Raw genomic sequence first — 229715 nt, 5'->3', positions numbered from 1 at the left:
GAATTGACAGTGTATCTGATTCACACTTCCATTCTTCACTTTTTAGTTTCCATTCAGCTCCAGGTTTCAAGTTTATTTGTCATGCGTTGAAGACACACACCTCAGTAACAGGATTTGGATGTAGCAGGTGTTTGTGATCTCGATGTGGACAGGTGAAACAACAGCTGCTGATTTACCTTGATCTTTAATTAAGTCTCATTAACTCTGATAAATAGGTCTGCTGGCTGACCAGTGTTTCATTTGTCTGGCCACATGTTCACCCTGCGCACAAATCCAAATATAAATGTCACAGAGCAACTTACAAGTCATGGTCTATAAACTGAATGTTTTCTTGGAGTGTGACCTCTCTTTGGAAGTTCCTGAGAGTTCCTGAGAGACTCATGGTGTTTTATTGATGAAGGCTAGAGAGGAAAGATCTCTATTATATCGCTGACCAGAGTCAGACCTCTGTGACTCCTCGGAGACTTGTTATAATATAAAAGATGAATGCAGAGAGAGTAAATAGAAAGATTTTGAGAGTGTCAAAGATGTGGACAGAAGATGGAATGCCGGAATGTGGACAAGCAATTGAAACCTGATGACTTACAGAATGTGCCACTTAGAGGACACTGAACGTCCAGTTTGACAATCAGTTGTTCAAACCTAGTGTAACCACTAGATGGCGCTGACTATACAGCATTTCACAGCTATAAATGAGACGGGTCCTCCTGAGACCTCTTCCATACTTTCAATTTAAACAATACTATTATATTATATTACCAATAGTTTAAATTTTATATTATATTATAAATAGTTTGAATTAGCTTATATATATATATATATATATATATATATATATATATATATATATATATATATATATATATATATATATATATATATATATAGCTTTATTTTTATATTCGTTTTTGTTTATAGTAATTTTAGCACTTCAACTTATTTCGGTCATTTGCCAAGCCAAAAAGGTTTTTTTGTTGTTGTTGTTTTTTTTGCCATCAATAACAACACTGACTGTATTGTATTATATATAGATCCCTGCTGGCTCTTACACATGATTTCGTTGGCCGCTTTAGAATTCCTGCACTTTCAAATTATGTACTGAATAGAAATTAAGAACTCTTGGCTTTTGATTAAAGTGTGTTCTGTAAGTATACATGTGTTCACAACAAATACTTTCACTGGCATACTTATCCTGCCATGTTGTCTTTGTCCTTGATATACCAATGCTATACTAAAAACAACATAATCTCTCAAAAGAATAATTTCTTTTATCATTAAAGTGAAATATGTAGGCCCTGTCAGAGTTAATCCCAGAGGCATTTTAAAGTTCAATATTTGATCAGTAAATTACCCAGACTCCTTTGGGAGTCCTCAGGGGAAGAGGCATGTTATCAAAGTGGTCTTAGGATCTATATGAAATGAACTCTGTTTTTCCATCTGTGGTGCTTCATCTTATTGATAGGACACATGAGACGGGGTGGGAGAAATTTGAGTGATTTAAAAGCCCCACTTTCATCTTTCCCTGCATCATTCAGAGAGAGAGAGGACAGGTTTAGGGGATAGGGTTACAAGATATTCAAAACCCCTTCACACAACCCCTCAACTTTGAGCATGCACTTGTGGCTCTGTTTGCCACTTAAGAAAATTAGTCTTTCCGATTCCAGGTGTCCTCAAAGATGTCCATTTGAATATTGTCTCGGCTTAAAGAGGGCTAAATGATAGCCTTATTGGTAAATTAGTGTTCAGGATAATGATGTGTAATTAAGCACTATGTGTTTTAATGTGGGATGAATGTCTGCAGCACTATCATAGCAGCTGTCATATGAGTCTTCCTCATTAAAAACCTGTTAATTTGCACATCCTCATGTTCACACTTCCATTAAGAGTCTCTATGGACTGAACCAGATTGTTATTGCTTCTGTTTCCCTCTATATAGATAGATATCTACTTATGGTGTGTGTTAGTAATACTGCTTGCATATGCTCGGTATCCCTGTTCTCTCGTGTTAATGACAAAAGGTTTAGATTGATGTCCCGTTGGTACATCCTGGCATCATCACATCCTGTTTCCACAGCAACAGTGACTCCATCTTATCCCTGAGGCTGAAGTCTCTGGAAATCTGACTAAAATGATGTTGCAAATCTCTCACATGGTTGCGTTTGACTAATTGGCTGTTATATTCCTCATTTTCTCCCATGGAGCTTGTTTGTTTTGAAGTGTCCTATAAGAGCTCTGTTGCTCGTGACAGATCTCTTCTGTCCCTCATCAAACTCTTGGGTTTGTCCAGAATTTGACGTTTGAACTCTGGATGCAGGCTGTGACTTAATCATGCACTATTTCTCTCCACCAAGCACCGGTTTCAGTGTTTAGGGGCAAATATGGGTCAGTTTGCTCCAGTACTCTTCTCCGTTACAGTAATGAGGACTAGATGCTCACTGACCTTTGATCCATTAATATGATGCAGCTAATTACTGACAAAGCTGAAAACGGAAGGTACTGTTATATTTATAAATATACACTTCCATTCTAAAATTTGGGGTCTTCCATTCAGAACTTTTGAAGGGTAGTATATCATATTTTGACAAAATTGTTTTGTTTTCTAGTTTGTTTGTATTGGTGCTAATAGCTCTGAATGTTTTCTAGCCTATGAAATGAGGAGTACAATAAATAGTACAGTAGTCATATAGGGATGCACTGAAATGAAAATTCTGGGGGCACTTTGCTGAAAACTGAAACCAAAAATGCTTTTAATAATTATTTACTTTTTTACTAAATAATATAAAATAATTTTGTAAGACATTTTTAGTTTAACTAAATAGTTTTAATGATACTGAATAAAAAAAAAATACAAGCCAATAAAATAACCACACTTTTATTGAAAGTAAAACAAAATTGGACAACAAATATATTAATATTAAATATCAATATATTATTTTTATTCAGCAGCAGAATCAGGGCGGTGTTGCACACCATATGTTTTCGGTTTTTGGCCAGAAACCGAAAATGCCATTTTCAGCTGATTACTTTCGGCAGCCAAAATTGCAGTGCATCCCTAATATATATATATATATATATATATATATATATATATATATATATATATATATATATATATACTGTGATTAAAGACATTATGCTACTGTAAAATTACAATTGCGAAAGAAGCCAGACATCTTTCCAAAAACACTTTTATCTTAAAGAATAAAGACTTGATGTTTTATGTGTTATTGAATTTGTCTGATACATTAAAGCAAATGTCACATGCGCAGTCACTGGATGGTCTTTGTCTCAACCATTAATATAAACGGGACAAGACTGAACACACAGCTTGTCCACTGTGATGAATTCAATGAGCTGCATTAAAGGTTGATCATGTGAGGAGACAAGCACACAGTCTTTGAGACATTGTATTGACATACTATCCCCAAGACCTTTTAGAGTCAGCATGTGCACCTTTTGCATTAATGCACACAAGGGTTTGAGACAAAGACTGCTGTCCAATTATTTGTCATATTGCTCAAATCCATACTGCAGAAGACGGAGGTGTTTGTGCATGCCTGTGTCCTGAGACACCCCTGTGTGTGTGAGGTTCACTTGTTTCCATGAATTCTGCCTCATCTTATTCTCTGTGCATTGGGGAAACAGAGAGCTTTGTGTACTTTGGCAGGTCAACGCAATGGAACATCTTCAACAGATGAGGTACCTTGAGACTAGTGCTCAAACTGAAGCTTTTCTTCAGTAATGGCTCCCCTCGGACGGCTGCTGTACATGGGGTCCACAAGTAGATGCACAAATGCAAAACATGATTATGCATTTGACAGATGTTTTGAAGCATATGGTTCCAGGGAGTCAAATTCATGCTCTACCAGTTGAGCTCCAGGAAACCCAACACATTCACTACTGTTCATAGGTATGGGGTTCGATCAAATATGACAGTAAAGACATTTATAATGATGCAAAAGATTTCTATTTCAAATTAATGCTGTTCTTTTGAACTTTTTATTCAACAAAGAATCCTGAAAAAAATGTCCTTATTAAACATGTAACTCTAAAAACTGGAGTAACATCTGCTGTAAATTCAGCTTGTCATCACAGGAATCATTTCTATTTTAAACTATTTTAAAATAGAAAACTGTTATTTTAAATTGTAATAATAATCCACTGTATTACTGGTTTACTGAACTTTTGCTCAAATAAATGCAGCCTTGGTGAGCATAAGAGACTGACCAAATCTTACGATCCCTAAAACTCAAATCTTAAGCCCCTTTTACACTGCATGTCGGACCCGGCATATTGCCGGAACATTGCAGGGTCGCCTTCTGTGTGAAAGCAAACACGTCCCGGGATTGATTCCAGCATTGAACCCGGGTCGGGGACCTAGTAACATTGCCGGGTTCGACCCGGGACGAGCACTGTGTGAACAAAAGCCAAAAGAATCTAATGCCGTGTCCAAGTGATGACGCGCGTTATAGCGCAACTCTTTTACCGGCTGTTTTAAAGAAAGATCAACGTTCGCGACAAAAAAATATGTGCAAACTGTAATGAAGCAGAGATCAGTTAGTTCGTTAGACGCAGAGATCGTTTGCTTGCTTCAGTGAAAGTATAACATTCCTAGCGTTTTCGACTTGTACATTACACGTCACGCCCTGATGTCACGTGTCGTTACAGGATCTTTACTGGTTGTGTGTGAAAGCACGCACATATCCCGGGTAATCACTGGCAGTGTGAAAGTGCAAAATCTAGCGACCCGGGAACAATTGCCGGAACACTTTACCCGTGTATTTGCCGGAATGGCAGTGTGAAAGGGGCTTTACTGTCCCCAAACTTTGGTATGTCATGTAGAGAATGAGATCAAATTATTTCCCTTTAATAGAACTAAAATGAAAAGGCACAACTTAAATCTCCTGCAAAACAGACAGAATTACTACTCTAACCATGTCTGGACAAAAGAGCACCTCAGTGTCCAAACAAACGGCTCTGACGGCTCAGACTCCTCAGAAGCCCCTTTCACACTGCACGTAGGACCTGGCAAATTCCCGGAACATTGCCGGGTCGCCTTCTGTGTGAAAGCAAACACGTCCCGGGATTGATTCCGGCATTGAACCCGGGTCGGGAACCTAGTAACATTGCCGGGTTCGACCCGGGACGAGCGCTGTGTGAACCAAAGCCAGATCTAATGCCGTGTCGTAGTGATGACGCACGTTATCACGCGACTCTTTTACCGGCTGTTTTGAAGGAAGATCAACGTTCGCAACAAAAACATATGTGCAAGCTGTAAAGAAGCAGAGATCACTTAGTTCCTCACTTTCCGCGCTGACGCCGAGATCGTTCGCCAGCTTCAGTGAAAGTATAACGTGCCTAACGTTTTCGACTTGTACATTACACGTCATGCCCTGATGTCACGTGTCATTAAGGGATCTTTACGGGTTGTGTGTGAAAGCACGCACATATCCCGGGTAATCACTGGCAGTGTGAAGGTGCAAAATCTAGCGACCCGGGAACAATTGACGGAACTCTTTACCCGTGTATTTGCCGGCATCGCAGTGTGAAAGGGGCTAGAGAGAAACATGCTGAAAAGACTTTATGTGAGGGGGACACATTAACGGCTGCCCACCTGGTGTCCTGCAGAAAAGACAACTCGCTGACCAGTGCACGCCTGTTTGTGTTTTGAAAACAGAATGTCGTTGGTCTTATTTATAGCCAGCCAGGGTGGTTGTTCTACTTTAGACAAGAAAATTGAAAAACAGGCCAAATATGACTGTGCCTGTGGTGCTGGAAGCTTAGTGAAAAAAAAATCCACAAAATAACAGGACTACATTTGGTTTTGCTGACTTATTGCTTATTGTTAGTTTGCATTGCAAGTATAACTTTTCTATGTTAAACTAGTTTCCTCCGTCCCAGTTAAATATTATATGCAGGGACCCAATTTTAGTCATTTTCTGGTAGTAAAATGCATTTATTTTTTTTAAGTATATGTAATATATAATTGTATGTAATTGTTTATGTTTTTAAGTAGTTATCAATTTTCTTTTTAATTTATTTCCTTTTTCAAATGTTTTATAGATGGAGTAAGACAGAAAGTTAAGGGGGGGGGGGGTGTTGCACTTTGACCTCATTTCTGCAGGAGTTTCTCATAAGTGTTTCCCCACTTCAACTATTGATCTGAATCAGTTTTCAGCTATTTGTAATCCATAAAGAAGCTGACTCATTAATTCTTTCCCTCCACTCAGATCTTTCCCCTTTCCATCTCTCTTTCAAAATCAGCTTTTCTGTGTTTTCACCAAGGTGTGGTTTTCTGGACGACTCTACTTCAATCATATCTGGTTTTCCTCCCTTCTTTATTGTCAGAACTTTATTCGTCAGATCTGATGGTGTTTGTAGTCTCTTCAAGGTTCTCCTCCCTCAGTGAGCTTGTACGTTATGTGTGTTGTATTCATTCTAGTTTTAACCATTAGACATTCTCATTGACGATTCAATAGCAGGGAATTCCTTCACTGAGGGGCCCAAGCCTATTATTTAACACAATGCCTGACCTTTTTACACACACATACTCTGATGCAGACACTCTGTGGCCAGACATGGCCTGAGACTTTCCTTTCAGAGCAAACACAATATGACACAACATAGGCCTCTCTAAACCTACTGACTTGAGGAATCTTCACAGAGGATCGGTGGAGTGCCAAGCACTCAAGTGGTCAGTCTGGATGCTTTCTGTCCTCCTGGCAGCCCCTTCCTTTCTTAGCAAGCCTTATCTGCAAATCAAACTAAATGCTAATAAGCCTAGGCTTGATTTCAAATGCTTTCCAAGCATGCAGCCTTTTATTGCCTTTCTTTCAAAACCAACTAGGCGATGTTTGTTTTTATGCAGATTTCTCTTGTGTCATGTGTGGCAGTAGACGGTTGATAAGTGTTTTACAGCTACCGGGTCTCATTGTAAGGGACTGAGTGATTTGTTATGGGTAAATACCAAGTGTTTGGGGTCTGAAGCTTGAGGCAGAATTGCAGAGTTTGTGTGTGAGTGTGATTCCTCCTTATTCATGTTGACCTCATGAGCTCAAAATAAAGCTTCCACTTTTTTAGTTATATTCTCTAGTTTCAGAGTACTTTATAGATGTGATTATTTTGCACAGTATTTTGCCAAAGGTATTAATACTAATAATAAACCATTCCATAGTAAATATAATATCTGTATTTTATTGTATGATATAATATACAATAAAATACAATGAGTACTTTCATAATGGTATTTTTTTTGTACATTTTAAATTACATTTGTCATTTAAATTTAGTATATTATGCATTATTGCAGTGAACAGTATGTTAAACTATATACAACATAACGTTATTATAAAATAAAAAATGAATAATAATCAAGAAAAGACATTAATGAACTGTTCTAGAGGACAGATATTCAGAGACATATAGTGAATATGTTGATCAGTTAGTGATCTGTGCATGTGCAGTTCAGGTTGTGTAGTTTCTCTAGCTCTTTCTCTTGTGCCGCGTTTCCACCGAAATTACCCGGAACAATTGTACCAGGAACAATTTTCCCCCCAGACCTGTTGCTTTCTGTGTTTCCACCATGGTCTAAAGTACAGGGAAGATTAGGCAAATAGTCTGGTGATGTAGGTCTGCACGCATTTCTCTTTGCGCATTCGACTCGACTCAGGAGTGTGATGTCCGCGACGCAAATCCGGTAATTTTGCAAACAGCAGCGTACTTGATAACGTCAGTCAACGATATAGGACATCAAATACCACTGCCTCCTTTAGTTTTTCATTTAAAAATTATAAAAAAGTACGTAATTCAGGGAAATGTGTATATATACAGCCATTACAATAAAAATAAATATTATATCAATTGCTTCTTTTTATTTGCATTATAACATATAGATCAATTGAATGCAGACCAAAGATTAACCGTTAGGTTTACCCAAAACAAATGATATTTTATGTATAACCACTAAAGAGACATCAGAGCCAGCGGCACACATCAGAAGGTCTAGCCGAGGTGAGGCTGCTCTCAGTGGATACATGAGCACTGAGCTCCTGCTGATCACGTAGAGCTGACCGACTCTACGAAAATGGCAAAACACATTTTTAAATAGGCGCTGTCTTTATAAATAAACCACAGATTTAAGTATTAAACAACTACATTCTCGCCTGAAATACTTTTAAAATTAAATTTCATCACATAATAACAGTAATATTTTGAAAATGAACAGAATAAATGGTGGTTGAAATCACAATGCTGGGTGAACTCAACCAATCAGGATGTTTAGCGCCCAAGTCCCGCCCCCAAAAGTTCTGGAGCTTTGAAAAAGTACTACCTCGCCAGCAGGGACTTTCTGAGGGGCAATTTTTTACCCAGAACTTTATTTAGTTCCTGGTTCCTGCAGTGGAAACACACCGAGTACCAACCCAAAGTCCCTAGCTCCTGGGTAAAGTTCCAGCAGTGGAAACCCGGCATTGCTTGCTCTCTAAAAAGACCCAGTAATTGCTGACGTTCCAGGTCAGTATTTAAAATGCTATAGACAAAAGTGAGAAAAATAAGGAGGAACTGTGTGTGACTGTGTAAATTAATCTCTTGAGAGTTGTTTGATTGCATGTCTGAGGTGTGTGGGAAAGCAGTCCTGTGTCATTAAGACTGACCTTGATGAAAAGAAAACAATCTTTCTAACTAACCTGTAATTATATGTGGATTTATGAGCGTGTGCTTTTGTGCTTAATCTCTAACTTCTCTGAAATCCTGTTTCTTAAGTGTACTTCATGAACTGTTTTCTTCCCTAAAGTCAAAAGGATTTGTTGGCATGAAATGACACTTATTTGTTGATCAAAAGAGGTTGCAGAAAATGAAGACCCCAACTTTCTCTCTTTACTTCACAACTGCTGATTGAAAATGCAGAATATTTGTGGTAGCAGAGACAGCTGTGTTTGTGTTTAGTATGTGAGAACACTGAACAAACAGTCTGAGCAGGTTCAGCAGTTTGTGCTCACCTCAGTCATGGTATCAAAGGTGGAGGAGAGCGCTGGTTATTCACTCCTCCCACTGACAATCCCTGCAGGACCTGAGACTCAAACCCACAACCTTCGGTCTCTATCCATTAGGCTATGCCCCCCCCCCCCCCCCAGGATAAATCAGACAAATGCTTTTAAGATTTAGACCAACAAACCCACAGGAGAGGGAATGAGGGAAAAAAGAGGAAATCAATCAATGGGGATTACTTTAATAAGCATCAAAAGCAACGACAGGAGAGAGAATGAGAAATGGGGGAGGACTGATGTTTATGAGTGTGCAGAGAATTAGAAAGAAGAAAAAGGTCATGAGTTTTAAAAAATTAAAGTCTAAAGTTGTCCTTTAAGTTGAAAAAAAAAAGTTGAATTGAAAAAATGTATATAAATATCATCAATAAAGTTGCATTTTTTATTAGTGACCTAAAAAAATTTGTTTATGTCCAAGTGAAATGAGAAAGAAATTAATTAGCTAAACTGTAAAATTAATATGAATGTATTAAATTAGCACTTTTTATTAGTGACCCAAAATAGTTTTAAATTCTAAATGTTTCTGGTTTATTTTATAATATTATTTTTGTTTACAAAAATGGTTTATGTTCAGGTTCAAATAAGAAAATGTATATTTTTTTTTAGAATTTGAATTGAAAAATTATATGAATGTGAAAAATGTTTGGCGATTTAAAATAGTGCTGAATCTTACATGCTTCTGTTTTATTATAACATTACTTTTGGTAAAAAAAATTGTTCTACAATATTACAACTTTATATCCAGGTTTTATAACAATAATAATAATAATAATAAAAAGATTTTCAATCTCAAATGCTTCTATTTTTTTATATATTTTTTTTTTTACAATTTTACAACTTTCAGTTTGTATCCAGGTTAAATAAATATATATATATATATATATATATATATATATATATATATATATATATATATATATATATATATAGATAGACCACCTTTCAGAATAGTAGGAAATGGTTTGAGAAAGCATACACGTGTGAAGGGGGAGGGATATGACAACAGCTCCATTACACATACACAGATTACACACATAACACGGGTGAGTGTGATCTGTCGAATGCAGAGAGCCCAGACCAAGTGTGAAAAGTGGCGAGGTTCAAGCTCTCTGATTGGCTGTTCATAAGCTTCATGCTGGAATCTCATAAATAGATTTCTGACACCAATGAACAAACATTCTTTACATCTGAATTGCTTTTACTAAGTTTGTTTCCCTCATTCTTTATAAACATTTGTAATTTCTGTTAAAATGACTAGCCATGAGGTATGTGTATATTACACTGTACACATTCATAAACACACACAAATAGACAGATGTCTGAAATGACTGTATTCCTGCAGTGACAGACAGAGATAGTTAAGCTGTCTGTGGAGTGAGAACAAAACAATAGCGTGTTAATTACTGCAGCCCACATGAGCTGCATAATCCTGATACTGTACACGTGCCAGACAACATGGAAACAGAGAGTCTGGAATACACACACAAACACGTGCAGAGAGAATAGGCTCGAGATATAGAGGAAAAGGCCGGATATGGGCTGTACGCAGAGAAAAGCCTCACTGTTTGAACTTGGCAGTGAGTAAAAGATAGCAGCAAACACTCGTTTCCTCTTTCAGAATCATTATGTTACAAATAAACATTTTAACAACCAAATATAAGTAAGTAAAAATCAGAAATGGCCTTGCGGGTGAGTTTGGCTTGCTGTGGGGGTGATTGGGATATTTTAGGGGGGAGGGGTGTTCAATGCATTACCTCTAGTTCAGTAATCATTTGCAACCCCATTCAGGTCCAAATTCACCCACCCGTCATCCCCCTTCCATTCAGATCCCTCTGCACCCCCCACCCCCTATAAAGAAAAGAAACAGGGTCATGGTGTGTGTGTGTGTGTAGACAATGGGGCAGATTGTATGTGTGTGATCTATATTCTAGCTTCAGTGGCTGTGTGCTAACACGGCAAGCCGGCTTATCAGTGGGAGACCTGCTCCTTCTGTCCTTCAGCAAAGACTGAGATGGATAAGCACATATGTGAATGTCCAAAGTATGAACACACATGCCTGGTTACAACAGATGAAGCAAAACATCATGGTCCGGATTGAGAGAATTGTTGCTCAGGTTGTTTTATCATAGCCCATAGCATAATATATATATTAATACTTTTATTTTATTTGCATTAAATTGATCAAATGTGTCAGCAAAGATTTTTACATTGTTACAAAAAAAATCTGTTTTAACATAAATTCTGTTCTTTTGAATTTTTCTAGGTCTTCACCAAAATAATAAAAATGTTGGTAATGAGGAATATTTCTTGAGCACCAAATCAGCGTATTAGAAATATTTATAAATGTCATTTTTTTATTTAGCCTGTTATTTTTTTTTATTATTCTAATTATTATTATTTAATAAATGCAACCTTTGTGAGCATGAAATACTTATTTAATTATTATTATTATTATTTTTTAATCTTACCGACCTTATAGAAACTGATTATTTGGAGAAACTTTAGTTTATATCATTTTCTATTTTTATTGCAGACACTCAAGCAAAAGTTTTATTTCATTGCTGTCTAGGAAAAACAGTTAAGATACTAATGAAATCTCATTTGTCATTTTTTCCCCCTTTAGGATTATCAGAAGAAGAATCAAAATTATCTTTATTCGCCAGGTGTTATAGTATTATAGTAGAAACAAAAACTTTGGGATCTTTGCAAATCTGAGTGCAGTTTAAAACTATTCAGACCATACTTGACTCTAGAGGAGACATAGGAGGGGTCTTTTCAGCCTAGGAGAAATAAGTGAGAGATTAAAGATATCTCATTTGCAATTTGCCTTTCCAATGAGCTTGTATTAGAGAAGAAGCAGGGCGGATACTTTGGAAGAGCTGAGCTGGCGAGCTCCTTGGTAACCGAAGCACAGATGAACAGAGGGGCATATACTACACCCCTCCCTCTGAGCCCCAGGGAGAGATGTGTGTGTGTGTGTGTGTGTGTGTGTGTGTGTGTGTGTGTGTGTGTGTGTGTGTGTGTGAGAGAGAGTGTGTAAGGGAGGAGGAGGTGTTTCCCAGGGTTGGGTTGAGGGTGTGTGTATATGTAGGAGGGGCTCACTGTGGAGGCGATAAGCATTGATCAAATGGGGAGAGGCACATACTGACTTGTTGGCAGGAGGACACAGGTTTGTGGACACACACACAGTTCATCCAGCGCTCTCGTGTATTGGGAGGCTGTGACAATTGTACACCGGATCCACCTGCCTCACTGGAATAATGGTGTTCATTGGGACTTCGCTCAAGTCAGTCATTAAATACTTCAAACGCAAGGGTAAGAACTCTTTGACCATGTTGCTTCAGTGCTGATGGAGATCAGACAGGTTTCTAGATCATTTTGTGTGTTTTATTGATCTATCAGCTAGTGGTTTATTGTAAATAGTTCATTAAATGTGGCAGATCAGTACTTTGTCAGGTGTGTAAGTGCACACAAGAGTTCATAAAGAGCTGTAAATCTGTATTTCTATATGGACAGATGAGTCATTTCCTGTACACTCAATAGACAAACCTGTTAACACCTTCTGCTTATGATGTCCAGATAATGACCGTCACACATAAATTGTGGGTGTGTGCATCTTTTATTATACCTGCTCTGGTTTCAAATATTTTCATTTACATTGGTACCATATTATTTATCAGTCAATAATATATTTAAAATATATATAGTTCATTTATCTGCACTTAATAAATATAAATGCACGTAAATATTTAATTGTAAAGTGTGACTTTGTGTATGCTCAGTCCCTCCTGATTTTATATATAGGCTAGTTTATCTCATTTTCTCTTAGAGGAAATCTTTAATATCTTAAATGTTTAATATAAACTAACTATACCAATTATTTAATAATTAACTATTAATTTTATTTGATTTTTTTCAGTTACAAATTTATAGAATTTATAATATAGAGATTATTTTAAAAATAGAAATTAAAAAGTACATTTTTAAGATATTAAATATATTAAGAATATTGTAATGTAATATTTAAAAAATATTTTAATGTCTTATCTGTTTTAATCAGAATGTAATATGTAATGTAATAACTTTGCATCACTACACATAGATTCACAATTTGACACTTTTTAATAATGGCTGAAAACAATTTGCATTTGAACCAGACACTGGTTGATCTACTTCACTGACATTAAATGCTTTAATTAATATGATTGCATTAAAAATAATAAAAGTGCTTTCATAAAACATAATCCAGTGTTAATTATATATATATATATTTTTTTTGTTTGTTTGTTCGTTTTTTGTCTCAGTTGTACGGAGCATTATAATCCTTTTTTTTCTTTATTGTGATTTAAAATTAAATTGTGATAATTTATCTTCTGAACCGAGATTAATTGGATGAGCTAATCCATATTCCAGTGCTACACGTTGTGGATGATGACTGCAAAGTGTGTGTGTTTCGTGTGGGTACGAGTGGGACCAGAGGGATTATGGGAATTTTGAATAGGCTGATTCTGAGTGCTGAGCTAAGGCTGATGTAGAGATTGATGTTGGGCACAATGCAGGTTTTTGTTTCTGCTGCCGCTCTCCTCACTCCCCACAAGCACACAGACAGGTTTAATAGGTTGTGGACTGGGCTGTGTGAGTGTGTGTATTGCCTATTCTGGAATGATCTGATATTTATTGTAGGCACTTCAAAGGGCTCTTTTATCTCTCCGACTGAGTACGAAGGTTGTTTAATGCTTTTTGTGTATCTGGTTTTGTTGTCCAGCAAATGGTGTTGTTGATCGAATGAACAAATATGTTTGGGTTTCCTCTTGTTTCTGCAATGTGTGCATGAAGACTGAAAACAGTTGCTTACATACATTGGGCACATAAATTGTTCACTTTACACACATGACAAGAAATAGGGATATGTAGAACTCAAATGATGTTCCAGTTGTGTGGAATTCTGTTTGTGCAGGTTCTGTGTTGGTCTGGTTATGTGACAGATTCAGCTGGTTGGTAGATTATTGACCTGTTTAGTTGTTACCACACCGATGTAGCCATGATCACATAACATTTATGCACTTACCCGAGGCGAACTCAATGCATCAATATTTCCGTGGATGTGGATGAATTCTAGGGACAAAACGGTGATTTGATTTTTGTTCAGAATATTTAATACTACACACCTAAAAGCCAAAAGACCCTGCTCTTTTAGCTTACCGTTTAGTGGCCTCACCGACTTCAGCAGTTAATGTATGTCCTAAACAGAGATATCTGTGAATCTACAGCACTTGTTAGATGATTGTCATTCCATGTACAAACGGCAGTGTTTGTAACAAGTGTTTTTCTGCAGTGCTCAATGCCCTCTGTATCCTCCCATGTGTTTTGTCTGCTTTGTCCTGTCTGATGTCTGCACATTCACAGAAGATGCCTTTGAGGAGAACGAGTCCCTTTGATGCCCAGAATTGATTTAAACAACAATAAGTTCAAAGACTCAAAGTGTTGTGGTTAATGAAGAGAGTAAAACCTGGAGAGGGAATGAAAAAACATTTAATTGCTTGAGTTTGATTCCAGAACCTTTCTCTGCCCCCACTGGTGTCTTTTTAATTTATACCTTAACTTTTCATCCAAACTTTTGTAAGTTAACTTCATACTTTAACTCACCAAGGATACATTAAATTAATCAAAAGGTACAGTAACATCATGATTTCCAGAAACATATTAAATAGTATAACAGTTTTGGCAACTCAAAAGTCTGCTTTAAATATATTAGAAAGTACTTCTTTATTTTTTTCTATTTTTTTTATCTCATAATGTTAGGTTTCTACTGTAATTTATCAAATAAATGCAGCCTTGTTTAAAAAACATTAACGGATGTAAAAAAAATTAATTAGAAAATCATGTAATTATAAAATTCTCACTATATTTATTATTCTGTATTTTTATTAAATTCTATTTTATCTATTTTTATGGCTATTTTCGTTTAGTTTTTTTGGTTATAATATTTGTTATGATTTAATTGTATTTATTGGTCTATTTTATTTATTTATTTTCAAACTGAAAATTAAATTGAATAAATAATGACATTTTTCCATAGAGAAACCACAAGCTGTGCACAGAAGCCCTTGGTAGATTAATTAACAGTCACAGATCAGTATGTGTTAGTCTCTCTGAAGAACAAGAAGTCACTTCTATATTGAAATTCTTGATGAGTCATGAATAAACACAATAGCCTCCCATGGTCTCCACTTCTCAGTCTGGCAGCTCTCACATGATGGGCCATCACAGCCTAACGGCCCAGTGGCACCTGTGCACACACAGCTCCTCACACCTGTGAGAAAACTCCCACCACTGCTCCTCCACTTTCCCTTCCTCTCACAATAAAACCAGCCTGTTGTCTTTTTGTTTGTTTGCTGTCGGGACAGCTGGGGGTCCAAGCTCCAGGGGTCTTTCCTCCAAGATTCCCCTGTACGTCATGATCCGTTTGCACCTCTGCTAGCTTTTTACCGGTCTTCTTGTTCACTTAAAGTCACCCTTTGGTTTGAGTTTTTAGGGTTCACTAAGATTGTAGCCAACTTTAAAGCAAAATGAAATCCTGCAAGAGTACTTCTGGCTCTGTTTTGACTCACAGTGAGTCCACAAATGGACTTTTTTGGTTATGTTCTGTGCAAGAATAAATAGGTATGTTGATTGTTTATTATGGCATATAAATAATGTATTCTTTGTGTGTGTGTGTTTTTAGCCGTATCTAATCTGGATGAAGAGAAAAAGTGGACTGTGCACTACACGGCTCCATGGCACCAGCAGGAGAACGTCTTTCTGCCGGGCTCCAGACCATCCTGCGTGGAAGACCTGCACCGCCAGGCCAAAGTGAACCTGAAAACAGCTCTCAGAGGTAAGAGCCGTACACCTTGCACACCAGATTCAATAGCAGACATCATAACATCAGCATTGCTATGGAACAAACACACTGAGCAGCAGGTAAACGTGCCCATGATGTCATTCGTTCACTGGACACCTGTGAAACGGCCTGTTAGGGACATCCAGGGATTGATTTAGCAGTACGGGTTTGGTTAGCAGATTTTGGATTAGAAGTTAATTGTAACCCTAGACTGATATTGCAGTGCAGGTGGTTGATGTGAAGCCTGATTAATTATGCATGCATGGGTGTGTAGATCATATTACTATAAGGGCGCTTTTCCATTGCATGGTACGACTCGGCTCAGTACGGTACGGTACGGCACGGCTCGACTTGGCTCAGTTTGCTTTCCCACTGCAGTTTAGTATCGCTTTAGAATGGGCAGGATTATTTATGTTGTTTTTAGGTACGCCGGCTCTTAGTGTTGGGCGATATGGTCATTTTTCAAATCGTCATATCGTCAGCCTGTGAGATCGACGATACACAATATTATCGTGCATGGGAGCAAGAGAGAGAGACTCTTTGTTCTTGTCATAGCATAACTTCTTGGTGTTTTAAACCGCGCAGATGCGTCAGAAAGAGCCTATGGAATCACCAGTAATCAAAAAAAGATACTTTCAAACATACTAATAAACTAATGTTAACTATAAAAATACTGCATTTAAAAAAGCTAGTTGATGTACCATCAAACACCTTGAACATTTTTTTTTCTATGACAAGTCATAAAGTGTTTGTAAATTTGCTTGTGTCTTAGCTGACAAATACGTGTTGATGAAAACCGTGAAGGATTATCAAACAAAATTAATGCTGGTTTTGGAGAATTAGAGGAAGACTTTTGAACAGTCTGTCTGGTTTTATTTGTTACACTGTCTGGATTTGTCTCTTATGTTTGTTGCTCTAGTGCAGGGGTACCCAAACTTTTTAACATGAAGGGACAAAAATCTTATTTGATCAGGGGCCGTGGGCTAAAAGTAAATGTTGCTCTCTTTCCAAATATATTAAAAGGTATTAGATTTGTAATATTTGTAACTAATGGAACATTTAAATAAGATTTTTTATTTATGTTTAAGTTTTTTTTTTATAATCCCTTTTTTTTTGCATTTAATTTTAGAATTTAGATATCCTTCAATGGCATATTTTCCCCCTTTTTGGCGCTATCAAAACATCGCTCTGTTTGCTTGAGCATTTAGTGAATAGCAATAGTGAATTCTTTTTTTTTTTTTTTTGTGAATGTGAGAATAGTTGGGAAACCTGTTTGCGAAACAATTCAATATTTTTTGCAATTCATTTTGTTGCTGTTTGTGGCACAGAAATGGCACACTTCAGCTTCACTATTTAATGCGGTGCATCACCCAGCTGCAGTTCAGGTTCATAAAAATAAAGTCGGGAAATAAGGAAATACATGCAGCAGATGAGTGTGTGTTTGTCAGCAGATAGACTGCTGGATTCAGCTGACTGGATGACTGAAGGGATTGTGTGATGTGTGCCAAGGGGATGTAGCTGCCATCTGCAACAGCTTAAAAAGCCAGTATTTATGATGCAGTCTGGACATTGTAAAAAAACACACATACACAAACAAACATACAGAGCAGAACACACCTTTGTCTCCTACTGTTTAAAAATCTCTTTTCAAAGTTTGTCTAACATCCACTAGTCTTATTATTACTTCAAAGATAAAACAATTCCTCTTTTAATCATTCCTCATGGCCACCAGAGGGAGCCAAATAAACATTATCTGCTTCTATACCTCATGTTTGAAAGTTCTTAAAAACTTTTTCAAACTTGTCCTGATGTGTCTGCTCTGTTCCAACAGAATGTGATAAACTGAGGAAAGACGGCTTCCGCAGCTCACAGTACTACTCACAGGGGCCCACCTTCTCAGGCTCCACAAACTCCCAATATGAGGACGAGAATATAGAAGATGAAGCTGATAAAAAGGTAGCCATTTTTTCTGGTCATTAGTACTGGTTTGATATTTTATTATATATGTTTTTATTATATTTTATTTTATATTCACATAAAATATAATTATAACAATTATTATTGCTGTTTATAGTATGTTTACATATATGTATGTACTGAATATAATATAAGTTTAAGACTTTTTATACTCTTTTATCCATGCCAGGTTTCAGAAGTACTGAAACATCCAGTCTTTTTCACATGAATTCAAGTGGTGTAAAGTGTATTATTTGTTATAGTTAAAAAAGAAGGATCTGTTATGAAATCAGTACCGAGAACTGGTCTGTGATTGCAGTGACTGTGTGGAAGCCTGTAGGATTTGGCTACCCTCTGCTGGAGAGAGTGTCTGTCTGCAGATGGGTTCTGGGTACTGAATCAAGCCTCCCACATGTGCCTCTGTGGAGTTCCTGCCTCAGTTCTTCAGTATCTCTGCTGGCTTCATTAATGTTGTCAGCCATGTGTGGCCCCATTATGAGAGCAGAGCCCCAGGAGACTGACACTCTAATGAAACTGTTACTCAGAATGTGTTAGAAAGCAGCAACTGTGCTTGTGTTATTTACTGAGATTTTTCATTCTACAAAGCTGCTGTTCAGCCTGTGCACATGGAAGACAGGTTTGAAAGAAAAGGACTTGAACTGAATTGATTCAATTGGACAATCTTGAAAGTTTTCACAAGAAATAATTATGCAGTTTTGTTTATAACATGACCATCTTACCCATGCCCTCATTCTCTAGTTTATAATGTGCACACTGTGTTCAGGGGACCTGGAAAGGTCAAACCATGTAAAAGCAAAGATTCAGGGGTCCTTTTGTCTCCCCATTACCCCTAGCCCCCCCTAATGGATCCCATGCCCTTTTAACCTTTTTTACCACCCTAGACCTGCATTCCCAGCCCATGGGATTGAGGTTAACTCCGGTTACAGTGCTGGACAGACCTTTTGTGTTTGTTTTTATATCTCTTGTTCTTTCTTTTCTTCATTCTCCTGCTTTTTGCTATGTCATGGAGAACCTTTTTTCACATTTCGGGATGTTATTTTAATGCCTTGACATCATAATACAAAACAATAGTTTTCTGCTTTTGAAAAGTTTTTTGCTGCGGATTTTTTTGGCTGTAAAAATTCATTCACTTATTTTATTGGCGAAAGCTTTTGTAGAAGCTGCATTTTTTAGAAGTACTCTTTATTTTACGCTGAAAGTCATTCCACTCTGACTGAGGCAGGACATGTTGAAATGTTGAAACATAAAACAAGACCTCAGGCAGCTGTGAATAGGTTTTACACTATTGTTAGTGACCTGGATGGATAATGAAATGTATTGCGTTGATTTAACTACAGTTGGTTTGTAAGGGGGGCTGAGGGAAGGCCAGATTGAATCTTCAGATGGTCTAGTTGTAACTGGTTTTTCCCCTCAATCAGTTCTCATTCTCTATTCTTTCTGAGTTTCTCAGTGTGTTTATGTGAATGTGTGGTTTGGTGGTCAGTAACCCATGAAACTGCTCTGTATACTCCTGGAGCTCCAATAAGTTGGGGCACAAACCCTTAAACAATACCGTATTTTTCGGACTATAAGTCGCACCTGAGTATAAGTCGCATCAGTCCAAAAATACGTCATGATGAGGGAAAAACATATATAAGTCGCACTGGACTATAAGTCGCATTTATTAAGAACTAAGAACCAAGAGAAAACATTACCGTCTACAGCCGCGAGAGGGCGCTCTGGCAGCATAGAGCGCCTTCTCGCGGCTGTAGACGGTAATGTTTTCTATTGGTTCATTTCTCTTGGTTCTTTTCTCTCGGTTCATGTCAAATTAATTTTGATAAATAAGTCGCACCTGACTATAAGTCGCAGGACCAGCCAAACTATGAAAAAAGTGCGACTTATAGTCCGAAAAATACGGTACACAAGTTAAAGAGAAATAAGGGGTGTAGGAGGCTCCAATTTCTAAACACCCTACTCGTCTCAAAAATGCTTTATTTTTTATTTTTTCTTCTGCTTACTTATCGCTATAAGCCCACTGCAGTAATGAAACTCACTGTATTTTTTCCCATTTTTCCAGTCCACAGCATCTTCAGGAGAGGAAGAGAAAGACACCTGCCAAATGAGAGAACAGAGTCCAGGGGAGGTGGAGGGGGTTGAGGTTGATGGACAAATGTCAGGGTCCAAAGCTCCGCCCCTGCCCACTCCAGAAGAGAAGATGAGGCAGCAGGCTCAGGCCGTTCTCACAGATATTGTCCCCATCAATGTCACAGGTAAGAAATATATCCCATAAGCTGTTAGTCAAAGCAGCCAGCACTGCAGAAACATAAAAAAAGGTCACTTCTATGTTGTGTCTCTGAAGAGTCCTTATGTTTGTCAGTCTAAAATTCATATAGTTGGTCCGTTACACTCAGTTTGTTACATGTGGATCTCTAACCAAAATCTTTTTTTTTTTTTTTTTTTTTTTGTAATTCCAAATAACTTATTGTCTGTACATAACATTAGAGCACTGCATGCATGATCACTACTTGCTGCCTGTTATGGATATATGACCATTTAAGTAGATCGAACATGAATGTGTATGAATGCATTAACATTTCTCATATTAACAGTTCTGTCATTTCCTCTATCTCTTTGACCTTAGAGAGTGATTATCTGTTTGAGCAATAAGTTTTACAAATTCATCGCTGTGAAGTACAAACACACACCTTATCAAAAAGAAAACAGTCTCACCTACTACATAGTCTCTTCCTCAGACAGAATAAGCCTTGTATTTCTAATCCCTTCAAAAAAAATAAAAAAAAAATTCTGAACTTCACTATGACTCAGGAAGAAGCTGCATTAGACTTTAAAGCACACATACACACACACACACTAATTCAGTCTGTCAGCTCCATGACTTAGTCAGACATCCCAGCGTGCTGAAGCTTAGTCAACAGTGCCCAGTCTCTGGAGTTCCCTCACTTTTGTAGTGCTACAGCACATCTTACAGCACAAAAGTGCGTTTATAGTTAAAATACAGTTTCTAATATTATATTTCAAGCAAGGTTTGTCTCTTCATATATTTTAGATCTAGATTTTCCTCGACTATACCACAGATCAGAACATGCAGTTTGTATGAGTTTATTGTCCACCCAATCTTGAACATAGATGCATTTTTGACACAGACACACTTGAACATAATTTAGTATAGATATGTGTGCAGTTTTGTCTTTGTCTTTGGTTTTCACATCATTTGCTTATGCAGAATGTGTGTGGCTCTGCATGAAAGTTGTACTGGAACTGTATGAGTGTGCGCGCTGCATGTGTGATGCATGTATGTTACTAACTGGCCCTTTTGCCTGTCTGCCCTCGTCAACTGGTCTCCAGGGGAGACGTTTGACAGGCAGGCCAGCATCCGCCGCTCCCTAATAAACACTGACACTCTCGTCCGCCGGCCCAAGAAGGTTAAGCGAAGAAAGACTATTTCAGGGGTGCCTGACAGCGTCCAACAGGAACTAGGTATGGTATGGCTTTGCCAGCTCTCTCTGCTGCTGCTGCTCCTGCCTCACCTGTTTCCATTTAGTTGAGTTTCATGTAGTACTGTAGCTGTCATGACCATCTAATGTAGTTTGACATGACCGTGCCACATTCCTATCTCAATGCATTTTCTTTGCGTTGATTTTAGAATTTTAGAATTATCCTAATCTGAGCTTTTTCTCTATCCAAAATAAATGTATTCCTATTTAAAATATCTGTCTCATAAGTCTACTCTCAAATCATGTATAGATTTGCTAATTTAGTGCCCTGAATGGGGATTTTGTTTTACTTCTCTTTTCACTGTGAGTCTTTGCATGCATACTCTCAACGCCCTCTGTTATATAATCTCAGCATCCAACAGCTGCATCCAGCGGCATTCCATTTCCCACCGCTCCCCTGGGTCACAGTCCCTGATTCTGTTTAGTTTGCTTCCTGTTAGTGTATGTGAGAGCTGATTTTGGAGTCCTTGTTGGAGGAGGCATGCTACATTTTGCTTTGCAGCCAACTGAAGCCACTGCATAATCCTCTATTCAGATTCTTCTGGCCAAACACTTCATATTTTATCAGGGAAGTAATGGGGGGGGGGGGGGTAAAACGACATTGAAGAAAGAAAATTGCAGATAGTCATCATAGTTGTGTGTATATTATGAGCAAGTTTCATGCATAGCCATTTTCAATAACACTAGCATACAGTTAAAATGCCATTTCTGTTGCGCACATGCAAGATTATGGGGATTGGGGAAAGGGCATTCTGCATCACTATTTGTATTTTCTATTTGTAGATAAGCTTTTAATCAACCTTCTTTATCAGAACAGATGGGTGTGGGGGAGAAAGAGAGTGTCAAGCTCTTTAAAGTTTTTCTGATAGTGATGCACAATAAATCTACATTAAGTCCCACTGTGTTGTTTATAAATGCTGAGGTTGTTGATCTAATAGAAATGCTTTTAAGACAAGTCTCTGTCTAATGGTTTAGAATATCATGATTATGTTTGTTTGGTAATTTATTCACTAACAGTGAGCATGACTTTAAGGATGTACAAGGTTGCACTTTGCGGTGTGTGTATGGTAACAGGAGGCATAATGCATTAACAGCCTGTGGTTTTCAACTAAACTCTAATATGTGTGCATACATATATGAATAAGCCCCTAAATATGTGTGGTTTGTGTGGAAGCGTGCTGTTGTGCCTGTCCCCCTAAGATCGTTGATTTAGTACACACAGTACTCTCATTGACACTAAGGAATGGACAACATATTTGGCACCAGTAATTAAGATATCATTTTTAATCCAAGTTTCCAGAAGTCATTAACATGCCACATGTGGCTGCAGCTAATCAAATTAATTAGCTCTCAGTTGAGAGGGTTAATCTGATTGGCAGCTAATGTCACAGAGAGATGGAGGGCAGAGAAACATGCCGCTGTAGTATTTGTCATAATTGTCTCTTTTCTGTTTTTCTCTGCAGCTGCTAAAGGGTGTGGAGGACAGCTTCGGCCTCAGTCCATGTTTATCCCTGGACAGTACTCAACACTTGGGCGAGTCATAAGTGGGAATTCAACTCTCCGTCGATCTATAACAAAAGATTCTGGCTGCCAGACTGAGAATGTGAAAATCGTCCCACCCTCTGTGAGAAGAATACGGGCTCAGAAGGGCCAAGGAATTGCTGCTCAGATGGCCGGCATCTCCAACTCTGCCACAAACATCTCTTCAGTTTCTGATAGGAGCTCCCCTGGAAATTCAGTTGTTGTAAGGGCACCACAGTTTGGCAATGATATCCAACGTTTTCACAGCTTGCCACGAGGTGCACGGGTGTCTCTTAACCCAGAGCCCCTTTACAGTAGCACTCCTTTCAGGCAAGAAGACTCCACTGCAAAATCAACTCAGCAGATTGGAAAATTACAAGTAGATGATACTGTGGTGCACATGAGGAATGCCCCCAGGGTATGCACCCAAGCACGGCCAAAATCTCAGGAGGTTAGAGGTACGTGGGAATCTGACTCGGGTCCAGCCTGTGTAGTTTCCCCACATGCTGCCTACTCAACCTCCCTTATACCCAATGCTACTCTATCATGTTCTGCTGAGGTTATCGCACTTCACACCACATCAAGCCCTGGCCAGAGCCCAGTTGCTGGCTTACCGTACACTAAAGCTAGACCTTTTAGCATGGTCTCAGCTGTCAACAGTGAGAGCACCAGTAGTGTGGGCACAGGATCACACACACCAGATGCAGATATGAAGGATTCCTGCAGTGAGACTGGCCAGTCCAATAGCAGTTTGCACAGCCACAGCACCCTTGCAGCAGGAACACTGTCTTCAGACGAGCAATGGATTTATGACACTCCTGAGAATGTCTTGCCCATAAGGACACTATCTTCCAGCTGCTCAACACCCATAAATCATCTCTATAATAGCCTTGAACGCTCCTCAAAAGGCACAGACTCTAGTTCACTCTACTCTATGGACAATGATGGCTACTACACTTCAATGCATCTGGATTCAGGCCTTAGGTCAAGGAGCCAGGGTAGCGGCCATGGTCATGGCATAGGAGGAAGAGCAGCAAGACACAGTATGTATGAGTGCCTGGGTCAGCAAGAAGACCAAAACAGCTTGTACAGTGACCGGTCGCTGTCACGTTCCATTTCTCTACGCAAGCCTAAGAAACCACCTCTTCCACCAGCACGCACAGACTCTCTACGACGAAAGCCTAAGAAATCCAGCCCTCCCACTGCCAGTATTGGACAGTCAGATATTAACAATGGTCCACTTCTCAATGAGTCCTTGATTGCCACGCTCCAACAGTCACTTCAGAACGGGCTAAAAGGCAAAGGGTCCTCCACCTCACCATCTCATAGTCCTTGTAGTGACTATGAGGACCACTGGATGCTTCGTTCCAGGAGCCAGAGCAGCATCAGTGCAGGCAGCAGTGGTGTGTCAGCTACAGGGATGGCTCATGTGTACTCCATTTGTCATGTCACACCTTCTCATAGTGACACTAGTAGCCTCCGTTCAGATTATGCAGACTCCTGGGGCTACTACATGGAGTACCCTCGCCCATCTGGGGATCAGACACGGTCACCTAGCACCAATTCACTTTCTGCTGGGCAAGTGGTTGATATGGCAAATGGGAAAAGTCTCCACAATGGTAACCAGGCTGATCTTCCTCATACTCAGGAAGGAAGTGGTATGTCTGTGAAGCCTAAAACAGGCACCTCATCACCGGATAGGATACATCGGTTGACTTCTCCATCAAGTGGATACTCGAGTCAATCCAACACTCCAACAGCTGGCACACCTGTTCCCTCTTTCATGAGATGCATGTCCCCATCTGGCAAGCCCAAACCCAGAGTACCCGAAAGAAAATCATCCCTGCTTTCATCTGTATCCATATCATCATCTTCCACTTCTCTTTCCTCCAACACCTCTGATTCCAACCGGAACAATATTCCTCCTCCACCTCCTCTACCAGTGGGTCCTGTGGCTTTTGTACCTTTTAATCCTCCACCCTCTACTCCTCCCCTAACGCCCTCTGGGCCTGTGTGCACTATAGACCAGGAATTTCCCCCTCCGCCACCTCCTTTAACCACAACCCACCATCAACAAGCAACCATGAGCCCTCCTTACATCAATTCCTCCCCTGAATTTCCACCACCTCCACCTCCGGAAGTGTTGACTGACCCTGTCTTGTCAAGCCTCAATAGTTCTTTCAGCCCTCCACCACCTCCTCCACCACTCCCTGCTTATTCTCCACCCCAAAATCAACAACCTACACCTTCCTCTGCTTTCTTAAAGGAAATTAAAGGTGGCCTAAAACCAGTGAACCTAGAAAGAAAACCAGTGTCACCTCACTCTGAGGAGCTTAGTAAGATTGGCATGCCTCTCATCACCCCTTTGACCCTGCAGAGTGTGCAGCTACGGCCAGCAAAATGGCCAGAAAACAATGGTGTTAGCCAGTTCACTAGACCCCAATCACCAGAGCCTCAAAAAATAGGGCATCCCACAGTTCCTCAGGGCATCCCTTGCATACCTCCAAATTTAAGGCCATCATCTTCAGAGAAGACACACTCCATCCAGGAAAGCCATGTTGAAGCAAAACCTGACTGTGTGATATCACATTCTGAGGAGACATCCTGCTTTACAAAAGGTTCCATAGATATTGGTAAGGTTAAGGCCACAGCTGAAGTAGATGGTCTTGGGACTGCCCTTGCATCACCTGCGGAAATGCCACAAAACTCGACACCCAAGAAGAAGCCTCCGCTGATTTCCAAAAAGCCCAAGTTTTCTCTCACCTTTTCCTCAGTAGATCATGTAAGTGATTTGCTGAGTGCTCAGAATGACGATAAAATCTCTATGACTACAGCTGAAGATCTAGACCCCACAACTGTGCCAGAACAGGAAGAAAAGGCAACTGAGAAAGATTGCATTGACATTTTTGCACCTCCTGAGGAGATAAGAGACATTTTTCCCACAAATGGTGAAGCTAAGGAGTTCTCCCAGACTCCTGGTACCATTACTCCAGATGCAGACAAGGGCACCTCTGAAGCAGAGGATGAAGAAAGAGATGATACCAGCAGCACAGGATCCTTTAGCTCTAAAGATGATGAAAGTGGTGAGTTAGATTTTCCTAATTTTACTCTGTGGGGTTGGAGATCATTTATAAAACTGGATGTCACAAGATCATACAAATTTAAATACTCTGGCCTTTTTAAAGAGTCAGAGACACTATTGAATGACATTGTGATCTCAAGCTCTAAATTACATAAAGAGAGATGTCAGGAACAAGGGGATACACATTAGCAGCTTGTGTTAAAACAGCATTGTAAAGAAAAAGAGAACTTGTGTATGAGTGCATTTGTGCATTTAATGCTAGAGGTGGGTGGCTTATTTGCTCACCTCCACCCTTAAGTGAATCAGGGCTTAGAATGGGACATCATTGCAGCAGCCCTTTGGATTCAGTACTTTTACTTTTCTTTCTCTCTTTTCCCAAATCTATATTCATTCAGCCACCCCTCCTCTCTCCCCACCATCTGTCCCTTTTGACTTTTGATTCTTCTATTCCTCTATATCCTTCTATTGTTCATTTTCTCACATAGATGTTTTGTATGCATGTTACAAATTGTATGCATGACATGACAAATGTAAATGAATAATAATAATAATAAATTATTCAATATTTAATGTATATTAAGAGTAGCTACACACAGAATATATATATATATATATATATATATATATATATATATATATATATATATATATATATATATATATATATATATATATATATATATATATATATATATATATATATATATTAGTGTGCAGCTTACAAATCAGGACTTTTATAGGTATTTACTTTAAACATCATCAATTTCAGTAACCACAGTAACCACACTCACACTTCTAGCCAGAGTCAGGATAGAATTGGAGAGCATTCCCTGGGGAAAGCTTTTAAATGGGATGGGGCGGGGGGTGGAGCTGACAGTGGGTATAGGAGGAGAAATGTGAGGTAGAGCTAGGGAAGAGAGCGCGTAATGTGAGATCACCATCAGCAGCTCAGGCAAGTGCAGATGTGAGATGAGAAGAGAGCAGAGCAACTGAACTCTGGAAAGATGGATACGACCAAAACAGTGTAAGAGAATCTTAACCATACAGCTTTTTACCATCCTTTATACATGTTATAATTGAACAGCGTGATGCCAGTGTGCATGTCCTTGGAATATTGACGGCTGTGTGATGTTTCTTGGTACTTTTATGTAATGTAGGATTTTGACTGACTGACTTTCTTATATTTTGCATTATCAGTGTTCAAGCTCTCTAGAGTTTTACATCTGCCTAAAAGGTTTTCCTCTCCATTCTTTGAATGTTTTTGTTAGACAAGTTTGTCCAAACATGCCTATGCATTTTGACGTAACAGTAACAAGTTCTAGAATGCAAGGCATGTATTTATGAGCAAGACCATATCGGTTTGACAGCTGAGTTTGTTATTATCAGAGCACATTTACATTACATTTATGCATTTAGTAGAAGCTTTTTTAAATATTAAACACTTTTGATCTTGGTGTTATAACAACTCTCTCTCTCTATGTATATACATGTATATGTATGTATTTAAAGATATATATATATATATATATATAGTAATAATTTTTATTATTATTATTATTATACAAGTTTAATATATGAATGTTCTACCAGGTGAGGTGTTCGAGTCCAGCACGTTGGACGTCACTCAGTCTCCTAGCATCAGCAGCGACAGCTGTGGGGACATGGTGACCCCCACACGGCCCCGCACCACAGAGGACCTCTTTGCCGCCATTCACAGGTAAATTCCCACAATACTTTGTTGTGGTCCTTTTTCCAGTCTGGTCTACTTCCTTTCCACTCAATCCCTCCCTTGTCCCATAAACCGCATTCATAATTTTAAAGCGGGCTGTCCTATCCAATCTCAGATACATTCATCAAAGATGGAGCGTGGAAGGAAAGCAGACTGTAAAGAGTATGGCTTCTGTGGTCTCTGTCTGACAGATAAAAAAAAAGTATTACCCCACTGGATGCTTATATATAGTTTGGCTGTATTGAAGAAACATGCACTCTCTTCTAATTCTGTCATAAAAAAGTCATAGCCTTATTGTAGTCCTTCACATGAAAACACATCTCTGATGCATACCGAATGGGGCATTATTTAAAATTCATTATGTTGTTGTGTTTCAGTTCACACAGCTGTATTACGTATGCAGGCTTGCCATAGTCACGTGTATTGGGCAGGTTTTTGAAATTCTTCAGCACATCACACAATTTCATTTGAGAGGATTTGGTTTCCTCCTCTACAGTGTGTGTGTGTGCGGCTTTGCTCTTCCTTCTGCTCTGGAATGCTGCAATCTCACACAGATATTAGAGCAAAAGATTTCCTTGAAATGGAAGACCAGTTTAGATGTAGTGTGACAGAGCACCAGATACTAAGTGCTCCGTAAATCCCTACGGTTTGCCCACTGCCACTCTCAAAGCACTGAGCTTTAGATGAATCAAATAATAAAGCTGCAGTGACAGATAGATTACAACCACAGTGTTTATAGCATTTATCTCAAGATTTGACCTACTCTGTTTTACAAGCAAAAAAATTGGTATTCATTCAGTATTTCAAAATATATAAACAGGCTTAAAACAAGATGAGCATAAACTTTTGGTTAAAAAAATAAATCCTATTACAGCTGTAATCTTAAAACGAAGTGATTTTTTTATATATATCGTGTTTTAATATAACAAATTAATAATCTCTGCACTTTATGCATTTTGGCTTCTGAAGTAAATTTATCTTGTTTTAAGGAGATATATATGCATATATGCATTTTTTATATTTATCTTGTTTAAAGGATTTGTTTAGGATTTTTAGATATTGTATATCTGACACTTTCAACTCTTACTTCCACGTCCCTTGTAATTTTTCCACTATCTGTCATATCGGTTGTTCTCTTCGTCCTTGGTCTTCCCTGATCTCTTCCATCCTCCTTTTTCTTCTCTTTTGTTCAGCCTGGACCAGTTGAACATGAACACCCCCCAACATATGAGGTGCGGGCTGGCAAGTAATTAGCCGATGGCTGTTCGTCTCGTGATGATGCTAGGGTGGGATTAGCTCTATAATCTCCCAGCGCATCTCAGATTTGGGATGAATTTCTGCTCCATCCCGCAGATAATCCCACGCTCCCTAATCTGCAGCAGTTATGCCATGCTAATGAATTTGATTTGATCCTGGGCACACATGCTAGTGTTCATTGACCCAAAGTCCCCCTACTGGTTGGGTGAATGTACAGCCCTCCAGGTTAAAATGATGCTGGGCATTTTGCCCAGATTGCTTTGTTGATTAAGCTTCTATTATGTCTGCACTTCCATAAAGTTGCAATGCTTGCAGTATTCCTCTTTGGTTTGGCTTTTAAAGCACTGAATTTGTATTAAACAACACACACACACACTCCTGCTATTTATATCCTGCTTTTCCAAGTGAAGTGAAGTTTCGGTTTACTGGGTGCTAGCTGAGTTTGATGAGAAAGAGGAACAGAAATCAATGAAGGGGATAGGCTCATCAAAACTGAAAAAATTAATCACAAAAATGTACTCATCTTATTCAAGTCTGCAAGGAGTAGTTAGATTAGTTGTTAACTGAAGTGAAGCATTTTCATTAAGTGGCAGCTCTGTCAATAGATTTGTCTTTAAATAATAGTTTCAAACACAAAAAAAATCAACTTTTTTTTTTACTAAATTAACTGATATTCTACTGCCTAATGCTAACTAATATAAGCTTTAGCTAATATATATATATATATTATATATATATATATATATGTGTGTGTGTGTGTGTGTGTGTGTGAAATTAAAATAATGAAAAACAATTGTTTTAAATGCTGAAGTGAATTTAGGCATCACAGCATTATAATGTACAGTATTGCTACAGATTTGCTAAAAATTACTTTTAACAGTGTTACTAAATTATATTTCTTCTTTTGCTTTCATTGCTTTATTTCTCGATTACACCTTATTTTAAGGTGTCCTTGTTACAGTGTAATTATACATTTAAGTACTGAGTAAAAGTAATTAACTACGTGTACTTACTATATATGGTGTTAGGATTAGGGTTTAGTTTAGGGTTACTTTCATGCAATTATGCATAATTGTTATTATATTAGTAAGTACATGTAACGTAACAAGGACACATTAAAATAAAGTGCTACCTGCTTCTCTTTTGACAAAACAATTTACCTGACATTACTTCATCTTTGTCTCCAGGTCAAAGCGGAAGGTCCTTGGCCGCAAGGAATCAGAAGAGGATCGTTCACGAGGTCCTTTATCCCCACCGACCACCCCTACAGGAATGGGCCCCGGCTTGACTTCCTCTCTGCCACGGCAAACGAGCTCCATCCAGCGCAGCCTGCGCAAATCTGCAACAAGCAGTGACACCTTCAAGGCCCTCCTGCTGAAGAAAGGCAGTCGCTCTGAGACCAGCTTCCGCATGTCTGCTGCAGAGATGCTGCGCTGCACCGACCCACGCTTTCAGAGAACTCGCTCTCTCGACTCCTCATTCGATCCAGCATCTCCAACGGGCGAGAGCCCCTGCTCTTCACCAAGCCGGAACAAGAGGATGCCTGAGGACTGGGCACGCAACGAAGGAATGTTTTCAACGTCCCCATCATTAATCGGTCCAAAGTACGGCCGATCTCGCACACCGCCCTCCGCTGCCAGCAGCAAGTATAATGCCCGCAGCCGGATCCTCAGCAGCCCCATGACTGTTATTTGCGAGAGGGATGGGGAACTCACCGACTGTGAAGACCCATGCTCTGTTCCTCCATCAGACACACCCCTTCCCATCTCTCAGGACTCCAACAGCACTTTATGTGAGCAGAACAGCAGTTAAGATACCAAACGGCTCCTTGACAAAGGCAGAATGTCTTCTCGGCACCAGAGATTGACTGAGGGCAGAAGACCAGGAGAGACTGAACTCTAGAAGGTCTTGCCGCCTGCTAATCCAGGCAGCACTGTCTGATGTTGTAGTGCAGGCTAAGATCAAGCAGTCAACTCAAGTAGTAGATGAGATACTGCTCTATCTGTAGCTCTTCAGAAAAAAAGTAACCAATCCAATCTGACCTTATTTTCGGAGAGAGCTCTGCTTTCAGTGGCAATACTAGACTCATCTTTCCAAAGCTTAGCAATTAGTTCTCTTATGTTGTTCAGCCTTTTATTTCCATTATTAAGCAGTATCAGTCAGATTTGTGTGGGGGGTTTTTTGTTTGTTTTGGTGAAACAGTTAACGAAAGTCGTAATGAAGGAATGACTATGTGACTACTTGTTTTGGCTGTAGTAGTTCAAGTTGATGGATATTTTGTGGTGCGTCACATCTCAAACTTCTGCAAGTCAGCTCTGTCAGCGCCTTACCGCTTGAGTACGCCGGTCTTCAAAGACCAAGATAAAGGGCACACCGAGCAATTCCTTCAAGTGGCTATCTTTCCATACTGTTCGGACCAGTGGAAGTGTCTGGAATGGAAAAGGAATTGGGATTGGAGTAACGAAGGCTTGTTTGTGGAAGCAGTTATGTTTGGTTTCTGGTGTGTAGGTTTGCACTGTATTCATCGTCTTCTTTTATTTGTCATTTAAAAAGCTTTTTGTCTGTGTTGGTTATTTAAAAAAAATAATTCTGACCTCTTACTTGAATCAAATGAACGGTTTACTTTAAAGGACATTCTTAACTTGCTGAAATGTGTGGCCGTTTTTCAGCCTGAATTCTGTTCTGTCAATAGCTAGCGAAAGTAATCGCTTAATCACTAATTCTCCTGTTCACATCTCAAGTGTTTTCTTTTCTTGTGCAGTTTTATAATGTTTTTTTTATACTTACAGAAATGTTAATTAACACCTGATCTTATTTTCGAAGAATTTGTAAATTTTTAGAACCCTTTGCTAGGAGTGACTTCCTTTTGTAGAGTATTTATTTTAGAGTAGCCAGAATGTGGTTTGATATACTGTATCTGGAGGTGAGCTTTTTGAGAGGGAGGTGAATGAGGTGTGATTAGATGGGACCTCCTACAGATCTGTGGTCTTTAAATTCAGATTCACCGGTCATAGATCTTCTGTTCTTTAACCCATTCTACTGATGAAAACACAGATCAGAAAAAGAATGATGGAAAAGAGGAAGCAAGCTGCTAACCCTCTAGAGTATGTCTCTGTAATAAAACATGGTGATATTTAAAAATTGCCCATCTGTCTTGTCTCGGTCTTTGATTCACTGCCAGCTGTCAGCTGCCAGCCCAAACCACAATCTCATTAGCACCCACAGCCGTACATCAACTCCAGAGGCTTTGCAGGGTCATCAACCCTATTTTCTGTCCTACTGACCATCATTTAATGCTCAATACAGTGACCTGGACCAATCTGATCTTTTAGAGGTTCTATCATGACGGAGGTCATGAATACTTGTTTATGATTTGGCTGCAACAGAGATAGAAGTAAGCCCCTTGTTTCTCCAAATGCATTAATTCACAACGTTTCTGTTTATGACTGAAACCTACATGTAACTTTGATTTTATACTGTATATAAAAGGTGCATCTTAAATTGTGGAATATTAATATTGTGAAAATTTTATTTTTTGTAATATTTCAAAAAGTTACACTTTTAATATATTCTAGATTCATTATAATTAAAGTAAAAATGTCAAGTTTTTTTTTTTGATGATTAGCGCTTGCAGCTCATTAAAGGGTTGGTTCACTTTCAAATAAAATTTTGGTATGTTTTAGCTTACCTCAAGGGCATCCAAGATGTAGCTGTCTTTGTTTCCGCAGTAGTTTCCATTTTGATATTTTTAGGTAAAAACTGTTCTTGTCTGTGACTCATATAATGCAGGTCTATGGTCACCACCTCAAAGAGCATGCACAGAGGAGTCCAAATTAAACAATTCCCCATCGTAAGTACACATTGATGACCTAAGACATGAAACGAGTGGTTTGTGTAAGAAAACGAACAGTATTTATATAGTTTTTACATCTTGTACACAACCACGTCCAAGTGATCTGAGGGCGCTCGTGCTTCCTGATGTGACGTGTGCGTGTGCTCTGGCTTAGTCTGGAAGTGATCTCTCGCGCATGTACGTCCCTCATTGTTTATATCGACATTTCCGAAGTGTTACCTTTCACTGTGAAGATCTAAACATATTTAGACGTACAGGAAATCGCAATGGAAGACGATTGTGACATATCAACAGACAACGTTGAATTTTTTTCACACCCATATTTATTTGAACCAGAATACAAAGATCAAGAACTCAGAGCGATGGAGGAAGCATCCACTGCAGCAGCACATCTTCAAGCCTCAGAGAGACAGAGATCTCTTCAAAATTGGTGGTGTTTTAGTAGCAAGTGTTGTGAGATGCCAACATAAGTGGAGAGCATATGTTGTCACGAATGGAACATAGCAATGCCACAACTACAAGACGAGGACATTGACAGTATCGCATAACACGCCTGCCTGACTGAAGATACTGAGTTTTCTCCGCTGTTGAGCCGCAGCGTTTTGCACGTTGTGTTTAGTTTGCCACGTAAAAACTGTAGGCGACCTCCAATGCCAAAGGGACCCAATGGCACGCTGTCAATAGAGTGAGTAATGTGTTGTATTTTTATTATAATCGCAACGATTATAGGATGCATTATAAATCAATTAATAAATTACAATTACTGCATTATATTTCAGACAGTGCAGATTGGTGGCGTATCGTGTGGTAAACAGTAAACGAGTGACGTACACGCTCGAGAGATCACTTCCGGTGCTTTCCGCGCTTGTGCAGACTAAGCCACACGTCACACACCAGGAAGCACCCACGCCCTCAGATCAGGTGGACGTGGTTGTGTACAACCATAGACAGTAAAAGAAATGGACACAGCGACCCCATTGGAACTCAATTGAGACAAATGAAGCCCATTTTTAGCACTTCCATTTCTGACGCGTAGACTCAAACTAAGCTTGATGACGTCAGCAACCTGTCTGACAGATGTAAATCTTCTAGTAGCTGTGCGTGCAAACTGCCATCGTTAATCTTGCAGAGACGGCGAGCTTGAGCGGGGAGTTCTTTGGCATGAGTGAGCATGAGTAAGTATTCTGATTAATTATTTTGAATAGTATTTTAAAATGGGCTTCTCTCTTGACGTCTCCCCGATTGCCTGCGAGCTTCTCCTCCTGTCTGTACGGTAATTTCTCTACTGTGCGACAGAGAGTCGAGTGGTTATGATGCAATCGTTAGCCTATTTTTACAAAAACTGTTTCTACGGGGCCATAATGTAACATAGAAGGTAATGGAGCCCTTTATACATTGTCGTGTATCTTTAGAAATAAATAAATGGACAAATGGAGTCTTTAAACGCCTCAGATGTAAAGTTATTCGCTGTCAAAGTGATGCCAAAATGAATGGGAGTCAATGGGATGCTAACGCAAGTGAAGTTCTGCTACAAGATGGCGGCACGCGGCCGACTTCAACTTCCGGTCGACTTCCTTCCCGCCTGTGTACAACGGGCGCAGCTAGGGGGTGGCCATGGCCACCATGGAAATAATCACGGCCACCCCACTGGCCACCCCGATCCTAATTGCGATCTTTTATAAATAATAATAATAGTTTCTTAGATTTTGATCAAAATGACCTCGATCGATCATGGCAAAATGATTACGTTCGGACTGCGAAACTATCGCGACAGTTGAATCACTTGTCACCATAGACTGTATAAAAACATGGACGTAGTGTCCGTGACGTCACCCGTAGACTCCTGAAGTGTGTTTTTGAAGCCTAAAGTGTGTAGAGCGGGCCGTCGCCATCTTGGCAGCGCATCACCACGCGACTCTCCCGGACAATCAAAAATGGGCAAAAAGGCGGGAGATAGTTGCTGTAGCCACACCCACCTAGCACGATGGCAGTGTCAGCAGCGGCAATCCACCTGTCACTCAAGTGGCTACGCCCTTAATTATGCAGAACTTTAAGTCTTAATATAATTTAAACGTATGAGTTATAAAAAAAATTCACCCCCCTCACAGTTGTCATGAAGGGCAAAATTAGCTATTTAGACCAAAATCATTTTTTGAACCAGGCTGTAAACATGTTGTTTCCTGCTATAAAGTTGGGCATTTTAACATGGGGAGTCTATGGGACTGACTCCCTTTTGCAGCCAGCCTCAAGCGGCCAGTCGATGAATTGCAGTTTTAGTCACTTCCTTATTGGCCTCACGAGAGAGAGCGGGAGGTTGGCGCTCGCTTGTCACTTACAAGCAAATGCTCTATCGCGAGAGTTTCCATAGCACACGTTTCTTTCCAGCATTTGAAAAAAGTCAAGGACTGAGAGAGACGAGGAGTGAAGCTTCGCTTTTGTGCCTGGTTCAACTCATGTTTGAGCACACAAACACATCTTTTCAGGTGAGTTATGCTGCTTTTTCTTCTGTGTGGGCGTATTCAAGCCCCGCGCCTCAGTGAAACATTAGAATCTGAATAGAGCGTTCAGCGCTGGGGCAGAGTCACATTAGATATAATGAAGGGAGACGTGAAAAACGAACATCGCGTTGTTTTCATATGGATTACTATATCACAGACTATTTGTTTTCGGCGGCACTTGTTTAGTTTAAAAGTAGACATGTCCGGCTTTCTATAGATATATCTATAATGTCTCTTCGTTGAGTATTCACTGAGTTACAGTTCATTTTAATGACGTGTTTGTAAATGAAGATCAGCGCAGACAAAGGCTGCAGACAGCACACCTTGTTTGTTATCTTTATTTTATAAGTGCACAAAGTTTTGTTGTTATTATGTCTGTATACAAAAAAAGTAAACCCTTTACATATTTGATTGATGTATTGGTCTTATCTGTACGATCAAAGTGAAAGTGTAATTTAAGTTCTTTTCGGGGTTATCAGGAGAAAATGACTCAAAACGCGTATACGCGTTAATAGACTCCTGAGGGTTAGATAAATTATTATCTTAGTTCCGTTCAACTATATGTGTCTGAAGTTTTATCATTGTCCTGTGTAACAAACAGGTAACGTAGGGAGCAGTTAACTTACGTTAGCTAGCTTCATATTAGCTTACTCGGATGCGCAAAACTATGTTTATTTATCTCTGAATATATAAATGTATGTTTTAATCATGAAACATTTAATGTGATTCAACATACCAATATAATTACTAGTTTCTAAGTCGATTTTATATACAGTAACGTTACTTTTCTATGTAAACACGCTAACGTTAGATGGATGTGAATAACCGTTGCATTCTCATCATATTTTACAGCTTGTAAGTTTGCTGAATTTTCATAGTTTGCACTTGAAATAAAATTTACTTCAGTAAATAATTTCTTGTCTTTTTTAAACTTTTCATTATCATTGGGAGATATGTATTCTGTTTTCAAAGTGAATTTCCTAAGTTTTATTTTACCATACCATACCAACTTTATTTGTTAAGCACTTTATAAAAACCAAAGTTGACCAAAGTGCTGTACAGAAAAATAAATAAATAAATAAAAATAAAATAGATAAAATAAACATAAGTACCATTAATAACCACACAATAAAAGCATTCAAAGTAACAAATTGAATCAAGTAAATAAAGTCGACTTCTTACTAGGTGTCAAAAGCCAAAGAGAAAAGATGGGTTTTAAGAAGGGTTTTAAAAACAGATAAAGAAGAGGCCTGCTTAACATGCAAAGGCAGATCATTCCATAGTTTAGGGGCAGACACAGCAAAGGCACGGTCCCCTCTGAGCTTACGCTTAGTTTTAGGCACAGTCAGGAGCAGCTGATCATCTGATCTGAGAGAGCGGACGGGTTTATAAGAGTGTAGAAGCTCAGAGAGGTATGGCGGAGCAAGACCATTTAGTGATTTAAAAGCAAATAACAGAATTTTAAAATGGATCCTAAATTGAATAGGCAGCCAGTGTAATGAAGCTAAAATAGGGGAAATGTGCTCATGTTTACGTGTGCCCGTTAAAAGACGTGCTGCTGCATTTTGTATCATCTGGAGACGGGTGATGGAGGACCCACTAACCCCCGCATATAGTGAATTACAGTAGTCCAGCCGTGTAGTTACAAAGGCGTGGATAACAGTTTCAAAATGTTGTCTTGACAGAATTGGCTTTATTTTGGCCAGCTGCCTTAAATGAAAGAAGCTTGATTTGACAACAGCTTTGATCTGACTGTCAAATTTAAGCTCAGGGTCCACTTTAACTCCTAGGTTTGTGATAGTAGGTTTAATATAGGGTGCTAAGGAGCCCAGATCTACAGGTGGGGTCCCAGTGGTGCCTCCAAAAACCATCACTTCTGTTTTTTTATCATTAAAATTTAAAAAGTTTAGAGCCATCCAGGCCTTTATGTTGTCGAGACAATTGAGTAGTTGTCCAACAGAGTTATAATTTTTCTTTTTAAGAGGTACATAAATCTGACTGTCATCTGCATAACAGTGGAATGAAATGCCATACTTTCTAAGTATGGAACCAAGTGGAAGCAAATACAGAGAGAAAAGTAGAGGGCCGAGGACTGAGCCCTGTGGGACCCCACACAAGAGAGGAGCAGAGGAGGATACAGAGTCACCTAAGCTAACACAAAAAGTTCGATCCGCTAAGTATGACCTAAACCAATCCAGTGCTATGCCACTGATGCCAACCCACTGCCTTAAACGTGAAATCAATATTTCATGATCCACTGTGTCAAATGCAGCAGTTAGATCTAAAAGCACAATGATAACACAGTCACCAGAGTCAGTAGCTAAAAAGATATAATTAAAAACTCTTAAAAGAGCAGTTTCGGTGCTGTGCAAGGTCTTAAAACCGGACTGGAAAACCTCTAGTATATTATGTTCTTCCAAAAAGGCCAATAGTTGACTGTACACAATCTTCTCCAAGATTTTTGAAAGGAAAGGCAATTTGGAAATAGGCCTGAAATTAGCAAGAACTGACGGATCTAGAGCAGGTTTTTTAATCAGAGGTTGAACTACTGCATGTTTTAAAATTTCAGGGACCACACCCGAGGTCAGACTACTATTTATAACTGCTACAACAGATGATCCTACAGTGGGGAAAACCTCCTTAAATAGTCAAGGGGGGACAGCATCATATGGAGAACCTGAGGGCTTCAAATGACCAACAACCTCCTCTAAAGAGGAAAAAGTCACCAGCTCAAAATGATCAAAGACAGCCGAGCAGGGGACAGAGATTGAAGGGTCTGAAGCTGAAGGGACAATTTGAGACCTAATAGAAGTGACCTTATCAATAAAAAAGCAAAGGAAGTTTTCACACATAACAGGGGATGCTTCCATACAAGCATTCTGCGGGGCATTTAAAAGTGAGTCAATGGTGTTAAACAAAACACGAGGCTTGTGACAATTTGCCAGAATAATATCTGAGAAATGTTTTCTTTTGGCATCTTTCACAGTTTTCTGGTAATGACGCCAGCAATCCCTTAACATTTGAAGAGACACCTGCAGTTTGTCCTTCTTTCACTTGCGCTCAGCTCTACGGCACTCACGTCTGGCGGCACGAGTCATTTCATTTAACCAGGGCTCAGATTTAGTTTTAGGCTGCCTGGATTTTAATGGAGCCACAGTGTCTAAAACAGTTTGGCAGGTGGAGTGAAACCATGAGCAAAGCTCATCTGTGTGCAATACAGACTCGGGAGTGATGGAGTTCTGTTTGAACGCAACCGAGAACTGAACAGCAGTGGAAGGGTTAATCATACGACAGCGCCGTGCAGCAGCGCGAGGTTTAACTGTATGACAGGCAAGAGCAGTCTCAAATAAAACAGGCATATGGTCAGAAAACACTGCGTCACATATCTCTAGATTAAGAACAGGCAAGCCATATGATAAAACAAGATCAAGTGTGTGTCCATGTTCTTGTGTGGGTCCAGACACAGATTGCACAAGATTAAAAGAATCAATGAGGTTTAAAAACCCCTTTGCCATTGGCTTATCAGGACAACACACATGAAAATTAAAATCCCCAACAATAAGAACACGATCATATTTAGGCATGATTTCAGCCAAAAAATCTGAAAAATCATTTAAAAAGTCCTTATTGTACTTAGGGGTCCGATAGACCACAGCACACAACACTGTGTGGGGGTGACCCATCTCAAATAAATTCAGCTCAAAGCTGCTGAAAGCGGAGGACAACAAAATCTGTTTACATTTATAATGACTCTTATATACAGTCGCTATTCCTCTTCCTCGGCCAGATGTTCGCGGGGAGTTAAAGTAGCGGCAATCTTGGTGTACAAATTCAGTGAAAGCGCTAGACTCACCATCGCTCAGCCATGTCTCAGTTACACAGAGGAAATCCAATCCTCGGGACGTGAAAAAATCCTTTAATACAAAAGTCTTATTTGCTAGAGATCTAGCATTTACCAGCCCAAACCTGACAGGAACCGGGGGGTCCGCGGCAATGGATGTTCGTGAAACCCGACACAGAGAGCGCAAGTTGCTGTGATTCACTCCGCGCCAGCGGAGACGAGGAGAGCAGGGGCCGCGGGGCTGGAACACCTCTTCCGGGGCGACGACAGGTACCAGCCAGGCGTCGACAGGGTCCAGCGAGCGTCGAGGTATAGGCACGACTCCAAACTCAGTCCAAAAAGGCGTAGAACAACATGCAAGACGGGCCTTCAACCTCACCAGCCGGCCGCTGCGTTTTCCCCGGCGGCGGGTGCGCTTTCTTCGGCGCTTACTTCGAGAAGGTGGAGCCGGGGCACACCAAAGGTGAGCCGGGAGCCTCGCCAGGAGGGGGGGCAAAGTTTCACGTCCACCATCATCCAATTTTACTATATTTCCAGCAGAAAATCGCAGATCCAGCAGTGTTTGACGATCGTACACCAGTAGAGAGTCGACATCCCGGGCAAAAAATAAAACAAACAGCAAAAACACACACAGCAATGACAGTGACAGACGGCAAGCCACGCACAATGGCGCCATCTTGTTTTCTGTTTTCTGTGTTTCGGTTCGTGTAAATTTTATTAAATAACTTGAGGGTGAGTAAGATTATGGCGCTCAGGATTTTGGTAAACTTTGATTTAAAAAATGCCATTGTAGGCTAGCTATTGTACATTATACATCATTGTGATTTGGGCACATACAATACTTTAAAAAGGTTGGATAAGTGCCGTGTTTGTTTGCAAAATTATGTTTTTTGTGCCACCACAAAGTAACTACTGGCCCCTGCCTGGCCACCCCTACGAAGAATTCCTGGCTCCGCCACTGGTGTACAAGAGGTAAAACCGATATAAATACTGTTCGTTTTCTCACACAAACCGCTCGTTTCGTGTCTTAGCTCATCAATGTGGAAACTCCTGCGGAAACAAAGACACCTACTTCTTGGATGGCCTTGAGGTAAGCTAAAACATAGTTGAGACATAGACATAGACAGTGGAATGATCTTTTTTTTTTATAAATTTTTACCTGCTGATCCTACTAATAAATTAAAAACGTTTATTGATTCTAAGTTACGGTTACACTTTGAAAACAATGAGTTTAGTAAAAATGAATATGAATTTCTGAAAGTAGATTTTTCAATTACACCTATTATATACACTTTGCCTAAGGTTCACAAAGGACTAGATACCCCTTTGAAAGGGCGTCCTATTGTGAGCGGTATTGGTAGTCTCACAGAGAATATTTCTTCTTATGTGGATTTTTATATTAAACCATTTGTACCCATGTTGTCATCATATGTAAGAGACTCTATGGACTTTATTGAATCATTATATGGTATTGAATATGCTGTTGATGATGTGCTTCTTGCTACCTTTGATGTTCAGAGTTTATATACCAACATCCCTCACACTGAAGGTTTACTTGCTTTAGAACAATTTTTAACACAAAGATCTGTGGATGTAAAACCTAGTACAGCATGCTTATTGGATTTAGCAAGTATCGTTTTAACTAATAATTTTTTCGTTTTCAGGACGATTTTTATTTACAAGTTAAAGGTACTGCAATGGGTAGTAAAATGGCACCTAATTATGCTTGCTTGTATATGGGAGTGTTTGAAAACGACTTTATTTTAAATGAGTCAAATTCTTTTCGCCCTAAGATTTTGCTTTATAAACGGTATATTGATGACATTTTTATGATTACTAAGGCCACACCTGCAGAGATGTTGACGTTTTTGAATTATCTTAACTCAAGGACTGAGCATGTGAATTTCACAATGGAATGTGATCCAGTGAGCATTAGTTTTCTTGATGTTCGAGTATACATATGTGACGGGAAACTCCACACCGATCTGTACCGAAAACCAACGGATCGCAATACTATTTTAAGAGGCGATAGTTTCCATCCTAGACCTTTAGTTAAGAGTTTACCTATCATCCAATTTAAGCGTGTGCGCAGAGTTTGTAGTACGGATAAATCTTATACTCATCAAGCCAATGATTTAACTAAAAGATTCTTGAATCGTGGTTATTGTATAGAATGGATCGAAGATGCCAAAAAGAAATTCAACGAGACATCTCAAATGCAGTGTTTGCGAACAAAACACAATAATAAAACGCAAGATCATAATGCTCCCATGTGCATGATAAAATACTCTGCACTGGGAGCGGAGTTTCGTAGAGTCCTAAACAAACATTGGCATATTATTTCAAGTGATCCTAAATTATCAGGTGTTTTCAAAAATGGTCCGAAGTTAGTTTTTAAACGTCAAAACAATCTTCGTGACTTACTTGTTAAATCTGAATATCCTTCACGTGTCAAACAAAGTATTCCTTCTCTTCCTCCTGGTAATTATAGATGTGGTAAGTGTGCCCAGTGTGCTTTTACACATAAATGTAAATCGTTTAGTCATCCACGCATTGGTCGTGACATTCTGATACGGGGTACCATTACCTGCGCTTCCACTCATGCAATTTATCTAATTCGTTGCCCTTGTGGTCTTGCATACGTGGGTAAAACATTCAGACAATTACGCACTCGTATTAGTGAACATCGCAGTAACATTCGAACTGGAGATATGTGCAGTCCTATAGCGTCTCATTTTAGACAAGCAGGCCATAACGTCAGCGTTTTACAGTATATCGGTATAAAAAAGGTAACAAAACCCTTAAGAGGAGGAGATTATGAGAAGAAATTATTAAAGAGGGAAAGTTTCTGGATTTATACTTTAAATACATTGTCACCTTTAGGGTTGAATGAGGATTTTGATATTAAGCCATTTTTATAGATATTCAAAATGTCTTTGTAGCATGATTTGTTTTTGTCACATAATGGACATGACTTGTATGTGTCACATGACTTGTATTTGTCACATGATTGCTTGGATGTGCCTAATTAAGGTGATCACCTGTGTCTATTTAAAGTTGACTTCACTTTACATTGATACTGTGCCTGATGAAGACCTGAAAGTCGAAACGTTGCTTGAGCTTAATTAAATTCCTCTGGAGCAGTAGTTTTCAGTGTGCAGACTTCACTTCTTTATTTGATTATATTATTAAGTTGTCTTGCACCTGCATCCTATTTGGATGTTTGGGATGTGCACACCATTTTTGTTATTGAGTCTTAAGCTAAAACATACCAACATTTAATTTGAAAGTGAGCTATCCCTTTAAAGTCAAAAATCCAGTAACTCAAAATGTTAAAATATTTACATTTGAGATCTATTAATTGACCATCCCTACAGTATCAATTCTGGTTCTCTGAAAACACAATAATTGGGAAGACTGCTGAGTTGGCAACGTTTGACGGTTTTTTTTTTTTGTGCTCGTAATTCTCAACCATAGAAATTCGGATATTGGCGTGTGCTCTTTTATGTGGCAGTGATATTAATTAGAAGACGTTAACAAGGCGGAGATCTGACACCAGTCAGCTGCGCACAATTTCAAGATCATTTACGGTTTATAAACGTCACATCTGGAAGAGAGGCGTATGCATGGGCCAAAAATAACTTTTTTTCACAATATTCTAATTTTCTTTAGATGTACCTATATATTATGTATATGTGAGTGTGTGTAAAGACCAAACCATGTTTTTACTTTCATGTAAATACATGTAAAAATACACAAACATTAATGGTTTATACTATTTTAGAGCTGTCTGGAAAGGTTTTGTATGAACTTGCTTAGGTCATTCGCACTGTGCGAGTCATGTGATGTACACGGAGAAAAGTAGCATGGACCTAAAAAGTTTGTTGTAAAATAGACCATGGAGCTTTTAAAGTGGCAGTTTTGGAAAATCACCAAAAATAGGCTTTTGTTAAACCAAAAACGCCTATTCTGCTGAGATTCAGATCAAACAGGTAGTTTAGGCCAGTTTCAGGATTTCACTTCTAGGACCCCAGTTTTTGTGACAGCAAATTCTACGCCATCAGCAGAGACCTGGTCTCATTTATAAAATGTTGTTACTAAGATAATTACTCAAGTGTGCGTAAAGTATTCCTTAGAATTGATGATACAAATACAGAATATAAAGCTATAAATGTACATTAAGAAAATAAAATCTCCTACGATTGTGGTCCTGAAACTGCAGTCTCAGGTGCGGCAGCACAATAGGCCTACTACTCATTCATGCCAGCAGAGCCAAACAACCTCAGTTTTATTTATTTTTAACCACTAGATGGCTGTGTTTAAAAATGTGTACAGGTTATTTTAAGACCAAAATGACAAAATACTAGTTGTCAAGATGATACAATGTCATTGTTCCCATAAATGATTAGAATCAAGATTCAGTGCAACATAAACAGCTCAAATAGAAAATACAGATGACATTATACATTTTACATTTTAAAAAAAAGTTAAATTCCGTCAAGTCATGCAGTACTTGATCCTAAGTGCTTTGAGACTTTATTAGTGACATTGAAAACAGTGAGATTTAGGCAATGTGTCAGTCTGACAGACAATTAGAAGTTATTTTCTACATTATTTTTGTATAATTAAGCAGATAACTGTCAGTACCTAAAAATGTTGCTTCAAAATATTGGTGAGATATACAATTAGTACAGTGTTAAATTCTCATAAAAACATACAGGCACTTGCGGTACATAATAAACAGAGCATCTGAAAAATAACTATTGTTAAGTTCAAACAAATAAATTGCCCTCTTCCTTTATTCACATCATAATGCATGACCATTTGATCGTTGGGACTTTTATTCCTCATCTTTGATCAGCCACACTTCATTCCTGCGGTTGGTCAGTTTGAAGGGGCTGTCATATCCCGCTCTGTAGAACGGAGCCTCCTTGAACTTCATTCCATCCCTCTTGAGGCTCTCTATCAGTTTCAGAATCTCAGCACGGCTGCTCTCACTGTTGGCAAAGCCTCCATAGGTCCTGCAAAAACCAAAGCCAAGCTGACATGAAGCTATGACAACAATATTATTCAATTAAATAAATCGCCATTTAAAAGTTTAGAGTAATAAGTTTTAACGTTTATAAAATAATTATCTAATGCTTAGTAAGACAGTAAAACACAGTCAAATAACTTTTTGTCCTATTTTAATATATTTAATAATAATAATAATTCCTGTGATGGTGAAACTTAATTTTCAGCAGTCATCACACCAGTATTTTTGTGTCACATGATGCTTGAGAAATCATTGTAATATGCTGAATTTGTGGCCAAGAAACATTTTTTTAATTAATGTTGAAAAGTTGTGCTGCTTAATACTTTTAGGGAAACTGCACTGTTTTAATCAGGATTTTATTCATGCTAGGTAAACAATGTTAGCATGAATGCACTGTAAGTCGCTTTGGATAAAAGTGTCTGCTAAATGCATCATTTTTTTTTTATTCAGGATTCACTGATGAAAACTGAAGCACCATATACTGTACCATAAATGTTTTTTCAAATGTTCTTATTGCCATTTAACGCATCTACAATTTGAAAGCCCACACCACAAACATACCTCACAAAAACCGTGACCTCTTTTCTGTTCTCGATGAAAGCATCTGGATCAGTGGGTTTGGGTGGGTCAGCCTGATGTTCCTCAGGGATGTAGAAGGACACAGTGAAGGTGCTTTCACATGCGGGTCCAGCACCAGGCTCAATCAGACAACTCACTGGTGCCGTCATCTCCACCTTACACTCTGATACATGACATACAGAAAAAACACTCAAATAAAGCCGATCTCCAAGGTGGTTCATTAATTTAAAGGTGCGGAAACATGCACTGTTCTTAGTGTCTGAAATATCTGAAAAAAAAAGTGATATTTTGCAGGGAGAGTGTCATCTGGTGAATAATTAACACTGTTTACTCTGTGGGAACACAACCTATCACATGCTTTTTATTATTATAAAAGCATATTCAGATGTAATTCATTGCAGTCATGTACCTCACAGAAAACCTTAACTTACAAATAACTGAATTTTGGCTTAATGCATGAGATTTCTCACCCATATGCTTATGCTATTTTCCATTGTATATGTGTTATGCAATGAAAATGTCATAAACACGGGCCCAAAATGTGGCAACAATGGCTCAAAGTACTAATCTTGAATGTCTACTACAGAAAAATCTTCTTTCTAGTCCTCTACAGGAACATGACCACTTACTCTTGTCATTATTCCCCTGGATGTATTTGAAGAGTCTTCTGAAGCCTGTGCTAAAGGCTGGGTCCTGCTCCATGCCAGTCACAGCTGTGCTGACCCAGTTTGTTGTGTGGTAAGTGCGGACCTCATAGTCTTCACCCTGAAAAGCATTTCTTCATCAAATATGACTGGAAACATTTGAGCCTTTAAACAACATCCAACCACAAGAAACAAGGTCTGGTTTAAACTAGACATGAGCAGACAACATTTAAAAAAAAAAAACCTAAGCAGTAGCTCTGCTAATAAGCAGTAAGTAAATATTAACTTTTCCAAAGTTTGCAGTAAAAACTGGAAGGTTTCTGGCAAAATCACACATGTACACACACACTGACCTTACTCGGTTGAGCAGTGAATTTTGGCTGCTGGAGTCCAGAAGAAAACAACGTTTGGCCGATGGCTTTAAGCATCGTCACTGTAATGCTGTTCAAAATTAAAAATGCAATAATAGAGTTGCAATCAATTTAGACAAAATACAATTTAGAAATTGCACTACATCATAATGAAGCAGTCACCAGATGAATCTTTGTAATGACTTAAAATTTTAACCTAAAATATCTTTATACATTCGTATAAAGGACAGTGGAAAAATTGGGAGATATTTATTTTTACATAAAACACTGAGTGGGAATTTGTAGTCCAGTGCGTTTAGACGGAACTTGGATTTTATAGTAGCCTTCTCTGCCCATATTAACATGATTATGACAAGGCTATCAATATGTATTAACTATTCTAGGTCATGTTTAAACGTTAATACAGCTTCAATCCGTTAGTTTAAGCTTTGACATGCTGTAAAACAGTAAATATCTCGCCATACTGAGGAAAAGTAGACACTGTAGCAGTCATGTTTTCCCCTCATACACGACTTAATAAAAACGTGCACACGGATGAATATTGGCGACGTCTTTCCAAACGTTGCCAAAGGGCGCTACTACTACTATTTTATACGCTTTAAGTTCCGAGATCGCAGTGGTAAATAAACTCACCTGTCCGCAGTTGAGCGCTAAAATGCAGCAAGTGACTGAAGACCGAAAGCTCAGCGAAGCGCGGGCGCAGTAGCCTTTATACCGTCACAGACAGACGTGTTAACTTCCAGATAAAGAAGATGCAGTTACGGACGCTATGTAACAAGTCTCCGCTTAAGTAACGCTTACACTGACACTTCCGTGTTTTTTGTTACATCAAGCATGATAAGGCACTGATTGGTTGTGACGAATGTGTAAATGAAGAAGAGCACGACCCAGCAGCTGAAGAACAATTACATCAGTGCCCTTTGCGACAATGGGCAAAATATTTGAAAGAAAATAGCGGATGTACATGATTAACTGTACGTTTTATTAAATCTAAAGCATTTTTGAACATCCATAAATAGTGATACATTGCAAAGGCGTTAAATTACTTTGCAATAAATAAGGTCAACTAGAGTCAGGTTGCAAACAGTATTACTTAAAAGCCATACATTTTTCATCACCACATCAATACTTTAGTACAAACTAATGGTTAATTGCAGACAGATATAATCTGAAATATTCCACTCACACTTGACACAGAAACCTGTAAACATTTTGTCAGAGTAGCATCCCCAGTGTGCAAGAGATTGTTTGTAACTTGTCCAAAAAATGTCAATATTGAATAAAGCATTAACTATATAAATATACATTTAACCCTAAAGTGTTCTTACAAAGCACTGCAACTTTCAACATGACCTGAGCACCATAAACCTGTGACCAAAATTCATACAAATAAAAACACACAAGCTGCTATTAAATGGATCTCCATGTTGGTTATTTCCTCTTCAGAGCCGTGTTTTTCCTTCGTGGGGGCTCTCTCTGAACCTGTCTGGCTCGGGCACCGAACCCCAGGGACTGAAGAGATTCAGTGAGGAAGCGCTGAGTGGGAGATACGCACAGCATTATCAGAAGCTTGGCATCCCCTCCTGTGGACAGGAAAAGATGTCAAAAGGATGGTCAGGTGAGGCTTGGGAGGGAAGAATGTAGGTAGGCCTGTCTATGACACTTTTAAAGTGGCATGTTGAAACCTAACTGGCTGAACAGGTTTTAACATATACAAGGAACAGATATAACAAAATCTTTATTCAGAGGCCAATGATTGCAAAAAGTATGAATTTTTAAGTTCTTAATTTATTTAACAAGGGCAAAGGATGTCCACGACTGCCCCAGAATTAAGTCAAGTCAAATTTACTTATATAGTGCTTATGACAACAATATACCTTTACAAGTCATCTACAGAAAATTAGAGAGCTAAATTTAATATGTGGTCCCTGGACAGGCAAAAGGAACATATGGCATAATTAAAACATTTGTAGATAAATAATAATAATATACATTATATTTACCTGACAGTATTTGTATCATTTTCAAAATAAGTTGTCCTATTATAAATGACATATGCAAAATACATGCATGTAAAAAATGTCTGGCTTGTCTTTAAACACATTTTCTGGATAAATGGATGAAGACAGATTTTTGAGACAGGATAGGGAACAAGTGTAAAATAATGGTGTTTCACAGTAGATCTGCTCTTACCTATGGCGTCCTGTAGTAGATGTGTTAGTTTGCTGTTGCGGTAGGGTACGTGAGGTCGTCTTTCAGCTAGAGCTCCCAGAACATCAGACAAAGCCGAGAGACTGCGGTTTATGCAGGAGCTTTCCCACAGAGCAGCACCGGTCACACCTGACATCCCTAAACACATCCCAAAACTTCAGCGCTGAAGCACTATTCACAACTTCATTTACTTGCAGCGCTTGAATAAAACCTGACTTGAGATTTAACACTCTATAAACCTTATGACTGAATATGGTTATTGTGTTTTATTTGATTGTAAAATGGTTCTCATAATGTCTTTGACAGACGAAGCACAACATTGCATCCTCTTACCTGCACACTCACTCCCAGCCAGGTCCACCAACTGCAGCTTGGTTTTGATGGGGTGCTGTGTGATGCTGGGCCGGGGGGAGGGGCATGGCGAGTGGCAGGGGGAGTGGCACGGTGAGAAGGCAGGGCTAGACGAGCGTGAGGAAGCGGCCCGGCGGCAGCGTGGGCTCCACCACTCCTTCTGAGACACCTGCTGGACGTCCTGTCTGGCATTCTGCAGACGACGAGCTGCAACGCGCATAAATTATAATTTTATTTAAAAAGATTATTAGCTCTTTTAACTTTAGGGCAGGACTACAGAAATCATATTGAGCATTTTGATTTGTCCAATTCCATTCATTTTATAGAATTATACATCTTCTGCCCATATGTCTGTGATGCTACTCACCTGAATCCAATGAAAACCTTTAAAAGGTCTTTCAGTGCTATCTTGAGAAACCTTTAAAATGAGCATTGGTTGGGATCTCTTTTTAAAGAAGCAAGAAAGTAGTTAAGTTTGTGTGTGTGTTTGAAGATAACTAATCCAGTGGGTGTGTGAGAAAATGGGGCTGTTTGAACGATTGTTTGTTTGTGCGTCTTCAGATAATATGTTCGGTCTCACTTAACAGCCATAACCACATGTGTTGCAGATAGCAGCATATGGCTTAAGGGAGAAATACAGCTTCAAAACCTATGAGTTGGGGACTGGCACTCTTGAATAAACCCTGTATATCATACCTAGAGCAAGTGCATCTGGGCTTTTGGAGGTGACTGTGAGAGTGACGATGAAATGAGATCTGGAGGAGTCCATGTGCACCAGGGTGGGACTGTGAGATCTTAGTTTTAACACAGAATTGATCAGCTGCATTACCTCTGCAGAGCTCCGCACCAACCTGACACATACACATGCAAGCCAAGTCAAACACATGTAAACCCGTGACAGTCATGTGTGCATGCAGCAAAAGCTCAAAGTTCAATGAAAAAGGTCACACAAAAAATAAATGCTGATTGTAAACGTACAGTAAATGCAACCCACACATGCATAAATGCACCCAAAAATATCTCTATATATATAAATATCTACAGTACCAAAACGGTTTGATTTAATATATCACACAAAAGGGAGCAAAATGTTGACAACAACAATATAAATGGAAAGCATACTTCTCGTCCCTGTACTTTGTGTTAAACTAAATTTAAACTGTATATGAACAACTGTATATTTAGAACTTCGATTAATAAAGGTTTTAGAAAATTGTTGTTAGTTTATCATTCCTAAGGCATTAACTAATGTAAACAAACTGAAACCTTGAAAACTGATATGATTATAGTTAGTGGCACTTTATTATTTGCACTGACCATTGTATTTAGTAAAACTGTTAAAATACAATAAGTTTAAATGTGGGATATGTTGTATCTTCATGCTGACTGCTGTGACTCACTCATATGTTAGGCATGGCACCTCACTGGTGCCTGTGCTGGTGGTGATGACCTCTCTCTTTACTCCAACTGTTGCCCCATCTTCATCTCTGGCCAGCAGGTCCAGAACTTCATTATTATAGACCTCCACCACTGACATCTCCACCGTATGACTGTCCGCTGGCTTCTCAGAGATCAGCCTGGAACATTTATCAGTACAGACAGACTTGATGTGGTGATATTGTAGATAAGAGAAACGTGTAGTGATTTTAACTGTGCTCTGAGAGAAGTGAGCCGCGGTTTACTTGAATAGCTCATTGGCTGCTTTTGGAATGATGCCCTGTTGAGAGTCCTGCACTGCAGCTGTGGGATCCTCAGACCGGGAGCCAATCATTGTGTGTGTCTTTCCACTGCCTGTCTGGCCATATGCCATGATACATACATTATACCTGAAATCAAAGAGATCTTTTTGTATATAAATATTATATACTTACTAATTTCATCACAGTATTTTCCCTAAAGTGAATATTTAAACTTGGTTGTATTAAATAGGACACTTACCCATCAAGTAGAGATGTTAAAAGAGGTTTCACCTCATCAAACACAGTCTCTTGACTGTCTTCTGGACCATGTACTCTGCAAATCATAAAAAATACAAATAAATCACAGACACGCTACAATATCCACCACCAAAGCTCCCATCTTAAATGTTTACATTTTATGCAGTGTCTAAATACCTCTCAAACTCAAATAATTTGGTCATTGCAGGACTTGAGGTTTTGGCGCTGTTCACAAAAACAGAGTCCTGCAAAACACAGTTGGTCAGAGAGTGTAGGCTGTAATACTTGGCCATTACAATTTTATAGATCCCATAAACACTACAAACAATCAATACACTCACATCATTGATCGCCTGCACTACTGCTTCACATGATGAAGATCTTAAAAAGGAACAGGAGATTTAGTACACCTACAAGACATACAGCATTCCCAAAGCAAGTGATTTCTGTAAGAAACATTTCATTTGATTTAACTTACAATTTAATTAATAATTTACTAAATTAGATTGAATTTCAAGTTTGTAAATTAACCATTTTTAGTAATTAAATATGCATTAATCTACCACTATTCATTCAATATGTATTTAGATTACATTACCCATTGGTTGCGGGTGATCCTGGAATGTGATCAAAGTGTAGAACTGGACGCACCCTGCAGTGAACTCTGATATTCCCCCTCAGCTCCTACAGAGAGAAATGTGTTTTATTGTTAGTTTAACTGAATCATCCTGAATGCTTAGTCATTTTTAAGGATAAGTCAGGTAAAAACTGGTCTAAAATCATAACTGAAATATTCAGGGTTCAAAAGCAATAGCCACCACAGCAGCTGATAACATAATGTCATATCCAATGTACTCCCTACATTTAAATGGCAAAATGTTAAATCTATAGATACAGTATGAACAATAAATCAAATCAGAGAACCACATACGTACAATCAGGGTGTTGTGGAGCAGCCTCCTCCTCGCCCGCTCCTCTCTGCACCTCTCCTTCTCTGTCTGTAAAGAGCGTTCAAGTGCGGTCACCTGAAACCGGAGCTCTGCAGAAAACAAAAGGGGGAAAAAATTCTTCACAACTATCTATTTGTGTACATAAACGTATGAATACAAAAAAAGTATTGGATCAATTGAATTGACATGTAGTGTTCCTATGGCTCAGGGGTAGAGCATTGTGTTAGCAACGCAAAAGGTTGTGGGTTTAGTTCCCAGTGAACACACATACTGATAAAAACTAAAAAAAAATTAAAAAATAAAAAAGATAAAAAATTTACAGCCTGAATGCACTGTAAGTCACTTTGGATAATGTATAAATCTTAACATATAGAAACCACTTATCCATGGGACACTGCAGTCAGAAAGTTTAATGATTTGACTAGAAAAAAGTGAATTGATGGGGCAATGTTGTTGGAAGCCAAAGAAAAAGAAAACTGAATTAGAAAATACTTGATAAAACCAAAACAAACCACATTTTACAATATGAAACATTGTGTAAATTGCTTTTTCTTTTTTCTACAGTAACACTGTCCAATAGCTACAGTACACCAAAAAAACAAAACAACAACAACAAAAAACAAGCGTTTTGAGCTCATAATCTTTTTAGGATGCTAAAGCATGAAAGCATGTCTGCATTTCGTCCACAAGTAGCCATAAAAAGGGACAAACTGGTGCAAACTTACAGACTTATTACAAACTAAACAACAAAGTTTGGAAGTCAAAATTTAGACACTTTTTGACACTAAATGAATACTAAATTATCTTTAAGCCACTCAGTTCTAGTAACTGCTTAGAACAGTAAATCGAAGGTTACCTACATCTTTGTGACCACTAATGGTCAGAAAAAAGGTGACAATATTAAATAAAAACCCAACATTTAGTAGTAACAAACTACTCAAAAGATGCTGGTGAATAAATCTTTGGTTGCACTTATTATTTTTGAATGTTTACAATCACAAACTAATCTGTGACTGATTTAATTAAATCTAGGTTTATATACTTTATTCATTCAAACACAATGTTTGTAATTGTTGATAGTTGATTGTGCCAGGTGAATTAAATGTGTGTCAACATGTAAATGCAAAGAAGTTAATATTAAATTAATTCCACCAAACATCACTGGAAACATTAATGGTAGTGATCAATACAATATCAAAAGCCAAACTTATATAATGACAGTGGAAAAACGCCAACAAACGACCATGTACTGTAATCTTTGGATGTATGCTTTAAAGCTTTTGGTCAAGAAGATTTTTTTCATTTGCAATTTGACATACAGCAACTAGGGAGTTTTATAAATACAGCTATATAAATGACAAGGGATAAGATCCACAGGCCCTGTGGGAGGCTTGTCACCATGGTGTGCAGGTGGCACACAGGACACATAACCTTACTGTCCCTGCTGACAGAAGCTTTTCCTGGAGGAGAGGCTGGGGGTGGGGAAGTGTAGATAATCTCTGAACACTGCACCACATACCTACTGTCACAACACATCTGAAGGAGACAGACGGGGAAGAATGAAGGGAATGAGAGCAGGAGATTAAATAGAAGAAGAGATGGAGGTTCAGAGTTGAGGTTCATAATCTTGCCATCAGGTGACCTTGCCATTCGATTGAATATAAATGTATATGCACGTAATTAATGAATTAACTGATATACTGGTATTTGAGTTCACACTCACTCTGAAGGTCATCACTTTGGAAATCCTGAACAGCATTTCTGGCCGTGCCCACACATTCAAACAGCTGCTTGCTTTGTTCTTCCAGCTCTTTAGCAAACCCCACGTAGATGGCAAAAACATCCCTCAAGTCCTGTTTCAGCATCTGAGAGCAACACGGAGCACACGATGATGCTGGATTCGCAAAACATTTCATTTCAAAGCATTTGTTGTGTAAGACTTGTTTGGAAGCAGTATTTTTGCCATCACCTGAACTTCAGACAGAAGTTTGGAGAGAGCTGCGTGTGTGGACTTCTGCACCTTCCTCTGCTGCTGATGTTTCTGTCTCTGGACATGGATTTTCTCCTCTCTCTCATGGCGGAGTTTACCCAGACACTTGAAAAGGTTAAGGAAAGGTCAATGGGAAGCAAATACAAAATGATCAGAGCATTTACATTTTTACATTCACGTTTTTTAACCTTACAAAAAACATTGTAGAGATGGTAATTCTATGGTATTTTGATACACACTACCATTAAAAAGTCTGGAGTCTAAGATTTGTTATTATTATTTTTAAAGGCTGTATTTATTCAATCAAAAATACTAAAAACAGTGATATTGTGAAACATGATTACAAATTCAAATTACTTTTTTTTCCAATTTTAATATATATTTAAATATCTATTTCATTCTTGTGATGACAAAAAAAGCTAAAAAATATTTTAATATGCTGATTTTGAAAAAAAAAATTCATAATATTTATTGGGGAGTCTGATGAACATAAAGCTCAGAAGAACAGTATTTATTAGAAATAGAAAGATTTTGTAGCAAACATGTGGACTCATTTTTGATTGCTCTAATGTATCTAACTGAATAAAATGATTAATTTCTTTAAAAAAATAAATATTTTATCATAACACAAAAAGATTATCATATTTATACACCATGGTTTAATTTGCACTCAAATCTACTTCAGAAATTACCATAATATTTTTGTACGTGGCTCTCCAATCAAAGGTATATTTCTGGTCTGTATTTCATTCACAGATATTAAGCACGTGAGTAAATTAGGTGAGACTGGCGAGCACCTGTCTCTTCTCTGCAAGCCACTTATCTTGCAGTGAAACCATCTGGCAGGTCAAACTCTTAACTGCGGCGGAGGGTCGAACCCTATTAGTGGAGTTTGATGCATTTCACACAGTATTTGCGTCAGTCATACCTCAGCGAGTCTCAAATGAAGCAGAGCATTCTCTGTTTCCAACTCCAAAATACGCTCCTCTTTACTCTGAAAGGTGAAAGAAAGAAAGGGCCTTATTCTTACATTTAAGTATGTAACTAACTATACAGAATAGATGTAATAGTAGTACTAAAGTACAAAGTATTTTTTTAAATAAAATGACAAAATTCAACTTATCATCAGTCATGCTCTAGTGTACCTGACACACCTGTGGCTGTCTTAAAATCATAGTGAGTTGCCTACCTAGACAACACATCTGGGCATTGTAGGTCGTTCAAATGATCCTACAAAACACACAAGGGTGTCTATCCTAGGTCAGCAGCTCTCTAGATTTTGAGACAGCCATCCCTTAAGAAAATGCTAACAATTATGGCGGATATACACCATGAAACACTGATGGAATGGGATGATAATACTTTAGTATTTTGATATAGGCCTATAGACCATTGGAACGGAATAATTACCTTATTCATATACCAAGGTATTTACATAGTATTCAAATGCACCCCAAAGAATATCATATTGCCAAAGTACTCTACTTCATAATAACAGTGCTTTTTTTGTGGGTGGCTTCACACAAAAACAAAACGAATATGGAGGTCATAGGCCTAGAGGTCTAGTAGCCTACCTTTTACATTATATTATATTATAGGAATATAGATATTTCTGAAATGATTGTCGGCTCAAACAAATAATATAGCAATAAATCATAACGACGGTAGATATGTCTGTAAATCAAATGCAATCAAAGCGACACAAACAGATAACGTTATTTACCAGCACACCTGTTCTTTGATATTCCGACAATATTAGAGGAAACTCACCCGTAGTTTGTGCTCTAGAAGATGGACTTGATGTGCAAAAATCTGGTCTCGATTGATAAAGAGCGGCATTGTGAATGAGAGTTAGAACAGAACGTTAAATGAAGAATTTATTGTTCAGTAGACAGTACATGATGAGCTCGTGCGTGGTTTCTCAGAGGTTTAATCCGATTATCTGACTGCGCACACTACCCTATTTGGCGTCGTCCTGTTCGGTGTTTTCTGATCTATATTTAACATTTAATATAGTCTGTCATTGCTTTGAGTACAATGTGATACTGTCTGTGCATTTATTAACAATATGGGCGTTGTGTGTGCATTTTGACTGGTTTAAAACCCTTTAGACTTCATGACAACAATCACACTTGTACACTGATCTGAGTCTGAGACGGAGACTCAACAACAGGCCGATGAAGAGACAGTCATCAGCGCCATTGAGATTTGGCGCCCTCTACTGGTTACATTGTAAATGGTCTCTCACAGTAAGGTGACGAGGTAATAAGAGACTAATAAGGTTGATTGTCGTCATAGACGTTTAATATTCGGTTTACAACTAATGTAAACGGATTTAAACAGCTGTTAACTGCAACATTTCATGAGGTTAATATATATTTTACTGAACATCTAAAAAATATAGTATAATGAATGACAAAATGCTGAGATTTGCTAAATAACCATGTTATTTTATATTAGAAATAAATGCAAAAAGCACGGTAGCAATGATAGTAAACTTTTATAAAATGTGCATAAATATTTTTTGGTGGCCCAATTGATGTGCATTCACTGAAGGACACAGGTCTCTCCATTAAATTCTTTATTAAGCAGTGAGATTAAGAGTACAACACAGGCTAAATATGTAAACAGCTTTTCCCCTGAGGTATAAATTAAAATTGGGAGAGAGTATTAAAAGCAGACTATTGGAAGCACAGAGGATAGAGGCTAATTTTGCCTTTTTGGCACATTTGACATTTTCGAAGGCAGATTCTATTGCACAGTGTAGACATGTCTTATTTAAGCACTAGGTCCAATTTACAATCTGCTGCAAACAGATCGACTCCTATCAACTGACTGATTAAAACACAATGCGACATGATTTTCATAACCATCCAGTTATTGTTGATATGCTTGTGGCCAGACGCAGTTTTACCGTAATAGCAATAAAAGCTCTACTATAAGAGTAAATCAGCAACCATAGACGTAACACAGAAAAGGAATGTCTTAAAAGCTGGTAAACAATCAGTCCTCTTTATGTCCCATAAAAGACTGAAGGGAATACATTAGTGTAAAGTGAAAATGCCTCAGATACACTGTATATGATGATACATCAGATCATTTCACCAGAATTGGCCATTTGTGAATTTTACTACAGGTTGCCCTTCCTTTATAATGTATACAAGTACTGACTTGAGTATGTACTTGCTTTAGTCTCATCATAGACGGTTTCGATTTTGAAGGCCTGATTAAAAGCACACGATTACAGTGTAGAAGTAATTTGTTCATATCAGCAGTATTCAGCGCTTATTCTCTCTCTACACACATGGCAATACCCATTCCACCTCCTATACACAATGAAGCGATCCCTTTCTGTCCCCCTTTCCTCTGAAGCGCGTGAAGCAGGGTCACCAAAACTCTACAGCCAGACATACCGAGGGGATGTCCGAGAGAGATCGCCCCTCCACACACATTCACCTGAAGGAAGAGAGAGACAAATTAAGTGGTAAATTAACTATAAACTAAAAGAATGGAAAAAATGAGACAGATATAAAGTTGTCTTTCTATAAATATTACTATTATATTTTTCAGCTTGGGCAAAGAGGTTATTTTATTCATTTTCATGTAGCTGTCTGGTCACTGATAGGGTAAGTGAACAAAGATCAAGGCAGATGGACCTCAAATATTTGCAATGATATTTCAATCTTGTTGCTGTGGTACAGAAATCATTGGGTAAGTGTGTCAAAATAATAATGTGTAAAGCTGTATGAAGCATGAAGAAAAGTATTTATAAAGTGGAAGAAATAACACACCTTATCAGGGTTTAGACCGAGCTCCTTTACCACTGCAATGGACTGAGCAGCAAACGCTTCATTTATCTCAAACAGATCGACCTCATCCAGCTTCCATCCGGCTTTATCAGCCTGGTTAGAAAGCATATACAGTTCACTTTCAAAGTTACGGAATCATTATTGCATTAATTAAATTATTAAAAATTATATTTATTATTATTATATTATGAACCCAATTGTAACTCTGGGGTTTTATTGGATTATATCGGTCCCCTGACTGCTATTTCAGGATAAACACTGATTACAAGAATTCATTCTTCATTCATGTGGATGGATTAGGCTCTGTGATGACTCACAGCTTTTCTAATGGCTAGAATTGGCCCTGTGCCCATGACTGAAGGGTCAAGGCCTGCCTGAGCCCAGGACGTGATGCGTGCCATTGGTTTTAAGCCCCGCCTCTGGGCCTCTGATTGGCTCATGAGAACAGTAGCTGCAGCGCCATCATTTATGCCTATTAAACAAAAACCAGTGTGTGGGGGGGTCATTTTTGTCTCTATGCAGTGAAAATGACACTTAAATTGTGTCATAATTGAGTGTTAAAGATGTCACCATTTACCTGATGCATTGCCAGCTGTCACTGTACCAGAGCCATCCTTCACAAAACAAGGCTTCAGTTTGGACATAGCATCAATATTACTGCCATGCCGCGGAAACTCATCAGCTTTGACCTCGACTGGACCTGATATGGTAAAAAAGGGTTTGTTTGAATTTATATTCAGTCTCGTCACTTTTTTCAGATTAAGAAAATTATTTTTGTAGTAAACAAAACTGCCTTGACTGAATAAGGCACACTACTGTTCAACAGTTTCAGGTGTGTAAAAGGTTTTTTGAAAGGAATAATTTTTTTTCAGCAAGGATGCAGGATGATCAAAAGTGACAGTAAAGACTTTTACATTATTACAAGAATAAATAAAATATTATAAAGGAACGCTGTTTCTTAGAAATTTATATTTAAAGAGTCCTGAAATAATTTATGGTTTTCACAAAAATATTAAGCAGCATGACTGTTTTCAACATTGATACTATGAAATGTTCCTTTAGCACCAAATCAGCATTTTAAAAATATTTTCTGAACAATCATGAAACGACAATATTATTGGGTTTACTGTATTTTTTTATAAAATGAATGCAGCTTTGTGACCATACAAGATGTATTTCAAAAAGAGTAAAAAATTATATATATATATATATATATATATATATATACCTGAAAAATAAAATCATATTTCTGAATACAGTGAGCCTCTTACCTTTCCTAGAGGGAACAGTAACTGGCACAATCTCCTGGTCAAAATCTCCAGCCTTCTGAGCTGCTTCAGTTCTGTTCTGTGACGTCATGGCAAACTGGTCCTGAGCCTCACGGGACACCCCCCACTGCTTGGCCACATTCTCAGCTAACACAGACACATGACCAAAATTAGATCAGTTGTGAAGCACACAATAAAGGTAGGCCATCTGTTTTAAGAAATTACCTGTGACTCCCATGTGGTAATTGTAAAAGGCGTCTGTTAGTCCATCGGTCAGTATGGAGTCCTGCAAAGTAGAATCTCCCATCTTCACCCCTGACCTCATCTGTATTATATGAGGAGCCTGACAGACAAAGTGCTGCATGGTTATCATCACTTTTTACTTAAAGATAACAGAAGTGCTTCTTCCAGCTGTCTTACCTGACTCATGCTCTCCATGCCTCCTGCTACTACTATAGTGGATTCTTTAGTCATGATGGACTGAGCACCAAGACACACAGCCTTCAGGCCAGATCCACAGACCATCTGACAGCCCCATGCTGGCACGGAGTATGGGATCCCAGCAGCAACACTTGCCTGCCGGGCAGGATTCTGTCCATGACCTTAAATACATGTAGGAGAAGACTATCAATCCACAAGTAAACTACTCTCATTGAAGAGTTCTGTATTTATATGGTGGTGAGAGGGCTAAGTATACTACATGAGGTGTTATACCTGCAGTGAGGACATGACCCATGATGACCTCGGAGACTTCTTCTGGCTTTACATTGGCTCTCTTTAGCACATCTTTAATAACTAATGTCCCCAAATCATTGAGAGCTACACTACTAAGAGCTCCATTGAATGATCCTGTCAATAAAAAAATAAAAAAAAGATTGATACTCTTGTTTCCGCTAAATAATATAATTTATGGAAGAAAGTAAAAGATAAATAAAGTCATAGTGTCCATATACTGACTTCTGCTTTTTACCATGTCAAAATCATAAAGAGCAGAAAAAGAAAGTTTTAACGCCATTTCCAGTTTATTAAAGCTTTTTTTGTTTTCATTTAAATACTGATATTATTTCCATGAATAAAAGTTAGGATAAGCATTATAGCATAATTTACTTAATGGTCAGAATTTTTTTTTTTTTTTTTAAATACACATGTATATATGAATTTATATATGAATGATAAAGTATTTAGCAATGGTTTATCTTCTGGATGATCAATCAATAAGATTTCTCCTGGCCATGGCGTTAGAATAAATGAACCAATCAGAGCACGAGAACACTGGTGAGAACGCCGAGCAACCAATCAGAGCAACTTTACGTTTCTTCTGCACCATAGTGAGACTACACACTACTGCCGTATAGCTCGAGCATTAGCTTATTAAAATAATCAAGACACATACATACTTTAACGATATGCAACCAAAGCAAACAGACTATCTTTCATCAGCTTCATCTTAATAACTCAGGAGTTAGTGACAAAGGAGAGTTTTTGTATAATCTGTCGTCAATCTGCCACATGATGCACTGCCGTTTGCAGCTAACGTTATAAAGAAGTGCTCAGAATCGTGTGGAAAATATCATCATGCTATTTTGAGTTTACCTATAGGAGTCCTTGCGGCAGAAACGATAACAATCGCATCCGTGTTCATGTTTGCAGTAAAGCTGGCAGGTCCTCGTTATGTTTCCGGAACACTGGCTCTATCTATATGCAGGTTGCTTCGAGGAGCCTCCCAGTCTCATTCATTTGACAAGACAAGACCAGGAAAACATCATAGCCGAGATCTGCACGTCTGATGCATTGGTTTTATTTTGTTGTTGCGCCATCTAATGGTGTGGACGGCTAACAAAAGGCAAGCAAAACGTTGCTTATACATACTAGAAATCACTAAAAAACTGTTTAATTGAAAAGGCATTTTACATCAAAAACATTTCAAACAACACTTTACAGTCTCACATTTAAAGGGTCGTGAAACCCCCCATTTCAGCACAGGTTAGTTCTCACCACGGTTTTAAAAAATGCTAAAAAAGTGGGCGTGGTGTGCAACGGACCGGGGGAGGGGGAAGAAAGAGGGGAGACAGACAGCACACAAAGCTTTTTGTTCAGAAAGTTTCATTCCGCTCCTATCGAGTAGTGATGGGATTTATGGCTCTTTGAGGGGATCCGGATCTTCGCGATCCGTTCCTTTCAAAGAGCCGTTCAAAAGAACGGCTCTTTTGGCTCTTTTTAAATATTTAGTCAGTTTTAAGAAGCCAGCTTGGGGGCATCTCAGTTTATCCTGGAAATAATCACTGGGAGGAATGATGAGGTGAGATTTGTAGCCAAATAATTAAAACTCAGATATCACACACCAATATCTGAGTTTGAATTATTCTGAAATATTGATTATTACCTCATTTGTCATGTGTGGACTATATTCCATAGGGTTGCACAAATCCCTCTGCTTAGACAATGACATCACTATTTTGGATTTACCTTTAGTACAAAATGTGTGTGTGTGTGTGTGTGTGTGTGTGTGTGTGTGTGTGTGTGTGTGTGTAAAGCTACGTTGACTTATGTTATTCATACAATACCTACTCAAATAAACATCAAAAACAAAGCCGGCTGCAATGAATTTCTGTGCAAAACAGCTTTTACTACAAACACTTTCACACAAGAACATTGTTATCACACAAGAACATTTTGATAGAAAACAAAAAAAATTTAAAGTAGATAAAATTAGAATAAATAAAATGGAAATGTCTACATACTACATACTATTACTACTGTAAACTTTGCAAATAGGACATCAGCCCCTTCAAGTCAATGAACAATAACAAAGTGGGCTGCAATGAACATGCACAACTAATAACTAATAACATAACGCTATAAAGGGTTGGCCTGCGCTGGGTGCGCCCCTCCCCCTATAACTGTTCTGTCTCGCGGAGGAGCTCATTTGTGTGCATCTGTGTGAAATACGCATAGGAAAAAAGAACGACAGAAAGAACGGCTCCCCTCCAGCCGCGACTCGGCTCCCATCGTTCATGTTTATGAGCCGTTCAAAAGAATCGGTTCGTTCGCGAACGTCACAACTCTACTATCTATGGGGTTAGAATTGTTGCATTATTCCAAATAAATAGATTATGATCCACAAATAAATGTAACGAGATTCACAAAAATATATCAAATTCACAAATGAATATAAAGAGTTTCACAAAAAAATTTAAAACTCACAAATAAATAAAATGAGATTTGCAAATAAAAAAAATATATTTACAAATGTGTTTAATGTCACAAACACAACTCTACCTGGTATTTATTTGTGAACCGCTGTCTGTGCATTTGTAAATCACTGCACGCATTTGTGGATCGGTTCCTGTGCATTTGTGGATTTGAAACACTTCTAGCGTCGACGTGCAGATAAATCCACAAATAAGTGGACTCCACCCACCGTTTACTCAAGCCAATCAAATAACGGCCACATTGAGCTGACCAATCGTAGCACGTTATCGCTTCAACCAATCACGTTTTGGCTTACAGCCAGGGGAACTGCGGGAATAGACACCGAACTTGAGACCAACAACAGACAGTCAGGGCATTTCTCAATACCAAGTTCGCAGAGTCTGGACTTCCGTCCTTCCGAGTTTGGACATGCCAAGTTGGACTCAGAAGAACGAACTCTCGAGGACGGGAGGACGCGAGTCCAGTCATTCTACAAATGGAACGGCAGCGTACTTGATAGCTTCACTCAGCATGCATGTTTTACTTGAATTAACTTCTTTTTTATTTTCAATATATTAAATATATTAGTATTAAAAAACTAATATTTACCTACTCTGATTATTTTCACTTTATATTTATAATGAAATTGAATATAATATTAAACGACTGTCTCTTTTTTATTTTAAAAACTATTAAACATTAATATGTGGTTCAGGTAACATTAATACTGTGATTATATTTACGTCGTTCAAAATAAATAAAATATGTGGAAACAACTGCCTCTTTTCATTAAGAACAATCTAGCAATAAACCCACTCAGCTACAATTTAAATAATACGGTTGAAAAGTGTAAATCAATTGTAAATAAGTGTAAATCAAAATGGAACAGCTTAGGATTGCCATTGCAATTGCTATTTATCAAGATGCTGAAGAGGAGGCTGCCGAACGGAGGAGACAAATCCTTCAAAGAAAAGCCAGGATGCAGCGGAGGATGGCGAAGAGACGTGCCATATTAGCATGTCTCTCTAGCATTGTACGTTTTTCTAATTATTCTTTCTTCATAAACTGCCCATATACTTATGTGGACTTAGTTAGGTATATCCAAATGAAAAGTCATAATAAAAATTTATTATAATGTATCATATAGGCACCCTATCAACAGACTACAAAGTACTATCTCACAAAAAGTTATGTAAACTATTGCAGGGATGTAATGAGACAACATTAGATTTTTCAGTATACCAAATAAACTGACAAGTACAATAGGTTTGACAGTTGATAACATTTAAATTAACTAGCTTACACTTCACACACCTTTTATTTGTCTTTGTGGTGCTCAAATAAGTTTATAGTTTATCATCTTTATATAGCTAGGTGCACATCATATTACTGCATTAACACAAACAGGACAATTTAATATCTATAATAATCATATAGGCTACAACTTTTAGACTCTGGGATGAATGTTGTGCTAGAGCTTATCAATAAATGAATGAAACCGAAATAGAGTATAAAGAAATACTTCACGAAAAGAGCAAATGTTAGAGGGAGATTTAATTATGGCAGATTTTAGTAAATTTTAGACAAAATCCTTAAAACAACTGAGTATATAGCTTATATTAAATCCAAAAATATAATAAATACAATGCAACGACAGTACATATAGTAACAACTTTTTAAAAGCAATACATATAACAAATACATAATACAACAAAAGTAAAAACATTCTTAATATATTATCTATATATTTTAACAGGAACAAAGTCCCACTCGCAGGTATTCACAGATCAATGACCAATCCTGGTCAAGTTTTTTTCTGGAGAGGATTTAAAGCCAGCTTTCAGGCTCTCCAGGAACAGCATCAACATGCTGGTACAGATGCTGCCCCGTCAAAAAGCCCATGGATGGAGCCGTGAAATTGAAGTACTTGTTACGGTTTATTGGCTTGCCTGTTGAGCATCCTACAGGGTCACATCAGATGACTTCAGCATGCCACTTTCAACAGTTTGTAGGACTGTTCACAATGTTGTGGAGGAGATGATGACCATCCTCCACAAAATTATTCATTTTCCAAAAGCAGAGGAAATGGATGAGGTGGGGGGCCTTGCTGGCCATGAGGCATTCCGCTGTGCTGCTGGTGCCACATCAGGATTGTTCCTCCTGCAATGCCACAAAAAAGATGCTACATAAATAGAAAGATCTTCCCTTCCATCATTCTACAGGGCACCTGTGATGCTAAAGGCATATTTATAGATGTGTATATTGGCAATCCAGGCTCTGTACAGGATGCCCTTGTGCTGCGCAGATCACCAATGTACCAGCAGGCTTTGTATTCACCAGCTGGATACTATCTTTTGGGAGATGGGGGATACCCTTGCTTGCAGCATCCTATTGCAATCATGACCCCATACCGCCAGCCTGTCGCAAGTAAGAACACTTTTTTTATGTCAGACAGACAGACACACACACACACACGATAAACCAAATTTTTACTGTTATGAATTTGCAATACACTACACATTTTCTACACGATTTTTGATTAACAGGCCAAGTTGAAGCCCGATACAACAGGCATTATGCACAAGCACGGAACATCATCGAGCGCACTTTTGGGATGTTAAAAACTCACTGGCGTGCAATTTTCTTGCGGGCCCTAGAGATCAGGCCACTGTTCGCCCCAAAGGTGATTGGTGCCTGTTGTATCCTCCACAACATCTGTGTGATGGGAGGTGATCTCTTGGAGGAGGAGGAGGAAAGCCAAGGACAAGAAGACCGCGAGGATGGTGAGAATGCAGCAGTGGGTGAGAGGGACCTATCAGGGAACCATCTCCGAGGACGTCTGGCTGCTCAGCTTTCTTCTCCCGTGGAACTGCCTGGGTGTCTAACTGAACAGTACTACATCTAGACAGTAAACCTTTCCAGATGTTGTCATGTTCATTAAAAGAGCAACATAAACAGTTGAAATAGCTATGACATTGATTAGAAAGATAGGTATGAATAAATGTGCAAGTAGATGGGTATAGATACATTTATACGTTTTCTTAATGTTGGTATGTTCTTCTTGAGATTTAACTGCATGATTGTAAATAATTGTATACCACTATAGACATTGGATATTACATTATTTTATATTATTTGTGTTTTTGTTGTAAATATAAAGAATACACTGTTGCTATAACAATGATTTGCCAGGGTTGAAATTGAAACATTCATTTTTATTTTTTTTATTCAAATAATCTATATAAAATCATTTATCATTAAATACAACATTAATTTAGAATTTATTAAGTTTTTCAAAAAGAGACATATGTCTCTGCTCTGGCTGTTGCTGCCCTCTGTCTCTCCTCTTCTCTCGCCAATGCTTCTCTCTCCCTCTCCTCTTCCCTCTCTGCCTGTTCTTTTAGAAACTAAAGAAGAGCCTGGCTGTCCCGTCGCCTCTTTCTTGACTGCTGGCTACTCCTGGCTTCCACAGAAGGGGCTGAACCTGGTGTGCTGACTGAGCCACCTGTAGTGGCAGTGGGTTTGATGCAACAACTACGGGCATAGTAACTGAGTGCTGCCCCTGGAGTGCAGCATCCATTGCAGTGTACCACTGCCAGGTTGCAGCAGTCACACTACCGGCCTCTACCCCTTTTCCTGTGGGTGGGTCCCTAAGCTCCTGAAATAAAGCAAAATGCTGTCATGTTCTCACCTCACGTTGTTCCACACTTTTAGACATTTTTTATTTTTGCTCTACACAGAGGAAGATATTCTTAAGAATTTTTGTAACCTAACAGTTTGAGGCACCAAAAAATTACACATGTCAGTGGTGCCCCAGAACTCTTAGGTTACAAATATTCTTCCTTTGTGTAAAGCAAAAAAAAAAAAAAAAGAATAAATAAATAGTGTATACAGGTGTGAAACAACTTAAAATTGTAGGTGAATGGCAGAATGTTCATTTTGGGGTGAACTATTCTTTTTACAGTCTCAGAGTAAACAATGTAAACGGAGTAAACTACATTTTACAAAATAAAATGTAAGGACCAATGCATCTATGTTAGGTTTCAAATATGACCGGAAAGTCTTTACACACATCTTGGTAAGCCTCTTTCAGTAACAGAAAGTAGAGAAACAGGCAGATTACCTTGTATTTATCTTTTAGGTTATTCAATTTTTTCTTTGCCTGTTTGGCAGTTATGGCCAAACCAGAAGTGGAACAAAATGCCTATAGGCAAAACAAAACCATAAAGATTTACATGATTCCACTTCAATAACGTATTCATTTTTATGGATGAAGACTGTCCAAATCTAGCTCCAAACCTTCAGACATGCAGGGAATTATACAAGCACTCAAAATGAATACTCACTCCCATCAACTTTTGGAGGAATTGCGCCTCCCGGTGAAAAGCCTTTCATTGGCCGCCCGCCACTCTATCAAGGCCCGAGTTTCCTCAGCAGTCCCTTGATAAAAAATAATGCTTAATTTAAGTTGATGAAAAATAATACAATTATAAAAGAATTTGTAAAAAAAATGTAAATAAAGACAAGCAAACTATTTGGTTAAAATGACAAGAGCACTCTAAAATAAGGTTTGCATTTGATATAAGTATCGTTAGGCAAACGTTAGTTAGGAAACTTTTCCCTCAGGCAAAACAATTGCCCATTAGATATACCCAAAGCAAAATATATCAAATGTTTATCCACTACAGAATCAACACAGGCAGCCCCATATTTTACAAAATGTTACAGGGCCTAGCTACTTTTTAGGAGGACTTGCCGAGGGTTAGGCTACTTTTCAACTCGTAACGAAATAGTCTGAGCAAATTTTCAAAATTCGACGGTAGCTTTGAAGTTTAAACAACATTCTGGCATCAAAACTCTTAGAACTACGTTACATTTTGTGATAAAACAACAATAGTATTTCGAAATGTATAACTTACAGTTGTGAGTTTTCTCCTCCGCCATTGATGCTAACCTGGTTCGAGCTGAATTCTGGGTTATGGCCCGTATCAAGTCCGCACAAGTCACCTCTCCATGCATCCTCGGTAAAAGGAGCGGAGCAAGAACACATCCGGGGATTTGAACTGGACTTGGCTAGATGTGAACTTTGAAAAGGGAAACAGTACTTGGGCAGCGACTGATGACATTTCACAAGTCCACAAGTAACGTTACAGACAAGTACGCACAACATGGCCGATCAGGCAAGACGCCCCCCCCCCTGGATTTAAGCCAAAACGTGATTGGTTGAAGCGATAACGTGCTACGATTGGTCAGCTCAATGTGGCCGTTATTTGATTGGCTTGAGTAAACGGTGGGTGGAGTCCACTTATTTGTGGATTTATCTGCACATCGACGCTAGAAGTGTTTCAAATCCACAAATGCACAGGAACCGATCCACAAATGCGTGCAGTGATTTACAAATGCACAGACAGCGGTTCACAAATAAATACCAGGTAGAGTTGTGTTTGTGACATTAAACACATTTGTAAATATATATATTTTTATTTGCAAATCTCATTTTATTTATTTGTGAGTTTTATATTTTTTTGTGAAACTCTGTACATTTATTTGTGAATTTGATATATTTTTGTGAATCTTGTTACATTTATTTGTGGATCATAATCTATTTATTTGGAATAAAGCAACAATTCTCACCCCATAACTATCGAGCTAAAAGCACAAATAAAGGCATAGCCATTTGCACTCTGCATCGAAAACATATTACACATTCAGTCATTTAGCAGACGCTTTTATTCAAAGCGACTCACAAATGAGACGTATATATTATTCCGTGGCGTTTATATAAGCCTTCTGACAGGCTGTGTCACAGAGCTATAAAAACGGTTACACTCACCAAGTAAATGAGTCGCGTTTGTGCCGAACTCTTATTACAAAGAAAAAACAAACACTCTTGCAATCCATGAATGTTTCTCTGTTAATGTGTGCCATGTTATTTCACAGTCTGATGAGTCTTTCATAGCAAATGAACACATGTTGTTGTGAATAATTAAGCGAAGCATCTTCTCATAGGATAAACACGCAATCTCATAGACACCGACGCTCATCAATGTACTATAGTCCATTGCCACGTCAAAAATCTTGACGTCAACACAATGTAGATTCTAAATCCAGAAGATAAAAATGGAGCAAAAAAGCTTAAAATTAACCAATTTTCTCCAACAGTTAAAATTAGCGGATGCTAACATTGTCTTCTATGATGTGCAACACAAACACCTCTGCTAAAATCTTAGAATAAGTAGTCTGGGGTTTCATGACCCTTTAAATGCATTTTACTGATTAAGCATTAAATTGATGACATGTTGATAAACCGATTGAATGGTTTTGATATAATTTATCAAAAGCAGAAAATCAAAGCAAGGTTTGAGTCATATTAAAATTCTTTATTGATATTTGGTCAGTACATGAAAAGGATTGAAATGAGGATTTAAGATACATCTCAAAAAACTACACACAAGTCAAACAAAACGTTTTCTCATCATGTAGAGGAACAAAATAAAAGTTCAACATCAGGAAACTAAGGACTCTCTGAACTTGCAGCTTCAAGACGTAATTGAGCATTGATACATCTCACATATCTAAATGATTTCTGACTTCTAACAAGTGAGCAAATGAACAGTACAGAACCAAGTGTCCATATTACTTTGACAGAGGAGATATGGTTTAAAAGTCATTCATTAAAAAAAAAAAATATTTCAAATATGCAAACGCATTGTTGCTCGTTTTATAAACGTAATCAGCTTTGAGCATGTTGCAAATGCTGCACTGAAATAGGTTAAGATGGAAGGTCGGGTAGAAAACAAAAGTGATGTATTTGACCATTTCTCAAACAAGAACTTACTGGCCCGAAGTGTGTGATATCCTTGTTTGTCGTGGTTAAAAAACAAATGTGAAACTTTAAGAATGTTACAAAACAGACCCTGTGGAGGCATTGGTGGCAACTGTTGCTGCAGATGAGTCCAGGCCATTCTGAGCGCTATGCCTCATACCCGCAGTCCTGCTGCCTTTGGAGACAGCAGCGGCCTCATGGGAGTCAGCATTGGAGTCTGTATCGTTCGAGTGTTGGGTCACTGACGTCTCACTGCCTGTTGGTGAGTCCACGCTCTCATATCCCGCACTTAGTTGAGTCACGTACCCTTCTCCGCCCCTCTGGCTCGCTGTATCTTCTGAGTGATTGGACAGTTTTGACATGCCACCATGAGTGGGGCTGGAGACAGATGGCGATGGTGGGTAATCTTCATCTGCGCTGCTTGCTTCCCTATACAGACTGGACCCAGATGCACCTCTCTGAGACGAGCTCCCGTTGGAGGGTCCATTGGACACCCTTCCACAGTCTTTTGCAACACTTGAACGGGAGGTGTTCGCAGGTTCACTTTGAATGGAAGGTTCAGAGGCCGCTGAAGGCGAAGTTCTGCTTGGACCAGCTCCACTAGAAGTGCCTTGGGAGTTCAACTGAGACAACTGTTGCCTGGTCTCCCTTAGCTGCTGCTGAAGAACCAGGATGGTGCTCTGCATGCCCTCCACCTCCTCATCGAGCTGAATGATGAAGTCATTGAGCTCTGGACCACACAAAATGCACAGGTACAAAAAAAAGGACAACAAAGAGTGAGTTTGAGTTCCATAAAACAAACCGTGAATGGAGTGAAGAACGGAGAGAGGTTTTGCTCACCATTTTGGCTGCTCTTGAGCTCTTCGCTGTACTTCTTCTGCAAGGCGAGCTCGGCCTCAAGCTGGGCGATGCGCCCCTGAGACAGCTGCCTGCCCAACTCTTGATTCTCCTGGATCAGCATGCGACATTTCGCCATCAGCTTCTTACCAGTCTGGCTGCAAGGGAAACAAGTCTAACATCACATGGTGAACATGGCCACAGGGTTGACACAAGTGTCTACTGCATTTACAAACTGTGCGGTAACATTAGCCAACCAGAAACCACTTCAATGGCCACACTGGTCTTCAGACTGGTAAATATTGTTGACCAGAGTAAAGTATGTTTACATGCACTTATGAAAATGCAAAAGAAAGCGGTATTCTGAAACTAGTAAAAGCAAACCATGAGGTCAAAAAGACTGAATTTCTTTTTGAGTTCTTACAGATTTCTTACAGAGAAGAGTATATGTGAGTGAAAAACTTCAGACAACTAAAAGTTACAAAGTACGGTAGTAGGAAAGCCAATCAGCAATCGTGCCACTTGTATATGCAGTTAAAAATGCACTGCTAACATGGCACATGTAAACGCAAAGGCAGTGCAGTTTCCTGGTGCATGTAAACATGGTCAACAACAATCAAGAAAATCAAGTAACTATTCGAACAATTTGCAAAACCAAGTTCATTTTAAAATCTAAAAGCAGAGATCACAGATCCAAAGAACCTACCTGTTAATATTAAAGCAATAATTCAATTCAATTAATAATGTTATTGTGACTGTTCTTTTACTAAATGACATAAGGTTAAAAAATGTGCCAGAAATTTTCCAGACAACACAATTTCTTGTATTATCATTTAGATAAAATAACTGCAAAGCTGGATATGCCAGTGCACTGAAATTAAATCAGCAACATATTTTACTTTTCTATTTAAGGTTAGGTAAATGCAACCCACATATACTGGAAAACTCTTGAGACTGTTTGATATATTGATATACTTAATAAAGATGTATTCAGTAGCATTAAAATGTAATGAATTAAATGGTCGCTAGGGTGCTTTGGTGCCAAAAACAGTAGTGGGGTGGGAATCTTTAGGCACTTCACGATCCGATCGGATTCTGGGAGTCACGATTCTTGATCTACATTTTTTTCCTAATTAATTCTTCTTCTCTGCAAATACAGATTTACCACTTTACATTTTAACCAAAATTGCAGTTTCTATGCTTTTTGTTTCTAGTTGGAATCTCTGTATGTCAGTACAGAGATATTTTTTATAACAGTTAACACCTTCCTAAAACGGCTCATTCTAACACGCCCCCATGTCTACATCATGATGCGGGAATATTTGCATAACACCACCCAAATGTTCACGCAAAGGGAGCGTAACTTTTATTCTCACTATTGCCGTTGCCGCCATGTAGTGGAGATGCTGTGTGTTTCGTTTTGAAAGCGAAACTACTTTGTTTGGTCTTCCAAAAGAAGACACAATCAGAAATCAGTTGTATTTACAACACTGTTCCAGGGGTCTCATATATAAACGTTGCGTACGCAAAAAATGGGCATAATATGCGTGTACTAAATTTTCCATGCACATAGTTTGATTTAGAAAAAAATAAACTTGGAGTAAATCTGTATGCACAGTACAGACATTATAGACCATGCGTACAATCAGACAATAAATATGGGTATATCGGTTTCCACTAAAAATAGCTAAAATATGTTCATTTTATCAGCAAAAAAAGCATACATCTAATTTGATTTGTTTGAAACATGGAAATACTGTTTGGCCCGAGTAAAAGAATGAGGTCAAATAAAATATATCTGAGAACTACTTTAAACCATTTTGTTTTTATGGATATTTTCATATATTTATTAAAAAACATTAGGATACTGGCACAAATGGCATTATAGTCCATATCTCATATTTACTTAATGTCTCGGTGTTAAACATGGTGTCACGTGCATGTGAATTTGCATATAAATAATATGCAGATGAGGTTATGCATGGCAAAACTAGGCGTTGTAAGCTCCATATATGGTGATTTTGGGGAGGAGTCGAGGTGGAGATGCACATATGCACAATCTTCGTCTGACTGGAATTTATAGAGATTTTTGCGCAGGTTCTGGCGTGGTTTTATAAATCAAAAAATTTTGTGCATATATATAGCTTTGTACCTACGTACACTTTTAGGATTAACTCTACATTGAGTTATATAAACGAGACCCCAGAACAGTTAAACTTAATATTCAGATGTGCACAAAGCATTTTACAGAGGACGAGGAGTTTCCTTAACCAGTAGCCTACAATACGGTGTCTGTTTCTATAAAGTGGGCCAATTCCAACTTTGCAAGGACAGTCTGGCGCTTCTGACTCACACCCTGCAAGTATTGAGAGTATTGAGCAGTGTAGAGCAGAGCATGTTGTTTGTCGTTCCTCCGATCACAAATGCAGACATGTTATGTTTACACAATACGCAACGCGTAAAAAGACAGTTTAAGTCATTATAATGTAACTAGGTCACAGGAATGCTACAAATGCCTAGTTTATAATGGGTTTTATTGGTTTTGTCTAGTCGCACTGGGATTCGGCATCACAGAATGGTGAAGGGTGTACCATTTCCGTCACACGCTTTAGGTATTCATTCAATCACAACGCACCAGATAGCTGGCCAATCACAGAAAAATCTCGCTTTTCAGAACGATGGGCTTTGAAAAAAACGTGTTTCAGAAAGGCGGAAATAAACAACAAGCTCAATCGATTCAGAATCGTTGAAAAGAGAATTGTGATGCATCAGAGAATCGTTTTCCCCCCACCCCTATACAATTGTTAGTAATACTACTGTCCGCAAACTAAATGACTTGGAATCATTTCAAAACAAATACTGACATTTAACATCAAAAGCAGTTTGAGGTTAAATGTTGGTCAAATATAGAATATTTCCTTAAAATGGCTAACCATCTTTTCTGGACAATCTGCTACAATGAAATCTCTGATGAATTATATAATGCCACTTTAGAGCAGACAATATTTCAAAAGACTTGGTAACAAAGAAAATTGTCTAACCCAAACAGTTTTCATAGATCTGCAAAGCAGATTCTCTAAAACTACTCTTGAATCACTCAGATTGTAAGTGCAACTATAACGTTAAAATCTATTTGCTATAAATTATCTACTAAGCAAAAAACCTGCAATAGAATTAAATGTGACCCGAGGGAAATTAACAAAACCATTGAGATCCTCACTGGGTGACCACAAAATAAAAAGTGGATTAGAAAAGGTACACAAGATAAATACAAATTATTATACACAAACATTTAAACAGCTTGAATAAATTCCTCTAACACACATTGCACATTTGCATTCACATTGAAAAAAAACAAAAACAATTCTGTTTGCATCTGCAGCAGCGCAACAGCCAATTTAAGATGATTACTAAGTCAGTCAATTCATTTGGACCACACTGCTGTAAATGCAAGGTGCATATCCAGAGCAAAAACAAAGTATGTTACGAACACAAAAAAAGAAAAGGTTTGAAACACTGTACCGTATGTCGCACCTGTGAGATGAACACATACCAGTCTTTGCAGATCAGAAAGTCTGATTCCTCCCCCAAAGTCTTACATCATAACAAAGGCTTCTGCCACAAAGTCTTAAGGTTGCTTAACTCCTCCCCATTTCATTGCATCACACTATATTCCTACCTTCCCGTTTTAACATTCTAGATTCTTAACCAAGAGTCTCAAGGCAACTACGATGGAGTTTAAATGGGGGCATATTCCTCTGCAACACATTTAGTAGGGCCTCGTCATGTTTTAAATGTTCAATCAGTGAGCTTTAAACTACAGTTCAATCAGCTCCAGAGCCAACGCTTTGCTCAAGTCTTTCAAAGGCCGCCTTTTTTGTTATAGGAAAGTTTCTAACATGGGCTGGAAGGGGGGCGTTTCCGACGTGACCACCTCTTCAGGAACAGTCCCGATTCCTTCAGGCTTCTGTACCATGAGGGGTGTGGGGGGAGAGAGAAAGCTGAAACAAAAGTGTCACCTGACCAAAACTGTTCGGTTTTGTTCTGATTTTACATTACGGTTTTTGTCATAGCAGGGCAATATGAAAGAAAAATGTCTTTTGTTCTGAGCTTTGGCTTTAAAGTCTGAGCCCCGTTGCGAGCAAAACATTTCAGTCTTCCCCCACCATTATCTGCACTCCTGCAGAGGAGAAGGTGGGGGTGAATCAGGAAAGTCTTGACTTTTTGTTTGGAGGGGGGAGTTATTTTAGTTTACCTATCAGGTGTAAATTTCCAGGCACTCAGTTCATTTTGGGCTTGCTCCAGTTTGTCTTTAGTCTGTTCCAGTTCAGCCTTCATTTTGAGGAAAAATAAGTTGATGGCTGGGTCCACCATGGACGATCTCAGCTGAGCTGCACTCGGTTGCTGGACTTGCTTCAGGTACTGGATTTGGGTCTGAAACGTAAAAGAGACTATTAAAATCTCAGCATGTAAAAAATGACAAACATTAATGTGAATGTAGGCATGTGACGCCCAGTCTGTAAAAAATAACTCTTCATCTTTGAATGCCTTGTATTCTATTAAGTAACAGGAGCCTTAACAACAATTAACTATAAATTGCAAGTATTACTAGGGCTGCACGATAAATCGAATGTGACTGTCATGCACATCTTGTCAGTAAAGCCGGTTCTAAATCTCCATCACCTGCTTTCAGGTGGAGCAGCATTTACTACAGGGCAGTAGTTCACAAACAACTTGCGCAAAACATTATGAAATCGAAGAAATTGTTTGCGATCATGACAGCTGTTTGCGTTGCTTCTCAGTGAACTACAGCGCCGTGAAGTAAATGCTGCTCCATCTGAAAGCTCGTGAAAATACCACATTTAATAATGTTTTTACTCCAAACTCACTTCTTAACATCAGTCGAGTGTTTGAAATAAATCCTTCTGTGAGATGATGTGGTTCTTACACAGAATAAGGCACGCAACATTTCATAGTATTCTAAGCAGTGATAAAGGCTATGTCGATTAGCATTGCATTATATACTTTATAATGAAAATTATAATAAGACCAACTCAGATAAATCATATATTGTTGTAGCTGTGTGTTTATTAGTCACGCTGAATCAATAAAAGCAGTCAAATCCTCTGTTCATTCAGCAAACACTAAAGACATTTCCTGGGTTTCTTCTGCAAGGCGTATTTGGAGTTTCACCGCAAGAGCGCCCCCTGGCCTTCAGATGGAGATTTACTGATGATTACAGAAATGTGCTTCACTGAAAGATATGCATGAAAATGACTTTTGCCTTATCTCAATTACGATTTCATTTCGATTTATCATGCAGCCCTAAGTATTACAGTATGTAATGTAAAATTAATAAACAGTAGCTTAAACAGGCAAACTATGCTTTGGGTTCCAAATCTTAAAGGAGACATATTATGCCCCTTTTCACAATATGTAATACAAGTCTCAGGTGTCCCCATAATGTGTTTGTGAAATTTCAGCTTAAAATACCCCACAGATCATTTATTATATTCTTTTGAAAATGCCTATTTTGAGTGGAAGTAGAAACAGTTTTTTTTGTGCCTGTCTCTTTAAATGCGAAGAGCTGCTGCTCCCTGCCCCCTTTTCCAGAAAAGAGCTAAAAACATCAGTTTTAGTTCTGATTATCTTGTTTACCATGCTGAAATCATGCCTTATAAATCATATTAGTTTAAACTTCGTTTTTCTGAGTGCACACATCTGAACCACACGTACAGAAAGCCGCTGTCATAGTATGCGAGTACTAAACTAGTTCTCATTCACACACACAAGTTTGTTAAAAACACACGAGTTACAAAAACGCTTATGTCTGTGAAGGTAAACAGCTGGGAAATAAATTGCATGTTTATTTTAGATATGTGTGGCAGCAGCACAATATACAATATATAAATCAAGAAATACACTGCTCTCGTCTTCTCGGAGGCTGGGACTCTAAATAGTGTTCTCTTTCACATTTCCTTTGGTTGGTAGATGCACCGGGAACCTGATTATACCACTTAAAACCTGGAAAAGTCAGATTTTCATGTCACCTTTAAAATAAGAAAATCTAGATAGGTTAAAACTTTTATTTGTACCTGTAACAACTGTAAAAATAAAAATACAAAAATAAAACTGATGCCTGACTTGAATGTGCAATTCTGTGGTCATCCACTATCTCACATTTTCCACCAACATGCATTTGCTTTACTTTTAGCCAGGTGTTCCCATGTTGAAATGTTGGAAACAATATTCTCATTTCTGCATACATACACCAAATGTAATGAATTACAGCGAGATTATTTGCATGATAAACATTTGGATACAGATTTGACTGAAACACAACAGCAGCTGTTACTTGGATAAATATTCACAGATGCTTCACAGACAAGTCATTACAAAAGGACAAATAAAACTACTGTGTTTAAAATCTTAACACTTGTAATCCACTATCATTTAAATACTACATCCACATGCTGTGGAAATCAAAACATCTACTACACTCCATCAGAGCCACTCAATATCATTCAAGCAAAATGGCACAGTTCCTCCAATGAGAACTGACCACAAAGCAGGAGTAAAAAAGGAGACATAACACACTTACTGTACACTCTTGCATTTCCTGCTCTTTAGTAGCAAGCCTCATCACCAGGATGTTTTCTCTGCGTGCAGATTCCTGCTGTTGCTGTTTCAACTTCTCCTCAGACTCTTTCAGGCCCGTCACATCATTGGCTGCCGACATTTCAGCATGAAAAAGAAGCATTAGATATAGTTATTTTATTTTTCTGCACAACATTACACCTAGTAACTTTACTTTAGTAAACCACTGAAGACTATTAATTATTCAGAACATCTGGGATGTGCAAACTTACAGTTTAAATCAGCATATTTGGTCTCAAGCATCTGGACATAAGCTTCATGCTGTTTCCACCTACACCCAGAAACAAAACACAAGAGTATCACAATCTGGAAAGCTTCACCATATATGCATATCCTTAAAGCTTATTGCACAACAGAATGGCTACACACCTTGTACACAGCTCCTCTCGAGTCAGGGTCTTCATGTCAGATTCACTAAGGCGAACCTGCAAGGACATAAAAGGGAAAAAAAAGACTTATAAAAAGACCATGTTGGCAAAAAGGGACTCATATAATCAGATTAGACTGCAACAATGAGCTCACCTTCTTCGGGAGAGGTTCTTCATTGGTCATCCTGATCTCTGTGAAAGACAAGTGCACAAATCAAGCATCCAGTGAATGCAATGGACTCGAAGATCCGCAGACACTGCAAGCAACAATATGAAGCAAAGACAGAGACAGTACAGTAGCGTGGATTGCACACGCCTACACATGTGCTATTACAAATATAGGCCACAAGGCCAGAAATTCGTTCGGTTTTACATCAAAGCCACCATTACAGGGGAATAATTTGCACTGAATTTTATACATAAAAATTAATAACAATAGCAAAAACGTAACGAAAATGACAAAAAATTAAGTTGCTCAGAAACAGAAACCGCTCCACTAACCGGGAAATCAACACGGACATACTGCTCCAGCATTTCATGCATCTCCGTGTCCACATTTAACCTTTTTATAAACGAAACAGCAATGCAATTTTATCAACCTCCTGAGATTTTTAACAGGTAGCTTAACTTTGCGTGAAAAAGACAATAACCTTATCTAACAGGGCAAACGAGTTTAAAGAGCTGACATGCTAAGCGGTCTTCGCTGCACACCACCGCGCCATTCTGATACAATCTCGTGATGCTCGCTTCTGTCGGGGAAAATTTGAAGCTTACGCAGCCGACAATGCACGTTTATCTTAAAATAAAGTCAATAAATTATCGCCAATTAGACGTGGAGTCATAAAAACATGCCGGCGCCTTCTTGGAGTAGTTTCACGGTCACAAAATGGCGGAGAAGGAAGAGACTCTCCCTCTCCGAGAATCAGCACTTTATCTGAAATAGGAAAATATCACCCTTAAAACTTACCAGACCCGATTCACCTCGACCAGAATGACGCGTATTTCTTCCAAAATGAGATCTTAAGCAGTTATGTTAAATTGTGAGTTTCTCTGAAGGAGGAAAGGCTACGTTTTGTATTTAAACGGAGGGGAAGACGGCCGCCATGACCAGCGTGTGCGCGATGTTCAGCCGCACAGCATCAGTGCATCCGCGCGAGCGCTGAGGAGGAGGAGCACGTCACCGACGCAGTGTTGCCTTGTTGCTGCTTTAGTAAGAAATCGGGTCTCCATCAACTGATAGTTTACCGACTATAATAATAATAATAATGATAATAATAATAATAATAATAACAATACTTGGCTTATTACAAAAATTACCGCGTTGTATTATGATTCACAGCCATAACACAAATAAAGGGTGCATAAATTCTTCACATATACCTACATAATAATCGGCCACATATATGACATTAATTGCTTTACTTGCTTTGGTTTACATTCCTCCTTTCGTCCCGGGTTTGTGCTTCCCCAAAGTGGTCGATCATTTTTGGGTTGATTTTTATACCTCGCTGCGTGTTTCCTTTGCGGGATCTGGCAACACATAGTGACAGAACGATACTGTTCTCTTTAACGTTTACCATATACATCCACGAACCTGTGCATTACATTTTACTTTACGTCTGAGCTAACGCTGTCTTCATTCGTCATAAAATGGTGTTATTCTTAACCCACCATCTGATTTTCTCTTATAATTACTGCAGTATTAATCCACGTTGAATTGTGCTGTAATGTGAGATGTAACAACATTTACGATCGTTATTAAACATGCATAGTATATTCTGAAACGAAGCTTTTTATTGTATCGACTACTCACTGTAAACGTAAGGCCTTAGAATGACTGGCTGAGTTACACCAGTTGACACAGGGGGTGCTCGGTTTTTGTACCGTCTTTAACTTACACAAATCTCCTTCATCAGGGATATATATATACTCAATTATTATTATTATTATTATTTTTAATTGTCTCATCTAATATTTCACACGTTAACAAAATGTATTGTGAAATCCGTAACCAATAAAAAAAAGTGTTTGACCCCTATTTTGATATAATGGTTCGCTCTAGTCCAAGTTGAAGTTGAAATTTCAAGGGCAGGCTGTAATGGAGAGAGCTTCGGTTTGTGAAGTGCATGTGTCGCTGTGTGACGGACTAGAGTATGCTGTGCAGAGTCGGATATGTCCGCAGGTAAAGATAAAGTCTGAATCAGCACTCATATTGTGTGCTGCTAACTGAATAACCAGGCCTTTTTAAATTATTAAATCAAAGGCTGTATGAATAAACTGCGCACTTTTATTTTGGTGGAGCGACCAAGCTAACAGCATCAAACTATGATAGTTTGGGTAACGATATTGCGAGTACAGTTTCAGGTGTTTTTATTTATAGATGTATATGTGTTGATTTAAAGTTTTGTACATGAAATAGCATTTAGCTGCTGCCCATTTGAGGCTGCCAAACAACAGCTTAGCCTGTTAGAAATAACTAATCCATTAATTTAATGTGTAAGTTACACAGGTAGATTTTATTTGAACTAACCGTACAAACCTGTTGGAACAACAATAGTAATATTAAACTTTATGAGAAGACACTCAGTCAAATCAGTTTCACTATAGCTTTGGTGGAAACAGGCCTACTAAAAAAAAAATCACACGTATATTGGCACACAATCAGTATTATGTTGATAGTTCTCTGAACCAGAGGTTTTCAAAATGTTTTGACACTCACATATTATGATGCCTTGCAAGAGGCACCCTTTTTTTTTTTTTTTTTTTTTTTTTTAAATATAAAGGCACTTCAATATTTTAATTTTAACTTTTTTAATTGTTAGAGGGAAAATTTATTTTGTAAATCCATGGACCCCAGTTTGAAAACCTCTGTTCTGGTCATCTGACGGCTATCATGTAGCAACAGTCCCATGTGCGCTCACCACAGTAATCCAACATATCTTGCAACATATCCTACACCCCTGCCAAATTCTTGCAATACTCTGATTGCAAAGCTTATTTACTTCATATATTAAAATATTTAATCTTTTTGATTTATTGTTGTTGATTCCAGGTGCGCTGCCACCTTGACCCCCATCTTGGGTGCTGTGTCCTCCAGACAGAAGCACACACTGCCTGACCTCCCATATGACTATGGTGCACTTGAGCCTCACATCTGTGCTGAGATTATGCAGCTTCACCACAGCAAACACCATGCAACATATGTCAACAACCTCAATGTCACTGAGGAAAAATATCAAGAGGCACTGGCCAAGGGTAAGAACAAATCAGATTATTTTACTTTTTTTTTCTGTCGTTTGTGATTGTTGTCTGATAGAACGGTGGTTTTCTAGGTAAAAATTAGACTGCACAACACCAGCAAACATCTTAGGGCTTGGTCTGGCTGGTCAATCACTTCATACTATGACACCTTCATTATGTTCCAAATTGAAATGTTACTGTACGGTTTCATGCAATCGTATGCACTATTCTTGGGGATATTTTCCATGGAAAAAAAAAATAGAAGACCTAGTCGACAACTCTGTTGTAGCTGGACAAAATAAACATTTGATAGGAGAATGATAACATGATGGGAATGATAGTAAACTTTTAAGTTAACCTCCTTTACATACATTAAAACATGGTTATGCATCTGTTGGTTTTTCAATTGGCAGCCATTGTTTTTTTTAAGGATCAGACTAAAGCTCAAAAGTAAAAAAAATAAAAATAATAATTTGTATTAAAGTACATTTATTAAAATTATTTTCATTAGTTGAAATAAAGCTAAAATCAAATAAAATATTAATTTTAGGTGAAAATATAAATGTATAAAAATGTAAACATAATTTGGAAATGTTGCCTGGCAGCTAACTGAAATAAAATGTTTACGTACTAAAATAACAAACTAAAACTTAAGTATTTAACTAAATGGGAACATTAAAAAAAAAAAAAAAACTAATAAACATAACAAATGAAATAAAATTGCTAAAACATAAACTAAAATTCAAATGACAACAGAAAATATAAAATTAAAAGCCAATTCAAAATATTAATAAATGCTAGATTAGTATATAAATAATACTGAAATTTCACTGCTTTCCCTAAATCATATATAATGTAGACCAGTATTATGTATTTCATGAATGGTTCAGTAGTAGCAGTATAAAAATTAGTTTACTTTTACTACAATCGAAGGACTTAGCATACTATTCGAAATGTCTTCATTGCATATAACAATTGTTTAGGTTTGACCTTGCTGTGTTACAGGTGATGTGACAACTCAAGTCTCCCTTCAGCCTGCACTGAAATTTAACGGTGGTGGCCATATTAATCACGCCATATTCTGGACAAATCTGTCACCGAATGGTGGAGGAGAACCACAGGGTAGGAGTCACTGTACACATAAATAGACGTCGATTAAACACATCTATACTGCTATTTCATTTTTCATTCATGGAGCATGTATTTGTATGTGATAAGTCTTTGTTTTTTTATTACAGGTGAGCTTTCAGAAGCCATCAAGCGTGACTTTGGCTCATTTCAGAAGATGAAGGAGAAGATGTCAGCTGCCACAGTGGCTGTTCAGGGCTCAGGATGGGGCTGGCTGGGCTTTGATAAGGACATTGGAAGACTGAGGATTGCTGCATGTGCAAACCAAGACCCTTTGCAGGGCACTACAGGTAAATATTCCACAATGAATAGTAGAGAATAGATCTATTTTGGTAGTAAAGGTATGAATCCCCAGAGTTCGCACTGTAATTTTTTATACACTCTTAACAAGACCCTTAGTGAATACACTGAGTCATCCATTTATATGTAGCAGTTGTATGTATTTCTTAAGGTAAAGCAATATTCTGGTAAACTCCAAAAAGAAATAAATCATTTGTTTTTAAAGTTGTTAAAGTCTTTGAATTTTACTACACTCTTTCCCTTTTGAATTTGAGGTCTCGTCCCACTACTTGGGATTGATGTCTGGGAGCATGCATACTATCTCCAGTACAAGAATGTTAGACCTGACTATGTTAAAGCCATCTGGAATGTTGTGAACTGGGAGAATGTCAGCAAGCGTTTGCAAGCCGCCAAGAAATAAACTGCACCAAACTAGAGGAGGAAGAAGGAACACTGTCCGTTTAGACCTTCAAAGCGCACAAATAATCAGACAACATTACGACTTTCTTGACAAGTTAATTTGCCTTGCAGAATTATGCATTGTAACTCGTAGCTTGCTTTATCGTTGAGTCGAAATCAAAGAATATGTACGTTCATGCTTTCAGTAAATTCAAATTAAAAGATTGTTTGAACACGGTCTTTGTGTTTTCTTGATTTTTTTTTAAAGCCTAAATGACATTTATACAATATTAATATTATATTAATATCATATTAAATTTTTTTAACATTACTTATATAAAATATGAATAGTAGTAAAATATTGTATTAAATGACACCTTACTGCATTCAGTCTTTCAATCCTGTTATAGCCAAGTTGTAACTTGTGTGTTTTATGATCTGTCTGATCTTTAGAATTGGATGCGCTCAATAAAGGAGTCAATAAGCAACGCAGTGCTTGTAAAAAATTAAAACAAAACAAAAAATCCCAGTAGATGGAGAAGATCAAATTGTTTTGAAAATTAAAAGCATGTCCTTCAGTGCAGTGGAACCGTTAAATTACTTGGATCGTTTCTTTTTAATAGACAGATGCTCTTCCAGTGTAATTACTTTACAATAGTGCATGAAGTGTTTTCTTCTTGTAAGAACAGCAGAGGGTGCCAAATACCACAGGGTTAAAATAGAAAGAGGGTTTTGCATGAAAGTCTAGATAACCAGACTTGAATGGATTCTGCAGTGAAGAAACCATCTGCAATAACAATTTTCCATCAATTGAAACTGACATCACTGTAGTGGTCTTTTTTTTCTGTCAGTTGTTTTCTCTTTTTCTTTGGAATATGATCAAAAGTGCCCCTCGTGGTTTTTTGTGATCAAACTGATGTTACATTATTTTCAGTTGAGAATTAATATGGACATCATATCACCTTGGGGTTTAAAACATTTTTACACCCTGTTTCCAGAGTGCTTTTTGGCTGCTTTGTGTCTTCATTTATTAATTTCTATTGTGAGACTGCAATTCACAAGGTGGCCGAAGTGCATACACACACACCTCGGAAATACAGTGGCCAAGTCAAACTGAGTTTAAAACAAGTTTCTTTTTTGTTCTGGCATTCTATGACAGTGTCCTGACATTCTCCTTTTAAAAACATTTCAACTGTTCTTTCTTTTAAAAAAAATGAAAAATACAGAGAAAAATAGGGATGGTTTTAGAGTCTTCTCCAGTAAAGTGCCTTTATTCTTTTGCTGCAGGTTTATGCATTTTCTTTTTGGCGAGATTGCATTGGCAGTTGACAGTTTTCCTTTTGTTATGTGCCAGACCAAGCTTTTTGATCCAGAGGACTTCCTTCGAGTCCATGTGTTTGGTGCGGTTTGAAACTTAACTTAGAGCCCCGAAAACATGACCCGTGAGGCTGTTGAACACAAATTGAGTTTCATACACCCACTCTCAACCCTTTTTGAGTATGATTTCTCTCACTGACATTCCCTTTCAGCGCCAATTAAAATCACTCTTAATGAAACGTGAAATCTGCTATTAGTAACTTAAGACGATTAGGTTCTGAGTCATACAGCTGAGAGTAAGATTGATCCTGAGGCACTGACTTGACTTTGTTAAAGCCCTGTGATTTGCCAAAGCTTGATGTCATTCATCATCAATCCACTGTTAGACACGCATTTGATTACTTTAGAAGATTTCTAGGTTGCGGCTTCCATGAGGGTTCAGGTGCAACAGAAATGTCAAAGATTTTGTTCTCAAATTCTGCCTGCTCATTGGAAAAACCCTTTAATATTAGTCTTTTTCCAACTCGGACTGATGGCATGTTTTGGTGTGGCCTACTTTTTTCCTCTTAAATTCAGAGTGCCAGAGTTTGCTTCCTTCCAACATGGCTCGTAAAGTAGGCAGGCTTGCAGTCCAGAGTAGAGTTTCTTCAGCTTCTGGAAGGAAAGAAGGAAAATACCAACATCTATTCATCAAGCTCAGCCTTCCCTATTTTACCAACCTATCTGTCTGCTACTCATTTTCTAACACCCTCTCTTTTTCCAAGAGTGCTGTGACCCCTTTTCTTGTTTTCTCTTATTCACTGCTATTTATTTCTATTGGTCCTTCCATCTTTCTTGTGGTCTCCTTATTTACACCCCATATAAATGATCAGTTTTAGTGTTTCTCATAATAGTTTGATAAATTTATTGTGTCGAAAGTCAGAAACAAACAGTCTTTTGTCAGTTGACAACCTTCGCCTGCTCTCCTAATTTCCTTTTCTTATGCTTATAAACTTTAACTTTCACTCTCTTTGCCAGGAAAAACATTTGTCTGTGATTAAAGCTGCATATAACTTAATTTAAAACTCTCAACTAACAGAGGTGAGTGATGAGATGCATATCATTTCTCTTCTGTTGATGATTATGACACACTGACACATTAAAAAGGAGTGTTTTTCCACTCTCGTATGTCATATCACTGACAGATTTTTAAAGTTGAGTATTTTTGCTACTGATTAATTTCAAATATAGAGGATAAATGTTCTTCTTAGACTTTTATATGCTGTTGCTGAAAATAGTCTTTCATTAAGGAGTATTGTGTATAAATGGAAACATGTCTGCTTTGAGACCACTAGTCTAATCATAACAGAAGAGATGGAAAATGAATCTTTTCATTCTATGTTTTGCACAGAATGTAAATGTTTTTTCCACGTGATCCAGTGATGCTTTGCACTGTGCCACACATTGTGTGGCTTGTTTCTTTTCTGCATTTTCTGTATTTTTATTGTTGATAGATGAACAAGGCGCGTTGGCCTGACGACCACAAATACCATTATGGTACTTTTAATGGCGGGTTTGGGTATTATTATTTCTGAAAGAAATGTGGTGGTAGACCAGGGGTTGGTATTGAATAAATTGTGTCTATCCAAACAGAGGTTACAGTTCAAGATTCTCATTCTGGAATTTAGTACATTTCTCATATATATTGAGGTAGATGAACAACGTTATGATTCCTCATGTGTTCCAAGACCAAAGGGACATTTAGTGAGAGATTATGTGAGTATGCTATGTTTAAATGTTTTTTGAATGGCCACACCGAATTTGTCATCCCAGATTTGGCATCTAAAACATGAACCCAAATTTGTTAACAAAATAGTTTTTTTTTTTTTGATTTTTTTAATTTAAAAAAAAATAAGCAAAAATTAATAAATGAAATGAGAACAAATGATACATTTATAAATAGCAAGTGTTATTTTTGTATTATTTATATACTATTATAGTATTTATTTCCGTTATTTCATACAACAGTTATAATTCTAGTTTTGTTGTTTTTTAATTAGTAATACACTTTTTTATTATATTTCAGCTTTATTTAAATGATAGAAATCATTATTGTTTTAATTAACAAGAACGAAACTGCAGATAATGCCTCAGAATTCTAAATGATGAAATTTTACTGGCTGGGCCAGTACTGAGACTTGCTACAACAACAACTGGGACAGAAAATATTCATGGCCGTGAAAAGTTTTGTCATTACATACTAAATTATCCAAATGTTTCAAATTTTTGCTGTTAGGATGTTTCCAGCAGCAGTGGTATGAGAGGCCCGCGTGAATGAGTTGGCTGTTCACAGGGTGCTTCCCACTTTCTCCACCAAACCAAGAAAACTCTCATCATACCAGTGATTTAGCCACATTTATTAGTGGTTTAGATCTGAATAAAAACAATAATCTGTCACATTGTCTGTTTGCAGTTTCCTCCAATTTCTCATAATGCCACATTAAAGGGGTGGTTCGGGATTTTTGACATTGGACCTCATTTTTAGGTCAGCCTGGTTGTTATTCATCAGTGGAGACATTTTTTTTTTTAATTATCCAGTCCTTATATTTGGTTAGTTGGCCGATGCTAGGCTAGCGCGAGTCAATGGGTATATGTTAGCCAGCCATTAAAAACAGTTTTACCCACTCAACAGTGCACCAAACGCAAATCAATTATAACACTAGACTATCGATGCAAATGTCCGTTGAGAGAATAATGTTAGAAATCGGCTATCTATCCAAATATAAAGACTGGATAATTTTTTTTTTAAAATGTCTCCACTGATGAATAACAACCAGGCTGACTTAAAAATGAGGTCCGATGTCAAAAATCCCGAACCACCCCTTTAACTACTGCTTATGCCAATGGGTTTTTGTGTGAGAAATCATTAAACAGAAAGTTTCACAGTTTAGCCATAAAAAACAAAACATAATAATAAAATAAAATAATAACAATATTATCGAAATAAAAACCTTGGTACCACCATGAAAAATTACATTCTATTTAAAAATGTTCTGTTTCTGCCTCACATTGTCACATCTTTTACTGCAGTTTCCAAAATGAAACTCAGAAGCACTGGCCTGAGAGAATGAGCACTTGTTTGGGTGTTGTCTGAGGTGCCTGTTTTGCTGTAGGACCCCAGGGTTCTCTTTCTATGCCTTATCATAAAACCTCTTGCTTCACTTGGCACCCACAGTAATTAATCAAATCATATTTATTTACACCATTTCTGTCACCATGTCCTTACTAATGCAAAATGTTCACAGTGTCAACCGGAAGTAATGAAAGACAGATAAAAAAGTAGAAAAGATGAAACACAAAAAAGTGTTTGTTCAATTACTTATGGGTTGATTTTTATTTGCAGAAAATCTCACTTTGTACTTGTTCACTAAGAAGTGTGAGGAGCATAGTGTCAGTGAAGAGTAGGCCTACTGTAAATTCAGTTTGACATACAATGTGAGTAAAAAATGTCATTTCCCAACCAAATTTTTGAAAATGACAAAATTCACCTTTGATCCATATCTACACTGTACTGTTAGACATTGTAGTTTCTCATGCCTTTTGACAAACTTTGTTAGAAGTGTGTTACAATAGCATCGCTATTACTTGGAACTAAAAGTTGATGTTAGTTGGACTGTTCGCCTTTTGAAACAAAATACACAAAGCTGTGTTATTTACAATAGGTAAACTGTCAAAATTTAAATGAGCGTTTGTTCGTGTCAGACAGGAATGTACACTTCTTGCAAGTCAGACATGGTTTAGAGTTTAATATCTTAAGAAAATATACAATTCTGTGGTAATCACAAAACAGCTTGCTTCATTAACACTGAGCAAACTAGCATAGCCTTGCAAGCAAGAGAAGCAGCTTAACTTTTACCTCTCACTTGCCGGTCAAAAAACTCTCCATCATAAAACATATACATGTTCAAAAGCTTTACCCTGCCAAAGAGAAGTGATCATGGAGAGATCGAAAAGAAAAACACCTGCCTGAAAGATCAAACTTTGATCCGCTCACGTTCAAGCACTACTTTGAGGAAGATGGATCTGTGGGGTAAACCTTCCAGCTAATTAGATGGAAAATTGAATTGTTTCACTTTGAGGCTCCATCCAACATTGTTCAAAAGAGGTTTTCATGAAAGGTCGACGTGATTTTATGTGTAACATCTGGTTCTCAGTGATCCGATAGTTAACATGAAAATGCTTTGGCTCGCCAAAATGCTTATATAATTAAGGAAAACACCAGTATCTTCCGATTTGTCAGACGGTATCACACCTGAAGAATTTTTCAGCATAGCATGTCACTGACAACCATGAAACTCTTATCGTGTTTTAAATTGACCCATGGGGTTAAAGAGCAATTGAGTTTTCGTTTCCTACATGTTGTTTTGGAAAGGTTAGGTAACACAAAGCCCACTAGACTTTGTGATAACATGCACTCTTGCCGAAAGCCAGCTTTATGATACAGATTTTGTAAATACAACTTTCAAGAACAAGCAATGGTGATGGACCCCACTGAGAACCCAGTGCCAGCTGAAATAAACACTATCCCACAGTGCCAAATCATGAGGCAACACATTTTAAAAGATCAGTTGGCCCATCTATAAAGGAACAAATACAGAGAAACAACCGTCATTAAAAGGTTTTGTGTGTGAGAAACATTAGGTGAGGATTTTTAAGCTTCAAACCGCGTAAATTATAGGCATTTTCCTGGGTTCAAAACAAGTTAAGCTGAAATCAACAGCACTTTGGGGCATACTTTGATTACTGCAGAAAATAATGTGGACCCTTGTTTTTCTTTAAAACTGAGGTTACAGTAAGGCACTAACAATGAAAGCAAATGGGGCTAATTCTTAAGAACTTTAGAATGACTAGTATGAAGCTTAATAAATGTAAGCAATTTTTTCACCCTCAAATCGTATTAAAATACACAAAGTTTACGTCTTCCGTCTAAACTATTTATTTATATTACCTATTTTAACGGGGGGTTGTAAACTGAGAAAATATAAGATGTCACTGTGCTATAAAAACATTCTGTAATTTTCAGAACTCCAAACTTTGTTGTTGGTTTAAAAACAGCATAAATTTAACGCCAATATGCCAAAACGACAGTTTGTGGAATTGGCCACTTTATGACGTAATAGTGCGGCTTAACTCCGCCTCCGCAGAAGAAGATCAACGCCTGCTTCTACATCACTGCCTGTTTAGCCCCGCCCATTGATTTGCACACATAGTGAGTAAAGATGAGAGCGGCAAATGCAAGTCAACGCAGAAATCAAACGATAAACTTTATTTGATGAACTTTATTTATAATAAAGCTTCAGAACGCGTCTGTAAGAAATTGGTCATTTATTTACTTCATTTTACTGTGGATTCGTTTACAAACAAGGAGCAATTCGATACAGATTCAGATTCATATTGCAGATTTGTAGGCTAGTGGGTATTTATGCATGTTTAACCTAAAACCTAACAGCAGCATCCATTTATGAAGGATATAGCCTGTCAAACATACACAACTCCAAGTTTACAATACGCCACACCTATTCAAACGATGTGCTTCACTGAAGGGGGTCAAAACATCTCAATTATGATGAGTTTGATGTAAAAAAAAAAAAGTTGACCTCAGAGTAGTACAAAATAAAAAATAAAGGCAGTTCATGACCCCTTTAATGTTTACAGATTGGCATTGAACCTGGAATATTCCTTTAAGTCACTTTAAAATTCATGCAAAAATGATAATCTGTTTCTACATTTAGATATCTCTGCCTGACCTGATTCCATTTTTCTTCAAGGTAAATAGGAAATCTAGGTTAGGTTTTTTTCTCCGTTCTACTGAGTTTTCTTCTTTTTATGGAAAAAATGATTGCATCATCGCGTTCGCATTCAGTGAAAATCACTGGAGGTTACAATGCATTTAAAAAATCTTTATTGTCAGAAAGACATGGAGGCTCTGGAATACATCTGAGGAGACTCCGCATGTCTGACATAAAGCTCCACTCAGGACGTGATGTACTATACCCAGGTGTAGCTCTTGCTAATTCTTGTCATCGAATGATTCTAAATATCCCTCTGTTTGCACAAGCAGCTTGAAACAGCCAAAGGAAAGACAACAGAGACAACAAATGGAAAGAATTCAGCGTTCAGGTCAGAATGAGCAACACTTGTCGCTTAATCAACGTATGTCTTTTTTCCACTGAAAGGCTATTGCTGCAGTATCCATCCATCACTCCACACATCTGTAGGTCAAGATTTTTGGGTTGATTTATTTTAGAAAACAAGTCTCCCCCCATCCTCCTGTTGTCCTACTTACTAATGGCCATAAATACATAACTTTATCCTCAGATAACAACTGTGCAACTCTTCCACTAAAGTCAGATGGTACTTTGGTATCAATTATGACACTGTGAATAATTAAAATGCATTCTGCAGAGCTGCTTATATCTGAACTGATCTTGTTTTATAATTGATGATTTTAGCAAAGCTATTAAACTGAAACAATACTAAAGTAAATTTAGCTTAATAATGACATTATTGGAGGTGTGTTACAGCTGAAATTGAAGTAGTAGTAACACTTTTCAAAATAATTGTTGCTTGTTATTTATTGTTAGAATCAGGGTTTTAAATTAAACATTTATTTGATTTATTTAGGTAAACAAGGTTGCAAAAATTACAAACTTCTTTTAGGCTAATAAATAGACAATGTAATATAACATTTAATTTAGTTAACATCCTGAGGTTCAGCCGCCACTGGCCATTTGTTAGTTTTTTTTTTTTATGTTTTTTTTCACATTTACACTTTACATTTTACATTTCATTTCATGTTTCAAAAATGTATTTTTCATACATTTTTTTGTACCATATTTATCGAAAGTGTCTTCAAAGTGTGGTTCAAATAATCTTTCCCCATGCTCTTTGATTGATTCTGTTCGAGAGTCTATCAGTGCTTGTCTTATATCATTTTCTTATAAGTAATTGCTAAATACAGACCTGGCCCTTTCAAGTGAGGTCTGAAGAATATGAGGCTCAGTTCAAAAGGGAAAGGAAGGCTGACAGAGAGCCAAAGGTTAAAGAGCAGGCTTATTTTATGGGCTCAAAGGGCAGAATAGAATTGCTTTAACCCCTTAACATCAACTGGCCTATTTAGGCAAGTTCTGACAAAAATCAGGGCCAGAGGTATTGTGCAAAGAGCTGTATGTCTGCCACACAACGTGAATATCATAATCTATTTCAGAGTTCAGCATTAAAGCTAAAATAAAGCATAAAATTTTTAAATATGGTGAACATTTGACAGGGTATGTTTGCACGTTCACTTTTGTGTTTTCTTGTTTGTAAAGATTCTTCTTTCTCCTTGCCTGGGGTTTTTCCATCAGCAGATCTGTAGACAAAAACAGATGCTTTAAATCTCCACAGCTGAGAGATTCTATGAGAAAGTACACAGCTAACCTTTCAGAGAAATATTTATGTCTCTTTTGGTATCATTATTTGTTTATTCATTTCTTCTTTCATTCAGCCCACTCGTCATTCAACAAAAATATGATGAGCAACACACAGAATGAAAATGGTGTTCATCTTTGCCATATTAAATAAAGGTTATAGATGCATTATGTGTTTTAGAAAGAAGTCAGACTAGTGCAGGTCAAAGAGTTGCTTGGGCATTGTTTACAAAAACAGCTAAATTATGAAACAAGTCAAAGGGAACCTTCTCAAGAATGCTGAATGAATGCCATATATGAAAACCTCAGAAATTACAAAAGAATTGACTAAACCCTCTCAGTCTCAACAAAAACTCCATCGTGATCTTTGAAAAGCTGGAATTTATGGCAGGTCTGGAAAGTTCTTGAACTAAATGCAAAATGTGAAGCAAAAAACCCCTGAGCTTTGGAAATAAAGCAATGAGCAATGGAGCCCCGAGCAATGGAAAACAGTAAAGTCATCTTCAGTCCTATTTCCTGCTTCCAGATGGGTTATGATTGGATAAGGCCAAACGAGGCCTTTCACCTACAATGACCTGTTAACGATTGTGTACCTCCGTATAGTGATCATGAAGCTACAATGTTAGAAAGGAGTTCATTCAGCATATGGAGCTTTTGAGTCACAGACGCTTTGGAAACTAAATGTATATAAAAACATTTAAAACTAACTAGCCTAACAGAGTTGAGTCTGAACAAATTATGACATATGGGAAAATGTTGCTGATTTGTTAAGAGTTTGTGAGTTCCCACAGATCATGAGTTCTAGGATTATTATGGAACCATGGTAATGGGAAAAAAAATGAAATAAAGGTAAAAAATGAATGCTTTTGTATTCATTTGCATTCATTTTGCATTCTCTTTTGCATTCTCTTGCAAAGGCATCGCGTTCCCACAAAAGATCTTTGCATTTCCTCGTAAAACCTTTTGTGGTGGAAATAATACAGTGGAAGTAAAAACCATATTTCAATGCTTTTGTGAATGAATGCAAAGTTTCTAGCAAAAGTTTTACAAGCACATACAAAGTTTGTCTGTGAAACAACATTTTTGCAAGACAATGCAAAAGAACTGAAAATTATCTTGTCCCTTAGGGGCTCTGTAAAATGTTCTTTTAATTTTATGTTTGATTATGTTATTCCTGTCATCACTATTAGCTGATGGTGGTGTTAAATGTAATGTTTGTTTCCAGTTTTTATGTTTATTTATGAATTGTTGATAAGAACACTTTCAAAATTGTTTCAAAACCTAAAGTGAATGATTCATTTAGAATGATGAAATTTAAACTGACTAATCAATGTCATATTCCAGTTGGTACAGAGAACTAGAGAAGTTCAATGAATCATGGTGCTTTTTTGTCTTTTTCCTCAACAGTTTTCTTTTTCCCTATTGTATTTAGGAAAGGAACGCCCTATTATACAATTTCTGATCCTTAATGATGTTCCCATTTTCAAAATGTTAACACTTCATACAAAACAAAATCAAACGTAAATTAAAGCAGCACCAGGATGAGGTAAACCTCACTGAACCTTCAAGGATTATGATCTGCGTACAATGTAATTTTCCATTGCCCTCATCCTTTTAAGAACTGAAAGGTTTTCCTTCTTGAATTATTTTGAAAGGTCATACTACACAGACTTGACAGCAATCCAAGAGGCGCTGAAGCTATTCTAAGGGTGGTCTTGATAAGTATCTTACTTAAGTTGTCCAGTCCCTCTAAATACATCAGGACTGAGACGAGGCCATGCTTTAATCATAGCAACACTGCCTTCTGTCCATCCAGCATTCATCCATCTTCAATACCTGCTTATTCTATGTAGGGTCACTGGGGAAGGTTGGACCTTTTCCCAGCATATCTCAGGTCAAAGGCAAGGAAACACCCTGGACAGGTGGCCAATCCATCACAGGACCAGCCGTGATCTGACACTGATAAATGAGGAACATCTTGCTTATTGACTAGAGAGAACAGCCATATGTTGTACATTTTGCTTGGGCATACACAATGGTTTTATTATGAAAATGTTACCAGTAACTTTGCCATAACATCTAATATTTCAGAATTTAAAACGTAGTGTGGTATAGTTCTATTCTGACTCCAGTAGAGGTCCAGCAGGAGTTGACAATTAAGATAAAACCATTAACTTGTTAATTCCTTCAAAACACAGATTCATTCATGTCATGTGGGCACAAACCACAGCAACACTGGTCAATGGAGATTAATCCTACCTGAGAATAATTTTGATTATATTTTAGCAATCATATCATGTGTGTTTCTATCAGCTATAAAGAGTCTGAGAGAACTAGTAAGAAAACAAAGAATAAAGTTCTAAATGAGGTGAATATATACCTGCAATACATCGTATGAAATAAAACTCACAAATGCCTTCTATTGTTTGGCAGCGATGAATCAGATTCTGTGCAGGTAAAGACATATATTTACATTTATTCATTTAGCAGATCCATATATCCACAAAAAAAGTATCCAAAATATGGGAAGTATAGCCCCAGTAACGCCGAAAGGCTATAAACTTCTGAGTGAGTCATTAAATCAGCCATTGAATATCTTTATGAGTGAGTCATTGAATTATTCACTTACTGGATTCATTCAAAGACACCATTTCATTCAGGAAGTTACTTTATGAGTGAGTCATTGAATTCATTTTTTAGTGTATTATAGTGTGATTTTAATTATGTTGTTTACATTTTTGCTTTCTGGTTGTGTTACAAAATGTGGTGTTGCAAAATGACCTTCGTAATTTTCCAGTTCTTTTTGGAGGTTGATGGTCAAACACCCATAGTCTCCTTCTGGGACTAGTCAAAGGGGAAAAGATTTTGTAATTAAACTTTCTTGATGATGTTACAGTAATGTAATGTGCATAAAATGATAGAGTGCTAAAATCATGCTGCAATGATTATGTAACGAAGAAGGGAAAAAAATGACTACACTCCCAAGGAGCTCTGTAACATGATTAGTTTGTGGCACAATGGGGCTTAAATTGTCAAGCGTAATTTCTAACAGCTGTTTAAATCTCGGGTGGCTACAAAAGGATGTTTACAATTATTGTGATTACTTTTTAATTAAAAGTAATTATTAGCACAGATTAACACAATGACAAATGACAAGAGAATGAAATGTTTTGTTATTGAGGGCAGTTGGTGAGCTGAGCAGGTGGGGAAGGGCTGTTGATAGAGGCAAGAAAAGCAGAGTGAACTCCTGGTTTTCTCGTTTTTCGATTCATAATTTGGGGAGGTGTTGGCATGTTCCGGGATAGACCTGTTCAGTCGCCCTGCATTCTGTAGAGTCAGTTCAGGATATTATTTAATTCAAAGTTATTAATAAGCCATTATGCTGTATATTACTTTGAAAATCCTATTGCCGTGAGGCTAAGTGAATGAGAGCAACTTTTATATTTTTCCATGTAGCCTATGACTTGAGTGACACTTAATGAGTTTTCAAGATGTTATTTCTGAATGGAATTTTGCAAATTTAATGACACTGCACCACAGCCAGGAGACGGGAGAAAAACATCTCTATTCATCTGTATATGTATTTGGTTATTATATTGTACAGATAAATTACGTTTGATTTCTTTGCCACGCTTGCCATCTATTATCATTATAGCATATCTATTCATCTGCTCATATGGTGGATGTATCTTTACTGCAGATGATGTAGCAATGCATTGCACCTACTGGATACGTATCCCAGTCTTGCCCAACTATGTTTTATGACTTTCAGCATCTGTTAGTTCTCCTGGCTGCTCGTCTCTCTGCCCCTCCATCATTCTTCTTCTCCTCCTCCCATTGCTGCTCTATCTCGTTGGCCACAATGTTTGTCCCCTTGTGTCTAAGCACACATGATGATGATTCTGGCACAGGAACGCATCCCAATGGAAAGCATTAAAATATAATTCAAGGCTGACGACCGTGCAAGGATGCGGATAAGATGAATGTCTCCGCTACGCAATTGTCTGTCTGTCCAGATGTTTTCTCTGTCTTTCTTCCCCCTTTCTCCTTCACTGCATCTTTTTTCTCTGCTGTCCATCTGAGCAGCATTAAAGGTATCACTGAACTGGTGTATCTCGAGAGGAGAGTGGTTTTATCATTAGATGATGCAAGAGTCAGGTAGACACATGTTATCCGGTTTGATTCTCTCTCAGTTCTCCTAGAATAACTCACTTAATTATGGATACTTTGAACAAAATATTTTTGGTTCTATATATTGGCAGATGTTCCACAAGTTGAAATAAAGTCTATTGATGATGAAAATATAGTTTGACCTATTGTCTTTTTTAGGATTTTTTCCAATAACTGAAATGCAGAACCACAACAATAATAAAAACTGCATTTTAATCAAATCATTATGATTACTACTACTACTAGTACTGTGAGCCATTTTTTTTACAGTTAGCATTTTTGCATAATTCTTAAATAAAAATAACATCATCTGTAAAAACTATTGGTCAAAGCGATTATCAGTCTTTATAGTATTGAAAATTTCAGCAGACATTGTTTTATACCAACAAATAAGAGTTATTTCTTATTTTTTATTTTAGGTTTAAAACCCTTAATATTGAAAAGGGAATCTGCAATGCTTCCCCACATGGAAAAAACCTATAAAAACATATTTGTTTCAATATAGGTTTTGATATAGGTTTTTAATATATGTGACATGTATAAAATTGGGCGTTTTCCTATATTATATGTACATATATGTAGATATATCAACACATATATAGGTGCATACATATACCTATATAGGTACATATATGCACGTATATATGCACCTATATGTTCACCTATAAGAGTAAAATTAAATTCTATAGCTGCTAGGCAACATAAATAAAAGTCCAAAATGTAGAAATGTACATTATTTATTTACTCAAGATCAATCAAATAGTACAAAACAAAAAATATAGTACAAGAACAAAAATAAGACAAAAATCCTGCTAGGCAACATAAATAAAGGTCCAAAATATAGAAATGTACATTATGTATTTACAAGAACAATCAAATAGTACAAGAACAAAAAATAAGACAAAAAACTGAACAGAAAAAAAAATTATCTTTATTATTCTTTGAAGGTCTGTCATGACGCGCCTCATCCTCCTCCTCCTCCTCCTCCTCCTCCTCCTCCTCCTCTTCCTCTTCCTTCCTGCACTATCCAATGACGTTTGACGTACAAATTTTTTAGCGGATAGGCATTTTCGTCCACACGGATCTGGCGTTTTGGAAGAGTGAAACCGATGTTTTGAAACCGGGTCCCAGACAGGCGGCAAGGAAGTCGACCGGAAGTTGAAGTCGGCCGTGAGCTGCCATCTTGTAGCAGAACTTCACTTGCATTAGCATTCCCATTGACTCCCATTCATTTTGGCGTCACTTTGACAGCGAATAACTTTACATCTGAGGCGTTTAAAGACTCCGTTTGTCCATTATTTATTTCTAAAGATACACGACAATGTATACAGGGCTCCATTACCTTCTATGTTACATTATGGCCCCGTAGAAACAGTTTTTGTAAAAAATAGGCTAACGATTGCGTCATAACCACTCGACTCTCTGTCGCATTACCGTACAGACAGGAGGAGAAGCTCGCAGGCAATTAACTTAATATGGCATACTGGCGTTACATTTTAAAATACTATACAAAATAATTAATCAAAATACTTACTCCTGCTCACTCACGCCAAAGAACTCCCCGCTCAAGCTCGCCGTCTCTGCAAGATTAACGATGGCAGTTTGCACGCACAGCCACTTAGAAGATTTACATCTGTCAGACAGGTTGCTAACGTCATCAAGCTTAGTTTGAGTCTGCGCGTCAGAAACGGAAGTGCTAAAAAACGCTAAAAATGGGCTTCACTTGTCTCAATTGAGTTCCAATGGGATGGCTGTGTCCATTTCTTTTACTGTCTATGGTCCCAGAGTGGATATATTTGAAAACGCCCCCATTGCGTTTCGTCTGGACGGCGAATCTGTACATTTTCTGAAAATATTACGTCATCAGCCCACGTCTCGCCCCTAGTCAAACACCACTACATCACATAACAGCAACAAAAACATGAACAAACACTGAACGATTGTATTTTTTATTAACTAACATTAATACAGATTAATAAATGTATTGTTCCATGTTCGTTTGTGTACCACGCGCAAGGTTTATCAGCAAATCCATGTCTTTTTCTCCGGTTTAAGTGTATCTCTGTGACAGAATTACAGCGCCACATGCTGGTCTGGCATGTATACTACATCGGTTTCGTGTGGACGCGGATATTTCTTGAGACGAGGTAAAAAAAGATCGGGGGTCCGTCTCCGTGTGGACGGGGCCGAAGAAGTAACGGGTACTTACGTTTATGGATAGAAATGTAGCGGAGTAAAGAGTACAATATTTGCCTCTCAAATGTAGTTGAGTAAAGTCATGAGTAGCCTACTCCCCAAAAATGATACTCGAGTAAAGTACAGATCCCTCAAAATTGTACTTAAGTACTGTACTCAAGTAAATGTACTCCGTTACTGTCCGGCTCTGTATATCATGTTAATATATTGCCATAGTTAAATTCCATAAAATGCCAATTACATGTGATACCAATTTCACATGTTCGCACATACTGTACATAAGTTCTTGCATAATTTTTTTCGTTAATTCTTAGTTTTTGCCTTGATAATAGAAAATATGAGCTAGGCATCATGTATGACAGTCAAAATTGAGATATTAGCTACAAAATGACCAGATCCTGCCATTAGCTATATAGAAGACATATCTTGTATGTATAGGGCTTATATGTGGATATGAAGAAGCAATACAGGAGACCTATATTTCCTGTATATGCACCTCAATTTTGCCTATATGTGGCATATATACGCATATATGCAGCATTAATGCAGTATATACGCATATATGCAGCATATATGCAGTATATATATATACGGCATATATGCAGCATATATGTAGTATATATATATGGCATATATGCAGCATATAAATTATCATATATGTGCATATATGCAGCATATATGTGCATATACACTGCATATAGGTTTCATATATGCACATATATCCACATATAGGTTCTTTCCATGTGGGTCAGTATTGTTAAGATAAAGCTTCTGCATGAGAGAAGGTCAGGGCTTATCAGTGTTTGACAAGTATTCAAGTATTTGCTCTAATGTCTGTAATTCAAAGAAACACAAAGAAGGAAAATTCTTTGTCTTTCATCAAAGCAAATACTTCCTCTTACTCAGCACTTCCGACCACTTTGAATGAGTTTGTGCCAATATCAAATGCAATATGAATACTCTTGTAAGTGTTACACTGTTACACTTTGCAATCTAGAGTTTCACCCCTGCAAACATCTATTCAACATTGAAGAGCAAATTTGGAGTGGGGCGTGAATTCTTCCACAATAACACAAATATTTTGCCTGCGGTGCGTTTAAGCCACAGCCAGGCCCACCATCAGCCCCTCATGTGTTTCATTTCTCAAACAGAAGAGAAGACAGAGAGCAAGTGGATTTTTCCATAATGCTATCCGAGGAACCAGGAGGAGTTCTGTGTTCTACAACTGCCTGTCATTCCATTATACTTAGACTTAATGGATACATCAAAAAAGAGAGAAGCAAAGCTGATCTGACCCAGTAGATTAAAGCCAGAAGGGCTGATCATTAAAATCCATTGAATTTGTTTTTATTGCAGCGTATCTTTACCATCATTGTTTTTCTTACTTTATTTCAGCTGTTGATTATTAAGAAAGTTACATGATTAAGTTTTCTTTTTTATGTAAGCCTTTAAATTGGGCTAATCTGTTAAATGCTGCTTCCTAAAAGAAGGAAAACAAAGAACAGTAAAATATTTTCTTGATTTGGAGGAAAAAAAAATCTTAGTGCAGGATTTGTAGAAATCTATCTCAGGTGTAAGCTATTTGTTTTGAGACAGAATAGTTATATAAGCAATGAGGAGTTGCCTGTTAGAGGGAATAGCACATAAAATCTCCATCTATCTGGATCCATATGGCATTTAGTGGGTTCAGAGTCTGACATTCATCTACCATACTGACTGAATTTAGAATAAAATTATTTGAATGTGTGTTGGAGTTACTGGTTTAAGGCATGTGACAGATAAGAGCTATTATGATAACATTTATTTGAGTCTGGTACTATACTGTCTCTAAACTTTCCTGTTAAAATAGTAGACAGTCAGTGTTGGGGAAAATTACTTTACAAGTAAAGCATTACAATATTGCGTTACTCCATAAAAAAATATATAATAAAAAAATTGCATTATTTAGTTACTTTTTTATCGAAAGTAATTAATTAAATCATTACTTTTTGTCACCTGAGTTTGGCTTGCTGATCAAGTACCCAATAAAAAAATGACATAACAAATACCCAAAAGTTGTGTTTTTGGCAACTGTAAAGGCCCCTTTACACCAATCATGAAATTAACAAGCCTCAGGTGGTCCTCTATTTCTGCATCTTACTGCCAATTTCCCTCAACACAGACAGGAGTGCTGCCAGTGAATAAACTGGAAAACAAAGTAACTTGCATTACTTTTTTGAAAAAGTAACCCAGATATTAAATGTAAAAGTTATGAGTTACTTTAAGAAAAAATCTGATTACGTGACTCATGTTACTTGTTACCCCCAACGCTGTATACAGTAAAAGTACATTTTTCAAATATCTGTAATGTATAAAATTATTTTAATTTTGGTTAAACCCATTCAGAATTGTAAAAATACATATATGTGTGCTATTTAATACTTAAATATATATAATATATTATTTATTATTTATTTATTATTTAATACTTAAATAATATTTAAGTTGCTGAACAAGGCCAATTAATTTGGAGAAGAGCAATTTAGTGAATTGCTAACTTGACACTTGCTCTGACTGAATTAGTGAGTCATTAACTGCTGTAGTCGGATCAGTTAAATTCACAAAAATTTATTCAGTGGTGTTTGTGAACTGGATTAACGCGTTCATTACAAAGATTCAGCTCAAGCGGATGATTCATTAATGAATTGAACATCACCACCGGGTCTTAACAATTAAAAGTAATCATATGTTCTGAGATGTAGTGAAGTAAAGGTCATAAATTATGTTTTTGGAATGCATTGAAGTAAAAGAAAACAGGCCGTTCCTTGTTTTATTCACATGAAAAACAACAACAAAAAAAACAAAAAACAAAGGAACGATATAGCGATGCGATGTCCAATTTGTGGATAAATTTTACTATAGAAATGATCCAAAGAGTATTTATGCTTTTAGACAAACAATATTACCAAATTGTATCTGTAGTTTAACAAAAAATATGTATCTATCCTGCCTGTAATAAAAAGTCAGGAAAGGGAAAAACTGGACTGAAGTATTATAATCTCAAAATTCATCACATGCTACAAAGTGTGAGAAAGTCACATTACCAAATTACTCATACGTCCTCTGAGACACAGAGCTCCAAATCAATTATTTCTGCTGAATTGACAAATTGTCAATTCCTGCTGCTCAAAGACACATGTGCTTGAGGAAAAAAGGTAATTTATCACTACATAAGTATTCTCCTTTATGAAGAACAGGCACCATGGGCATGTTTGTTTTTATTTTTAAATCACTCTAAGTGTGTTCTGATGGTTCTTAAACACTAACAGGAGGCATTTCCACCACACTGCCTTGACTTGGCTCTAAACGTGTGACTTCATCTTTCTCTAAGTGTTTACATCTTGAAGATGCTGCCATGGAAACGCAGCCATTTTGGGATGTGTATACAAAAGAAACTGAGGAATAAAAGACAGACTATGATCAAAATCACACACTCTCAAAATGGCTTGTCAAGCAGACATAAATATTAGAGATTCATTTGTCACAGTGTGAGAGCAATATCAGTCTGTCGATTTGCTTTTTGGGGACCATCTGACTAATCGTTTTTCATCCAAAAATAATAAACTTGACTTGATCTGGAAATGTCAGCCAGTTTACTTGACACACAAACTCAGATGCAGAGGTAAAGACAACTGATTATTTTGGCTGAAGCTTAAGTTGATGTCATTTGAAAGTGAACAATCCTGTACTGAAGTCAAAAGATATTCAAAAGTAGTGTAATTGAATGTGAGATTCTGTTATTTAATCTATCAATCCACTGGCAAATTCAAAGGGTAAAAACATAAAGAAACATTTCAATAGTGTCATATGGTGAATAACAATATGAGTAGGGCATATTGTAAAAAAAAAAAAAAAAAAAAAATTAAGACGATTTATAAAACCATAAAATAACACTGAATACTTAAATTTTATACATTGTAAAAATGACACTGGAATGACCCTACCTTTATTTATACTACATATATTAATTTTTATCTGCGTACATTTTGTGATCAACTTCGTCTATGTCAAAATTGTAAAAGGAGACATCGAAACCATCAATTCCTTTTGATCAAAATTAAATGGTCTCTTATGTATTTTTTTATCATAATGAAAAACATCCTCGGTTACGTATGATAACCCTCGTTCCCTGAAGGAGTGAACGGAGACATCACGTCAGATGACCAACAAATTGAGATTGCTTAGATAGACGTGCACATTGGAATGCAGTTATTGCATCCAGCTGCCGCTGATCACAGCGTGAGTATAAGTAGGCATCAGGTGCACCGCATATTCAGGTTTTTGCTGAGGAGCCGAACCGGTGACCTGGCCGTTCAGCAGTGGTACAGGAGCTGCGGCAACGGGACGTGACATCTCTGTTCCCCCTTCAGGGAACAAGGGTTAGCATACGTAACTGAGACGTTCCGTTTCAGTCACTCTCGATGTCACTTCGGGTGACTGACAAATTGGGATCCCTACCTGGAGGAGCTCAACAGGGTCTACTGTATGGACACTCTGGAGCAGTTATAGCAAGCCGACCCGAAGCCGGGGCCACTCAGTGCTTCTACCCGTTTGAGGTGAGAACACAGGAGGATCACATGCTGCAATCAGCGGCAGCCGGATGCAATAATCACATCCCATTGTGCATTGGCTCATTTAGTTTACACTCAAAGTAGATTGGTCTATCTATGCGAAATCCCAATTCGTCTGTCATTCGACATGACATCGAGAGTGACCGACTGAAAAGGAAACTGGATTTCAGTGCATAGTCAAACTCATTGGGAAAGGAATGTGAATGATTTTGTTAGTGTGACTGTGTCAGTCGATTGATTTATAACTGTTGTTAAGGTGATGTAAAACTGAGCTTTGGATCTTGTGATCAAAGGAAAGAACAAGTGGAGCAGGAGGAAAGGGATTCCCCAGAGATGACACACGAGCTCTGAACGATTATGAGCCTGTACTTCTGCTTGGGTGTGTAGGCCTGTGTGTAGGTATGTTTCTGTAGGTCCCCAGAAGAAACAAAATGGTGCTCTCTATGTTTCCCCCCATAGCTTACATTCTAGGACTGCATCCAAAACTGCATACTTCCCTACTTTATAGCAGTATGCGAAAAGAGTAGTATATTGAATTTATAATATTTAAAAAACATTGATTTATGACCTTTTATACAGTGCATGCCACCGTAATGACTTTAACCACATCAACTCTGGGTCAAAATAACAGCTGAAGTGGTTAAAGGGATAGTTCACCCAAAAATTTACATTCTGTCATTAATTACTCACTCTCATGTCATTCCAAACACATATGAAGATATTTTTGATGTAATCTGAAATCTTTCTTGCCCTGCGTAGATAGCAATGCAACTAAAATGATTTATGGCACAGAAAGGTAGTAAGGAAATTATTAAAATAGTGAAATCAGTGGTTCAACGGTAATGTTATGAAGCTACAAGAATACTTTTTGCGCACAAAGAAAACAAAGATAATGACTGTGACGAGTGGGGCGGGGCCAAGAGACGTGGGAACAGGAGCGAGGCCGGTGGAGTGATTGGAAATGAGCGACACCTGGTCGACCCACCGGTCTCGAGTCCCACGGAGGAGATGGAAGGATATAAAACTGGAGCGACGACAGTGACGGTTGAGAGGACCAGGCCTGGGTTTTATTTTGTATTTGGTTTTTATTTGTGCGCGTCAGTCGTCTGTGTTTATTTTGTAATTAAAGTTTCAGTTTGATTGTCCCCCGGTTCTCGCCTCTTTCTTCCCGATGATTATGGAGTTTTAATTCGTTTCAATGACTTTATTCAACAAGTTGTTCTCTTCTGTGTCAGTCTCCTGCTGTCATTCATGAGAGTACCAGGACACAGGTGCTCTGATGTAGAACGTCCATCTCTCTTAATTCATCGTATGTATATTCTGGTTCAAATAAGTAAGGATGAGCAAAAATTTGCAAGTCATCCTTTCTGTCGAAATCTTCAGATGTGTTTACAAAGACATGCATGAAGATGCATCCAGGTTCTACATCAGAATGCCGGCTCCTGTGTCAGCAGCATCACATGCATGCATCGTGAGAGAAAAGAGAAGAACTTGAATAAAGTTATTTAACATTATTTTTGTTTGTTTTTGTGTACAAAAAATATTCTCATACCTGCTTAAAATTAAAGTTGTCGCACTGACTATTATTACAATGTCCTTACTACATAGTTCAATAATGACCTGTAAACTGTAAATTGGGCTGTAAACTGTTTTAGTAACATTGCTGTCTATACAGGGTCGAAAAGCTCTCAGATTTCATCAAAAATATATTAATTTGTGGTCTGAAGTTGAACGAAGGTCATTTGGAATGACATGAGGGTGAGCTTTTCATTTTTGGGTGAACTATCCCTTTCTATCCTCACCGCCTCATTTTCATCCACATTAAAGTCAATATGGCTTCAAACCTAACTATAACAATAGCTGCATCAAAAATGACGCACTATACACTATGCACTCATACACTATGTACTTATGCACTATGTAGCCTACACAGCCATGTAGTGTATACATTTTATATAATGTTATTTTGTCATTCACAATTGAAGTCTGATAGCCCCTCCCCCTTCCTTACGTAATAAAAGCTTCGACAGTTGATTGCATTAAGTGTCCAATATTCCACAATTCCTTTTTTTGGTTATTTAAGTGCATCATCCGGGTGTTTAAAGTGCACTTTTTCTTTTTGGAATTTTCAGTGTAAACACTATTTATATAATGACGTGTTTTACTGCTCGCACCTTTTGTGTCTCGTGTCTGACACATTATTGTAAAAATGCAGCAATCAAAGTTCAACACGGTTTCCCCCATCCCACTGCCACGTCTTGAGTTTTTGAAAGCAAAAACGCATTCTGTGTGAACCCTCAGAGAGTATGCGATTTCGGATGCAGAATTTGTGTGAACTGGCCTAATAATATGGGGATCTGCGTCTACTTATCACAACGCATCCAGTGTTGACAGCGTCATCGATTATAAAAGGTTCTGTTTGCTCTTGACGCGCCGCTCGCATCCTGTGTAGACAGGGTGAATGAGTTTTACAGTACAATAAAACCTCAGTACCCGCCACTGGGTCCTGGTATGGTGTTCTTATGACCTTTTCCTCAGTGCAGGTGTTAATCTTCATTCATCCCTCAGCAAGCACACTGGAAAAGCCCTTTCAGACTATTCAAATAACCATTTGTATGGATGTCACTTCCTCAACTTGGGGAAAGAAAAAGTGGAATCATAAGCTATGTAAGTGTAACCAGATACTGAATAAAAAAAAAAAAAAAAAAGAAATAATATATATATATATATATATATATATATATATATACACTGTATATACCTACTTGTGCACATACAGCAGCCTTGTCACGTGGAGTGGTCCGTGGTTACACCCAAACACAATAACAAATGGTGCTCTGTCAGACGGGTGGAGCACTGCGTTTTTTTGTCCTCATGAGTCTCATGTCTAGAAGTCATAATTTGCACAGGCGAATGGATGATTATGTAACACTGTGTCTAATATCAGTGTCCTTATGCTGCTGGAGTAATTACTGAAACCTTCTGATTTGGTTTGGTTTTTGCACCATATCAAAATCATACCAAAGCACATTATATTTACAATATACATAATATAAGTGCATATTGAAATATTATGTGATTTCCAGAGTCCCATGCCTCTCTGTGGCAAGGTAAGTTGGCTCGGAGCAACTGTCTGGATGCAGGAACTTTGGGTCCTTGGTCTCTCTGCTGCATGTTTACATCTCTTCTGGAGAGTTATGACAGGTTTTCCATGCGGAGAGTCTGCATTTTGGCAGGTTTGTTCCTAGCAGGAATGAAAAAAAATAACTGGGAAATAACTGCAATGCAAGAGGGAGTAACCACCAAGAACTCCAGAAGCATATTACATCATGTCTCAGGTATTCTAGGAGATGAAAAACCTGTGAGTGATTTTCCTTTGATTGCTGGAGATTGAGATACAGGTAGCAAAAAAAACAAGATAAAATGGAAAACTTGTGAATATAATTCACAAGAATGTCCGATAATATGTTACAAGCTCTGATGTACAGATATATACACATATGTAGCCAGATCTTGCATTAATGCGTTCCAGATCTAGTCTATTATGTCTCTGTTCAATGACCATTCATTTTCCATCACAGTGAGGCCCTGCATTCCCATTTATGGATGAACATTTTTTTTTTAATTCCTTTTTTTTACTTTTTGAAACATCATTTGAAAATCTTACTCTTGAACCAATGTTGTTATTGTTGACAAAAAAAAACATTTTTTGGGGGTAATTTAAATACATAAATAGAGAAGAAAAAGAAAAGAAAATAACTAAAATTAAATCAAAGTTTTAACATTAGATGAAAAACCTAAAATTAAAAGTGAGAAATGTTGCCTTAACGGACATATATCATAAGCTGCTCATGTACCAAAAGTGCTGAAACTGGAACTGAAATAAAAAAAATGTCAAAAGCACATTAAATATATATATATATATATATATATATATATATATATATATATATATATATATATATATTAAATTGAACATAACTAATTTAACATAATAAATCATAAATCTAAGATAATAAATATTTTTATTGGCTGTTAATTGTATCAGAAAGTTATGGGAAGTATAATTTCTTAAAGGTGGGATGTGAATACAAAACGTATTGTGCACCATTTCATTTATGTTCATCTTATGCTTCCATCTTAAAGCTTTGTATTATATATTTTTTTGCATTATATATTATATATATTTTTTGTCTTTGTGTGTTTCCTACACGTTACACCAAATCTGACCTGTGATGTAATGGACTTTTCTAAGCTAGTGCCAAATTGTGTTGTCAACAATGCTTTAATTTATGAAGTGAAGTGACATTCGGCCAAGTATGGTGACCCATACTCAGAATTTGTGCTCTGCATTTAACCCATCCGAAGTGCACACACACAGAGCAGTGAACACACACACACACTGTGAACACACACCCGGAGCAGTGGGCAGCCATTTTTTATGCTGCGGCGCCCGGGGAGCAGTTGGGGGTTCGGTGCCTTGCTCAAGGGCACCTCAGTCGTGGTATTGAGGGTGGTGAGAGAACTGTACATGCACTCCCCCCACCCACAATTCCTGCCAGCCCGGGACTCGAACCCACAACCCTTCGATTGGGAGTCCGATTCTCTAACCACCAGGCCACGACTTCCCCCATGACTTCCCCGACATTTATAGCTTTACACACTCTCTTATGTGTTCTAATGGTGCACAAAACACTTTACACACACCAGCACAACCTTTGACTGCTTTTAAATGATTTTACAGCGGTGGGCCCTTTGCCCTTCACCACTGAGAGGCCAGTACCTCTCACAAAGCCCAGAGGTTTTACGCATGACTAAACTGGGTGCCAAACATGGCATTACAGAGATTAATTTTAAATGATCAATCACACACTGGGACTGGTGGTAGTTTTAAAACATTAAAATCTGCCAGATTGGCAGGGAAACCCAGTCTATGTAAATCTATGTTAAAAGTACAGAGGGTACATATTAAACTTCTAAGCACTAGAAAAACACCAGAGCTTGGATATAAATGACTTATCTGTCCTGGTCAAACTTATGTGAGACTTACAGAAAGCCAGAAACCTTCTCCTGTATAGCCGTCAATGAGTTCATGATGGGGACATGATCCCAATAATGTAGTAGCCTTATTGATTGTCACTGTAAAGACCTGCTAAAGTCATTCTGTCATGTTCTGGATAGTATAGCGTGGACATAAAAACCTCAAACTGGCCCTCAGCACAGTCTGCTGTGTCTGGCAGCGGCTGAGGCTGGTAATCTTGCACAGATACTCTGAGTAAGACAAAGCACAGAGAGGCAGAAATGATTCACTTATCAAGACACATGTAGATCGTATCTGGATGTCACTCTGTGCCAAATTTATTAAACAGAACTTTACCTCAACATTTTAGAAATTTATTTTGTTGCAAAAAAGAAAAAAAGAAAAAACCCTTTTGAGAGAATACGGCTTTCATTTTACGTCTCATTGCTTTGCGCTGCTCTTTATAGCACAATAACACATTTTTTTGTGTGTGATACAGTACATTTATTTTACAGAATTCATTAATTAATGAATTCCCAGTGTGTATTTGAGAAATAGTATTGATTCAAACAAATCATAACAGATAAACATGCAACTAAGGTGGATTATAAGCATTATGGCATTTTTTCAGCAGGTTAATCGCTCTCTCACCCACTTTCTTTGCTCTCTCTGTCCTGACTTTTTCGATGATTTAATCCTTTTAGTATGAGTGGTAACATTTTCCAGCCCAAGTAGCGCATGACCTACTTTGAAAAGAGATGCACAAATAGCATGTGGGAAACAGTTTAGATCCTGCTTTACTTCATTTGAATAGCTATACTGTTATCCATAATTTTAGCTAATTGTGTTCCATATTTAAATATAAGAAAACCGAGTCTCATCCGATGAAAATCACTTACCAAATTACATTTCTTTTGAAATTACATTGATACAACATACAAAAAGAAAACCAGACAAAATCCAGGTTTACAAACATATTGTAAATCTTCGGAACTGTTGAAATGAACCACATTACAAGGTAGTCGTAATTACTCGGGCAATGTTTTTGGTTTTGTCTACAGGCATTAGGGTTTACAAAAGCATCTGGCCAAAACAAAAGAGGGAACACTACATGTGTAGGCATTAATAGGATTGTTTAACAGTTTCACGTGTGTGGTTCTCCACAAAATTAAAGAGTAATGTTTTTTTATGCTTTAATTCCCAGTGTAGCTTCATTGGGAAGACACTTATTGTCAATGATTTCTCAAAACACTACATGATTAATGGCAAATTATTGAGCAAAATTAATCTTTTATAAGCAAATGACCTTTAATGACCTAATTTTATGCCACAGATGAGTCATAAAATACCTTAAATATAAATAATTGCACACAGACCTGTATATGGAAATTCTGTCATGTCGCCCAGTGGAAACTGCCATCAGTAAAATTATGAACTTTACTCTGCAGCCAATCAGAAACATAAATTTTGACCGTTGAAATGTTTAATTTTGCCGGATGGTTTCAGCTCTCTCTGATTCCCTTATTGCTTGGAAATATGTAATATCCAGTGTGTGATATGTAGTGCTATCCTTTCTGATTAGTTGAAAGCCATCGTTGAAATGAAGTAAACAATTTGAAACCTTAGATATTTGATTATGGTTCCCTTGTTGCACTGTTGTGTCGCGTTGTGATGACAAGATCACTGACTGGCTCAGATTTCCCTCATGTTCTACAAACCTTCAACATCTTCCATATTTGTAAATATATTTACCAGAAGATATTGTTTCATTGCACGCCATTCTGCATGAATGTCATAAAGAGCTTTGTAGAAACAGTCTTTCTCTCTCGCGCTTCCTCTTTTAACATCTTTAGCAGATGTTTGTCCAGTCTCATTTTTCTCTCTCTCTGGCAACCCACATCAAACTCATTATCTACTGTATAAAGGCGGTTCCTCTTACAGAAGATGAATTGATGTATTTAGATTTTCTTGTAAATAGCCAAAAGTTTTAGATTCTTTCTGTTTTACTTTGATTTGTGATTCCAGCTCTACAGATATTTGTTGACTGAATGAGGGCAAGTAAAGGCAAGCTACTCTTAAAATGGACAGATGAAGATCTAATATAGCTTAGTTATTGTCTATTCTTGAAAATAACCATTACAACACCAAACCCTGGAAAAACACATAAGAGATCCCTTAGGCATGTGGATTGTGACCGGATGCCAAATAAAACATCAGTGGATTTTACTTAATGATAAGGAAATGCTGTCCTCACAGATAAGAACCTTGATTTGATTTGATTTGAATCCAGCTGATGCCAGAGTGAGACTAATTATGGCAGACAAGCCAAATGATGACGCACCTTTCTAACAATGCCAGAATATGTGACTGGATGCCAGTTATTGAGCAGGCACGCCATAAGTATTGTTTATTTTAAATGATGGGAAAGTATTCAGTCTTCATCTTGTACAAAGTTGGGAATAATAAATTCAAATGTAAAAAAAAGAGATATGAAGTGTAATAAAATGTATTGCGTGGCGTGTAGGAGGAAAGAGCTTTCTAGGTCTTTGTAATTTTAGAAGTTATAGGCTTTTAAATGTGTCAGAATAAAGGGTTATTGCTAAAACACCTCATCCGAAACATATTTAGAATGGGAGGATCACTTATTACCACCTATTATTATGTGGAAAGCCCACCACAGCGGCATAACCACAAACACATACATTTCAATCAGAAATAATTCAACCATTCTTGACAATGTGCTGGATACATAAAATGTATGAAGACTGTGACTGTAATATTTCCCTGACTTTTATTTCTGCTTTTTTGTACTATGTGTAATACGCTGTGCACATAATAAAACGCACTCTTAGTTTTTTTCTTCTTCTAGAAATATAACGGTGAAAGAAAAAAAGTGATTAGTAGTAATGCTGGTCAGTATAATTCATATGAAATAGAATTAAAACAATAATAGACAATTATTTTATATTATCTAACTTATTATGCATCAATGGGAGATAAAAACGTTACATTTTCTCCATAGCACCTTTATTCAAATTTGAACCGTTCCTGAGAAAATAAAACATATTTTTTTTCAATCTGCCCTAATATGGGCAATACTTTCATGCCAACCTTTGTTCAAAAAGAGGGTAATACAAAAATGTAAGATTACAAAACCTCAGCAAGTTATATAACAACTGCAAACATCACTCACAGAAAATTTGTTACATCATCGCAAATGTCATCTTCCCAGACATTACGTAGTGTTACGATGTTGTGCTGTGATATTTAACTAGCCACCAATTTGATTCTTTGAAGTTACTGTAAGATAAATATTCCAGGTGGAATGGAATGAAATAATTACTATTACGCAACACATGAAAATAAAACATTGTTAATAAACTCAAATACACATGCTGCAATTTCCTTATATACAGACTGATTTTTTCAAAAAGTGCTTGATATCAAATATGTAGAAATATTAGTGTTACTCAAAGTACTATATTCCTTCCATCAGAAGCAGTTGCTATATGATTTAGGTTTGGAAGCCATGGTGAGCAATGGTTCACCTCTGTGATTGGCTTATAGATATAGGCACAGAACATGTGGAATCTGATTGCCTGTGGAAATGTCCTCTTGGAGTTTCCCCCTGTTACCACTTTCCAGGGATTGGAACTCCACATTCATACCAGCCAACGAAAGGATGTGGTGTGCGCCTGCCGATGGCCCCGAAATTCACTGACTCTTGTCTGTATGACCGATAATATCCTGAAATAAACAAACGGCATTGTGTTACAGTTCTGACTGATCACTCACTTAAGTGGCAGTAAGTAAACACGCACATGACATGATGATTTGAGGCATGTAGTGAAGACAAACTACAGAGCACTCTCATGTATGTCTTACCTTGAGCTGTGGGTAGGTTGAGGGAGAGATTGTGTGGTCCAGTTCTTCCATCACGATAAGAGTCCACAAACTGGCAGTGGTCCTCTCCATGGCCAAATGTATCAGCAATGCTGTAGAAGGGTTCTGAAATGGAAAACAGTCATAGCTTGACTATCCCTCAGGACCCAAACCTCAGACAGCGCCTTGTGTTTAGCTGAGGGAAACTGTGGTTTGGATCGGATTGTTCCAAGGCTTTTAGGCCAGCGCTTCATATTACAGACACACTAATCATTAGATTAAAGTTTTAAATGTATTAGGTTGTTAGAAAGAAAGGTCAGCACCTCTCAGTCCATCTCCCATGAAGATCTTATAGCGCAGCGAGTTGCAGAGGACGACACCGACAAACTTCCTATACCAGGTGCGCTTGACAAACTGACTTCCTTTACAAGAACTGTGGGCGGGGTTATACCTGAATGAGAATGGGATCCAGATGGGCTCCCCACCTAGAAAGGAAATGAATGCCAATTACAGTTTTTAAAATTTCACAAAAAAATGCAACAATGATGATTTCTGGTTTGCCGGAATACCAGCTATGTTTGCACTAACCAGCAATAAAAAAGTCACATGCTGGTATTTTTAGCACATTGGTGTTATAAAGGTTAACTCAAACATACAGTAATATAACGTGTAACAATGTATCTCTTACCTGGGGGTCTTTCTATGAGCAGGGGATCATCTAGTTAAAAAATAAATAAAACAGATATTTATTTGGTATTTGGTATGTTTGAATCAAACGACCCCTATGTGGGTTTAAAACAAAGGAAGACTCACCTGATTCTGTAACATATGTTAAAGTTTCACTGAGTGGCCCCAGTCCAAAGAAATTCTTTGCTTGTACTTTGAAGTAATACCTGAGAACAAGAATGAAACGTATTTATTATTTTAAAATCATGGTTTGCTATCATGAAGAGACTTTTTATTTTTAACAAAAGCACCTTATGTGTGTATAAAACTCAACTGAACACTCACTCCTAATGTTAAAATGAGAGTATAAGAATTGAATGACACAGAAATGTAGTAAAAGTAGAAAGAAAGAGAGAGAGAAGTAATAGAAATGAAAAGAAAGAAAAAGGAATATGTGGTAATACTTTAGTATAGGGACCAATTTTCACTATTAACTAGTTGCTTATTAACATGACTATAACTATTAACATATTGGCTGTTTATTAGTACTTATAAAGCACATATTCTACATCCCTAATCCTACACAATACCTAACTTTAACAACAACATTACTAATAAGCAGCAAAATTAGTAGTTTACTGAGGCAAAAGTCATAGTTAATGGTTTGTTAATAGCAAGAATTGAAGTGTGAGCGATAATGTGTTGGAAAATAAAAATGAAAAAGTAAAAGTAAAAAAGTAAAAGAAAAAGCATAGGAAATAACACACACACACACACAAATAATATAATAAATAGAACATAATGGAAAATATACTTGCAATTTTCTGCCAGGAAATTATCCAGCAATTTTACGGATAATATTTCCATTGAAATTAAAATAGAATGGCAAAAAAGGAAAGAAAAAGAAAATGAAAAAGATGAAAAAAGGTTGGAAAATGAAAAAGGGTAGAAAAAAAGGGCACAGTTACATTTTGCATTAATAAAACATGCTTGAGAGAAAGTTATAAGAGTGTGCCTCTGGCAAAAGAGAAGGCTAACAAAGTGTAATGACAAGAAGCGACTGCATGTCAGAGGGTGAGCTAGAGAATAACACATCAACTTGGAATTTCCAATCCGACAAAACCTCTTTGTGACAAATAGCAGGCACAACAACTTATTTTGCGCTGACTCTGACTACCTTTGAGGATAAATTAGGCAAATAGAGAAATTAAAACAGAGAAGTGTAATAAAGTTCAAAGGGCAGTGCTAACAGCACTCACAGCCTTCTGTTGTGCCAGTGAGAGGCTGTTCAGTTAGCTCACGCTTCACTTGGTTTAACTCAGGACCCGTTTAATGACAGAAAATCAGCACTGCTGGATCAAATTAGCACAGCCACGTGGAAACTCTGACCAAAATATAGAGAAAATGGACAATTACAGTCAGACCGCCAGTGGAATGGGGCCTGTCATATTTCAACTGGGATGTGTGTTACTGTCTCTGTGTCCACATGTACATTTTCTTGTCCTTTTGACCATATATTAATAAGTATATGCATATGTGCATGTGTCTTATTTTTCCTTGTTCTTCTGACCATAACTCTTTATGGAATTGATGCAAGCTCCAGTCCCGATATGGCATACAAGTTGTTTGTAATTGTTACTTTGACTAAGAAGGAGCTGTTATTGTCCCCAGTCTAGACTATTTACCTAGTTCTAAAAGCTATTACAAATCATTCATAAAACTTATCAACACTTCATGGCTGAATTATAAAGTTGTCAGTCACTGAGCTCGACTGAGAGGCTGTAAAAACAGAGGCTTTTAAATGCATCCCAGAGGACAATAAAAACAACTTCATCCTCACATTCCACACCTATGAACCAAACATCTCTAATGAGTGCATATACATTCATGTGTTTTCTCAAGGTAGTGATGGAGAGAGTGCATCTGCCTGTCTGGGAAAGTGTACAAAACAAACGTCAATCAAACCTGGGGCGTTTCACACAGCTGCATGCATTTATGTATGTGTGAGTAACCCGTGTGCAGGTCCAGACGAGATCTGCGCATGTTTTTTGCATTTTCTGAACTGATTTTAAAGTTAAATATGTGCTGAGAGTGCTACACTTGGAAATCATTACTGAATCAGCAAACACATTTAATTAATAAAAATTAGTAAGGGATGTGCAGATCTTTCGGAATGACAGACGTTCCAATTCTGTGGGACAGATCATGCCTGCTGTAATGCACCAATGCTTAGTGAAGAAAATGCTTAGATGGATCTGGTAGGCAGAAATGACTTCACATTTATGGGAAATAGCCCAACAGCCCATAAACACCTCCCTTATCTACTGCTGCAAAAATTTGGCTGCAAAAAGGAATCAATCCCATAGACTCCCCATGTTAAAATGGCCAACTTTACTGGAGAAAAAACCTTTACAGCCTGGTTCAAAAAATGATTTTGGTCTATATAGCTAGTTTTGCCCTTCATGACAACTGTGAGAGGGGTAATTTGTTTTAAATATAATTCATCTGTTTAAATAATATTAAGCCTTAAAGTTCTGTATAATTAAGGGCGTGGCCACTTGAGTGACAGATGGATCGCCACTGCTGACACTGCCATCAAGCTAGGTGGGCGTGGTTTCAGCAACCAGTGCCTTTTTGCCCATTTTCAAATATCTGAGAGTGATGTGCAGTGACGTGCTGCCAAGATGGCGATGACCGGCTCCGCCTACTTTGAGCTTCAAAAACTCTCTTCAGAAAACTACGGGTGACATCACAGACCCCACGTCCATGTTTTTATACAGTCTATGTTTACAACATTACAGTAAGAGCAGCATTAAAGAAACAGACACATGTAGAGTGCTGTCATGTATTATGCAAGAGTGCTCTTTATTTGTTCAAAAACAACAAATTATTTACACTCGTTAAAAAAATAATTGGTGTCAGTAAGATTTTGTAATGCTTTTGAAAGTGGTCTCTTTCGTGAACCCAGGCTGAATTTATTTCAGTAAATATTGTCAAATATTATTACAATTTATTTATTTGTTTTTCATTTATTTTAATTATTTATTCCTGTAAACTTTCAGCAATAATTACTTATTCTAAATCATAAGCTGATTTAGAGTGTGATAAACATTTATTATTATTATAAATTTAAATTATTTCTAACTGTTGTGCCGCTTTTTGGGGAGACCAATTCTTTTCAGCATTCTTTATTGAAATCTTTTGTAAAATATAAATATCTTTACTGTCAATTAAAAAAAAAAAATTCTGAAAAAAAAAAAATTATAATCTGATAATTTATTGTCTGAGTTTGATTTATTAGTTCCAATCTGCTCCAAAAGATTCAGATTAGTTAGAAATCACACAATACAGAGTAAAACCGATATGATGTCAAACTGAATATATGCATTATCGAGTTAACTACGACACTCCTAATAATAATATATTAGTCCCCAGTTCCCTGTCACATATTTAACAAATTCAACTTAATCTTAGATCAGTTCTCCTGTCAGATATAGTTTAAGACTTAGCAAAATATGTTTGGGTAAATATACATCACTATTTCTAGACGATGTTGCACAACAAGGGGAAGATAAATGACACTCACATAAATTTATGTTCAATAAAGTAAGTGGTGATGATTTTATATCTTAGTTTACCAGCAAGCCTCACAGACAGCTTCCCAGCATATTGTTAAAGTTCATGGATTAAGCTTGATTTAGGAGGCCTCCCAAAAGATCTCCACTGAGAACTAAGACCTGCTTTGTATTTGTATTTTGTATTGTGGACTAAAGAATACAGATGAAGTGTAAAAGTGCAAGCACAAGCATGCAAAAGCTGCTAAATTATTTTTTAAACTGATGGAATATGTCTGTGTCTGTGTGCATGAGACCTGTCACATGCTAGATCGCACCTGGAATTGGGCTTGAGATTTTCAACAGGGAGGTGGGTTCCACTTGAGGATCTGGTTGACCATCTGTTATTTAGGACATCATCATAGGATGCACTGTGTACCATATAGCCTATAAAAGAGTAGGCGAACAATTAAAGCATACTCTGAGAGATTCAAAAACATTCAAATAAATGAGCATGTATTGGTCATGTCTGTGCAGAGATTCCTCAATATAATTCTAGCTACTTGTTATGCCATGGAAAGACTAAACTCCTGCCAAGGCAGCAGGACGTATATAAAGCACATGTGTGTATTTTCCATCATTTAATATGAAAAAGAGAGGCAGTGCAGTAGTGAAGCTTATGAAAGAAGGCAGGATGACTGAAAAGGTGTGAAGTAGAGTGGAGAAAAAAAACATATTTATTAAAAGATATTGTTATGGAACAAGGTTCTGCAAGCAATGTCAGTCATCGATAACCATCATTTGCTAACTTTATATAAAATACGATTCAAAAGTTTGGGGTCAGATTTTTCTGATGGATTTTGGATTTATGGATTTTCATACTGTATATGCACACACTAATAAATATTATGTTTAATTTGTAAATGTACAATATCATGTACAAATAAATGCTTTAGGTCTAGTGATGCAAAAGGCATCATAAAACCCCTAAAGTAAAATCAGACTGTCTTGTACAGTTTTATTCAAGAGCATGTGGATGTTATTTTTCATGTGTTAAGAAAGTTGCTCCATTCATCAAAGCATCGGTTATCGGTTGTCAGTTGGCAGGGAATCCCCTGCATTTAAACCTCCGCACACATCATATCATGACACTAACGGTGGATGTGGGAATTGCCTCCCTGTTTGTGTGAATCAGAATGAAATTAATATATTAGAGAAGGGTTACATATAGTTTTGTGTTTGGTAATGTACATTAAATGGAAACCAGGCGGCATGTAAGAGAGTTATTTAGAAAACTGGGGTACTTCCGAATATTGATTTTACAGTAAACTGAGCTTTCTATTAAAGTGAGATTTATTATGGAATGTGCCAATTCACAAATGACAGTGCAGTATGCCGGCACAATTAAGTGGATATATAGATCTGTCATGATTTACTCACAATCATTTTATTAATTTCTTTCTTCTGTGGAACACAAAACAAGATGTTTTGTGGAATACAGGTGACCACTGACTTCCAATATATGGATGACATTTCTCACATGAGACATTTCTCAAAATAGCTTCTCTCATGTTCCATAGTAGAAAAATTCATGAATGGTTTGGAAAGACATGAACAACAGAATTTTCATTGTTGGGTGAGCTATCCCTTTCACATTCACATTTTCTCATTACCAAATGAGGAAAGCATGCAATTAATTAGCTAATTGCACAGCTGTCTTTCTCAATTTTCAAATCACTAAATTCATGTTGTCATGGCCGATGCGCCTTTTTCTCTGTCGGTATTTGGTGCTATAAATCTTTTTCAGTGTTGCTATCAAACAGGCCAATGCATGATTAACTTGCTTTATGAGATTTACACATTGCAGATAGAGGAACAGAACATTATAGATCCATAAACTAGATTGGGTGTTTTTCACATCAATTTTTCACATTTGGTATGTTGGAAAAAGCAGCTGAAATGCAGTCCATGGAAAATAAAACCACTCATCTTGAGCATGAATCAAGTCATAAATAACTCAGGACTTGTTAAATTTAACAAAGTCATTTTTTCAACTGTGATCTTGACTTTAATCGTAATCCTAAATCCGATCTCCGAAGGATATAAGATGCAAAAGAAAGCTTGTAAATTTGTATATTACATCTAGCAAACCTTGTGGAGACAAACAGAAGTCATTTTTTCACAGTTCTGCAACTGCAAAAGCATTTTTTTTTTAAATTATAAAACGGGAATTGCTACACACACTCACCAGACACCATGTCATCTTTCAGTGGAAGTGCCCAGTCCAGAATCACAAAGGAGTGACAGCCCTCCATAGCAACCACAGTGACATTATGGGGCTTGTTTTTTGGTGGCTGCTTTTGATTGATTGATTGTTGTTCCTTCTCCATCAAGTCTGCCAAGACATCCACTTGAAGGTACTCCAGAGCCTCGGTCAGGGAGCAGGGAGCTCCAGGGTCCTTACGGATGTAGTTTACATATGGAGCTGAGGAAAAGCAGAGAAAGGGAAAATCTGTAAATTTAGAAAATACGTTAAGGCAAATGCAATGTCGCTACTTTAATATCAAATGTTTTATTACAGTTCAATAGCAAATGAACAATGATCTGAGCTATGATCTGAACTGATCTTATAACATTAATTTCATATTGCCTTGTTTGTTTCCCAATTGCTTCATTGACAGCAACACTTGAGCTGATTGTATTTCACAAATTTGTGTGAAACCTGATCTGTAAAAAGTCACATGATCAAATAGAAATAGTGCAGAATGAAACAAATGTATTCTTTATTTTGCATCATAACTTTTGATTTAAAATATTAGAATTTTAAGCAGCCAATACTCTGGTCGTAAGTGTCACATGAAATTAGTTTTTTTTTATAAACCATTTCTTATTATCAATGATGAAAACATTAGTGCTATGTAATATTTTTTTGTGGAACGCTTGATACAGTATTTTTTTTTCCCTGATTCTTTGATGAATAAAAAGTTCAAAAGAAGAATTGTTTTGAAATTTGTAACAACAGAAATGTATTTTCTGTCACTTTTGACCAATTGAATGCATCCTTGTAGAGAAAAACTTTAGTTTTAGTTAAAGATTGGCTTTAAATTTCAGTTTTAATTGCTGTAACTAGTAATACAAAAATGAATGCAAAACATCCACTGATATTTGTGCAAACTGACAACAGATAACATGGTGCTGGAAGTTCCGTTTAGTAAGCAGTACATTTGTGTTGTGTTGTTTGCATTAGCTTGTTGTCCTAGTTTAAGAATGAATCCAATTTACTCTTGCTTGTGGTTACAGACAATAAAAGCTACCATTGTTGATATTTCGCTGTAGACTTTTTCCTGTTGGCTCAATGAAATTTTGTTATTTCTGTCATCCCACACAGTGCCAGCTGGATCCACAGCTGTGAACACTTCCAGAACCCCTCGTCCGATTGGGCCACAAGATTCACACCTGGAGCTAATCAAAAGCGCCATGTGATGTTGACCCTGATACAGAACAAAAAACACACTTCTGTGCATGTGCCTCCGCTGAGACTGACTGAGACTCAAACACACATACAAGCTGCACACATTACGGGTGTTAAACCAAAAGCCACAATACAGTGTGATGGGGAGAAAAACTGAGCAAAGCATAAGAGTGAGTTTCAAGACACAACTTCTATGTATTTCTCATACACACAGCAAGCACTACAGCTACTGCATTTACACCTACAGAAAAATTCATACGGCAAGGTGGGAGCAAACACAACAGAGATGGTTTGAAAAATAGTGGACTTGTTTGTGGATCTGGAGAGCAGAGAAGACCCGAGCATATTAAAGCCATAAATATTTAAGGAGATGTCTGAGGTTTGGGCCAGAAGGAAGCTGCTCTCAGCTGATATCAGCACATTTATCTCACGTTGTTTTATTTAGGGCTTCTTTCTTGACATGTTTCTCTGTTTAAATGGCTTGCATATGTGTAAGTATGTGCCTGTTGTGCAGTGTCAGTATTTATCTCTCCATGCATTGAGGATATGACATTTTACCAAAGAGCTGTATTGGGAATGATGCTTGTTTTGGTGGAGCTAGATCTCATGATGTTGACTTATTTTAAGTGCTTCTCCTCAATCGTAGATGCTTGCCCTATCATTTTAATGTATGACTGCTTCCTCAACTCAATTTTACTAGGACTTCAAAAGCCTCCTATTGTACCCATTAGTACAAATATCAGCATTATGAGGCCAAATGCTGTAGCCACAGCCTGGAACATGCAGTATTTCTATACAGGCACAGCTTGGTTCCTCGATTGTTTCAATAATCATACTTTCGTATTTGGAAAGCTCAGCAGTGCTTCTGGCTCCAGTGGTCTAAATGGTGATGTTATCTCTCTTTCCTCACATAGCTCTGCTGGTCATAGCCATTTTCTAATACTGCAATATAAATGCATTACAATCACCAACCTAGGGACCATTGAGGGCCCACCTCATAAACAATGAGGAGTTGGCTCATAATATTTTTCTCATTCTTCTGCTGTTTTCCTATGTATCTAGCCAGAGCAGTTGATGTCACATTTCTGCCAAGACAAGCACATTATAGAAGCCATGAAACAGTAGGAGCTCTTGGATTGCTGGCTAATGATCAAAAAACTAAACCTAGGCCACGATGACCCTTGTTTTGTCATGTGATATGCATTTGAGAAATGCAACAAGTAACTTAATCAGTGAAACCTGAGTCTCAACACTTACATTAATTACATATTACTATTTATTATTCAAATTATTATTTTAATACCATGCTAATATTTCACATCAATATATAAACACCAATATTTGCTAAGAAAATAATTGTGACCAATATATATATATATATATATATATATATATATATATATAAGTATCTCTTTTTTTAAATGAACTTGTGAAATTAATAGCATAATAATTATTACCAGTGTATTGCTAATATGAAATCAATTTGTCTGTACATTAAAAGCTTATGTACCCAAAACCTACTAAATTTAGAAAGAAAGAGCGAGCAAAGAAAGTAGAAAAGCCGGGTCTTCAAGTCCATTACGCTTTTGTCACAAGCCTCTTTGGACACCAGACCGGAACTGTGCTGAGCTGTGGTAGATGAGCTTAGCAGATACTTATAACTATAGCAATATGTGCTTCTCTACTGCAAGTGCAGCACTGTAAAGAGTCGTTGAGGGACAGAACTAAATTTGCCAGCTGACCAGCCAAAGCTCCAGCTCAGCCTAACCAATTCTGAAACTCATCTGGCACATGTCTCTGCATGCAAACGGAACCTGAAACAATGTTCCATAGCTAGGTGTATAGCTTAAATTTGAAAAGATGGAGTCTGTTGAACCTAATGTTCAAAGATTGTTATAGTCTGTCTTAGTAAACGAATTCATGCTGGACAAAGCTTGACTAGAGTCAGGTAACATTGATTGCACAGGGTCACATCATGATTGCACTAATCCACTGCTGAGAGGAATACAATTGCACTATTTGGTAATTGGTTGGAATAGCATCCTAATAGTAATCACAAATAAAACTAGTTTAAATAATGTTTTCATTCAGGCACACACCTTTATCCTAACACACATACCGAGTTTTGAGGAATTCGGGAAGGTAGCCCAAACCCACAGACATTCAGCCATAATTTATTGAGCTGAGTCTAAATACCTTCACTCAGGCATTCTCAAATATTTCCTACAGAAGCTGCCCACATGAAAGAACCGGAGTCCTCTGAGCCCCTAAAGTCAATGGACTCTAAAAGAGCCTCTACCAACACATGCTATGTAGTATTAGATGCAGACCTGAGGGTTGACAAGGTTAGTTACACTCTGGCCATAGGGAGAGACCTCTAGTAGTAGAAAGTAAACTTAGAATAAGCCAACGGCTAAAGGCTCTCACCCCCTTGTTTGCTCTCAATTTATAGTATTGTATACTAGTATTTAAATTATTCAGCAAGGATGCATTAAATTGATCAAAAGTGACTGATATAAGTGATATAATAAATGCTGTCCTCTCGATTTTGTCTTGATCAAAGAATCCTGAAAAATCCCTCTTTCCACACATGCTAAAAAGAAATGATCACCAAATAAGCATATTAGAATGATTTCTTAAGAATCATGTGAAACTGAAGGCTGGAGTATGAAAAATCAGCTTTACCATTACAAAATAAATCACATTTTTAAATATATATAAAACTGCAATTAAATGTTTTAATATAACTATAATATAATACAATTTCTTAATGTTACTGTCTTTACTGTATTTTTGATCAAATATATGTAGCCTTGATCAGCGTTAGAGATTAAAAAAAAATCTCTAAAATCTCTAAAAAAAAATCTCTTAAAAAAAAAAAAATTCTTAATTTTTGTAACAGACACTTTCATCCAAGTCAAATATTGTGTAAAAATAGGCCCATTTTACACCTGAAATTAAAATCTGTGTCATATCTAGATAGTATCTAGATATTTTAGCTTGTTTGGCATTAACACCTTTATTCCGATGCAATTCCAGTGTAACTGGATTGCACAATTCAAAACTGGATCATTCAAAATGTATTTGTAAACACCCTAGTAAAGCATGTTAATGGGGCTAGAAGTGAATAAATGGGGAGAAAAAGGTTGTAATGTGCTCTCTTTGGCAAGAAATTAGATTCCAAGTCTAATACAATAAAATAATTTGAAACAGGTGAAAATGCAAGAGTGTGGTGTCTTTTGTTTTTACACTGTGAGAGCAACTTAATTAAACAAACTTGCAACATATGACTTGAATGACTCAGTCTTTCAAAGGGATGTGTTTATTTACATTTATTGCTTGCGTAGCTGAATGTGGATAATGAAAACATGTTTGTATTTACATCTAAATTAAATGTGATCAAAATCTGTCCCAGACACCTGCCAATGTAATTTCATGCAGAGATAAACTGTGTATTGGGTGTATTAATATTTGACAGACTGAAAATGCATGTTAAAGCCAGGTGTAAAAAGGCATATAAGGAAAAAGTGATTACGCTTAAAGAACAAGCTATTTTAGAGTTGTAAACATTTTGGTTGAGAGGTAGAGATTCAAGTTCTAAAAGTGCTGTGTCTCTTTTTTTTATTTTAATGAACTCTGATTGAGCTGATTGTGTGGAGTTTGGAAGATCATTCAACTACCGAGGTACAAAAAGTATTTGCATATAAATCCTAGCTAAGGTCAGCTGTATGCACAATTTTATTTGCCGCTTACAAGCATCACCAAGGGAATGAACTGCACTTGTAGGCCAAATAAATTTCCTTCACATTCACCATTCAACTCTCAAGTGCCTCACATCTACAGGAAATGCTGAGGTGATTGGAAAGAAATTAACTGTTAGCGGCCAGTTGTGTTTCCTGAGAGATTTAATCTCAGCATGGTATTGCTGATTTTGAAACAAGCAAGAACAGGGAATATGGTATTTTATACCAGAGTACTAACTGTTGTAATATGTAGTAAACCAAACGTATTACCTGTGAACCTTTTCTTTCCAACCACATCAAACTCAGAAGAAGGAGTGTTGTTCAAAGGCCGTGTCTCAGGAGTTGGAGGCTCTGTTGTAGGAGTCTCTGTTGTGTGAGCCAGTGTTGTGGTAGGAAGTGGGACTGGGGTTGTGGTAGTCTCCTCAAAAAGCCCATCTGTGAGATAGAGTAGAAATCAAAAACAGGAAGAATAAAAGTCCACAGGATGCTGTATCCCACCTCACAGTGGACCAAAGAGTGTTTGGACACTCATGTCACATTTAAAAATGTATGAACGCCTTTGTATTATATAAATATGAAGATATGAAGCCAAGTGGCATTTACTTCAAAGAAATGGGGTTTAAGTATCCAGAACTGCCCAGATACTTTTTAGGTCCACTGGACATGCAGCATTGTTTTTAAAGGTTAATGCTATTGCTCTGTTATAGAAGTGAGAATGTAACCAAACCTTTTTTTATGGTTAATATTCTCTTGCCCATGATTCCTGTCACAACAAGGAAATTACTATTGGGACAAGCCAAGTAATTATTAAAACTGTATGCAAACAAGCTTGTGCATAAATGCAGCTTGGCCACATTAGCTGTCCTGTGTTCAACAAACCAGCAGAATTATATAACAAATGATTATACAACAAGGTCTAGTTGTTATTCCAGAAAGGTCATCCAAGTTTGTGCACACTGAATCATCCAGCTCTTCACTTTGCAAACTATAAAGGCACTTAGTTTAAAAAAAAAGAAAAATAAAACCCAGGAATGTACTACCTTAAACAACAGCAAACAAATGACATCTATAAAGTTGAATAGATTAATAGAGAAATGAAGTACAAATGGCCATACAAAAAGCAAAAGTAAAAACCATCTGCTCGTAGCTTGGCAGCCAGTAAACAAAGCAATCAGCCAATACTATCTTCATTAATAACAGGATCATCAGATGCCATGCTGACCATAACCATAACTCATTTCTGAACTGTTTTCTTAGGGAAGATGGAAGCCAGAGGAATCCTGTTCTCAAGTTGTACAAATAAATAATCGATTCTGGCTCAGTTTCATTTGGACTGTGGCACTCAACAAATCTACATCAACAATTAGATTAATATTTGACCCACAATCAGATAAAAATGTAGCATTACTTTTAAGAATTAGAAATTCACATTTCACATATATACATTTTCATATATTTCAAATAAGCTTATGTAAATTTTTTTATTTGGAAAATATTTACCTGTATTTACATGTATATATTTATATTCATATAATTTATATATCATATATAAATTAATTTAGTATATAAACATAACTAATTTCTCTTAAATATATACATGCATGTTTGTGTATTTATGTATACATAAAAAAATATACACAGTACACCCACATATATATTACGTAAACCGTAATCACGATTAATCGGTTGACAGCACTACTCAAAATACAGTCAACAACTGATGAATAGAACCAAAATCCATTCCCTAATAATTTGTTAAATTCTGCCACTAACGACACCAAACAGAAATGTAAAAATAATTCAATAGAATTTTTTTACTAGTCAGACAAACACATAATCCTTTGCTAACATGATGCCACTGGTTGGGATAATGTTGCTATGTTGTGCTAGTTAGGATGCTCAAACAAATACACCAAGAAAATCAACCTAGGCGTCTTACAGTTTTCTCCACATATTAAGTTGGGGTAGGAGAAAATATTTGATCACTGAAATAATTATGATGAATGCTGAGGGTTCACTTAACGCAACTGTGCCTTAATATGGTTGCACTTCTCACATGTTATTTGTTGTTTTTGTCTTGAAAATCATGAAATTGGCAGTTATTTCTTTAAGCTATAGCAGAGGTTATTCAGGAATAACGGGGATATCCTTTGAGGTTTACTGTGCATCCTAACTAACATTATCCTTGGAATACTGATTCTAAATTACAGAGGATCAAGTCTTGTGGATACTAACTACTACAGTACATTCCTGTGACAAGGGTTGTTTTGCAAGAGCCAACTGGGCCAAAAAATCATTTTTGCTTTAACACAAAGTACTAAATCTACATCATATTACATAGGAATTCTTAGAGATTAGTATGGCTGCAAAGACTTCATCTCACCTTCAGAATAGCAGTTAAGTATTCCATCAGCATCCAATATTGGGAAACCATTCTTGTCCAGTCGAGAATAAAGTCCAGGTGGACATGTGGGCTCTGCAGCTAATGTTGACTGCTCCAATGTTTCTGTTACCATTTCTGTTGTTGTAGGTTCTGGTGTTGTTGTTGTTGTTGTTGTGGTTGTTGTAGTCGTGGTTGTAGTGGTTGTAGTCCTTGGTTTAGGGCGATCCAAGCCCACGATGGGTTTTCCTCCCACAGTAAGATACTTGTCACTTGGATTAATCACAGGCCGACTTTCTCTTCCATGACCAAATAATGCTAATCCTTCCTGGTTTACCAGTGGGCTACCATGGTCATCTAATATAGCAAACACAGATAAAAGTCAGCTTAAAACAGGCTTCTTTCTATATTTCTATTATTGTCAGTTAAAATTGTAAGCCACTCACCAAAAATAGTCTTGCCATCCTCTCCAAGGACAACTTTTCTTGGTCTTCCTCTTGAATCCTGAAGAACTCTTCCATTTTCATTCATTAGGACACCCTTATCCAGATCTACTATCTAAAAGAGTGAAAAAGAAGAAGAATCTTTCTTTCAAAACAAAGCGAGACAACAGTCAAACAGTCTTGACTGAATAAGTGTCCCTGTCTGTGGAGTTTCCATGTCTAGAGAGACAAAACTGTTCAGATCACTGTCTTTGCTTACTTTAAAGATAATTTAGTTTGGACTGCAGTACTGTCTGATTTATTAATGCATCCAGACAGCAGACATAACAGAAGCCATAGATATAGATATTGTGATCACAGTATCTTAACTTACATTCTATAATTTATGTTTAACAAAATTAAAGTCATTGATGAAATCAGAGGGTCACTATCAGTGCTACAAACCTGCTATGGGTAAAAACTTCACTTTATCTTTCGTAGTTTAAACATTAGAACATAAACTAAACTAATAAACTAATATAATTTATAACACATCATAATGGATTTAAGGACATTCAGGTCTGCCAAATTTGCAAATAAACACACCCATTTTGTTCCATCAGGACCTGTGATATGTCGGACTCCGTTTGGTTTCGAATTTTCATCAGATGTTGAGGATGCTTTGCCATTTGCAGCTGTGAGATTCGGCCGTCCGTTTCTGCCTGAACATGTAATTAGAGGAATGAGTAAAAATGTACTTATGCACACACTGAAATTGTTGTGAATCCAGCATGCACATCCTTGCAGACATCACAGTGTTCACCTTTTTCATAAGTAGGTTTGTAGCCACTGGCTGGAGTGTTTTCCTTTGAAATGGGCCGCAGCCTCGATCCCATCACTGGATTTCGAGAATCAGGAGATATATTCCCACTAGAGCTTTCACCAGTAGACAGCCCATGGGAGGAGTGAGAAACTGAACTTGGGGTGAGCCTAACATTAGTATTACTCCTGTCAGCTGTGTCTGGATTTGAGATAAGTGGTGATTCTGCTGGACTGTTTTGAGAGGAGACAGATGATGATGCTGAAGAGGAGTGTGGAGATGATGAAGAGCCTGATGTGGAAACAGAGCCCATTCTTCTGTGCTGTACTGGATACACCCTATTAGGGAACCGCAAACCTTTTAGACGGCTTGCTACCACAGGAGAGCGGACCCGACCATTAGAAGCCAAAATAGGAACTCTTTGGGCAACTGAAGGAAGTGACTTTGAACTGCTACTGGTACTTTCATTTTCAAAGTTCTGGGTAGGTCTATGAGGTTCACTCACAGTTGTTGTTGTTGTGGTTTTAGGTGCAGCAGTTGAGGTGGCGTCTTTGTTTTGCTCTCTGCTTCCCTTGTAAAGATAATCATCTTCATGATCATTGCTAATTTTTACATCTTCATTATTACTGGGATTGTTGGAACTTATTGGAGCATTTGTGTCTTTATTCAGCACACTAGGTTTATTTGAGACAGGACTAACCTCCTGCTTTGAAGGGTATGTTGTGGGTGAAGTTTTATCACTAGTATCTTGTGAGCTCACAGCAGTAGAACGAGAAGGAAATCCTTTAATAATTGGCCTTCCTGCACCTATAGATGAGGCAGTCCTACTCCACGGTATTCTCCCGTCTTGTCTGCGACTCCCTGTAACTATCCTAGAATTTCGGTTTGGTAATGAAACGGCTGAACTTCTCCCTGTTGTAAAAGAGTTAGTCCTTGAAGAAGAAAGGGAAGTGGAACCATAACTATTGCTTTTCTCTTCTTTGTTATCATAATCTCCCTTTTGCACTGGTTGTTCCTCTTTAGTTGTGTCAGAATGGGTTTTTTTTGTTTCTTCAGTTGGTTGTTCATCCTTTGTGTCATCTAGCTCCGTGTCCTTGTGGTTGGTATCAAGCACCTCTGTTGTATCGTGACTGTTTATCGTGGTTCCTGTTGGCAGTGTTGATTGTGAAGAAGCAGATGATGATGATGATGGTGATGATGATGAATCAGGTTTGTGCTTTCCTGTTTGAAGTCTATGAGCTCTAGTTGAAATTCCAACTCTTCTTCCATTAGGGTACATGGCACTAGATCCTGAACTTGGGACTCGACCTGATGTGGAAGAAAACCTTCTTGTACCTGCTGCTGCTGATGATGGTAAGGAGGATGAAGGAGAAGAACCCGAAGAAGAAGATGATGAAGTAGATGCTGAGGAGGAGGAAGAGTAAGTTGGAGAAGAGATAGATGAGGATGATTCTGATTCTGATTCTTTCACTGATTCAGGCCTGGTTTCCTGAGGTGAGATCACTGAAGGCGTCCTGTCAGTGACACTTATCTGGTTGTATGAGCTCTTTTCCTCAGGATAGGAGACCGTTGTCAGGTTCTTTCTTGTAGCTGCAGACTCCTTGTTTTGCAAAGAATCTTCACTCCGCATTCTTGAACGAGAATTAGGCCTTCTTAATCTGCTAATATCAACAATTGAGGATGTGCGCGGGGTCCAAGAAGGACGTTTGGCATCAGATGTTTTAGGGACAGATTCAGATTTACTGGGTTTTGATTCTTTAGTGTCATGTGGATGTTTTGAATGTTCCTCTGTTTGTGGCGATGCATTATTACTGCTCTCTGGTTTTGTGTCCACAATAGCCTCATTTGCTCTAATGTCGTCTTCTGTTTGACTGTCTGTTGGCTTCTCTTCCTCATTTGTATCTTCTTCTCTATCTTTGGCATTAGTGGATGAAGAATGTGAGTTTGACCTTGAGCTAGAACCTCCGCTTCTGACTGAACCCCTCACAGAGGAGAAGATGCTGTGATAGGATCTTGTTTGAGAAAGAGGGCGTCCTCGTCTATTAGTGGGCGGTGTTTGAGTTGTGGTCTGAGTATCGAACTCTTCCATCTCATCTGGCTCCTGATTGTCTGATTCATTGTTTGAAGATGTCTTGGAGGCACTTTGACTTATCTTGTGGCTGTCTGCATTCCTTAAGTGAGTAGAGCTGGCTAGATACAAAATTAAGATACCAATCTTAACCAAGTTTCTGTAAAGCTGCTAAAGTTTATTGAGGAAAACATCTGTTGGGAATACTTACATGCAGGCATTGCAACAATAATAGCTTTAGTCTGTGGTCCTTGGCCCTTCCTATTGACTCCACGGATTTTGAAGATATAGCGGTCACCTGGCGTAAGTCCATCTATGGTAGCAGAGGTGGTGGTGCCACGGTATGTTACTGACTTTGCGCCAAAAGGTTTCATAGCAGGAGCATAGGAAAGGATGTATTCTGGAAGTAGATGTCAAATCAATCAGTACGGTCAATTTCATTTGGATACCATAGCTGAATATTTTCCAATGAACATTGGGAATACCCAGGATTGAACCAATAAATCTAGGCCAAGGATAACACACTAAAAATGAAAAGTTCCTTTTGCATGAACAGGAAACAGTTTGTGTTTTCCACATGTTCATTTGTGTTGGTTTAGCTTTACAGACTGGTGCTCTGCATGCCTGCTGGAGAAACTGTAATGCTGAAGGTTTATCAATTCCATATATTTTGGCACTGCACACAGATAGGTGGTTTCAGGGAAGACATATGGTCAAAAATTAGCAATGTTTTACTCTTCGAATGCTAAAGTCATATTCTGTTCTTTATGTAGGGCATATTCCAAAAGACATAGAAAGAGCTGACAGATATCTGTATAAAATATTATCAGAGTTAAAAATATTTTCTCCTATCCCAGCTAAATATGCAGATAAAACTATAAGTAAGGCAAGAGTATGTTGGGTGCACTGCATAATAAAAAAGTACATATATTTTTTCCTATGGTCAAAATGGATCTTACTGAATTGATAGCCTAGCTACCCTGTAGTATTACCTCTTATTCGCCCATTTGTTTGCTCAGGTGGATTCCAGGTGGCTGTGACAGCAGTACCTTTTCCTCGAAGTGGTTTTACTTGAAAATTTTCTGGAGGGCCAGAAGGAGCTGCAAAGACAAATGTGGGAGAAAGTAAAACTAGGACTGACAAACAAATAGTTATACAAACAACATGGAGCACTGTCTATTCTCTTGAACTTAATTTTTTTTTTCTGCCTGGAGATTTTTCAGATGGAAACAACAGTTTGTGTTTTCCATGGGAATGAGGTCATTCTGATCACTCCAAACAAAAATTCCACACAGCCAGTAAACAGTGACATTACTCTGAAATAGGGAGTTAGAACATGCATACATGGTTTCAAAAACTAAGGCAAGATTGTTTTGAGTTTTTGTGCATTTGTATGGGTGTGCGACACAATACAGACACCCTGTTGTTTATCCTTTGCTTCATTAACTATTTGTGTATTTTCTGACATGCAATAAAAGTGCAGATTGTAATTAAATTCACTTTAGTCTAAATAACCAGCATTTTAAATCTTTTAAACCACGTTCACGGAAAATAAAACTTCTAGTAACTCTAGTCAACTTGTAATGCTGAACACATCTCTGTTATAATACTATTAAGATTTTTTTAATCTGACATTGACCTTTTTAGTTAGTTTGCAGATAATTATATCAATAATAATAAATACTATCAGGATTTGTCTGCTCAGCTATGTAAACTAAGCAAAACATCTGGGTTAGAGATCAGAGAGAATAACAAACCTGATTCAGGGGTTCTCTGGAACACAGATGCACTCCATTTTCCCTTCTGATCTCTTTGCGAGATACAAATAGAGAACTCGTACATGCTGTCTGCAGAGAGCGTTTCAATTATGAGACGTCTCTGAGCTGTGTCCTTGTATTCCCATCGAGCAGATTCTCCTTTTTCTCTGTATTTCACAGTGTAATACCTGCACATACATTGATTCTAAAGTTGAAATATACAACATTGTTCCAAGGTTTGGGGTCACTATTCAGAAAGGACACAAAGTCATTCACAGTAATGACACAGACACGGTAAAGACATTCATAATTCCTCCAAAGATTCTAAAAAGGATTCCACAAAAACATTAAGCAGCACAAGTGCTTTAACACTGATGATAATGAAACATGTTTCTTGAGCACCATATATGCATATTACTATTAGAATGATAGTATTATAATGGCTGTTAAAAATCCAGATTTGCCATCACAGGAATTTAAAACATATTAAACGTAAATGTAAAATACATTCATTTTAAATTGTAATAACATCTCACAATATTCCACTTTTTACTGTATTTTTAATCAAATATATGCAGCCTTGGTAAGCATAAGAGACTTATCTTACCAACCTTTTGAACGGTAGTGTACAGTCGTGGCCAAAAGTTTTGAGCATTACATAAATATTAGTTTTCAAAAATGTTGCTGCTAAACTGCTTTTAGATCTTTGTTTCAGTTGTTTCTGTGATGTACTGAAATATAATTACAAGCACTTCATACGTTTCAAAGGCTTTTATCGACAATTACATGACATTTATGCAAAGAGTCAGTATTTGCAGTGTTGGCCCTTTTTTTTCAGGACCTCTGCAATTCGACTGGGCATGCTCTCAATCAACTTCTGGGCCAAATCCTGATTGATAGCAACCCATTCTTTCATAATAACTTCTTGGAGTTTGTCAGAATTAGTGGGTTTTTGTTTGTCCTGCCACCTCTTGAGGATTGACCACAAGTTCTCAATGGGATTAAGATCTGGGGAGTTTCCAGGCCATGTACCCAAAATTTCAACATTCTGGTCCCCGAGCCACTTAGTCACTTTTGCCTTATGGCACGGTGCTCCATCGTGCTGGAAAATGCATTGTTCTTCACTAAACTGTTGTTGGATTGTTGGAAGAAGTTGCTGTTGGAGGTTTTGGTACCATTCTTTATTCATGGCTGTGTTTTTGGGCAGAATTGTGAGTGAGCCCACTCCCTTGGATGAGAAGCAACCCCACACATGAATGGTGTCAGGATGCTTTACTGTTGGCATGACACAGGACTGATGGTAGCACTCACCTTTTCTTCTCCGGACAAGCCTTTTTCCAGATGCCCCAAACAATCGGAAAGGGGCTTCATAGGAGAATATGACTTTGCCAGCAGTCCATTCACTATACTTTCAGCAGAAGATCAATCTGTCCCTGATGTTTTTTTTGGAGAGAAGTGGCTTCTTTGCTGCCCTTCTTGACACCAGGCCATCTTCCAAAAGTCTTCGCCTCACTGTGCGTGCAGATGCGCTCACACCTGCCTGCTGCCATTCCTGAGCAAGCTCTGCACTGGTGGCACTCCGATCCCGCAGCTGAATCCTATTTAGGAGATCATCCTGGTGCTTGCTGGACTTTCTCGGACACCCTGAAGCCTTCTTTACAAGAATTGAACCTCTTTCCTTGAAGTTCTTGATGATCCTATAAATTGTTGATATAGGTGCAATCTTAGTAGCCATAATATCCTTGCCTGTGAAGCCATTTTTATGCAACGCAATGATGGCTGCACGCGTTTCTTTGCAGGTCACCATGGTTAACAATGGAAGAACAATGATTTCAAGCATCACCCTCCTTTTAACATGTCAAGTCTGCCATTCTAACCCAATCAGCCTGACATAATGATCTCCAGCCTTGTGCTCGTCAACATTCTCACCTGAATTAACAAGACGATTACTGAAATGATCTCAGCAGGTCCTTTAATGACAGCAATGAAATGCAGTGGAAAGGTTTTTTTGGGATTAAGTTAGTTTTCATGGCAAAGAAGGACTATGCAATTCATCTGATCACTGTTCCTAACATTCTGGAGTATATGCAAATTGCTATTATAAAAACTTAAGCAGCAACTTTTCCAATTTCCAATATTTATGTAATTCTCAAAACTTTTGGCCGCGACTGTATATAATGCAACCAACATTCCAATTGGCCCACCATTTTAAAAATGATATAATACATTTTTACCTGGATCCCTCTGGTTTTTCCTTCTTCTTTTCAACAAGTGGATCAACCCATGTGATAAGGACAGACTGAGGAGACAATACTCTAACTCTGATGTCTTCTACTTCATCCACAACTTCCGGCTCTGATGGAAAAGGATGACAAAGAATAAATATTAGGTTTGAGTCAAAATACTGAATATGGAGTGCTGGTTAGTCCCACTGTGATCTGTGATATACCTGGTGCTACTTTATTCATAGTGGCTGTGGTGATGGGTGCACTCCTCCCCTGGGCTCTGGGTGCCTGCAGTGATACCACATAGACGGACTCAGACGCTACGAACAGAAGGGGGATACCAGATACGGCCACGTATCATTACACATAACCTGCTATGGGACATACTGGAGACATGCAATTTGAGAATATCTGAACCTAGATTTAAAGACATACACTGTATTTCTGAAACAGTATTCCTATCAGCCTTTAAACATCCAGAGTTTTGTGCTTACCCAGTTTGTTCTTGTTAGCATTGCGCTGGTCTGCTTGGTGCTGGCTGAGGTCCACTCTGTGTTTGTTTTGGGGTCGCAGAGGGAGGCGTCCTACTTGATGAGGGGGTTCTGGTCCTGAGGATGACTGAGGGGCCCTCTCTTGTCCTAGTGCCGTCCTCTGAGTTGGGGGCCGTGGGTTAATCTGTGATGAAGTTATAGACACCATCCTGCCTAATGAAAGACAGACAGAGCAAATAATATTGGCTTCGGAGTTTAATAATCTGCTATTATTATAATTTTATGACTTTGGAGAAAATCGTTTTTTTTAAATGTGCTTTAGAAAGTGATCTGTGCACAACTAACTTGAATTTCATAGAAATGACTTCATTGTGATAACATTGTCCAATGTTTATTTTACATTATCAAACATGGTGGGTTCCATAAAGTCTGATATTTGGAATTCAAAATCGAATTTCGACACATATACAAAGTTTCATAATTTTGAATGATGTAATATATGAAATATGAAGAAATTCACAAGTTTGATGTTGACAATATTAACAGCTTTAGTAAAAAAGGTCAAATTTCCTTGCTTACACTGACACAAACAACATTTGTGAAGCAAAAAATACGTTTTTTTTCAGTTGAAAAAAAAGAATGAAGCATTTTCACAAGTGGTCTCTTTACTACTTTTAAATCCCATTATACTTCACAGAGGATGACTCATGTTTGCAGTCTCTTATAAAACAAAAACTCTGGCAGATAACAAAGACATGAAGATTTGCTGAAGTAAAGTTACAGGGCCACACAGTTTACAGTCATGTGCACTCTCACTTCCTCTCTCTTATTGCTTTGCTGTAATCCCCCAACTGACAGGACTTGGCAGGCGAATGAGACAGTCAGACAGTCTTCCTCCTCTCTTTCCTTCAACACACTGCTTCACGCGCATCTCTCCTTCTCTCACTCTGGTGTGCCGTACATCCCTGAGAGGATAATGAAAAACATTCCCTCTCTTTCTCAATCCGCCTGTCGTTTTTCACTTCTTTAATCATTCTCAGATGATCAGTTGTAGTCACACCTCCTCAGTCTGTGCATAACCAGTGTGGCGTTGAAAAGTTCAGTAATCAATCGATACAATGAACTTGTGAAGTTTCTTCTTAACAGGCATGCTACGCAACTTTTATGTATATGTTGGACCTTTAAAAAAAAAAAAGTACTTTTGTACAGTACTTTTGACTGTTGAGACTGTTGAGACACGCCTTCGCTTTTATTGACCCGTTATTGACCTTGAAAGTGAGGTGTTTGTGATGTAAGAGTTGGGGGAGGATGACACTAGTAGTGCAAATCTGCCCACCCTAGCTTTAATATAAATGTGCGTTCTTCATACTAGAAAGGTTTTTTAAAACTTTGAATAAACTTAACCAATTACTTAAAATGTTTCAGTGTTTAGAAGTGCTCCAAACACCACAGACTAAAAGCACCTGATGATCAAACAATCAAATCAATGGCAAATATTATGATGAAAGTTTAATATATTAAATGCAATCTACAAATAATTATATACCATTAAAATCATGATTCTGTAAAATGCAGGGCTTGGCAAACTATATGCCAGTTATAAGCAATTAAATATCATTTAACTTTTTTAATTGTACGCATATTAAAATTAGTGCTGGGCAACAATTAATCACTATTAATTGCATCCAAAATAAAAGTTTTTGTGTACATAATATATGTGTGTGTGCTGTGTATATTTATTATGTATATATAAATACACTCATATGCAAGTATATATTTAAGAAAAATATGTTTTTAAATATAAGTAAATATACACATGTAAACACATGTAAATATGTTCAAAATGTATACTGTACGTGTGTCTTTATAAATACATAATATAATATACACAGTACACACACACACACACACACATTTTATTAAAAAAACGTTTATTTTGGATGCGATTAATCGTGATTAATCATCAAAATTAAATTAATTAAAAATGAACCTACATAGTAAAACTGACCCGAAGACAGTTAGAAATAAATGTTTCAAAACTTTGTGAAGCAGTATTTTGAAAGCAGCGCTTCATAACTTCTATAAAGCGCTTCATATCCTTTATAGCTCTGCCTTTTGTGAGGATTTTGGCTAAATGCCTTGCGTGCATGATTAAAAACTGTCCTATGATTGCTCTGGCATCACTTACTCAATACTTAAGATCTACCAGAATTATTAACACTTAAGTTAAAAAATTTACTGAAATGATAGTAACTGCAATTCCTTTTCCTTTGTACACACAAACAGACACTTATTCCCACTTCCCATTCAGAGAGTCCAGCCAACACAGCTGAGACAGGCTCACATATCACAGGCCTTGAAACAGGGGTGAAACATAGTAGCTCACCCCTCTCTAACTCTTTCCCTTTCTTCTTGTTTTCACAGTGTCATTCTTCCAAGTTCATGTCTTGGATCCATGATGCCACATCGTTCTCTTTTCCCTCCCCTCAGGTCTGATTTGTTAGCTGATCACAAATTATCTCCATGAATTCTCTCTCTGTGGGAGGTTTCGGATGCGATAACAAGCTCCAGGTTGCAGGAACCAGACCAGAGTTACCATGTCCATGTGTGGACTCAGCTGGGCTACATGTGGACCTGTTCTTAAAGGTTAGTACCAATGATTTCTACAGCCAAAGTGATGACAAAGACATGATAGCACAACATTGGTGGCTGTGAAACAAAATTAAGCTTTTCCTGCCACATTTTTGCCACAGCCTGGTTACAAGCAAAATGACATAAAGCATATGTCTTTTGTTAACCCAGCGGCAAAGCCAGAGAAAAATTAGAGCAACACTATGGTAACATCATGACAATAGCAATAGCAAAGAACAAACATGGACTGGATAACATTATGGGAAAACCAAGGGAATAAAATAATAATGAAATGATTTCTGGAGATGTTAAGTGACCACAAACAGTATTTTTTTTTGCATTTCCAAACCGAACATTCAGCTGTATTGTCTATTTTAAGTTTGCAACTAAATCTATGTAGTCTATGTCAGAGGTGCAGTTAGCGTAGGATTAGCATATGGCACACAAAAGTGGAAACGCTTCAGGAATGTCGAAGTCGTTATCGGATTGGTTGAAATCTTTAGGATTTCCACGAGATGTGTGTGTCGTGTAACCCCCTCATGAAAGAAGAAAGCCGTTGTGTTTACAACTGTGACAACGAGTGCTTATCATGATCAAGTAAATGCTGGATTTTATGTGAAATATTTAAAATCGGCGGCATAGAATCTTTAAAATATCTCAGAGAGTTTTACACACCGGTCTGTTATTATGGCGACATTTCCATGCCGCGAAACGTGAGGATGAAAAAAAACGAGTTGTGATTGGTTGTTTGACATGTCAGTCAAACAGCCTCATGGGCGGGCCTTGGCCAATCAAATCTGCCATAGGTTCCAGACCTTTGTGCTACGCGAGACTAGTGTAGTATTTACTTTGAGTAAATCAAAACAATTTCAACTGCTAGTAAATTTCACAAATAATTACAAAGAAATGGCAAGTAACACATTGAAATAAACATGAAATTTTGAAGTAGAAAAACTGAATAATCTATTTTATTTACAACTTGCATTGTATGCTGGACCATAGATCACATGTAATTCAATCTGTGGTTTCTCCATTTTATGGATTTTCATCTCTTTTACTCTTGAGATTGTAAGAAACTAAAACAGTCTTCATTTGGTTTAAATCTGAGATTCCTTCTTCTCTTCAGAGGGCTTGCATGTACAGAGTTTGGCTTCAAGTGGGCTCAGTGGATTCATAAAGAAGAGAAATAAAAGCTTTGATTTAACAAATTCACAGCTGACAAACTGCCACTGTCTTTCCAGGAACTTGGGGTATCGGAGGTCTCTGGGATCCAAACACATGTCCGAGCTTTAAACCTTCTCAAGGGAGTAACAACATAGATGTTTTCCATACGCCTGCAAGTCTGAAATCTGTCATTTGCCATTAATGTACAGAAACAACTATATTTTGAAGTAGTTTGAAGTACAGCTTGCATTCCAATAAGGTTGGGTTTGACATAAAATTGTGTTCTCTTAACATTCTCCTCATAACTCTTTTATGTTTATCTTGAACCTGTTTGGTGGTACTCCTCATAAAATTGTTGTGCATCAGTAATAGGCTGGGGAAAGTATTGGGCCTACCTGGAGAGGATCTGTTGAAGGGCTCAACAGCAAAACCATCCAGTTTCACCCACTCTCCCCCTGGAGGAAAAAAAGAGCAATGTGGTTACACATAAGACAATATATTGATAACACTTATTGGTTAACACTTGATTTTTATCTTTGCTCAAAACACTCATAATTAAAAAAAATAATAATGATAATAATAAAACAGCATTTTATAAATGTAATAAAGTGATATTTAAAAAAAAACATTTTTTAATATAAATATTCTCAAAATACTTTTTTTCATCCTCTGTAATAGTATGTTGTTGGGCCTAAATTCTGTTGTAGTATGTGAAACAATTGATTTTAGTTTTTAGTATTTTATTTTTTAATTTAGTTTGATTAATACGGAGCCCCACACATGACATGCAAGAAAAAATAAATAAATTGTCCACTCGATTTACTAATTTGTTCCCTCGATGAAGTAAAACGTGTGCACATTTTACTAATTTGTTCTCTCGATTTATAAATCATGTACACAATTTAGCAAATCAAGGGAAAGAATTAGTCAGTCGTGCACATGATTTAGACTACTATTTTTTCCTTCATGCCTTGGCTCCGTAGATTAATTGTTTATCCTAATGAAATAAATTTGCTTATAATAAAGATAAAAAATAAAACATATGTGACCTTATCAACTATTTAATGCACTTTTTTTTCATAGCCACTTATTATGACTGAATTACTCAAAAAAAGCTGAATTGTATTACACATAAATGTGTAGCACATTTTGCAATCAAGCAACCAGCTAACGTTACCTTTAAAACGAGGAGCTGTAACAACACATATGTTTACAACTGCTAAAAAAAGCCAAGAACATTTATGATCTGTTTGCAGGATTATTAATGTGCATTTGTATTATGACAGATGCTTTGGGATAAATGTTGAGGGCCGTTCAGCCATATGCCCAGATCCTGTTTGTTGGAGAGGGACATGGACGTACTGACAAAATACTTTATGTGAAAAAATGTATGTGGCGTGTTTTGGACGAGTGACTGGCCACCACAACACAATGCTTAAGGCTCTTGACTCAAGCTCTGGATTGGATACAAAAACAATGACTGGCCACATAAATGCTCTATCTTTGGGGAATTCAATAGCAGCTGATGCCAGTTATTTGAAAAACAGAAGCGACCATATGTCCCCACACACTGCAGTCTACACATGAGTGTGTGTTAGCTATCCAGTCTGGTTTAATATTGTGAAATGAACAAAAAACATAGAGAGCATTAAAGTTATAACTACTTTCCTTGTAAAAACCATATAATAATGTGTGTTAGAGTCTAACGAGTCTAAATTAATGAGGCTAATAAAAGTGTAAATTTAGACATTTAATGAGATCCATGGAACACTCTCAGAAAAAAGGTACAAAAGCTGTCACTGGGGTGGTTTTTTTGTTTTTTGAAAGGTACTATTTAGGTACTAAAATGTGTACACTTTAGGTAATATGTACCTTTAAGGTATTTGTATGCACCCTTTAGGAGTAAGTACGTCATAAATGTGTACTTCTTGAAAAGATATCAAACCAGTGAGAACTTTTGTACTTTTTTTCTGAGAGTGTATACAGTGACCAGTAAAATTATGTTGAGCCACAGTTAAAAATAAGTGAAAGAAAGTTTTGTTGTGCTGTCTTCTATCTATCTTGAAATGTTTTAAATATATATATATATATATATATATATATATAATTATGCATTATTAGAATACTTTTTGAAGGATCATGTGACACTGACGACTGGGGTAGTGGCTGCTGAAAATTCAGCTTTTGCCATCACGGAATAAATACTAAATATTTATTTTTAATTGTAAAATATTTCACAGTATTACTGTTTTTACTGTATTTTCTGATCAAATAAATGCACCCTTAAACAATCTTACTGACCCCAAAAATTGGAACGGTAGTAGATTTAATATTTTATATTCTAATTAAAGTCGTATATTATGTATACAACACTGAGGGATTCCTGTTTTGTAATTCTTATAAGGATAAATACCCTAAAAGTAAAAAGTTTGGTGTCATGTCGTTCGAAACCTGTATGACTTCTGTAGAAAACAAAAGAAGTCTGAGGTCCAAACAACACTTGACCTCATTGAGGTTTATTGTACGGCCAAAAAACAGGGACGTTTTTCAAATGTGTTCTTCAAAAGCAAAGAAATGCCTATAGGTTTGGAATGACATAAGAGTGAATAAATGATGACAAACGTTTAGGCGAAGTTTAAAAGCATGCATATGTGTTCAAAAACAAGCATTTTCTGTGCATACTGTACTTTATCTATCCATGCACCAATGTACAACAGTGAGTCATAGAGAAACATGCAGATCTCTATCTACACACGCATGCAAGCACACACCTCCTGGAGTCTCTGCCCTGTAGACAGGTTTACTCATCCCATCCTTATTCTCTGCACTCATCTTGAGAAAATGCAGGACTCCAGGCTCTAAAACAACACAACATGCACATGAGAGCCTGACATAGTGCTCAAGTACTCACTGTGAGTCTCTAGCATTTCATTTAAAGAATGAATGATTTACACTCTTACCTACGTCCTCTAGTAACTCTGACCGTCTGTCCTTGTCGACAGTCATGAAGCGCAGTGACTTCATGGACTTCCCATAGCCAATGCTGTAGCTATCAACAGGCCGTCCATCCAGCTCGCTGGGGGAATCCCATGTGACCTTTAACCCCTTATCCACAGAGGTAAGCTTTACATTACGTGGTGGCAGTGGCTTAGAACCTGGGAGATAGTACAGCTGTTTTTCAATCACATTGCAATTGCAGTCTGATGAGTTTATTTTTGTTAAGAGAGCAGTTACAAAGTTCAGCAAATCACCAATTTACTATTAACTAGCTACTATTAAGTAAGGGATATTGTTACAAAATTATCAGGCACACAGAATGAAGCTGTCTTATATAACCTTGAAGGGTTTTATTTTGCATTAATGCCGGAATGCAGGAAATTGTCATAGGACAATGTCATTATGCATAAACATTTGACAGATTATATGACTGACCAGAATTAAGTATTTCAGAGGGCCATATATCAAGGGAAAATTAAACTAAATCATAAATTTAGCATTACTATTCCCTAAGTGGGAGTCGAAGTGTTTAATGTGCATGTGTTATATAAGCTTACTTTCTTATAGCTTGAACAAGAGCAATAAGGGCTACAACCTTCAGTTAATCAAACTGTAAAACTCGGTGTGAAGTTCTTTAGAGTGCTCAGGCTGTTTTTATAACCCTACTTAGAGTTGGAGTGAGCAAATCTCTCATCGCTGTGCCTGTTTACTGTACAACAGCATGATCCTGGCATAAAGCCCGGTGAGAGAGATCGATCTCTATCACTTATTTAAGTGTATACATGGACATATGCCTTTCGAGTCACTGCTTTATAATGTAAGATTGGCAATAGAACATCCCTTCACATAATTTGGAACCACATCACACGTCATTGCAATTACCGCAACTTGCGCACACACACAGGCCACCGAAACATCAAACCTCAGTCTTGGCCCGTAGAAAATTTATGATGTAGGGTGGGTTCACATTTTGATTAAATCAAGGCTTGTAAAACATAAGAATTAGATCTTTCTCCAAAAATAAACATTTTATACTGGAGGAAACTACTTGAGGCTCGTATTAGGGAGTGGACATCACCTAGATCAGTGGTTCTCAAATTTGGGTAATTCTGCAGTCAGTGGAAAAAAAGTATTATTAACTGTGATTAATTTTATGATTCCAGACATTTTAAGAACTGTTCCTCAGTTAATCAGTTAAAACAACAGTTTTCCGTTAGTAGAGATCATATTCTTTTTGTCTTTATTTTTATTTTTTACAACAAATTGTTTATAATCTTTTTTTTTTCTTTTTCTTTTAAGTTTGAAGTAATAGCAGGAAATGGCGTAATCTAACTTCATGACAGCTGTTAAAAAATAAACTAATTTTTAACTATTTTTTAACCCATTCTGACTGACGTGTCCAAGACCTTCACAATTTACTATCGCAATTCTGACATTTCGATGTAAGCCAGTTAGACTGATGACGTATTTCCATCAGCAGACTTTGCAAATCACTGTTCAATAAATCCCCAAAAAACTAATATTTAGAATAGCAAGGCATAAAATCAGATGTACATACTTCAAACAAATGTAAGATTGTTGGAACGTAAGAACTGCCCCAATGGCAGTCCTGAAACTCTTTGACGCTGACCCCAGGCCATTTATATTATCCATTCCTTTATTAGAAAGGTGAAAGTAAATGCCCTGTGATCCATTTTTTTATAAGCACCCATAGAAAGACCTGTAGGGCAAGCACCTGCTGCTCTGACATCATTTTCTCAATGAAAGCAGCAGACTCTCACAAACATACTATTTGCTTATTATTTTCATTCAGGTGACTGGATGACATTCAAACAAATGCAATAAGCATTTAGGGTGTATTATTATTAAGTCAACAAGAGCTTAGTGTTTTTACACAAACTTTTCAGCCTGAGCTACAAAATACCCAGGTGTTCCATCCATCTGATGACAGACAGTGCTTAAACATGTGAGTGACAGGTTGAGCGTGGGCATCGTGCCAACTACATGCTGGCGTCTTGTACCATAGCACACTCACTAATCGACAGATTGAGTTTCTGAACCTCCAGCCTTGCCTACGTCAATCAAAGACTTTCCGCAAATTCCTTGGTGAAAATCTGAGCAAGATTAAATTCCAGTAGCTGGTCAGGGCATGATTCTTCTCTTCCTCTCACTCTCTGGCAGAGCTCTTACCTGACAACACAAGCTCATTCTTACCGGAATAACAACAGACATGATGTTAAAGTCCAAGGTTGTGGAACAAAATCCTAAGACCCATTCTTTCCAATATATCTTTTATCTGTCAAGCAGATGTCTGGAATGGTTTTGAAGTCGGGCACCATTAAACAATCTAAAAATGTGTGTGTGTGTGTGTGTGTTTTTTTTTTTTTTTTTTTTTGGCCTGAAATCAGTAAAGCTAAGCAGCTGGTGGCTTAAGATTTAGTTGTGTTGGATGTATTCTGGTTTGTTGAAGATGGAGGGAAGAGGAAAGAGAAGAATACTGGATAATATGCAGCTGCTGATGGCAGTCCCAGGCTGCACTGGGTGACCTCATATAAAGAACATTTCCAAAACACTGAGAAAGAGCAAGTGAGAAAGAAAAAGGCCAATTGTAACGTGGCAGCTAAAACAGCTCAGTGAGGACTTAGCTACCACTTTTCTCATCCAAGATTCATCAGCTCCACTGCATTCTCCTCAGAATTAGGAGGGACAGGCAGAGTGAAAGTAAGATGTGAAGAGAGAGAAAATGTGGCTAAAATTGATTTGAAGAGCTGAAAATGAAAGAATGGCTAAACCATCTGTGCTTTTATACTCCCTGATGAACTTTTAAAGAGGTTAACTGTACTTCCTGTGCTGGCTCTAATTTGATAAATAACTTGCCGAGATATGCACTTACAGTCCATCTATCTATCTATCTATCTATCTATCTATCTATCTATCTATCTATCTATCTATCTATCTATCTATCTATCTATCTATCTATCTATCTATCTGTCTGTCTGTCTGTCTGTCTGTCTGTCTGTCTGTCTATCTGTCTGTCTGTCTGTCTGTCTGTCTGTCTGTCTGTCTATCTGTCTGTCTGTCTGTCTGTCTGTCTGTCTGTCTGTCTATCTATATATCTATCAGGGATCCAATTGGAAATCCAATTGGAAATTAAAATTGGGTCATATTTTGTAATATATGCATCATTCAAATATCTTATTTAACAGTTGGCTATACATAAGTTAATATTCTGTGTTCTTTGTGCACCTCTGGCAACCCCTTCTAAATTAGCTACAGAAATTAACTACAAAGTGACATCACCACCCACAGTTTAAGAACAGTAAGCATTACTGTTATAGAATATGTGTACTCTCTCTCTCTCTCTCTCTCTCTCTCTCTCCCTCTCTCTCTCTCTCACACACACACACACAGAGAGAGAGAGAGATATAGATGTCATACTTCTATAATTTTCTTTTTGAAACTGATTCAAATTGCAAAGGAAAAAATATAAAATAATAATAAATAAAACGACTTGTTATTGAAAAATGTTGAACGTTCTTTAAAAACTTAAAGCGAAGTGTGTACACTTTTTGAAGTTTGTGCACCTGCCTGTGGTTCAGCTATTCAATTAGACTACTGTCTCGCCCCATTATGCATTATAAGTGGTGCTAGAAATGTTTAATAAAGGTTTGGCACATGGTTTCTACGCACACTCTGATAAAACAAACAGAACGTAGACCTCCAGATTCTCAAAGCGTAGGTGATTAATTCAGTAGAGCGATCTGTCATAAGTGCTTATGAATAATAATCTTTACAGTACAAGATGGCAGTTGTACTAGACAAACTAGTTGGCTAACCTAGCCAAACTAACCTGGCAATTATACTAGACAAATATACTTAACGAATTATATATTTTTTAAAATAGTTCTAAATTTAAATTCTACACAATTCTAATAAAATACAAAGTTTGATTTTGTGAATTGCTATTTAAATAGAGATGAGCAGATTGACCTACCCGACAGTAGTGGGCTCTGGGTGCAAAGTGTGATCAGGAGCCCGAGAAGAGCTCGTGCCCGTGCAGAAGACATTGCAGACAGTGCTCCAGTATTACGGCGATCCGCTACACTGAGTGAAGGAAGGCTGTGGGATGCTCGGATGCTCAGTTGCCCGCTACCGTCAGTCTGTGCGCTCTTTCCCAGACGTTGTCTCCCTCTTCCGGGAATGAATGGTACTAGGGGCTAAACATATATTTTCAGAACAAGGCGATGGAAAATCTTTGGAAACATACTTCCTCTGATGTAGAACACACTTATCGTGCTCTGTTTATTCTTATAGCTTGTTTACCAAAACATCATTTTGTACTCGTGGTATAGGCTAATACTTCATAAGCGTAATTGTTTTATAACTAATGTGTTTAGTTAATATTGTTATTTATAATCATCTATAAAATTAGGGATAAGAAATTCTATATGCGTTCTCCACAATATTGTGCGAACTATACCTACAAGACGAGAAAATCAAAGCGCATGCGCGCAATTTGGAATTCGGCTACAAACTGAAGGCGCAATAAGGTGGGTTATACCACTGCAGTGTGCACTTAAAATTGTCCTGTAAATGCTTTTCCACACATATGTTAGAGCTGTTTTCTAATTGGTTAAACTCCCGTCTACTGCGATTCAATGTAGTCAGCATGTTTTTAATTATGCTATTTTTGCATAATTTTCATCTCAACATTTGAGTCCGTTTTCATTTCATTTTATTTTTTTATTTAATGTGTCTCAGCTGCTTCTCTGAAGTCATAACCCTCTAAAATAAATGATTTATAAAATAGGACTAATCTATGATTTTAAAGTGTAGGGTACCCATGCATTGCAAAGAACAAATAGCCAGTGGATCATTATTATTTCATATGATTAACTTTTAAAGATTATGTTATAAAGAGATTCTTATGGATGTATGCAACTACATAAATTATAATCTAAGAAGCAAAAAAAGGGCAACCCATTTTTCTTATTCATTTCTTTATTAAACACAATAAATGTAATTAGTGATCCCTTTGAGGCAGACTTGTTTGTGGTGGACATCATTAGACTTCATCAGACTGCTACTTCCATCTGATATGGCATGGTCTCTAATTAACTGACAAGAAGGAAAGAAAAGGAGACAATGTTTTAAAACAACAACAACAGCTCTGGTTTCGCTTGTACATAAATTCTTTATGACTCCAGAAACTACCCAGCAGCTAAATGTGAACATAACTGAACATAAAACCCCTAGAGACAGCAGAGCTCCAAGTGCAGTTAACCCTGAGTAATGCATCAGCAAATAAGAATCCATCACGAACAATCACTGGACAGCCATAGTCTCTGACAGTCTCAGGGGACCATGAATGAGGCAATTAGATCCGTGTGAGACGGAGGATTAAGAGAGAGAGAGAGAGAGAGAGAGAGAGAGAGAGAGAAGGAATAGTAGAACCCAAGACCAGTTTTTAGAGATTACACTCAAAATTAGCCCTATTTATTTTCTGTTAATTATAAACAATCAATTATTTAAACAATTATATATTTACATATTATATACAGAATGAATACACACAAACACATATATTCAAATGTTTCATACAGGCAGATACTGAAGATACTTAATTCTTGGTTTTCCACTTAAAATTGTTATTTTCATTAAAATGGTTGAGATGGCTTAGAAAAGTTCATTTCTTACATTCACTCTGGAGGGATCTTCTAAGCTCCCTTTTCTCTTTTTCTGGCATGACAAAGTAATTGACAGGCTGCACGGTGCCAGTCTTATCTTTGTAATTTTCCCTGTGCTTCTGTGACAACTGGGATAAAGAGAAGTCCAAAATATTCATGACTAATCAGTCAGACAAAAGAGAGCAGTTTAGAACATGATCACCAATCACACCTTAATTCTTTCTTACCACGCTGAAGTCCTGGATCTCCTTCTGCCTTTTGAAATCAATGTTGTACCGGACCCAGTAGGGTAAGATGCTGTCTTGGGTATGGGAGCTCAGAGGCACACTACTGTAAGAGCTTCTGCTAGAGGCCATCATTGCAGATCGGATGGTTTGGAAGTACTTTAAGGACGAATTGCCAAAAGTCTCCCCATACAGGAATTTATTAGTGGGAATGTGTCCACAGTACCTTTAAATGATGCAGCAAATGCACAATTAACAGTTGATTCAATATTGGTAATATCATTATATGATTAACCTGTACCAGTTTTAGAAATTAACCACAGTAAGGGTAAAAAATGCCAAAGAAATGGTAAAATTGTACGATTTTAATGGTAACAGCCATAATTAATTAAGTTTATTTAAATTCACTATCACTTAATTAATTTAACGTTATATATTTAACATTAAATGACAGCACACATTGTGTTCAATCTCCGTGAATGTCAAAACTTAACGTTAACCCTGAAAATCAATTGAAGGGGACATATATTCTGCCCTGCACACAAAATAAGAAATAAGCTGTTTTTACCCGGGCATCAGTGACGATGGGATGTAGGCTGTGTTGTTATGCGTAATGAGAGTACCATTTCCTCTGAAAGTCATGGCTGAGTAGATAATAATACTATGAATATTATCCGATCATAAGCTGCTGCGTGTCAAAGCTGACCTGCACCGTAGATAAGACAACAAAAGGTTGCCTGGCAACCATTTTTTTCGGTATTGACATTATACAGTCTATGGTATATACCAATCGTTTTTTTATTAATAGCTAATCTGTAAATTTAATTATATACAGAATATATAAAACTATGCTTCTGCTTCGAACAATAATCAATCTGGTAAGAAGCTTGTGGGGCGTTTTTGGTTTCTGCAAGAATTCGCCCAGTCCCCTGTGAAAGAGTTTTACTGTGTGCGACTGCCCCCTGCTGGCGTCATCCGTCATCAACATTGCGCTCGTGCGGAGCTGCGAGGCGCATCGCAGAGTGAAAAGAGAGTGTCGGAGCGGATCTGACGAGTGTACATGTGCGCATAGTAAAGCGAGAGAAAATGAAAGCTCTTTAATTATTAATTGCTCTTTTCATGTTATTGCGCACAGAGGATGGAGCTTGTACCATAAGAGGATTTTTCCGGTTTTAATGTAGCGAATAAAAGCAGTTAGGACATGATTTTATAAGACGTTATTCAGCGTTGTTCAAGATAGATCAGCGATTCTTGTGATAAAACATTTTTACTCTGTTTCAGGCTATTGATTTTTCTTCATTTTAAGTGGAAATGGCTTTAGTAGTCTACCTGAAGACTGTCACGGAGCTTCGTGGAAAGGGGGACCGCATCGCTAAAGTGACTTTCAGAGGTATAGAGGAATCATTTTTAATTTCCAGTGAATGTTTTAGTATATGTGCGTCTGTATATTAAGCATCTTGTGATATACGTATGTAGGTTTACTATTTATCCCATTTTATATATATTCATGCAGTGGTGTGTAACTTGATGGCTCTGATGAAAAGTTGTAGAAATACAATCCGCATGTCTTTATCAAAGAACATCGAGTTTTTTTTTTAAATATCGCTTTAGATTATTAAAAACTCCCTTGCTGGTAGATAGATAGTAACATTATTTCCTCATACACAAGCCTGATCTAGTTTCATTAATATGTAGGCTCTCAATTTTTACTGCATTAGCCTACTGTTTAATTCATTGTTAATTTCAAGCAAGGCGTTTTAATCAAATGGATAGCTCAGTAAGCTACTGGGATTCTTTTTCAAAAACTGTCTTCAAGGTCCCCAGAAGTATTAAAGATGGATAAAGTTGTGAATTGTGAAAAGTGAAACAAATTTGCTTAAACTTTTGGTTGTTTAATCTCATTAGGCTACATCTTGTCATGAGGCTTGCCTCAGCACTCCATTAGATTTCATGTTAGTTAAACGTGGCTTCAAAGACACTGAATATGGATGACAAGACATTTTTAGCCTGTTTCTCTCCTCTTTTTCTCTTTGTTTTATTATTATTTTTATTATTTTATATATCTGTATTGTGTATTTCAGCACCTTGGACAGTTGCTCAGTGTCAGTGTCATTTTTCATAAAATGCTCTCTGTGTATGTTTATAAGAGAGGGGTTAGGAGAAAAATACAGCCAGAGATACTGTATGTGTGGAGTTTTATGTGTTTCTAACATATAAAAAGGTAAATTACAGAATCGCCTTAGTTAAATGGAGCAGAAATGAGCTAGGACAAACAGCATTTTATTGCTAATAAAAAGAGAACGGAGTAAACATTTTCCATTTTTAATAGGAATCTTCTTACAGAAGGATGTTCTGAGAGAATTGATGTATAATGTGACGGTCTGCATTTTATGCAATTTGATTGAGACACTTCTAAAAATAAGCCATTTTGATGCATGGTCCTATTGTTATTTCCCCTCCACTTTCTCTGATGGCAATGACTATCAGCTCTCCTGCTACCCTTTCCTTCCTTCCCATTTTGGCCTTTTCCTAATCTTCAGCAGCCCAGTGTGCAGTGATTTAGGCTGTCTGGAGCGGAAGGGCTCTACTGAGCTGTGTCCTGTTTCTCTGTGGGTTGCATAACTTAGATTGAGTACCAAAGAGTGGATCTGAGAGCAATGAAAAATCCCAATAAAAATGTTTCATCAGAGATAGAAAATTGTGGAATGTATGAAAATATTGGCTTTCAGACTTTGAGATGTGAAAACGTTGGAATTTGAAAAGTCCTTGTGAAGACTGTACATCATTGAAAATACTGTTCAAGATTGTTTGGTTGCTTAGCAAGTTGCCCATCAATTTTTAAGTCATTGCCTAATTTATGCATGTTATATGAGCTTTTATCCATGTCTTGTTATTGTCACGGAGGAAAAGTGTTTTTAAATCTAGGTTGGGAGCCTTGTGATTTTTGCCCCTTATTTCTCTCTTTATTAAGACATCAGTACTGCACAATTCATAAACTCTTCCTCACCACAATTTTATAAATTCTTGTTTTTCTATTATGACTTTGAAGTAAAAAAAAAAATCCTCATCGGCTCAGCCTTTTGTGATCTACAGCTCTGTGTACATAGGGTAGATGTAAATGTTACCTAGGGAAAAAGCTCCTGTGAACAACAGCAGGCAGCAATGAGTTTGAAATGAGATGCTGTTTGTTTCTCTGAGACTAAGAGAATTTTGTTGTTTGTATTTTGAGATTATATAACTTATTTCATGGTTTGGTGCACAAGGGAATAATACAAAGTCTTTAAAGGGTTAGTTCACCCAATAATCAAAATTATGTAATTAATAACTCACCCTTGTGTCGTTTTAAACGGTTCGCGTTTCCAATACGCATTAATCCACAAATTACTTAAGATGTTAACTTTTTTAATGTGGCTGACACTCCCTCTGTGTTCAAACAAACCAATATCCCGGAATAATTCATTTACTCAAACAGTACACTGACTGAACTGCTGTGAAGAGAGAACTGATAATGAACGCCAAGCCGAGCCAGATATTGAACAAAAGACTGACTCATTCTCGAGTCAAGAACCGTTTCTGTCAGACGCGTCCAATTCGAGAACTGAGGAGCTGATGATACTGCATATGTGTGATTCAGCGTGAAGCAGACTGACACACAGAGCGTCTGAACCGAACTGATTCTTTTGGTGATTGATTCTGAACTGATTCTGTGCTCATTTTATGACCCCAGGTAAACCGAAAGCTTGAATCAAGGGCAATCATCGCCAATGACGCCATTACGTCGAGCGCAAAAGAACTGGTGAACCGTTTTCTTCAACCGGTTTATTGAATCGAACTGTCCGAAAGAACTACTGGTGATCCAAAAACCGATGCAACATGTTCTTGATTAGTGAACGAGTCAATCTTTCGTTTGTTATATGGCTCGGCTCGGTGTTCATCGAGTTGGTGGATGGTCGACGACTGAACAAGGTGGAGCCTGAGGGACAATGGAGCCTGGTGGAGCTGGTAGACTGATGGGCGACGGTGGAGATGAGGGAGCTAGGAGCCATGGTGGAGCTGACGGATTGACGGACTGAGGTGGAGTCATGGACTCTGAGGCTGAAAGTGGAGACAAGGGATCCTCCAGCCATGACACCGATAGAGACTGGCAGACCCACTGTTATCTCACCGCACAGACGGTGGGCTGAGGGTGAGCATAGGGACAGGGATTTGTGAGTGTCCGGGTTTTCAGGGATGGTGTGTGTTGTCCATACACACCAGACTGCCATTCCCAACACCGGGAGCACGGCAGAAGGAGGAACGACCTCTATGGTCGCAATAGGATCGGTAGAGTGTTCATAGGGTGGTGGGAGAAGATCGGGCATATCCACATATAAATCCAAGTTGAATTCCATAGGTTCCACTGAGTCCAGCGTCAGCTCACTCTCAGCAGTGGTGCAGTGGGCGAGGCTTTCTTCCAAACCCTCATGCACCCTCCCTTGCATCATCCAATGGTGCACTGTCATTTGCCGGCTCTTGCACCTGTTCAGACAGGTCAGGCTTAAGCTCTGTGGCGATCTTCAGCTGTCGCTATCTTTGGCAATGGCTAATCAGTCGCGTTGGGCTCTAGCTCTCCATCTGCTGTGGACTGTGGCTTAGGATCCACGCAGTGGGGTGATGGTACCCACTCCATAAAGGCGGCGAATGAGTCCCGAGGTCCACCTCCGGACAGCCATGCTCCAAACTCCTCATTCAGCCTCGCCAAGAAGAACATGCAGAGGCTGCTGTCTGGGTTGCTGGAGTGGTTGGCGAGCGCAAGGTCGCAGAGTGGACCTTGAGAGGCATCTCCTCCTGCTCCAGCAGTAGGGGGAGGACAACTGGATGATGTCCATGTTGAAAGAGGGGTAGGTGATCCTTTAAATAATCCATAAATGCAAAAATAAAAACTGAAAAAAAAGGAAATTATGCGGAGAGGAGGGGCGCCACAACTTTAACTGTTTCGTCGGGTATTTGGTCATGGTTTGGTGCACGAGGGAACGAACAAGGAGGAAGACGAAGTTAATAATACAAAGTCTTTAATAATCAACAGAGAGGTTAATCCACAGGGAAACATGTAGTTTCATGTAGCCAGACCATCAGACTGAAAGTCTGGAATTCATGGCAGCTTGCATTGGCCAAGGCCCACCCATGAGGACATTTGACTGACATGTCAAAAAACAATCACAGTTAAATCATCAAGTTTCGAGGTGTGGAAATGTTGCCACGATGACAGACCGGTGTGTAAAACTCTTGGACATATTTTAAAGATTATATGCCATTAACTTTAAATATTTCCTATACTTTTGAAAATCCAGCATTTAGTTGATCCTGATAAGAACTCGTCATCACAGTTGTAAACACAGTGGCTTTCTTCTTTCGTGAGGGGGTTTGGCACCACGATATCTTTGTTTCCAGGTGGAACGTTAAAGAATGCGACACACACATCTTGTGGAAATCCTGTAGAATTCAACGAATCCGATGACGACTTCGACACTCCTGAAGTGTTTCCACTTTTGTGTCCCATATGCATCAGATGTTTAGCCAACGGTCTGTGGGTGTGAGACTAGAACACACGTACACATTGATGATAAACTTAATAATAACTAACAAACTAGAACTCAAGTGACATGACCTAATATAGGGCAGATAACGAGGGGCTGACAGGTGAGCACAATGAGGTGATAAACTAATAATGAGAACAGGAACAACCAAATATGGATACAGAGGGCGAAACCACAATCAACAGTCCACAGGGGAGTGACAACTTATAACTTATTTAAAAATTATAATTCAGGGTAATTTTATTATTTAAGATCTTTTTGACGTGACCTGTACCAGTGCAATTGTTCAACACAGAATCAAGACAACAATAGACAAAGATATGACTATATAAAAATATAATGGCAAATCAAAACAAAAATGTATTTCTCTCTGCCATATGTGGTGAATTTGCATTGTAAAAATGGATGGCTATGAAGAGAATAGGAACAAACATTGTATTGAATTGTATTGTTCATTTGTTTTAGTATCAGTGGCCCTAAGTAATGATTGTTTATATATTTACCTTTCTTAAACATATCTACCAGTGTGCCTTAGCCATAAAGCATTAATTCATTGTTTGAGTGCAATACCTTTTGTGTTCAAGTGTTTGTGTAGGCTTGTGTATGTCTGCAAAAGTTGGTGTGTTGATGTATTTGTATTGACAGTTCTTGTTTGCTCAAGCGCACATTGACAACAAACAACAAGCACTGTTCTGTATTAGTAAGGTCTCTTGGTCAGAGACAGTGCAAGGGGTTAAAAATGAGTTTCTTGCTTTCCTTAATATCTATACCCCACCCTTCTATAAATCAGTTTCACACTTCATTGTTTTACTTTGTTGCATATATATATATATATATATATATATATATATATATATATATATATATACACTCACCTAAAGGATTTTTAGGAACACCATACTAATACTATACCATTGAGACAAGTCAGGATGGATCCATGCTTTCATGTTCTTTCCGCCAAATTCTAAGCCTACCATCTGAATGTCGCAGCAGATATTGAGACTCATCAGACAGTGTATTTTCAATCTTCTATTGTCCAATTTTGATGAGCCTGTGCGAATTGCCTCCGTTTCCTGTTCTTACTGACAGGAGTTCAGAGATGGTATTCTGCATACCTTGGTTATAACAAGTGGTTACTTGAGTTAGTATTGCCTTTCTATCATAGAAATTGTTGTGCGTGAAAATCCCAGTAGATCAGCAGTTTTTGAAATACTCAGACCAGCTCGTCTGGCACCAACAAACATTCCACGTTCAGAGTCACTTAAATCCCCTTTCCTACTCATTCTGATGCTCGGTTTGAACTTCAGCAAGTCGTCTTCACCACGTCTATAGTTGCTGCCATGTGATTGGCTGATTAGCGATTTGTGTTACCAAGCAATTGAATAGGTGTGCCTAATAAAGTGAGTTCAGTGACTAAAGTGAGTATATGTATGTATGTATGTATATATATATATATATATATATATATATATATATATATATATATATACTCTCTCACACACACACACACACACACACACACACACACACACACACACACACACACACACACACACAGATTTATAATATTTGACATTTAGTCTTTATTATATTACACAGTGTTTTTTATATATAACGCTGCTTTGATGCTATGCTCCATATTGACCTTTAACTTTTTTTTTCTCCATGCAGGTCTCTCCTTTTTCTCCCGGGTGCTTGAAAACTGCGAGGATGAAGCTCGGTTTGAGCAGGTCAGTATTTTCCCCTGCTATCTCTCCAGCTACTAACTCAAGAATGTTCAAGCGTGACATTAACACAGTGGACTTCAGTGCGTTGAAATATATATATATGCTACAAATTTGATTTATCTCTCCCCGAGAGAGCATGTGGTGAAGGAAACACTCAAACAATCAACCCATTCAACCGTGACCAAACACATCACATTTAGCCCCACTGAATCGTATTAATGCTATTTGCACAGACCCTCTGGCAAGCAACGCAGCAGTATGAAGTGGCTATAAGCTTGTGGGTAAACCAGACAAATTTCTATAAGGATAATACAGTTCTTCGAATGATCGCTTTCTTTACTCCAAAATGTCCCTGCAGGTCCAAGTCTCATACTTAGGTTTTATTTGATCGGTTAATAGCAAGAAAAGCTTTGTTACTTTCTCAGTCATACTGTAAATAATAATGTAAATATGACTTGAGGATGTGTGTGTGTCCCCACAAATATTTTCTGATCTTGTACTAATAAAGATATTTTTATTTTCATTAATAGTAACTTGCTGTTAATAAATTTATATTTATTTATCCTCATAGTAAGCAGAAATTAAATTATGTTTTGCTGTCAGTCGTGATGGGGACTCCCACACTAGTGTTAGTCTCGTCTCACCTTTGGAGGGGGTTGTTGATTTTTTCCAGTGCTGCAAACAGCAAGCATTACGAAAATGCTCTTTTGATTCTATTTAAAAAACCAAGTGCTGCTTCCTTTCTTGCTGATTGGTCTTTTGTCTAATAGAGAAGGCGGTGTTTCCACTGTGTGTACAGTAAGATAAGAAGGGAGAGTGACTCATAGTGAGTAAAGCAATAAACAAAACAAAAATAATAATTATTTGAGATTATTTAAATGTGGAAGAATAAAGTTAAAAAAAACATTCTGCTAAGGGGCCAGGAAACATTATTAGTTTTTATGTTGCTTCCATGTAAGCCCCATGACCTTTCTGGTTGAACTCCAGCCTATTCGTTTCCTTTCAATCTCTCACTCATAGATTTGTGGTAATAGTTTAATCATTACTGGGTGGTTGTAGAGGACTGTTACACACTTTAAATCTACTGAACCCACTCGCCACTTATGATTGATGTTTTGCTTTTACCCATTTTCCTCAATTCCTTCAGTAAACCAAGAACTAAATCAATAAATCTAAATTCCCATACGTTCATAGTATATCATAGTCTACTAATGTGACATTCTGTTTTTTGTTTACTTTATAGCAAGAAGTATTGTATGCACATTCGTACACAGGTTAAAAGGGATAGTTCACCCAAAATTGAAAATTGTTACCCACCCTCATGTCATTCCAGATCTATTGCTTAATGCAATGTTGTTGTTTTTTTGTACGTTTTTATGCATTAAAGTTTTGGTTTTGTGGACTTTAAATGCTAGGACAGAAGTCAGGTTTCATTAATATACAGTATATATATTAAAGGTAAATTAAAGTCTCATGAAACAAAAATGAGGGTGAGTAAATGATTACTCTTTTTTTAAGCGAATTTTCCCTACATCTCTACTAACATACTTGTTGTGAAATTCTGCTTCTCTCATTCTGTCATGTATCCCATCACTTGTTTTCTCAGTCTTACTATCTCAGTACAAGCAAACAGCAGTTTTAATCCTTGTTTTCTAATCGTGCTATTTGCAGCTGAGTAGACCTTTCAGGACTCTAGCCAGCTGTACTCATTGTACACTCTCAAATAGACTGTTAATTTGAATCAAAATGGACTCAGATATTGTTTATGCATGAGCAATTATAATTTTATCTTCAACAAGCTCACAGACGCTGGAAAAGACAAAACATACATAATATGTACACAGTTTAACCAGATATGGCTTGCTCTCATAGTAAAATGCTGCATTTTCTCCACACAGTCTTTGGTCCCTTATTAATGTAATATAAATAACATCTAAACACTTCTCAATGCTGTGTGGCTTATTATTGCAGTGATGCTCCACACTGCTTTTGGCCTACAACCTGACGTTGACTGTGATGGACAGACAAGGTTCAAAGCAGATGTTTGCTGCAGCTATGTGCAAAATCGCCCTCCTTTACATAAGCTCTGCAGGAGTGCCTGTCTTTAAAATATTGATTTTATCTGCAGGAGTCCAGCATGACTGTTGTTAACAGCAGCTGATGTGAACGTTTGGCACTCGTCCTGTTTAAGGCTTTTCTTGTGGTTAATGAAACCTCAGTGGGTAGAATATCCAGTTTGGACATGTACAGATTCTATTGCTTGTATTTTAGCAGTTTAATGGCAAAAGAAAAAGAAAAAGAGAGGGACTGATAGAATAGCATTTCTATCATGAGCTTCTATGCTATTTATTCCACCGAACATGGAATTGATTTGACTTGCTGGTAGATGGTATAAACATGCCATCTGGATTTAATTTATAAATAAATGTGCTGTTAGGTCTTTCAGAGAAAGTTTCTCTGGGATTGGTCCTTGTAGAAGACAAACAAGCTCAGAAGTTTTATTAAATACAGAAAAAGCTGTGTGGTGAGTCGTTTTTCTTTCACAGTGTCAATTATTTTTCATTTAATAGTTAATGTTTCTTCAAACTTTTTTAATATGAGTGAAGGAACATATTTCTGGTTTTGTTTCTGAGAAAGGGTACTTGAACTTCACTAATGGGGCTGTGGGGGTGCATAAAACAATAAAAGTTGGGAAACACTGTAGGCCTGTACCAGGACTAAAATATGGGCCTTGTGAAATGCATTTTCTGTGAATGCTAATGAGTGAATACACGAAGTGATGACATAGTTGCACAGGAATTCATCATATAACCAAAAGCAATAAAAGTAGGTTAAAAAAGTAATGCTTGTCCCTAAATTCTTTTTTGTTTAAAAATGTCCCTGCAAAAGATAATAAAGATGCTATTATAGCACTACTGCTGCTCTTTGTATGCATTTAACTGTATAATCAAACACTCTCTGCTGGAGCTTGTTATTGCTGAAACATGCAAAGCTAGCCCCCACCACAAAACTTTGCTATGCCTATCACACTGCATCAGTGTCTCGATGAAGAAATAAGAGTTGCTTTCTCATTATGCTGATGGGGAATTGTCTCATCATGACCAGCAGATCTCATCTAATATGATCATTCTCCCAAATGGCGCAATGAAGCACTAAATTGCACCAATCTCTTTCTTTTGTCAGTCTAATTATTCTTTCTGTTCAGCTTTCCAATAGTTTTAAACTACATGCTTCACGCTGACATTTCTCTGAAATGTGAAATCTTGACATTTCACATTAGATGCTGTGTTTTTAATTTGGAGCATGAAGAAATGTTGTGCACAGAAATGGTAATCCTTCAGTTTAGATCACTAATGAAAAGATGGCAAATTAATTTGTTGTTTTAAAGTCCACCTTTGAACTGAATTTATTGAGCAGGAGAGCAGTGATTCTCAACTGGTTCTGATTGTCTTCATTTTTAAAGGTAAATGAGCTAATTTGTTTTTCTATGCCATCTGTGCACATGTATGATTAGTTGCATTTTAATTATTTATTTGCTTTAGCATTGTTTTTCTCTGGTATCTGTCATCCAATCACAACAATTTTGTGTGCCAGTTGAGAACCACTGATGTAAAATATTCTTGTAGGAAGGTGTTTTTAGACAAATAAAAGAACAAAAGTTCTGGTGATTTTTTTAATATGTTCAAAACAGGCTAGCATTTAGCATGTAACTTCGTCATTGTCATACAGTACACAATCTGCATACATGCATACTACAGTGCTGCTGGCTTCTGGTAAAGTCTAACAATACTGACCCCTGTCTTTAGAATTTGTAAAACAACATACAGGCATGTAAATGCATGTCTCCATTTCTTATGATGCTTGAGAGATTTAATGGCAAAGGAAAAGATTTGAGCTTGCTGTGACTCAGAAGTGAGTGAGGTCACCTAGAAGTCTGCAGAGGGTGAGATGTTTGAGGTGCTGCAGGAGAAATCACACACTGTGAGGCCATATGGTGTAGAAACATAGCCACATTTAGTCATTTCAGATTACTGTGGTAAATCAAAACAATCTGTTTTTAATCAGCTTAATTAGCTGAAATGTTCCTGAGGGTTGGCTGCACACTGGGATTTTGAAATAAGAAGTGCTTTAACATGCTATATTAATGTCAGGAAGTGTCTTCATGCGGCCGAATGAAACATTAAAGAGGTTGGAAGATAAATCTGAACATAAGAGCTGAGAAATTAAGCTCAAATAACTCAAAGTGCAAGAAGCGACTAAACCATATAGTATGTGAGAAAGAGATAAACATGTAGGAGAGGAGAGGAGGAGAAGGAAAAGTGTAAGGGCAAGCGAGAGCTAGAAAGAAAAACACCAGGGGGCTTGACTGAGCAGGCCGATTAGAGATGCGGTTTGATGTCAGGACCAGTGCACATTTTGTACTGAATAGTAAGACGTTGATTTCACTGAAAAAGTTGAGTGTTCTTGCATCTTTCCATTATCTGAATCACAGACAAAAAGAAAAAAAGAAGTGAGGGGGAGGGAGATGTGGCATGTCAAAGCGTGTGAGCCATTGAATAATTCACTCTCCATGCATTTAAATGGTGAGGCGGCTCTTATTTCTTAAAGCCGAATTGCAAACTCAGATCACCTCATGTCTTAATCATCTGTTCACAGCTTATATATATCCATTGGTGGGAGAAATTAAATGCAAGTAGGTAAAATAGGACTGAGGTTGATGATAAAACCAGGGTGCATGTTTTTAAGTGAAGTATTCTGTGTGTTTTTGATTACTGTGATTATTATTCGAAGCTCAAAGGGAGTCATGGTCTTTGCAGTTTGATCAATCATTCATATTCAGTGACGATTCATATTAACTACTTCAGACTTGGTTCTAGTGTAGTCTCAGATTTTTTAATTCAACTGTAACTTAAATTCTCCTCTGACCTACTTATATATAGAATTGTTTGGATTAATGGTATAGCTTGTAGTGACTGCCCAAAGCCAAAACTAAGTTTCCTAAAGAGAATTTTTAACAATGAAAGACAAGAGCCATTTTGGGTTCCCCAAAGAACCTTTCAGTGAACAGTTCTTAAAATAACCATTTATTAGTGTAAAGAATATTTTAGAACCTTTTCCACTATACTGAACCTTTTGTGAAATGGGAAGATTCCGTGGATGTTAAAAGATTTCATGGAACAATAGATAAAGAACCTTTATTTTTTATAGTGTAGTAAATTTGCAAGAAAGAGATCATTTAAGATATTGCAACTATTATTTATTTTTATAACATGAAATAATAATTTAATAAATAATAAATAATTTTAAATAATAAACAGGTAAAATTATAAAATACTCATAATCAAACAAAAATGTAATTCATTTATTTACTTGTTGAATAGCTACCTGTACATTATCCATTACAGATTTATCATTTATAGTTTATAATGAGTCTGTTCACAATATAAACACCGCTTAATATAAATATATGGGGTTTAGAAGCTGTGAAAAATCAATTTGTAACATGTTTCTCTGGTTTGTGTGAGTCTGCATTGTATCTCAGGGGGAAAAAAATAGAGTGAGAGATGAGGAAAGATTGAGAATGTACTCAATTTCTCGGAGTTATCTCCAGTGAGATAGAGTCCAGTCAAACAAGACACTGAGCTGGCACCAGGATGGGCAGATAAGTATTTTTTTCATTGACACAAAAATGCTTCAAACAAGGTTATTCCATAACCTGTCCTAAACTTTATTTTTATTTCTTTAAGGTTTTATGTAGAAACAAGGAAAGTGATCATCTAATAATCTGACTCCATTTCAGACATTGCAATTTTCTACACATTGCAGTCATTTTCTTAATTATGGTTTTCCATAAAAACATCTAAACATCCTTAAAACAACATCATTTTACAAGCAAATTTGTATAATTAAAAACTTTTTTGATGATATATTGAATTTGAAGTTTATTTCTTGTTTTAACCATGAATATAACAAAATGCGGTGAAGCTTATGCTTAGAACATTATGTGTGAGAATGTGTCATGCTATTTTAGTCCAATTATTTTTATTTATTTTTTTTCCTGGGTAAATTGGTCATGGTGGGGAACTGTGAGCTAGCGGTACATCTTTGTGTTGATTAATGCAGCCTTCTTACAAATGCTGTTACAAATATATCTCTGAGCTGCAGATAATTATTTTTTTAATCAGTAGCCTTATCATCCACAAAGTTAATTGAGAAATACCCCTCATCTGATTTGTATCTATGGGTACAGTCACTGTTATTCCTTCTAATCAGTTCTCTTCATAGCCACCAGCATTTGTAAGGGTATTATTAATTATTGTAAAGGGTTTGTTGCAACCTGACACAGATTTGTTGTAATAACATTGTCTATAATTATTGGTGGCAAAGTGAATTATGCACAGCTGTTTACATTTTCACACAATATTTTGGTTGTTCATTAATAGGGATGCACCATATACATATATTGAGATTCTGGCTGATAGCAATATGTCAATACTTATTTTCATGTTATGGTCAATGCTCAAAAAATGGCCAATGTTAAAATGTTGAACTATTTTGTACATATAAATGTAAAAAAATAAATAAAAAAAAGCTCTTTACAAAATAAAAAAATGCATTAAGCATCACAATAATATTACATGTAACAGGGTTATTGCATTTTTAAAGATGAACTTTTAAGTAAATTACCATCCTACAATATGTTTTGCATCACTATTAATTTATAATGGTGCTGAGCTTTAACATCTCATCTGATAATTTTAAACATGATTGAATATTTCACAAAATGCTTTTAATTCTCAATGGTGTGCTTGTGTATGGTATGCATTTGTTTGAAGCACAATCATTTATGCAGTTTTCTAAAAGCTTTCAGATTTTATTAGATCCACAGGGAACATAAAGCAGGTTAAAGAGGTGACCCCTATCTCGACTCTTCATTTTCTTAATTCTTGCCCCGTACTCTCAGAACCGCCTCTCACCTCAAGCTTTCTAATAAATGTACTAAAGGCCAAATGTACACAGGGGACTGTAGAGGTGAGTGAGTTTAAAATAAGCCCTCACTGCCAGTTATTCCTTTCTTTCTAATGAGCAACTCCATCTCCTATTGTTTATTCTTCTCCATATTTTACACCTTCTGTGGGAGTGAATATAGATGCTACACTGAAGCTGAGGGATTTGAAGGAAAAATCCTCATTGCGCTTGGCTAGACTTTCCCCCGTGGGTATTTGGCTCAGACCATGAAGCTAAGCAAAGCGCACAATTCCTGCAGTACTCCATCAGTGACTCCTCTCTGTTGATTTAGCATATAGAGCTGTGTTGTGGACTCTGCAGCTGCTCGAGTGCAAATGGAGGTGGTTTGAGACCTCTAGTAAATCTCACACACATCCTCCCTGCAGCCTTTCATGTTCGACATTACTTCAGTTCACAGTGTCCATGCATGCCTTATGACTTCTCCCATGTTTCCATTTTTCCTTTCAATGTTATAAAATGTTCAGTTGTAGTCTTGTGTTTGCATCTGGTACGCATCTCTCACTCTCTAGTGCGAACCATGTCTCTCATCGCATTAACTGCTCATACTGTGATGAGAACCCATAACGTTCAAATAGAAAAATGATCCTAATGTGTTTGGAATTAAAGACTGTGGGTGTCCTGTTGACAGAAGTTCACTTTTGTGTGTGTGTATCGGTGTTTGTGTAACAGCATCACATCGTCATCAACCAAGCTCAACAAATATTTTTTTTGTTCATTAAGTTTCACTTAGATTCTTTTTCAATTCAATTCAATTCAAGTTTATTTGTATAGCGCTTTTTACAATACAAATCATTACAAAGCAACTTTACAGAAAATTATGTTTCTACAATATTTAGTAGTAGCTAGTAGTTTGTGCACGTTTGACAGGATTTTAGAAAAATAAAAATAATAATAATAATACAAGACGTAGTCAGCTAGATGATGAACTATCAATATTATTAATTAATAGTAATTATATGATGCAGTCACACATGTAGCAATAATTGTTAGTTCTGTTTGTTGATTCAAGGTTAGGATCATCTGGGGTCCTCTGAGGGTCAGCATCATCTCTTCTCGGGTGTTCTGGATCCAGACTGGAGCTTGTGTAAATCCTAGTTACCACGGGATGTAAATCCCGTGGCAAAACATAGAAACAAAATAGAAACAAAAATCATTAGCATAGCTGCTGATCCAACAAAGTAAAATTAGTTTAACCCAAGCTAAAGAATAAAAATGCAGATGCAACTACACTCACAATTTAAGAGATACATTATTCGAATGCTTGGCGAAAGAGATGCATTTTTAATGCGTTCTTAAATATGTTATTTCCTTGTAAAAGCTTAATTTGCTTACTTTTTGCTTACAAGCTGTTGTAAAACTGCGTTTTTTTATGGTTTAAAGATACTGTATGTTTGTCTGTATGCACAGCTGGATGTCACAATATTTCTGAGGTTAAAATGTACACATGGTGCAGTTTCATCCACTGTCAAGGAGCCGTCTAGACCAGGAGTTCAATTTTAGATCAAATTTTTTACCCAATTGTCCTGGTTCATCGAATCATTTCTGCATTCTGATGAAACTCGTGGTCTTATTATGTTGTATTTACTTAAATTTTATTTGTTTCCCCGTCTCTTTGTTATGGGTTTACTCTCTGTTTGCTTTTTAAAAAAGAGAAGGAAATAGGCATTGGACCTACTGCAGACATGTTTTTCTCTAGCGTCTCTGGTCAAAGTTTTTGAGAAACACATGCCTGTAAATATTACTGTTGAAATTAATATTTTCCTTTTAGAAAGAATGTCTTCAGTTGATCAAAAGCAAAAAAAACATTTATAATGTTAAAAAAATATTTTGAACTATTTATCTATTTATCAAAGAATCCTTGAAAGAAATCTAATTTTGCACAAAAATATTAATCAGCAAAACTATTTATAACAGTAATAATACAAAGGAATGTTTCTTGAGTTCCACGTCAGCATATGACACTAAAGACTGGATAATTACATGAGAAGTCAATTTTAAATGTAAATCTGTTTCTCTATAATAGTTATTATTTAACAAATATGTCTTGTATAACTCCTTACATTTATTATTAAATATAATTTATTTGAAATGGTAATTACATGTGTCAAATGAGTCATGTACCGTATACATGTACTGTATGTCTTTTCCATATTATTTGTTTACAGAATACTAGAAGAAGTTAAACAAACATCTCTTATAAGCTTTTAATAGCGCCATCAACATCTGTCGGTCACTACGAGTTATGTCGAACGACATATGGGGTCTCACTCTGAGTTTAAGAGAAAACGCCAATGAAAATTGGCTAGTGGATTTAACATACCTGAGCCACTCCCCGTGCCAACGGGAATAAATAGGGCGACAGGTGCATCCACTAATTAGATTTTTGCTTCGGAGCCGAGTGGTTGTATGAAAGCTGTTATACTCCACAAAGCCATTCATCTGCTGTGTGTCGGGAAGCTGTTCTGGTTGGCGGTACGGCGCAAACAGTGGTGTCCCTTTCAGCGATTACCCTGGGCGCTTCAACTAAGAGAGCAGATTTCCTAAAAGAGCAAATCACGGACGATTCGTGTCGTTTTAAAGACGCCGTTTCGTCCGCATACTTCTGGATGCGGTCATTTCCTGTTCTCTGGTAATTGGCGGGAAGGGCTGGCTGGGTGTCACGCTTGCTGCGCCATTCCCCCTAACACGGGCATGCGAGCGTCTTTCTTATCCTCCAGCACCCTCGGCGGTCAGACTTGGCGGAGCAGTCTGTCGCCAGGCCCAGTACTGGTGTTAGCATGCCCGGAGCTCCGGTCAGCACCTGTACTGGGCTAGGTGTCCATATGGCTTGATTCCCTATGGGTAATCCCATATGTGTATTCTTCCACAGTCAGGTTTTCCTCTTGGCAAACCCGTGTCTTCCCTTGACAGACCCGTTCTGTCAGTCTCTTCTGGCAGCTGTTCCATCCCTACTCTAAGGTAGGACCTGCCTCAGAGACCCTTTCCATATGTAGTACTGCCCCCTGGGTCAGTCCATATCAGTATCTCCACATGTCACCTCCCTACGGGTAGGATGTGGTCTCCGTAGCGGCCTGTTCCTAGGCTCGCTTCCCCATTGTCTTGCCAAGCTGAAAGAACAAATAGGGAAGATTTGAAGCAATCTTTCACCGAAGGTTGAAATCCCTTCCACTAACTTTGTGTGGGCGGAACAGCAGCGTGGCCTTCTCCAGCAGCGATGTACTCACCCTTTGGCCCCTTCGGTACCAAGGTCAGTGAATTTGTGCTGGGGCTTTGGGAAGGTTACGACCTTAAGCGTAGCTTTTGTGGCACGCCACGTCTTGCCGACAATTGCAGCGCCACAGGGTTGTGACGGTGTTCAGGTTGTGGCATTTTCCATAGGACCCCATATGTCGTTCGACATAACTCGTAGTGACCGACAGTCTCGGTTACGTATGTAACCCTCGTTCCCTGATGGAGGGAACGGAGACGTTATGTCCCCATGCCACAACCTTGAACCGGTCGCTGTTGCCGGGACACGTTCTCGGTTCCTCAGCGTAAAACCTAATGAGTGGATGCACCTGTCGCCTTATTTATACCCGTTGGCACGGGGAGTGGCTCAGGTATGTTAAATCCACTAGCCAATTTTCATTGGCGTTTTCTCTTAAACTCAGAGATGATTGGCCTCCCAAGTGAGACTCCATATGTCGTTCGATATAACGTCTCCGTTCCCTCCATCAGGGAACGAGGGTTACGTACTGTACGTAACCGAGATGTTCTGTAGATACGTCGTCATCATTTGAATTTTCCAAGACTTAATTCGCCTTTTAAATGCATCTGTCTATCCTGCAAATAACCAAACTCTTTGTTCAAAACAGGATTAAACAGTCTCACATAGCCAGACCTTCAGACTGAAGGCCTGGAATACATGGCAGCTTTCATTGGCCAAAGCCAGCCCATGTCAAACAACCAATCACAGTTCGTTTCGTTCATCATCACGTTTCAAGGCGTGGAAATGTCACCACAATAACAGACTGGTGTGTAAAACTCTCGGACCTATTTTAAAGATTCTATGCCGCAAACTCCAGCATTTAGTTTTTTTCTGATAAGCGCTCAAAGCCACAGTTGTAAACACGGCTGCTTTCTTCTTTCATGAGAGAGTTTGGTGCCATGGCATCTTTGTTTCCAGGCGGAACGTTAAAGAACACAACACACATGACTCGCAGAAATCCTGTAGAATTCAACCAATCCGTAGACGACTTCGACACTCCTGAAATGTTTCCACTTTTGTGTCCCATAATGCATCAGACGTTTAGCCAACGGTCTGTGGGTGTGACGTCTGAGCCTGAGACTAAACAGAAGTGACAACCGTATTCACCTGCATGTGACCTCTGTGACTTTTTTAACCACACATAGTCAGAGCATCCTGGCCAGTCTCAGCGCTGCACTGATTTATTTGGCAAGAAACATTGTGGTCCCACAGCCTGGCAGTGGAGTACTGCTGTTCTCCATAATCGCAGTGAAACAGAATGCCTCAGCATCCCTCAGGGCAACTCGTTTGTCTGTATAGATCAGTGTACCAGATGGGAGTCCATGTTCTGGGATCTAATGCATCATCCCACTGTTAAGAGCCCTAGAGGCAGAAAAGACACCTGCAGTGTCATAGATTGCAACAATTAGTTTGAAAGGAAATGCAAGTGGGTTTTCCTTCAGTATATGTCATAGTGTAATATTCACACAAATATTTTGGCATGTTAATAACAAGTAGATGTAAGTGACTAGTGTTATTTAGATTGAAGCTTGGTCATGATAGAGAAAAACAGTTGCATTAAATTATTTTCCTTGGATACCTTTTTAAAACGGCATAACATTTCACATTTGCACCTTTATATGTTATAATAAGACTATTTGTTATTTAAACTTTATCTCACAATTACTTTTACCTGGCGTAAACAAGCTTCTTTACGTCCCCAAGCATGGCACAGTATCGATAACATTCAGCTGTTGATTTCCTGTTGTGTTGTTAATGATTTCCTGTAGAACACTTCCTTTTTAATTCAGATTAGGGTTTTACTGGAGTGCCATTTATGATTCAGATAACTGTCTAGTTTTGGTTTGATATAATAAGAAATTATAGCCTAATAGTGAGGTGGGGTGCTAGAGCTCTTTTGGATTTTGTTATTGCAATATAATGTGGATAATTAGCATGGAGAAGTCAATAGTCTGTTTAAACAGATTGATTTTTGTCGGGCTTGTTTTCCAGGCATTCCGTTGGCCAATCGGGAGTCAAGTGGACGGCGACGAGATGCTGGAGATTCAAGTGTTTAATTACAGCAAAGTCTTCACTAACAGGTATAAGAATTCAATAATTTGATATGCAACATCAGATCATCTAAGGAAGATTTATTGACACACATCTCTTTAAGAGTATAGGTTTAGAAAATACAATCTAGTCAAGACATAATAAATCTGAGCAAGATGTTGAGTGACCCAAGGCTATAAATAAAGCCCAAAATACATTTCCATTTAATTCAAGTAATTGACATTCATGGCTTCAACCTGTGGTCTCCAAACAAACTCCAGCAACACAGCACCTGTTATTTAAATATTTTCTTAGACAAACTAAGGCTTGTTTGTTTTGCGAGTCTTTGTTATTTCCATGATGGACCTCATAACTCATAATTGCTGAACTCTTTCAAATGCTGGTTTTCATAATCATGCTGTTTTGACAGTCCATTTACAATGTTGACATTATGATGTTTTTTTTTTGATAATATTATACATGACGACTAAAGTACAGGGGTGAGGACACATTTGACATGCCACAATTCCTACTGCAGGCTTTGCACCATAAAACATTTATTGTATTTTTAAAAAAGTATCACCAACTATTATAGTATTATAAGTGTTTATTTCTCCTTTATGGAAGCCTGTTTTTGCCACTGAATAAAAAAAATGAATCTCACAATTCTGACTTTTTTCTCACGGTTGTGGGTTTACATCACACAATTCTGGCTTTTTTTTCTCAGAATTGCATGATAAAAATGTGCAATTCAGTCTTTTTTTCTTGCAATTCTGAGTTTAGAATTCACAATTCTAACTTTTTTTCTCAGAATTGCGAGTTATAAAGTCAAATTCTGAGGGGAGTAAAAAAGATTGACACATTCTCAAAATTGCAAGTTTATATCTCTCTGTTCTGACTTAAAGGTTTTTCAATTTCAAAAGGTGATTTCAATTTTTACTTTCTCTTTGGAGTGTTACCAGCTCTGTGCATAAAGAAGATCTGTAAAGTTGCAAAGACTAAAGTCTCAAATCCAAAGAGATATTTTTATAAAAGTTAACAGTCAACCACACTCTCCTAAAACGGCTCGTTCTAACACGCCCCACATGTCTACGTCCCGATGTGGGAAAATAATGTTTTTTTTTACCTTAAACCACATAAACACATTGCATTACACCAAGCACACAAAATAATGTTCTTTTTAGCAGCATCATATGACCCCTTTAATAACTAGAAAATGTGTGTTAAAGTCAAAATTGTGAGATATAAACTTGCAATTTTGAGAACATATCAATTCTGACAAAAAAGTCACAATTGCAAGAAATAAATCATAAAAAAAGATCATAATTGCGAGATATATAGAGTTTATATAAAGAGTTTATATCTCACAAATCTGACTTTATTTCTCAGAACTGCAAAATACAGTACAGAATTTTCTAAACAATGATTTTAATGTTTATCTTAATGTTTATAAATCAATTAATAAGATGTTTTAATATTAATATAATGTTTTTTTTAGTTTCTTTCTTAGAATAGTGGCAGTAAAAACACCATTCTAATTTACACTTTATAACATTTATGAGATATTATGAATGAGAGAGCGGTCACAGGGTAGAGATCCCCCCTATAGGTTCTGGTTATAGTATTTTCTAGAAGCTTGATGGGATGCAGTGCAGTGTTTTTTTTTCTGCACTTGTACCTGTCAGTATTCACTCTAAGTTTTTCCCTCACTGCTTTTTTTCTGAAAGAGTGCTGTGACTTGTTTCCATCCACTGTCTTCCTCTAGAGGTGGAGGATAGGCTGACAGTCATTACTAGCTGTTCTCCACTCAATGTGTCCTGAAGAGTGTGACACTCCTGCTGATGCAGGCATCAGTCTGTGTAGGTTTATGCGGGTGTTTATATGGTAAACATCCTGCCGTTTCACTAGAATACATCAGATTCTAGATTGAGCTGAGATGTTAGACTGCAGAGGTGTTAACAGATTCTCTGTTGCTCTTGCTTGTGAGCCAGTCTGATGTCTATTAAAGTCTAAAGGCCCATTCACACCAAGCATGATAACTATAAAGATAACTATAAAGATATAGTTCTAAAAATCGTTCTCAATATTAAAGAATAGCAGAGTCCACACTACAACTATAACGATAAAGGCATAGAAAAACGGTATCGTTGGAATCATTTTCAGAAAGATTTTTTTCCAGCTGATGAACGATACAAACATTGACATCCAATCAGAATCCATCCTGCTTTAGTGAGCTCGAGGATTTAAAGCGGCAGACGCACGTGCACTCAGAATAAACAGACGATATCGTTCGATGGTGTGGACGCTAATATCGTTATCTTTATAGTTATCTTTATAGTTATCTTTATAGTTATCGTTCTTGCTGTGAACGGGGCTTAAGTCAGTTCCATTTTAACCAGTCTGGCTGCCTCTATACGTGACTAAGTAAATAAACAGCTGTCAGTAGAAAAATCTACCATGACTATGAAGTCCTTTTAATTATGGTGTGCAATGGTCAGCCCATTGTTTTGAGTTCAAAGACACCTATTGTGGTCTGAAAGACACCTGTGAATAGATCACAATGTATAAGAAAAGCATCTGCTGAATAATTCACATGCCACCATAACATATGTTAACCACGCAGCTCATTAGCTATTTGTTTGTTATTTACAGGTGTAATTTCTATCCATCGTATGCCTTACGTACTCTAGCTGACCATGTCGACAAACACCATGTGATACCGTGAGCTTTGCAAGCTCAGTAGATCGGGACAAAACACCAGGTGTGAGACCAATGTGTAGCTCAGAAACTCTATCTTCTTTATGCAAGACTTTAAGGTCATTATACATTAGAGATGAAGGTTTCCTGCCCTTGAGAAGATTCATTCAACATTGCTGTTGTTGTTTCATGACCAACTGACCACCAGGTGGTGACATTGGAGATTCCTGCAAATGCAAGATGCCATCCTGCAATTAAAGCTGATATGAGAAAAAAATCAAATGACACAAAAGAGACAGAAATCTTTTGTATCAGTTTACTGTCTTTACTGTTTCAGATACGTGCACTTTTGTGCTTTAAAATTATTTCTGAAGGATCATATGACACTGAAGACTGCACTGAAGACTGCTGAAAATCCAGCTTTGCCATGAAAGGAATTAGCTACATTTCAGAATCAGAATCAGAAAGAGCTTTATTGCCAAGTATGCTTGCGCATACAAGGAATTTGTTTTAGTGACATAAGCTTCCAGTACACAGAGACAACAACACAGACAAAGAAAAAAAAATTAAGCAAATAAATAAGTGTATAAACAATTGGATTGAGTAAGATGCAGGGATGTACTAGGATGGAGGTGTAACAAAAAATATAAAGATATTGCACATTTTTATTGCATAAGCATAAGTGGGGAACATTTAACTGTTCATAAGGTAGATTGCCTGGGGGAAGAAACTGTTCTTGTGCCTGACTGTTCTGGTATTTTAAAATATCTATTCAATTCAATTCAAGTTTATGCGTATAGTGATTTCTATGATACAAATCATTCCAAAGCAACTTTGCTGGAAATTAAGTTTCTATAATATTTAGTTGTAGCTTATAAGTGGTGATCAGTTTATGTGCAAATGACAGGAATTTTCTGAATGAATTTATACAAGACATAGTCTTGTGACCTAAAGATAACGAAGAGTTAATGATGTTGAGAAGTTGTTCTTCTGCTACAGGTAACAACTCTTTCAGTAATTTAGTGGGTAAAGGATCTAATAAACGTTATTGGTTTAGATACAGTGATAAGTTTATTTAGCTCTTCCTAGTTGTAAAGCGCTGCAGTTTATCTTAGATATCTAAAATATCTTAAAATTGAAAACTTTATATTTTAAATTGTAATAATAATTTGCTCTATTTTTGATCAAATGAAGGCAAAGAGAGACTTTCAAAGATGAGAAACATTTAAATGTCTTACAGAAACCCCAAACTTTTTAACAAAAGTACTGTATGTGTAGATTAAAAATAGTTACTGTGTTTAAAAAGTAGTGGGGAGTTAGTTGAGAAGTAAGTTTCAGTCCAATGTAATGTAACGTTTTATGTCAGTGGATGTATATCAAAAGTTTGGCTGCATTTTCGGGCATTTAATTTAGTGATATCACTGGAAGAGAGAGCACTCCTGCTCTATAATAGGATCTGCTGCTGATGACAACTACAGCAAATATGCAGAAAAACGTCAAATTCTAGCTCCAACACAGCCATTCATTATATTACTCACTAATGAAGTGAAAACTCCTGCTCGGCAGTTCCTTGGTGCTACATACATACATCCCTGCTGTGAGCTATTTTTTCTCAGTTTTTAGTAGAAGGAAGGCTCATTGTCTTACTCAGTGTTTTTTCTCTTTTTCTCTTTTCTTTAATCTTTCCCTGTCTAGCTCATTTTTATTTAAACAATGATTGAAACTTGGTATTACGAGCACTTCCTGTGTCTTTTTGCCTCTTTAAGATGAATTACTTGATGTATTCCCCAAATGAAAGTCGCTTTGGATAAAAGCACCTGCTAAATGAATAAATGTAAAAATGTAAATGTCAGTGTTGGTTATGGCCTACACAATAACAATAAAGGTAATGTTAGAAACAGTAAAGTAGTAAAAAAGGATTCAAGACTCGTTGCCATTTAGAACACAGATCATATCACAGATGATCAGAAATCAACTTGACTGTGTCATACGTCAAATCTGTTTAAGTATATTGTAGGAAATTTATTTGCTGGTTGAGTAATGCTTGAAAAAAAACATTCTTTTTACTGTACCTTAGTAAAAATGGTTATATTGATACATGGTCGTTACATGATGTACAGTAGTTATAAAATGATTGCAAACTGATAGAAATTTTAGCTTACAGCTGTTCATTTCTAAACCCTCACACAGTTAGTCAAAGGCTTGTGAATTCTCCAGTTCTGACCTCTTCAACAAAAGTCTAGTGACTTGACAAGGCAGGACGCAGTAAATTATGGAACAGTTGAAAGTCAATTGTCTGTTGTTCGTTCAGAGGATCAATAATGTATGTGGGGTCTTTAGAAAAGTTGATCGGGAGCCAGAACCTGATCCAGGATCAGTGAATTATTCACCCGTGGATGCATGCGGTTCACCGACAGTCAAAAAGCCATTATTTCACCACTGAACTGGGCACATATCAATCACAATGGTCGTTTTTCCTTTATCAAGTCTCTCTGGATGAACAATGGTGCTGAGTGTGTCATTTCACATCCGAATACAGCTGTAGCTCAGAGACAGGTGCTAAAACTGTTAGCAGTTTAAATGGTTTGATGTTTTCTCATCACATTTACTGACTACATGGATAGACCCAACTGTCTTTCTCTTGCTGACAGTGACAGTGATGCAGTAACAGACAAGAGAGAGTGTGTGTGTAAGCTAATGTGGCATTTAATTGGGCAGTCCAGAGGTTCTGATTGCTTTTCTTCGCTGCCTGTCACTTTTTTTTATAGAGAGTTGAGTTAACAATCAGAACAAAGACACATCACTATTGCCCAAGTGTTTGTTGATCTTATTATGTCTGAATTGTTTGCTTCTAAATTCATGACAGACATTGTGGTTACATAAAAAGCATGTGTTGCTGAGAGTGATTGCATCTTTCTTGCTGTAATAAAGAAATTAAACTTTTTTTTTTTATCGGAAAATGTCTACCTGATTCACAGACCGGACAGTATTCAGTGTTGATTAAACAATAAAATGTATATAATTTAACATATGATTACACAGCCAATTATTTTTTCATGCTGTTAAAGGCTGTTTGCTAACTACAAATAAATTAATAATGCTCTTGGGGGAAAAAAAATAATCTTGTAAAATCATAAAAGTTCAGTCATATCGGTAGTCTTATAATATGTTTTACCTGAATGCTATTTTTTGTTGCTTTAAAGTAATTAATACTTTTATTCAGCAAGGACAAAATAAATTAGTCAAAACAGTAATTACTTTTAAATTGTTACAAATGGTTTCCTTAAAGTGATAGCTGATATATTTGACTTTCTATTTATCAAAGAAGCCTGGAGAAATCTATTACAGTTTCCACAAAGTATTAAACAGCACATCCATTTTCAAGTGTGATTCACAATTTTCTTGAGCACCAAATCAGCATTTCTGAAGGATTTTTAAAGGATGAAACCTTTGCCTTTGTCATCATAGCAATAAATTACGTTTTAGAAAATAGAAAAAATAGTTATTTTAAAAAGAAACATATATTTCACAATATTACTGTTTTTGCTGTATTTTCTGTATATTCTTGAAAAATCTTTAAACAATAGTAAAGTTAATCAAGCCTGACTGTTAATAATAGCAGTAGTAGTACATTTATAAAAAATTGATTTAAAATGTAAATATATTGTCTTTAAAGTTTATGATATTTGTCTCAGCTTTACATACTTCAAATATTTTAGTTCATGTATAGAGTCTATTGTGTGTGTGTTTGCAGGTTAATTGGCACTTTCCGCATGGTTCTGCAGAAGGTGGTGCAGGAGGGTCACTTGGAGGTGTCTGACACTCTTATTGACGACAATAACTCAGCCATACGGGTGAGACGCGAGGATCGCAGGCAATGTGTGTGTGTGCATGTTTATGTTCTGGTCTGACAGATCAGAAATGCTCTTTTCTTTCATATAGCACACCCACTCACAAAAACATCCATTCACATATTTCACCACAGGGGTCTGGTTTCGCAAAACTTGCACAAAAAAATGTTGTCATGGACACATGTCTACTCGGAGGCTATAAGGGACCATTCAGTTATATTTTCTCTCTTTCTGATATCCACCAACATGTGCGGGTTGATTTCCACATGGATCCCGCGCATCTCTATGTGTCAGAATAATTAATAGCAGCTCTATGATAAAATGTATCTGTTTAGGTGGAAGTGTGTTATATTAAACACATTTGTTGATCTGCTGCAGTGATAGTGAACACTGACTGGTGCTTAGTCATGTTTTGTTTTGCTTAGGGCGATGCAGTGTCATTCATTCATTTTCCAAGCTACTGAATAAAGGCTTCCTGAAACTAAATTAAAATATCGTGGATAGGAAAACAAAAACTTTTCCAAAACTTTGCCATATTCCAATATATATTCTGTTCAGACATTTTAGTCTACTACTCTAGAGCAAAACTTACACTATTGTAACATTTTTGTGATTTTTGTATCAGAAAAGCAACTTGCAATTATGAAAGCAAAATTATACCACTTTCATGCAACTTAGTCTTTTTATGTTGAGATGAGACCTAAGGAAAGCTTTAAATTTGTATTGGTTAATTAAAGCAGGGGTTATATCTAAGTAAAGTTGCAGAAGGGCTCAGGTTCTCCCTTTTGTATGACATTTGCCCTTTGGAGAAGTAACCATCAGGCAGTTGACAGGGATAAGTTGGACTGAGGCTAAATTGTTCCTTGTTCCTTCTAATGAGTTTGTAAACATGAGAAGGAAAGGGTAACTGATGCTGACAGACTGATACTGCCACATGGGTTAGCATGACCCTAACCCTAAGACTTAACTCTAACACCAAACATTCTACCTCTCTTCAGCTTTGTCAGGATTACAAAAGTGTCAAATCAAGTGTCTTTATTGCTTGTGAAACCTGTAAACTAGTAAGTGTTCACTTAGTAATTAAGTTCAGTTTTATACAGAACTTACTTTAAATAAAATCCACAATAAGACATATTCATGTTTCAAATTCTATTCTGTTCTATTCTATTCAGTAATCTTGAAAACAAGTAAAAATAAGTGAAATAAATATGTACTGGGTGCATTAAGTATTTGACTTAAATTTGAACATTTAATTTTAATTTATTTATTTATCTGTTAATTATTTTGAATTTCAGACAAGTATTTCAATAGAGATCAAATATCAGACCATGGACGGGAGTGTGAAGGTATGGAGCGATGGTGAATTCCTTGATATTCCAGATGACTGTGATGGAACTTTCCAGTTTGAGACAGACAGTCTACTCTCTGGACGCAGCCAGAGCTCTGGGACATCACCTGGACGTTCTATCCACGGCATTCCCACATTCCGCAAGTAAGTGTGTCAGTTAACACAATCACCCTCATCATCATCCTCTTTATGCAGTGGCACAGATAACTCTGTGATAATAATGGTGTTGAAGAAGATAATGAGGAGATAATTTGATTAAGTAATAAAGAAGCAATCTAACTGAACATATACATTTGCTCATCATTTTAACAGATAATCTTATTAGAAATCTTTTCACTACGTGGACATTTTTGCTGAATAATGAAGACATGGATGACTGGAATGTGTGGGATGCATTGATTTCCACTAAGCCTTCCAGTCTCTACAGGTCCTCTGATCTATAAGTTATAACCATACACAGACACAAACGTACTCCATCATGGTTTGTGTGTGGGCACCATTAGTGTTTCTGTGTGGATGTGTTTAAATACAGATGCATATGGATGATTACTGCTAGAACAATCTATATTGGGAAAGTTGTTTAAAGTTACTACTAGGTAAATTAAAGCAGTCTCAAGAGATTTGTAGGTGCTTTTGGATTGATTTGAAAGCCCTCTTTCATTTAAACCTTGTATTTGCTATTGGGAATTAATTAGTGAGTATTCAGCCAAAAAATCTTATTTTTATTGAAACAAATAGTGATCCTGGAATTCAAGTATTATTTCTGTTTATAAATTGATGTTGTCTTTAGCAATTGATTTATGAGAGCTACTTATCTGTTCTGATTACACTTGCTTGCTTAGTTAATCTCCATGAAGATACAAACCCGATTCCAAAAAAGTTGGGACACTACCAATTGTGAGTAAAAAAAATGAATATAATAATTTACAAATCTCATAAACTTATATTTTATTCACAATAGAATATAGATAGTGAAAGTGAGACAATTTGAAATGTCATGCCAAATATTGGCTCATTTTAGATTTCATGAGAGCTACACATTCCAAAAAAGTTGGGACAGGTAGCAATAAGAAAAGTTAAATGTACATATAAGGAACATGGGCTCAGGAATACTTCCAGAAAATATTGTCGGTGAACACAATCCACCGTGCCATTCATTGTTGCCAGCTAAAACTCAGGTCAGGTCAGAAAAGAAGCCATATCTAAACATGATCCAGAAGCGCAGGCGTTTTCTCTAGGCCAAGGCTAATTTAAAATGTACTATGGCAAAGTGGAAAACTGTTCTGTGGTCAGACGAATCAAAACATTTTTTAACATAAATAATCAAAAAGTCCTTTTTTGAAAACTGGGACGCCATGTCATCCGGACTAAAGAGGACAAGGACAACCCAAGTTGTTATCAGCGCTCAGTTCAGAAGTCTGCATCTCTGATGGTAAGAGGTGCATGAGTGTGTGTGGCATGGGTAGCTTACACATCTGGAAAGGCACCATCAATGCTGAAAGTTATATCCAAGTTCTAGAACAACATATGCTACCATCCAGATGTCATCTCTTTTAATGGGAGACCTTGCATTTTCCAACATGACAATGCCAGACCACATACTGCATCAATTACAACATCATGGCTGCGTAGAAGAGGGATCCGGGTACTGAAATGGCCAGCATGCAGTCCAGATCTTTCACCCATAGAAAACATTTGACGCATCATAAAGAGGAAGATGCGACAAAGAAAACCTAAGACAGTTGAGCAACTAGAAGCCTGTATTAGACAAGAATGGGACAACATTCCTATTCCTAAACTTGAGCAACTTGTCTCCTCAGTCCCCAGACGTTTGCAGACTGTTATAAAAAGAAGAGGGGATGCCACACAGTGGTAAACATGGCCTTGTCCCAACTTTTTTGAGATGTGTTGATGCCATGAAATTTAAAATCAACTTATTTTTCCCTTAAAATGATACATTTTCTCAGTTTAAACATTTGATATGTCATCTATGTTGTATTCTGAATAAAATATTGTAATTTGAAACTTTCACATCATTGCATTCTGTTTTATTCACAATTTGTACAGTGTCCCAACTTTTTTGGAATCGGTTTTGTAATCTATTTCATTTAAACTTCATCTTTTCCATATTGTGACTTCTTATGTCTTCACTCTGATAATATAAAGTGATGCTCCTAGTTTGAGTAATTTTATATCTATATGCTACTCTGTTCATGTTGCCTCTGGATATGGGTCTTATCTTCATGCAGAATAATTTCTTTTTAGAGAGCTATTATTAATAAAGCAACTTTAGCATGTATCAATTTAGCATTTAACTGAGTAATTGAGAAGAGACAGCAAGAGGAGAGAACACAAGGAAACATTCAGGTCTGAATAAATAGGATGTGATATGATAATTCATTATATATTGCACATTTGGCATACAGATGACAGCTGCTAAGTCAGACAAACAAACACACCAGAAAAGTTCATTACTTTTCTCAACTCCTTGCTGCACACTAGCAAGCAAGCAATGCATTTGGAGACCTTATACAACATTTTTTCTGTTTCTGACCAGAAAGAGTGAACACATAACCACTGTCTTTCATGCTTTATGGATGACTTTTGAGCTCACACAGAGAGTAACTCTTTCAAAGACTTTGAGACTTTTCAAAGAGTTATAGCCTATGTTTTTGCTCCAAGTTTCTTCTTAGTTATGAACTGAATATACATTTAAAAGTCTGGTTTTACTACTACTTTGCATTTCACAGCAATTAGCTGTCTTTTACCACTTTGAAGAATTAATATTAATAACAAATTGCATGTATTTATTTTAGTCACTTAAAAGTTATTGTAACATTATGTACTCATGTTGATTGGCATATTAAATCATTTAAAAGGTTTTCTTCAGTTGTTTTAGGTTACTTGACATTGACATTTTTAATAATATATCCCTCTGTCCTCAATTGAACCTCTTTCCTCATGCTGTTTCATTATTGATTACAAGTTTTAGTTGTACAGTTTTACTTTAAAAGTGTGTGAGTTTTTTTGGAGTTTCTGTATGAAGAGTGTGTGTGTGTGTGTGTGTGTGTGTGTGTGTGTGTGTGTGTATGTGTGTGTGTGTGTTTTTGTTGTACGGCTGAAGTTGCCGGGACCCAGTGGGACATGGTGGAGTTTCTGATCTGAAGTAACTGCTAGTCCTCTCTAATGACTAGACCCCTCTCATCTCCAACCCCAACACCCCCCCCCCCCCCCCCGCACTTTCTCTCTCTCCCTCCCATCTTTCTGCATTATCTCTTTCTAGCTTTTCTCTTTCACTCGTTTCTTTCCCTACAGAATCATGAGTCTGACACTGAAACATACTCAGATATTCTGTATGTAACACTCCAATGTCCATGGTTGTAGGAAATAGTATTACAATATAATATCTATTTTATTTTGCATTATGCAGTGTGTCTTGTGAATTGCAGGACAGCCCTGAACAATCTCTCAAGTTCTGTCTCATCGATAGGACTCACACTTTTGTTTACGAAGACTGTTTATCTGTTGTTGTGACTCAGCTGAAGATGGGATCAGTTTAATGATCCATTTAATATATGCCAAAGTCCAGGTAAATCCTTTTCTCTTTTCCCAGTACTGGACTGGGTATGTGGCTTTTATCCAAGGCTAGATTTAAATGGCTGAGATGGATTTACATTATAGTTGATCATTTAAATGTGTGATGTATCTATCTTCTTATATTTTACAAGGGTTTTGTTCTTTATCTTTCACATGCTATTTGAAGAGCTCCACAAAAATCACCTGCATCACTGAACCAGCTTGATAAAGCTTTTGATGCCTCATTGAGACCATCCAGCTTCTATCAGCCTTTTGTGTGCAACATCATTATCATATAGAGGATACTGCATGTTTATCCTCAGCATTAGAACGGGTGCTTTCATGTTTAGTAAAGCAGGAATTACCACCCTGCTGGGGGAAAAAATGTTTATTCTAGCCTAAGGTGGTTTACTTGTCACCAAGCTATTTATGTTGGCCCCTTTTGAAGGTTTTAGAGGGGTTTGGGGATTTTTTTCAATTAGCTGGCTAAATAGTTTAACCTAATGCCATCTTGTCGACCAGCTAAACCATCTAACCACCTTAGATTGGTTGAAGTTGTTGGAGTTCCTAGTTCTGATCACATTCATTCTCATAGCCTGCTGTTTGCAAGGCAAGCTTATTCATGAGAGCAAGAGCGTTATTCTCTTGAGCTTGGTACAAGGACAGGTGATAGCTTACAGTCAAATGAAACTTTATAGAACAAAGGCATTTGCACAGGGATGTTTGTCACTTAAGAGCTGTTGCATTACTCTAGTGGTTCAGTTCGCTGGCTTTGTTGAAGTTTAATGTTCATTCTCGATCGCTCCATTCTTTTGTACTCCTCTCCTCCACCTTGCATAAAACTGTCACTTTGAACCCCCACATACACTTTAGAAAGTAGGGCACAAAAGCTCAAAGGCGCTTATTGTTTAATAATTCATCACATTAATGAAACAGAATTGTGCTTCTTATTCATTTACGCATTGCTGTAAATGAAAAAAAAAAGACAAAAATACAAAAGAGACTCATATTAAAACAAACACTTCAATGTATCTGCTGAATAGTGTTTAAACTGTCTAATTGTTTAAAATTGAAGAAGCCTATCTATATTTATAATTTATGAGTGACTGAGAGGGAAAAATAATCATGTTAATACTAGGCTACTGTTTAGTACCCCACAACTTTGTTCTGACAAAGAATGTGCTTTGAGTTTCTGTTTTAGCTAAGTTTATGTGGCTAGAAAAACTAGCCTCAGACACCAAGGTCTCCCAAGTGCTTGAGCAATACATAATTCATTTGCTGCTTTATGCTTTTGAATGCATCCCATTTATCTCTGTTTAAATTTATTGCTGTGCATTTTATTCTGTGTCATGGTTGAGGAATGGCCTTTGATATACTCTAAAACTTTCATTGATGTGAACGATCTTCCCTATCTTTGAGCGTCTGTGCCCTTTTTCTTGCCAAATAAAGTTCAGCTAGTCTCCAAGCCTGGTTAAGATTTTATTTAACTGGTTTAGTTGTAATGTTTTGTTTAGTAAAGTGCATGTACATGATCACACACAATAAATTTATAATGATACAAAAGATTTCTATTTTAAATAAATGCTATTATTTTGTACTTTCTAGACATCAAAGAATCCTAAAAAATGTATTATGGTTTCCACAAAAATATTAACTGTTTTAAACGTTGATGATAATAAAAAAATAATTGAGCACCAAATCAGCATATTAGAATGATTGGAAGGATCATGTATCACTGAAAACTCGAATTTTAACTGCTAAAAATTCAGCTTTGCCATCACAGGAATAAATTACATTTTAAAACATTAAAATTGAAAACAGTTATTTTGAATACTAATAATTTTTCACAATATTTCTGTTTTACTGTATTTTTGATCAAATAATTCAAGCCTTGGTGAGCATAAGAGACTTCTGAATGATAATTTGTTGTTCAGCCTTACTACATTATGCCGCATTTGAGGATTTCAATACAGTATATATATAAATATTGTGTGTGCTCATATTCTATCACGTCTGAATGCCTCTAGCAAATACAAATGCAGTGCCTTTTACATTTCTCTGCCTGGTGTCATGTTCTCTCCTTTCATATTGTGTTGACAGTTGTTGTATTGTTTGTATTATGTTAAAGGTACAGGTCATAATTCTTAAACAGGGTTTAGAATAATTGGTTTCGGATCAGTGACTTTTTTTGTGCATACTGTTTAGCATCTTCACTCATAATATCTAAAATGTCACTTGAGCTCACACACTAAATTATATGCAAAGGTCACTCTTCATTATACTGGGGGAAGGGGGATTACAATCTTTATTAAAGTGGGATTGTAGCAGGGTTTTCACTTCTTGAAACATCAGATGATCCAGTCAATATAGACAGACTGAGATAAACTATTTGAAATCCAAATAAAAGTGCAGCATTTGACATTTAATGAGGAAATGAAATGTCTCAAGTGCTTCATTGATTGACAGTGTTCACAAATGTGCTTTTCCTATGCGTTGCCTTGTACCTTACATGTGCAGTGACAATAAAGTTGAATCTAATCTAATCTAATCTAATCTAATAAAAAATAGTGTCTGCTCCATTGTGTGCTGCTCAGAGCGCAATCTGAGACTCTGGCTTTGTTCTCTGTAGCAATGCTGTCCATCAGACTGATGATTTACTGAACATCCTACAGTATGTAGACTAAATAAGATGAAGTGTTGAATGTCTGGCCTACATACAGTAGACCTACCATAAGGATATTTCATGTGTCACAGAAGTAGCTCCAGTAAATTGCAAAGACCTGCAGAATTGTCATTGTTTTTGTTGTCAAGTCATGTCTGTGTGTTGCCTGTTTCTCCTTGACTGCTTAACTGAAGCCTTTGATTAAAAAGAGCTGGTCTCATCACACTCTAAAAATCATCTAATTAGTGTTAGGTTACCTTATCATGTCTAGATACAATCCAGTCTTTTCTTCTTGATTTTGTCCGCTCTAATCATAGGTAATGTTCTAGTGAAAGTCCAAACATATCTGGAGTGTTTTAATGTATATTTTAGTTTGTTTTTGTTTGTTGACATAGTTGAGGTTAATAAGCTGTTATGTCCAATTACAGTTGATTTTGCATTATATGATAACCAAAGCACATTTGTAATTGGTAAATTGGTATTTATTTTAAATCAGAATTGCAGCACAAACAGCACTGTTGCGAAATATTGTTACCATTATTTGTAATTAATTCCTGTGATGGCAAAGTTGAATTTTCATCAGTAATTAATTCAGTTTTCAGTGTCGCATGATCCTTTAGAAATCATTATTATATGCTGATTTGCATCCTAAGAAACATTAAGTAGATGTATACAACTGTAATTTTTACTTCATTTAATATGGGTAATTATATCAGACACATCTGTAAGAGAGTGAGAGTGAGTGAATGTGGGTGTGTATTGTTGTGTGTCCATGTGTGTGTGTGAGGTCACGTACTCTCCTGTTGCTTTTTCACTCAAACCTGGTCATCATCTCAGGTTCTCCCTTATTGTAGACATCCCGTTTAGTCTGAGAAGTGTCTCTTTGCCTGTGTGTTCTGCTTGGATATGGACTAGCTAATGAAAATGGACATATAGTACACTAGTGGGGAATACCTAATTTTTTACCCTGAGTGGCTCAGCATACATTTCTCTGTTGGTTAGTTTTTGCTGGTTGTCAGCGCGTGGTGAGTATCCTTTATATGTGAGTGAGTTTGTTCTGTTGTGCAGTTCAAAGACTGCTTAATCTGTGAGTATCAAGTTCTTTTGATAAGAAAAAAATTATTTGTATATACATTTATAATATCTTTTTTTGACCCGATGTACCCCAAAAACATGCCTGACGCATATGATGCAATTTCTATACTCTGATCTCATATTAAAACTCCTTTTTTTATACATATATAACTTCATGATGGATTTATTTAAACTTATTGGGGGGAAGAAAAAAACAATTAATGAATTAATGTATAAAAGTTTAAAGAGTAAGCTCTAAAGACTTTCTCTTCAGTGTCACTCTGATATGACAGCAGTGATTCAAAGAAAAGATTTTAGAGGGTGTGCTTCCATCATAAGACTGAGATGCAAAAAAGACTACATTACAGAATAATGTTTGAATTTTTTTTTAAGTATCTGCATTTGCATAATCAGTCCTGTCTTGACAGTTGATGTTCTATTATCTGAAGATTTACGTAATACATCCAAAAATTGGTGAAGTCAGTGTGATCTTGATACATTTTCACTCATGCTCAAAGGAAATAAAGAGACAAAACGATCTGGAATTCTTTGATCTTGTCCTGAGAAAGTATCTATATCCACAGATCACAGCTAATTGGAGAATTGTGCACATCTTCTTGAATAATTAAGGAGCGTTATTTGTCCAGCAGGCCCGTGACATCATCAGGCCTTTGTAAGTGAACTGATATCTAATCACCATAATATCAGTGCAGAGTTATTGGACACCGCTGAGGCTATTGTGAGTGGGGTCTCACTGTTGAAACGAGTGTCTCGTCTGAGTGATAAATATCACAGAAATTTTCCATCCTTGGAAAACCTGTCGTGCTTCAGTAGTGATGATTTGATTGCTCTCCAGCAGAGCCTAAAAGAGAATGAACACATCAAAATAAACATAAAACTTGACCTTTAGATCAAACATTTGTGTATGGAAACCATTTTGGTATTTGAACACCTATCTATTGCACTACCTATGTGTAAGCCTTATGTATTCATAATTTATTTTAATGAATTGTGGAATGTATCCAGATGGTTCACTGCTTTTTATACAATATCTATGTAAATGTCATATTTCTGAGTTTAAACTGGTATAAATTATTCCGTATCTGGGAGGCCCAGAGGTAGAGGTGATTTAAAAATGAATCACAGTGCAAATATTGTCACTTTCCCCCCCATGGTCATCTAAATGTTTGTTTTATATTGCAGGACAGGAAAAGGAGTGTTTTCAGCCATGAAACTGGGAAAGACGCGCATCTCTAAAGATGACCACAAAAAAGGAGGTACAGCAAATATTACTAATTATTAGAGAGCTGGTTTTACAAGAAAACAAACCAACTGAATTGGTTTTAGCTTACGGAGTATTTGTATCTGCATTTTGGGTCAACAAAGTGCTGAAAGCACAGTAATAAGTTTATTGTACTTTTATTACCTTAACCTTAGTTGTGCTTTAAATCCAAAGTTCTCTACTGGTTTTGCTTCAGGAAATTTTACATTGGACATCAATAGGAAAGACTAAAGAATCATAAAATTCGAATGAAGTATCAACTGTGCTCATTCGCAGATGACGCTGCCATTTTGGATGCAGAAGATCTTGATCGAAAGGCCATGCGTCTGGGCGGTGGGCTCGACCCTGATACCATCTCACTGGCCTCTGTTACTGCAGTAACCACGAATGTATCCAACAAAAGGTCGCATATCTGATGTGCACTAGGTGTATTATAAAGCAGTACACTTTCTCTTTTTTGAAGTCTATCTGTTTGCATCCACAGCATAGACCTGCTTTAACATTGTAATTAATTTGATTAAAATGACTAATCAATTGACAGTCTTTGTTTGAATGATTTAAAAAAAAAAATTATCTTTACGTTTGGTTTTTCAGATCAAAACCTGACATTAAGATGGAGCCCAGTTCAGGGCGTCTTGTGGATTATCAGGTATGAAGACACGAAAGAACACAGAGAGGAAGGGAGAGCTCAATAACATTCCCACATTACAGAAGACAATAACTCCAGGTCTTGAATTGCCAACCAGACATGTTAAACCAGTGGCATTTATCCTTGAGTAGTGTATTGTGCTCAAAGCCCTGAATATACAGAGCCGTCCCAAATAAACAACATCGGCCTTGAGCTTCAGTGTTTCAGAGAAGCCTTTGATGTTTACTCACTAATTGTCCTCTGCATGGCTGTTGTGCTGAGCAATTGAATTGCAAATTCGTTTCAGTGCTGGCACTGAATTAATTCCTTTAAATGCAGGAAATCCATATATCCCGTGTGTGCTGTGTAAGTGTTTTTAGGTCTTGTAAAAAAAATTCCTTATTTCTAACAGTTCATATTTTGCCGGAGGTTGGAAACTCTTTGCTTTCTGTCTTTCTCTTACATTAACGTTTGGGACCCACTTGCAGAATAAATCACTGCAGCAATAAGAAGTATTACTGTCTGCATTCTTCTAGAATTCCGCTTCTGTTATTTTGCAGAGAGTAGTTTATTTCTGTGATCCAATAGAATACTGTAGCTAATTTGTCATTTGATTCCATAAAGCAAACTTGACTAATTAGCCCACTACAGTAATAAAAACATAACAGATGACACACCCACGTTAACACAACCTCATCTTTCTTAATTAGCATGTAAGCCACACACCAGCTCAGGGTTTTTTTTTATTTTTTTGGTTCAAATATATAATTTTTTATTTTTATTTTATATCCCATTTAAAATGTCTTTCAGATCAGCGTAACAGTAATCGAGGCCCGTCAGTTGATTGGTTTGAACATGGATCCTGTGGTTTGTGTGGAAATTGGCGAGGAGAAGAAGTATACATCGATGAAGGAGTCCACAAACTGCCCCTACTACAATGAGGTTATATTCACATTGCTGAATAATCTGAGCAAATCTGTCATCTTAGACATTTTGACAGCCTGTTTACGGATTGTAACTGCAAGAATCATCTTATTTTATTTGGAAAGACAAATGATTTTGCACTTTTGCATGATAGTTGCTGTATCAACACCTGAATAATGCCTAAATCCACCCCCATTGTTTGAAATGATGAATGACCTCATTTTATAAACTTCATTTCCAGATAATTTCAATATTTTCCTCTGTCTTCCAACAGTACTTTGTCTTTGACTTCCATGTGCCTCCAGATGTCATGTTTGACAAGATCCTGAAGATTTCGGTGATTATAGATTAAGCCTTCGTTCACACTTTCAGCATATGATTACACATTACAGTATTATATCATACCTCTATGAAAACCCACTGAAAACAGTGGATGGAAAATTATTAAGTTGTGCTTTTGCTTTTCTCTCATGCTAAAATGAAGGTAATACATTCTAAAAACCTTCTACGAAGCGGTACTCTGGTGGGCACCTTCAAACTAGATGTGGGAACTGTTTACTCACAAGCTGGTCAGTGACCGAGGAACAATGAGTGGTAGTGATGTAGCAATTACTGTAGATGGAAAAAGTCTTTTAATTGGTGCATGTATCTTACAGAACATCAGTTCCACCACAAATGGGCAATGCTGTCGGACCCTGATGACATCACAGCCGGCTGCAAAGGTTACGTTAAGTGTGACATTGCAGTCGTAGGAAAAGGAGACAACATCAAGACTCCCCACAAGGCCAATGAAACAGATGAGGATGACATAGAGGGGTCAGAAACTGATATTTTCATGCATTAAAATTCATGTATTTATTTAAATAGTTATGTATTTATTTATAAATATCGGAGTGCATTTTAGAGTCCCAGATGTTCATGAGCTAAATTTCATACTATATTTTACACCATCTAAGGCCTTATTAGTTAATAAATTAATTAATTAATTAATTTGTTCATTTGAGTGTCATGTTGGTCTATTCTCTATGATATATTGCAGGAATCTTCTTTTGCCGGAGGGTGTTCCATCAGAGAGACAATGGGCTCGGTTTTATGTTAAGATTTACAGAGCTGAGGGACTACCAAAAATGAACACCAGCATCATGGCCAATGTGAAAAAAGCATTTATCGGGGAGAACAAGGATCTTGTGGACCCTTATGTCCTGGTGCAATTTGCAGGGCAGAAGGTAAGAATCACCTGAAAACACTCAATAAGAGATTTTTTATTAGACAGTAACAGAACATTACTTATTCTGTACATGTAATACATTTTTTAAACATGCAGGGTAAAACGTCAGTTCAGAAGAGCAGCTACGAACCCATCTGGAATGAGCAAGTCATCTTCACCGAGATGTTCCCACCTTTGTGTAGGCGACTGAAAGTTCAGATCCGTGATTCAGACAAGGTGAATGATGTTGCCATAGGAACCCATTTCATCGATCTACGAAAGATCGCAAACGATGGAGACAAAGGTACTGGCAATCTGTCCCAGTGTAACACGAATAGTTTAATGAATGTACAGGTTGAATGGAGGCTTTAAATAAACGGACACCTTAAAGAACCAAAGAATTAGCGGCTCGTCCATCTATCCCCAGGGTTCCTACCTACTATGGGCCCAGCCTGGGTGAATATGTATGGCTCTACCCGTAACTACACCCTGATGGATGAGCACCAGGACCTAAATGAGGGGCTGGGGGAAGGTGTGTCTTTTAGGGCACGCCTCCTCATTAGTATCGCAGTGGAGATCCTGGACACCTCTTCCGCAGAAATAATGAGCTCTACTGAGGTACAAATAGAGCCGGTGTCCAACATGTCAGAGGTGAGATTCCAGGGTCAAGGCACTGTGACACCTCTTGTAAGATCAATACTGAAATCTTTGTGAATCATAAATTATTCTACACTAAACTGTCACACAATGACATTACACAAAGGTTATTTGGAAGCCATCTGATTCATTCTAACTCATCTTCAGGCCTGCAATCTTCATATTTAACAATGTTTAAAAAACTCAGTTTTGGCCTGGTCATGTGTAACCTTCATGCACCATATGTGAAGTCAAATTGATTACAGCTCAGTCCAGATTCTATGAAACATCAGCTGCCCTCTGGGAAATTACAAGGCCAAGCTCTGTGTCCTCTGACAAAAAGTCACTGCAGATGTGGGAGTCCAGCTGTCTGTGATTTTGTATGGCCTTTGGGAGCAAATATTGATTGTCAGAGGCATTTTACTGAAGCGCAAGATTTGTTTTTACACTTGATGTAGAGGCAAGCATGTGATGCTGATAATCCCAGCTGCCTTTAATGCCATGACTAACCTGGCAGTTTATGCGGTGTGCATTGATCCAAGCTACATGAAGAATAGAGACATAAAAGTGTAAGCCAAAGATATGTCGACGGTGTGATCATTGAAATAATACAGAAGACCTGGAGACTAGCACAATAAATTAGATGTTTTCTTAGTGTTTAGAAGAGGAGGAGGTGAATAAACTCCTTAAAGGGATGGTTCATCAAAAATATAAAAAAATTCCAGGAAGTTCTTTACTCATTACAAATCAAATTACTTACTTTCTTCTGTGGAACACAAAAGGATATCTATATCTATATATATATACTATATATATCAAAAATACAGAAAAAAAGTAATATTGTGATATATTATTACAATTTAAAATAATTGTTTTTAAATTTATTATACTTTAAATTATCATTTATTTCTGTGATGCAAAGCTGAATTTTTAGGATCATTATCACATGATCCTTTAGAAATCATTCTAATATTATGATTCATTATCAAAGTTGGAAACAGTTCTGCTGCTTAATATTTTTTCAGAACATGTGATACTTTTTTAGGATACTTTGATGAATAAAAAGTAAAAAAAAAAAAAGAAGCTATGTTTTAAATATAAATATTTTGTAATAACAATATACACTACTGGTCAGTAATTTGGGGTTAGTAATTTTTTTTCTTCTTTTTAAATAAAATCAATACTTTTATTCAGCAAGGATGTGTTAAATTGATAAAAAGTGATAGTAAAGAAAATATATTATTAGAATATATATTATTAGAATTTTTTTATTTTATTTTGAATAAATGCAGTTCTTTTTAACCTTTTATTCATCAAATATATTAGACAGCAGAACTGTTTCCAACACTCATAATAAATCAGAATATTAGAATGATTTCTAAATGATCATGTGATAGACTGGATGTTACATGTGACACTGAAGGCTGGAGTAATGATGCTGAAAATTCAGCTTTGCATCACAGGAATAATTTTTTTTAAGTATATTCAAATAGAAAACTATTATTTTAAGTTGTAATAACATTTCACAATATTACTGTTTTTTCTGTATTTTTGATCAAATAAATGCAGGCTTGATGAGCAGAAGAAACGTCTTTCAAAAACATTGAACATATATATAACATATATATAAACATATATATATTACCATTTGATCTTTTCTGTGATATTATAAATAATAGGGAAATAGAGCTTTTACTCTTCAGAAAGTAGAAGTGAAAATAGAATTAAAGCATCATAAAATTCCAACTTAAAAAAATCCATATAATGAATATGAATAAGTATAGAGACTGTGAAGCTCCACCATCACAAAAAAGCACCTCTGAAGCGTCACTAAATGGTTGAAGTCATTATTCACCTGAAAATCTTCCCATCCAGTGCAATGCTAGAAAACCAGACCATAAGTCCATTTCTTGAGCAAATTATCCAGTTCAGTTTTTGGAAGTGGATCAATTGATTGTTTGAAAAGGTGGACTGACAAGTACAATTCGTTCATGAATTGAGCATCACTACTGGAATAAAAAAATCCATGGAGATTTTTCATGAATAACTTTTCTGTGTGTTTCTCACAGAAAGACTTTCCCCTGGTTTTACAAACAAGGCTTATGCCTAGCCCCAGACTAAAATGCATGACTGAAATATTTTAAATTAAAGAAACTTGCACTGACATTTCTTAAAATATGTCAGTGCCTTTGATTTGTCTCAAGATGCACACCAGAAATGTTTTGTTCTAATTGAATTATGGCTTAATCCTGGTTTAGTCTAGTCCTGTCTGTGAAACCAGATCTTGGAATATAGCAAATTAGTGACACTTGATTGATGCCTTTTTTTTTTTTTTGGTCATCTTGGTCTCAGACTCTCAGCCCTTTTTCACATTTATCATATCAATGATTATTTTATTTTTTCTATTCTGTTAATGAAGGAAATTCTTACAGGTCTGGAATGAGTTGAGTAAATGATGAATTTCCATTTTAATTAAAATTGTTATGAAAAAATTATTTTCAATTGACTATGGATCATTAATTAATTACCAACTTGTTTTTATAAAACAAATTATGATGCAGTATTTGGTATGAAAATTAGTGGCCTACTTAACTACTAAAGTGCCATTGTTATAACAAATTTAATTCTCCCTACCATGAAAAATGTATTATGAACATTTTTGAACACAGTTGCATAGTTGTAGTTATACAACTGTAGATTTTTGTAAGGGTATGAATTCATTTCTTATTTTCTGCTGAGAACAGCAGTGAGAGTTTTATTTGATCAGAGATCATAGCTTCAGTTGAGAAGAAATCCCTGCTGGGTTACAATGCAGCACTGAGCTGCTATAATCACAAGTCAATTATGATTTCAGACTGTGCTCAAACACTTCAGATCACTATTGGGAAAATCCTATTCATGTCTGAGAGGAAAGAAGCAAGAGATCCCAATGCTGTGAAATAAAAGGTCACCGGAATGAAAAAAAAAAGCATTCTGTGTTCATTCCTCACTCTACTATGTCTGTCCCATTCAGCCACTTTTAATCACTTTGAATCACTTTTAATTTTATTAATAAAATCAGTGACAGCTATTTGGATGTAATCCTGACCTTAAAAGCTCTTTTTTCTATCAGAGTGCCACAGGGAAGATGGAGGAATTTTTCCTTTTTGGATCGTTCTTGGAGGCCACAATGATAGACAGAAAAATTGGAGATAAAGCCATCAGCTTTGAAGTCACTATCGGTGAGCTGAAGTCAAACACCTGTGAGGTCTCTTTTCAAAACATTCCCTTTTCAGTATGCTTCAGTAAATTCAAAACAACACCAAAATTACCAAATTTACAGCACCACATGTACACAATTTTCCACTTAGGTAACTATGGTAACCAGATTGATGGAGTGAGCAAGCCTGCATCAGCAAAGAAGAAGAAAGAGGGTGGAGGGGAGAGTGAAGAAGAAGAGACTGAGCTCATCCATAACTCCAGCGATGAAGAGGGAGAGGATGATGGAGATTTGACATCTGTGCCGTCCACCCCTCCTATGAAACCAGTTATAACTGACAGGTCAGAAGTTCGAGAAAGGAAAATGATCATCAAATGATGAGTCATCAAACTGTCTAAAAATGGTTTTGAGAAAACACTTAACACTGTTAGTATAACAGAAGTGTTCTCTGACTGAAAATCACTGTCATAGGCAACTTTATTATAAGCAGTTTGTCAAAATCACACTTAAAATAAAAAATAGATACAAACATGAATCCAAAAATGTTGTGACACTGTACAAATTGTGAGTAAAAAAGAATGGAATAATTTACAAACCTCATAAACTTATATTTTATTCACAATAGAATATAGATAACATATCAAATGTTGAAAGTGAGACATTTTGAAATGTCATGCCAAATATTGGCTCATTTTGGGTTTCATGAGAGCTACAAATTCCAAAAAAGTTGGGACAGGTAGCAATAAGAGGCCGGAAAAGTTAAATGTACATATAAGGAACAGCTGGAGGACCAATTTGCAACTTATTAGGTCAATTGGCAACATGACTGGGTATAAAAAGAGCCTCTCAGAGTGGCAGTGTCTCTCAGAAGTCAAGATGGGCAGAGGATCACCAATTCCCCTGTCTGGAATCTGGAACGATCTCTGTGCGTAAGGGTCAAGGCCGGAAAACCATACTGGATCTTTCCCTTAAAATTATACATTTTCTCAGTTTAAACATTTTAAATGTCGTCTATGTTGTATTCTGAAAATATTGAAATTCGAAACTTCCACATCATTGCATTCTGTTTCCACAATTTGTACAGTGTCCCAACTTCTTTGGAATCGGGTTTGTACATCTTGGAACTAAACTATCCATTTTGCTCCATTTACAGGAATTACTTCCACTTGCCTTACTTTGAAAAGAAACCCTGCATTTACATCAAGAGCTGGTGGCAAGATCAGAGGAGACGGCTCTACAACTCCAATATAATGGACAAGATTGCAGATAAACTGGTCAGGCCTCCTCTTTAATTGCCATCTGACTGTTAAACTGTCAATCTCCTCCTTTGAAGCAGTTCCTTTACAGTTATTTTTGTAAAATCGGACATGATTATACTGTTTAAGCATGTGCATGTCTGTCTTTGTAAACAGGAGGAAGGTCTGAATGATGTTCAAGAAATCATAAAAACAGAGAAGGCATATCCAGAACGCAGACTTCGAGGAGTTTTAGAGGAGCTTAGCACAAGTTGCAGGTGAAAGAATGTTAAAGTTCATCTAAACAATCGAAGTTAAAGTATATACAGCACAAAATCACAATCAGCTATCTTTTTTCCTCTATTCTCCACAATTTAAGTCGATTTGTTACACTGGCAAACAAAGATCAGAATCTATCTGGAAGAACCAAGCTGGACAAAGAGAGACTCAAGTCCTGCATGAGAGAGTTGGTACGCCTACACACCCTATATGGTCTCAGCTTGGACATTAAGAACTGCTGATGGGTTATTAAATGTAATTAGCATGGTTATATTGTTCATAGGAGAGTATGGCTCAGCAGGCGAAGACTATCCGCTCACAGGTGAAGAGAAACACAGTTCGAGACAAACTCAAGCTAGTGTTGAATTTCCTTCACAGGCTTCGTTTCCTGGCAGATGAGGTAAAAGAAATCACATCCCCTTGCTACTCCATTCACATTTAGCAACTCGGACTCAACATTTTCTTGTTTAATTTCCTGTAAGCCCCAGCACAGCATCCCTGATGTGTTCATATGGATGATTAGCAACAACAAACGCATAGCGTACGCCCGCATTCCCTCCAAAGACATCCTCTACTCAATTGTTGATGAAGAGATGGGAAAGGACTGTGGGAAAGTTAAAGCTGTTTTTCTCAGGGTAGTTCCCTGTTTTCATGTCTTTCTTCATCTGAATAAACATGTTAGTTAGAAGGAATTCAGTTAGGTTGGATATTATTGATGTAAACATTCTGCACTGGTGCTTGTGTTCTTTATAGCTGCCTGGAAAGAAAGGCTTTGGGTCTGCTGGCTGGACAGTTCAGGCTAAACTGGAGATGTATTTGTGGCTGGGCTTGAACAAACAGAGGAGGGACTTCTTGAGTGGCCTCCCTAGCGGCTTTGAAGAAAACAAGGCTACCAAGGGAACAGGCATTCAAGCTGTTCCTCCCATCAGCCTGGTTTATAACAGTAAGATTATTAAATGCTTTAAATGTGATCTAATGTTATTTATTTATTTTATCTGCATGTATGTTATAACATGCACAGTATGTGACAAGTGAGCCTCAACTTGTTCTGTAGTGAAGCAGGTGTTTCAGCTGAGGGCCCACATGTATCAGGCTCGCAGTCTGTTTGCTGCTGACAGTAGCGGCCTGTCTGACCCTTTTGCAAGGGTTTTCTTCTCCACCCACAGCCAGGTGACAGAGGTGAGTGTGTGTTTGAGTCTTTGGTTATGAGTGTGCATTTCAGAGTCTGTAAAAGTAGAGGATTTTTCAGTTTGGAACACAGTGGGTGCTGTTTTTGTATGTAGGTGATTTTAAAGTTAGGGGCATTTTACTTAAAGGAATAGTTCAACTTAAATGTGTGCAGTCATTTCTCTGAGATTTTTGCAGTGATGCTTATTACAATTACTGAAATTGTTTGTTATAATTGTTTTTATTTATACATTGTACACACTAATGCAAAATTGATGAAAAATGTTGATGTTCTTAATTAAACATTTGAGAGCCATTTACCTGAAAAACAGAGGACTCTTTAAAATGAGAAAAACTGAATTAAAGAGACACATTACAATTTCTAAAGCTTTTATAAAAGCTGACCTTTAAAACTATAATTATTTACTAGTTTTTTGTATTTTTGGTTAAAGGACAGAAAGGTTCTTTTAATTGATGAATCGTTCATGGACATTTTGTGTGTATATTTCAGGTCCTCAGTGAGACTCTTTGTCCTACATGGGATCAGTTGCTTGTGTTTGATAATGTTGAACTCTACGGTGAGGCTGGGGAACTCCGTGATGATCCACCAATCATTGTCATTGAACTGTATGACCAAGACACTGTGGTAAGTTTGTATTGCAAAAACCAATTCTTATAAATATAGAAAATTAAATGTCATTGTTTGCTAGTTGAGTGCACAGTTCTGTTGACATTATCCTCTCCATGTATGAGTCATATTAAGACTGTGTGAAAATGTGCCCTATTGTACTGAATTGATGTTTCTTCCTGTTTAAAATCTTCTGGTCCTGGCCTTTTGTTGGACGACATTTTGGCTAAGTAGAGTGTGAACACTTATTTCAGCACTGCTGTCAATCTGTCTTTGTATAGCTGAATTCAACAAGGCATGCAAGAAGTTGGATTGCTTGGGTCCCAAAAACAAGATCAGATAATTTCCTGTACTTACATGGTGATAAAAACACCTGTTTCCTGTGGCGATAAACTGCCTCTTGCATTCCCTTGGTTGTGACAGTTGAGAGGGTTTACAATGGGATGTTTCTTTGTAGTTGTAGTCTCTACAGTAGTTTGTAGTAATCATTGCTGTGGTTTATTTCATTGACAGCTGCGGGCCAAGGTCAGACATAGCATTAATGATCCTTTTTTAATATTTAGAGAATGATTGAGCACAGATAAAGAAACCAAACTGAAGTAGAATTTGACTCGTGAATGCAATCTTTTATGTTCAACATTTCATAAAAATATACATAATTGACATCCAAAGCTTGATTTTCAGATCTTAAAGCCCCAGCAATACAGTAGCCCTGATGCAAGTGCTTTTACAAGGAATGTGGCCACAATGACCTCTGGTGTTCAGAGGCAGTACTGTGACTGGTGTTTTTTGTGTGTGTGGCATCCAGGGGAAAGCTGAGTTCATTGGGCGAACATTTGCAAAGCCACTAACTAAGATGGTTGATGAACACTACGGGCCGCCACGGTTTCCCCCCCAGCTGGAGTACTACCAGATCTACAGAGGAAACTGCGCTGCAGGAGATCTGTTGGCTGCTTTTGAGCTCCTGCAGGTACAGACAGTACACAGTGGCTGTGATCAACTTGTATGTACTCCAATCTTGTGTGGACCCTCAGTCAATGCTTGGCCTATCTACTCAGAAATGCTTCTTGAATAGCAAAGATGGCTCTTTCTCTTTTCCTCCCACTTGTATTTGATTCTTGATTTTTCATGTGACTTCTCATTTCATTTTCCCATAATCCTCTGTCCCATCTTTCTGCTGGATTCTTCCATGGCAACTTTAACAGATTCCTTATGATGATGAGGAGATCAGGAGGGCCCTTATTGCTGTCCATGAATTTGCTGTACCTCAGATCAAGGTGCAATAAACAAAATAACAGTTCCCCCTCTGTAATTCTGCTTTGTCTTCCACTCTCCTGTAAGTGACTCCATCCTCTTTGCTATTGCTATGCTTTGGCTTTTTCCCTGGTTTACAAGACATGGTAGAGGTTTGAAATTAAAATGTGTATTTAATCAGTATTATTAGTCAGTAATTACTTCAGTCTTTCTTCAGTTATTGACATATCTTTTCATTCAGAACTATCTGTTTATCCACAGATTGGTCCAGCAGGGCGGGCAGCTCTTCCTCCAATTGATGGGCCGACTGATTCTGACCGTGGACCCATTCTTCCTGTTCCATTGGGCATACGACCAGTTCTCAGCAGATATCGTATAGAGGTAAAAGCAAACCACAGAAAGCCACAACCACAATTCTGTTTTACTATACTTGCAGCTCATGTTATTTTTGCATCAGTATTGTTGAACTCTTGGTCTTTATTTCTCTCCAGGTCCTGTTCTGGGGTCTGAGGGACCTTAAAAGAATCAATCTGGCTCAGGTGGACAGGCCTCGTGTGGACATCGAGTGTGCAGGAAAAGGAGTTCAGTCTGCCCTCATTCAGAACTACAAGAAGAATCCTAACTTCAGCACATTAGTGAAGTGGTTTGAAGTGGTGAGTGAAATTATATATGTAACAAATTCTCCACTACATTTCTGATTTAAAAAGTTCACTTGAGTAATATTGTGCTGCAGGATCTGCCAGAAAATGAGCTTCTTCATCCACCACTCAATATTCGGGTGGTGGACTGCAGGGCATTCGGACGCTACACCTTGGTGGGGTCTCATGCTGTGACCAGCCTTCGCAAGTTCATCTACAGCCCCCCAGACAAGACTGCTAACAACTGGGCTCACATCGGTACCTGTCATATACGAATATACTCACTGTTAAATAACATAACATACAATATAATAAACCTCTCCTCATGATCTCCTAATTAATATTTGTACAGAAATATATTTGAATATATATAAATATATTTCAATGATAGTAAAATACCATCAAAGACCACAAATAATTTTACATTTGATGAACATCCCATCTGCATGTATTTCTACATACATTATGCAAATCAGGCAAGTTTCACTCTTTATTGTATAAACTTTTATGCTTTATGCCATAATGTGTGAGTACCAGCTTATTGTCATCTGGGTCAGGTCCCTGATTTGTAAGATGATCTGGGTGACTATATGCGCCGTTCATACGGGACACGTCCCAGCCAGGATTTTAATAATGCCTAGAACATCCAGAGCAGTTTGACCAATAACATGCAGGTATTGTACATAATCGACCAATCATGGGGCTGTGTGAGAAGGTGAGATCTAGAGGGAACGATCAAAGCAATGCAAATATGCTTACGTGTTTGTTCGTTCGATTGACTTGAAGTGTCGCTGCGGACAAATCCAAAAAAACATCAAAAAAAAAAAAAAAGTGCGCCACAATGCTTCAAGTCAAACGAACGAACAAACACGTGAAAGCAATTCGAAAGCATAAGGATCCGTCTGCTCTGCTCTTTATAGCTCTCATGAATGTTACACAACGATCAACCTGCACAGTACAAATAGCCAAAACCTGGATATTTTAGACAATATTAAAATCCTGGCTGGGACGTGTCCCGTATGAACAGTGCATATGGTCACTCTAAAGATGATGATAATGTACAACAGTCTGTTTGTTTTACCATATATTGCACAACCCTATTTATACATCAAGCAATTAAATTATAATTGCTTACACAATTTTTTAAAGGTTTGGAGTCAGTTAGATTTTTTGTTTGTTGTTTTTAAAAGAAATGTATTCAGCCAGGGCACATTTAATTGATAAAATGTGACAATAGTTACATTTTTTATTGTTACAAAAGACCTCTATTTTAAAAATGCATTTTAGAATATATTAAAATACAAATATTTCACAATATTAATGTTTCTACTGTGTTTTTGATCAAACAAATTCAGACAAATTGTGGCAGACTTTTAAAAACATTTAAAAAATCTTACCAACCCCAACTTATTTAAACGGTAGTGTATACAAGAATACTAGCTTTATATTGCTTTTATTTAAAATTCTTGGTACATATTTTTTCCAGCTTTTCTTAATTTTCATTCCTTTTCTCTATTCCTTCTTCCTCTGATCTCTTCACGGTCTTATCCTTTCTGTCCTGGTGCTGGTCTTGGGTCATTGAATGCTAAATCATATGACCCTGCCCACACCAGCTAGACTGGCCAATGGCTACATGGCTCTCACGAATGGGACATCTCATTCCCGCCCCCACTCCCGTCCCATTTCTCATCCCTCAGGTGAAATTGTGGTCAACATGGACCCTGAACCCCACATTAAGAAGATGGACACAGTTGTCAAGATGGATGCTGTGAGTAGATATGCCATGCTGTGGGAACGCGCTGTTATGGTTTAGAATACTGCTCTGCTTGTGAAAACTGTGGTTCTGTTTGTTTTAGTGTTTTAAGGTTAGTGCACCAACAGTCATATGATGTGTTTGCTAGTACGCTATTGTAGAATCTGTTGTGGATGTTGTTTGTATTTGATGTATGTTTGTGTGACCCTGTCCTTGTAGACCACCGATGCTGTTGTTAAAGTAGACTTGGTAAGTTTGGTTCAGACAGATGTAAATGTTTTGATTTTATTCATATTCATTTGGATTAACATTACAAATGTAACCACATTACATTTCAAATAAAATCCTTTGTACTAACAGAATGAGGATGAGAAGGAGAAAGAGAAAAAGAAAAAGAAGAAAAAGAAAGGAGAAGAAGTGGACGAGGAGGAGCCGGATGAGAGCATGTTGGACTGGTGGTCCAAATACTTTGCCTCAATAGAGACTATGATGGAGGTGGGAGGGACTTTGATACATTTGATACATAGTGTCATATTGTAATATTTTACTACAATATACTTAATGTGAATGCAGAATCTCAGAGCCCAGGAGGCTGCTCTGGCAGAGGCAGAGGAAAGAGAAGATTTGGAGATAGCAGCAGAGAGTGCAGGTAACTACAGAGTTTTACATGGTCTTGGTGTCATGTTTCTGAGTAGAACTAACATTCTAATTAGGAGTGTGTTCAGATCAGCACTATCATCCCAAATCCATTTCCATTGAAGTCATGACATGAACCCATTAGTATTTGTTTCATACAATGAACGCTGGACACAAACATTTAAAAACTATGAGTAATCTCCAATTTGGGAAGTGATTTTCCCACATATTCTTTTAATTAAATTGAATTTTAATGTATTTGTTCCTTCATACTTTAAGGGGATCCATCTATTAAAATTTATATTTAATCTATATGTATGTTGAGTTTTTAAAAGAACTCTCATGGCTTGAAGCATCATCCTTCAGTACAAACTTTCATTCAGACTGCCATTGTAGGTGTTGTGCTCACACATTTCTCATTTCCTCATTTCCATCCGTACCTAACCATTCACCCCTAACCTCAGAGATCAAAGCTGATGACTTTCCTATGAAAGGCACCAAACCCAAGGAGAAGAGCAAAGACAAGAAGAGCTCCAAGGACAAAAAGAAGAACCATGATGGCACAGATAAACGACCTCCAAAACCAAAAGTTGATGAACTCATGGTCAGTGCTTCTTCTTGATAATGTTAGCCCACAGTGGGTTTTTTTTTCTTCCATTTTTGCTGTATTATAAACATTCTTTTATAAGTTACTCTTCAAAAGTTTGGAGTCACAGAGTAAAAAAATTCAAAGACTTCCTGACCCCAAATTTTGAACATACATTAGCTAAACTGTGATCTATAGCAGTTTATCCATATTTTAGTGTAAATGTAAACACCTTTATCTCAGGTGTACAATAAAGAGCTGGAGAGTGAGTTTGGTAGCTTTGAGGACTGGCTCCACACCTTCAACCTGTTTAGAGGAAAGGCTGGAGATGACATTGACCACAATGTGGTTGATGATGACAGGATTGTGGGCAGATTCAAGGTAAGAATATATATTATATCAATCGGGCTTCAGAGATAACATTAAACATCTTATTTTTATCTGAATCTGTCTCCTTATGAACCAGGGCTCCCTCTGTATGTATAAACTCCCACTGTCTGAGGAGATCATCAGGGACGCAGGATTTGACCCAAACATGGGCATGTTCCAAAGTATTCCTCACAATGACCCTATAAATGTTCTCATAAGGATTTATATCATTAGAGTGAGTGAATTCAGCTTTGAATTGTAAGTATAATTCAGACGTCACTGTCTCTAAAGTTACATGACTCTCTTCTCAGGCCACAGACCTGCATCCCGCGGATATAAATGGTAAAGCAGATCCTTATATAGTCATTCGCTTGGGAAAGTCAGAGATTCGGGACAAGGAGAACTACATATCCAAGCAGCTAAATCCTGTCTTTGGAAAGTGAGTAGGCTATACTATTATACTGGTTAAAGTTCAAACAAGAAAATCGTTTCTTGAAAGCACACTGTCTTCTCTTTCCTGTCCTTAAGATCGTTCGACATAGAGGCTACATTCCCAATGGAGTCCATGCTGACGGTTGCAGTATATGACTGGGATTTGGTTGGAACTGACGACCTGATTGGTGAGACTAAGATCGATTTGGAGAACCGATACTACAGCAAACACAGAGCCACATGTGGCATTGCATCCAACTACTCTGTGTGAGTACTTTCTTTCTCGACTTTCTTTAAGTTATCAACACATTGAGTATGAACCTCTCAAATCTTTATAGAACATATAAACATTTGAACATATGAAGTATTTTATTTATGGGGATGTCAATCAATACATTCATTTTACATATTGTAACAATTCATAAAATGAATGCATATTTCAACATTTATAAATGTGACAATAATAACAGAGCAGCCATATCCAGCATAATCCGTTCAGTTGAGTTTCTTTATATAAATAATGCTTATAAGTCTTTATAATTAATGTGTTAAACTGACAGTCTTATGATGTTTTTATTTTTTATTTTTTCACTGTGAAACCATCCAGCCATGGTTACAATGTATGGCGTGACCCTCAGAAGCCAACCCAGATCCTTGCTAAGTTGTGCAAAGAAGCTAAACTGGATGGACCCAACTATGGACCTGGTGGGAAGGTCAAAGTTGCAAACCGCATCTTTCTTGGGCCAACAGATATTGAAGATGAGAGCGGTGAGACATTTACAGAGCTTATACACCTTTTATGTTTTCTCTGATCATATATGAAAAGACATTAATTTCATTTGGCTTACAGGTCTGAAGAAGCAGACAGAAGAACACTTGGCTCTTACGGTTCTAAGGCATTGGGAGGAGATCCCACGTGTTGGTTGCAAACTCATCCCTGAGCATGTGGAGACCAGACCGCTCCTCAACCCAGACAAGCCAGGCATAGAGCAGGTATGCAAGAGTCTGCAACAAATCACCACTGTGATTACCAAGGACATACTCCAAGGTTCACCAAGTGACCTTGATAAACTGTCCATCTTTGTAACACAGTTCTCAGCAAGAATAAACATCTGAATCAGTTAAATGAGAACATTGTAAAACAAAATAATTAACTATAAGCTCCTCGAATTTTCACAATCTCACAGGGAAGGATTGAAATGTGGGTGGACATGTTTCCTATGGATGTACCAGCACCAGGACCAGCCATTGACATATCACCACGCAAACCAAAGAGGTAGATGATTCTGTTCAGTGTCTCGAGTTTTGTTGCTTTTCCTTAATTTGTCACAGTTAAGGTATTAATGTTTTATTTGTACATAATGTTGCCTTAATGTTTACATGTTTTTCCTTAAAGTTCCTTGGTGCATTGAACAAAATGTCATTTTTGATATGTGCATCAGTGAGTGTAGCCTTGAAGAGGATTGGACAAAAAATAGCAAGCTTTAATAATCAGTCTTGCTGAGATCACATACTTGGATCATTATGTCACAAGGTGACGATCTTTAGGGGCGGAACCAAAATTCGGGAAGTTTGGTTCCGCCCGGAAGTGTTTCCGCCCGGACCGGAAAAACAGAACACCGGAACTTCCGGTAGCGCCGTAAGAAGGAAAATCAGGGAATTCGATGCACCTGTGCCTAGTTAGGGACAGCGGTTGGTGATTGGAGGATACGCTGGACAAGGCAGTACTTAAGGCCAAGTTATTTCACAGTCTAGGAAGCTCTCTTTGGTGTGTGTGAAGCACTGGGTTGTGCCCGTCTTGGTACGCTGCTGGTAGCTGTCTAACTCTCTCTCTCCCTCAGGCTGGAATTGTATGATTGTGAAGACATCGCGAACCTTAAAGGTTGAGAAGTGAACCGATTATACGGCGAACTGAGACGACGTGAAAAAGGGGATTGGAAGTGGCATTGATGTGAGTACTAAGAGCCAGTCGAAAGTGCCCTGTATATTGACCTGGCGTTGTGTAGATCTCTCCAGGAGGAGGAGGGTGGCCCTACCCCTAATATAGTGTGGTGGGAGAGCCGAAGGAATACTTATTGAAGTAGTCGCAACGACGACATCACTAGCTAGGCCGCATATTCCATCGCCAGATCCGAACCAAGCGAAGTGAAGGAAGACGGGTGTCCTTTCCGTACACTGAGTGTGGTGGGTGAGTCTTCGTGCTGTGAAAACCTATAATTTTGACGTGGTGTTGTATATTGCTGTGGGCTGCTGTGTATTGCCGTGTGTCCTGTCAGATAAACCCCCGCCTTCACGCACTTCGGCGTGGGAGGACAAGGAGATTGCTGGTCCTGGCCTAGTTCAGTACAGTATATGTTGTGAGCGTGCTTCAGATCTCCGGAGATAGCACGGTACGCTGTGTCCAGCCCAGAGGTGAAAGCCATCCAAAGCAGAGTAACTGTGTTTTGTGTCTAAGTTGATACCTGTGGAGAGGAAAGGAAAGAGAGTGAGTAACACAAGGAGAAACAGAGGAAACCTGTACTTACAGTGCGCTGTGTTCAGCCCAGAGGTGAGAGCCATTCAAAGCAAACTAACGGTGCTATTGTGCCCAAGTTGATATCTGTGGAGAGAAAAGGAGAGAGAGGGAATAACACGAGGAGGAATAGAGCGAACCCTGTACTTACAGTACGCTGTGTCCAGCCCAGAGGTGAGAGCCATTCAAAGCAAACTAACTGTGCTATTGTGCCCAAGTTGATACCTGTGGAGAGAAAAGGAGAGAGAGTGAATAACACGAGGAGGAATAGAGCGAACCCTGTACTTACAGTACGCTGTGTCCAGCCCAGAGGTGAGAGCCATTCAAAGCAAACTAACTGTGCTATTGTGCCCAAGTTGATACCTGTGGAGAGGAAAGGAGAGAGAGAGTGAATAACACGAGGAGGAATAGAGCGAACCCTGTACTTACAGTACGCTGTGTCCAGCCCAGAGGTGAGAGCCATTCAAAGCAAACTAACTGTGCTATTGTGCCCAAGTTGATACCTGTGGAGAGAAAAGGAGAGAGAGTGGGTAACACGAGGAGAGACTGAGGGAACCTGTACTTACGCCGCTGCCTGTGGAGAAAGAGAAAGCGAGTGAGCACCCAAGGAACGAACTGTGTGAACCAGTACTTACTGTGAGCTGTAATCAGCGAAGAGGTGAGAGCAAAACCAAGCTGAACTAACTGTGCCTGTGTGTCCCAGCCGCTGCCTGTGGAGAAAGAGAAAGCGAGTGAGCACCCAAGGGACGAACTGTGTGAACCAGTACTTACTGTGAGCTGTAATCAGCGAAGAGGTGAGAGCAAAACCAAGCTGAACTAACTGTGCCTGTGTGTCCCAGCCGTTGCCTGTGGAGAAAGAGAAAGAGCGTGAGCACCCAAGGAACGAACTGGGTGAATCAGTACTTACTGTGAGCTGTAATCAGCGAAGAGCTGTTGCCTGTGGAGGAAGAGAAAGAGAGTGGGCACCTCGAGAACGAACTGAGTGAACCAGTACTTACCGTGAGCTGTATTCAGCGAAGAGGAGGAAGAAGGAGGGCGCTACGAATACCTAAGACTCAGGCCGGGGCCCGAGCCCCACGCCCCGGATCCCCGTGGCCCCCTTGCTCCCTGACCTCTTCCCGGCCATAGCCCATCTGGAGGGCCGAGTCAGAGTTTAGTTTTAATTGCCCTTTCCCTATTCCCTAAGCTATTTTTAAATATTTAAATAAAGATTGTTTTATCACTTACTTGTTCTCGTGTTGCTTGGCCATTGGGTCGGGTTTGGGGACCTCCTCGAGGTGGAAGTTGAGAAGGGGTGTGGCTTAGTTAAAGCATAGCCAGCCCCTGGGTGTGACAGATTTGGCGTAGTCGGCAGGGTTTCCACCTCGAGTTGAGTAACCAAGGTCGTCCAATGACCGACAACGCGGGGCTTTCAGCCCAACCCCGTGCCATGCCCGTTTTTATGGGGAGCCCCTGGATTCAAAAATATGGGGGGACAGAATCCGAGGTACGATTGTCTGAATGGAAGGCTCAACTAGAGTACTTGGCCGACCTACAGGGCCTTAGTGCAGCCCAGCGGCTTCAATTTGTGTTAAACTCCCTGGATGGAGAAGCGCGGCGAGAGGTGCATGCCGCCCCCGAAGCCGTTAGAGCCAACGCCCAAACCGTGTTCCAGTTCCTCACTGAACAGTATGGTGACCACACCCCCGTAGCTGTCCTTCGCTCCCAGTTCTTCAATTGTAAGCAGGGCCCCCGCCAACCGATTAGAGCTTTCGCCCTGAGGTTGCGAGAGCAATTCGCCCGACTACAGACCCGTCGGGACCACGGGTTGGGAGATGGAGAGACTCTATTGCGGGACCAGTTTCTTCTGGGGTTGAAGGAGGGTCCGGTGAGACAGAGCCTACGTATCCAGTTTCGAAGGGACCCGGGTCTTACGTTCGAAGATCTGAAGAAAGAGGCACTGGCCCTGGAAGGTGATGAGACTGAGGTGAGTGGTTCCCCAGTGTGTGCGGTTGTCAGTGAAGTAGCACCAGCACAACCCGGAGGCCCTGACTGGAAGCAAGCACTGAAGGCTGAACTTTTGAAAGATGTCCGCGATCAGATGTCTGAACTGTCTAAAGCCCTCGTAGGAGAATTGCGCCAAGGACGGGCGCGGGAGGAACCACGGCCGGCGCCCCGAGACCGAGTGTACTCAGAGGGAGGCCGAGAGCCGTTCAGGCGCCCGAACCACTTTAACCGGCCCCGTTTCGAATGGGACGAGCAAGGGCGACCCATCTGCAACCGCTGTGGCAAACCAGGTCACTATAGCCGCCAGTGTGGGCCCCGCAGGGCGTCAGAAGGGGGTTTTTAGGTCGGCCGGCCACTGTGGGTCGTGTGGCCGGGACCCCTCGAGAAGACCCTGGAAGAGGATATGGCTCTAGGAGCCAGATGATTGGGCGTAGCCCCGTGGCGAAGGTGAGAGTGTGCGGCAAGGAGATTCAATGCCTGGTAGACACAGGCTCCCAAGTGACGTTGTTTGCTGAGAGTTTATCCGAAGAAGTGTTTGGGAAACAAGGGGCACCAGGGGCGGAGGCCCCCTGGCTTACTCTGAAGGGCGCAAACGGCCTCGACATCCCATATATTGGCTACCGATTGACGGACCTAGAGGTTCACGGAGTGATGGTCCCCCAGAAAGGTGTGATTATCGTGCAAGACCATTGTCTGGGTGCACATCGAGCCCTGTTGGGCATGAATGTCCTCGCTGATTGCTGGGAAGAGCTATTTCGGGCTAGGCCCGTATCGAAGATACCACCTGCAGAGAGGCCCAAGTGGGAGTGTGTGGTAGCTGACTGTCGAAGGGTGCAAATGAGCCAAGTCCGCAGGGAACAGGAAGAGGTAGGAAGAGTGATGTGTCGTTTTGCTTTGTCTGTCCCCGCAAAAAGTGAGGCTGTTGTGTGGGCGCGAGTACCGCCCCGAAGAGCGGGCCCAGAAGAGTGGGTGCTGGTGGAGCCCCATGTGGATTGTCCACAAGTGGAAGTGGCACGAGGACTATCGACGGTCCGGCGGGGGAGAGTCCCCGTGAGGATACGGAATGTACATCCATACGCGGTGCAACTACATCGGCACCAACGATTAGCCCGTCTGACAACGGTTACATCCCACCAAGTAAGGGAAGAGAGGGATATTAGTTTTCGTCAGGTGTGCCCCACTGTCATCGAGGTGGCCCTGACACAAGTAGACACCCCATGGGGTGGTATGGAGAGGAGTGTGCCGAGCCACCTGGCGGGTGAGTCGTTACAAGGGGAGGATTTAGAGCAGGCACAGACACAGAAGTTACAGGCCCTCCTTCGGAGATGGCAGCATGTGTTCGCCACCCACGATGAAGACTACGGATGCACCCAGGTGGTACAACATCATATACCTACCGGGGATGCAGGGCCCAGCCGGGAGAGGTATCGCCCAATTCCGCCCACTTTGTATACCGAGGTACGTACACTCCTGCAAGGCATGCTGAAGCAAGGAGTTGTTAGGGAAAGCAGCAGCCCGTGGGCGGCCCCCATAGTGCTGGTGCAAAAGAAGACGGGGGCTTGGAGATTCTGCGTGGACTACCGTAAGCTGAACCTCGTGACTAAGAAAGACGCTTTCCCTTTGCCACGGATCGAAGATTCGCTTGCCAGCCTCACGCAGTCGGCATGGTACTCTACCCTAGATTTGGCCAGTGGCTACTGGCAGGTGCAGGTGGCCGAAGCAGACCGGGAGAAGACTGCCTTTACAACCCCGTTTGGACTATTTGAATGGGACCGGATGCCTTTCGGGCTCTGTAACGCTCCGGCCACCTTCCAGCGGCTGATGCAGCGGTGCTTGGGAGGTCAGTTAATGGAGTCAGTATTAGTTTACCTGGATGATGTGATTGTCTACTCCCCAGATTTTGATTCACACCTGAGGCACCTCGAGGAAGTCTTTCGGGCCATGGAGAAGTACGGATTGAAACTACAGCCCAATAAGTGTCACTTACTACGGAGAGAAGTCAACTTTCTGGGCCACGTGGTCAGTGCGGCTGGAGTGTCCGTAGATCCTGGAAAGGTATCGGCCGTGAAGGACTGGAAGGCCCCGAGGACAGTGAGGCAAGTGCGATCCTTTTTAGGATTTGTGGGATACTATAGGCGTTTCATAAAGGACTTTTCAAAAATTGCTAAACCCCTTAATCAGTTGCTGGTTGGCACAGGTCGTAACCGGGGCCGGGGGTCGCCCAACGTAGACTGGGATGCAAATTGTGAGTCGGCGTTCCAGACATTGAAGCAGGAGCTGCTACAGGCCCCTATCTTGGCATACGCAGATTTCACAAAACCATTCCTTTTGTATACAGATGCCAGCAATCTCGGGCTGGGAGCGGTGTTGGCTCAACGGCAGGACGGAGTTGAGAGGGTCATCGCGTACGCCAGCCGGAGCCTCCACCCAGCCGAGAGGAACGATGCGAACTATAGTTCTTTCAAATTGGAGCTGCTGGCGTTGAAGTGGGCCCTAAGTGAGAAATTTAAAGACTACCTCTGGGGTGCCAAGGTGACGATCATTACAGACAATAACCCATTAGTACACTTACAGACGGCGAAGCTGGGAGCCGTGGAGCAGCGGTGGGTGGCCCAACTGGCCAACTTTGACTATCAACTACAGTACCGACCAGGGCGTGAACACATGAACGCGGACGTCCTCTCAAGGCTGCCCGAAGCGGAAAGCCCCGGAGGGGCCAGCCCGGAGGAGGGCTATATGGTAGGAGCAGTAGAGGCACCAGGCAGCAGACAAGAGGCCGTGCCTGAGAACTGGGGATGGGATCCCCGTCGGTGGAGGGAGAGACAGGCCAGGGATCAAGATGTGCGGCTGGTAAGAGAATGGCTGGAACAGGGCCGACGGCTGACGCCAGCGGAGAGGTTAGCCCAGACGGATACTGGGAGGAGGCTGCTGGGGCAATGGGACAGGCTGGAGCTGAGAGATGGCGTTTTGTGCAGAAGGGTCAGTGACCCGAAGTTGGGCGAAGAAGTACGCCAGATCGTGGTACCCGCAGATGAGGTAACGGCTTTAGTTTCGGCGTACCACAACCAGTTGGGGCATCAGGGACAGGAGAGGACCGTGTCCCTGCTTAGGAGATTCTTCTTTTGGCCCGGGCTAGAGGCATCGGTGCACGCCCTAATTCAAGCTTGCCCGAGATGCATATTGTTTAAGTCCAGACGGGAGGTCCGAGCGCCAATGGTACCCATCCATGCGAAGGCCCCCCTTCATATCATGGCTATGGACTTCTTGACACTGGGCCGACCACGAGATCGCTACCAGAACATCTTGGTAATAACGGATTTGTTCACAAAGTACGCTTGGGCTATCCCCACCCTCGACCAGACTGCAACCACCACCGCTACAGTTTTATGGCGGGCCGTCTTCCAGACGTTCGGATGCCCGGAGTTTCTGCACTCCGATCAAGGAGCCAACTTTGAGTCCAGGGTAATTAGAGAACTATGCCAGTTGTACGGTTGCACGAAAACTCACACCACTTCGTATCATCCTCAGGGGAACGGCGGCTGTGAGAGATTCAATCAGACCCTATTGGGGCTGCTGGGGACCTTGGACCAACAACGGCAGGACGATTGGGTGAGTGCCTTGCCAAACCTCCTACAGGCCTATAACAACAGTATACATAGTACTACGGGTTACGCTCCCACTTACCTGATGTTTGGCAGACACATACGAATGCCTACTGACCTGGTCCTAGGAGTGATAGCCGACCAAGAGGAAGCAAGTGTAACGGAGTGGGTGGGGCGCCATCACCAGCGCTTGCATTTCGCCTACGAGCAGGTGTCGAAAAGGATACAGACGGCAGGAGAGAAAAGTAAGCGGTTGTATGATCGGACTGCTAGAGAAGCCCCTCTACTGCCAGGAGAGAGGGTGTTGGTGAGAGATAATCGGCGGCAGGGGAAGGGGAAACTGAGTGACCGTTGGGAGGCCACCCCTTATGTAGTCTGCCGGCAGCAGAGGCCGGGGCAGCCGGTCTATACCATCCGGCCAGAAGGGAAGTCAGGCCCCGACCGTGTGGTGCACCGGAACATGATTCGCCCATGCCCTAACTACCCTGAAGCCGTGGAAGAAGTCCCCACGGAACCTGTACCAGCGGCCCCCTGGATTGAAGGTTGGGCTGTGGTACCAGGGAGACCCGTGGTGGCACCACCCCCGATCGCCCCGAGAGAACCAGAAGCAGCCCCTGAACAAGCTGAGCCCGATTCACCAGTGAGACGATCCCAGCGAGAGAACCGAGGCCGACCCCCTGCCCGCTATGGGGAGTGGACAGCCCGAGGACGTTCTAGGGACTAGAACGGATTGGCGGGGGAGGATGTCACAAGGTGACGATCTTTAGGGGCGGAACCAAAATTCGGGAAGTTTGGTTCCGCCCGGAAGTGTTTCCGCCCGGACCGGAAAAACAGAACACCGGAACTTCCGGTAGCGCCGTAAGAAGGAAAATCAGGGAATTCGATGCACCTGTGCCTAGTTAGGGACAGCGGTTGGTGATTGGAGGATACGCTGGACAAGGCAGTACTTAAGGCCAAGTTATTTCACAGTCTAGGAAGCTCTCTTTGGTGTGTGTGAAGCACTGGGTTGTGCCCGTCTTGGTACGCTGCTGGTAGCTGTCTAACTCTCTCTCTCCCTCAGGCTGGAATTGTATGATTGTGAAGACATCGCGAACCTTAAAGGTTGAGAAGTGAACCGATTATACGGCGAACTGAGACGACGTGAAAAAGGGGATTGGAAGTGGCATTGATGTGAGTACTAAGAGCCAGTCGAAAGTGCCCTGTATATTGACCTGGCGTTGTGTAGATCTCTCCAGGAGGAGGAGGGTGGCCCTACCCCTAATATAGTGTGGTGGGAGAGCCGAAGGAATACTTATTGAAGTAGTCGCAACGACGACATCACTAGCTAGGCCGCATATTCCATCGCCAGATCCGAACCAAGCGAAGTGAAGGAAGACGGGTGTCCTTTCCGTACACTGAGTGTGGTGGGTGAGTCTTCGTGCTGTGAAAACCTATAATTTTGACGTGGTGTTGTATATTGCTGTGGGCTGCTGTGTATTGCCGTGTGTCCTGTCAGATAAACCCCCGCCTTCACGCACTTCGGCGTGGGAGGACAAGGAGATTGCTGGTCCTGGCCTAGTTCAGTACAGTATATGTTGTGAGCGTGCTTCAGATCTCCGGAGATAGCACGGTACGCTGTGTCCAGCCCAGAGGTGAAAGCCATCCAAAGCAGAGTAACTGTGTTTTGTGTCTAAGTTGATACCTGTGGAGAGGAAAGGAAAGAGAGTGAGTAACACAAGGAGAAACAGAGGAAACCTGTACTTACAGTGCGCTGTGTTCAGCCCAGAGGTGAGAGCCATTCAAAGCAAACTAACGGTGCTATTGTGCCCAAGTTGATATCTGTGGAGAGAAAAGGAGAGAGAGGGAATAACACGAGGAGGAATAGAGCGAACCCTGTACTTACAGTACGCTGTGTCCAGCCCAGAGGTGAGAGCCATTCAAAGCAAACTAACTGTGCTATTGTGCCCAAGTTGATACCTGTGGAGAGAAAAGGAGAGAGAGTGAATAACACGAGGAGGAATAGAGCGAACCCTGTACTTACAGTACGCTGTGTCCAGCCCAGAGGTGAGAGCCATTCAAAGCAAACTAACTGTGCTATTGTGCCCAAGTTGATACCTGTGGAGAGGAAAGGAGAGAGAGAGTGAATAACACGAGGAGGAATAGAGCGAACCCTGTACTTACAGTACGCTGTGTCCAGCCCAGAGGTGAGAGCCATTCAAAGCAAACTAACTGTGCTATTGTGCCCAAGTTGATACCTGTGGAGAGAAAAGGAGAGAGAGTGGGTAACACGAGGAGAGACTGAGGGAACCTGTACTTACGCCGCTGCCTGTGGAGAAAGAGAAAGCGAGTGAGCACCCAAGGAACGAACTGTGTGAACCAGTACTTACTGTGAGCTGTAATCAGCGAAGAGGTGAGAGCAAAACCAAGCTGAACTAACTGTGCCTGTGTGTCCCAGCCGCTGCCTGTGGAGAAAGAGAAAGCGAGTGAGCACCCAAGGGACGAACTGTGTGAACCAGTACTTACTGTGAGCTGTAATCAGCGAAGAGGTGAGAGCAAAACCAAGCTGAACTAACTGTGCCTGTGTGTCCCAGCCGTTGCCTGTGGAGAAAGAGAAAGAGCGTGAGCACCCAAGGAACGAACTGGGTGAATCAGTACTTACTGTGAGCTGTAATCAGCGAAGAGCTGTTGCCTGTGGAGGAAGAGAAAGAGAGTGGGCACCTCGAGAACGAACTGAGTGAACCAGTACTTACCGTGAGCTGTATTCAGCGAAGAGGAGGAAGAAGGAGGGCGCTACGAATACCTAAGACTCAGGCCGGGGCCCGAGCCCCACGCCCCGGATCCCCGTGGCCCCCTTGCTCCCTGACCTCTTCCCGGCCATAGCCCATCTGGAGGGCCGAGTCAGAGTTTAGTTTTAATTGCCCTTTCCCTATTCCCTAAGCTATTTTTAAATATTTAAATAAAGATTGTTTTATCACTTACTTGTTCTCGTGTTGCTTGGCCATTGGGTCGGGTTTGGGGACCTCCTCGAGGTGGAAGTTGAGAAGGGGTGTGGCTTAGTTAAAGCATAGCCAGCCCCTGGGTGTGACAATTACACCCTTAAGCAAGGAACAGATTGCTTTGTTTTCGGGACTGCTTGTGCAATTAATATTCTTTGGATGACTTAAAAGCTTTGGATGAAGAACTGGCTGTGAATGGTGAATTGCCAAACTACAGAATGTCTTTTTATCTCACTTAATTTGTATAATTGTTTACTATAATGATTTTTAACTGCGTTTACAGTAACTACAGCGATGCTACTGTGATTCAGCTAAAGAGATGACACCAAAAGTTGTAGAAAAAACACATCCTCCTTGTTCTTTTTGCTCTCATACTTGCTCTGTCAGCTTCACGCCTCTCATCTGCCTTCATTTTTTCATGTTAATCATCTACTGTGAAGAAGCTGCCAATTTTTAATGAGGCCTGTACTGTGAAACTGTCCTCCTTTAGTCTGGGATACATATTTGCTGCAAAAAGTCAAAATGTGTAGTTGCACCTTATTGACATAAATATAAGAAGCTATTTGCATATTCAATATCACTATACAACACTGTGCGCTTACTAAACTCTAAAAAGGTAAAGTCATTTCAGGAGAAGAGCAGACTATTACGTTTTGATCAAAGATTACAAAGACAAATTTGAATCAATTACAAGAACAGGAACCTACATTAAGAAAGTAAAAAGGATCATGCTGACTGCAGTTTTTACCTAATCTAGTCAAATAATTTTTGTCATTTTAATAAAAATATTTTTTCTTTTAAATCTAAAAAGTTACTGTAGTTTAGACTTTTTATGGTGTGAGATGATGATCCCATTTTTTTCAGATATGAGCTCAGGGTGATAATATGGAATACTGACGAGGTAATTCTGGAAGACGATGATTACTTCACAGGGGAAAAGTCCAGTGACATTTTTGTGAGGGGGTAGGTATGGGCAGGTGTGTGAAAAGTGTGTGGTTTAATCGGATACCTTTGTTTGTTTCTGTTTCCTTTTGTTGTTCGTCTGTGTTGTTGCGTTTGGTGTTATTTTGTCTATCCCTCCTCCCTGCCCCCATGTCATTGCTGTGCTGTTATCTAGCTTTGAGCTTCGTGTTATTATTTGGAACACTGATGACGTAGTTCTAGAGGACGATGCTTTCATGACAGGAGAGAAGATGTCTGACATCTATGTCAGGGGGTAAAGACGATTCGATCGCATGGCTTGAATGCTCTGCTCACCGCCTGAAGAAATCTGCACCTGCCCCTTCCATTCACAACTAATAAAAAAAACACCACCCTCCATACAGATTCAAGTTAAACTGGACCATATCATTCAAAATGATGCTGCTTTCTAGTTATCACCTCGAAATTCTTTGTATAATATTATTTTGCAATGAATTCAATTGGTTTTAAAGTTTAATTCCTCATAAATATATAATAATTCATTGGTATGGTCTTGGTTTATAGAGCCATTTTTGTTTAGTTTTGTCTTGGGGACTGATATGTCTTCATCAAATACTGCATGAAAGCATAAGATATGTCTGTTTGCATGCCAAAATCTGATTTTATAATCTGGCATGCAACATTTGTATACCAACATGTTGCTTAAGAATCTGTCTCGAGAACTTAATCTGTCTATTTTGAAAAGTTACACATACAATTATGCATGTATTGAATCCACACAGTTGGCTACTAATAGTTCAAATAAGTGCATATACAGTAGCTCTGATGTAATTCTGTTGGGACAGGCTATTCTTTCAAACTGGCAAGCTCTGCAAATCGACGCCTCACAACTTAAATAAATAGTTCACAAATATATTACAATTTGCTTAAAATGTACTGCCATCAAGTCATTCAAGATTTATTTTCTCCGTCAGAACAGATTTTTGAGAAATGTCACTTTGTTTCACTTGATCCCTAATGGATCCTCTGCAGTAAACGGGTGCCGTCAGAATGAGAATCCATACAGCTGATAAAAAACACCTTATTAATTCACAAGTAATCCACACAGCTCTAGTACATTGATTAACATCTTCTGAAGGGAAAAGCTGTGTGTTTGTAAGAAACACATAAAATGCAACATTTCTCCAAATCTGTTACGTTGTGGAAACAAACTCCCCTATATCTTGGAAGACCTGTGGGTCTATACATTTTCAGCAAAAAATGTTTTTGGGTGAACTAGTCCTTTAAGTGCAGAAAATTGACTAGATGTCAGGTCAGACATTCCTTTTTATTTTCTATTCCCAGAAAATTCACCTGTGATTTATAATAAATATTATAATTTATACTCTTTCAGATAATGTTATCAAAAAGTATCAAGGACATAACTCTTCTAAGTCATGAATTAACCATCTACTTATTCGTTGTGATTTATTATACAAATATAATAATTTGGGACCTTGTTAAAATGTTTAATAATACCTACTTTAACTGCAATGACCATGGGGTAGAATTTTGATTATTTTTATTTACTTTTAATACAGCATTGAAGTAGATGTGTATAAATACTATTTTATGCATGTTGATTATTCACCATTTTTATATATACTGTACACTTCACACATTATACAAGTATATAAATGCACTCTTTGTTCAGAACATTTGTGCATGTTTTGTCATGCGACTTACACAAGAAATGACTGATGCTTGTATATTTTTGGTATGAATATTAAAATCGTGATGCTTTTAACGATTGCAAATCATCTCCCTGCTCAGTTGGCTAAAAGGACAGCAGGAGGATAAACAGGACACAGACGTGCATTATCACTCTCTGACTGGGGAAGGAAACTTCAACTGGCGCTTTGTTTTCCCTTTTGACTATCTCATGGCTGAGGAGAAGATAGTCATCTCTAAGAAGGAATCCATGTTTTCCTGGGATGAGACCGAGTACAAGATTCCTGCTCGACTTACCCTTCAAGTATGGGATGCTGACCATTTCTCCGCAGATGACTTCCTGGGTATATTCACAATTTAGAAAGACAAAAAAAGATATTTATGACTTAGTGTATGCAAGTCATGTACTCGAGATAATTTTGGCTTTTTGAAGAAGAAACACATTTTTGTAAATAATGCTCAGTTTAAAGTGTTTATTTAAGTGTGTATAAATCATTTTGAATGCTATCTGTGTTTATTTTTGCAGGTGCGATTGAGCTGGACTTGAATAAGTTTCCCCGTGGGGCAAAAACAGCTAAGCAGTGCTCTCTCAACATGGTTCTCAAAGAGCATGAGCTGCCAACCATCTCCATCTTCAAACAGAAAAGAGTGAAGGGCTGGTGGCCATTTGTGGCCCGGGATGAGAATGATGAATTTGAGCTCACAGTGAGTAAATTTAATGAATAAAATAAATGAAAAATAATTAAAGAGCCATTTCATTACCAGATATTACCCAAATGTTATTTTACATTTGCTTGATAATTTGCCAGCTTGTGGTGTGTTGAAATGATTGCATAAGATTACCTCATTAATATTCTAACCATGTGGTGCTTGCAGGGGAAAGTGGAGGCAGAGCTCCATCTGTTGACAGCGGAGGAGGCAGAGAAAAATCCAGTAGGCCTTGGGCGGAATGAACCTGAACCACTTGAGAAACCAAAGTAAGACATAAAGCCGCTCATGTACATAAACATTTGTAAACAGTAGCTTTAGTGTATGAATAAATGTGCAATATATCATATTTCATATACCTGTGAAAGCCTGTTTCTGACTTAAGAGTAAAAAATAAAAAGATAATTGGGAGATTTAAGTTTTAAATAAGAAAAATGTAAGTAATAAAGTTGCATGGTACACCATTTAATTGTTTGGGGTCAGTAAGGTTTTTTTTTTTTTTATGGTTTTGAAAGAAGCCTCTTTTTCTCACCGAGGTAATGTTTATTTAATCCAAAATACAGTAAAAACAGTAAATGTTGTGAAATAATATTACAATTTAAAATAGCAGTTTTCTATTTTAAAATATTTTAAAATATAATTTATTCCTGCGATTCAAAGCAGAATTTTCAGCAGCCATTACTCCAGTCTTCAGTGTCACGTGATCCTTTAGAAATCATTCTTAGATGCTGATTTGGCGCCCAATAAACATTTCTTATTATCAATGTTGAAAACCATTTATGTTGAGGCTTTTGTTGAATCTATGATACATTTTTAGTATTGTTTTAATAAAAGCTCTAAACAATAGCAGTTCTTTGAATCAGAAATATTTTGTAACATTATTCGTCTTTACTGTCCCTTTTTATTAATTTAATTAATCCTCCCAAGATTAAAATGTCAATTTCTTGAAAAGGGTTTAGTGACCCCATGGCAGTGTATAAAATGACAATGTTTATTTAGTAACATTGTGAGATATAAAGTTGCTATAATAAATTCACAATGACCCTTTTCTTTTTACTCTGAGGCAGAAACAGGCTTCTTTCTTAGCCAGCAAACATGGAGTATTTCAGGCATACAGTCTAACTGATGAAGATGTGTTAATTATACAACTATAGAAAGGAGACATAAAAGAGTCTCATATAAATACTGTAGATAATTACAGGTATGGCACAAACACTGACACATGAAGTGGGCTTAATCAGAAGTGTTCTCTCCACTGAAGAATGCCCCTCTGAAACTGTTAACTTCCCTTTCTAATAATCCCACTCTCCTTTTTCACATCCTTCCTTCCTTCTTTGACTGGACTTTCCTCCGCCTACCCTGTCCTGTTCATTTCCTTCATTCCAACCCCCATTCCTGTTTTGGAAAAAGTCGTCCAGACACCAGTCTAATGTGGTTCATGAACCCTCTGAGGTCCATACGATACTTCATTTGGCACAACTACCGCTGGCTGATCCTGAAGGCTCTGGCCCTGCTGCTCCTCCTCCTCCTCGTTTGGCTCTTCCTCTACTCTATTCCCGGATACTTGGTCAAGAAACTCCTAGGGGCATGAGGGGAGATGGGAAGACCACTGGTAGCCCACTCTCACTGCCTCTGTTTTCTCTGTTTTCTGTATCTCTGTGAGCCATTCACAGTGTATTTCTGTCTTTTTGTTACTCATACCGTATTCAAAGGCCTACAGCATGGACCAGAGGGATTGTGGGTGATGATCTTTTTAGAAGTGAGGGGGACTGAAATCACACACACATACACACACACACAAATATATATATATATATATATATATATATATATATATATATATAAAACATTACAATATAACATTTCTGTAATCTATATAGCCTACTAGTCAACAGTTTTTTAACAGTAAGATTTTAATATTTTTTAATATTTTGAAAGAAGTCTCTTCTGCTCACGAAGCCTGCCTTTATTTGATCCAAAGTACAGCAAAAGCAGTAATATTGTGAAATATTTGTACTTTTTTAAAATAACTGTTTTCTATTTGAACATATTTTAAATGTAATGTATTCCTGTGATCAAAGGTGAATTTTCATTCTAATATGCTGATTATCAATATTTAAAACAGATGAGCAAATTTTTTTCAGCATTCTTTGATGAATAGAAGGATCCACAGATCAGCATTTGTGTGAAATAAAAAGCTTTTGCAACATTATACACCATATCATTCAAAAGCTTAGTCAGTATATATATATTTTTTATAAGTTTTTATATAACTTTATATAAGTTTTTTTTTTTTTAATAAATGATAGAAATTAATACTTGTATTTAGCAAGGATTCTTTAAATTGATAATTGATGATAAAGACATCATTTTACAAGAGATTTATATTTCAGATAAATGCTGCTCTTTTGAACTTTCTATTCATCAAAGTAAGCTGAAAAAATATACTCAGCTGTTTTCAACATTATCACAATACAAGTTTTTTTTTTTTTTAGCAGCAAATCAGAATATCAGAATTATTTCAGAATTTTCTCTGGCTTAGAGGCTTAGAAATCTATAACTGCTGGACAAATAATAATGATTTGTTTATATACTACAATCAATTTTTATCACATAATAAGGCAGAATAGTTTCTATACTGTAATAAATGCTATGTCAGTTAGCACTGCATAGTTCATATACTTTATTTATCACCTGCTGGAGATTTTTTTGGACTTGAAAAAAACAAAACCGAAAACAACTGTTTTCATACAGCAATAGCTGGACGCTGTTGTCCATATTAGGAGATTCCTGATATGACTTTCTGCGCGAGAACACCCTCCAGCTTTGAATATGAATGAAACACAGACACGTACACACACACACACACACACACACACTGCAGGAGAGTTTAGCACTCCGTGACGTTAATCTTGCCTTCTCGGTCCGAAAAAACATCAGGTCATGTGCAGACTATCCTGTCTCTTTGAGTTTAAATCTATATTTATTCACACCAGCTCTTGAAAACTGCTATACGAACACATTTGCCCGAAAAAGTGTGGGGGACGAATTTCCGTGATGATAAAAGTGGGTGGGGGGGACACGTCCCCCGCGTAATCTACGCCCCTGCATTCCTCTATCACCTCATCTCTTTCTTATGGCATATCTGTGTGTTGTTGTACTTTGTGGTTGTCATTTGCCTCTGGTTGTCTGTATGGGCAAAGATTTTATGGATTCTATTAAATTTATAGTCTATTGTCTGCTACTGTTTTTTCTGAGCTTACCTTTGTTGCCTGATGTGTCATTGTACTGCTCTGAGCTCAATCCACTTCAATTTTGCAGTATAATGGACTTGCGCTGTAGTCCTAGGCGAACCTTTTTACCAGCTCTGTGGGATTTTGTCATAATTTATTTACTCACCCTCATGTTGTTCCAAACTTGTATGACATTCTCTTTCCTCTTTGAAACACAAACGCAAAAAAAAAGAGCAACGGAGGTTAATAGGAATGTTGTTTTGACCGCATTTATTTTAATTGCTTTGCCAAAAAGCATTCTCCAAAATATATTCTTCTGTGTTCAGCAGAAGAAATAAAGTCATACAGGTTTGAAAAGACTAACACATTTTCATGTTGAGTGAACTATCCCTTTAAATTGCAGTCATCATACTAACCACTAACATTTGTATTTTACCTTTCTTCCTCCATTATCCACGGTTTCACTTTTCAACTCACCACCTCTTACCTGCAACCCCTTCATCACCTCAATCACAGCCGTCCTGACACCACCTTCCTGTGGTTTTTGAGTCCGCTGAAGGCCATCCGCTACCTGATATGCAACCGCTACAAATGGCTCATCATCAAGATCGTCTTGGCTCTGCTGCTGCTGATCATGGTGGGCCTGTTTCTCTACAGCATGCCAGGCTATCTGGTCAAGAAGCTGCTCGGGGCCTAAAGAGGGGTCAAAAAGGTTCATTTGAGAGATTCTGAGTTGACCTTGCCCTCTGAAGTGGCCCTTTTCTAATATTTGGTTACAATTTGCAGCACTTATTTTATTTTTAAACAACAACTTAAGAGTTTACCGTCCCTCATAGTTGCACTCTAAGCATAAAGTATCAAATATCTTGACTTTTTTCAGTATCAGTTTGCATGTCTAACCCCAAAAAAGATCAATTAACTTATCTATTTGAGCATTGTAAGAATAACTGGTAATAGGGAGAAAAAGAAAAGCAGGGAAGTGTCTATTTTTGGTACGAAATTGAGTAAACTGAATTGATTTCTGGTATTCGTTCAAATGTTGATATAAATGCATTTTGCTTCACATTGTTGGATTGGACTTTGTTGTTATTGTCTACATGTGTATATTTCGCTGCTAGAAGCACAATAAGCATGCAAGGTTGTCTAAAGAAAGATGACTTATTCATCAGTAGCTACAATCTGAAAAATATTATGATAGGGTTGCAGGCCTCATATATACAGTATGTAATTCGATTACACTTTGCCTTGATGTTTGCACTTTCAGTCCATGACACAAATCTTCAGCACTCCAGTAACATAATGTAGTTTATCCTTTAGAGAAACACAGACGCTAGTAGGGGAATGATGGTTCATTTGCCATTTCAAGCTTTAACAACACAATAGAATGCTATTTCTTATATTTCCTCCTGTTGTTTTTGCTTGCGGTGTACATTTACTTGTTATGTACTTGTTTGCTTGCTATTTAATGTTGCTATATTTAAAGAATGGTACATTTGACCATGGACCTGTATGCACTGATTTTTTGATTTCTGCTTGTTTATATAAAAAGAGTGTATTTTAATTATTGTTTACAAGTGTGCAATATGGATTGATTTATTTATTTTTGTCAGTATGAGGACTTAATAAAATGAACTCATTGAAATAAAACACTGAACATGTTTGTTTCCATACTGTGGGTATGCATGTGTGTGTGAGAGAGAGTTTACAGTATAACTCTGTTCTCTTTCACACAGTCGTCCGACTACCAGCCTATCTTGGTTGTTGAGTCCCATACGGGTGACCTGCATAATGTGTTGGCGGCAGTATAAATTGGCAACAGTGGTGACTCTGCTCAGCATAACCGGACTGATCTTTTTGGGCCTCCTGTTCTTTTCACTACCTTCAGCTTTCATTCAGAAGATCTTCAACATCTCTGGATAATTTCCTGGTGCCAGCACAAAGCAGTTTATTGAAATGGATGCCATCACTTATAAGCATTGCTGATTAAATGCAATTTATTGCTAATTTAAGGTAAAAATTAGATAATCTGTCTGTTAAGAATATTATTAAATGTTGGTGTTTGGCACTTGACAAAGAGACTCTTACCCGTCAAAGGCTTTTAATGGGATGGATGTTTTTTATTTTTTTTTAACTATGAGCTCTTCTGCGATTGGTTTATTGGTCATTGGTTTAATTATTTTGTCTAATTACAGTAAAAGTGTCTATACATGCATCACAGGAATATTCTGTCATTTTAGTCATTTATTTCTGAAAGTCATGAACATCCACCACATTTCAACCTTGGCACAGTACTGTGACAATATTCTGTGCTAAAACTGATGGAAATTATATTTAAAACATTTTAATGGATTTAAATGGTCGACCTCGTTGTCATGTGTTGCTAAAGTAAACTTCATAGTTGACAATTTATGTAGGCTACCACAAATAGTTATATGATAGCTATTTTCATGCTATTTGCGTGTGATTTTACAAAACTACAGCTTCTTGATTGGAAATCAAGACAAACAAAAAGAGACTTCAGATATGGATTTTTCAGTATTCATTAAAACACGGAAATTTACTAGTTTTAATAAAACTACCCCGAAGACATTAAAGTGCCTACAGCAGATCCCTTTTATAAAACAATTTTAGTACCTCCCAGCCACCGTAGTTCACCGAGGCAAAGAACTACCCGTCGACCTCCTATTGGCTGAGCTCGTCTCCGGGTGGAAGCGGGCCAATCAGCGCGGGCCACGGTGCGATTGTGTTGTGTTGATACGCTGCTGGTTGGAGACCGGCCGTGTGATGCGCTGAGTGAGTGCAGAATTCCCACGGCGCACGCAGCACTGTACAGGCTGAAGAACTGAAAAAGATATTGACTAGGCACAAAGAACAACCATGCGAGCGTTCTTGGGTGAGTTATAATGACAAAAAAAAGCATGATCTCCGCTGTAGAGGTGTTTTATCGACACAAATGCGAGTGAGGTGTGGAAAGCCTAACTTTAGTTAACGTGTAGAATTGCAGCGTGAAGCACAACGTTAACGTTACAGATTATTGTGATAAAAGACAAAGCAAAACATTCTGTAAAACTAACTGAAAAGTGTTTTAGAAAACCTCGGTTTATATAGAATGCATAAATGTAGCATATAGTTTATAGTAGTCAACATTTGAATTGGACCAAGAAGGTTCATTAAACTTGTCCGAAGACAAAAACACATTTTGGTTTTAGGACATCTTTGAAGAATGGTTTTGATCCACTTCAAATGCTGAAAAGTGTAGTTAAACATGCAGAGTGAGTAATGGTTGTTGGGCCTATACATTACAGCAAATTCATCTCCATATTGCATGAGACGAATTCTGTGTTCATATTGAGATTCTGCAGTTATCCCTTGTATGTGCTTAGAGTCTGGAAGTAGAAAGTCCTTTTTGTTATGAACCATATATTCAGTGTTTCATGCTTTGGTTCTTGTTTTTTTTCTTCTTCAGAAAGATGCTCAAATGTTGTTTTTAAGCTGATGAAATCACCTGATGCTCCTCCTTTATGTTCTCAGGTGTGTTGGTGTGTTCTCTGACTCTGCTCTCTGTCCACTGTCTATACTCTGCCAGTGATGATGTGGTTGAGCTCAACCCCTCCAACTTTAACAGGGAAGTCCTACAGAGTGACAGTCTCTGGCTGGTCGAGTTTTATGCCCCTTGGTAAGTTGAAAGAGTGTGGTGGAACCCGGATATGTGTCACTTGTAGATATCTCTAGATCAGTAATTACAGATCAGGTTACTGTCTGAAATACTGGTGCTGAATCAGCCCAATCTGTTGTTTTCTAAGCAGTATATACACCGTGTAATGTTTGCTGAAAGCATAGTTTAGTTTTTCTTCTCTGGTATTTCAGGCACTTTATTTGCATCATGATTTGCATGTCAGTAGTTTGTTTGTATATGATTATGCATAATACAGTTATGAGCATCATAATAATATAGAGCATCTGTGTGGTTATGTTTCATGATCAAGTTTAGATGTTAGTGCTCAATATCTGACATATTATTGTTTGTTTGTTTTTAAGGTGTGGTCACTGCAAGAGTTTGGCTCCTGAATGGAAGAAAGCAGCCACCGCTTTAAAGGTCAATTCAGAATTTAAGAATCATTTAATAAATTATTACTTTTATTCTGCAAGTATGCATGAAATTGATCAAAAGTGGCACTAAATACATATTTCATTTAAAAATTAATGCATTTTCTTTTCATTGCATCATAATAAAAATGCATTACAGTTTCCAAGAAATGTGAGCACCAAATTAGCATATTATATTGATTTCTGTAGGATTATGTGACATTAAAGCCTGGAGTAATGGCTGCTGAAAATTCACAGAAATTGTTTTTAAATATATTCAAATAAAAAAAGTAAATTGTTATAAATTATTTAATTGTTACAATATTTCACAATGTTACTGTTTTTCCTGTTATTTTGATCAAATAAATGCAGCCTGATTGGGCACCGAGATTTATTTCAAAATGTATTTTTCATTGCTTGTTAATTATTAGGATTATTTATTTTAATGGATTAAAAGTACTATGTGTTGTTAAGGAACCATGCTTGTTCAATGAAATATGTGTCCTCATTTATTGTTCTAAAAATTTCTAAATGTATATTATGTGATCTGCTCCATTGCAGTTAATTGGATGAATCTAAAAGTAAAAAAAATTAAGATTAAACTTTTATTTATTTTTTTATTCATTGTTGGTGCCATTTGTGTTGTGATACAGGGCATTGTGAAGGTGGGCGCTGTGGATGCAGACCAGCACAACTCCCTGGGAGGCCAGTATGGAGTCCGCGGCTTCCCAACTATCAAGATCTTCGGAGCCAACAAACACAAACCAGAGGATTACCAAGGTTCAGTACTGCATCTCATAAAACATCTTGGCATGCACACAAAGAAAACCTTTTATGGTGATGTGAAAGTCTGTTGCTCCTAAGTAGAGTTTATCTCTCTCTGTTAGGTGGACGTACTGGTCAGGCCATTGTAGATGCAGCTCTGAATGCTCTCCGCTCGCTGGTCAAAGACCGACTTGGTGGAAAGACTGGAGGCTCAGACTATGGCAAACAGGTATGGAAGCCCACGTGATGAATTTGTTGCCATGTTGTTACGGTTGCATTTTAATTGACTCTTTGGGTTCTGTTGTGATCAGGGTGGAGGCGGTGCCGGCAATAAGAAGGATGTGGTGGAGCTGACCGATGATAACTTTGACCGTACCGTGCTGGACAGTGATGATGTCTGGATGGTGGAGTTCTTCGCCCCCTGGTGTGGACACTGCAAAAAGTATGTTTCTTGTATACATCATCAGATCTGTCTGTCTGTCATTCCACTGAAATAGTTCCTGACATGCTGTGGCATGCATTAAGCACTTCAATTATTTACATGGATTCAAAGACAATGAAATTCCTCTGCCAGCTGTGCTTTCCCCTGTTGACTTTCTTTAATGTTTCCAGTCTTGAGCCGGAATGGACGGCAGCTGCCACAGAAGTCAAAGAGCAGACAAAGGGTAAAGTGAAACTGGGTGCTGTGGATGCTACTGTTCACCAAGGCTTGGCAAGCCGCTATGGGGTACGGCTGATGCATATCACTTACTTGATGTCTTTGAATATAAACAATTGCTATATTGTCTGTAGTTTCATTTTATATCCCAGTGATATCCCATCTGGACTTGCTGTCATTTCTGCTGGTTTTATTGTTAGATTCGAGGATTCCCTACCATCAAGATCTTTCGTAAAGGAGAGGAGCCAGAGGACTTTCAGGGGGGACGTACCCGATCTGACATTGTTGCTCGTGCCATGGACCTTTACTCTGACAACATCCCTCCTCCAGAGCTTCAAGAGGTGAGAGTTTTCTCTTCTATTTTCAATAGGATATAAGAATATTGTTTAACTAGTGTTTTATATTGTTAGTAGTAATTAGTTTATTTTGTAACATAAGAGGCAATAGCTGTGTTTTCACTGTCGGGGCAAAAGCGGGCGTGCTAGTGTGTGCCAGGACCAGTCGCATTCCCACCGTCACTTCTGGGGCTTGATCGTGCTTCATTGGGTCCAACAGCCCAGGTTTTTTGACTCGACGAAAACCTTGGGCCAAAACAGGTTTTAGTGAAGTTCAGCGGAGCTTCTGGCCCAACAGTGGAAACGCTGATCTATTTTGGCCTCTGTGCTATAGGTCCAAGGTTATTAGCCCTGCCTGGCCCGTTTAAAGCACTGGCCCGACAGTGGAAATGCGGCTATTGTAACTTGCATAAAAATATTTAGGTTAGTTTATATTCATGTGAATTTTATTTCCTTTAGATTTTGAATGAAGATGTTTTGAAGAAAACCTGCGAGGACTATCAGCTGTGTATCATATCTGTGCTGCCTCACATTCTAGACACAGGTGCGTTTGGATTGCAACTATAAAACAAAAATACTTTTTGTCCTAGACCTTTGATAATCCTCTTAAACGGATTGACTCATTAGGGATGCACAATATACTGGACATGTATTGGTTAGTCTAATATTACCAATATTTTATATATTGGTCAGCATTTAATTATGCATGCTTATTTACTAATTTATTCTGTCCTCTAATGTTAACTAAAAGTTCATTTTTAAAAGGACAAAAAACTGTTAATACTACAGTATAATGTATTTCACTTTTTGCATTTAAAGTGATTTTAATTTAAGGTTTTTTTTTACTACACAAAATAGTATATAATGTCAGTACCAGCCATAATAAATAAATAAATTAATGGGGTGGTCATTTAAAAGTGATCCCTTCAGTTTATTACATACTGTGTATGATACAAACGTATTAGTAACATGATGCATTTAAACATGCATCCATCCAGTTTGTTAACCATAACAACACTGTTAATTTGTGGAAGCGAAGCTCAAACTCTGTATTTTCTCTGTGATTGCAGGTGCATCTGGAAGAAACTCTTACCTGGAGGTGATGAGGATGATGGCAGACAAATACAAGAAGAAGACATGGGGGTCAGTGTTTTCAGTTTGAGTACAAGTTGAGATCAGTCTGCCCATAAATAACACCAATACATGTCACTGCTTGTGTGCCAGATACGAGACTTTAGGGAATAGAGAGTGGGATATAGTCACACACATCACACTCTTATCTCTCTCTCTCTACAGTTGGTTGTGGACTGAAGCAGGGGCACAGATGGATCTGGAGTCATCTCTTGGAATTGGTGGATTTGGCTATCCTGCCATGGCAGCTATTAATGCTCGCAAGATGAAGTTCGCTCTGCTCAGAGGCTCATTCAGTGAAACGGGCATCCATGAATTCCTAAGGTAACAACCGAGCGCCAACCTCCTGCTCTCTCTCGTGAGGCCAATAAGGAAGTGACTAAAACTGCAATTCATCGACTGGCCGCTTGAGGCTGGCTGCAAAAGGGAGTCAGTCCCATAGACTCCCCATGTTAAAATGCCCAACTTTACAGCAGGAAAAAACATGTTAACAGCCTGGTTCAAAAAATTATTTTGGTCTAAATAGCTAATTTTGCCCTTCATGACAACTGTGAGGGGGGTGAATTTTTTTTATAACTCATCCGTTTAAATTATATTAAGACTTAAAGTTCTGCATAATTAAGGGCGTAGCCACTTGAGTGACAGGTGGATTGCCGCTGCTGACACTGCCATCGTGCTAGGTGGGTGTGGCTACAGCAACTAGCTCCCGCCTTTTTGCCCATGTTTGATTGTCCGGGAGAGTCGCGCGGTGACGCGCTGCCAAGATGGCGACGGCCCGCTCTACACACTTTAGGCTTCAAAAACTCTCTTCAGGAGTCTACGGGTGACGTCACGGACACTACGTCCATGTTTTTATACAGTCTATGGTAACAACAGAAGGCTGTAGTTTATGTTTCTGGTAAACCAGTTATATCATAGAGACCGTTAAAATGCAGTGAATTGTATGTTAAAAAAAAAATTGAAGGTGTTGTTTATCAGAGCCCTTCTAACTGTCAGTCTGTTGTTAAACTATTGGTCTCTTTATTTATGCAGGGAGCTTTCTGTTGGCCGTGGCTCCACTGCTACAGTGGGAGGCGGAGCTTTGCCTAAGATCAACACTGTGGAACCTTGGGATGGGAAAGACGGAGTGGTGAGTATAGAAAACAGTATTAGGGTGCATAGAGAATTTCTTGTTGTTGTTCTCAAACCCCCGCCCTTGGCCTTTCCTCAGTTGCCCATGGAGGATGATATTGACCTGAGCGATGTGGATCTGGATGATCTGGAGAAGGACGAGTTATGAGCCTGGTCTAAACTACTCTAGACACCAAATGATGCCCATGTCTTCTCTCCCATGGATGAGGGCATGGTCGGTACACAGACTTCTGAAAAAGATACAAATAAAGCAAATGGTCGTGCAGCTTTTTAAAAGAAAACATCTACATGTTAGTTGAAAAATGAGGCTTTTCAATATGTACATCACGATTGAGCTACACTCAGCCTCAAGTTACTTCACTTTTTGATTAAGCGACTGATTGGAGTTTTCAATCAGCTTGATGAAGCAGAATGTGACTCTGATTATCAAACACTTGTTTCCAGTAAGCAGATGTCACACATCAAAGAACACTTTCTAATATCAGTTTCATTGTCTAGATTTAATCAGATGGCACTGGTCTTTCTGGTAATAAGATTAACCAGTGGATATTTAAATCAGCCTTTCTGTCATTTCAGCAGCTCCTTGACTTAAAAGATGCTTAAAGGTGTTTCCATTTTCAGCCTTTCTCCCTCTGATGTGATTTTTTTTTTTTTTTTTTTTTTTTTTTTTTTTTTTGTGAGGGGGGGGTTGTTTTTTAAATTGTGTTACTGAAAAGAATGTCATCCAAACTGTATCCCAGTTTGCCCAGTTGTCTAATGTGCTGGACCAGGTGTAATGTGGGCATAATGTAGATTTTTCTTGCACAGCACTGTTTTGAAAAAAAAAAAAAGTTTTTGTTATGAAAATAAAAAAAATATAAATTGACTACCTTTTTTTTTTTTTTTACTATAACAGCTTATCTAGGAAGTTACTCAGATGAACACTGTTTGCATATGAATCAGTGGTTTATTGACAATTCATGCACATACACATACACCGTACAGATGCAACATTTAGATTTGCACTGATGCTTTGGCTTCACAAAAATATGGCTGGATATCCCATTCCCAGCTGCAATATAACTTTTTTGTCAACTATCATTCCTTACAACACAATTAACACTATACAAAATTAGAAATGACTCCTAAATCTAATATATTTATGTATGTATCTAGTACAAAAATTAGTTTTGGCATATCACTTCAACAGTCATTTTACAGAGAGAAAAAATAGGAAAAAGGAGCACTGACATACCACACATGCAACAGGGCAAATTAAGAGCCAAGTGAAAGAATGTTTCCTTTAACAGAAAGAGCTTGAAGATTCTATACTTGACATGAAGTGTTACTGTTACATTCCATGGAGCGACTACTGTTCATGTTAACACTGGATCGGTGAAAGGACAGATAGAAACTAACCACCTGTCTGCCATTCTATCTGCTCCATATGTCCACACAGACAACAGCATTAAAATATTCATGAGCAGCCTAAAAGCTGATGGTATTGTTTTTTTACCTTCAGGGCAGAAACGGTTGTGAAAAGTGTGACTGTCTGCTTATGTTACCTTGAAGTGTCATTTAGAATTGAAACCAAAACGGAGCAGAATAATAATTATGCATGATTGAATTGCGCTTTAAAACAGATCATCGATGCGCGTTAAAATTTGAATCATTCTCATACCTCCTGAGAAAAAAAATCCAAACTTAATCTAGCATATTCGATTTTAAATCCAAATGCTACATTTGAACTCAAAACACATGGAATTAAAATCCAACAGTGAGCATTCATTATTGTTCACAAGTTTGGTTTCAGTAAGACTTTTTTTTCAAATGGTTTGAAAACATCTCATGCTCACAAGCTGCATTTATTCGATGAAAATTACTGTCAAATAAGTAATATTGTGAAAAATTACTTTTTTTATTTTACTTTTATATATATTTTAAAATATATCACCTGTGATGGCAAGACTTAATTTTCAGTGGCCATTACTCCAGTCTTCAGTGTCACATGATCTTTCAAACCGTGAAATATTCTCAGGATTCTCTGATGTATAGAAGGTTCAAAAGAAAAGCATTTATTCGAAATAAAAATCTATCAATCGTAACAAAGCAAGCATGTTTACTGTCACTTTTGATCAATTTAACGCATTCTTTCAGAATTAAAAATAAAATTACTAACATCGAGCTGTTGGCATGTTCTGTTACACAGTTAAAGAAGCAATACCTTCCTTTTAAAATAAAGTAGAACACAGACAGTCTGATGTTTCAAAATGATCATCACTGGCAGGACAGCAGGCAGCTTCGAATGCAGCTATACCACAACTTTCAACCAAAGAACACCTAGTACAAATACTATGTTTAGAACATGCCAAAAGCATGCAAACAGTTCTCTGGAGATATCTGAGAGTGATTTTTGGAATGAATGCAAAATAAATGGAATATTTACAAACAGAACTTCATCTTTTTGCCTAATAGGCAGTCTAGAAATGTTTACATGCTACTGGTTAATCATTTACTGCTTTGAGTGGAATGCAAACAATTGTGAAAATATAATTATTTTTGGGTCATCACTTAAAGACATTTTGAAGTCACTTGACACTTTTACAGATTCATGCTAGTTTCATGCTTTATTATTATTATTAATGCAACCAATAATCAAAATAAGTTTTAAATGATAAATATCTGTAAATACCTGAATTTTGCCAATTGATTTCAAGGGTTCTTTAAAATTCTGACAATTCGCAGTTAATATGATGACTCATCAATACCAATTCCAAAACCAGGTTGGAATAGTGATGAAAAAGGTAACCACTAGGGCTGGGATAAACGATTATTTTTTAAACGATTAATCTAGCGATTATTTTTTTCGATGCATCGATTAATCTAACGATTATTTTTCCCAGACCGATTCGATTTCGCTTATCTCCCCATTAATTGACTACTAACAATTTATACATGTTGATTTACATATCTGAATGAAAAAAACATGAATTCCTTAACATTGCAATATATGTTTATTGCTCTTAAAATTACAAAATAAAAGACTGACTAAGAATGCATTACTTTGCACTTGTATAGAGATAGCATTCAATAAAACCTTGAAGCCTTGAAAACACATAGCTTACTGAAACAAGCTTACTGAACACATAGGGCCTAGCTTACTGAAAAAAAGTTCTTCTTTCAGATGAATATAACAACAACTTGATGTCTAGCATTCAATAAAAAAGTTCACCCAAAATACTTGTTTAGAGCAATTGAAAGAATACAGTAACCAATGTAAACTTTAGGGCTTTAAGCTAATGCAGAGAGTGCTTTTCCAAAAAATAAAAAATAAAAATTAACAGTGGGAGCCAGCAGCCTGTCATGGAGAAAAAAAAAATCTCCGAATGCTCCACGTGAAACTTTGGCGTTCCGCCCTTTTTCTATTGTGTCTAATGAGAGAGAGAGAGAGAGAGAGAGAGCGCAAGACAGCGCTCGTGTAGTTTGAAGACTGTGAGTGCGCGAGCGCGTGTGAAACTTGGGTGTTTCGCCCTTTTTCTATCGTGTTTAATAATTTTGATTAATATGCACGATGGAGAGAGAGAGCAAGAAGCGCTCGTGTTGTCTGAAGACTGTGAGTGCGCGCGCACAGCCGGGGCTCTCTCTCGTACGCGCCCTGTCAGGTGCAGCACAGTCATTCTATTCTACATCACTCACCGATCAAATAAGGCTTTGACAGCCGCCAAAAAAAAAAGATCAATGCAGAAAAACCCCTGGATTGGTTATATAACGTTGGACAGAATGTTTATCCGGCCATCGCGTATATTCAGCGCACATAAGGTAAACGTTTTGCAAACGTTTTTTAGAGAAAAAAAAACAGGTCGACGAATCGATGCGCAAATATTTTGCGTCGACGTATTTTTTGCGTCGACGTCATCGATGACCTCGACGCGTTGTCCCAGCCCTAGTAACCACTCATTAACAGAAACTTTTTTAAGCAGAAAATATATAGGTGTATCATTAATAACGCAACTAAATTTATAATTAAATCTCGCCTTTTCTGAATGGTTTCCTTTCAGCTTTCAAGATCTGTATTCATAACTGTCGAGAGGTGCTTTGGTCAGACTGCAGTAGTCTGACAATAGAGGGGTCACTCTTGGCACCTTTGATGAATTCTTCCAGAGAGAGTTTGCCTACAAATTTGAAAAAAAGGAAAAAAAAGTAAGGTTATTTCACCCAATTCCAAGAGAACTTAAATAAATCCTAAATATCGTTTTATTTGTGTGTCAGTGGTTGTCATGGACACTGTGAAAAATGATTTTCTAAATGAGTATTTCTCTTGTTTCCCCAACATCTTTAAAACAAGAAAAATTTACTTGGAAAGCGCAGTTATATAAAGACATAAAAACATTACATTTGACTTAGTGAAAAATGATTTGGCAATTGGGTTTGCAAATGTTTTTTTAAGTTCTGACACATTTAACACATAATGTCTTTTTTTCCAAGTGCAGTTTCTATGACATTTTGTGTGCTTCAACTTAAGAGTCTATATAAAACTGAACACTGAGTGGGAGATGGGTCTCGAGAGGCATACCATCGTTGTCCGTATCCATCTGTCGGAATATCTTATCTGTGCGTTTCTCTGGTGTCGACTCGTCCTCGGGCATCTTCATCACAGATGACACCATTTTATAAATTGCCTGTGAAGATTAACGGAACTGTGTGTCAAAGCATATGGTCGTTTGCTGTCACATTCAAAGGCTTCGGTTTTCAACCGAACAAGTTTGATAAGACTGTCTTTATAATGCTACGACTGCAAGTCAAAAGTTCCATTAAGGCAGCTGTCACTGTCAACACTTCCTATCAGCGTAATCAATGCAAATGATCACCAGCTCGTATCTCTGGCAGACACATTTAATGTCACTTTCAGATATTGTTTTATAACATGTCCTTGGTCGCAGGTGTAAAAGAGCCATCAATGTAATTAACATGGAGAGTCAACAGACCCTTTGAAGTAGTGAACAAAGCCTTTGTGTTTGGCCACCATTTGTGGCAAGACCATATGGCCTGTGGAACACTTGATTGAGGAGATCTGTTTATTCAGGAGGTCTGTATCACCAAACATTAGACTGAGCCAATATTGATGTGGAACAAGCTGCTCTGAAAACAATGACTCGCCGGGTAAAATACAGAAATGCAAATGAAACCAAAAGGAGGGCGAGCACTAAAAAAGTATCTCACCTGTACGATCTCCAGCATTTCAGCTCGGCTGATATATCCGTTGCCGTCCAGATCGTACATGCTGAAGGCCCAGCGGAGCTTCTGCTCCAGGCCTCCGCGCGAGGTCACGCTCAGGGCGATAATGAACTCCCGGAAATCGATGGTGGCATCGCCGTTGGTGTCAAAGGTGCGGAAGACGTGCTCCGCAAACTTTGAAGCGTCACCATAGGGGAAGAAATTGGCGTAGATCTTCTTGAATTCCTCTACCGTGAGATGGCCAGACGGGCAGTCCTTCAGGAAGCCACGGTACCACTCCTGCAGCTCGTGGTCCGTGAACTCCGTGTTCTCCCGCAGGTCATTGAGGACCTCGGGTCGCAACTTGCTGTTCTGTTTACCCATGACCAAACTCTCTCACAGACGGTTCCCAGATCCTTGCTGCTCCCTGTCAGCACAAACACAAAGAAAAAAGCAACTTCTTAGCTATTTAGAACCCAAAATTAGCCTTTTTTGTACTTTCGACACAAAGCCAGAATAAAGAGATCCACATTTCCTCTGCCGCATGTAGGTTTTGGAATAATGGAAAATGTGTTACACTTCCAAGCAGGGAGTGGATCCTGGTATCCATGGAAACCATTTAATACCTTGTTAAGGTGAGAATTTATTGACTCCTTCAGAGTGGGGTGAAGGGGGAGGGCACTGAGCAGCATTCAGGGAGGCTAATATGAGGGCATAACTGTCACCAGACCCCCTTAGCAACAATCTAGTCGGCATGAGTTACCAGGGAGATGATGAAGAGATGTGTTTTTTGCATGTGTGTGGGTAATTTGGAACGGTTGGTGTGGCTTACTGTACATGAGCCTGTGCTCGTGGCGTTAAGAGGGGGCAGAGTGTGAGTCCCTGCTCGTTCTATTTAAACAAATCATATAAAGACCATATAAACGGTGAGGTGGCAGTGATGGGAAATTTAACAATAGGTTATGTAAGCTACGTGACCATATGCACTCGTTTCCATATACTCACACTTTTTACTTTTTGCCTCTTCCTCCATTCTTCAGTTTATCTGTTAAACTGTTTACATATCTTCTACGATCTTTAATTTCTGTATTAAAATTAATTTTGATTATATTTGTAGGGACATAAAGTAAAAAACCAATGTCAAGATGACACAACTGTCCATAGTTAAGGGCAAGAAATTCTTAAAAATAAAATCTTTTTAGGTAGTTTGACAATTGTTTAATATCTTTTTTTTTTTTTTTTTCAAAAACACTTCACTGCTTATTAACATTAGAAAAAAGTAAAAAAAATAAAATAAAAAAATCAACTAACAAAACCATGTGGTTCAACCAACATGGAGAAATATCCAGAAAAATAAATAATAAAACAAAACAGGAAATGATATCACAGCACAACAAAGTCATAGTTCAGGTTGTAAATGTCATGTGGCCCAGCCCTGAAAAAGTATAACTAATGACATTCATAAATAAATAAAATTACATAACAAAATGTTATATTTAAACTTTTTACTCTGGGGTTACATTAAATTATATAATTTATATTTTCAAAACCATATCCATCATGAACACAAAGAGTATATTTTTAAGAATTCTGCACTTAGTTATTAAAAATATCAGTAGTTTAGCACTAGTTTTGAAGGCCATTACTATGACCAGTGCATATTTCTGTTTGGAAAAATATATCTTCATGCAAGCATCTTTCCTTCCAGCGAATCAGGATGTCCTACTTTAGCCCACAAGCTCCTGGTTTCAAGACTGCAGGGTGGCAAGTGAGATCATGGCTCATTAGAGATATAAATTGGTGTTCCTGTGACGAAAATATCTTCTGCCATCTATCTCGTGCTGCATCCACATTTTTTCCTAAATAAAAACGTCATGGGTTACTATGACCTAAAAATCTTCCATTTTCAATGCTACCGTAAATATCAATTTATTTCTGCAATTTATTTTCATTAAAGCTACACTTTCTTAAGGAGGAACTATCTCAGTAAGTTCTAAGATAAATACATTGTCTAGGCATTTAGACTTGATTTTCTAGACATGTCCACCTCTATAGAAAATGGTTTTGCTCTGTTTGCTTAGTTTTTCAGGGTCATCATAAGAGTGGCTCCTCCCATGGCTCGAGTCACATGGGTGAAGCTACTGGCCTGGCAGCACGCAGGCAGACAGACATAAACATGGGCGTAGCTTGCTGCTCCCTCCCTCTTTTCCCTCAGACACTCACCAAGCCACAAGAAACCCAGAACTTTCCATCTGAAGGAAAAAAAATGTAAGCTCATGCTGCTGTCAAATGGAAAAAAATATTTAAAAAGTAGGGTCCCCACAGGAGGCACATATATAGATAGAGCTGAGAATCAGGCCCACATATGCATTCTCTGTGAAGAGGAACCAAACTGAAAGACACGATGAGAGGTGTGAGGAGTTGAACAGCTCTAATTTTCCAAATGCTTGAAAAGCCCCTTGCAAAAAAAATAATAATGATTAAAAAAATTGAATCAGAACAGCGAAGTGTGAGACACATCTCCTCAAATGAATTGTGGGCGGAGAGCAGATGGTGTATTACTTTATGCTCCAGTACCTCATGGATCAGAAGCATCCTCTGCCACTCAAGTCACAAACCATAATGCTTTACAGGTGCTTTCACAACTGGCGTCTTTCTATAAACAATACAAGTGGCATTCACACACCCTAAAGAAAAATGGGAAAACCATATAGCTTCTTTTGACAATATCCCAAAAAATGACCTCATATTTCTTAAAGGGATAGATCAGCAAAAAAAATTACATTCTGACATCATTCAAATATTTTCACGTCAGTCATTTTAAACCTTTATGCATTTTAACATAAAAGGATAAATTTAAACATTTACTGGTCATTTTTCATTAAATTAGGAGCATGGAGCCTT

At 38.0% G+C, this 229715-nt stretch overlaps 11 protein-coding genes across 34 annotated transcripts in view; 4 read left to right on the top strand and 7 right to left on the bottom strand.

Moving 5' to 3' along the window:
- LOC132106718 (NHS-like protein 1) overlaps positions 1-32131 on the top strand; it is a 96675-nt gene extending 64544 nt beyond the window's left edge. For 4 of the 6 annotated variants that reach the window (XM_059512671.1, XM_059512672.1, XM_059512674.1 and 1 more), the window contains exons 2-8: positions 15766-15918; positions 17756-17880; positions 19961-20153; positions 21250-21381; positions 22862-26002; positions 27592-27718; positions 30175-32131. In XM_059512671.1, the coding sequence (XP_059368654.1) occupies positions 15766-15918; positions 17756-17880; positions 19961-20153; positions 21250-21381; positions 22862-26002; positions 27592-27718; positions 30175-30799 (4496 nt within the window). In that variant the 3' untranslated portion in view covers positions 30800-32131. Of the gene's footprint in view, positions 1-12163; positions 12357-15765; positions 15919-17755; positions 17881-19960; positions 20154-21249; positions 21382-22861; positions 26003-27591; positions 27719-30174 lie in introns of those variants that run through there. The other 2 variants (XM_059512675.1, XM_059512673.1) reach the window with 2 other exon arrangements.
- Positions 32132-43450: 11319 nt separating this feature from the next.
- hebp2 (heme binding protein 2) lies at positions 43451-46636 on the bottom strand. Its single transcript, XM_059512669.1, has 5 exons — positions 46442-46636; positions 45791-45878; positions 45423-45558; positions 44776-44956; positions 43451-44200 (listed from the first exon to the last, which is right to left on the bottom strand). The coding sequence occupies exons 2-5, from the start codon at positions 45863-45865 to the stop codon at positions 44020-44022; spliced, it is 573 nt and encodes a 190-aa protein (XP_059368652.1). The 5' UTR covers positions 45866-45878; positions 46442-46636; the 3' UTR covers positions 43451-44019.
- Positions 46637-46769: 133 nt separating this feature from the next.
- kif25 (kinesin family member 25) lies at positions 46770-55373 on the bottom strand. Its single transcript, XM_059512667.1, has 15 exons — positions 55018-55373; positions 54176-54241; positions 53227-53352; positions 52981-53122; positions 51243-51346; positions 50906-50991; positions 50649-50688; positions 50485-50552; positions 50309-50383; positions 50053-50196; positions 49771-49947; positions 49067-49221; positions 48353-48577; positions 48002-48157; positions 46770-47391 (listed from the first exon to the last, which is right to left on the bottom strand). The coding sequence occupies exons 1-15, from the start codon at positions 55084-55086 to the stop codon at positions 47240-47242; spliced, it is 1785 nt and encodes a 594-aa protein (XP_059368650.1). The 5' UTR covers positions 55087-55373; the 3' UTR covers positions 46770-47239.
- A 440-nt stretch (positions 55374-55813) lies between these two features.
- Positions 55814-60068, bottom strand: acat2 (acetyl-CoA acetyltransferase 2). Its single transcript, XM_059512663.1, has 9 exons — positions 59918-60068; positions 59039-59173; positions 58745-58926; positions 58550-58667; positions 58328-58471; positions 57634-57756; positions 57374-57528; positions 57039-57149; positions 55814-56703 (listed from the first exon to the last, which is right to left on the bottom strand). Exons 1-9 carry the CDS (start codon positions 59964-59966, stop codon positions 56533-56535), a joined length of 1188 nt encoding a protein of 395 aa, XP_059368646.1. The 5' UTR covers positions 59967-60068; the 3' UTR covers positions 55814-56532.
- A 7813-nt stretch (positions 60069-67881) lies between these two features.
- On the bottom strand, positions 67882-77769 carry wtap (WT1 associated protein). 5 transcript variants are annotated; one of them, XM_059512656.1, is made up of 8 exons: positions 77631-77757; positions 76359-76396; positions 76206-76261; positions 76049-76107; positions 75781-75908; positions 73435-73613; positions 69183-69337; positions 67882-69072 (listed from the first exon to the last, which is right to left on the bottom strand). In XM_059512656.1, exons 1-8 carry the CDS (start codon positions 77686-77688, stop codon positions 68420-68422), a joined length of 1326 nt encoding a protein of 441 aa, XP_059368639.1. In that variant the 5' UTR covers positions 77689-77757; the 3' UTR covers positions 67882-68419. The 5 variants fall into 5 exon arrangements, 4 of the variants coding, with proteins under 4 accessions (XP_059368639.1, XP_059368642.1, XP_059368640.1 ...); XM_059512659.1 differs by having other exon boundaries at positions 77627-77649; XM_059512657.1 differs by lacking the exon at positions 77631-77757 and adding an exon at positions 77172-77412.
- Positions 77770-78240: 471 nt separating this feature from the next.
- sod2 (superoxide dismutase 2, mitochondrial) lies at positions 78241-81276 on the top strand. The gene is made up of 5 exons (XM_059512664.1): positions 78241-78386; positions 79257-79459; positions 80450-80566; positions 80683-80862; positions 81127-81276. The coding sequence occupies exons 1-5, from the start codon at positions 78358-78360 to the stop codon at positions 81270-81272; spliced, it is 675 nt and encodes a 224-aa protein (XP_059368647.1). The 5' UTR covers positions 78241-78357; the 3' UTR covers positions 81273-81276.
- A 27632-nt stretch (positions 81277-108908) lies between these two features.
- On the bottom strand, positions 108909-142921 carry fndc1 (fibronectin type III domain containing 1). Of its 2 annotated transcripts, XM_059512642.1 has the most exons (22): positions 142278-142921; positions 138247-138441; positions 138058-138144; positions 135682-135741; positions 131495-131704; positions 131225-131320; positions 131010-131130; positions 128776-128963; positions 128011-128118; positions 127230-127418; positions 124954-127140; positions 124737-124852; positions 124155-124266; positions 123712-124065; positions 121599-121763; positions 116362-116598; positions 114452-114560; positions 110707-110786; positions 110582-110611; positions 110217-110378; positions 109897-110019; positions 108909-109758 (listed from the first exon to the last, which is right to left on the bottom strand). In XM_059512642.1, exons 1-22 carry the CDS (start codon positions 142348-142350, stop codon positions 109643-109645), a joined length of 5118 nt encoding a protein of 1705 aa, XP_059368625.1. In that variant the 5' UTR covers positions 142351-142921; the 3' UTR covers positions 108909-109642. The 2 variants fall into 2 exon arrangements, with proteins under 2 accessions (XP_059368625.1, XP_059368626.1); XM_059512643.1 differs by lacking the exon at positions 138058-138144.
- A 340-nt stretch (positions 142922-143261) lies between these two features.
- Positions 143262-145072, bottom strand: cimip2c (ciliary microtubule inner protein 2C). The gene is made up of 4 exons (XM_059512666.1): positions 144763-145072; positions 144198-144420; positions 143981-144098; positions 143262-143401 (listed from the first exon to the last, which is right to left on the bottom strand). The coding sequence occupies exons 1-4, from the start codon at positions 144834-144836 to the stop codon at positions 143394-143396; spliced, it is 423 nt and encodes a 140-aa protein (XP_059368649.1). The 5' UTR covers positions 144837-145072; the 3' UTR covers positions 143262-143393.
- A 138-nt stretch (positions 145073-145210) lies between these two features.
- Positions 145211-215586, top strand: otofa (otoferlin a). 14 transcript variants are annotated; one of them, XM_059512630.1, is made up of 48 exons: positions 145211-145584; positions 151442-151500; positions 163766-163854; positions 170256-170355; positions 171648-171844; positions 180216-180289; positions 180571-180697; positions 180889-180943; positions 181733-181864; positions 182121-182183; positions 182331-182415; positions 182503-182662; positions 182886-183072; positions 183171-183357; positions 183481-183704; positions 186802-186910; positions 187040-187229; positions 188042-188162; positions 188301-188401; positions 188503-188593; positions 188686-188802; positions 188885-189037; positions 189156-189345; positions 189457-189581; positions 190081-190215; positions 191006-191167; positions 191403-191474; positions 191713-191832; positions 191943-192104; positions 192185-192347; positions 193703-193857; positions 194062-194091; positions 194203-194337; positions 194416-194491; positions 194943-195082; positions 195308-195445; positions 195531-195668; positions 195745-195872; positions 195962-196132; positions 196473-196633; positions 196716-196858; positions 197053-197141; positions 208058-208156; positions 209674-209915; positions 210098-210276; positions 210448-210548; positions 211690-211891; positions 214029-214167. In XM_059512630.1, exons 1-47 carry the CDS (start codon positions 145506-145508, stop codon positions 211868-211870), a joined length of 6135 nt encoding a protein of 2044 aa, XP_059368613.1. In that variant the 5' UTR covers positions 145211-145505; the 3' UTR covers positions 211871-211891; positions 214029-214167. The 14 variants fall into 14 exon arrangements, with proteins under 14 accessions (XP_059368613.1, XP_059368612.1, XP_059368617.1 ...); XM_059512629.1 differs by lacking the exon at positions 208058-208156 and adding an exon at positions 207805-207903; XM_059512634.1 differs by lacking the exon at positions 211690-211891 and having other exon boundaries at positions 193787-193857; positions 214029-215586.
- Positions 215587-216258: 672 nt separating this feature from the next.
- Positions 216259-222481, top strand: pdia6 (protein disulfide isomerase family A, member 6). Its single transcript, XM_059512660.1, has 13 exons — positions 216259-216405; positions 217044-217188; positions 217551-217608; positions 218252-218378; positions 218486-218592; positions 218675-218805; positions 218976-219090; positions 219222-219362; positions 219816-219900; positions 220427-220499; positions 220653-220811; positions 221520-221616; positions 221698-222481. The coding sequence occupies exons 1-13, from the start codon at positions 216390-216392 to the stop codon at positions 221764-221766; spliced, it is 1323 nt and encodes a 440-aa protein (XP_059368643.1). The 5' UTR covers positions 216259-216389; the 3' UTR covers positions 221767-222481.
- A 3154-nt stretch (positions 222482-225635) lies between these two features.
- hpcal1 (hippocalcin-like 1) lies at positions 225636-227262 on the bottom strand. Its single transcript, XM_059512665.1, has 3 exons — positions 226818-227262; positions 226171-226276; positions 225636-225769 (listed from the first exon to the last, which is right to left on the bottom strand). The coding sequence occupies exons 1-3, from the start codon at positions 227193-227195 to the stop codon at positions 225672-225674; spliced, it is 582 nt and encodes a 193-aa protein (XP_059368648.1). The 5' UTR covers positions 227196-227262; the 3' UTR covers positions 225636-225671.
- Positions 227263-229715: the final 2453 nt, after the last annotated feature.

This window comes from Carassius carassius, chromosome 27 (genome assembly GCF_963082965.1).
Source record: "Carassius carassius chromosome 27, fCarCar2.1, whole genome shotgun sequence".
Classification (NCBI taxonomy): domain Eukaryota; kingdom Metazoa; phylum Chordata; class Actinopteri; order Cypriniformes; family Cyprinidae; genus Carassius; species Carassius carassius.
The sequence above is the reverse complement of the archived record's forward strand: the minus strand, read 5'-3'. Positions and strand labels throughout refer to the sequence as shown.

Coding starts and splice junctions, on each gene's coding strand:
- otofa (XM_059512628.1), top strand. CDS start 145,506: ATGGCTTTAGTAGTCTACCTGAAGACTGTCACGGAGCTTCGTGGAAAG. Junction 182,663..182,885: donor GATGAGGATGACATAGAGGG/GTCAGAAACTGA, acceptor GATATATTGCAG/GAATCTTCTTTTGCCGGAGG. Junction 193,858..194,061: donor CAGTTGTCAAGATGGATGCT/GTGAGTAGATAT, acceptor CTGTCCTTGTAG/ACCACCGATGCTGTTGTTAA.
- hpcal1 (XM_059512665.1), bottom strand. CDS start 227,195: ATGGGTAAACAGAACAGCAAGTTGCGACCCGAGGTCCTCAATGACCTG. Junction 226,277..226,817: donor AAATGCTGGAGATCGTACAG/GTGAGATACTTT, acceptor TAATCTTCACAG/GCAATTTATAAAATGGTGTC. Junction 225,770..226,170: donor GATGGATACGGACAACGATG/GTATGCCTCTCG, acceptor TCAAATTTGTAG/GCAAACTCTCTCTGGAAGAA.
- wtap (XM_059512656.1), bottom strand. CDS start 77,688: ATGATCGACCACTTTGGGGAAGCACAAACCCGGGACGAAAGGAGGAAT. Junction 76,108..76,205: donor CGAGAGGAGCTGTGTACAAG/GTGTGTAGCCAT, acceptor TTCTGGGTGTAG/GTGGAAACAGCATGAAGCTT. Junction 73,614..75,780: donor AGGAAATGCAAGAGTGTACA/GTAAGTGTGTTA, acceptor TTTACGTTTCAG/ACCCAAATCCAGTACCTGAA.
- pdia6 (XM_059512660.1), top strand. Junction 219,901..220,426: donor GCCTCACATTCTAGACACAG/GTGCGTTTGGAT, acceptor CTGTGATTGCAG/GTGCATCTGGAAGAAACTCT. Junction 220,500..220,652: donor TACAAGAAGAAGACATGGGG/GTCAGTGTTTTC, acceptor CTCTCTCTACAG/TTGGTTGTGGACTGAAGCAG.
- acat2 (XM_059512663.1), bottom strand. CDS start 59,966: ATGAACACGGATGCGATTGTTATCGTTTCTGCCGCAAGGACTCCTATA. Junction 58,927..59,038: donor GGGTCATGTCCTCACTGCAG/GTATAACACCTC, acceptor CATGTATTTAAG/GTCATGGACAGAATCCTGCC. Junction 57,150..57,373: donor TTCTAGCCATTAGAAAAGCT/GTGAGTCATCAC, acceptor CTTTCTAACCAG/GCTGATAAAGCCGGATGGAA.
- fndc1 (XM_059512642.1), bottom strand. CDS start 142,350: ATGTCTTCTGCACGGGCACGAGCTCTTCTCGGGCTCCTGATCACACTT. Junction 128,964..131,009: donor GAAAAACCAGAGGGATCCAG/GTAAAAATGTAT, acceptor ATGTATGTGCAG/GTATTACACTGTGAAATACA. Junction 128,119..128,775: donor CCAGAGAACCCCTGAATCAG/GTTTGTTATTCT, acceptor TTGTCTTTGCAG/CTCCTTCTGGCCCTCCAGAA.
- hebp2 (XM_059512669.1), bottom strand. CDS start 45,865: ATGCTTAAAGCCATCGGCCAAACGTTGTTTTCTTCTGGACTCCAGCAG. Junction 44,957..45,422: donor CCAGGGGAATAATGACAAGA/GTAAGTGGTCAT, acceptor GTCATGTATCAG/AGTGTAAGGTGGAGATGACG. Junction 44,201..44,775: donor GAGGTCACGGTTTTTGTGAG/GTATGTTTGTGG, acceptor TGGTTTTTGCAG/GACCTATGGAGGCTTTGCCA.
- kif25 (XM_059512667.1), bottom strand. CDS start 55,086: ATGCCGCTCTTTATCAATCGAGACCAGATTTTTGCACATCAAGTCCAT. Junction 51,347..52,980: donor CCAAAGTGATGACCTTCAGA/GTGAGTGTGAAC, acceptor TGTTTTCTGCAG/AGCTCCGGTTTCAGGTGACC. Junction 50,197..50,308: donor TTAACATCTCTACTTGATGG/GTAAGTGTCCTA, acceptor CTTTGATTTCAG/GTATAATGTATGTATCATGG.
- cimip2c (XM_059512666.1), bottom strand. CDS start 144,836: ATGACTTTCAGAGGAAATGGTACTCTCATTACGCATAACAACACAGCC. Junction 144,421..144,762: donor CCATCGTCACTGATGCCCGG/GTAAAAACAGCT, acceptor CATCATTTAAAG/GTACTGTGGACACATTCCCA. Junction 144,099..144,197: donor AGATCCAGGACTTCAGCGTG/GTAAGAAAGAAT, acceptor TCTTTATCCCAG/TTGTCACAGAAGCACAGGGA.
- sod2 (XM_059512664.1), top strand. CDS start 78,358: ATGCTGTGCAGAGTCGGATATGTCCGCAG. Junction 78,387..79,256: donor AGAGTCGGATATGTCCGCAG/GTAAAGATAAAG, acceptor TGTTGATTCCAG/GTGCGCTGCCACCTTGACCC. Junction 80,863..81,126: donor CCCTTTGCAGGGCACTACAG/GTAAATATTCCA, acceptor TTTGAATTTGAG/GTCTCGTCCCACTACTTGGG.